General features: G+C 41.1%; 6 protein-coding genes and 1 pseudogene across 15 annotated transcripts; 4 read left to right on the forward strand and 3 right to left on the reverse strand.

The window, feature by feature from the left end:
• Nucleotides 1–14,264: 14,264 nt before the first annotated feature.
• LOC308609416 (trophinin-like) lies at nt 14,265–61,980 on the forward strand (the record flags this gene model as incomplete). Its single annotated transcript, XM_081223091.1, is given in 15 exon segments — nt 14,265–14,284; nt 14,527–14,575; nt 14,864–15,534; nt 54,319–54,826; nt 54,830–54,832; nt 55,481–55,585; nt 55,701–55,764; nt 56,024–56,103; nt 56,539–56,630; nt 57,326–57,402; nt 58,155–58,197; nt 58,619–58,675; nt 59,224–59,338; nt 60,131–61,349; nt 61,352–61,980. Coding segments are annotated over 15 exon segments (3,732 nt in total).
• On the reverse strand, nt 24,754–48,848 carry LOC308608360 (6-phosphofructo-2-kinase/fructose-2,6-bisphosphatase 1-like). Its single transcript, XM_081221339.1, has 12 exons — nt 48,675–48,848; nt 47,771–47,837; nt 46,354–46,428; nt 45,855–45,911; nt 43,821–43,942; nt 40,707–40,914; nt 37,810–37,956; nt 34,219–34,323; nt 29,502–29,631; nt 26,785–26,847; nt 25,659–25,723; nt 24,754–25,307 (listed from the first exon to the last, which is right to left on the reverse strand). The coding sequence occupies exons 1-12, from the start codon at nt 48,695–48,697 to the stop codon at nt 25,248–25,250; spliced, it is 1,122 nt and encodes a 373-aa protein (XP_081077465.1). The 5' UTR covers nt 48,698–48,848; the 3' UTR covers nt 24,754–25,247.
• Nucleotides 61,981–63,570: 1,590 nt separating the features above from the next.
• Nucleotides 63,571–138,804, reverse strand: PFKFB1 (6-phosphofructo-2-kinase/fructose-2,6-biphosphatase 1). Of its 4 annotated transcripts, none has more exons than XM_081221338.1 (14): nt 138,611–138,804; nt 91,459–91,584; nt 87,496–87,604; nt 86,592–86,658; nt 85,169–85,243; nt 84,670–84,726; nt 82,636–82,757; nt 79,522–79,729; nt 76,625–76,771; nt 73,028–73,132; nt 68,319–68,448; nt 65,602–65,664; nt 64,476–64,540; nt 63,571–64,124 (listed from the first exon to the last, which is right to left on the reverse strand). In XM_081221338.1, the coding sequence occupies exons 2-14, from the start codon at nt 91,550–91,552 to the stop codon at nt 64,065–64,067; spliced, it is 1,302 nt and encodes a 433-aa protein (XP_081077464.1). In that variant the 5' UTR covers nt 91,553–91,584; nt 138,611–138,804; the 3' UTR covers nt 63,571–64,064. The 4 variants fall into 4 exon arrangements, with proteins under 4 accessions (XP_081077464.1, XP_081077463.1, XP_081077462.1 ...); XM_081221337.1 differs by lacking the exon at nt 138,611–138,804 and adding an exon at nt 135,919–136,006; XM_081221336.1 differs by lacking the exon at nt 138,611–138,804 and adding an exon at nt 131,484–131,949.
• Nucleotides 138,805–138,986: 182 nt separating this feature from the next.
• APEX2 (apurinic/apyrimidinic endodeoxyribonuclease 2) lies at nt 138,987–146,650 on the forward strand. 2 transcript variants are annotated; one of them, XM_081221333.1, is made up of 6 exons: nt 138,987–139,267; nt 140,263–140,346; nt 140,979–141,159; nt 141,707–141,853; nt 142,603–142,672; nt 145,239–146,648. In XM_081221333.1, exons 1-6 carry the CDS (start codon nt 139,111–139,113, stop codon nt 146,145–146,147), a joined length of 1,548 nt encoding a protein of 515 aa, XP_081077459.1. In that variant the 5' UTR covers nt 138,987–139,110; the 3' UTR covers nt 146,148–146,648. The 2 variants fall into 2 exon arrangements, with proteins under 2 accessions (XP_081077459.1, XP_081077460.1); XM_081221334.1 differs by lacking the exons at nt 140,263–140,346; nt 140,979–141,159 and having other exon boundaries at nt 139,179–139,267; nt 145,239–146,650.
• Nucleotides 146,651–147,499: 849 nt separating this feature from the next.
• ALAS2 (5'-aminolevulinate synthase 2) lies at nt 147,500–171,036 on the reverse strand. Of its 2 annotated transcripts, none has more exons than XM_081221868.1 (11): nt 170,892–171,036; nt 165,771–165,966; nt 164,996–165,124; nt 164,040–164,150; nt 161,424–161,646; nt 160,684–160,868; nt 157,671–157,850; nt 154,820–154,984; nt 153,977–154,245; nt 151,662–151,824; nt 147,500–147,785 (listed from the first exon to the last, which is right to left on the reverse strand). In XM_081221868.1, the coding sequence occupies exons 2-11, from the start codon at nt 165,934–165,936 to the stop codon at nt 147,622–147,624; spliced, it is 1,755 nt and encodes a 584-aa protein (XP_081077994.1). In that variant the 5' UTR covers nt 165,937–165,966; nt 170,892–171,036; the 3' UTR covers nt 147,500–147,621. The 2 variants fall into 2 exon arrangements, with proteins under 2 accessions (XP_081077994.1, XP_081077995.1); XM_081221869.1 differs by having other exon boundaries at nt 165,002–165,124; nt 170,892–171,034.
• A 22,896-nt stretch (nt 171,037–193,932) lies between these two features.
• LOC308609417 (putative G-protein coupled receptor 160) lies at nt 193,933–199,881 on the forward strand (annotated as a pseudogene). Its single transcript has 2 exons — nt 193,933–193,988; nt 199,042–199,881. The product of its transcript is annotated as a putative G-protein coupled receptor 160 (transcript).
• A 12,809-nt stretch (nt 199,882–212,690) lies between these two features.
• VCF2 (VCP nuclear cofactor family member 2) lies at nt 212,691–223,392 on the forward strand. Of its 4 annotated transcripts, none has more exons than XM_081221799.1 (4): nt 212,691–212,938; nt 214,651–214,750; nt 219,799–219,876; nt 221,753–223,392. In XM_081221799.1, the coding sequence occupies exons 1-4, from the start codon at nt 212,853–212,855 to the stop codon at nt 221,987–221,989; spliced, it is 501 nt and encodes a 166-aa protein (XP_081077925.1). In that variant the 5' UTR covers nt 212,691–212,852; the 3' UTR covers nt 221,990–223,392. The 4 variants fall into 4 exon arrangements, with proteins under 4 accessions (XP_081077925.1, XP_081077926.1, XP_081077927.1 ...); XM_081221800.1 differs by having other exon boundaries at nt 219,799–219,858; XM_081221801.1 differs by having other exon boundaries at nt 219,799–219,849.
• Nucleotides 223,393–288,358: the final 64,966 nt, after the last annotated feature.

The raw sequence follows: 288,358 nt of genomic DNA on the forward strand, positions 1-288,358 counted from the left end.
CATTTCTAATTGTATTGATTTGAGTCTTCTCCATTTTTTTTCTTGATGAGTCTGGCTAAAGGTTTTTCAATTTTGTTTATCTTCTCAAAGAATCAGCTTTTAGTGTTATTGATCTTAGCTATTGTTTTCTTCATTTCTATTTCATTTATTTCTGCTCTTATCTCTATGATTTCTTTCCTTCTATTAACTTGGTGTTTTGTTTGTTCTTCTTTCTCTAGCTGCTTTAGGTGTACATTTAGGTTGTTTCTTTGAGATTTTTCTTGTTTCTTGTGGTGGGATTCTATTACTATAAACTTCCCTGTTAGAACTCCATTTGCTGCATCCCATAAGTGTTGGGTCATCATTTTTTCTTTTTCATAGTTTCTAGGTATTTTTTCCATTTCCTCTTTTATTTCTTCAGTGATCTCTTGGTTAGTTAGTAGCTTACTGTTTAGCCTCCATGTGATTATATTTTTTTTACAGTTTGTTTTCCTGTAATTGACTTCTAATATCATAACAATGTGTTTGGAAAAGATGTTTGATATGGTTTTAATTTTCTTAAACTTACCAAGGCTTTATTTTTGACCCAATATATGATGTATCTTTGAGAATATTCCATGAGCACTTGAGAAGAACGTGTATTCTGTTGCTTTGAGGTGGAATGTTCCATAAATATATCAATTAAGTTTATTTGGTTTAATATGTTATTTAAAGCTTTTGCTTCCTTATTTATTTTCTGTCTGGATTATCTATCCATTGGTCTATGTGGGGTGTTAAAAATCGCCCACTATTATTTTGTACTGTTGATTTCCCCTTTTATGGCTGTTAGCATTTACTTTATGTATTGAGGTACTCCTATGTTGGGTTCATCGATATTTTCAACTGTTGTATCTTCTTCTCTCATTGATCCCTTTGTCGTTATGTAGTGTCCTTCTTTCTCTCTTGTAATAGTCTTTATTTTAAACTCTATCTTGTCTGATATATGTATTGCTACTCCAGATTTCTTTTGATTTCCATTAGCACGGAATATCTTTTTCTATTCCCTCACTTTCAGTCTGTACTGGTACTTAAGTCAGAAGTGGGTTTCTAGTAGATAGCATATATATGGGTCTTGCTTTTGTAACCATTCAGCTAGTCTGTGTCTTTTGGTTGGACCATTTAATCCAAATACATTTAAGGTACTTACTGATATGTATGTTCCTATTACCATTTTCTTAATTGTATTGGGTTTGTTATTGTAGGTCTTTTCCTTCTTTCGTGTTTCCTGCCTAGAGTAGTTCCTTTAGCATTGGTTCTAAAGCTGGTTTGGTGGTGCTGAACTCTCTCAGCTTTTGCTTGTCTGTAAAGGTTTTAATTTCTCCATCAAATCTGAATGAGATCCTTGCTGGGTAGAGTAATCTTGGTTGCAGGTTTTTCTCCTTCTTCATTTTTAATATGTCCTGCCACTCCCTTCTGGCTTGTAGAGTTTCTGCTGAGAGATCAGCTGTTAACCTGATGGGGATTCCCTTGTGTATTATTTGTTGTTTTTCCCTTGCTTCTTTTAATATGTTTTCTTTGTGTTTAATTTTTGAGAGTTTGATTAATATGTGTCTTGGTGTATTTCTCCTTGGATTCATTCTGTATGGGACTCTCTGTGCCTCCTGTACTTGATTAAATATTTCCTTTCCCATATTAGGGAAGTTTTCAACTATAATCTCTTCAAATATTTTCTCCTTCCCTTTCTTTTTCTCTTCTTCTTCTGGAACCCCTATAATTCGAAAGTTGGTGTGTTTAATGTTGTCCCAGAGGTCTCTGAGACTGTCCTCAGTTCTTTTCATTCTTTTTCTTTATTGGGCTCTGTGGTAGTTATTTCCACTATTTTCTTTTTATTTTAATAAAAAATATATTATTAAAAGCCTTAGTAGGGCTTCCCTGGTGGCGCAGTGGTTAAGAGTCCGCCTGCCGATGCAGGGGACACGGGTTCGTGCCCCGATCCCGGAAGATCCCACATGCCGCGGAGCGGCTGGGCCCGCGAGCCATGGCCGCGGAGCCTGTGTGTCCGGAGCCTGTGCTCCGCAACGGGAGAGGCCACAGCAGTGAGAGGCCCGCGTACAGCAAAAAAAAAAAAAAAAAAAAAAAAAAAAAAAAAAAAAGCCTTGGTAAATATAAGAATATTTGAAAATGGTAACACGTACCTTTTCCGACCACAACATTATGAGACTAGATATCAATTACAGGAAAAGATCTGTAAAAAATATAAACACATGGAGGCTAAACAATACACTACTTAATAACGAAGTGATCACTGAAGAAATCAAAGAGGAAATTAAAAAATACCTAGACACAAATGACAATGGAGACACGATGAACCAAAAACTATGGGATGCAGCAAAAGCAGTTCTAAGGGGGAAGTTTATAGCAATACAATCCCACCTTAAGAAACAGGAAATACCTCGAGTAAACAACCTGACCCTAAAGCAATTAGAGAAAGAAGAACAAAAAAACCCAAAGTTAGCAGAAGGAAAGAAATCATAAAGATCAGATCAGAAATAAATGAAAAAGAAATGAAGGAAACGATAACAAAGATCAATAAAACTAAAAGCTGGTTCTTTGAGAAGATAAACAAAATTGATAAACCATTAGCCAGACTCATCAAGAAAAACAGGGAGAAGACTCAAATCAATAGAATTAGAAATGAAAAAGGAGAAGTAACAACTGACACTGCAGAAATACAAAAGATCATGAGAGATTACTACAAGCAACTCTATGCCAATAAAATGGACAACCTGGAAGAAATGGACAAATTCTTAGAAATGCACAACCTGCCAAGACTGACTCAGGAAGAAATAGAAAATATGAATAGACCAATCACAAGCACTGAAATTGAAACTGTGATTAAAAATCTTCCAACAAACAAAAGCCCAGGACCAGATGGCTTCACAGGCGAATTCTATCAAACATTTAGCGAAGAGTTAACACCCATCCTTCTCAAACTCTTCCAAACAATTTCAGAGGAAGGAACACTCCCAAACTCATTCTACGAGGCAACCATCACCTTGATACCAAAACCAGGCAAGGATGTCACAAAGAAAGAAAACTACAGGCCAATATCACTGATGAACATAGATGCAAAAATCCCCAGCAAAATACTAGTAAACAGAATCCAACAGCACATTAAAAGGATCATACACCATGATCAAGTGAGGTTTATTCCAGGAATGCAAGGATTCTTCAGTATACGCAAATCAATCAACGTGATACACCATATTAACAAATTGAAGGAGAAAAACCATATGATCATCTCAAGAGATGCAGAGAAAGCTTTCGACAAAATTCAACACCCATTTATGATAAAAACCCTGCAGAAAGTAGGCATAGAGGGAACTTTCCTCAACATAATAAAGGCCATATATGACAAACCCACAGCCAACATCGTCCTCACTGGTGAAAAGCTAAAACCATTTCCACTAAGATTAGGAACAAGACAAGGCTGCCCAATCTCACCACTCTTATTCAACTTAGTTTTGGAAGTTTTAGCCACAGTGATCAGAGAAGAAAAGGAAATAAAAGGAATCCAAACTGGAAAAGAAGAAGTAAAGCTGTCACTGTTTGCAGATGACATGATACTATTCATAGAGAATCCTAAAGATGCTACCAGAAAACTACTAGAGCTAATCAATGAATTTGGTAAAGTAGCAGGATACAAAATTAATGCACAGAAATCTCTGGCATTCCTGTACACTAATGATGAAAAATCTGAAAATGAAATCAAGAAAACACTCCCATTTACCATTGCAACAAAAAGAATAAAATATCTAGGAATAAACCTACCTAAGGAGACAAAAGACCAGTATGCAGAAAATTATAAGACACTGATGAAAGAAATTAAAGATGATACAAATAGATGGAGAGATATACCATGCTCCTGGATTGGAAGAATCAATATTGTGAAAATGACTCTACTACCCAAAGCAGTCTACACATTCAATGCAATCCCTATCAAATTACCACTGGCATTTTTCACCAAACTAGGACAAAAAATTTCAAAATTTGTTTGGAAAAACAAAAGACCCCGAATAGCCAAAGCAATCTTGAGAATGAAAAACGGAGCTGGAGGAATCAGGCTCCCTGACTTCAGACTATACTACAAAGCTACAGTAATCACGACAGTGTGGTACTGGCACAAAGACAGAAAGATAGATCAACGGAACAGGATAGAAAGCCAAGAGATGATAAACCCACGCACATATGGTCAACTTATCTTTGATAAAGGAGGCAGGAATGTACAGTGGAGAAAGGACAGCCTCTTCAATAAGTGGTGCTGGGAAAACTGGACAGGGACATGTAAAAGTATGAGATTAGATCATTCCCTAACACCATACACAAAAATAAGCTCAAAATGGATTAAAGACCTAAATATAAGGCCAGAAACTATCAAACTCTTAGAGGAAAACATAGGCAGAACACTCTATGACATAAATCGCAGCAAGATTCTTTTGGACCCACCTCCTAGAGAAATGGAAATAAAAACAAAGATAAACAAATGGGACCTAATGAAACTTCAAAGCTTTTGCACAGCAAAGGAAACCATAAACAAGACCAAAAGACAACCCTCAGAATGGGAGAAAATATTTGCAAATGAAGCAACTGACAAAGGATTAATCTCCAAAATTTATAAACAGCTCATGCAGCTCAATAGCAAAAACAACAAACAATCCAATCCAAAAATGGGCAGAAGACTTAAATAGGCATTTCTCCAAAGAAGATATACAGACTGCCAACAAACACATGAAAGAATGCTCAACATCATTAATCATTAGAGAAATGCAAATCAAAACTACAATGAGATATCATCTCACACCAGTCAGAATGGCCATCATCAAGAAATCTAGAAACAATAAATGCTGGAGAGGGTGTGGAGAAAAGGGAACACTCTTGCACTGCTGGTGGGAATGTGAATTGGTACAGCCACTATGGAGAACAGTATGGAGGTTCCTTAAAAAACTACAAATAGAACTACCATATGACCCAGCAATCCCACTACTGGGCATATACCCTTAGAAAACCATAATTCCAAAAGAGACATGTACCAAAATGTTCATTGCAGCTCTATTCACAATAGCCAGGACATGGAAACAACCTAAGTGTCCATCATCGGATGAATGGATAAAGAAGATGTGGCACATATATACAATGGAATATTACTCAGCCATAAAAAGAAACGAAACTGAGCTATTTGTAATGAGGTGGATAGACCTAGAGTCTGTCATACAGAGTGAAGTAAGTCAGAAAGAGAAAGACAAATACCGTATGCTAACACATATATATGGAATTTAAAAAAAAATGTCATGAAGAACCTAGGGGTAAAACGGGAATAAAGACACAGACCTACTTGAGAATGGACTTGAGGATATGGGGAGTGGGAAGGGTAAGCTGTGATAAAGTGAAAGAGAGGCATGGACATATATACATTACCAAATGTAAGGTAGATAGATAGTGGGAAGCAGCCGCATAGCACAGGGAGATCAGCTCGGTGCTTTGTGACCGCCTGGAGGGGTGGGATGGGGAGGGTGGGAGGGAGGGAGATGCATGAGGGAAGGGATGTGGGAACAGATGTATATGTATGACTGATTCACTTTGTTATAAAGCAGAAACTAATAAATAAATTAATTAATTAATTAATTTAAAAAAACAAACACAAAACAGTTATGATAATGGTAATAGGAACATACCAATTGATACTTACCTTAAATGTACTGGATTAAATGCTCCAACCAGAAGACATAGACTGGTTGAATGGAAACCATAAAAAAAAAAAGACTTGTATATATGCTCTGTACAAGAGACCTACTTCAGACCTATGGACACATACACAGTGAAAGTGAGGGGATGGAAAAAGATATTGCATACCAATGGAAATCAAAAGAAAGCTGGAGTAGCAATACTCATATCAGATAAAATAGACTTTAACATAAACAATGTAACAAGAGGCAAGGAAGGACACTACATAATGATCAAGGGATCAATCCAAGAAGATATAACAATTGTAAATATTTATACACCCAATATAGGAGCACCTCAATACATAAGGCAAATGCTAACATCCATTAAAGGGAAAATTGACAGTAACGCAGTAATAGTGGGGGATTTTAACACTCCACTTACAACAATGGATAGATCATATAGACAGAAAATTAATAAGGAAACACAATCCTTAAATGACACATTAGTCCAGATAGACAATTCATATTTATAGGACACTCCATCCGAAAGCAGCAGAATACACTTTCTTCTCAAGTGCACACAGAATATTCTCTAGAATAGATCACATCTTGGGTCACAAATCAAGCCTCAGTAAATTTTAAAAAATTGAAATTGTATCAAGCATCTTTTCTGACCACAATGTTATGAGATTACAAATCAATTACATGCAAAAAAAACCTACAAAAACACAAACACATGGAGGCTAAACAATATGCTACTAAATAACCAAGAGATCACTGAAGAAATGAAGGAGTAAGTCTAAAAATACCTAGAAACAAATGCCAATCAAAACGTGAAGATCCAAAACCTATGGGATTAAGCAAAAGCAGTTCTAAGAGAGGAGTTTACAGCAATACAATCCTACCTCAAGAAACAAGAAAAGTCTCAGATAAACAGATTAAACTTACACCTAAAGCAACTAGAGAAAGGAGAAAAAACAAAACCCAAAGTTAGCAGAAAGCAAGAAATCATAAAGATCAGAGTAGAAATAAATGAAACAGAAAGGAAGAAACAATAACAAAGACTAATAAAACTAAAAGCTGGTTCTTTGAGAAGATAAACAAAATTCATAAACCTTTAGCCAGATTCATCAAGAAAAGAGGGAGAGGACTCAAATCAATAAAATTAGAAATGAAAAAGAAGAAGTTACAACTGACACCACAGAAATACAGAGGATCATAAGAAAGTACTACAAGCAACTATATGCACCAAAATGGAAAACCTGGAAGAAATGGACAAATTCTTAGAAAGGTACAACCTTCCAAGACTGAATCAGGAAGAAATAGAAAATATGAACAGCCCAATCACAAGTAATGAAATTGAAACTGTGATTAAAAATATTCCAACAAACAAAAGTCCAGGGCCAGATGGCTTCACAGTTGAAGTCTATCAGACATTTAGAGAAGAGTTAACACCTATTCTTCTGAAACTCTTCCCAAAAAATTGCAGTGGAATGAACACTCCCAAGCTCATTCTACAAGGCCACCATCACCCAGATACCAAAACCAGACAAAGATACAACACACACAAAAATTACAGACCAATATCACTGATGAACATAGATGTAAAAATCCTCAACAAAATACAAGCAGTGTGAATCCAACAATACTTTAAAAGGATCAGACTACTTGATCAAGTGGGATTTATCCCAGGATGCAAGGATTTTTCAATATCCACAAATCAATCTGTGTGATGCACCACATCAACAAATTGAATAAAAACCATATGATCATCTCAATAGATACAGAAAATACTTTTGACAAAATTCACCACCATTTATGATCAAAACTCTCCAGAAAGTGGACATAGAGGGAACAATCCTCACCAAAATAAAGGCAATATGTGACAAACCTACAAGTAACATCACACTCAAGGTTGAAAAGCTGAAAGCACTCCCTCTAAGATCAGGAACAAGACAAAGATGCCCACTCTCACCACTTTTATTCAACATAGTTTTGGAAGTCCTAGCCATGACAATCAGAGAAGAAAAAGAAGTAAGAGGAATCCAAATAGGAAAAGAAGAAATTAAACTGTCACTGTTTGCAGATGACATGATGCTACACCGAAAATCCTAAAGACCTTACCAGAAAACTACGAGAGCTCATCGATGAATTCAGTAAATTTGCAGGTTACAAAATTAATATACAGAAACCTTTGCATTTCTATAGACTAACAACAAAAGATCAGAAAGAGAAATTAAAGAAACAATCACATTTACCATTGCAACAAAAACAATAAAATACCTAGGAATAAACTTAACTAAGGAGACAAAAGACCTGTACTCCTAAAACTATAAGATGTTCATGAAAGAAATCAAACATGACACAAACAGATGGAAAGATATACCTTGCCCTTAGATTGGAAGAATCAATATTGTGAAAATGACTCTACTACACAAGGCAATCTACAGATTCAATGCAATCGCTAGCAAATTACCAATGGCATCTTGCACAGAATTAGAACAAAAGAATCTTAAAATTTGTATGGAGACACAAAAGACCCCGAATAGCCAAAGCAATCTTGACAAAGAAAAACGGAGCTGGAGGAATCAGGCTCCCTGACTTCAGACATTACTACAGAGCTACAGTCATCAAAACAGTATGGGACTGGCACAAAATCATAAATATAGATAAATGGAACAGGATAGAAAGCCCAGAAATAAACCCATGCAGGTACAGTCAATTAATCTATGACAAAGGAGGCAAGACTGTACGATGGAGAAAAGGAAATCTCTTCAGTAAATGGTGCTGGGAAAACTGGACAGCTACATGTAAAAAAATGAAATTAGAACATTCTTTAACACCATACAGAAAAATAAACTCAAAATGGATGAAATATATAAATGTAGGATGGGATACTATAAAACTCTTGGAGGAAAACATAAGCAGAACACACTTTCACATAAATTGCAGCAAGACCTTTTTTTCATCCACCTCCTAGATTAAAAACAAAAATAAACAAGTGGGACCTAATTAAACTTGAAAGCTTCTGCACAGCAAAGGATACCATAAACAAGACAAGAAAACAAACCTCATAATGGGAGGAAATATTTGCAAATGGAGCAACTGACAAAGGATTAATCTACAAAGTATACAAACAGCTCATGGAGCTCAATATCAAAAATCAAACAACCCAATCAAAAAAATGGGCAGAAGACCTAAATAGACATTTCTCCAAAGAGGACATGCGGATGGGAAACAAACATATGAAAAGATGCTCAGCATCAGTAATTATTAGAGAAATGCAAATCAAAACTACAATGGAGTATCACCTCAAACCGGTCAGAATGACCATCATCAAAAATTCTACAAACAATAAGTGCTGGAGAGGTTGTGGAGAAAAGGGAACCCTCTTGCACTGTTGGTGGTAATAGATTTGGATGGACATTCCTTGAAAAACTAAAAATAGAGTTACGTATGATCCAGCAATACCACTCCTGTGCATATATTTGGGGAAACCTCAAATTCAAAAAGATACATGCAGCCCAATGTTCACAGCAGCACTATTTACAGTAGCGAGGGTATGGAATCAACCTAAATGTCCATCAACAGAGAAATGGGTAAAGAAGATGTGGTATATATATATATATATATATATATATATATATATATATATATATATATGATGGAATATTACTCAGCCATAAAAAGGAACGAAATTGGGTTATTTGTAGAGATGTGCATGGAAATAGAGACTGTCATACAGAGTGGGGTAAGTCAGAAAGAGAAAAACAAATATTGTATACTAATGCATATATGTGGAATCTAGAAAAATGGTACAGATGATCTTGTTTGTAAAGCAGATATAGAGACACAGGCGTAGAGAACAAACATATGGATGCCAAGGGGAACGGGGGGTGGGATGAATTGGGAGATTGGGACTGACATATATACACTTTTGATACTACGTATAAAATAGATAACTAATGAGAACCTACTGTATAGTGCAGAGAACTCTACTTGATGCTCAGGGGTGACCTAAATGGGAAGGAAATCCAAAAAAGAGGGGATATATGTATATGTATAGCTTATTCACTTCACTATATAGTAGAAACTAACACAACAGTGTAAAGAAAGTATACTCCAATAAATTTTTTTTAAAAGAAGAGGTAATGGGGCTTCCCTAGTGGCCCAGTGGTTGAGAGTCCACCTGCCAATGCAGGGAACATGGGTTCGTGCCCGGGTCAGGGAAGATCCCACATGCCACAGAATGGCTAGGCCCATGAGCCATGGCTGCTGAGCCTGTGTGTCCGGAGCCTGTGCTCCGCAATGGGAGAGGACACAAGAGTGAGAGGCTCACGTACCGCAAAATAGGATGAATGGATAAAGAAGATGTGGCACATATATACAATGGAATATTACTCAGCCATAAAAAGAAACGAAATTGAGCTGTTTGTAGTGAGGTGGATGGACCTAGAGTCTGTCATTCTGTGAAGTAAGTCAGAAAGTGAAAGACAAATACCGTATGCTAACACATATATATGGAATCTAAGAAAAAAATGTCATGAAGAACCTAGGGGTAAGAGAGGAATAAAGACACAGACCTACTAGAGAATGGACTTGAGGATATGGGGAGGGGGAAGCATAAGCGGTGACAAAGCTAGAGAGTGGCATGGACATATATACACTACCAAACGTAAAATAGATAGCTAGTGGGAAGCAGCTGCATAGCACCGGGAGATCAGTTCGGTGCTTTGTGACCACCTAGGGGGGTGGGATATGGAGGGTGGGAGGGAGGGAGACGCAAAAGGGAAGAGGTATGGGAACATATGTATATGTATAACTGATTCGCTTTGTTATAAAGCAGAAACTAACACACCATTGTAAAGCAATTATTCTCCAACAAAGATGTAAAAAAAAAAAAAGAAGAAGAGGTAATGTAATATTTCATTCAGATGTCTATTCTGTGAATCAGGACATGAGTTCTGGGGTGTCAGAGATGAACTAGATCTGCATGATGGGGCCCCAAGGAGCTCACAATCTAGTATGTAGGAAAGAGAGTAAACAGTAAACCAGCAAACAGAGAGCTCTCACCCAGTCTGTTAAGTGCTCTGACAGAGCCATGCAAAAGAGCAATGAGGAAAGAAAGACTAACTAAGCTTGGGGTGATCTCAGATGGTTTCTTGGATAAAGCAGCATTTGTACCAGTCTTTATAGGAAGGCAGGACTTTTACTGGCAGACATGGAGTGCGGGAGAGGGGAACAAAGACATTCCAGGTAGAGGAAGAGTTTGAGCAAAGGTATAGCATTGGCAGGAGGCAGAACATGAGTCATCCACTGTGACTGAGGCCTGTGAGGCTGTCAGGGGCTGACTGTGAAGGGCCTTGAATGACAGGCTAAGAAACTTAGATTTAAACCTGCAGGCCAAGGGAACCCTTGGTGGCTATAAATATGGTCAGCTTTGCCTTTGAAACATGACTCTGAGGGCCTCTGTGCAAGTGGAGCAGGTGGGAAGCAGGTGCATTAGAGCAGAGACCCATCTGCCACCGTCCCATGTGCCCCTATGCTCAGCAGAGGCTCCTCAGAGCCTGCAGTCCTACAGGAACTCCTCCTTCTTCCCTTCTCTTCTGCCAATGTTCTACTCCTCCCACGGGACACACCCAGCTCAAATACACCCTATCTGGAAGCTTTCACTGCCTTCCAGTAGGTGATTTCCTCTGTGAGGCCCCTCAGTACCCTGCTCTGGGATTCTTCAGTGATATGTTGTATTCTTACGCATCTCAGCCAGATGGAGAAATCTTCAAGGACAGGTTGTGAATCTCATCCAGTTTTGCATCTCCAGTGCATAGTATGGGTTTTGGCACATGGAAAACCACTGGGCAACTCTTCACCAGTGAATTAGAGAAAGAGAAAGTACATGAAGAGAAAGAAGAAATGGGAGAAGGGGAGGAGAATACTTGCAGAGAGGGAGGGAAGGGGGCAGAGAGATAGGGTGTTGGTATGGTCAAGGGAAATAAGAGGAAGAGCGTGGAGGAGAGCACAGGGCCAATGTGGGTTCTTTCTTCTTCCCATCAGTAGCACCAAGTATCAGACCTGCCACAGTGAGTGTCAGGCTTTGGAATCAACCAGAGGTGGGTTCATATTCTGGTTCCATTACTTAGTGACCATGTGCCTTTAGACAAGACACATCACCTCTTGGGCATTAATTTCATCAACTGTGGAATGGTGATAATACTAGTTCTTCCTCCATGGGTGTTTTTAGAACTTAAGAATAGAGTCTGTCATACAGAGTGAAGTAAGTCAGAAAGAGAAAAACGAATACCATATGCTAACACATATATATGGAATCTAAAAAACAAACGAAAAAATGTTCTGAAGAACCTAGGGGCAGGACAGGAATAAAGAGGCAGACGTAGAGAATGGACTTGAGGACACGAGGAGGGGGAAGTGTAAGCTGGGATGGAGTGAGAGAGTGGCATGGACATATGTACACTACCAAATATAAAATAGATAGCTAGAGGGAAGCAGCCGCATAGCACAGGGAGATCAGCTCTGTGCTTTGTGACCACCTAGAGGGGTGGGATAGGGAGGGTGGGAAGGAGACGCAAGAGGGAGGGGATATGGGGATGTATGTATACGTATAGCTGATTCACTTTGTTATACAGCAGAAACTAACACAACATTGTAAAGCAATTATACTCCAATAAACTAAAAAAAAATAGGTGTGAGTTCTTTGAGGGCAGGGATCCAACATCCAACAAGGACCTTGGCACAACTGTGTGCTCAACAAATAATTACTGACTGAGTGAGCAAGTGAATGCCCAAGAAGAAGTGTTTTCTACACTGGGGAGCAGTGCTCCATTCCACGAGAGAGAGGCGAAGCACTTGTGTCCCAGTGTACCAGTAAAGGAGGAACACAGTCCCAGTAAAAATTTTCAGCTAAGTTGATATACGTTAAAAGCATCAATAGTCATTGGGGGATAAATAAAACTTTTGGTAGACTTTCTTACATTTACTGATTTTATTCTGAATTACATATGATGTAGGGGGCACCCTAACTTTTAGTGTTTAGAGACTCTAAATGTCTTAATTTGGTCCTACTTAAGCAATAGAAATTAATATGATCTAGTCCCCTACCCCAGAGCAGCTCCTGGGGAGAGAGATCCAGACACACAACACATTACAACAGCACACTATGTGACTAAGGTTGGCATAGAGGGGTCTGTAGGAAGCATTGGTTTGGGAGCCCAGAGAAACACAGTCCTCCTAGGGGGAACAGATGAATCAAATAGGAATGAGGATACAGGGTGGGGGATAGAGAAATCAAAAGGTGAATAGAAAATAACGATTGTTGAATAAAAGGTAGTAAGCAGACAATAGTTCACATTGGGGAGAAAGGAAAGCTGGAAGTAGGGAGTGAGGGGGGAGGCTGACAGGCAGGGAAGGCGACCCTGTGGAGGCGGAAAGAGGCAGGATCACTTCCGGCTGGGGAGGGGGAGAAGATAGGCTCAGACCTAAGAAGAGGCTTGGAGAGAGCAGACGCCTTCTGGACAGGAGAGGTGAGCTAAAGTGCCCTGCTTTACTGAAGACCTTGTGGGGGCCTCCAGGCTAGGGTTTGACGTGCTTGACTCCACACACCCCTAAGGTTTGAAGGAAACCTGCTAGAGGTTCAGGAGCTAACCGCATAAAAGTGGTCGGGTTTAGAGGTGTCTGGACTCGGTTTGCAAGGGAGAAAGGAGGGGGGCAGAATCCCCTTTGGGCAACGGAAAGAGAGATCTGGACTCAGTTCGGGCTGCAGGAAGGAGGGATGCAGACCCGTTTGGGACTGCAGAAAAGAGAGATGGAGAAATAGTTCAGGCCATAGAAAGAATGGAACACGATCCAATTAGGCAGGGAGATAGGCAATGGGAGGCTTCGTTTAAACTGGAGAGAGGCCGCAGGACCTGGTTTGGGCCACAGAAAGTAGAGATTGGGAGCTAGAAAAAGTAAGGGGCAGACTCCTTATTATATATCTGAAATGACCTGGCTCAGAGGGGAGAAAAGAGGGGCTAGGACCTGGTTGATACCGGTTTGAAAAGAAAGGGACAGAACCTGGTAGCATTTGGGAAGGATTACACAAAAGCCTAATACCATAGGATTTGTGGGTGGGGTAACCATGTTGCAGTAAGGGCAGGATGGTCACTTTCAGACGTGGACGTAGGGGTGCGGTGTTGCGGAAGGGGCTGTGCAGGCACTTACTGCAGAGCGGAGGGAGGGGGCATATAGAGAAGAGAAGGTGCGGAGTACAGCAGAGCGGAGGGAGGGGGCGTTTGGGGACGGGGCAGTGCGCTGCGTGGCTGTACTGCAGAGGAGAGGTGTATGGTGTTGGGGAAGGGGCGGAACAAAGAGGTGCTGCAGAGCGGAGGGAGAGGGACCGGTGTTGGGGGAAGGGTTGGAATGAGACGAGATGCAGTTAGAAAGAGTGGGTCAGGAGTGGCGTCAAGATGTTCTGCTGCTCTGAGGGCAGAGGGCTTATGTGGGATTGAGGTGGTCAGGCTGTCCAGTCCACCAAAGCACTTGCGCGCTGAGCGCCTGCGGTTGCCCTCACGCCTCTGTTTGATATGCATGCGCACTACCGAATTGCGGTAAGGGTGTTTGTAGGGTAAAGGGGCAGGATCGAGAGCTGACTTGCAGTTTCTTGGAGGCAAAAGGAGCTAGGATTTGGAAGCCAGATGGTCTGGGTTTCTAGGTATGAGAACCCAGTAGTTGAAGGGTTTGGGGCCCAAGGTTTGATCAGAACCCCCTCCTTCAGGATTGGCAGGAGACCTGATAAATGTCCACCTCCCTCTTATTCTTTCCTGACTCAGGCCCTTTCTTGGCCTTCCAGAAAAATGGATAGGAGTAATGACTCCGATTATAAGATGCCCCCGCTCCAGGTGAGGCCCCTCTGCATTCTTGGCAGGCCATCTGCCCTATTCTGAGTTCATTTAAGGCTGTTGAGCCCCTACCACTCTGTAGTTGCATAATTTCCTGCCTAACCTGTTTCAGTCCTCCCCTGCATGGTGGAGGAGGAGGTGAAGAAAACCTGCCTATTTCTTGCTCCCTTCCTCTTCCTTCACCCTCCCGTTCAATCAGTCACCATTCAGAGGAGAGGGAGGTTTTGTAGAAAGGGTGGGTTGTAGGGAGGCCAGGTGGCTCAGCACGTCATAATCTTAAGTGTGTAGGGCCCTCTACCTCCCCCTGGGAGCCTGGGGCTTCACTTCCCTCCAGATGTACAGGCTGAGACAACAGAAGATAGTGTCTTGCTGATGCATACCCTCTTATCATCAACCAAAGACCCCCTGGCTATGGACCCACCAGTTGCCAACCAGCCTAAGAAAAGCAAGACCAAGAAGGCCCCTATTAAGGCTATCACTAAGACAGTACGCGCTGCCCCTCCAGTTCCACCTGCCGATGTGATTACCACCAACAAGCCTAAAATAACTTTTCCGGCTTTAAACCTGCCAATCATCCCCCAGATCAACCAGGCTTCAGCTACCACTGAGGTAGCCAATACTCAGGCTTCTTCATTCACCGCTCAGCCTAAGAAAGCCAACAAGACAAAGAGAGTTACTGCTAAGGCAGCCCGAGGCTCCCAATTTCCAACTGGCAGTGAGAGTGTTACTACACAGATCAAGTTACCCTTGCAGGCCCTAAATGTGCCAGTCATCCCACAGACTATCCAGGCTCCAATTGCCACTGAGTCAGCCAATTATCAAGCCTTGTTAGCCTCCATCAAGCCTAAGAAAGCTCTCAAGGCTAAGAAGGCTAACAATAAGGCCATAGCTAATGCCACTGAGATCTCACTGGCTCCATCCACCAGCTACACAGCTACCACCCAAGGCCAAATTACCTCCATCCGAACTAAGAAAGCCTCCAAAGCCAAGAAAGCAACTGTAAAGGGCACAAATACTGACACTGAACTCCTAGAGGCCCCAGATGCCACTGAGACAGCTACCAGGCAGATTGAGGCCTCAGCAGCAGCTATCTGGCCCAAAAAATCCAAGGTCAAGAAGGCTTCCTATAAGGGCCCAAATTCTCCCTGTGAGATCTCTGAGGCCCCACCTGCCAGTCAAATGGTCACAAAACAAGCCCTAGCAGCCACCCTCTGGGTCAAGAGAGTGTACAGGGCTCGGAAGGTTGACACTAAAGCCCAGACAAGTGAAAACCAGACTCAAATTGACAAAGGGGCCCAGGTCAAGATGGCTACCCCTCAGATCAACATAAGTGCCCTTGAGACTCAGGTTGTTGCTGCTGTCCAGGCCCTGGCAGATGACTACCTGGCTCAGTTGAGTCTGGAGCCCACAACCAGGACCCGGGGCAAGAGGAACTGAAAGGTGAGATCTCTGACATCACCATCCTTAACTCTGTACTTCTTTTCCATTCCTATCCACCTGGTTTGTTCACTTGTTCTTTTAAGTTTACTGAGCCAGTCCCTGCATTCACATAGGCTGTGAGAGATGCTGAGAGGAATGTGATATAGTTCCTGCTGCTTGGCAGTTCAAAGATTGGTGGGGAAATAAGACATCCATACACTTAGCTACAAACTGGATATAATTCAACTTGTATTTATCAATACATAGTAGTTAGCATGCACCAGGCTTTGTGTTGGGTATAGTCACACAGGTTATGCTTTTATGTTTTAAAGTAACTCTTACCAGCTAGGTCCCAGTGTTACAGATAAGAAAACCAAGTCCCAGAGAGGTGAAGTGACTTGTTGAAGGGGTACAGCTAGTAGAGCCAGTGGTGGCCAAAAGAAGAGGAAGAACCAGACCCTGCCCTTGGGTTGCTCCTGTCTTGGCAGGGAAATGAAACACCTGCCCGGAAGACAATGAAAGACAAATCTAGAACTCAGTGTGGATAATGTTAAGGTCAGGACCCCTACAGGGAGGGTTTAGGGGACTTTCAGGAACAGGCAGGGTGAGGAGACAGAGCCATCTCTTTCACCTGGTTATTTTGGACCTTCCTTCTTTCTGATGATGCAGTCCAAGCATCTGAACGGGGATGAGAGAGGTGGTGGTAGTTATAGGTGGATTCCATGGGGCCAGAGGCCTCCGCTATCCCAAGATGTGGCCACCTTGCAAGAAAGGGTAAGAATCCAATGCTGCCCAGTCTCTTCTCTTCTTCACCTGCCCTCTTCTCTGTCATTCTTCCAAGTTTTATGAAAACATACTGAGATCTTCCCATATATTCCTCTTCTCCCAGGCAAATAAGTTGGTGAAATACCTGTTGGTTAAGGACCAGACAAAGATCCCCATCAAGTGCTCAGGTAGAGTCATACCAACCCTCCTCCCTGAGCTCTCCTTTCTACTCCTCTCTCCTCCCTGCCCTGGGGGTAGCCATTTAGTTTTATGGCCTCTTCATTCTCTCATCTATCCTCCCCTGCCCTTTTCACACTCTGTCATGGCTGGCATCTCCCATTAACACAGTTCAGGACTCAGACTACACTAACCCCATAGGGCTAACAAAAGGGCTGCAGCTCTGTGGCTCCTTCTCAGCAAGCTGCTCCCACCTCTCCCTTCCTGCAGTCATGCTGAAGGATGTCATCCAAGAATATGATGAATATTTCCCAGAGATCATTGAACGAGCAAGCTATGCTCTGGAGAAGGTGAAAGGACATCCTCTGTGGGATGGGCACAATGGGGAAGTCTTGAATGGAACAAAGATGTACACGTCCCTTTGGGGGGACCACAGAGACTCCCTAATCCAGCCCCATCACTGTGTAAATGAGCAGACGATGGCCTACGGAGGGACGTAGACTAGCCTCAGGTCACACAGCAAGTACAGCTAGGACCCAAGCCACCCAGCTTAGTCCTGGCTTCTGTCTACTGCTGGACATGTCCTGTAGTGTATTTCAGATGCTCACCTCTCCCTTCCATCCTCCATTCTCTGTCTCCCTAGAGTCCCATTAAGCATAAAGACTATTTTGATAACAATAGTACATTTGTTACCTGTTTGCTGTGTTAGTTAAGTGCTTTACATGCATTATTTCACTGCCTAGGCTGAATTTTGCGACCTCACAGGCTATTCTTTTATTTGGCAGATGTTTCGAGTCAATATGAAGGAAATTGATAAAGAAATTAGCTTGTATATTCTCATCAGCATTCAGGAATCCTCTGCAGGCATCCTGGGAACGTAAGCTGGGAAAGGGCTGGGATGGGAGGGAGGCTTCTGCTTTTGTCCATGGTACTACTCCATCCCTGTCCTCTCCCCACATCCCCTAGGAAGTCAAGAAAGACAGAGCCTAAAAACCCCTTTTCCATATCCCACACGTAGTTGGAGCCCTACACATAGTAGTGGTGCCTGATTATGATTGATTGACTGGACGGTGTAGAAGCCTGGGGCAGGTCATTCCTACTGTCAAGTTTTCTGTATCTACTGAAGCTTCTCTGTTGTTTCTTGTCTCTTCCTATTGATCTTGGTAGAGTGGTTCTCAAGGAAGGGCTTCCTGGTATGGGTGAATCAATGAGGGTTGAAGGGCAGGAACATCAGTGGGGCCATGCCTAGAATTCTTTTGGAGCTGAGGGGTCTGGAAGAGAAAGAAGGGACTCATATTGGCTGGGTGTCCGGGTTGTAGTGGGCTGACAAATACAAGTACAATTCTATCCTCTCAGCAACCTGGGGAGAGGAGAATGTGATTTTCCCATTTTATAAATAGGAGAGTCTAAGTGCCTTGCCCAGGGTCACATAGAGCTTGAAGCATAGACTGGGCAGAATTCTCTCATATCTGAAGAATCTGGGAGAAGCTAACCTAGTAAGCTGGCTGGTGTGTATTTTTCTGCAGATGGCTGCTGGATGTAAACCTTCTCTCTGTCCTGTTATTCCCCTAGGACCAAGGACACACCCAAACTAGGTCTTATGGTGATTCTGAGTGTCATTTTTATGAATGGCAACAAGGCCAATGAGGGTGAGTGGCTGGGCTGGCAGCTGAATGGAGGTCATGGTCGGAATTCCACATGTTCATTTTCTTTTTTTTTTATTTTACTTGTATTATAAATATTATTTATTTTCTTAGCCCCTTTGTGATGGGAGAACAATATGGGATAAGAATTTAATAAAATGTGTTCTCTTTGTTTCTCGATTGGCTTTGAGAACAATGCAGTATATATATAAAACATGATCAACCTGTTATATACTTTTATTAGTTTCTGCTTTATAACAAAGTGAATCAGTCATACATATACATCTGTTCCCACATCCCTTCCCTCATGCATCTCCCTCCCTCGCACCCTCCCCATCCCACCCCTCCAGGCGGTCACAAAGCACCGAGCTGATCTCCCTGTGCTCTGCGGCTGCTTCCCACTATCTATTTACCTTACGTTTGGTAGTGTATATATGTCCATGCCTCTCTTTCGCTTTGTCACAGCTTACCCTTCCCCCTCCCCATATCCTCAAGTCCATTCTCAAGTAGGTCTGTGTCTTTATTCCCGTTTTACCCCTAGGTTCTTCATGACATTTTTTTAAAATTCCATATATATGTGTTAGCATACGGTATTTGTCTTTCTCTTTCTGACTTACTTCACTCTGTATGACAGACTCTAGGTCTATCCACCTCATTACAAATAGCTCAGTTTCGTTTCTTTTTATGGCTGAGTAATATTCCATTGTATATACACATGTTCATTTTCTATCCCTGTTTCCTTTTGCCTCCCCTTGCAGCTGTCATCTGGGAGGTGCTGCGCAAGTTGGGGCTGCACCCTGGGTATGATTGGGCTCTGTCAGCACTTGCTGTCCATGTTGTCCTTTGGCAAGAGAGGATGGTCCCAGGATTGCATCAGCCTGGTGGTCTGGTGGAGTGGGCGGGGTTGCTGGACTGAGTAGAGGGTCCAGGGCTCTGACCTGGATGGATGGGGAAATGGTCCTGAACTCTCTGCTTCCCCTTTCTCCTATGTCATTTTTCTGTTCTAAGCTGATATATAAGATAGACCTTCAGGGCATTCTGATAAAGAACCATCTGGCCTTAACTGCCTGCTTCTAGTGACCATGTGTTCATTACTTTCCTGAGTTCATTGAGATGGTCTTATGTACTAGAGAGGTCTCTTCCATGTTGGGAAATGCCTCTGCTCCCATGTGGGAAGTTCTGATCTTGGTTCATGGGTTATTTTTCCCATTGTTAAGGTAAGCCACTCGCTCTTTGGGGAAGTGAGGAAGCTCATCACAGACGAGTTTGTGAAGCAGAAGTAAGTGGTGCTTTGGGGCTTTGTCAGGCCATGAAGTGTTCTGAGTGTGCTGGTCTGGTCCAGAAAGTGCTTGATTGCCCTTTTCTTACACTACCTTTAGAGGTATGGGTATCCTATTCCCTAGGACTAAGTCCATGGTGGACCATACCAGGGCTGGGCCAGACCAAACACAAGGCCCTTGCTATGGGGTGTGCTCAGACCAGAATGCCCAAAGAATGGCTCCTCTGTTTACAACACACCCGATAGAAACTTAGGTTTACTCCTCACAGGTGGCAGGATACTTTGGCCTCCCTGTGACACCATGCCCTATACATGCATCCCCTGCAACACCAAGTGACTACTTTGCACAGGGCCAATGGGAAATGGCTCTGTATTGGAGGTCAAGACCATGAACTGTGTTTTGGAGTGAGTCTAGGGAAGGAGGGCCTTGGAAATCCTTCTCCAGGAGCTGAGTTTAGTTTGTCTTTGAAGGAGGTTGCCACCTGGTCCCAAGTGGCTAGACAACAGGTTTGCTTGGTTAGAAGCAAGTTTCATTTCCTTTCTTCAAGGTACCTGGAATACAAGAGGGTCCCCAACAGCAGACCACCTGAATATGAGTTCTTCTGGGGCTTGTGCTCCTGCCATGAGACTAGCAAGATGAAAGTTCTCAAGTTTGCATGCAAGGCAATAGGAGAGCTGCCCTGACTTGGCATGTTAAGGGTACAGAACGTCCCTGGCTGGGGTAGGCAGTGTACAGGGATGGGCAGGTATAGGGCAGTCTGAAGTTCATATGTAAGCATATGGAACTTCATTTATGTCCCAGAATGCTGCTTGACGTAAAGTTTACAATGTTTCATTCATTGTTCATACTTCGTATTAGTCTCCTCAACTGCCATAACAAAATACTATAGACTGGGTGGCTTAAACAACAGAAATTTATTTTATCATAGTCCTGAAGGCTGGAAGTCCTAGATCAAGGTCCAGCAGGGTTAGTTTCTAGTGAAGCCTCTCCTCCTGGCTTGCAGATGAATACCTTCTTGCTGTGTTCATGGTGGAGAGAGAGTCTCTTCTTATAAGGACACTAATCCTATTGGATCAAGGACCCACCATTATGACCTCATTAAACTTTACTTCCATAAAGGCCTACCTCCAAATATAGTCACATTCGAGGTTGATACTTCAAAATATAAATTTTGGGGGGACACAAACATTCAATCCACAACATACTCTCTTATCGTTTCCCATATTACAGATGAAGACACTTAGGCTCAGTGAGATTAAGTAGCTTGTCCAAGGTCACACAGCACCTAAGTTATCGAACTGAAATTGGATCTCAGGACTGACCCATGATAGAGTCCCAACAACTAAGACTTTTTTTTTTAATGCTACTATTAGTTTTATACAAAGCCCATGGTAGGTATTTAATACATAATTACAAACGTATTTTTCTTATAATGATTGGAATTCTCATTTCAGGTGCAGAAGAAAGACCCCAAGGACTGGGCCGTGCAGTACCGGGAGGCAGTGGAGATGGAAGTCCAATCTGCAGCTGTGGCTGTAGCTGAGGCTGAGGCCAGGGCTGAGGCAAGAGCCCAAATGGGTATTGGAGAGGAAGCTGTGGCTGGGCCCTGGAATTGGGATGACATGGATATTGACTGCCTAACAAGGGAAGAGTTAGGCGATGATGCTCAGGCCTGGGGCAGATTTTCACTTGAAATTGAGGCCAGAGCCCAAGAAAATGCAAATGCCAGCACCAACATTGACTTCAGCAGAGGAGCTAGCACCAGGGCTAGCTATAGCGATGGTGCTAGTATTAGCTTCAGTGGTGTACCCAACCCCAATAATGTCTTTGGTGGCAGAGCTGGCATTAGCTTTGGTGGCACATGCAGCACCAGTGCCAGCTTCAGCAGCGTAGCCAGCATTTGCTTTGGTGGCACACCCAGCACTTGCTCCACTTTCAGTGGTGGAGTCAGCATTAGCTTTGGTGGTGCAGCCAGCACCAGCTCTAGTTTCAGCAGTGAAACCAGCATTAGCTTTGGTGGCACACCTTGCACCAGTACCAACTTCAGTGGTGGGGTCAGCTCTAGTTTCAGTGGCCCACTCAACACCAGTACAAGTTTCAGTGGTGGAGCCAGCTCTGGCTTTGGAGGCATACTCAGTACCCCTGCTGGCTTCAGTGATGCACTCAGTATGAGCACCAGCTTTGGCAGTACACTTGGCACCAGTGCAGTCTTTAGTGGTGTGCTTAGCACCAGCACTGGCTTTGGTGGCACACTCAGCACTAGTGTCTACTTCGGTGGCTCTCCCAGTTCCAGTGCCAGATTTGGTGGCACACTCAGTACCAGTATCTGCTTTGGTAGCTTTCCTAGCACCAGCTCTGGTTTTGATGGTGTACTCAGTACCAGTGTCTCCTTTGGTAGCTCTTTCAGCAATAGCACTGACTTTGGTGGTACACTAAGCACCAGCTTCTGCTTTGGTGATTCTCCCAGCACTAGTGCCAGCTTTGGTGGTACACTCAGCACCAGTCTTGGCTTAGGTGGTGCACTCAACACCAGTGCTGGTTTTAGCAGTGCTGTCAGCATTAGCACTGGCTTCAGCGGTGCACCCAGCACCAACTCTGGCTTTGGCAGTGTGTTCAGCACCAGTACTGACTTCAGTGGGGCACCTAACACCACTACTGACTTTGGCAGTGCTCCAGCACCAGCATTGGCTTTGGTGGAGCCCCCAGCACCAGCTTCTGCTTTGGCAGTGTGTCTAACACCAACCTATGCTTTGGTGGCCCTCCTAGTACAAGCACCTGTTTTAGTGGTCCTATCAGTGCCAGTTTTGGTGATGGACTCAGCACCAGTGCTGGTTTCAGCTTTTGTGATGGGTTAAGCACCAGCACTGGATTTGATGGTGGACTGAACACCAACTCTGGCGTTGGTAGTGGACTGATCTCCAGTGATATCTTTGGTGGTGGGCTGGGCAGCAATGCTGGTTTGGGCAGCACACTTGGCACCAGTGCTGACTTTAGTAGTGGCCTCAGCATCAGTGACGGCATTGGCGGTGGGCCTAATACCAGCTTCGATGGAAGACTGAGCACCATCATTGGCTTTGGCAGTTGTTCCAACACCAGCACTGGCTTTACTGGTGAACCCCACACCAGCACCGGCTTTATTGGTGGACCCACTTCTACTGTTGGCTTTGGCAGTGGATTGAGCACCGATGCTGACTTCAACGGTGGACCAAGCAGCAGTGCTGGCTATGGCAGTGGACCGAGCAATGCTGTTGGCTTTGGTGGTGGAGCCACCAGCCTTGGTGCCTGTAGCTTCTCCTATGGCTAGTGAGGTTTCAGGTAATTACAACATTTTCATATCCAAGGCCGATGGGGATGGGTATAAGAGCTGGGAGGTGTTATAAGAAACCCCAAGGTGGGAGGGCAGGATGGGGAGATGAGCACAATGAAGGAAGTATGAGAAAATAGTATATTTGGTGCTAAAATGTGTTTCTGTTTGGTGTTTTGTTTTCAGATTTATTTCGCATGTTTACAGATACCGCTAATGAATTGCAGCAGTCCTTCCCATGGAGCCAAGGTACATCCTTGGAATCTTTGTCCACACAGCAATCTAAGCAGATATTACCAATCAGCTGAGGGTGACACACTATGAAAAAATCTGTTTGCCAATCCTGCTTTGTTGTTTGCTTTCTGTGTCTTGTCATATTTGATATGAGTTACATTAAATTTGAAAAATGAATTGCAGTTTGTTCTGTCTTTTAATGTGCCTAAGTTGTTGTGAGTGACATTTTGGGTTCATAGAAGAGCTAGAAATCAGCATAGCTCTTTGGGGAAGGTGGGCTCCAGCTTTAGGCTAAAAGGCAAGTATGACTTCAGTGGGGTAGAGATGTGGGGAAAGCATAGCAGGCAAGGGGATAATACCTTAAGTCAGGATGTAAAAGGGGAAAGCCTGGAACAGAAGGCAAAGGGAGACAGTTCTGGAGAGTAAGTATAGATTCATTTTGAGATATTTGTGTAAGAATGGGAGGGATATAGAGGGACGTAACTAAAGGTGGACATGGGAACAAGGGAGGATTTTCTTGGGATAGGAGAGAGACCTGAGCATGTTGCATAGACTGTGGGGGCAAAAGCCAATAGAGAAGGGCAGGATATAGATATGGAATAGTCAGGAACTGACTGAGTCAACCCATCCTTGGGGAGGTGGGATGGATAGAATACCAGAGAATAGAGGGTGACCCTGACTTTGAACAGGATTTAAGGGTGGCTCTAGAAGGAGATAAATGTAGATTTGCTTCAAGCAGTGATCCCAATAAAAAAGGCGATGTGGATTATACTAGGTTTGGGTCTTGCTGGTGGTTGTGATGGAAGGACAAACAAAGGCAGGGGGTGTATGAGTCTGTCTCTTCGCAACTGGGTTGCTGCTATCTGCCCACAGTAGCTGCATGGAGATTGGCTGAAGAGATAGAATGTAGGATCCAAGCTGGCCAGGTATGGAAGAACAGTGAAGAGGAAGAGGACTGGTGGATTGGGAGATAATGGAGGAATCAAAGGACTATACTCTTGATGCAGTACAAGAACAAATATTGTTCATTCAAGAAATACTACATACATGCCTGCTGTGTGGGAGGCATGCTTCTAGGGATCCTGTGGATGACACAGAGAGTTTTAAGGACTGGGGGGCCAGTGGTCAGATAGTGGGATGCTTGTATTTAAGAAGTCAGACTGGAGAGAAATCTAGATGATGCCAACCAAGGAGTGAGTGGCTGAAGGGAAGATGCTCACTGAAGTTGAGGGGGCAGGGCACTAGGAGACCAGGGTATTGTTGGAATCATTTATATGGACAGTGAAATCACTCAGGATGGCAACAAGAGTTGGAGAAGGAAGGAAAACTGTGGTCTGAGTGCAGATTCTTCTTTGAATGTAGGGATGAAGGTGTCATGTTCCCAGCCATGTTGCCCACGAAGTAACAAGGCCATAAGCACTCACATGGACCTATCTCCACCCTCAAATTTGGAGGCATTACTCCAAAGCCCTTCTTTCCAGGAAGTTCTCACCCAGTCCATACACCGATAGCACCAGAGCCATTTCATAGGGTCAGGATCTTAAGAGGATCTTGTGGGAAAAGCCGCACAATGACCTCCTTTCCCCTTTTGTAGGCAGAAAGAGAAGTCTTTATTGATCAGGGAATAGGAATTAAGAAGGAAAAAGTTTCATCCTGACCTAGACAGCTCCTTGGTTGTAGCTAGAAATCAAGACCTGTTTTGGAGCTGAGGAGAGTTTCTTCACTGGAAGCAGGTCTCTTTCAGTGAGGCCAACTCCAGAGTGTTCTCAGTGTAAGAGAAGAGCAACAATAGCAGCTCCTAAATGTGAAAGACAGCGAGGACAGAGGCAGTTTTATGTCTTACAAAGGGCTCAGTAGTGGGCAGGGACGGTGTCCAGGGCTTCCTCAGGTTCCCGGCTGACGTCCACATTCTGAGAGGAGAGAACCCAGTATTAGCAGGAAGCAGCCAGCAGTGTGGAGCCCCCGCCCCTCCCTGCCTCTTGTCCTCATTGCCAGGCTCCCCTCTTTCAGCCAAGCCTGGATCCTGACCCTCTTCTCAGGCAAGCCTGGGCGAACCTCAGCCAGAGGCCTTTTAGGCAGGGTTGCTCTAGCTGTGGGTGTCTATGGTGCCTCGAGTCTGGGCTGCGGTTCCTGCATTTCTGGGTGCTGGTTATTCTACATGTTGGTGGAAACACCCAAGCTCTGTGGGACTGGGGCTGCCTTTCTGCAGGGGAGGGTGCTTTCACCACGTGCCAACTTAGGCCACAGTGTCCCTCACCTACCTCAGGCTTCTCCCGATGTGTGTTTACAGCCTCCACATTCAGGTAGATGGACTCCACTTTGCAGCCTCAGAAAAGAGCAACCCATTCATCCATAAGCCACCCAGGTAAGCACAGGTCTTCCCTGAGGTGTCATTCCCTCCTCCACCCATCACCACCCACACCCCCAGCTCCACGCTGTGTGCAGATTGTGACTGCCCTTTAGGGAGAGGAATTTAGACCACTTGTGTGATGTCAGGGGAAGACACTAGGCCTAAGAGACAGGAACGGGGCATCCCCCCAGCTCTGCCCCTAATAGTCTCAGACTTCTCTGAGCCTCCCTTGCCCAGTTGTCAATGGGAATGAGAGATGACAAGAGATGATTTTTGCACCCCTCCCCAGCTCTTGTCTGTGAGACAGAAACCTAATAATAACAATGGAGATCTGTGGATCCTCCCAGCTGTGTTAGGTGCTAAAGTGGTGGAAGAGCCCTGGGTCCTCTGCCTTGGGGTGACCAGTCCCAGGTAAAGTTTATTTCCAGAGCTATACGGTTATGGCAACATCAGAGGTATGGAAGGTCACAAGGGAGTTCTAGGAAGCTTGAAGAAAGAGGAGGGTGGTATCATTGGGGCCTGGAGTGGGCAGAGGAGGCCCAATGCCTATGGAAGCCCCCTTAGCTCCATCCCTGTGGATTGAACACTAATCCAGGCTTCAGTACACCATCTGCCCTGTTCATACCCCAGAACAGATTTGAGTCTGTCTCTTCTCTGCTCATGAACATTCCAGAGCTGACTAATGCCCCCAAAGAGAGTCTCAACTGCCCGGGCTGGTCTTTGAACCCTTTCTTCAAATCTGGCCCCAACATACACTTATTCATCTGGACCCTTTTGGGGACCCTCTCTTCTACAGCTTTGTGCTGTATGATTGGTGCTCTGGTAGAGACAGAGAAAGCTGGGGCCAGGTCCCAGATTTAGAGGCCACCTCAGTCCTTCCTCATTCTCATCTTGCTACCACCAGTTCTGCCTCTACCAAGACATCCAACTATGCACGCAGGAAATCTCTCTCAGGACTCTGCTGGGAAAATGCTAGGTACTGCAGGCATGCTCATGGTGTCTATGTGCTTTTCCCCAGATGAAGGTAGGGGACTCACCATAAGCCACAGGTGTAAGCTTGAGCACTGTGTGCAGAGGGCACCTGAGATAAGGCAGCTCATCTAGAAAGGAGGAGAAAGCAGCCCTCAGAGATAGGGTGCTGGGGCAGGCACCACCTCCCCGGGCCTCCAGGCTTGCAGCACTCTCCCCTTCCACCCCCTTCCCCATGGTTGTCTTCACCTGGGCCCTGCTCCCCCACACACTTCAGAGACAGTGCTGAGAGCAGGGTGGGGAGGGAGGAAGAGAGCAGAGAGGCGGCCTCAGGAGCAGGGAGGAAGGAGGGCCCTGGGGATCGCGGACAGACCCTGAGTCCCCCAGATGCTGAGGATGGTCACCTCGGAGGTGGCCGACCTCCTCACCCACAGGGCAAACATGAGACCAAGGCAGGCCTCCCTCCCAGCCGCAACCTCAGCCCTTCCATGGGCTCCCCCACCACAAAGGCCCACAACAGGTCTCAGCAAGTGTTTTCTGAGGCCCTACTATGCGCCAGGGCCTTGGCTGAGGTGTACATGCACCTTGGCAGCTCCCGCAGCATTCTCCCCAGCCCAGGCCTGTGCCCTCTGACTCCTGGGACACTTGTTGATGGACAAGCATTCACCAATTCACTTGTTTCCAGTTACTGAGGATTATGTATAAAGTTGTTCTGAATATTCACATGCAATTACTCATATGGCCTTGATGACATTCACCAGACAGCCCTGATAGGAGGTGATGATCAGGCCCATTCCATGGATGAGGACACTGAGGCTCTGAGAGGGAAGACACTTGCCCTATGTCCCACAGCCAGGAAGTGGCGGTGCTGGGACTCGAGCCCAGGACGCTTTGAGGCCAAATGTGTGCTCTGCCCACTGCAGTCTGCTGCCACTGCCTTCGAGGGACTCACAGTGTTGTGGGGTGACACCCCCACCTCACTCTTCTCTGCAGACACCCAACCTCCTGACCACCCAGGCCACTTATACAGCTCCCCATCTCCCTTCATTGAGCCAGAACCCCACCCCTCATGGCCTCCCTGTCCCTGAGGTTCACCCTAGGATTTTAAGGCCCGCCACTGCCCACTCAGCCTCCTGAAACATAAGATTTGGCAATTCCCTGGGCAACCAGTCTGCTCCTCCTCCTTGCCTTTGTCACCATCATCTTCAGGTGCTGGGCCCAGTGCTTTTGGTGCACTATCTCAAACCATCCTCACTGATACTCTGCGCGAGTTACTGTTCCTCACTTCACACATGACAAAATAGATTCAGAGAAGGGAAGCGACTTGCCTGAGGTCTCTGACCCAGCTCTGCCACTGCCTGGACAAGTGACCTCAGCCCTGTCTTTTCTCTTTCTGGTCCCCAAAGTTCCTATCTCTCATAGCACAGGATTGGACCCAGCTCTGAGGTCTTATGGGTCTGAGTTCTCAGTCACACCATCTCTCTGGGTCTCAGTTTCCTCACCTGAGTGATAGGGGCAAGAGCATGTGCCCAGTCCTGCCTGGCCCAGCTCTTAGGACAGCTGTGAGAAGCTGGCATGGCCTGTGCATGAAAGTGGGTAGTAAGTGGGTAAAGCAGTGTGCAAACAGGAGATGCATGCACCTCATGCACCTCACATGTGTCTGAAGTGAGGTGTCTCTGGAATGCACCTGAGATTGGTACCTCTCCCTGCCTCACTGAGCCCTGTGATCTTGGGCAATTCCTTCATCCCTCAGAGCTTCTATTTCCTCTTCTGCACAGTTGGGGTTACAAGGCAGGCCTCACAGTCTCAAAAATAGTACTGAGCAGTAGAGATGTGGACAGTATCAGAAATCTAGCAGCACCACCCCAAACCCTGTCATCTTTTTTCCATTGAAGAGATTGAGGACCAAGCAGAGGAAATTACTTGTCCAATGTCAAGTTTTCAAGTCTCAAGGGTTCCAATTCTAGATGACTCCATATTACAAGTGCCCTTTGTTTGGAAGCCAGCGTCATAGAAAAGATCCAAGTCTGCAGGATATTGTACACTTCAAATATGACTTTGTATTGTCCTCACACTCTCTCCCTCCAGTATCCTGGAGATGTCAATGCTTCAGCATCCATGTCAGAAATGGACTTTCCCACCTGAATGTGACACAACAGTCCCTTGCCAGGCCAGCTGCCTCAGTTTGCATTTCAGTATTTGTAGTCAGTGTAGATACTCTGTAAATTAAAATGTCTAGATGTTTTTTTATAAAAAGAAATAATCATTTAAAAATTTTAAATGAAAACATCAATATCTTGGGAAAATCATCTCTATAGCAAAGACAGAAACCTATAATCAAAATCAAGAGGTCACAAGAGGTCCCATTCCACCTGAGAACAGCATGCCTGAGACAAATACTGGCTCAGCTTTTTCAGGCTGAGGCAGACTGTTAAGGTTGGCTTTGAAAATGTTATCTCAGAATAACACTGATATTAATAATAGCAGCTAACACTTATATGGCCCATACTTTGTGTCATGAACTGTTCTAAGCTCTTTATGTTAAATATGTTCATTTATTTAAACTTCATCATTATTCTCCCCATTTTACAGATAAGGAAACTGAGAACAGAGAGGTTAAAGTAATTTGCCAAAAGTATTATGTGACAGAGCAAGAACTTGAACATATGCACCCTCGTTCTAGATCCTGTGCTCTTAACTATTAAGATATAAACCACTAATTTCTGGTGTCAGGGTCTCAGCTCACATGCAGCTCCCATGCCAGGATCAGAGAGAACAGTGGTACCTGAGCTCTTGTCCAGGAAGTAGGCCAGGAGGCACCGCATGACAGCCTGGTGGCAGATCACCAATACATTTTCCTGCCGTTCTAGCTCCATTATAACTGGCTCCAGACGCTGGACCAGATCCTCATAGGACTGAAAGGGAGAGAAACACTTGGGTAAGAAGAGAAGATGAGGCACATTTGCCCAGAGGAGAAGAGCTCTACACTAGGAATCAGGAAAACTTGGCTGTGGTGCCAGTTCAGTTGTTGGTCCAGCAGTATGACCTCAGGCAACTCACTTTCTTCTTAGGGCCTTAGTTTCTCATCTATTAAATGGGGCAACCAATATAGTGGAGTAAATAACAATAATAAAATTTCCACTAAAATTCCCTAGAAAATCTGGATAAAATAAATGTCCGCACTGCTGATCTTTGAAGAAAATGAAGGAAACATTATGAATATATGGTTCCAAAATGAAGAAAAGCTGGAAAAAAGAGTGATAAATTGATATAGAAGCCACAACTCCCATGAGGGCATTTGCCAATCACAGTATCCAAGAGCCTTGAGCTTTTTTTTTTTTTTTTTTTTTTTTTTTTTTGCTGTACGCGGGCCTCTCACTGCTGTGGCCTCTCCCGTTGCGGAGCACAGGCTCCGGACACACAGGCTCCACGGCCATGGCTCGCGGGCCCAGCCGCTGCGCGGCATGTGGGATCTTCCGGGATAGGGGCACGAACCCGTGTCCCCTGCATCGGCAGGCGGACTCTCAACCACTGCGCCACCAGGGAAGCCCAAGCCTTGAGCTTTTAAAACCTTATAGAAACACGAGACAAGGCCTTAGCTGTGTACGAGGTGGAGATTTGGGACTGAGACTCACAAAAATCTGAGACCTTCAAAGGACTACATCCTCAGCAAAACTATAAACTAAAAAATATATCCACAGGCAAAGGGAACCAGTAAGAAAATATATCTGTCTCTGCCTGAATCTTGGTGGAAAAAAATTGGAAAAGCCTCCTGTAAGAATGTATAACCACAAGCCTATCCTCAGGTGGATTTGTGGTTCAGAATTATACTACCTATGTGTTTTAGAAAATGCTAAGCTGAGAATTTAATAAAAAGTGATTTTAAGTTGTTAGCTCCCAAGAGTGTCTGGAAGAAGCAAATGGAAATTCTCTCTGGATTCTCTCAACTCAGACTGCATGGGATTCCCACAGAAAAATTTTCATCAAACTGAAGCTCACATAACATGCAAGGAAAATAAGCTATCATGAGTAAAAATAAGCAGAAACAACAAGAACCCTAACAACTTAAGATAAAGGATCCACAATATAAAGTGAATATGCTTGAGATTTTGAAAGAAATAAAAGATTGAATCAAAAATGTAAGGAAGAAATAAGATGCTATTGAATATATGATCTAGATTTGAAAAAGAACTAAGTAGAATTTCTATAAATGAAAGATATAGTCATTAAAATGGAAAACTCAATGGATAGAGTAAACAGCAGATTAGATACAAATCAAGAAATACTGTTCTGGAATATAGAGCTGAAGAAATTACTCAGAATGTAGCAAAGAGATTGAAAATAAGAAGTTAGGAGACATAAAGGATAGAGACAGGACTAACACACATCTAATTGCATTTCAAGGAGATAATAGAGAAAATATGAGGGAGGAATAGTTAAAGATATAATGTCTGGGAATTTTCTAGAATCGATGAAGAATCCTAGTCCTCAGATTCAGGAAGTCCAATTAACCCCAAGCAAGATAAATGAAAAGAAATTAATATGTAGACATATCAGAGTGGAACTTAAAAGCAATAGAGACTCAAGGACCCTAAAAGCAGTCAGAGAGAAAAGAAATGACAATTAGACTTGCAGGAGACTTCTTAACCATGTTAGAAGCCAGAAGACAGTGAGGATAATATCTCCAAAGTGCTGAGAGAAAACTGTCATCCTAGAGTTTTATACCTTACTAAAATACCATCTAGTATTAAGGACCACCCCCCACCAAAGACATTTTTAGACAAAAAGAAAGGTGAGTCTACTACCAACAGATCCTCCTAAAGAAACTTCTAAAGGAAGATAGACATTGAACTCAGAAGGAAAACTTGAGCTGTAAGGAGAAAGAATGATCAACGGAATTGGTAAATATGTGGTTAAATCTAAATAAAGACTGACTGTATACAATATTATTTTTTAGCGAATAAGAATTTTATTTTAATTGGATAAGTGATTTTACCCCTTTTCAACTATATAAAATCCATCTAGGAGAACAGTATGGAGGTTCCTTAAAAACTAAAAATAGAACTATCATATGATCTAGCAATCCCACTCGTAGGCATATATCCAGAGAAAACCATAATTCAAAAAGATATATGCACCTAATGTTCACTGTAGCACGATTTATAATAGCCAAGACATGGAAGCAAGGTAAATGTCCATCAACAGATGAATGGATAAAGAAGATGTGGTACATATATATATATATATATATATATATATATATGAATGATGAACTATTACTCAGCCATACAAAAGAATGAAATAATGTCATTTGCAGCAACATGGATGCTTCACTTCACTTATCATATTAAGTGAAGTAGTTAGAGAAAGACAAATATCATATGATATCATACATATGTGGAATCTTATTTTTTAAAAAAATGATACAAATTAACTTATTTACAAAACAGAAACAGACTTATAGATATCAAAAAACAAACTTATGGTTACCAAAGGGGAAAACTGAGGGGGGGGGGGATAAATCAAGAGCTTGGGATTAACAGACACACACTACTATATATAAGATAGATAACCAACAAGGGCCAACTGTATAGCACAGGGAACTCTACTGAATATTATGTGATAACCTTTATGAGAAAAGAATCTGAAAAAGAATGAATATATGTATATATATAACTGAATCACTTTGCTGTACACCTGAAAGTAACACAGCATTGTAAATCAAATATAATCCAATAAAATTTTCAAAAAAGAAAAAATCCATCTATGTGGGTACAAAGTTTATTAATTGTTTGGAAGTAGCTCTATTTTGTCTAGCATTTATAATAATTCTACTCTGGTAATATTGATTTAACTTAAAAAATATAATATGTTGGTATTATAGGAAAAAATAGTGATATATTCTGATAGATTGTTGTAAATTGAAGTGCTTCAGTAAGCATTAATTCAATCAACATCTACTTAGTAAGTTGTGCTTACAATAATAAATTTATTAATAACAATAATAAGTCATTTGAGGGATAAGACACAAGTTTGAAGTAAAATACAAAACAACAATTAACATGTAAGTTAAGAGAGGGAGTGACCAGAGTTGTAACCTTTTTATATTGTTTTAGGGGGTGGGTGGAGACATTGATTTTTAGATTTTGTCAATCACACATATTAAAATGTTAAGAGTAACTCTAAAAGAATGGAAAGAGATTGTATAAGTCAAATATAGATGTAAAAACTCTATCAATTCTAAAGAAGGGAGGAAAAGAGAAAAGATAAACTAAGCCTAGAGAACTCAAAATAAGATAATAGAAAGAAATGCAAATAAATCAGTAATTACAATAAAAGTAAGTGTACCAAATTTACCATTCAAAAGACATACATTTTCAGTTTTTATTAAAACCAATAAATGTCAACTATATGCTGTCTATAAGAAACAAAACAAAAATACACAGAGAAGTTGAAAGTAAATGACTAAAGATGAACTAGGCAAATACTGACCAGAAGAAATCTTATATAGCTATATTAATATCATATAAAATACACTTTTAGGCAGAAAGCATTATTAGGGGGAAAGAGGCTTGCTCACTATGTAATAATAAAATATACAATTCACTAAGGAGCTATAATTGCTTTATTTTTTATTATTATTATTTTTTTATTAGTTTCTGCTTTATAACAAAGTGAATCAGTCATACATATACATCTGTTCCCACATCCCTTCCCTCATGCATCTCCCTCCCTCCCACCCTCCCCATCCCACCCCTCCAGGCGGTCTATAATTGCTTTAAATTTGTATGCCTCTAACAACATAGCCTCAACATATATAAAGTCGGACTGACTTCATAATGTCATTTTTGAGGATGAAAATACAAATGTGAAAGCGCTTTGTAACACAGGATATCTATTGTTTCTTCTTCTCTGATATCTTGCTTTCTGATAATTGTTCCCTGGAATCTGTATCAGAAATGGAGTATGACTAATAAATATTCTAACATGTGGAACTGGCTAAATGGAGACTGGGTTGAAAACAACGAGGATTTACCTCACATGGGAATAGGGAACTGATAGTCTGGTTCATGTGGTGGCAAAGAAGTTGGATAAACCATTAGCCATTGTCCCTTGGGACTCCAACCCACAGTCCAGAGAGGCTGGAGCTTTAGGCAACTTGGCAATAAGATGTCAGGAAATTAGAGTATATTGAACTATTTCAAATACCTTTAGTGTAAGGGTATCAAAGACAAAGTCTAGGACAAAGTGAGCCCTCCTGAAAGAAGACAGGAAAATAATCAGGCAAATGTGTAGCTTTTAAAAAAAGAGGAATCAGTTGTCTATAGCTAAGAATGAGACAGCCAAGGGCCAGATAATCATGTGCCTTGTGGGATGGAAGATGCTGCAAAATTTGCTTTACCCTGTTTTTAAAGCTGTCTAGGAAAATATGGAATCCTGGTAGTTGGAATAGAGATACTGGGGAGGAGTTCTAAGAGTCTGGCCACCCCTCCAAACCTTACCTCTCCCTTGGGATAGCGGTAGCGATATTTATCTTGGTCTCGTAGTGCAAATTCTTCAGGGTAGTGTTCTTGAATTTCTTCGTAGGTCATCTCCTCACAGACACCCTGAGAAAAATTATTTGGGGACAAAAGTATTCACAAGTTGGAATCCCCACAGCCTCTACCATAGTTCTGAAGCCAATGATTGTGGAACGTTAGCACACAAGCACCTGGGTTTCTGTGAACACAGCTCTAGGTCTGCGTCTGTTGTCTGAATGTATGTGTGTATGTATGCACAAGGTGTATAGCTGTGTGGATGTGAGAATGAGTGCATGTGTATAGGTGTGTTCAGGCTGAGTGTATGGTGGGTATCTGGTGTTTCTCTATGGTTGTCCCAATAGGTTTATAGGTGTGCATTGTATATATGAGTGTGTATTTTTATAAATTTGTGGGGATTTGTGACTGTGTTTATCTGTGTGTGTGCATCATGCTTATGGTGTGTATTTGTGGTATGTTTAAGGTCCTATGCTGTTGGTTGTGTATTTGTCTCAGCAGATGTATAGTGTATTGGTGTGAGTGTGTGTGTATGCAGACTGTCTGATCATCTAAGAATGTGCCTGCATGGGTGTCTCTGTGGTCTGTCCCTCCATGTGGGTCTCAGTGTGTCTGTGGTATGTGTATCTGTGAGTGTGTATGTCCCTGATTATATGTGTCAGTATCTGTGTACCTATGTCTGAGGTCTGCGTTAATCTGTGGTAATATGATTGAGGTTATGTGTCTGTACTGTTTATATGTCCCCGGTATGCCTCTATGTGTCTATGTGATGTAGATATATGCAAAGACTGCATGTGTGTCTATGGTGAGTGTGATATGTATCTCTAGGTGTGTCTGTCTGTAAGTATGTATGTGTGTGCATGAATGGTGCAAATATGATTGGTAGATGCATCTAAGAGGGAACTTGTGTTTGACTATTGGGTCCATGTGTCTGTGAAGTGCATGTCTGTGAGTGTAAACATACCTATGGTGGATGTCTGTGACTGTGTAGGCAGGCGCATGTGTGTACGCACATCCACAGCAGTGTTTTCTTGTGTTATAGCATTTCCCATCCCTCCTGCCCACACCTCTGCTCCAGGACCTCTGGCAGATAAAGAAACAGGTATCCACAGACTTCTCAGAAGGCAAGAATTAGTAAATTCCTAACAGTTTCAGAGTGGTCCTTGGGGAGATACAATCTCCACACCCAAAGAAGGAATCAAGGGCTCAGATAATGAGTTCCCACTGAGAAATCCACAGAAGTGAGGTGGCTGCTGGTAGAGGTGGGAAGTGATGTTGGGTTTATAAGATTTCCTTCTGGTTGTGTAGATTCCAAGTAGACCTGCCTGTAGGGGAGCAATGTGCTCTGGTTTTTGTCTTTTGAGCTGTCAACCAAGCTTCCCTTAGGGTTTAGGTTCAACCCTGCCCCAGCCTACAAGAAGACAGGCAGTGGCAAACCTGCAACTGACACTGTCCATAGGAGAAAGTGCACCCTGTATATACACAAGGTCTTTCCAAATTGTCTTTGACTTTCTATTCTGAGGCATGCTGGGAGCCTGTTGCCTGTGGAAGTGGCTACTGACTTTACTGACAAGGAAAATTGCTTAACTTCTCTGAATTTTATTTTCCTCATCTGCAAAATAAGGATAATTATAACTACCTCATAACAGTAGTTTGAATATTAGAGATAATATATGTAAAAGAGACTAGTACAGAATGTACAAGGCACATTTTAAAAACTCAATCAATGGAATATATTATTATATTAATTAATATTATTTAGATTATATAGTAATTTAAATAGATTAATTTAATCTAATGTTATTAGATTAATATATCTAATTATTAATATATCACTGAATGGAAAAGAAACCAGAAAATTAGACATCATTCTAAATTCTTCCTTCTTCCTTACCCATCCCCTCATAGCTAATTCCTGAGATTCTTCCTCTTAAATTTCTCTCAGATCTATTCCTTTTTCTTCCCTTTCCATCTGCACTGCTATGACCTTAGTAGCTCTACAAACACACACACACACACACACACACACACACAATTCCCTCTTTGCTTATTCTGCTTTCTCTGCATGACATACTATTCCTGATCCTCTCTCTCTGGCTCACTGTTACTCACCCCTTAGGCTTTAGCTAGGTATCACTTCCTCTAGGCAGATCATGGCTGGGCCAGATGCCTTGCCCCAACATCTGTGTGCCCACATTCTAACCCATCAGAGCCTGTATCACACACATTATTTTGCATTCCTCTGTCTACCCTGGTTTATTTCTGAAAACCCACTGAAGACAGGAACAAATCTCTGTCTCCAGCAGTACTCCAGAGCCTGAAATGGAGTAGGTATCCAATAAATGTTTACACCACATGTGGGCCAGAAACAAACAATAACTGAACAATTATGATGAACTGTTGCTTGCATGTATTTTATAACAAATATATGTGATATGTATAACAATTCTGTATATCCCCTTTCTAAATATGTGTGTCTCTGTACATCTACAGTTAAGCATATATGTATTATGTATACACAAACATACTTCTCTGTATTTATCTAGCAGGCAATCAGGTTAACCTACCTACATACAAGTTATCTACATCTGTGGTGAAGCTTTTACTTTAGTGTCTAACCTGTTGTCAGTGTACCTATGGTGCAGGTGAGACAATGGAGAGGAAACACCTTCTCAAAAAGCTCATGGAAAAACCTGACTCTAAAGAGAGACTGCCATGTCATGAGGGTCAGATGAAATATTTACCAAAATTTTCTTCTTCATTTCATCTCCAATATACATATGGGCCATCACACCCTCACCTCTTGCCTAGACTCATGCAGCCATCTCCATACTGGTATGCATTCTCATTCTGGCCTTCTGCTCACCTAGTCTCCACACATGACCAGAATGGTCTATTTTTAAGGAAATGTGAATCACATTCAGGCTACTCCTCCTTGACTTAGACCACATCAATGGCTTCCCATTTTTAGGGCAGCATCCAAATCCCTCAACATGGACTATAAAGCCCTATAAGCTGTCTTCCTTTCCAACCTCATCTCCCTTCTCTCCAGACCTCACACTCACTGTCCCAGACTCTCTGCTATTTTTCCTCAGTTACCTAAACATGCCATGCTCTCTTCTCACCTCTGGGCTTTCACATGAACTGTTCCCTATTTCTCGAATTAAAATTATCCCCTCACCCCAGTCCATTTTGCCTGCTTCTTGTCTCATCTCCAGCTTCCTCTAGGAAGCTTTCCTTCTAAATCTTCCACCACTGTCTTGTCAAGAGTACCTTCACCTTCTGAGACTCTATAGTCCCTTGCACTTCCCCTCTCACAAACTTTTGTCACATGCAATGCAATGTCTTATTCACGGTCTGCCTTTGGGCTCCATGAGAATAAATACCTTGTCTGTTCTGGCCTTCACTGGATCCCCAAGACACAGACAGTGTTTAGCGCAAGAAATGTTTGTTGAATTAATTAGGTTCCCCATATGAGCCAGAGTAGAGGCAATCCAGGGGATAAGCCTAGAGTCAAGCCTCACCATCCACCGGGAAATCCATCCCCCTCCATCTCACCGCATCAATCTCATTCAGGGCCTTCCACTGCTCATAGGGAACACCCAGGGCTTCAGCTGTCTGGATAGTCCTCTTCATGTGGCTGGTCCACACCTTCAGGGAGCTGAGGCCCTGGGACTGAATGAAGTTGGCCAGGGCATAGGCATACTGGGGAGTAGGGGAGCAAAGGAGGAGAGCAGGGGAGAGAGAGAGATGAAAGAAGACAGGGTGACCATGAGAAGAATTTCAGATCTGCCACAAATAATGGAGTGACGATGAACAAGCAAAAGTAGAGTTTAAATATTCCCAATTTATAAAAAGTCATACTCTTGCCCATGTGACTAAGGACCAAGGGAATAGAGAAGAATATGTGTATTTATGTCTGTATATGTGCATATGTGTGTGTGTGCGTTCACTGATGTTTGCTCACAGAACCTCCTACTTGATTGTTCATTCATTCAAACAGCCCACCTCTAACATTTGGGGAGCCTGGGCCAAAAGTACAAATGGAAGCACTCCACTCATAGTCTACTTGCCTCCTTTTCCCATTTCTGCTCCATCCTGCACCCCTAGGTGCCTTGAGTACACGTTTATGGATAATCCAGTCACAGGAACAAGTTCTGTCCACACCATATTTCCACCAATCTCCATGACACACAAACAGTAACCCCTTTGCCACCCCTTTGCCTAGGGGTGAACACTTCTGTGACGTGGCCTTTTCTCAGGTGAACAGACTCTGGGATATGCCCATGTAGGTAATGGAAGCAGACTCTGGGCAGGAAATTCTAGTGTCCTGGGTACTCTGAGTGTGGTCTGGAAGTGTATGGGGGTGGGATGTGGGTACCTTTCTCTTTGACGCTGTGAATTCTCATTGTTTGAGCAGGGGACCTGGTACCCAGGTTCTAAGGGCATTCAAACATTTACTGAGTGTGTGTGGCCATGTGCTGGGTACTGGGGTGCCCTGTTATTAAGACATGGCCAGTCCAGTGAGGGAAACAGTGACAGCACCAAAAGGAACCACTTAGGTTTGTGGGAGCCCAGATGAGCAAGTGGTTCACTTTTCTTCTGCATATAGGCGTGTTATTCATCACAGATGGTGTGTGAGGAACATCTGCGCAAATGTACAGTTACAGGCACACATTTTTATGTACAAATATAGGCATTGTGTACACGCATTCTAATTATGGATTATGAGTCAGCAGTCAGTGTGCTCTGGTGGAAGGAGTCCTGACTGGGAGACAGGCGATGGGGGTTATGCCCGTGTGGCCTCGGACGTGTCCCTGGCCATCTCTGGCCTCATATCTCCTGCCTATAAAATGCAAACAGCATTAGCTCACTCAGCCTGGTCTCTGTGAGTGTCACATTGGATAGTGGACAGGGAGCACCCAGAGCATTCCCTGGCACATAGTAAGTGATAGCTACTGTGATTGGTGGTGGGTGACAGTTGATGGGAAGCTGCTTTGTAAACAATGCATGGTGCACTGTGCCCTTTACCATGAAGGTTGGGGCCAAGCATGTGCATGTACATGCGCACACTTTTGTTCAAGGAGGCATGTTGGGTGGAGATGGCCACGTGTCCAAACTGGATGCTAAATTGTGCAGGCAAAGCCACGGACAGCCCTAACCAAGAGACCCCTGGCTGTAGGTGGTGCCTCGGGCTAAGGTGGCTCCTCCAGTGGTCTCTGACTCTGCGAGAGAGGCGAGAGTCAGAGGTCACAGTCTACCTCGAGGGGAGGCTACCAGTCTGAAAGTAAGAGAAAATGATCCAGGAGGACCAGGCCTTCCGGTGCGATGCCTTGCCTGTGACACTGCCAGCTCTGCAGTGGGGGAGGCTGAGGAGCAAGCATGAAGGCCTGGTTTTTAGTCCTGGCTCTGTCCTTTACTGGCTGTGTGACCAAGGGCCACTCTCTGTTCCTGTGTGGGCCTCAGCCTCCTCATCCATAAATCAGTGACGGTAATGGCCACTGCACAGAGCTGTTGTGAAGATTAAATGAGGCCACACATGTGGAAGCAGATGGTGCAGTGAATGTGCAGAGGTGTCCAATAAAAGAGGACACTCCCTCCCTCCTGCACCTCATTTCTCACTTTTTCCACCCCAAACCATCCTCCCAGCAAGAACAATAACTGTGTTAACAAGCCCAGGAACAGGGCCAAACATAGGAAAATGTGTCTCTATAATTGGCCAACACCCATAATGTGCAGCTCACTATTCTCAGCTACAAAGAGACTCCCACCGTGAGGGTCAGAGATGGGCCAGAAGTGGGGGGGATGGAGCCCAGGTGACCTGCCTAGGAGGGCAGGAAAGGACAAGGGAGGGCTTCCTGGACCAGCTCATGGAGCAGGAGATGGGTCCTGGAAGGGGTGGAGGAGGGAGGGCAGAAAAGAAGTGGTAACTGGTGGGGGACAAGTGCTGACCCTGTGATGACCTGTAGTGGGGGTTTGGGGGAGTAGCATCAGCCCTGAGTAATGGAGGAGAAGACGGATTCAAAGGTGGGACACTTTAAGGCAGGTATCTGTGCAAATGACGGTCACCAGCTGACAGAGGGGACAGAGGAGGACAGCCTCGGTGGGGAAACTGCACAAGCAAAAGCACAGAGTTGTGAGAAAGATGAGGGGACCAGTCAGGCAGGAGAGAGGGTGCTTATTGTAATGGGGCTGGAGGAGCAGCCAGATCTAGGAAGGGCTGGAGCACCAGGACCAAGCCATCGGACTTGCAGATGCTGTTGGCACTTGGGAGCCATTCAATGGGTCAAAACTGAGTGGCTGATGGGGTGGAAGAGCAAGAGTGACCAGAACCTGCTTTTATCCTGCCACTGAGTCCCCCCATCCTCAGGACCCAGGCAGCAGCCACCCCACCAACCCGCAGCCCACCTGGACCAGCTCAGCCAACACCTCTGAGTGCATGGGGCCATCCCTACCTGCTTGCCCCCAGCTGAGAGGCCAGAGTCACCTCCGATGCGGCCTCTGAGGTTGAGTTCACTCTCACCGTGCCGGCATAGGTAGATGGAGCGGGGTGTGACGTGGATGTTCATGAGATAGTAGACTGTGCGGCTCTGGATATGGTCCTGCACTCGGTTCACCATGTAGCGTGTGCCCACGTCGAAGATCTTGATGTAGGACAGGTGGCTGGGCCAACCCAAGCAGGAGCAAGGGCAGCTCAGGGGCTGATGGTGGAGAGGCTGATCCCAAGAGAAAGCCCCAACCACACACCCTGCCTTCAAGCCTCCTCTATAACCCAGCTCTCACCTACCTTTCCTCTACTTTGCCCTGTTCTGGGTGCCTGTTCTAGAGACTTGGTTCCTGGCCACTCTGAGGAGCTCACTGCCTGCTACCATCTCCTTTTCTCTCCTTTCCTCAATCTCAGTTTGAGCCAGACTGTCTTTTTACTTTCACTCCTCACACTTCAGGCATCTAGGGTTCTCTCTTTTGTGGTTCACACTGCTGACATACTCAGAGAGAAACAGTAATCCTCTGTGTCCCTGACTGTCTCCAACATCTCACAGGCCACTTGCATTTGCTGACCATTTTGTGTGTGTGTATGCATCTGGCAGGGGTGGGGGCTTCAAAGTGCATAAGTCCTCATAACCATCCTAGGAAGCAGAGATTATTATCTCTGATAAGTGAGGAAACTGAAACACAGAGAGAGGAATTGATTTGCCTAATGTCAAACTCTCCAACCATCTCATCTATGACTCTCAGAACCTAAGTAGAAAATATCTGATGTAGCCTTGTTGCCTTGTTCCTGGTACTAGGTCCTGAGTGGCTCTAGGAGAACTTCCAAATTCCGTAGCTTAGTCTGACATTCTAGGTGCATTCATACACTGGTCCTGCTTTGCCTCACCTCAGTGTTCCATGTCCATGCTCATAACTTCTCTGTTTCATTCTAGCCTTAATGCTTTTGCTGAAATATTCTCTGTACTCCTCTACTTTTATTCAGATTTAACTAGGCCATTGCAAGGTACTGTTCTCTTTCCTTGCAAATATGTTAATTGCCTGATTTCCAAAGCTGAGCTCCTATGCATCCATCCTTAAAGAACCAGTACATTCACTCTCTTTAGAAAGTTTTCTTTGAGCCCAGGATCATGTGAAGTCATTTAAAGGTACTTCATATCAAAAGTATTATAGTAGCTAATGCTTACCCCCATCATGTGTAATTTAAAATAAAAATTATAAGCTATATTATAACATGAAAAAGTTCTACTGAGTTCTGGTTATATTTTTTTCTGTTTTGACTACCTTGATGCTGTTTTTGAAATACAATCTATTAAAAGTTTTCAAGATTTTATTTTCTTATTTTTGGTGGACTCTACCTTGCTGGTGCCCTAAACGCATGTCTAGTCCACCTACTGGGTAAACATGTTCTTCCAGAACTTTTCCTCCAAGTTGGACTGGGTCCCCTCTTCTGTGTTCCCCCACCACACTTGCTTTACCATCCCCACAATTCTGGTCAACTGCATACTCATTGTCTTCCTCAACCAAGTGGGCATTCTATCAGAACAGAGATAGATAGCCCTTCCCTCTTTGGGTTCCTAGAGTACAGCTTAGGGGTAGGCCTTGATGCATGGATTGTAAATGACTGTTGATGGAAAAACGATTAGATAAAGCCAACTTTCAGAATCAGTTGCCTTCAGACCCAAACTGATTCATCAAACACCAAGTACCTGCAGCAGTCTAGGCCAAAGGCTAGGGGCTTTCTCAATGCTGTTCTTTCATTTTAGCTCCCCTCCTTCAAACTTCTTCCACCATATGCTACTACCCATACAGTGCCTTTGTGGAAATTTGAAAAAGTTTCCCCTACTCCAGTACACGTCTTGGTGAGAAAAGCAAGTGCACCTGTGACCTGGCACAGTGAACAATATTCACAATTGTACACAAGGTCCTGCCCCTTGTCCTGAGTGTCTAAGCCTCATGTGACACTTTTTATGATATAGGGATGTGGGAGGAGGATAACTATGATGGAAGTTTGAAGACAAGAATTTGAGTATATATTCTTCTACTCACTCATTGTGTGGCCTCAGGTAAGCCCTTGCCCTGCCCTGGGTCTGTTTCCCCATCTAAGAAGTGAGGCAGTAACAATGCTCACCCCTGGGGACTTTGGTTGGACAAAGTTGGAAGGATGCTCTTTAAACTTCTTTGGGTGGTGATGACTGTTAGAAGCTTCCTTATACTTCTTACTTGGGGCCCAAAGGGTCTGAGTGACCAGAGTATCTTCTCATCACAATCAATTTTGAAAGAAAGTGAGGTTCTGGGTATACCCTACATCTAAAACTCACATTTTCCCTGTACTGCCAGCTAACACCTCTCCAATCTTTAGTTGGTATTGTGAATGAAAGTTTCATATTTTTAATGTATCTTCCCATATGTCAAAGCACTATGGAAGCTACCGGAGGATAGAACCTACCTCTCTTGCCCTTATTTACAGCCCCGATGTACACCATAGCCCAAAGAATCCAAATACTTATTGATTGAAGGTACATGCGTGTTGTGAAAACAGACATGATTAAGAGACAGAATATGTGGTTAGAATCCTAGCTCTACCTCCTGACTTGTGGTGGAAGCTTGAGCAAGTGGTTTCAGCTCTCTAAGATGCAATCTCCTCTTCTTGAAAATTTATGATCATAAGACCTATTTCAGCCTCCTTAACAGGGATGCCGAGGGGATTCAATGAAACAAAAATGGTGAACATGTTTGGAAGCTGAAATATCATCCATGTGTGAAGAATACTTTTGAAAACATAATAGCAACAACCACAGGAGAGAGACATATTTCCCCCCTGAGATCAGGGTCCTAATATGTCCATATTGTTCAGGAAAACACTACTTCAAGCCCCTTATGAATACCTTACACATCAAGGAATCACCACCTCATGGATAATTAGAGCTGGGAGGGCCCTTGAAGACAAATCAAGTACAGTTTCCTGATGTTACAAATAAAGTTGAGGCCCAGAGAAGGAAGGCATTCCTCCAGGTCCTACAGGACATCAAAACTGGGCTAAGGATCCTGACCTTTACTTTGGGGTTCTGGGTTCTTACCTGTCTAGTTCATCATCCAAGGGTTGGTAGTTGACCTCATAGCACTCGATTCTCTTTAGAAAGTCTTCCAGAACCTTTTCACGGTCACAGTCTTTGTAATCAGGGCTGCCAAGTTTCACTTGCTGGACAAAGGGAGAAAGATGGAAGAACCATGGGAGACAGAGACTCTGACAGTGCCCTTGAGAAGAGCCCTTAGAGATTACTGAGTACAACATTCCTCATCATAAAGATGAGGAAGTTGAGACTTGGAGAAAGGGTCTTGCCCAAGTTTAAAAATATCAGTCAGTTGAAGAGAATCTGAACTGTGTTAACTCCTCATTCCTTATCCCTGTGTGCTCAAACAAGGTCTGTTACATTATATTCAGTTCACACACTGTTTAAGAGAAACATTTATAAGTGGCCTGGAAATTGTGGTGTGAGAAATGGTTGAAGAAAAGGAACAGGAGATCTTGGCCAGGGGTCATAATGGCTTACATGTATTGAGTGTTTACTGGGATAACATGGCATATATTGGCTTTAGATTTCTGAGGGGCTGGCAACTCCTAATCCCTTAATATATCTACCTTCTCCACCCACATTCCCCATCTCATTGAATGTCACTATCATCTACTCAAGTCACCTGAGCATAAAATGAATCTGGGAGTCATCCTAGATGTGTCTCTTTCTATCATCCCCCACCTTTTAGAAGGTACCAAATCTTCCCCACTGTATCTTCTAAATATCTCTCCAGCTGGCCTCCATTCTCTCTTTCCTGGATGCTCACTCTAGCTTTGTGACTGGTTACACTGTCTATAGTCTAGTTACTTTCCCATACTAGCAGCCAGAAGGATATCTCTAACATGCACATCTGAATATGGAATTCCTCTGCTTGAAACCCTTCACCATTTCCTCACATCTTTTAGGGCAAAGTATGAAATATTTTAGCAGGTGACTCATGGCGTGTTATGACTGGGCCCCAGATGATTTCTTCATCCTCCTCTCCCATTGCTCCTCTAGACCTCCACATACTTTGCTTTAGACAACCTAAGCTATTCCTAGTTCTCCATAGATGCCATACTTAGTATGTGCTATCCCCCTATTTTCCATTCTTTACTTGCCAAATTCCTATGCATTCTTCAAGATGAAGGTCAGCTATTACCTTCATTGAGAAGCCTTCCCATGCAAGGTTAGGTCCTCAACACTGTGCTGCCACAGCCTCATTTGTTTCTTCATCTCACCACTGATCTCACAGAATTATGTCTATAAAATTGTCCGTCTCCCTCACTAGACTGTGAGCTCAAGGGCCAGGCTCTCCCCTATGTATTTCTGTCTCTAGTACCCAGAAAGGTTCAGCCCAGGTGTATGTATTCAATTTGTGTTTAATCAACAAATGGATAGATAGGTGGATGGATGAAAAGGAAAGAGAGGACTTGGACATATTCTATGCCTCAAGAGGCAAAATTAGGACCACTGAGTGGAAATTACAGGGAGGTGGATTCAGATTGATTGGACTGCACTTAATGAAGGCAATGAGCTTCCACACTGGAGGTACAAAGAGAAAATCTACACAAACAATTAGCTAAGATTTAAAGTTTCTGATGAAGTGTTGAAGGAGGTGAGCTTTAAGGTCTCCTCTGTCCCCAAGATACAGTAATTTAATGAAATAGGGAACAATAAATTGTAGTGAGTGATCTAAATCTAGACCACATGCCTAGAAACTGTAGAAAAGAGCAGTGATAGCGCTGATATGAATTGTGGGGCAGAAAAAAAGAGCTTTCAAGGCAGACATCCAGGCTTGAGGTCCAGTCTCAGTTCTACCTCTTCCTGGCTGTATGAACCCTTGACAACTTACTTCTCTTGGAACCTTAGTTTCCTCTCCACTACTTAAAGGAATTTCACAGAATCATTGTATGCCAGGATGGTCAGGGAATACTTCCTATAGGAAGTGGGAGGAGAAGCTCAGGGAAGATACCTCCTTTAACTGCACAGAGGTATTTCTAGGTATGATCTAAGTCTGAGACAAAATAAGAAGAAAAGGTGACTGGTGCTCCTTACCCTGATGTTTTCTGCAATGACGTCAGGGTCATTACAAATGGACTCGATGAAAAAGACCTATAAAAGAAACAGAAGAAAGATTTCCAGCAAGGAATTATGTTTGGTAGGAGTCAAACATAGCTTGACCCCTTCTCAATGGCTCTGAGTCATCTTTAGAGGTATCTCTGACAACATAATTTCATACAGTGGTGCTTTCAGGATTCTGAGTTTTATGAGGCAGATTGGCCCTGAATTGTAGTAGTTCTCTCTCCTCCTTCCTCATACCCACCCCCACAGTGTCAGCTTGTCAGCAATTATCTTCCATTGCCGAATGTGGCACCTATTCTTTCCTGTTCTGTTCTGTTCTGCTGTTTCTAACTGTGACCTGAAAAGCCCTACAACTAAATTAAAATTCTGACCCTATGGTAGCTGATTTGGCAACTCTGCCTCCCCTGGGTTGCCTTTCTTTGGTGTTTGTTAAATGAGTAGGCTCTAGATAAGAGTTGGAGAGTTACTCTACCTTGTAACCATGTTCTTTAGCAAACTGCAGAATCAGTGACCGTCGTTCTCTGGTAGTGTTGGTGGCATCAAAAACCTAGAGGCACACGATGAGATTGGTTTGCTCTGAATCTGGCTCTGATAGAATGCCTACTCTTTGACAATCCCTGTGCTAAGTGGAGGGCTTCCAGAAGGGGATAAAACTTGAACAGGGTTTTGAAGGATTTGGAAATGGCTTATATCAATTTCTCAAGCACTCTTTGAGCCCTCACTGCCTGCCCAGAAATGTAGCAGACTCTGTAGACATAATAAAGCAAGAGGAAAATGGTGGGGTTTTATTAGGGTTATTTTACAGGTAAAGTAGCTGAGGCTTAGAGGAAGGGTTTGCCTTAACCAACGTCACAGAGAGACAAACTGTCACAAACTCTGACAAAGCAGAGTTGGAACTGATTCTCTCAACTCCTAGGTGAAGCTTCTTCCTTCCCTATCACTTTGGAGCTCTTTGAAGCCCTTTTAGAATTTGCAAATCCCAAAGTTCTATGAGATTAAATTGATTAAATGTTTAGCTAAATCTCTAGAACTTAAAAATGTTTGTATTGCAGTCAAATTCTAGTGTAGCCCTGCTGAATTCTTGGGGATGGAGTGGTAGTGTATACTGGTTAAGAAGGTAGATTCTGGGGACTTCCCTGGTGGTCCAGTGGTAAAGAATCAGCCTTCCAATACAGGGGATGCAGATTCGATCCCTGGTCAAGGAACTAAGATCCCACATGCTGCGGGGAAACTAAGCCCATGTGTAACAACTACTGAGCTCACGTGCCTCAACTAGAGATACTGCATGCCACAAACTACAGAGCCCACACTCTCTGGAATCCGTGTGCCACAACTACAGAGCCCATGCACCCTGGAGCCTGTGCGCCACAACTAGAGAAGAGAAAACCCACATGCCACAATGAGAGAGAAGCCTGTGCACCACAGTGAATAGCCCATGCACCACAATGAAAGATCCTGCGTGGTGCAACAAAAGATCCTGCATGCCTCAATGAAGATCCCATGTGCCGCAACTAAGACCTGACACAGCCAGTATATATATAGATAGATATAGATATAGATATAGATATAGATATAGATAGATAGATAGATAGATAGATTTTTTTTTAAAGAAAGAAAAAAGGAGTGTAGATTCTGGAGCTATACAACCTGTATTCCAGTTCTGGCCTGCCACCTTGGTAAAATATTTAATTATTTAATCTCTCTGCATGACATTCTTCTGGGTTATAAAATGGAGTATAATAACAATACCTATCTCATGGGGGGGCATGGAAATTAAATAAATATGTGCAAAGTGCTTAGAATAATGTTTAGAACATAGTAACTGCTCAATATATATTAGCTCTTCTCCAGCCCAGCAGAAACCTAAGAAAAAATGCAAGTTTCTTTACCGCAACATGACCTTCCCCACAGCTGAGATAGTTATGGACATCTTTCAGGGCTGCTAGGGCACATTGCCTGAAAAAGATAAAGAAAGAAACAGAAACAACCATTATACCCAAAATGGGCTCCTCTCTATTTTTCTGCATTATATTTTGCACTATCTCTCAGATGTCCTACATTAAATTATTCATCTGTTGAATATCTACAAAGGGTCTCCTATATTCTAGGTACAAGCACAGAGAGATCACACCGTTGAAAATGGCTCTGTGTAGACATCTTAGGTGCAGGTATAAAGTAACATACCCAGGAAAAGTTGACTAATGACAGAGCCATAATATTAAGGGCTCCAAACCTTAAACTAATAGCGCTCAAGCTGAATTGGTTCTTGAACCCAAGAAGAGCCTGAATATATGGTCTGTGAAGGAGAAGGCATTCCTGGCATATGTAACAGGGCAAGCACAGGTAGTAATGTGGAAATGTATTTATGCTTTTGACAAAAATCTATTTAGTGATTACTCTTTACTGAGTTCTATTAAGAGGATATGGATCAATAAATGAGACCCAGGCTCTGTTCTGGAAGTGCTCAGAGTCTTGTAGAGGAGAGACAACTTGAGGTTGAATGGATGAGACTGGAGTGGGCCAAGCTACTGAGACTTTTATTTTAAATTCTAGGCTAAGTTTCCACTCTCTCTTGTCAGAAGTAGGAAACTGTTAAAAGTTCTTAAGCAGGGGATGGATATGACCAGAAATAAGCTTCAGTTAAGATATTAGAAGGGCTGTCCTAACCACCCTTTGAGACTCTAGGTGGACTCTTTGCTAACCCAAGTTGCTCTGCCTTACTCCACCATCATTTGAACAAAGGCCTCCCTCAGCCAGGGGGCAGCACAGGTCTTTAAAATATTAGGTACTCACTTCCTGATAAGTAGGGCCTCCATGTTGTCTGGGAGAAAGAATTCGTAGTTCTTGTAGCTCACTGCCTCTCGTCGATACTGGCCTAAATTAAACACTGAAAGCAGGAGCCCTGGTGAAGAGGTTGGGAAGATCCCAGTGGCAAAATAATGTCCTTTCTGGGAGGTAGCTCAGAGGTAAAAGAAGGTATAGTTGGTAGCTATATAATATGTTTACAAAGCTTCAAATTATGGCTACCAGCTCATTTACTCCTTACAACAACCCTGAAAAGTAGGAATCATCATTCCCATTTATAAATGAGGAAATCAAGGGAGTAACTCTCATAGTTAATAAGTGGAGAGCTGGGATTCAAACCAAGGACTGTTTGGTTCCAAAGCTGGTGATCTTTCCACTATTCCATTTTATCATAAACTCCAAAGATTTTAATGCCCATAGTATTACTATATATTATTACTGTGCTCTGTACATTACTGCACTGGAAAGATAAAGAAATTGGGACCCAGGGAGTAAAATCAGTCATCAGGGGTCAAACATTGAGTCAGCTTGGGACATAACTAGACTGGGCTTCCTGAAACCTAGTCCAAAGTTATTACATTTTCTGTATCAAGACAGAGAGTCTAGATTTATTGCCTTCTTTAGGCCACACTTTCTCGTTTGTAATGGTGAAAAATCAGAGAGGAGGGAAGGGAAGGGGGAAAGAGGGGACAATAGGCAAAGAGGTAATGTAATATTTTCTTCATTTATCCAATAAAGAGTTTCTCATGCCTACTTTCTGAATCAGGACATGAGTCCTGGGGTGTCAGAGATGAACTAGATCTGCATGATGGGGCCCCAAGGAGCTCACAATCTAGTATGTAGGAAAGAGAGTAAACAGTAAACCAGCAAACAGAGAGCTCTCACCCAGTCTGTTAAGTGCTCTGACAGAGCCATGCAAAAGAGCAATGAGGAAAGAAAGACTAACTAAGCTTGGGGTGATCTCAGATGGTTTCTTGGATAAAGCAGCATTTGTACCAGTCTTTATAGGAAGGCAGGACTTTTACTGGCAGACATGGAGTGCGGGAGAGGGGAACAAAGACATTCCAGGTAGAGGAAGAGTTTGAGCAAAGGTATAGCATTGGCAGGAGGCAGAACATGAGTCATCCACTGTGACTGAGGCCTGTGAGGCTGTCAGGGGCTGACTGTGAAGGGCCTTGAATGACAGGCTAAGAAACTTAGATTTAAACCTGCAGGCCAAGGGAACCCTTGGTGGCTATAAATATGGTCAGCTTTGCCTTTGAAACATGACTCTGAGGGCCTCTGTGCAAGTGGAGCAGGTGGGAAGCAGGTGCATTAGAGCAGAGACCCATCTGCCACCGTCCCATGTGCCCCTATGCTCAGCAGAGGCTCCTCAGAGCCTGCAGTCCTACAGGAACTCCTCCTTCTTCCCTTCTCTTCTGCCAATGTTCTACTCCTCCCACGGGACACACCCAGCTCAAATACACCCTATCTGGAAGCTTTCACTGCCTTCCAGTAGGTGATTTCCTCTGTGAGGCCCCTCAGTACCCTGCTCTGGGATTCTTCAGTGATATGTTGTATTCTTACGCATCTCAGCCAGATGGAGAAATCTTCAAGGACAGGTTGTGAATCTCATCCAGTTTTGCATCTCCAGTGCATAGTATGGGTTTTGGCACATGGAAAACCACTGGGCAACTCTTCACCAGTGAATTAGAGAAAGAGAAAGTACATGAAGAGAAAGAAGAAATGGGAGAAGGGGAGGAGAATACTTGCAGAGAGGGAGGGAAGGGGGCAGAGAGATAGGGTGTTGGTATGGTCAAGGGAAATAAGAGGAAGAGCGTGGAGGAGAGCACAGGGCCAATGTGGGTTCTTTCTTCTTCCCATCAGTAGCACCAAGTATCAGACCTGCCACAGTGAGTGTCAGGCTTTGGAATCAACCAGAGGTGGGTTCATATTCTGGTTCCATTACTTAGTGACCATGTGCCTTTAGACAAGACACATCACCTCTTGGGCATTAATTTCATCAACTGTGGAATGGTGATAATACTAGTTCTTCCTCCATGGGTGTTTTTAGAACTTAAGAATAGAGTCTGTCATACAGAGTGAAGTAAGTCAGAAAGAGAAAAACGAATACCATATGCTAACACATATATATGGAATCTAAAAAACAAACGAAAAAATGTTCTGAAGAACCTAGGGGCAGGACAGGAATAAAGAGGCAGACGTAGAGAATGGACTTGAGGACACGAGGAGGGGGAAGTGTAAGCTGGGATGGAGTGAGAGAGTGGCATGGACATATGTACACTACCAAATATAAAATAGATAGCTAGAGGGAAGCAGCCGCATAGCACAGGGAGATCAGCTCTGTGCTTTGTGACCACCTAGAGGGGTGGGATAGGGAGGGTGGGAAGGAGACACAAGAGGGAGGGGATATGGGGATGTATGTATACGTATAGCTGATTCACTTTGTTATACAGCAGAAACTAACACAACATTGTAAAGCAATTATACTCCAATAAACTAAAAAAAAATAGGTGTGAGTTCTTTGAGGGCAGGGATCCAACATCCAACAAGGACCTTGGCACAACTGTGTGCTCAACAAATAATTACTGACTGAGTGAGCAAGTGAATGCCCAAGAAGAAGTGTTTTCTACACTGGGGAGCAGTGCTCCATTCCACGAGAGAGAGGCGAAGCACTTGTGTCCCAGTGTACCAGTAAAGGAGGAACACAGTCCCAGTAAAAATTTTCAGCTAAGTTGATATACGTTAAAAGCATCAATAGTCATTGGGGGATAAATAAAACTTTTGGTAGACTTTCTTACATTTACTGATTTTATTCTGAATTACATATGATGTAGGGGGCACCCTAACTTTTAGTGTTTAGAGACTCTAAATGTCTTAATTTGGTCCTACTTAAGCAATAGAAATTAATATGATCTAGTCCCCTACCCCAGAGCAGCTCCTGGGGAGAGAGATCCAGACACACAACACATTACAACAGCACACTATGTGACTAAGGTTGGCATAGAGGGGTCTGTAGGAAGCATTGGTTTGGGAGCCCAGAGAAACACAGTCCTCCTAGGGGGAACAGATGAATCAAATAGGAATGAGGATACAGGGTGGGGGATAGAGAAATCAAAAGGTGAATAGAAAATAACGATTGTTGAATAAAAGGTAGTAAGCAGACAATAGTTCACATTGGGGAGAAAGGAAAGCTGGAAGTAGGGAGTGAGGGGGGAGGCTGACAGGCAGGGAAGGCGACCCTGTGGAGGCGGAAAGAGGCAGGATCACTTCCGGCTGGGGAGGGGGAGAAGATAGGCTCAGACCTAAGAAGAGGCTTGGAGAGAGCAGACGCCTTCTGGACAGGAGAGGTGAGCTAAAGTGCCCTGCTTTACTGAAGACCTTGTGGGGGCCTCCAGGCTAGGGTTTGACGTGCTTGACTCCACACACCCCTAAGGTTTGAAGGAAACCTGCTAGAGGTTCAGGAGCTAACCGCATAAAAGTGGTCGGGTTTAGAGGTGTCTGGACTCGGTTTGCAAGGGAGAAAGGAGGGGGGCAGAATCCCCTTTGGGCAACGGAAAGAGAGATCTGGACTCAGTTCGGGCTGCAGGAAGGAGGGATGCAGACCCGTTTGGGACTGCAGAAAAGAGAGATGGAGAAATAGTTCAGGCCATAGAAAGAATGGAACACGATCCAATTAGGCAGGGAGATAGGCAATGGGAGGCTTCGTTTAAACTGGAGAGAGGCCGCAGGACCTGGTTTGGGCCACAGAAAGTAGAGATTGGGAGCTAGAAAAAGTAAGGGGCAGACTCCTTATTATATATCTGAAATGACCTGGCTCAGAGGGGAGAAAAGAGGGGCTAGGACCTGGTTGATACCGGTTTGAAAAGAAAGGGACAGAACCTGGTAGCATTTGGGAAGGATTACACAAAAGCCTAATACCATAGGATTTGTGGGTGGGGTAACCATGTTGCAGTAAGGGCAGGATGGTCACTTTCAGACGTGGACGTAGGGGTGCGGTGTTGCGGAAGGGGCTGTGCAGGCACTTACTGCAGAGCGGAGGGAGGGGGCATATAGAGAAGAGAAGGTGCGGAGTACAGCAGAGCGGAGGGAGGGGGCGTTTGGGGACGGGGCAGTGCGCTGCGTGGCTGTACTGCAGAGGAGAGGTGTATGGTGTTGGGGAAGGGGCGGAACAAAGAGGTGCTGCAGAGCGGAGGGAGAGGGACCGGTGTTGGGGGAAGGGTTGGAATGAGACGAGATGCAGTTAGAAAGAGTGGGTCAGGAGTGGCGTCAAGATGTTCTGCTGCTCTGAGGGCAGAGGGCTTATGTGGGATTGAGGTGGTCAGGCTGTCCAGTCCACCAAAGCACTTGCGCGCTGAGCGCCTGCGGTTGCCCTCACGCCTCTGTTTGATATGCATGCGCACTACCGAATTGCGGTAAGGGTGTTTGTAGGGTAAAGGGGCAGGATCGAGAGCTGACTTGCAGTTTCTTGGAGGCAAAAGGAGCTAGGATTTGGAAGCCAGATGGTCTGGGTTTCTAGGTATGAGAACCCAGTAGTTGAAGGGTTTGGGGCCCAAGGTTTGATCAGAACCCCCTCCTTCAGGATTGGCAGGAGACCTGATAAATGTCCACCTCCCTCTTATTCTTTCCTGACTCAGGCCCTTTCTTGGCCTTCCAGAAAAATGGATAGGAGTAATGACTCCGATTATAAGATGCCCCCGCTCCAGGTGAGGCCCCTCTGCATTCTTGGCAGGCCATCTGCCCTATTCTGAGTTCATTTAAGGCTGTTGAGCCCCTACCACTCTGTAGTTGCATAATTTCCTGCCTAACCTGTTTCAGTCCTCCCCTGCATGGTGGAGGAGGAGGTGAAGAAAACCTGCCTATTTCTTGCTCCCTTCCTCTTCCTTCACCCTCCCGTTCAATCAGTCACCATTCAGAGGAGAGGGAGGTTTTGTAGAAAGGGTGGGTTGTAGGGAGGCCAGGTGGCTCAGCACGTCATAATCTTAAGTGTGTAGGGCCCTCTACCTCCCCCTGGGAGCCTGGGGCTTCACTTCCCTCCAGATGTACAGGCTGAGACAACAGAAGATAGTGTCTTGCTGATGCATACCCTCTTATCATCAACCAAAGACCCCCTGGCTATGGACCCACCAGTTGCCAACCAGCCTAAGAAAAGCAAGACCAAGAAGGCCCCTATTAAGGCTATCACTAAGACAGTACGCGCTGCCCCTCCAGTTCCACCTGCCGATGTGATTACCACCAACAAGCCTAAAATAACTTTTCCGGCTTTAAACCTGCCAATCATCCCCCAGATCAACCAGGCTTCAGCTACCACTGAGGTAGCCAATACTCAGGCTTCTTCATTCACCGCTCAGCCTAAGAAAGCCAACAAGACAAAGAGAGTTACTGCTAAGGCAGCCCGAGGCTCCCAATTTCCAACTGGCAGTGAGAGTGTTACTACACAGATCAAGTTACCCTTGCAGGCCCTAAATGTGCCAGTCATCCCACAGACTATCCAGGCTCCAATTGCCACTGAGTCAGCCAATTATCAAGCCTTGTTAGCCTCCATCAAGCCTAAGAAAGCTCTCAAGGCTAAGAAGGCTAACAATAAGGCCATAGCTAATGCCACTGAGATCTCACTGGCTCCATCCACCAGCTACACAGCTACCACCCAAGGCCAAATTACCTCCATCCGAACTAAGAAAGCCTCCAAAGCCAAGAAAGCAACTGTAAAGGGCACAAATACTGACACTGAACTCCTAGAGGCCCCAGATGCCACTGAGACAGCTACCAGGCAGATTGAGGCCTCAGCAGCAGCTATCTGGCCCAAAAAATCCAAGGTCAAGAAGGCTTCCTATAAGGGCCCAAATTCTCCCTGTGAGATCTCTGAGGCCCCACCTGCCAGTCAAATGGTCACAAAACAAGCCCTAGCAGCCACCCTCTGGGTCAAGAGAGTGTACAGGGCTCGGAAGGTTGACACTAAAGCCCAGACAAGTGAAAACCAGACTCAAATTGACAAAGGGGCCCAGGTCAAGATGGCTACCCCTCAGATCAACATAAGTGCCCTTGAGACTCAGGTTGTTGCTGCTGTCCAGGCCCTGGCAGATGACTACCTGGCTCAGTTGAGTCTGGAGCCCACAACCAGGACCCGGGGCAAGAGGAACTGAAAGGTGAGATCTCTGACATCACCATCCTTAACTCTGTACTTCTTTTCCATTCCTATCCACCTGGTTTGTTCACTTGTTCTTTTAAGTTTACTGAGCCAGTCCCTGCATTCACATAGGCTGTGAGAGATGCTGAGAGGAATGTGATATAGTTCCTGCTGCTTGGCAGTTCAAAGATTGGTGGGGAAATAAGACATCCATACACTTAGCTACAAACTGGATATAATTCAACTTGTATTTATCAATACATAGTAGTTAGCATGCACCAGGCTTTGTGTTGGGTATAGTCACACAGGTTATGCTTTTATGTTTTAAAGTAACTCTTACCAGCTAGGTCCCAGTGTTACAGATAAGAAAACCAAGTCCCAGAGAGGTGAAGTGACTTGTTGAAGGGGTACAGCTAGTAGAGCCAGTGGTGGCCAAAAGAAGAGGAAGAACCAGACCCTGCCCTTGGGTTGCTCCTGTCTTGGCAGGGAAATGAAACACCTGCCCGGAAGACAATGAAAGACAAATCTAGAACTCAGTGTGGATAATGTTAAGGTCAGGACCCCTACAGGGAGGGTTTAGGGGACTTTCAGGAACAGGCAGGGTGAGGAGACAGAGCCATCTCTTTCACCTGGTTATTTTGGACCTTCCTTCTTTCTGATGATGCAGTCCAAGCATCTGAACGGGGATGAGAGAGGTGGTGGTAGTTATAGGTGGATTCCATGGGGCCAGAGGCCTCCGCTATCCCAAGATGTGGCCACCTTGCAAGAAAGGGTAAGAATCCAATGCTGCCCAGTCTCTTCTCTTCTTCACCTGCCCTCTTCTCTGTCATTCTTCCAAGTTTTATGAAAACATACTGAGATCTTCCCATATATTCCTCTTCTCCCAGGCAAATAAGTTGGTGAAATACCTGTTGGTTAAGGACCAGACAAAGATCCCCATCAAGTGCTCAGGTAGAGTCATACCAACCCTCCTCCCTGAGCTCTCCTTTCTACTCCTCTCTCCTCCCTGCCCTGGGGGTAGCCATTTAGTTTTATGGCCTCTTCATTCTCTCATCTATCCTCCCCTGCCCTTTTCACACTCTGTCATGGCTGGCATCTCCCATTAACACAGTTCAGGACTCAGACTACACTAACCCCATAGGGCTAACAAAAGGGCTGCAGCTCTGTGGCTCCTTCTCAGCAAGCTGCTCCCACCTCTCCCTTCCTGCAGTCATGCTGAAGGATGTCATCCAAGAATATGATGAATATTTCCCAGAGATCATTGAACGAGCAAGCTATGCTCTGGAGAAGGTGAAAGGACATCCTCTGTGGGATGGGCACAATGGGGAAGTCTTGAATGGAACAAAGATGTACACGTCCCTTTGGGGGGACCACAGAGACTCCCTAATCCAGCCCCATCACTGTGTAAATGAGCAGACAATGGCCTACGGAGGGACGTAGACTAGCCTCAGGTCACACAGCAAGTACAGCTAGGACCCAAGCCACCCAGCTTAGTCCTGGCTTCTGTCTACTGCTGGACATGTCCTGTAGTGTATTTCAGATGCTCACCTCTCCCTTCCATCCTCCATTCTCTGTCTCCCTAGAGTCCCATTAAGCATAAAGACTATTTTGATAACAATAGTACATTTGTTACCTGTTTGCTGTGTTAGTTAAGTGCTTTACATGCATTATTTCACTGCCTAGGCTGAATTTTGTGACCTCACAGGCTATTCTTTTATTTGGCAGATGTTTCGAGTCAATATGAAGGAAATTGATAAAGAAATTAGCTTGTATATTCTCATCAGCATTCAGGAATCCTCTGCAGGCATCCTGGGAACGTAAGCTGGGAAAGGGCTGGGATGGGAGGGAGGCTTCTGCTTTTGTCCATGGTACTACTCCATCCCTGTCCTCTCCCCACATCCCCTAGGAAGTCAAGAAAGACAGAGCCTAAAAACCCCTTTTCCATATCCCACACGTAGTTGGAGCCCTACACATAGTAGTGGTGCCTGATTATGATTGATTGACTGGACGGTGTAGAAGCCTGGGGCAGGTCATTCCTACTGTCAAGTTTTCTGTATCTACTGAAGCTTCTCTGTTGTTTCTTGTCTCTTCCTATTGATCTTGGTAGAGTGGTTCTCAAGGAAGGGCTTCCTGGTATGGGTGAATCAATGAGGGTTGAAGGGCAGGAACATCAGTGGGGCCATGCCTAGAATTCTTTTGGAGCTGAGGGGTCTGGAAGAGAAAGAAGGGACTCATATTGGCTGGGTGTCCGGGTTGTAGTGGGCTGACAAATACAAGTACAATTCTATCCTCTCAGCAACCTGGGGAGAGGAGAATGTGATTTTCCCATTTTATAAATAGGAGAGTCTAAGTGCCTTGCCCAGGGTCACATAGAGCTTGAAGCATAGACTGGGCAGAATTCTCTCATATCTGAAGAATCTGGGAGAAGCTAACCTAGTAAGCTGGCTGGTGTGTATTTTTCTGCAGATGGCTGCTGGATGTAAACCTTCTCTCTGTCCTGTTATTCCCCTAGGACCAAGGACACACCCAAACTAGGTCTTATGGTGATTCTGAGTGTCATTTTTATGAATGGCAACAAGGCCAATGAGGGTGAGTGGCTGGGCTGGCAGCTGAATGGAGGTCATGGTCGGAATTCCACATGTTCATTTTCTTTTTTTTTTATTTTACTTGTATTATAAATATTATTTATTTTCTTAGCCCCTTTGTGATGGGAGAACAATATGGGATAAGAATTTAATAAAATGTGTTCTCTTTGTTTCTCGATTGGCTTTGAGAACAATGCAGTATATATATAAAACATGATCAACCTGTTATATACTTTTATTAGTTTCTGCTTTATAACAAAGTGAATCAGTCATACATATACATCTGTTCCCACATCCCTTCCCTCATGCATCTCCCTCCCTCGCACCCTCCCCATCCCACCCCTCCAGGCGGTCACAAAGCACCGAGCTGATCTCCCTGTGCTCTGCGGCTGCTTCCCACTATCTATTTACCTTACGTTTGGTAGTGTATATATGTCCATGCCTCTCTTTCGCTTTGTCACAGCTTACCCTTCCCCCTCCCCATATCCTCAAGTCCATTCTCAAGTAGGTCTGTGTCTTTATTCCCGTTTTACCCCTAGGTTCTTCATGACATTTTTTTAAAATTCCATATATATGTGTTAGCATACGGTATTTGTCTTTCTCTTTCTGACTTACTTCACTCTGTATGACAGACTCTAGGTCTATCCACCTCATTACAAATAGCTCAGTTTCGTTTCTTTTTATGGCTGAGTAATATTCCATTGTATATACACATGTTCATTTTCTATCCCTGTTTCCTTTTGCCTCCCCTTGCAGCTGTCATCTGGGAGGTGCTGCGCAAGTTGGGGCTGCACCCTGGGTATGATTGGGCTCTGTCAGCACTTGCTGTCCATGTTGTCCTTTGGCAAGAGAGGATGGTCCCAGGATTGCATCAGCCTGGTGGTCTGGTGGAGTGGGCGGGGTTGCTGGACTGAGTAGAGGGTCCAGGGCTCTGACCTGGATGGATGGGGAAATGGTCCTGAACTCTCTGCTTCCCCTTTCTCCTATGTCATTTTTCTGTTCTAAGCTGATATATAAGATAGACCTTCAGGGCATTCTGATAAAGAACCATCTGGCCTTAACTGCCTGCTTCTAGTGACCATGTGTTCATTACTTTCCTGAGTTCATTGAGATGGTCTTATGTACTAGAGAGGTCTCTTCCATGTTGGGAAATGCCTCTGCTCCCATGTGGGAAGTTCTGATCTTGGTTCATGGGTTATTTTTCCCATTGTTAAGGTAAGCCACTCGCTCTTTGGGGAAGTGAGGAAGCTCATCACAGACGAGTTTGTGAAGCAGAAGTAAGTGGTGCTTTGGGGCTTTGTCAGGCCATGAAGTGTTCTGAGTGTGCTGGTCTGGTCCAGAAAGTGCTTGATTGCCCTTTTCTTACACTACCTTTAGAGGTATGGGTATCCTATTCCCTAGGACTAAGTCCATGGTGGACCATACCAGGGCTGGGCCAGACCAAACACAAGGCCCTTGCTATGGGGTGTGCTCAGACCAGAATGCCCAAAGAATGGCTCCTCTGTTTACAACACACCCGATAGAAACTTAGGTTTACTCCTCACAGGTGGCAGGATACTTTGGCCTCCCTGTGACACCATGCCCTATACATGCATCCCCTGCAACACCAAGTGACTACTTTGCACAGGGCCAATGGGAAATGGCTCTGTATTGGAGGTCAAGACCATGAACTGTGTTTTGGAGTGAGTCTAGGGAAGGAGGGCCTTGGAAATCCTTCTCCAGGAGCTGAGTTTAGTTTGTCTTTGAAGGAGGTTGCCACCTGGTCCCAAGTGGCTAGACAACAGGTTTGCTTGGTTAGAAGCAAGTTTCATTTCCTTTCTTCAAGGTACCTGGAATACAAGAGGGTCCCCAACAGCAGACCACCTGAATATGAGTTCTTCTGGGGCTTGTGCTCCTGCCATGAGACTAGCAAGATGAAAGTTCTCAAGTTTGCATGCAAGGCAATAGGAGAGCTGCCCTGACTTGGCATGTTAAGGGTACAGAACGTCCCTGGCTGGGGTAGGCAGTGTACAGGGATGGGCAGGTATAGGGCAGTCTGAAGTTCATATGTAAGCATATGGAACTTCATTTATGTCCCAGAATGCTGCTTGACGTAAAGTTTACAATGTTTCATTCATTGTTCATACTTCGTATTAGTCTCCTCAACTGCCATAACAAAATACTATAGACTGGGTGGCTTAAACAACAGAAATTTATTTTATCATAGTCCTGAAGGCTGGAAGTCCTAGATCAAGGTCCAGCAGGGTTAGTTTCTAGTGAAGCCTCTCCTCCTGGCTTGCAGATGAATACCTTCTTGCTGTGTTCATGGTGGAGAGAGAGTCTCTTCTTATAAGGACACTAATCCTATTGGATCAAGGACCCACCATTATGACCTCATTAAACTTTACTTCCATAAAGGCCTACCTCCAAATATAGTCACATTCGAGGTTGATACTTCAAAATATAAATTTTGGGGGGACACAAACATTCAATCCACAACATACTCTCTTATCGTTTCCCATATTACAGATGAAGACACTTAGGCTCAGTGAGATTAAGTAGCTTGTCCAAGGTCACACAGCACCTAAGTTATCGAACTGAAATTGGATCTCAGGACTGACCCATGATAGAGTCCCAACAACTAAGACTTTTTTTTTTAATGCTACTATTAGTTTTATACAAAGCCCATGGTAGGTATTTAATACATAATTACAAACGTATTTTTCTTATAATGATTGGAATTCTCATTTCAGGTGCAGAAGAAAGACCCCAAGGACTGGGCCGTGCAGTACCGGGAGGCAGTGGAGATGGAAGTCCAATCTGCAGCTGTGGCTGTAGCTGAGGCTGAGGCCAGGGCTGAGGCAAGAGCCCAAATGGGTATTGGAGAGGAAGCTGTGGCTGGGCCCTGGAATTGGGATGACATGGATATTGACTGCCTAACAAGGGAAGAGTTAGGCGATGATGCTCAGGCCTGGGGCAGATTTTCACTTGAAATTGAGGCCAGAGCCCAAGAAAATGCAAATGCCAGCACCAACATTGACTTCAGCAGAGGAGCTAGCACCAGGGCTAGCTATAGCGATGGTGCTAGTATTAGCTTCAGTGGTGTACCCAACCCCAATAATGTCTTTGGTGGCAGAGCTGGCATTAGCTTTGGTGGCACATGCAGCACCAGTGCCAGCTTCAGCAGCGTAGCCAGCATTTGCTTTGGTGGCACACCCAGCACTTGCTCCACTTTCAGTGGTGGAGTCAGCATTAGCTTTGGTGGTGCAGCCAGCACCAGCTCTAGTTTCAGCAGTGAAACCAGCATTAGCTTTGGTGGCACACCTTGCACCAGTACCAACTTCAGTGGTGGGGTCAGCTCTAGTTTCAGTGGCCCACTCAACACCAGTACAAGTTTCAGTGGTGGAGCCAGCTCTGGCTTTGGAGGCATACTCAGTACCCCTGCTGGCTTCAGTGATGCACTCAGTATGAGCACCAGCTTTGGCAGTACACTTGGCACCAGTGCAGTCTTTAGTGGTGTGCTTAGCACCAGCACTGGCTTTGGTGGCACACTCAGCACTAGTGTCTACTTCGGTGGCTCTCCCAGTTCCAGTGCCAGATTTGGTGGCACACTCAGTACCAGTATCTGCTTTGGTAGCTTTCCTAGCACCAGCTCTGGTTTTGATGGTGTACTCAGTACCAGTGTCTCCTTTGGTAGCTCTTTCAGCAATAGCACTGACTTTGGTGGTACACTAAGCACCAGCTTCTGCTTTGGTGATTCTCCCAGCACTAGTGCCAGCTTTGGTGGTACACTCAGCACCAGTCTTGGCTTAGGTGGTGCACTCAACACCAGTGCTGGTTTTAGCAGTGCTGTCAGCATTAGCACTGGCTTCAGCGGTGCACCCAGCACCAACTCTGGCTTTGGCAGTGTGTTCAGCACCAGTACTGACTTCAGTGGGGCACCTAACACCACTACTGACTTTGGCAGTGCTCCAGCACCAGCATTGGCTTTGGTGGAGCCCCCAGCACCAGCTTCTGCTTTGGCAGTGTGTCTAACACCAACCTATGCTTTGGTGGCCCTCCTAGTACAAGCACCTGTTTTAGTGGTCCTATCAGTGCCAGTTTTGGTGATGGACTCAGCACCAGTGCTGGTTTCAGCTTTTGTGATGGGTTAAGCACCAGCACTGGATTTGATGGTGGACTGAACACCAACTCTGGCGTTGGTAGTGGACTGATCTCCAGTGATATCTTTGGTGGTGGGCTGGGCAGCAATGCTGGTTTGGGCAGCACACTTGGCACCAGTGCTGACTTTAGTAGTGGCCTCAGCATCAGTGACGGCATTGGCGGTGGGCCTAATACCAGCTTCGATGGAAGACTGAGCACCATCATTGGCTTTGGCAGTTGTTCCAACACCAGCACTGGCTTTACTGGTGAACCCCACACCAGCACCGGCTTTATTGGTGGACCCACTTCTACTGTTGGCTTTGGCAGTGGATTGAGCACCGATGCTGACTTCAACGGTGGACCAAGCAGCAGTGCTGGCTATGGCGGTGGACCGAGCAATGCTGTTGGCTTTGGTGGTGGAGCCACCAGCCTTGGTGCCTGTAGCTTCTCCTATGGCTAGTGAGGTTTCAGGTAATTACAACATTTTCATATCCAAGGCCGATGGGGATGGGTATAAGAGCTGGGAGGTGTTATAAGAAACCCCAAGGTGGGAGGGCAGGATGGGGAGATGAGCACAATGAAGGAAGTATGAGAAAATAGTATATTTGGTGCTAAAATGTGTTTCTGTTTGGTGTTTTGTTTTCAGATTTATTTCGCATGTTTACAGATACCGCTAATGAATTGCAGCAGTCCTTCCCATGGAGCCAAGGTACATCCTTGGAATCTTTGTCCACACAGCAATCTAAGCAGATATTACCAATCAGCTGAGGGTGACACACTATGAAAAAATCTGTTTGCCAATCCTGCTTTGTTGTTTGCTTTCTGTGTCTTGTCATATTTGATATGAGTTACATTAAATTTGAAAAATGAATTGCAGTTTGTTCTGTCTTTTAATGTGCCTAAGTTGTTGTGAGTGACATTTTGGGTTCATAGAAGAGCTAGAAATCAGCATAGCTCTTTGGGGAAGGTGGGCTCCAGCTTTAGGCTAAAAGGCAAGTATGACTTCAGTGGGGTAGAGATGTGGGGAAAGCATAGCAGGCAAGGGGATAATACCTTAAGTCAGAATGTAAAAGGGGAAAGCCTGGAACAGAAGGCAAAGGGAGACAGTTCTGGAGAGTAAGTATAGATTCATTTTGAGATATTTGTGTAAGAATGGGAGGGATATAGAGGGACGTAACTAAAGGTGGACATGGGAACAAGGGAGGATTTTCTTGGGATAGGAGAGAGACCTGAGCATGTTGCATAGACTGTGGGGGCAAAAGCCAATAGAGAAGGGCAGGATATAGATATGGAATAGTCAGGAACTGACTGAGTCAACCCATCCTTGGGGAGGTGGGATGGATAGAATACCAGAGAATAGAGGGTGACCCTGACTTTGAACAGGATTTAAGGGTGGCTCTAGAAGGAGATAAATGTAGATTTGCTTCAAGCAGTGATCCCAATAAAAAAGGCGATGTGGATTATACTAGGTTTGGGTCTTGCTGGTGGTTGTGATGGAAGGACAAACAAAGGCAGGGGGTGTATGAGTCTGTCTCTTCGCAACTGGGTTGCTGCTATCTGCCCACAGTAGCTGCATGGAGATTGGCTGAAGAGATAGAATGTAGGATCCAAGCTGGCCAGGTATGGAAGAACAGTGAAGAGGAAGAGGACTGGTGGATTGGGAGATAATGGAGGAATCAAAGGACTATACTCTTGATGCAGTACAAGAACAAATATTGTTCATTCAAGAAATACTACATACATGCCTGCTGTGTGGGAGGCATGCTTCTAGGGATCCTGTGGATGACACAGAGAGTTTTAAGGACTGGGGGGCCAGTGGTCAGATAGTGGGATGCTTGTATTTAAGAAGTCAGACTGGAGAGAAATCTAGATGATGCCAACCAAGGAGTGAGTGGCTGAAGGGAAGATGCTCACTGAAGTTGAGGGGGCAGGGCACTAGGAGACCAGGGTATTGTTGGAATCATTTATATGGACAGTGAAATCACTCAGGATGGCAACAAGAGTTGGAGAAGGAAGGAAAACTGTGGTCTGAGTGCAGATTCTTCTTTGAATGTAGGGATGAAGGTGTCATGTTCCCAGCCATGTTGCCCACGAAGTAACAAGGCCATAAGCACTCACATGGACCTATCTCCACCCTCAAATTTGGAGGCATTACTCCAAAGCCCTTCTTTCCAGGAAGTTCTCACCCAGTCCATACACCGATAGCACCAGAGCCATTTCATAGGGTCAGGATCTTAAGAGGATCTTGTGGGAAAAGCCGCACAATGACCTCCTTTCCCCTTTTGTAGGCAGAAAGAGAAGTCTTTATTGATCAGGGAATAGGAATTAAGAAGGAAAAAGTTTCATCCTGACCTAGACAGCTCCTTGGTTGTAGCTAGAAATCAAGACCTGTTTTGGAGCTGAGGAGAGTTTCTTCACTGGAAGCAGGTCTCTTTCAGTGAGGCCAACTCCAGAGTGTTCTCAGTGTAAGAGAAGAGCAACAATAGCAGCTCCTAAATGTGAAAGACAGCGAGGACAGAGGCAGTTTTATGTCTTACAAAGGGCTCAGTAGTGGGCAGGGACGGTGTCCAGGGCTTCCTCAGGTTCCCGGCTGACGTCCACATTCTGAGAGGAGAGAACCCAGTATTAGCAGGAAGCAGCCAGCAGTGTGGAGCCCCCGCCCCTCCCTGCCTCTTGTCCTCATTGCCAGGCTCCCCTCTTTCAGCCAAGCCTGGATCCTGACCCTCTTCTCAGGCAAGCCTGGGCGAACCTCAGCCAGAGGCCTTTTAGGCAGGGTTGCTCTAGCTGTGGGTGTCTATGGTGCCTCGAGTCTGGGCTGCGGTTCCTGCATTTCTGGGTGCTGGTTATTCTACATGTTGGTGGAAACACCCAAGCTCTGTGGGACTGGGGCTGCCTTTCTGCAGGGGAGGGTGCTTTCACCACGTGCCAACTTAGGCCACAGTGTCCCTCACCTACCTCAGGCTTCTCCCGATGTGTGTTTACAGCCTCCACATTCAGGTAGATGGACTCCACTTTGCAGCCTCAGAAAAGAGCAACCCATTCATCCATAAGCCACCCAGGTAAGCACAGGTCTTCCCTGAGGTGTCATTCCCTCCTCCACCCATCACCACCCACACCCCCAGCTCCACGCTGTGTGCAGATTGTGACTGCCCTTTAGGGAGAGGAATTTAGACCACTTGTGTGATGTCAGGGGAAGACACTAGGCCTAAGAGACAGGAACGGGGCATCCCCCCAGCTCTGCCCCTAATAGTCTCAGACTTCTCTGAGCCTCCCTTGCCCAGTTGTCAATGGGAATGAGAGATGACAAGAGATGATTTTTGCACCCCTCCCCAGCTCTTGTCTGTGAGACAGAAACCTAATAATAACAATGGAGATCTGTGGATCCTCCCAGCTGTGTTAGGTGCTAAAGTGGTGGAAGAGCCCTGGGTCCTCTGCCTTGGGGTGACCAGTCCCAGGTAAAGTTTATTTCCAGAGCTATACGGTTATGGCAACATCAGAGGTATGGAAGGTCACAAGGGAGTTCTAGGAAGCTTGAAGAAAGAGGAGGGTGGTATCATTGGGGCCTGGAGTGGGCAGAGGAGGCCCAATGCCTATGGAAGCCCCCTTAGCTCCATCCCTGTGGATTGAACACTAATCCAGGCTTCAGTACACCATCTGCCCTGTTCATACCCCAGAACAGATTTGAGTCTGTCTCTTCTCTGCTCATGAACATTCCAGAGCTGACTAATGCCCCCAAAGAGAGTCTCAACTGCCCGGGCTGGTCTTTGAACCCTTTCTTCAAATCTGGCCCCAACATACACTTATTCATCTGGACCCTTTTGGGGACCCTCTCTTCTACAGCTTTGTGCTGTATGATTGGTGCTCTGGTAGAGACAGAGAAAGCTGGGGCCAGGTCCCAGATTTAGAGGCCACCTCAGTCCTTCCTCATTCTCATCTTGCTACCACCAGTTCTGCCTCTACCAAGACATCCAACTATGCACGCAGGAAATCTCTCTCAGGACTCTGCTGGGAAAATGCTAGGTACTGCAGGCATGCTCATGGTGTCTATGTGCTTTTCCCCAGATGAAGGTAGGGGACTCACCATAAGCCACAGGTGTAAGCTTGAGCACTGTGTGCAGAGGGCACCTGAGATAAGGCAGCTCATCTAGAAAGGAGGAGAGAGCAGCCCTCAGAGATAGGGTGCTGGGGCAGGCACCACCTCCCCGGGCCTCCAGGCTTGCAGCACTCTCCCCTTCCACCCCCTTCCCCATGGTTGTCTTCACCTGGGCCCTGCTCCCCCACACACTTCAGAGACAGTGCTGAGAGCAGGGTGGGGAGGGAGGAAGAGAGCAGAGAGGCGGCCTCAGGAGCAGGGAGGAAGGAGGGCCCTGGGGATCGCGGACAGACCCTGAGTCCCCCAGATGCTGAGGATGGTCACCTCGGAGGTGGCCGACCTCCTCACCCACAGGGCAAACATGAGACCAAGGCAGGCCTCCCTCCCAGCCGCAACCTCAGCCCTTCCATGGGCTCCCCCACCACAAAGGCCCACAACAGGTCTCAGCAAGTGTTTTCTGAGGCCCTACTATGCGCCAGGGCCTTGGCTGAGGTGTACATGCACCTTGGCAGCTCCCGCAGCATTCTCCCCAGCCCAGGCCTGTGCCCTCTGACTCCTGGGACACTTGTTGATGGACAAGCATTCACCAATTCACTTGTTTCCAGTTACTGAGGATTATGTATAAAGTTGTTCTGAATATTCACATGCAATTACTCATATGGCCTTGATGACATTCACCAGACAGCCCTGATAGGAGGTGATGATCAGGCCCATTCCATGGATGAGGACACTGAGGCTCTGAGAGGGAAGACACTTGCCCTATGTCCCACAGCCAGGAAGTGGCGGTGCTGGGACTCGAGCCCAGGACGCTTTGAGGCCAAATGTGTGCTCTGCCCACTGCAGTCTGCTGCCACTGCCTTCGAGGGACTCACAGTGTTGTGGGGTGACACCCCCACCTCACTCTTCTCTGCAGACACCCAACCTCCTGACCACCCAGGCCACTTATACAGCTCCCCATCTCCCTTCATTGAGCCAGAACCCCACCCCTCATGGCCTCCCTGTCCCTGAGGTTCACCCTAGGATTTTAAGGCCCGCCACTGCCCACTCAGCCTCCTGAAACATAAGATTTGGCAATTCCCTGGGCAACCAGTCTGCTCTTCCTCCTTGCCTTTGTCACCATCATCTTCAGGTGCTGGGCCCAGTGCTTTTGGTGCACTATCTCAAACCATCCTCACTGATACTCTGCGCGAGTTACTGTTCCTCACTTCACACATGACAAAATAGATTCAGAGAAGGGAAGCGACTTGCCTGAGGTCTCTGACCCAGCTCTGCCACTGCCTGGACAAGTGACCTCAGCCCTGTCTTTTCTCTTTCTGGTCCCCAAAGTTCCTATCTCTCATAGCACAGGATTGGACCCAGCTCTGAGGTCTTATGGGTCTGAGTTCTCAGTCACACCATCTCTCTGGGTCTCAGTTTCCTCACCTGAGTGATAGGGGCAAGAGCATGTGCCCAGTCCTGCCTGGCCCAGCTCTTAGGACAGCTGTGAGAAGCTGGCATGGCCTGTGCATGAAAGTGGGTAGTAAGTGGGTAAAGCAGTGTGCAAACAGGAGATGCATGCACCTCATGCACCTCACATGTGTCTGAAGTGAGGTGTCTCTGGAATGCACCTGAGATTGGTACCTCTCCCTGCCTCACTGAGCCCTGTGATCTTGGGCAATTCCTTCATCCCTCAGAGCTTCTATTTCCTCTTCTGCACAGTTGGGGTTACAAGGCAGGCCTCACAGTCTCAAAAATAGTACTGAGCAGTAGAGATGTGGACAGTATCAGAAATCTAGCAGCACCACCCCAAACCCTGTCATCTTTTTTCCATTGAAGAGATTGAGGACCAAGCAGAGGAAATTACTTGTCCAATGTCAAGTTTTCAAGTCTCAAGGGTTCCAATTCTAGATGACTCCATATTACAAGTGCCCTTTGTTTGGAAGCCAGCGTCATAGAAAAGATCCAAGTCTGCAGGATATTGTACACTTCAAATATGACTTTGTATTGTCCTCACACTCTCTCCCTCCAGTATCCTGGAGATGTCAATGCTTCAGCATCCATGTCAGAAATGGACTTTCCCACCTGAATGTGACACAACAGTCCCTTGCCAGGCCAGCTGCCTCAGTTTGCATTTCAGTATTTGTAGTCAGTGTAGATACTCTGTAAATTAAAATGTCTAGATGTTTTTTTATAAAAAGAAATAATCATTTAAAAATTTTAAATGAAAACATCAATATCTTGGGAAAATCATCTCTATAGCAAAGACAGAAACCTATAATCAAAATCAAGAGGTCACAAGAGGTCCCATTCCACCTGAGAACAGCATGCCTGAGACAAATACTGGCTCAGCTTTTTCAGGCTGAGGCAGACTGTTAAGGTTGGCTTTGAAAATGTTATCTCAGAATAACACTGATATTAATAATAGCAGCTAACACTTATATGGCCCATACTTTGTGTCATGAGCTGTTCTAAGCTCTTTATGTTAAATATGTTCATTTATTTAAACTTCATCATTATTCTCCCCATTTTACAGATAAGGAAACTGAGAACAGAGAGGTTAAAGTAATTTGCCAAAAGTATTATGTGACAGAGCAAGAACTTGAACATATGCACCCTCGTTCTAGATCCTGTGCTCTTAACTATTAAGATATAAACCACTAATTTCTGGTGTCAGGGTCTCAGCTCACATGCAGCTCCCATGCCAGGATCAGAGAGAACAGTGGTACCTGAGCTCTTGTCCAGGAAGTAGGCCAGGAGGCACCGCATGACAGCCTGGTGGCAGATCACCAATACATTTTCCTGCCGTTCTAGCTCCATTATAACTGGCTCCAGACGCTGGACCAGATCCTCATAGGACTGAAAGGGAGAGAAACACTTGGGTAAGAAGAGAAGATGAGGCACATTTGCCCAGAGGAGAAGAGCTCTACACTAGGAATCAGGAAAACTTGGCTGTGGTGCCAGTTCAGTTGTTGGTCCAGCAGTATGACCTCAGGCAACTCACTTTCTTCTTAGGGCCTTAGTTTCTCATCTATTAAATGGGGCAACCAATATAGTGGAGTAAATAACAATAATAAAATTTCCACTAAAATTCCCTAGAAAATCTGGATAAAATAAATGTCCGCACTGCTGATCTTTGAAGAAAATGAAGGAAACATTATGAATATATGGTTCCAAAATGAAGAAAAGCTGGAAAAAAGAGTGATAAATTGATATAGAAGCCACAACTCCCATGAGGGCATTTGCCAATCACAGTATCCAAGAGCCTTGAGCTTTTTTTTTTTTTTTTTTTTTTTTTTTTTGCTGTACGCGGGCCTCTCACTGCTGTGGCCTCTCCCGTTGCGGAGCACAGGCTCCGGACACACAGGCTCCACGGCCATGGCTCGCGGGCCCAGCCGCTGCGCGGCATGTGGGATCTTCCGGGATAGGGGCACGAACCCGTGTCCCCTGCATCGGCAGGCGGACTCTCAACCACTGCGCCACCAGGGAAGCCCAAGCCTTGAGCTTTTAAAACCTTATAGAAACACGAGACAAGGCCTTAGCTGTGTACGAGGTGGAGATTTGGGACTGAGACTCACAAAAATCTGAGACCTTCAAAGGACTACATCCTCAGCAAAACTATAAACTAAAAAATATATCCACAGGCAAAGGGAACCAGTAAGAAAATATATCTGTCTCTGCCTGAATCTTGGTGGAAAAAAATTGGAAAAGCCTCCTGTAAGAATGTATAACCACAAGCCTATCCTCAGGTGGATTTGTGGTTCAGAATTATACTACCTATGTGTTTTAGAAAATGCTAAGCTGAGAATTTAATAAAAAGTGATTTTAAGTTGTTAGCTCCCAAGAGTGTCTGGAAGAAGCAAATGGAAATTCTCTCTGGATTCTCTCAACTCAGACTGCATGGGATTCCCACAGAAAAATTTTCATCAAACTGAAGCTCACATAACATGCAAGGAAAATAAGCTATCATGAGTAAAAATAAGCAGAAACAACAAGAACCCTAACAACTTAAGATAAAGGATCCACAATATAAAGTGAATATGCTTGAGATTTTGAAAGAAATAAAAGATTGAATCAAAAATGTAAGGAAGAAATAAGATGCTATTGAATATATGATCTAGATTTGAAAAAGAACTAAGTAGAATTTCTATAAATGAAAGATATAGTCATTAAAATGGAAAACTCAATGGATAGAGTAAACAGCAGATTAGATACAAATCAAGAAATACTGTTCTGGAATATAGAGCTGAAGAAATTACTCAGAATGTAGCAAAGAGATTGAAAATAAGAAGTTAGGAGACATAAAGGATAGAGACAGGACTAACACACATCTAATTGCATTTCAAGGAGATAATAGAGAAAATATGAGGGAGGAATAGTTAAAGATATAATGTCTGGGAATTTTCTAGAATCGATGAAGAATCCTAGTCCTCAGATTCAGGAAGTCCAATTAACCCCAAGCAAGATAAATGAAAAGAAATTAATATGTAGACATATCAGAGTGGAACTTAAAAGCAATAGAGACTCAAGGACCCTAAAAGCAGTCAGAGAGAAAAGAAATGACAATTAGACTTGCAGGAGACTTCTTAACCATGTTAGAAGCCAGAAGACAGTGAGGATAATATCTCCAAAGTGCTGAGAGAAAACTGTCATCCTAGAGTTTTATACCTTACTAAAATACCATCTAGTATTAAGGACCACCCCCCACCAAAGACATTTTTAGACAAAAAGAAAGGTGAGTCTACTACCAACAGATCCTCCTAAAGAAACTTCTAAAGGAAGATAGACATTGAACTCAGAAGGAAAACTTGAGCTGTAAGGAGAAAGAATGATCAACGGAATTGGTAAATATGTGGTTAAATCTAAATAAAGACTGACTGTATACAATATTATTTTTTAGCGAATAAGAATTTTATTTTAATTGGATAAGTGATTTTACCCCTTTTCAACTATATAAAATCCATCTAGGAGAACAGTATGGAGGTTCCTTAAAAACTAAAAATAGAACTATCATATGATCTAGCAATCCCACTCGTAGGCATATATCCAGAGAAAACCATAATTCAAAAAGATATATGCACCTAATGTTCACTGTAGCACGATTTATAATAGCCAAGACATGGAAGCAAGGTAAATGTCCATCAACAGATGAATGGATAAAGAAGATGTGGTACATATATATATATATATATATATATATGAATGATGAACTATTACTCAGCCATACAAAAGAATGAAATAATGTCATTTGCAGCAACATGGATGCTTCACTTCACTTATCATATTAAGTGAAGTAGTTAGAGAAAGACAAATATCATATGATATCATACATATGTGGAATCTTATTTTTTAAAAAAATGATACAAATTAACTTATTTACAAAACAGAAACAGACTTATAGATATCAAAAAACAAACTTATGGTTACCAAAGGGGAAAACTGAGGGGGGGGGGATAAATCAAGAGCTTGGGATTAACAGACACACACTACTATATATAAGATAGATAACCAACAAGGGCCAACTGTATAGCACAGGGAACTCTACTGAATATTATGTGATAACCTTTATGAGAAAAGAATCTGAAAAAGAATGAATATATGTATATATATAACTGAATCACTTTGCTGTACACCTGAAAGTAACACAGCATTGTAAATCAAATATAATCCAATAAAATTTTCAAAAAAGAAAAAATCCATCTATGTGGGTACAAAGTTTATTAATTGTTTGGAAGTAGCTCTATTTTGTCTAGCATTTATAATAATTCTACTCTGGTAATATTGATTTAACTTAAAAAATATAATATGTTGGTATTATAGGAAAAAATAGTGATATATTCTGATAGATTGTTGTAAATTGAAGTGCTTCAGTAAGCATTAATTCAATCAACATCTACTTAGTAAGTTGTGCTTACAATAATAAATTTATTAATAACAATAATAAGTCATTTGAGGGATAAGACACAAGTTTGAAGTAAAATACAAAACAACAATTAACATGTAAGTTAAGAGAGGGAGTGACCAGAGTTGTAACATTTTTATATTGTTTTAGGGGGTGGGTGGAGACATTGATTTTTAGATTTTGTCAATCACACATATTAAAATGTTAAGAGTAACTCTAAAAGAATGGAAAGAGATTGTATAAGTCAAATATAGATGTAAAAACTCTATCAATTCTAAAGAAGGGAGGAAAAGAGAAAAGATAAACTAAGCCTAGAGAACTCAAAATAAGATAATAGAAAGAAATGCAAATAAATCAGTAATTACAATAAAAGTAAGTGTACCAAATTTACCATTCAAAAGACATACATTTTCAGTTTTTATTAAAACCAATAAATGTCAACTATATGCTGTCTATAAGAAACAAAACAAAAATACACAGAGAAGTTGAAAGTAAATGACTAAAGATGAACTAGGCAAATACTGACCAGAAGAAATCTTATATAGCTATATTAATATCATATAAAATACACTTTTAGGCAGAAAGCATTATTAGGGGGAAAGAGGCTTGCTCACTATGTAATAATAAAATATACAATTCACTAAGGAGCTATAATTGCTTTATTTTTTATTATTATTATTTTTTTATTAGTTTCTGCTTTATAACAAAGTGAATCAGTCATACATATACATCTGTTCCCACATCCCTTCCCTCATGCATCTCCCTCCCTCCCACCCTCCCCATCCCACCCCTCCAGGCGGTCTATAATTGCTTTAAATTTGTATGCCTCTAACAACATAGCCTCAACATATATAAAGTCGGACTGACTTCATAATGTCATTTTTGAGGATGAAAATACAAATGTGAAAGCGCTTTGTAACACAGGATATCTATTGTTTCTTCTTCTCTGATATCTTGCTTTCTGATAATTGTTCCCTGGAATCTGTATCAGAAATGGAGTATGACTAATAAATATTCTAACATGTGGAACTGGCTAAATGGAGACTGGGTTGAAAACAACGAGGATTTACCTCACATGGGAATAGGGAACTGATAGTCTGGTTCATGTGGTGGCAAAGAAGTTGGATAAACCATTAGCCATTGTCCCTTGGGACTCCAACCCACAGTCCAGAGAGGCTGGAGCTTTAGGCAACTTGGCAATAAGATGTCAGGAAATTAGAGTATATTGAACTATTTCAAATACCTTTAGTGTAAGGGTATCAAAGACAAAGTCTAGGACAAAGTGAGCCCTCCTGAAAGAAGACAGGAAAATAATCAGGCAAATGTGTAGCTTTTAAAAAAAGAGGAATCAGTTGTCTATAGCTAAGAATGAGACAGCCAAGGGCCAGATAATCATGTGCCTTGTGGGATGGAAGATGCTGCAAAATTTGCTTTACCCTGTTTTTAAAGCTGTCTAGGAAAATATGGAATCCTGGTAGTTGGAATAGAGATACTGGGGAGGAGTTCTAAGAGTCTGGCCACCCCTCCAAACCTTACCTCTCCCTTGGGATAGCGGTAGCGATATTTATCTTGGTCTCGTAGTGCAAATTCTTCAGGGTAGTGTTCTTGAATTTCTTCGTAGGTCATCTCCTCACAGACACCCTGAGAAAAATTATTTGGGGACAAAAGTATTCACAAGTTGGAATCCCCACAGCCTCTACCATAGTTCTGAAGCCAATGATTGTGGAACGTTAGCACACAAGCACCTGGGTTTCTGTGAACACAGCTCTAGGTCTGCGTCTGTTGTCTGAATGTATGTGTGTATGTATGCACAAGGTGTATAGCTGTGTGGATGTGAGAATGAGTGCATGTGTATAGGTGTGTTCAGGCTGAGTGTATGGTGGGTATCTGGTGTTTCTCTATGGTTGTCCCAATAGGTTTATAGGTGTGCATTGTATATATGAGTGTGTATTTTTATAAATTTGTGGGGATTTGTGACTGTGTTTATCTGTGTGTGTGCATCATGCTTATGGTGTGTATTTGTGGTATGTTTAAGGTCCTATGCTGTTGGTTGTGTATTTGTCTCAGCAGATGTATAGTGTATTGGTGTGAGTGTGTGTGTATGCAGACTGTCTGATCATCTAAGAATGTGCCTGCATGGGTGTCTCTGTGGTCTGTCCCTCCATGTGGGTCTCAGTGTGTCTGTGGTATGTGTATCTGTGAGTGTGTATGTCCCTGATTATATGTGTCAGTATCTGTGTACCTATGTCTGAGGTCTGCGTTAATCTGTGGTAATATGATTGAGGTTATGTGTCTGTACTGTTTATATGTCCCCGGTATGCCTCTATGTGTCTATGTGATGTAGATATATGCAAAGACTGCATGTGTGTCTATGGTGAGTGTGATATGTATCTCTAGGTGTGTCTGTCTGTAAGTATGTATGTGTGTGCATGAATGGTGCAAATATGATTGGTAGATGCATCTAAGAGGGAACTTGTGTTTGACTATTGGGTCCATGTGTCTGTGAAGTGCATGTCTGTGAGTGTAAACATACCTATGGTGGATGTCTGTGACTGTGTAGGCAGGCGCATGTGTGTACGCACATCCACAGCAGTGTTTTCTTGTGTTATAGCATTTCCCATCCCTCCTGCCCACACCTCTGCTCCAGGACCTCTGGCAGATAAAGAAACAGGTATCCACAGACTTCTCAGAAGGCAAGAATTAGTAAATTCCTAACAGTTTCAGAGTGGTCCTTGGGGAGATACAATCTCCACACCCAAAGAAGGAATCAAGGGCTCAGATAATGAGTTCCCACTGAGAAATCCACAGAAGTGAGGTGGCTGCTGGTAGAGGTGGGAAGTGATGTTGGGTTTATAAGATTTCCTTCTGGTTGTGTAGATTCCAAGTAGACCTGCCTGTAGGGGAGCAATGTGCTCTGGTTTTTGTCTTTTGAGCTGTCAACCAAGCTTCCCTTAGGGTTTAGGTTCAACCCTGCCCCAGCCTACAAGAAGACAGGCAGTGGCAAACCTGCAACTGACACTGTCCATAGGAGAAAGTGCACCCTGTATATACACAAGGTCTTTCCAAATTGTCTTTGACTTTCTATTCTGAGGCATGCTGGGAGCCTGTTGCCTGTGGAAGTGGCTACTGACTTTACTGACAAGGAAAATTGCTTAACTTCTCTGAATTTTATTTTCCTCATCTGCAAAATAAGGATAATTATAACTACCTCATAACAGTAGTTTGAATATTAGAGATAATATATGTAAAAGAGACTAGTACAGAATGTACAAGGCACATTTTAAAAACTCAATCAATGGAATATATTATTATATTAATTAATATTATTTAGATTATATAGTAATTTAAATAGATTAATTTAATCTAATGTTATTAGATTAATATATCTAATTATTAATATATCACTGAATGGAAAAGAAACCAGAAAATTAGACATCATTCTAAATTCTTCCTTCTTCCTTACCCATCCCCTCATAGCTAATTCCTGAGATTCTTCCTCTTAAATTTCTCTCAGATCTATTCCTTTTTCTTCCCTTTCCATCTGCACTGCTATGACCTTAGTAGCTCTACAAACACACACACACACACACACACACACACACACACACAATTCCCTCTTTGCTTATTCTGCTTTCTCTGCATGACATACTATTCCTGATCCTCTCTCTCTGGCTCACTGTTACTCACCCCTTAGGCTTTAGCTAGGTATCACTTCCTCTAGGCAGATCATGGCTGGGCCAGATGCCTTGCCCCAACATCTGTGTGCCCACATTCTAACCCATCAGAGCCTGTATCACACACATTATTTTGCATTCCTCTGTCTACCCTGGTTTATTTCTGAAAACCCACTGAAGACAGGAACAAATCTCTGTCTCCAGCAGTACTCCAGAGCCTGAAATGGAGTAGGTATCCAATAAATGTTTACACCACATGTGGGCCAGAAACAAACAATAACTGAACAATTATGATGAACTGTTGCTTGCATGTATTTTATAACAAATATATGTGATATGTATAACAATTCTGTATATCCCCTTTCTAAATATGTGTGTCTCTGTACATCTACAGTTAAGCATATATGTATTATGTATACACAAACATACTTCTCTGTATTTATCTAGCAGGCAATCAGGTTAACCTACCTACATACAAGTTATCTACATCTGTGGTGAAGCTTTTACTTTAGTGTCTAACCTGTTGTCAGTGTACCTATGGTGCAGGTGAGACAATGGAGAGGAAACACCTTCTCAAAAAGCTCATGGAAAAACCTGACTCTAAAGAGAGACTGCCATGTCATGAGGGTCAGATGAAATATTTACCAAAATTTTCTTCTTCATTTCATCTCCAATATACATATGGGCCATCACACCCTCACCTCTTGCCTAGACTCATGCAGCCATCTCCATACTGGTATGCATTCTCATTCTGGCCTTCTGCTCACCTAGTCTCCACACATGACCAGAATGGTCTATTTTTAAGGAAATGTGAATCACATTCAGGCTACTCCTCCTTGACTTAGACCACATCAATGGCTTCCCATTTTTAGGGCAGCATCCAAATCCCTCAACATGGACTATAAAGCCCTATAAGCTGTCTTCCTTTCCAACCTCATCTCCCTTCTCTCCAGACCTCACACTCACTGTCCCAGACTCTCTGCTATTTTTCCTCAGTTACCTAAACATGCCATGCTCTCTTCTCACCTCTGGGCTTTCACATGAACTGTTCCCTATTTCTCGAATTAAAATTATCCCCTCACCCCAGTCCATTTTGCCTGCTTCTTGTCTCATCTCCAGCTTCCTCTAGGAAGCTTTCCTTCTAAATCTTCCACCACTGTCTTGTCAAGAGTACCTTCACCTTCTGAGACTCTATAGTCCCTTGCACTTCCCCTCTCACAAACTTTTGTCACATGCAATGCAATGTCTTATTCACGGTCTGCCTTTGGGCTCCATGAGAATAAATACCTTGTCTGTTCTGGCCTTCACTGGATCCCCAAGACACAGACAGTGTTTAGCGCAAGAAATGTTTGTTGAATTAATTAGGTTCCCCATATGAGCCAGAGTAGAGGCAATCCAGGGGATAAGCCTAGAGTCAAGCCTCACCATCCACCGGGAAATCCATCCCCCTCCATCTCACCGCATCAATCTCATTCAGGGCCTTCCACTGCTCATAGGGAACACCCAGGGCTTCAGCTGTCTGGATAGTCCTCTTCATGTGGCTGGTCCACACCTTCAGGGAGCTGAGGCCCTGGGACTGAATGAAGTTGGCCAGGGCATAGGCATACTGGGGAGTAGGGGAGCAAAGGAGGAGAGCAGGGGAGAGAGAGAGATGAAAGAAGACAGGGTGACCATGAGAAGAATTTCAGATCTGCCACAAATAATGGAGTGACGATGAACAAGCAAAAGTAGAGTTTAAATATTCCCAATTTATAAAAAGTCATACTCTTGCCCATGTGACTAAGGACCAAGGGAATAGAGAAGAATATGTGTATTTATGTCTGTATATGTGCATATGTGTGTGTGTGCGTTCACTGATGTTTGCTCACAGAACCTCCTACTTGATTGTTCATTCATTCAAACAGCCCACCTCTAACATTTGGGGAGCCTGGGCCAAAAGTACAAATGGAAGCACTCCACTCATAGTCTACTTGCCTCCTTTTCCCATTTCTGCTCCATCCTGCACCCCTAGGTGCCTTGAGTACACGTTTATGGATAATCCAGTCACAGGAACAAGTTCTGTCCACACCATATTTCCACCAATCTCCATGACACACAAACAGTAACCCCTTTGCCACCCCTTTGCCTAGGGGTGAACACTTCTGTGACGTGGCCTTTTCTCAGGTGAACAGACTCTGGGATATGCCCATGTAGGTAATGGAAGCAGACTCTGGGCAGGAAATTCTAGTGTCCTGGGTACTCTGAGTGTGGTCTGGAAGTGTATGGGGGTGGGATGTGGGTACCTTTCTCTTTGACGCTGTGAATTCTCATTGTTTGAGCAGGGGACCTGGTACCCAGGTTCTAAGGGCATTCAAACATTTACTGAGTGTGTGTGGCCATGTGCTGGGTACTGGGGTGCCCTGTTATTAAGACATGGCCAGTCCAGTGAGGGAAACAGTGACAGCACCAAAAGGAACCACTTAGGTTTGTGGGAGCCCAGATGAGCAAGTGGTTCACTTTTCTTCTGCATATAGGCGTGTTATTCATCACAGATGGTGTGTGAGGAACATCTGCGCAAATGTACAGTTACAGGCACACATTTTTATGTACAAATATAGGCATTGTGTACACGCATTCTAATTATGGATTATGAGTCAGCAGTCAGTGTGCTCTGGTGGAAGGAGTCCTGACTGGGAGACAGGCGATGGGGGTTATGCCCGTGTGGCCTCGGACGTGTCCCTGGCCATCTCTGGCCTCATATCTCCTGCCTATAAAATGCAAACAGCATTAGCTCACTCAGCCTGGTCTCTGTGAGTGTCACATTGGATAGTGGACAGGGAGCACCCAGAGCATTCCCTGGCACATAGTAAGTGATAGCTACTGTGATTGGTGGTGGGTGACAGTTGATGGGAAGCTGCTTTGTAAACAATGCATGGTGCACTGTGCCCTTTACCATGAAGGTTGGGGCCAAGCATGTGCATGTACATGTGCACACTTTTGTTCAAGGAGGCATGTTGGGTGGAGATGGCCACGTGTCCAAACTGGATGCTAAATTGTGCAGGCAAAGCCACGGACAGCCCTAACCAAGAGACCCCTGGCTGTAGGTGGTGCCTCGGGCTAAGGTGGCTCCTCCAGTGGTCTCTGACTCTGCGAGAGAGGCGAGAGTCAGAGGTCACAGTCTACCTCGAGGGGAGGCTACCAGTCTGAAAGTAAGAGAAAATGATCCAGGAGGACCAGGCCTTCCGGTGCGATGCCTTGCCTGTGACACTGCCAGCTCTGCAGTGGGGGAGGCTGAGGAGCAAGCATGAAGGCCTGGTTTTTAGTCCTGGCTCTGTCCTTTACTGGCTGTGTGACCAAGGGCCACTCTCTGTTCCTGTGTGGGCCTCAGCCTCCTCATCCATAAATCAGTGACGGTAATGGCCACTGCACAGAGCTGTTGTGAAGATTAAATGAGGCCACACATGTGGAAGCAGATGGTGCAGTGAATGTGCAGAGGTGTCCAATAAAAGAGGACACTCCCTCCCTCCTGCACCTCATTTCTCACTTTTTCCACCCCAAACCATCCTCCCAGCAAGAACAATAACTGTGTTAACAAGCCCAGGAACAGGGCCAAACATAGGAAAATGTGTCTCTATAATTGGCCAACACCCATAATGTGCAGCTCACTATTCTCAGCTACAAAGAGACTCCCACCGTGAGGGTCAGAGATGGGCCAGAAGTGGGGGGGATGGAGCCCAGGTGACCTGCCTAGGAGGGCAGGAAAGGACAAGGGAGGGCTTCCTGGACCAGCTCATGGAGCAGGAGATGGGTCCTGGAAGGGGTGGAGGAGGGAGGGCAGAAAAGAAGTGGTAACTGGTGGGGGACAAGTGCTGACCCTGTGATGACCTGTAGTGGGGGTTTGGGGGAGTAGCATCAGCCCTGAGTAATGGAGGAGAAGACGGATTCAAAGGTGGGACACTTTAAGGCAGGTATCTGTGCAAATGACGGTCACCAGCTGACAGAGGGGACAGAGGAGGACAGCCTCGGTGGGGAAACTGCACAAGCAAAAGCACAGAGTTGTGAGAAAGATGAGGGGACCAGTCAGGCAGGAGAGAGGGTGCTTATTGTAATGGGGCTGGAGGAGCAGCCAGATCTAGGAAGGGCTGGAGCACCAGGACCAAGCCATCGGACTTGCAGATGCTGTTGGCACTTGGGAGCCATTCAATGGGTCAAAACTGAGTGGCTGATGGGGTGGAAGAGCAAGAGTGACCAGAACCTGCTTTTATCCTGCCACTGAGTCCCCCCATCCTCAGGACCCAGGCAGCAGCCACCCCACCAACCCGCAGCCCACCTGGACCAGCTCAGCCAACACCTCTGAGTGCATGGGGCCATCCCTACCTGCTTGCCCCCAGCTGAGAGGCCAGAGTCACCTCCGATGCGGCCTCTGAGGTTGAGTTCACTCTCACCGTGCCGGCATAGGTAGATGGAGCGGGGTGTGACGTGGATGTTCATGAGATAGTAGACTGTGCGGCTCTGGATATGGTCCTGCACTCGGTTCACCATGTAGCGTGTGCCCACGTCGAAGATCTTGATGTAGGACAGGTGGCTGGGCCAACCCAAGCAGGAGCAAGGGCAGCTCAGGGGCTGATGGTGGAGAGGCTGATCCCAAGAGAAAGCCCCAACCACACACCCTGCCTTCAAGCCTCCTCTATAACCCAGCTCTCACCTACCTTTCCTCTACTTTGCCCTGTTCTGGGTGCCTGTTCTAGAGACTTGGTTCCTGGCCACTCTGAGGAGCTCACTGCCTGCTACCATCTCCTTTTCTCTCCTTTCCTCAATCTCAGTTTGAGCCAGACTGTCTTTTTACTTTCACTCCTCACACTTCAGGCATCTAGGGTTCTCTCTTTTGTGGTTCACACTGCTGACATACTCAGAGAGAAACAGTAATCCTCTGTGTCCCTGACTGTCTCCAACATCTCACAGGCCACTTGCATTTGCTGACCATTTTGTGTGTGTGTATGCATCTGGCAGGGGTGGGGGCTTCAAAGTGCATAAGTCCTCATAACCATCCTAGGAAGCAGAGATTATTATCTCTGATAAGTGAGGAAACTGAAACACAGAGAGAGGAATTGATTTGCCTAATGTCAAACTCTCCAACCATCTCATCTATGACTCTCAGAACCTAAGTAGAAAATATCTGATGTAGCCTTGTTGCCTTGTTCCTGGTACTAGGTCCTGAGTGGCTCTAGGAGAACTTCCAAATTCCGTAGCTTAGTCTGACATTCTAGGTGCATTCATACACTGGTCCTGCTTTGCCTCACCTCAGTGTTCCATGTCCATGCTCATAACTTCTCTGTTTCATTCTAGCCTTAATGCTTTTGCTGAAATATTCTCTGTACTCCTCTACTTTTATTCAGATTTAACTAGGCCATTGCAAGGTACTGTTCTCTTTCCTTGCAAATATGTTAATTGCCTGATTTCCAAAGCTGAGCTCCTATGCATCCATCCTTAAAGAACCAGTACATTCACTCTCTTTAGAAAGTTTTCTTTGAGCCCAGGATCATGTGAAGTCATTTAAAGGTACTTCATATCAAAAGTATTATAGTAGCTAATGCTTACCCCCATCATGTGTAATTTAAAATAAAAATTATAAGCTATATTATAACATGAAAAAGTTCTACTGAGTTCTGGTTATATTTTTTTCTGTTTTGACTACCTTGATGCTGTTTTTGAAATACAATCTATTAAAAGTTTTCAAGATTTTATTTTCTTATTTTTGGTGGACTCTACCTTGCTGGTGCCCTAAACGCATGTCTAGTCCACCTACTGGGTAAACATGTTCTTCCAGAACTTTTCCTCCAAGTTGGACTGGGTCCCCTCTTCTGTGTTCCCCCACCACACTTGCTTTACCATCCCCACAATTCTGGTCAACTGCATACTCATTGTCTTCCTCAACCAAGTGGGCATTCTATCAGAACAGAGATAGATAGCCCTTCCCTCTTTGGGTTCCTAGAGTACAGCTTAGGGGTAGGCCTTGATGCATGGATTGTAAATGACTGTTGATGGAAAAACGATTAGATAAAGCCAACTTTCAGAATCAGTTGCCTTCAGACCCAAACTGATTCATCAAACACCAAGTACCTGCAGCAGTCTAGGCCAAAGGCTAGGGGCTTTCTCAATGCTGTTCTTTCATTTTAGCTCCCCTCCTTCAAACTTCTTCCACCATATGCTACTACCCATACAGTGCCTTTGTGGAAATTTGAAAAAGTTTCCCCTACTCCAGTACACGTCTTGGTGAGAAAAGCAAGTGCACCTGTGACCTGGCACAGTGAACAATATTCACAATTGTACACAAGGTCCTGCCCCTTGTCCTGAGTGTCTAAGCCTCATGTGACACTTTTTATGATATAGGGATGTGGGAGGAGGATAACTATGATGGAAGTTTGAAGACAAGAATTTGAGTATATATTCTTCTACTCACTCATTGTGTGGCCTCAGGTAAGCCCTTGCCCTGCCCTGGGTCTGTTTCCCCATCTAAGAAGTGAGGCAGTAACAATGCTCACCCCTGGGGACTTTGGTTGGACAAAGTTGGAAGGATGCTCTTTAAACTTCTTTGGGTGGTGATGACTGTTAGAAGCTTCCTTATACTTCTTACTTGGGGCCCAAAGGGTCTGAGTGACCAGAGTATCTTCTCATCACAATCAATTTTGAAAGAAAGTGAGGTTCTGGGTATACCCTACATCTAAAACTCACATTTTCCCTGTACTGCCAGCTAACACCTCTCCAATCTTTAGTTGGTATTGTGAATGAAAGTTTCATATTTTTAATGTATCTTCCCATATGTCAAAGCACTATGGAAGCTACCGGAGGATAGAACCTACCTCTCTTGCCCTTATTTACAGCCCCGATGTACACCATAGCCCAAAGAATCCAAATACTTATTGATTGAAGGTACATGCGTGTTGTGAAAACAGACATGATTAAGAGACAGAATATGTGGTTAGAATCCTAGCTCTACCTCCTGACTTGTGGTGGAAGCTTGAGCAAGTGGTTTCAGCTCTCTAAGATGCAATCTCCTCTTCTTGAAAATTTATGATCATAAGACCTATTTCAGCCTCCTTAACAGGGATGCCGAGGGGATTCAATGAAACAAAAATGGTGAACATGTTTGGAAGCTGAAATATCATCCATGTGTGAAGAATACTTTTGAAAACATAATAGCAACAACCACAGGAGAGAGACATATTTCCCCCCTGAGATCAGGGTCCTAATATGTCCATATTGTTCAGGAAAACACTACTTCAAGCCCCTTATGAATACCTTACACATCAAGGAATCACCACCTCATGGATAATTAGAGCTGGGAGGGCCCTTGAAGACAAATCAAGTACAGTTTCCTGATGTTACAAATAAAGTTGAGGCCCAGAGAAGGAAGGCATTCCTCCAGGTCCTACAGGACATCAAAACTGGGCTAAGGATCCTGACCTTTACTTTGGGGTTCTGGGTTCTTACCTGTCTAGTTCATCATCCAAGGGTTGGTAGTTGACCTCATAGCACTCGATTCTCTTTAGAAAGTCTTCCAGAACCTTTTCACGGTCACAGTCTTTGTAATCAGGGCTGCCAAGTTTCACTTGCTGGACAAAGGGAGAAAGATGGAAGAACCATGGGAGACAGAGACTCTGACAGTGCCCTTGAGAAGAGCCCTTAGAGATTACTGAGTACAACATTCCTCATCATAAAGATGAGGAAGTTGAGACTTGGAGAAAGGGTCTTGCCCAAGTTTAAAAATATCAGTCAGTTGAAGAGAATCTGAACTGTGTTAACTCCTCATTCCTTATCCCTGTGTGCTCAAACAAGGTCTGTTACATTATATTCAGTTCACACACTGTTTAAGAGAAACATTTATAAGTGGCCTGGAAATTGTGGTGTGAGAAATGGTTGAAGAAAAGGAACAGGAGATCTTGGCCAGGGGTCATAATGGCTTACATGTATTGAGTGTTTACTGGGATAACATGGCATATATTGGCTTTAGATTTCTGAGGGGCTGGCAACTCCTAATCCCTTAATATATCTACCTTCTCCACCCACATTCCCCATCTCATTGAATGTCACTATCATCTACTCAAGTCACCTGAGCATAAAATGAATCTGGGAGTCATCCTAGATGTGTCTCTTTCTATCATCCCCCACCTTTTAGAAGGTACCAAATCTTCCCCACTGTATCTTCTAAATATCTCTCCAGCTGGCCTCCATTCTCTCTTTCCTGGATGCTCACTCTAGCTTTGTGACTGGTTACACTGTCTATAGTCTAGTTACTTTCCCATACTAGCAGCCAGAAGGATATCTCTAACATGCACATCTGAATATGGAATTCCTCTGCTTGAAACCCTTCACCATTTCCTCACATCTTTTAGGGCAAAGTATGAAATATTTTAGCAGGTGACTCATGGCGTGTTATGACTGGGCCCCAAATGATTTCTTCATCCTCCTCTCCCATTGCTCCTCTAGACCTCCACATACTTTGCTTTAGACAACCTAAGCTATTCCTAGTTCTCCATAGATGCCATACTTAGTATGTGCTATCCCCCTATTTTCCATTCTTTACTTGCCAAATTCCTATGCATTCTTCAAGATGAAGGTCAGCTATTACCTTCATTGAGAAGCCTTCCCATGCAAGGTTAGGTCCTCAACACTGTGCTGCCACAGCCTCATTTGTTTCTTCATCTCACCACTGATCTCACAGAATTATGTCTATAAAATTGTCCGTCTCCCTCACTAGACTGTGAGCTCAAGGGCCAGGCTCTCCCCTATGTATTTCTGTCTCTAGTACCCAGAAAGGTTCAGCCCAGGTGTATGTATTCAATTTGTGTTTAATCAACAAATGGATAGATAGGTGGATGGATGAAAAGGAAAGAGAGGACTTGGACATATTCTATGCCTCAAGAGGCAAAATTAGGACCACTGAGTGGAAATTACAGGGAGGTGGATTCAGATTGATTGGACTGCACTTAATGAAGGCAATGAGCTTCCACACTGGAGGTACAAAGAGAAAATCTACACAAACAATTAGCTAAGATTTAAAGTTTCTGATGAAGTGTTGAAGGAGGTGAGCTTTAAGGTCTCCTCTGTCCCCAAGATACAGTAATTTAATGAAATAGGGAACAATAAATTGTAGTGAGTGATCTAAATCTAGACCACATGCCTAGAAACTGTAGAAAAGAGCAGTGATAGCGCTGATATGAATTGTGGGGCAGAAAAAAAGAGCTTTCAAGGCAGACATCCAGGCTTGAGGTCCAGTCTCAGTTCTACCTCTTCCTGGCTGTATGAACCCTTGACAACTTACTTCTCTTGGAACCTTAGTTTCCTCTCCACTACTTAAAGGAATTTCACAGAATCATTGTATGCCAGGATGGTCAGGGAATACTTCCTATAGGAAGTGGGAGGAGAAGCTCAGGGAAGATACCTCCTTTAACTGCACAGAGGTATTTCTAGGTATGATCTAAGTCTGAGACAAAATAAGAAGAAAAGGTGACTGGTGCTCCTTACCCTGATGTTTTCTGCAATGACGTCAGGGTCATTACAAATGGACTCGATGAAAAAGACCTATAAAAGAAACAGAAGAAAGATTTCCAGCAAGGAATTATGTTTGGTAGGAGTCAAACATAGCTTGACCCCTTCTCAATGGCTCTGAGTCATCTTTAGAGGTATCTCTGACAACATAATTTCATACAGTGGTGCTTTCAGGATTCTGAGTTTTATGAGGCAGATTGGCCCTGAATTGTAGTAGTTCTCTCTCCTCCTTCCTCATACCCACCCCCACAGTGTCAGCTTGTCAGCAATTATCTTCCATTGCCGAATGTGGCACCTATTCTTTCCTGTTCTGTTCTGTTCTGCTGTTTCTAACTGTGACCTGAAAAGCCCTACAACTAAATTAAAATTCTGACCCTATGGTAGCTGATTTGGCAACTCTGCCTCCCCTGGGTTGCCTTTCTTTGGTGTTTGTTAAATGAGTAGGCTCTAGATAAGAGTTGGAGAGTTACTCTACCTTGTAACCATGTTCTTTAGCAAACTGCAGAATCAGTGACCGTCGTTCTCTGGTAGTGTTGGTGGCATCAAAAACCTAGAGGCACACGATGAGATTGGTTTGCTCTGAATCTGGCTCTGATAGAATGCCTACTCTTTGACAATCCCTGTGCTAAGTGGAGGGCTTCCAGAAGGGGATAAAACTTGAACAGGGTTTTGAAGGATTTGGAAATGGCTTATATCAATTTCTCAAGCACTCTTTGAGCCCTCACTGCCTGCCCAGAAATGTAGCAGACTCTGTAGACATAATAAAGCAAGAGGAAAATGGTGGGGTTTTATTAGGGTTATTTTACAGGTAAAGTAGCTGAGGCTTAGAGGAAGGGTTTGCCTTAACCAACGTCACAGAGAGACAAACTGTCACAAACTCTGACAAAGCAGAGTTGGAACTGATTCTCTCAACTCCTAGGTGAAGCTTCTTCCTTCCCTATCACTTTGGAGCTCTTTGAAGCCCTTTTAGAATTTGCAAATCCCAAAGTTCTATGAGATTAAATTGATTAAATGTTTAGCTAAATCTCTAGAACTTAAAAATGTTTGTATTGCAGTCAAATTCTAGTGTAGCCCTGCTGAATTCTTGGGGATGGAGTGGTAGTGTATACTGGTTAAGAAGGTAGATTCTGGGGACTTCCCTGGTGGTCCAGTGGTAAAGAATCAGCCTTCCAATACAGGGGATGCAGATTCGATCCCTGGTCAAGGAACTAAGATCCCACATGCTGCGGGGAAACTAAGCCCATGTGTAACAACTACTGAGCTCACGTGCCTCAACTAGAGATACTGCATGCCACAAACTACAGAGCCCACACTCTCTGGAATCCGTGTGCCACAACTACAGAGCCCATGCACCCTGGAGCCTGTGCGCCACAACTAGAGAAGAGAAAACCCACATGCCACAATGAGAGAGAAGCCTGTGCACCACAGTGAATAGCCCATGCACCACAATGAAAGATCCTGCGTGGTGCAACAAAAGATCCTGCATGCCTCAATGAAGATCCCATGTGCCGCAACTAAGACCTGACACAGCCAGTATATATATAGATAGATATAGATATAGATATAGATATAGATATAGATATAGATAGATAGATAGATAGATAGATTTTTTTTTAAAGAAAGAAAAAAGGAGTGTAGATTCTGGAGCTATACAACCTGTATTCCAGTTCTGGCCTGCCACCTTGGTAAAATATTTAATTATTTAATCTCTCTGCATGACATTCTTCTGGGTTATAAAATGGAGTATAATAACAATACCTATCTCATGGGGGGGCATGGAAATTAAATAAATATGTGCAAAGTGCTTAGAATAATGTTTAGAACATAGTAACTGCTCAATATATATTAGCTCTTCTCCAGCCCAGCAGAAACCTAAGAAAAAATGCAAGTTTCTTTACCGCAACATGACCTTCCCCACAGCTGAGATAGTTATGGACATCTTTCAGGGCTGCTAGGGCACATTGCCTGAAAAAGATAAAGAAAGAAACAGAAACAACCATTATACCCAAAATGGGCTCCTCTCTATTTTTCTGCATTATATTTTGCACTATCTCTCAGATGTCCTACATTAAATTATTCATCTGTTGAATATCTACAAAGGGTCTCCTATATTCTAGGTACAAGCACAGAGAGATCACACCGTTGAAAATGGCTCTGTGTAGACATCTTAGGTGCAGGTATAAAGTAACATACCCAGGAAAAGTTGACTAATGACAGAGCCATAATATTAAGGGCTCCAAACCTTAAACTAATAGCGCTCAAGCTGAATTGGTTCTTGAACCCAAGAAGAGCCTGAATATATGGTCTGTGAAGGAGAAGGCATTCCTGGCATATGTAACAGGGCAAGCACAGGTAGTAATGTGGAAATGTATTTATGCTTTTGACAAAAATCTATTTAGTGATTACTCTTTACTGAGTTCTATTAAGAGGATATGGATCAATAAATGAGACCCAGGCTCTGTTCTGGAAGTGCTCAGAGTCTTGTAGAGGAGAGACAACTTGAGGTTGAATGGATGAGACTGGAGTGGGCCAAGCTACTGAGACTTTTATTTTAAATTCTAGGCTAAGTTTCCACTCTCTCTTGTCAGAAGTAGGAAACTGTTAAAAGTTCTTAAGCAGGGGATGGATATGACCAGAAATAAGCTTCAGTTAAGATATTAGAAGGGCTGTCCTAACCACCCTTTGAGACTCTAGGTGGACTCTTTGCTAACCCAAGTTGCTCTGCCTTACTCCACCATCATTTGAACAAAGGCCTCCCTCAGCCAGGGGGCAGCACAGGTCTTTAAAATATTAGGTACTCACTTCCTGATAAGTAGGGCCTCCATGTTGTCTGGGAGAAAGAATTCGTAGTTCTTGTAGCTCACTGCCTCTCGTCGATACTGGCCTAAATTAAACACTGAAAGCAGGAGCCCTGGTGAAGAGGTTGGGAAGATCCCAGTGGCAAAATAATGTCCTTTCTGGGAGGTAGCTCAGAGGTAAAAGAAGGTATAGTTGGTAGCTATATAATATGTTTACAAAGCTTCAAATTATGGCTACCAGCTCATTTACTCCTTACAACAACCCTGAAAAGTAGGAATCATCATTCCCATTTATAAATGAGGAAATCAAGGGAGTAACTCTCATAGTTAATAAGTGGAGAGCTGGGATTCAAACCAAGGACTGTTTGGTTCCAAAGCTGGTGATCTTTCCACTATTCCATTTTATCATAAACTCCAAAGATTTTAATGCCCATAGTATTACTATATATTATTACTGTGCTCTGTACATTACTGCACTGGAAAGATAAAGAAATTGGGACCCAGGGAGTAAAATCAGTCATCAGGGGTCAAACATTGAGTCAGCTTGGGACATAACTAGACTGGGCTTCCTGAAACCTAGTCCAAAGTTATTACATTTTCTGTATCAAGACAGAGAGTCTAGATTTATTGCCTTCTTTAGGCCACACTTTCTCGTTTGTAATGGTGAAAAATCAGAGAGGAGGGAAGGGAAGGGGGAAAGAGGGGACAATAGGCAAAGAGGTAATGTAATATTTTCTTCATTTATCCAATAAAGAGTTTCTCATGCCTACTTTCTGAATCAGGACATGAGTCCTGGGGTGTCAGAGATGAACTAGATCTGCATGATGGGGCCCCAAGGAGCTCACAATCTAGTATGTAGGAAAGAGAGTAAACAGTAAACCAGCAAACAGAGAGCTCTCACCCAGTCTGTTAAGTGCTCTGACAGAGCCATGCAAAAGAGCAATGAGGAAAGAAAGACTAACTAAGCTTGGGGTGATCTCAGATGGTTTCTTGGATAAAGCAGCATTTGTACCAGTCTTTATAGGAAGGCAGGACTTTTATTGGCAGGCATAGGGTGTGGGAGAGGGGAACAAAGACATTCCAGGTAGAGGAAGAGTTTGAGCAAAGGTATAGCATTGGCAGGAGGCAGAACATGAGTCATCCACTGTGACTGAGGCTTGTGAGGCTGTCAGGGGCTGACTGTGAAGGGCCTTGAATGATAGGCTAAGAAGCTTGGATTTAAACCTGCAGGCCAAGGGAACCCTTGGTGGCTATAGATATGGTCAGCTTTGCCTTTGAAACATGACTCTGAGGGCCTCTGTGCAAGTGGAGCAGGTGGGAAGCAGGTGCATTAGAGCAGAGACCCATCTGCCACTGTCCCATGTGCCCCTATGCTCAGCAGAGGCTCCTCAGAGCCTGCAGTCCTACAGGAACTCCTCCTTCTTCCCTTCTCTTCTGCCAATGTTCTACTCCTCCCACGGGACACACCCAGCTCAAATACACCCTATCTGGAAGCTTTCACTGCCTTCCAGTAGGTGATTTCCTCTGTGAGGCCCCTCAGTACCCTGCTCTGGGATTCTTCAGTAACATGTTGTATTCTTATGCATCCCAGCCAGATGGAGAAATCTTCAAGGACAGGTTGTGAATCTCATCCAGTTTTGCATCTCCAGTGCATAGTATGGGTTTTGGCACGTGGAAAACCACTGGGCAACTCTTCACCAGTGAATTAGAGAAAGAGAAAGTACATGAAGAGAAAGAAGAAATGGGAGAAGGGGAGGAGAATACTTGCAGAGAGGGAGGGAAGGGGGCAGAGAGATAGGGTGTTGGTATGGTCAAGGGAAATAAGAGGAAGAGCGTGGAGGAGAGCACAGGGCCAATGTGGGTTCTTTCTTCTTCCCATCAGTAGCACCAAGTATCAGACCTGCCACAGTGAGTGTCAGGCTTTGGAATCAACCAGAGGTGGGTTCATATTCTGGTTCCATTACTTAGTGACCATGTGCCTTTAGACAAGACACATCACCTCTTGGGCATTAATTTCATCAACTGTGGAATGGTGATAATGCTAGTTCTTCCTCCATGGGTGTTTTAGAACTTAAGAATAGAGTCTGTCATACAGAGTGAAGTAAGTCAGAAAGAGAAAAACAAATATCGTTTGCAAACACATATATATGGAATCTAAAAAACAAAGAAAAAAGGTTCTGAAGAACCTAGGGGCAGGACAGGAATAAAGAGGCAGACGTAGAGAATGGACTTGAGGACACGGGAAGGGGTAAGGGTAAGCTGGGATGAAGTGAGAGAGTGGCATGGACATATATACACTACCAAATATACAATAGATAGCTAGTGGGAAGCAGCTGAATAGCAAGATCAGCTCGGTGGTTTGTAACCACCTAGAGGGGTGGGATAGGGAGGATGGGAAGGAGACGCAAGAGGGAGGGGATATGGGGATATATGTATACGTATAGCTGATTCACTTTGTTATACAGCAGAAACTAACACAACATTGTAAAGCAATTATACTCCAATAAACTTAAAAAAAATAGATGTGAGTTCTTTGAGGGCAGGGATCCAACATCCAACAAGGGCCTTGGCACAACTGTGTGCTCAACAAATAATTACTGACTGAGTGAGCAAGTGAATGCCCAAGAAGAAGTGTTTTCCACACTGGGGAGCAGTGCTCCATTCCACAAGAGGGAGAGGCGAAGCACTTGTGTCCCAGTGTACCAGTAAAGGAGGAACACAGTCCCAGTAAAAATTTTTAGCTAAGTTGATATACGTCAAAAGCATCAATAGTCATTGGGGGATAAATAAAAATTTTTGGTAGACTTTCTTACATTTACTGATTTTATTCTGAATTACATATGATGTAGGGGGCACCCTAACTTTTAGCGTTTAGAGACTCTAAATGTCTTAATTTGGTCCTACTTAAGGAATAGAAATTAATATGATCTAGTCCCCTATCCCAGAGCAGCTCCTGGGGCGAGAGACCCAGACACACAACACACTACAACAACACACTATGTGACTAAGGTTGGCATAGAGGGGTCTGTAGGAAGCATTGGTTTGGGAGCCCAGAGAAACACAGTCTTCCTAGGGGGAATGGAGGAATCAAATAGGAATGGGGATACAGGGTGGGGGATAGAGAAATCAAATGGAGCATAGAAAAGAATGATTTTTGAATAAGAGGTAGTAAGCAGAAAAGAGTTCATATTGGGGAGAAAGGAAAGCTGGAAGTAGGGAGTGAGGGAGGAGGCTGACAGGCAGGGAAGGCGACCCCTGTGGAGGCGGAAAGAGGGAGGATCACTTCCGGCTGGGGAGGGGGAACAGACAGGCTCAGACCTAAGGAGTTGCTTGGAGAGAGCAGATGCCTTCTGGACAGGAGAGGTGAGCTAAAGTTCCCTGCTTTACTGAAGACCTTGTGGGGGACTCCAGGCTGGGGCTTTGAAGTGCTTGACTCCTCACACCCCTAAAATTTAAAGAAAACCTTAAGGTTGTGAAGAAATGGTAATGCTAATAAGAATCGTATTTTTGGTGTAGAAGTAATAATAAAGGTGATAAAAGTAGTATGTTACTCATAGCGTTTTTTTTGAGGTCTTACAAAAATAGAGGTCCTTGAAAACAGATATTTAACCTTTCTAATATTCTTATGCTTAGCACCTATCACGGGATTGGGCACAGAATATGTACTTAAGAAACTGTAAAAATTTATGAGGTTAGTGGTGGTGGTGGTGGTGGTGGTGGTGGTGGTATAGTAGTAGTAGTAGTTGTAGTAGTAGTAGTAGTAGTAGTAGTAGTAGTAGTAGTTGTTGTTGTTGCTGTTGTAGTAGAGCAGCAGCAGCAGCAGTAATAGTATTAGTCCTAATACTGGTAATAATAGTTTGAGACATTCCTTTACTCGTGGTTTTGCCCTTGTGAGGTCAGCTACCTTACTGTATTTTCCATCATTGGCCTATAGAGGGCTGTAGAACAAAGGGTTTCAGGGACATACCTTTAGTTGGTGTTCCTATCCAGTTGAGATATCGTGTGAGCTTCGTGGAGATGTAGGTCTTTCCTCGAGCTGGTAAACCCACCATTATCACCATCGTGGGGGAATTTGTAAACTGGGGTATGGATGCTGGAAGACAAACAGAGCCTCAAATCTTATCCCCAGGTTCACATGATATTCTGGTATCAACTCAGAGATGTAGAATTGGAATGAGCATCTCGCCCACCATTATAACAAGGAAAACAGAAACTGGAAAATTGCAAATTGTCCTCTCTTGAATTCATGAGGAATCTGAGATTGCAGTGCAAAAAGCTAACCCATAATCTGTAGACACAGGCATCTACAGGGAGCAACAGGGCCCAGGTACTTGCTTATCTTTTGCAGATACTACTGAATAATATGTAAAGTCATAAGAAGATAACAGCTAAAATTTGTTAATGAATTGCTAAAAGTTGGTTGTGTGTTAGTGTGAGAATGTGAAACCCCTGGGGGCTGCAGACATAGGTGGTTTTGAATCCTCTTGCAGACTTTCCCCCTAGGAACTCCACCAGGTGCTGGCAGGGAAGAATGAGAAGAATCCGGAGAAAGATATCCTGTAGTTCTGGTTTGGGGAGGGAAACAGAACAGCATTCATTGCTGAAATTGTGCCCAAAGCATTCTGTCTTTATACACTGCTGAACAAAGGCCTTAACCTTCACAGGGAACAGCAATAAAACTGTAGTCTGAGCGCACTGGTGGAAATTCACTGCAGCTAGCCGAGAGGAATATGCAACACCACTAAAACTCTGCCCAGACCAATCTACTCTATCTCCCCTAAGGAAAACAAGCCTTGCTCTGCAGAAGGATGGCAATAGGAATTGAGGGCACAGGTGGAACTCACCACAGGTGAAGGAGAAAATTTGAAAAACTGCTCTAACCCAGGAGGGATAGGAATATGTGCTAGGCTCACAGTTATATTTAGAGGAGGGGCAGGAACATTTGGGAAAGTCACACCTCTATGACTCAAGATAAGCCTGCCTAAGACTGAGACTTAATCAAAATAACATAGTATGTCCCTAGTCCCCTATTCTCCACTACAGGCCTAAAATAAATCAAGTAAAATAATAGCAGACTTTATTTTTAAAGAATGCAAGAAGTAAGTTGCCTCCAGAGAGCAGCACAAAGGGAAGAATCAAGGAAAGAAAAAAACATAGTCTGAAGAGACAAAAAAATCATCAGGACAAGACTCAGTTATGACACATGTTGGAATTTCCGACAGGCAATTTAAAATAGCTGTGATTAATATGTTAAATACTTTTCTATATTGGAAAAGTTAGACAACATGCAAGATCAGATAAGATAGCAGCAAGGGATAAAATTTATAAGAAAGAATCATATGTAAATATAAGAGAAAAAACACATTAACAGTTCTGAAGAATGCCTTCAGTGTGCTTATTAGTGAACTAGACACAGCTGAGGAATAAGTGAAATTGAAGCTAGAACAATAGAAATTACACAAACTGAAATGCAGAGAAAAAATAAAGGGTAAAAAAATAAAACAGAACAAAATATCCAAGAGCTTTGGGACACTATCAAGTTAGAATACTAGAAGGAGAGGAGAGAGAGAATGGAGAAAAAATATTTGAAGAAATAATTGCTGAAAATTTTCAAAATTAGCAATTGATATAAACCTCAGATCCAAATATCTTAGAGAACACAAAGCAGGGAAAACAAAATTTTTAAAAGAGCCACACTACACCCAGACATATCAAATTCAAACTGCAGAAAATCAGGCAAAATAAAATATTGAAGGCAGTCAGGGGAAAAGGGTAGAGGGAACACCTTACTTACAGAGGAACAAGAAGAATTACACGAGACTTTGTATCAGAGTCACATAAGCCAAAAATAGTGGAATGAAACCTTTAAAATACTGAAAGTAAAAACCCTGTCAATCCAATTCTAAATTCAGCAAAAATGTCCTTCAAAAATAAAGGCAAAATAGAGACTTTTCTTCAAACAAAAACGAAAAATTCATCACCAGCAGATGTGTCTTATAAGAAATATTAAAGGACATTATTTAGGCAGAAGGGATATGATATAGGTCAGAAACTGGATCTACATAATTAAAGTAAGAGCATTGGAAAAGGAATACGTGAAGGCAAAATATATCTTTTTATTTTCATTCTTAATTGTTCTAAAAAATAACTGACTAATGTGGAGAAAAGGGAACCCTCATGCACTGTTGGTGGGATTGTAAACTGGTTCAGCCACTATGGAAACAGTGAGGGTTTCCTCAAAAACTTAAAACTACAACTATCATATGATCCAGCAATTCCACTTTTTGGTATTTATCTGAAGAAAACAAAAAAACACGAATAACAAAAGATATATGTACCCCCCTGTTCATTGCAGCATTTTTTTACAATAGCCAAGATATGGAAGTAATCTAAGTGTCCATCAATAGACGAATGGATAAAGAAGATCTGTCATATATATATATATATATATATATATATATATATATATATATATATATATAATTTATATTATATGTATACACACACAGTGGAATATTATTCAGCCATAAAAAATGAAATCTTGACCTTTGCGACCACATGGATGGATCTACAAGGTATTATGTGAAGTGAAATAAGTCAGACAGAGAAAGACAAATACCATATGATCTCACTTATATGCAAAATCCAAAAAATAAAAAAAACAAACAAAACAAAATGAAAACAGACCCATAGATGCAGAGAACAAATGGATGGTTGTCAGAGGGGAGGTGGGGGTGAATAGGTAAAGAGGATTGAGAGGTACAAACCTCCAGTTATAAAATAAATAAGCCACAGGGATGTAATATGCAGCATAAGGAATATGGTCGATAATATTGTAATAATAATAACTTTGTATGGGGACAGATGGTTACTAGACTTATCGTGGTGATCATTTCATAATATATGCAAATGTTAAGTCATTATGTAGTAAACCTGAAGCATAATATTGTATGTCAACTATATTTCCAATTAAAACAAACCAACTGTTTAAAGCAATAATAGTAACAATGTATTGGGTGTTTATAGCAAATGTAAAAATGAAATGATTACAATAGTGACACAAGGGAAGGGAGTAAGATTGGGAATATTCTATTGTAAGGCACTTGGACCACATGCAAAACAATATAGTGTTATTTGAAGATAAACCCAATTATTTTAAACTGTACATTGTAAACCCTAGGGAACCACTAATTTTTTTAAAAAGATATATAAATGATAAGTAAATAGAGGAGATAAAATGGGATCATAAAAATACTCAAATAAAATAAGAAAAGTCGAAAGAGAGAGAGAGAATAAAGAACAAATGCAATGAATAGAAAAACAGCAAGATGGTAGATTTTAATCCAACTGTACTAATAATCACTTTGAATGTGAATTTTCTAAACACACCAGTTAAAAGACAGAGATTGTCAGAGTGGACAAAAAAGCAAGAATCAACTAGAAGCCATCTACAAAACACATGCAGCTGGGTCCAGTTCTGGGACCTTCTTTTAAATCTCACTAACTAACTTGAATAAAAAACCTTGATAGAATTCATGGACACCTATTTGAAAACTGAAAAGTAAATATAGGCAGATGGATTGGGAAAAAATCAGAGTTTGAAATACCACCTAAACGGTTATGAGTTCAACATTATTTTTTTCCCTCCAGCATCCTAAGCCTGAATTGGACATGATATGAAACCCAGAGGTGAGCACTGTTTAACAGTCAGAGTGCAATACAGGAGAAGCCTTGATGTTATGGCCTAAGGAGTGGAAAAGAGAACTCCTAAATGTGAGAATGTGAGAATGTGAGAAATTCCTCAGGTTTTTATTTACTCTACTTCTGTTTTGGTCCCACAGTGGGAGTAGTGACAACAAATGTAGTTCAGAAGCAAGAGTGGTCCATAAAGGGAACTTCCAGTAATCAAAAATCTCAGGGATAAAGTCCTTTCTCTAGGTGGAGCCATGGCATCAAGGAGACAAAACTAAACTTCATACTAATTTTTCCTCTCTCTCCTGCAACTTGTTTCTGGAAGTGATACTACCAAGAAAGTGGGTGGTTTCTGAACAAAGGACAGAAAATGTGAGCCTAGACAAATGGAAAGTACTGAAAAACTATGGGAGAGGGAACAGTTTAGAAAAGAAATTGCAGAAAGTGGTTTTGAACAGCTGGGCTCATGTTTGATCTGTGAGTACTTTGATGTGACCCTAATTAGCCTACCAAAGATTTGGAAAGTGAATCATCCCAAGTCCCACACTGACCATTAGGTGGTGCACACACCGTACTGGTCTAAATAGTACTATGAAAGTTTCAAAAACTTAATTGATGTTGGAACCCCAATACACAGAAGGGTAAAGCAAAAATATCAACCTCCATAGGATAAAAACAATACTCTTGGTCTTAAATTATATTTACAATGTCCACAATACAAACTAAAATCAATCAAGATACAAATAACTATGAAATCTCAACTCACATGAAAAAAGACCATCAACAGACATGAATGATCAGATAACACAGACGATGGAATTGTCTAAAAGTATCTGTTATAAAAATTTTTGAATGAGAGACAAGATCAAGATGTCAGGGCAGTAGAATATGAATCTCACCTCCTCCCACAAATACATCAAAAATACACCTTCATGTGGAATGATTCTCACAGAATATCTACTGAATGCTGGCAGACTCAGACCTCAGACTCCAGAAAGGGCAAGAAAATCTCCACGTAACAGGGTAAGACAAAAGAAAAAAGAAAAAAAAGAAAGAGGGCAAGAAATTGGGGCAGGACCTGCACACCTGGGAGGGAGCTGTGAAAGAGGAAAAGGTCCCACACCCTGAGAAGTCCCCTCACCGGCAGGGAGATCAGCCAGGACAGAGGGAGAGCTTCAGAGCCTTGGAGGAGAGTGCAGCAGCTAGTTTGCAGCAGACAGAACAGAGAGAAACCTGCACAGACGGTATCGGAGCTACCTTGTCACATTATCCTGGGGTGCAGAGACAACAGAGGGAACACTACCCAGTGGGAACACAAAGAGGTATGAGCCAGGCAGAATTGGATGGTTCAACTGCAGGGATTCATTGACCTGCATTCACTAGTGCCTTCAACTACTCTCTAGGATATTTTCCATGATACCTTTCCTTTTCATGAAATGGGCCAGAAAATGTATGCTGTGGAGAACCAAAAGAAGTGGTGAAGAGCAAGGGGTGTCACTGAACCTGGTAATGAGAACTCAGTGAACTGCTGGTCTGTTCCTGTCCCTCCAGAAAGCTGTACCTTAGAATGGTGTGAAACCACCTGTTCATACTTCAGGGTTCTTCCATAAAAGAAGATTGGTTATGGGGGTTGGAGACAAGATGGTGGAGTAGAAGAACTTGAGCTCACCACCTCTCATAGAAACACCAAAATCACAACTAACTGCTGAACAACCATTAACAAAAATGATAGGAATCTACCAAAAAAGATATTCTACATACAAAGACAAAGAAGAAGCCACAAAAAGATGGTAGGAGAAGCACATTCGCAATGCAGTCAAATCCCATACCCACCAGATGGGTGACCCACAAATTGGAAAATAATTGTATTGCAGTTTCTCCCACAGGAGTGAGAGTTCTGAGCCCTGCATCAAGCTTACAAGTCTGGGGGTCTGGCATTGGGAGGAGGAGCCCCCAGAGCATTTGGCTGTGAAGGCCAGTGGGGTTTGATCACAAGAACTCCACAGGACTGGTGGAAACAGAAACTATACTCTTAGAGGGTGCACACAAGTTCTCATGTGTCCCAGAACCCCGGGAAAAGCAGTGACTTCAGAGGGGAGCCTGGTTCAGATGTACATTCTCGTCGTTGAAGGTCTCCTGGGGAGTCAGGGAGTGGCTGAGGCTCACTGTGGGAACAAGGACAGTGGAGAGAGAGACTCTGGGGAGTATTCATTGGCATGAGCTCTCCTAGAGCTGCCATTTTCGCAGAAAGACCTGGCTCTACCCAACATCCTATAGGCTACAGAGCTGGGAGGCCTCAGGCCAAACAACCAACAGGGCAGTAATACAGCTCCACCCATCAGCAGACAGGCTGCCTAAAGTCTTCCTGAGCCCACAGCCACCTCTAAATACACCACTTGCCACAGCCTTGCCCACCTGAGGGACAAGATCCAGCCCCAACCAACAGTGGTCAGGCACTAGTCCCTCCCACCAGGAAGCCTGCACAAGCCTCTAGACAAGCCTCACCCAGCAGGAGGCAGACACCAGAAGCAAAAGAAATGACAATCCTGCAGCTCACAGAACAGAGACCACAAACACAGAAAGTTAGACAAAATGAGACAGCAGAGGAATATGTTCCTGATGAAAGAACAAGATAAAACCCCAGAAGAACAACTAAGTGAAGCGGAGATAGGCAAAATACCCAAACAAGAATTCAGAGTAATAATAGTAAAGATAATGCAAGATGTTGGGAAAAGAATGGAGGCACAGACTGAGAAGTTGAAGAAATGTTTAACAGAGAGCTAGAAGATATAAAGAACAAACTGAGTTGAACAATACAATAACTGAAATAAAAAATACACTAGAAGGAATCAATAGCAGAATAAATGAGGCAGAAGAACAGATAAGTGAGCTGGAATACAGAATGGTGGAAATCATTGCTGTGGAACAGAATAAAGAAAAAAGCATGAAAAGAAATGAGGACAGTCACAGAAACCTCTGGGATAACATTAAATGCACAACATTCACATTATAAGAGTCCCAGAAGGAGAAGAGAGAGAGAAAGGACCTGGGAAAATATTGGAAGAGATAGTAGCTGAAAACTTCCTTAACACGGGAAAGGAAACAGTCACCCAAGTCCAGGAAGCACAGAGTCCCATACAGGATAAACCCAAGGAAGAACATACCGAGACACATATTAATCAAACTGACAAAAATTAAAGACAATGAGAAAATATTAAAAGCAACAAATAATATGCAAGGAAATCTCCACAAACTTATCAGCTGATTTTTCAGCAGAAATCATGCAGGCTAGAAAAGAGTGGCAGGATATATTTAAAGTGACAAAAGGGGAAAACCTACAACCAAGTATATTCTACCCAGCAATGCTCTCATTCAGATTCATCAGAGAAATCAAAAGTGTAAAGCAAAAGCTAAGAGAATTCAACACCACCAAACCAGCTTTAACACAAATGCTAAATGAACTTCTCTAGGTGGAAAAGAAAAGGCTACAGCTAGAAACAAGAAAATTACAAATGGAAAAGCTCAACAGTAAAGACAAACATACAGTAAAGGTAGGAAATCATCTGCATACAAATGATATCAAAACCAGAAATCGTGAGGAGAGTATAAATGTAGGATATTGGAAATGCATTTGAAATTAAGAGACCAGCAACTTAAAACTATCTTGTATATAGTATATAGAGAGACTGCTATATCAAAATCTCATGATAACCACAAAACAAAAGCCTACAATAGATACATACACAAAAAAGAAAAAAGAATACAAACACAACACTAAAGATAATTATCAAACCAGAAGAGAAGGGAACAAAAGATGAAGGGAAGAAAAACACTAAAAAAACAAATCCAAAACAATTAACAAAACAGCAATAAGAATGTACATATTGATAATTACCTTGAATTTAAACAGATTAAATGCTCCAATCAAAAGACATAGACTGGCTGAATTGATACCAAAAAAACAGACCCCTATATATGCTGTCTACAAGAGACCCACTTCAGATCTGGGGACATACACAGACTGAAAGTGAGGGGACGGAAAAAGTTATTCCATGCATATGGAAAAAAAAGAAAGCTGGAGTAGCAATACTCATACCAGACAAAATAGACTTTAAAATAAAGACTGTTACAAGAGACAAAGAAGAACACTACATAATGATCAAGGGATCAATCCAAGAAGACGACATAACAATTGTAAATATATATGCACCCAAAATAGGAGTACCTCAATTTATAAAGCAAATACTAATAGCCATAAAAGGAGAAATTGAAAGTAACACAGTAATAGTGGGGGAATTTAACACCCCACTTTCATCAATGGACAGATCATCCAGACAGAAAATCAATAAGGAAACAGAGGTCTTAAATGACACATTAGACCAGATGGGCTTAATTGATATTTATAGAGCATTCCATCCACAAGCAGCAGAATACACATTCTTTTCAAGTGCACATGGGACATTCTCCAGGACTGATCACATGCTGGGCCACAAAGCAAACCTTGGTAAATTTAAGAAAATTGAAATCATATCAAGCAACTTTTCCGACACAACTCTGTGAGATTAGAAATTAACTATGATTTTTTTTAAAAAGCTGTAAAACAAACAAACACATGGAGGTTAAACAATATGTTACTAAACAACCGATGGATCACTGAAGAAATTGAAGAGGGAATCAATAAATACCTAAAGACAAATCAAGAAGATCCAAAACCTATGGGACACAGCAAAAGCAGTTCTAAGAGGGAATTTTATGGCAATACAGTCTTCCCTCAGGAAGCATGAAAAATCTCAAATAAACAATGTAATCTTATACTTAAAGCAACTAGATAAAGAAGAACAAACAAAATCCATAGTCAGTAGGAGGAAAGAAATCATAAAGATCAGAGCAGAAATAAATGACATAGGGATAAAAAACAATAGAAAAGATCAATGAAACTAAAAGCTGCTTCTTTGAAAAGATAAACACAAGGATAAACATTTAGCCAGAGTCAAGAAAAACAGGGAGAGGGCTCAAATCAATAAAATTAGAAATGAAAAAGGAGAAGGTACAACTGACACCACAGAAATAAAAAGGATCATAAGAGACTACTACTAGCAACTATATGCCAGTAAAATGGACAACCTGGAAGAAATGGACAAATTCTTAGAAAGGTACAATCTCCCAAGACTGAACCAGGAAGAAATAGAAAATATGAAAAGAGCAATCACAAGTAATGAAATTGAAACTGTGATTTAAAAACTCCCAACAAACAAAAGCCCAGGACCAGATGGCCTCACAGGCGAATTCTATCAAACATTTAGAGAAGAATTAATGCCTATCCTTCTGAAACTATTCCAAAAAATTGCAGAAGAAAGAACACTCCCAAGCTCATTCTATGAAGCCACCATCACTCTGATAATAAAACCAGACAAAAATACCACAGGAAAGAAAATTACAGGCCAATGTCACTGATGAACACTGACACAAAAATTCTCAACAAAATACTAGCAAACCAAATCCAACAACACATTAAAAGGATCATACACCATGATCAAGTGAGATTTATCCAAGGGATGTAAGGATTTTTCAATATCTGCAACTCAATCAGTGTGATACATGACATCAGCAAATTGAAGAATAAAAACCATATGATCACCTCAATAGATGCAAAAAAAGCTTTTGACAAAATTCAACAACAATTTATGATAAAAATTCTCCAGAAATTGGGCACAGAGGGAACCTATCTCAACATAATAAAGGCCATATATGACAAACATCATATTCAACAGTGAAAAGCTGAAAGCATTTCCTTTAAGATCAGGAACAAGACAAGGATGTCCACTCTCACCACTTTTATTCAACATAATTTTGGAAGTCCTAGCCATGGCTATCAGAGAAGAAAAAGAAATAAAATGAATCCAAATTGGACAAGAAGTAAAACTGTCACTGTTTGCAGACATAATACTATACACAGAAAATCCTAAAGATGCTACCTGAAAACTACTAGAGCTCATTGATGAATTCATTAAAGTTGCAGGATATGAAATAAATATACAAAAATCTGTTGCATTTCTGTACACTAACAGCAAAAGATCAGAAAGAGAAATTGAGGAAAGAATCCCATTTACAATTGCATCAAAAATAATAAAATACATAGGAATAAACCTACCTAAAGAGGCAAAATACCTGTACTCTGAAAATATGGAGAGTAAAAGGAATTAGATTGACTAAAATAATTGCAAGATAAGAACAATTTTGGAGGAAACTTCCTACTTGATATTAAGATTTATTATAAAGGTATAGTGTAGTATGGGAAAAGGATAGACATAAAGATCAAAAGAATTAAATAGAGAAACCAGAAATAGATCCATTCAAATACAGTTAAGTTTTTTTGTCATGCAGAAGCTTTTTAGTTTGATGTAGTTCCACTTGCCTATTTTTGCTTTTGTTGATAGTGCTTTTTGTGTCATATCCAAGAAATCACTGCCTAGATTAATGTCATGAAGCTTTCTCCTTAAGTTTTCTTCTAAGAGTTGTACAGTTTCAGGTCTTATATTTAAATATTTAACAAATTTTGACTTGATTTTTGTGTATGTTGTAAGATAAGGGTCCAATTTCATTCTTTTCCATGTGGATATCCAGTTTCCCCACTACAATTTGTTTAAGAGACTATCCTTGAAATCAGGATCATCAAGAAATTATCTGCACTCCCATGTTCATTGAAGCATTATTCACAATAGCCAAGATATAGAAATAACCTAAATATCCATCAACTGATGAATGCATTAAGAAAATATGGTATATACATATAATTGAATATTATTCATCCTTAAAAAATTAGGAAATCCTGTCATATGTGACAACATGGATGAACCTGGAGTACGTTATGTTAAGTGAAATAAGCCAGTTCCAGAAGTTCAAATACTGCATGATTACACTTATATGAGATATCTAAAATAGTCAAACTCAAAAGCAGAGGGTAGAATAGTTGTTGCCAGGAAATGAGGAGTTGCTATTCAATGGGTATAAAGTTTGGGTCATACAAGGTGAATAGTTCTAGAGATCTACTGTAATTGTGCCTATAATTAATAATACTTTATTATGCACTTAAAACATTGTTAAGAGGGTAGATCTCATGTTGTGTTCCTGCCACAATATAAAAAAGCAACTACCAATTGTCTAATTTGTGTGTAATATCAAAGAAAAATACAATTATCTAAAACTAAAGGCTATTAGCATATTGCTGTTTTCCCAAGCTACTGTATAGGAGGACAAATTTTCTTCATATATTTCAACCAAAATAACACATTGCAACAGATTGAATGCAGAAGGTATGAAAATACATCTATCTTCTATTAAGCCAGACATAAAAGAGATTTGCAAATTCATAAAACAATTTTTCTTTACCTTCTTTGAGGGGGAATAAAGTTATTTTTATGAAAAATGTGCTATTTATGTTATCATGTAGTAGGTTTATTATTTTCATGTTTAAGTGGGTTAATAAATATATATTATAAAGAAAAAAGAGTATACCATGAAATCATTAATTTAAAAAAAGCAAGAGTAGCTGTTACTATCCAGTTAATTAGACTTCAGTGCACAGAAAATTACTACATACAAAAAAGAATTATATAATGATAAAAGATCAATCCCTTAGGAATATATAATAATCCAAAGTGTACGCATACCAGACAACAGAGCCTCAAAATAAATGAAGCAAAAACTAAAAGGAGAAATAAGACAAATGCACAAGTATATCTCTGAGGACTCCAACATACACTCTCAGGAATTAATAGAATCATTAGACAGAAAATCAGCAATAATATAGAAGAATTAAACAGCACAATAAATCAGCAGTATCTAATTGACATATATAAAGCACTACACCCAGAAACAACAGAATAAATATTTTTTTCTAGTGCCCATGGTACATTTCCATGTCTTGGGCCATTAAACAATACTCAGTAAATCAAAAGTGATTGACATTAAGCATAGTGTATTCTCTGATCCTAATTGAATCAAAGTAAAAATCAACAGGAGAAGGAAGACAGCAAAGTCTCTAAACACTTGGAAATTAAAGAACATACTTCTAAATAATCCATGACTGTAAAAAGAAGTCTCAAAAGAAATTTTGAAAATACACATAGCACTGATATAAAGTTAAAGAACAACTTCTCAAAATATGAGGGGTGCAGCTAAAGCAGTACTGATAGGGGCATTTATAGCACCAAAATGCTTACATTGGAAAAAGGAAAAGTCTCAAATCAGTAATCTAAGTTACCACTTTAAAAATCTAGAAAAATAAGAGCAAAATAAACAAAAGCAAGCAGAAGGAAAAAAATATTAGATAAGAACAGAAATCAATGAAAACAGAAAAACTATAGAGAAAATGAATACAATAAAAAGTTGATTCCTAAAAAAGATCAATGAAATGGATTAACCTTTAGCAAGACTGACAAATATAAAAAGAGAGAAGACACAAATGGCCATTATCAGAAATAAAATAGGTTATATCACTACATATCCTGCAGTCATTTAAAAGCTAATAAGGGAATACTACAAACAATTTTACTCTTATAAATTTGACTACTTAGAATATATAGACCAATTCCTTGAAAACCACAACCTGCCACAACTCAACCAAGATGAAATAGGCAATCTGAATAGTCCTGTAATGATTAAAGTAATTGAATTAAATATTAAATCTCCAGAAATAGAAATCTCTATGCTCAGATATATTCATGTGAGAAATCTACCACACATTTAAAGAAGAATTAACAGAAATTTTACACAATAACTTCAAGAAAACAAAAAGAGAAGGGAGGATTCCCAGCTAATTTTATGAGGCCAGAATTACCTTGATACCAAAACAAGATGAATAGAGTACCCAAAAAACCCCTATAGGTCAATATCTCTCATGAACTTAAATATAAAAATCATCAAGAAAATGTTGGCAAATAGAATCCAACATTGCATAAAAATAATTATATGCAATAACTGAGTGGGATTCAGTCCAAGTACGCAAGGCTAGATGAACATTCAAAAAAATCAATTAATGTAACCCACAATATTGATAAACTAAAGAAGAAAAATATGACAATTCATGTAGAAAAAACACTTCATATATTAAACACTAATTAGTGATAAAAATTATTGGCAAGCTATGAATAGAAATGAATTACTTAAACTTGATAAGGAATCTTTACAACAAAAACCTATTGTCATTATTACCCTTAAAAGTGAAAGACTTGGATTTCCCAGGTGGCATAGTGGTTAAGAATCCACCTGCCAATGCAAGGGACATGGGTTCGATCCCTGGTCTGGGAAGATCCCACATGCCACGGAGCAACTAAGCCCGTGTGTCACAACTACTGAGCCTGCGCTCTACAGCCCACAAGCCACAACTACTGAGCCCTCGTGCCACAACTACTGAAGCCCGTGTGCAGAGCCTGTGCTCCACAAGAAGAGAAGTCACTGAAATGAGAAGCTTGTGAACCACAACGAAGAGTATACCCTGCCCTGCAACTAGAGAAAGCCTGCATGCAACAATGAAGACACAATGCAGCCAAAAATAAATAAAATAAAATAAATAAATTTTTAAAAAGTAAAAGACAGTACTTGCCCCCTAAGATCAGAACCAATGTAAAGATGTTCACTCTCTCTACTCTTTTGACATAGTACTGGAAGTTCTAACCTCTGCAATAAGGCAGTAAAAGGAAATAAAAAGCATACGGTTTAGAAAAGAATAAATAAAATATTTCCTATTTGTAGATGTCATGATTATCTATATAGAAATTCCCTAAAAGTATAAAAATTCTTAGAACTAACAAGTGAGTTCGGCAAGGATGAAGGAACAAGATCAACACAAAAAAATCAATTGTGAGACTTTTATTTCCATCATTAGGAGCTCTGCGAACCCACTCCCCAGTGAAAAAAGTAAAACTGGCAAATATTATTTTAAAAAATAACCTTTTAAAGTCTCTGAAAATTATCCTAATGGGATACAGCACATGAAACATTTATTCAAAAAAATCAACCAAAATTCAGTAAGAACAGTGAGAATCTGTGGCATTTTTGCCATGATCCTCACTTCTGCCCCCCAAGTTTAGTTTAATGGAACCTCCACTCCAGGTGTGTGTGTGTAGCCAAAAAGATGGGGCTCCCTTCCCCCAAAGAGAGTTCACCCAATCAAATGATATGGTACCTCAGTGGGAGGGGCAGACAGTCAGCACCTCACATCCCTTCCAGCTCCAAGCTGCAGTAGCAAATGTAGCTCAGAGGTTGGAGATGCCCTTCCCTCATCCAGTCCCTACCCATAGGATGTACGTTATACCCCAGGTGCAGTAGGCTGAGAATACTGGGTTCCTGATCACCCTCACTCCAACTTGCTCAGAGGCCAGAAGTACTACACCAGGATAGGCAAACAGAGAAGACCAGAGGACACTTCCCCACCCAGAACCCACAGCAGCAGATCAGAAGGTTTGCCCATGGAGAGAAGCAATCCATAAGACAAGAGCCTAAGGGTGCTCTTGAAAACAATAGGTCCACTTAATTAAGAGCAACAAGCTAAACCATAGACCAGCTAGTTCACCAGAGAGAACCAGAGAAAGAGCCAATTAAGAAGAGCCCTCCTGGGGGCTTCCCTGGTGGCGCAGTGGTTGAGAGTCTGCCTGCTAATGCAGGGGACACGGGTTCGAGCCCTGGTCCAGGAAGATCCCACATGCCACGGAGCAACTAAGCCCGTGCACCACAACTGCTGAGCCTGCGCTCTAGAGCCCGCGAGCCACAACTACTGAGCCCGCGTGCCACAACTTCTGAAGCCCACGCACCTAGAGCCCGTGCTCCGCAACAAGAGAAGCCACCATAGTGAGAAGCCTGCACAACACAACGAACAGTAGCCCCTGCTTGCCGCAACTAGAGAAAGCCCACACACAGCAAGTAAGAGCCAACAATGAAGACCCAATGCAGCCAAAACTAAATAAATCAATCAATAAATTAAAAAAAAAAGAAGAGCCCTCCTCAGGTCAGAGCTAACCTCAAAGACTACTTTTGCCAGAGTTTAATTAGATAACACTGCTGAGCAATGTATGCCTTGGGGCAATATAAAAAATAATAGCAATCAGCTAATAATTAGTGGATCCCAGAGTGTAATACCAGATGAGATTGACAGCTTAGTAGAGTAATCAGGGAAAGAGATAGTCAAAGTGAGCCCAAAGTCTATGCCCTCCAAGAAGTAACACCAAAGGCTTCACACAACAGAGAAATAGAATTCACTAAAATAGCCTAACCAAGTCACAGAGCAAAGAGTTATATTAGAGTAAGGAAATGACATAAGAAGTTAATTCAAACCCATAGAAAAAATGAACAGAATCAGACAGTAAATATAAAAAAAAACTTTATAAGTATATATGTGCTCTCCTTAATTTTCTCAGCTTCCTTAAAACATAAAATTATATAAAATAACAATTATAACAATGTATTGTTGGGGGGTTTTAGCATGTAAAGATATGATATGTATGAAATAATAGCACAAAAAAAGAAAATGGAATAGAGATACATAGTGGTAACATTTCTATATCTTATTGGAATTAAGTTAGTAAAAATCTAAAGTAGATTCTAATAGTTAAGATGTATATGGAAAGTCCTAAAGCAACCACTAAGGAAATATCTCAAAAATATACAGTGAACAAATTATTAAAGGAATTAAATATTAAACTAGATAACATTAACTTAATGCAAAAGAAAGGAGGAATAGAAGGAAAAAGACATAATCTATATAGAAAATTTAAAAGTAGCACATTTAAATCCAACTACATCAATAATAACATTAAATGTTAATGGATCAAGCAATCCAATCAAAAGGTGGAAAATGTCTAACTGGATTAAAAACAAGATCCAACTATATGATACCTACAGAAAATACATTTTAGACTCAAAGACACAGATAGATGAAAAGTAAAAGAATGTAAAAAATATATCATGCAAAGACCAACCAGAAGAAAGTTGGAGTGGCTATACTAAGATCAGATGAAAGAGATGATAAAAAACATTGCTAGAGGGGCTTCCCTGGTGGCGCAGTGGTTGAGAGTCCGCCCGCCAATGCAGGGGACACGGGTTCGTGCCCCAGTCTGGGAAGATCCCACATGCCGCGGAGTGGCTGGGCCTGTGTGCCATGGCCGCTGAGCCTGCGTATCCGGAGCCTGTGCTCCACAACGGGAGAGGCCACAACAGTGAGAGGCCCACGTACCGCAAAAAAAACAAAAAAAAAAGTAAAAAAAAAAACATTGCTAGAGATATGTAAGGACATTATATAATGACAAAAGGGTCAATCCATAAGGAATATACTATAATTATATCTAAGAAGAGGGCCCCACAACACATGGAGCAAAAACTGACAGAATTGAAGCAAGCAATAGACAATTTGATAACAATATTTGGAGACATTAATATGGAACTTTCAATAATGAATAGGACAACTACACAGAAGATAAACAGAGAAACAGAAGACTTGAACAACACTGTACACAAACCAGTCCTAAGAGACATCTATAAAACACTCCACCTCTAAACAAGAGTATACATTCTTCCCAAGTGCGCATCAAACATTATCTAGGATACATCATAGTCGAAGTCATAAAATAAGCTATGGTAAACTTAAAAGTATTGAAATAATATAAAGTTTGTTCTCCAGTCATAATGGAGTGAAATTAGAAATTAACATCAGAGAGAACTTTGGGAAATTCACAAGTATGTGAACCATAAGGAGAGATATTATAATTTCATACAGAATAGAAAAGTATTAAAGAAAATCAACAAACCCCAAACTGGTTCTTTGAAAAGATTAAAAAACTCAACAAACTTTTAGCTAGATTGACCAAGAAAAATAGAGAGAGAGAAAACTCAAAGGAATAAATTCAGGAATGGGGAGGAGCTGCAAGATGGCGGAAGAGTAAGACGCGGAGATCACCTTCCTCCCCACAAATACATCAGAAATACATCTACACGTGGAACAACTCCTACAGAACACCTACTGAACACTGGCAGGAGACCTCAGACCTCCCAAAAGGCAAGAAACTCCCCACGTACCTGAGTAGGGCAAAAGAAAAAAGAAAAAACAGAGACAAAACAATAGGGACGGGACCTGCACCAGTAGGAGGGAGCTGTGAAGGAGGAAAGGTTTCCACACACTAGGAAGCCACTTCACGGGTGGAGACTGCGGGTGGTAGAGGGGGGGAGCTTCAGAGCCACAGAAGAGAGCACAGCAACAGGTGTGCAGAGGGCAAAGCGGAGAGATTCCTGCACAGAGGACTGGTGCCGAACAGCACTCACCAGCCTGAGAGGCTTGTCTGCTCACCCGCCGGGATGGGTGGGGGCTGGGAGCTGAGGCTCCGGCTTCGGTCAGACCCCAGGGAGAGGACTGGGGTTGGCTGCATGTACATAGCCTGAAGGGGGCTAGTGTGCCACGGCTAGCCAGAAGGGAGTCCGGGAAAAGGTCTGGAACTGCCAAAGAGACAAAAGACTTTTTCTTGCCTCTTTGTTTCCTGGTGCGTGAGGACAGGGGATTAAGAGCACCGCATAAAGGAGCTCCAGAGAGGGGCGTGAGCCACAGCTATCAGTGCGGACCCCAGAGACACGCATGAGATGCTAAGACTGCTGCTGCAGCCACCAAGAAGCCTGTGTGCAAGCACAGGTCACTATCCACACCTCCCCTCCCGGGAGCCTGTGCAGCCCGTCACTGCCAGGGTCCCATGATCCAGGAATAACTTTCCTGGGAGAACACACAATGTGCCTCAGGCTGATGCAATGTCACGCCAGCCTCTGCCACTGCAGGCTCACCCTGCACTCCATACCCCTCCAGCCCCCAGGCCTGAGTGAGCCAGAGCCCCCTAATCACCTGCTCCTTTAACCGCGTCCTGTCTGAGCGGAAGAACAGATGCCCTCAGGTGACCTACACCCAGAGGCAGGGCCAAATACAGAGCTGAATCCCAGGAGCTGTGCAAACAAATAAGACAAAGAGAAATCTCTCCCAGCAGACTCAGGAAAAGCGGATTAAATCTCCAAAGTCAACTTGATGTACCCTGCATTTGTGGAATACCTGAATAGACAACAAATCATCCCAAATTCAGTAGGTGGACTTTGGGAGCAACGAGATATATATATATATGTGTGTGTGTGTATATATATGTATATATATACATATATATATAGTTTTTTCCCCTTTTTCTGTTTTTGTGAGTGTGTATGTGTATACTTCTGTGTGTGATTTTGTCTGTATAGCTTTGCTTGACCATTTGTCCTAGGGTTCTGTCTGTCCGTTTTTTTATTGTTTGTTTTTGGGGGTTTTTTATCTCATTTTTTTTAGTATAGTTTTTAGCACTTGTTATCATTTGTGGATTTGTTTTTTGGTTTGTTTGTTCTCTTCTTTCTTTTTTTTAATTCTTAAAAAAATTTTAATAATTATTTTTTGTTTTTTATTTTATCTTATTTTACTTATTTTATCTTTTTCTTTCTTTCTTCCTTTTTCTCACCCTTTTATTCTGAGCCATGTGGATGAAAAGCTCTTGGTGCTCCAGCCAGGGGTCAGGGCTGTGCGTCTCAGGGGGAAAAGCCAAGTTCAGGACATTGGTCCAACAGAGACCTCCCAGCTCCATGTAATATCAAATGGAGAAAATCTCCCAGAGATCTCCATCTCGACGCCAAGACCCAGCTCCACTCAACAACCAGCAAGCTTCAGTGCTGGACACCCTATGCCAAAAAACTAGCAAGACAGGAACACAACCACACCCATTAGCCAAGAGGCTGTCTGAAATCATAATAAGATCACAGACATCCCAAATCACACCACCAGACGTGGACCTGCCCAGCAGAAAGACAAGATCCAGCCTCATCCACCAGAAGAGAGGCACTAGTCCCCTCCACCAGGAAGCCTACACAACCCACTGAACCAAACTTAGCCACTGGGGGCACACACCAAAAACAACGGGAACTACAAACCTGCAGCATGTGAAAAGGAGACCCCAAACACAGTAAGTTAAGCAAAATGAGAAGACAAAGAAACACACAGCAGATGAAGGACCAACGTAAACACCCACCATACCTAAAAAATGAAGAGGAAATAGGCAGTCTACCTGAAAAAGAATTCAGAAGAATCATAGTAAAGATGGCCCAAAATTTGGAAATAGAATAGAGAAAATACAAGAAACGTTTAACAAGGACCAAGAAGAACTAAAGAGCAAACAAACAATGATGAACAACACAATAAATGAAATTTAACATTCTCTAGAAGGGATCAATAGCAGAATAACTGAGGCAGAAGAACGGATAAGTGAGGTGGAAGATAAAATAGTGGAAATAACTACTGCAGAGCAGAATAAAGAAAAAATAATGAAAAGAATTGACGACAGTCTCAGAGACTTCTGGGACAATATTAAATGCACCAACATGCGAATTATAGGGGTCCCAGAAGAAGAAGTGAAAAAGAAAGGGACTGAGAAAATATTTGAAGAGATTACAGTTGAAAATTTCCCTAATATGGGAAAGGAAATAGTTAATCAAGTCAAGGAAGCACAGAGAGTCCCATACAGGATAAATCCGAGGAGAAACATGTCAAGACACATATTAATCAAACTATCAAAAATTAAACACAAAGAAATCAAATTAAAAGCAGCAAGGGAAAAACAACAAATAACATGCAAGGGAATCCCCATAAGGTTAACAGCTGATCTTTCAGCAGAAACTCTGCAAGCCAGAAGGGAATGGAAGGACATATTTAAAGTAATGAAAGGGAAAAACCTACAATCAAGATTACTCTATCTAGCAAGGATCTCATTCAGATTCGACAGAGAAATTAAAACACTTACAGACAAGCAAAAGCTAAGAGAATTCAACACCACCAAAACAGCTTTACAAGAAATGCTAAAGGAACTTCTATATGCCGGAAGCACAAGAGAAGGAAAAGACCTACAATAACAAAACCAAAACAATTAAGAAAATGGTAATAGGAACATACATATTGATAATTACCTTAAATGTAAATGGATTAAGTGCTCCAATCAAAAGACATACACTGGCTAAATGGATACAAAAACAAGACATGTACATATGCTGTCTACAAGAGATCCACTTCAGACCTAGGGACACATACAGCCTGAAAGTGAGGTGATGGAAAAAGATATTCCATGTAAATGGAAATCAAAAGAAAGCTGGAGTAGCAATTCTCATATCAGACAAAATAGACTTTAAAACAAAGACTATTACAAGAGACAAAGGACACTACATAATGATCAAGGGATCAATCTAAGAAGAACATATAAAAAATTTAAATATTTATGCACCCAAAATAAGAGCACCTCAATACATAAGGCAAATACTAACAGCCATAAAATGGGAAATTGACAGTAACATAATCATAGTAGGGGAATTTAACAACCCACTTTCACCAATGGACAGATCAACCAAAGTGAAAATAAATAAGGAAACACAAGCTTTAAATGATACATTAAACAAGATGGACTTAAATGATATTGATAGGACATTCCATCCAAAAACAACAGAATACACTTTCTTCTCAAGTGCTCATGGAACATTCTCCAGGATAGATCATATCTTTGGTCACAAATCAAGCCTTGATAAATTTAAGAGAATTGAAAGTATCTTTTCTGAGTACACTGCTATGAGACTAGTTATCAATTACAGGAAAAAATCTGTAAAAAATACAAACACATGGAGGCTAAACAATACACGGCTTAATAACCAAGTGATCACTGAAGAAATCAAAGAGGAAATCAAAAAATACCTTGAAAAAATGACAATGAAAACACGACAACCCAAAAACTATGGGATCCAGCAAAAGCAGTTCTAAGAAGGAATTTTATGGCAATACAATCCTACCTTAAGAAACAAGAAACATCTCAAATAAACAACCTAACTTTACACTTAAAGCAATTAGAGAAAGAAGAACAAAAAGACCCCAAAGGTAGCAGAAGGAAAGAAATCATAAAGATGTGATCAGAAATAAAGGAAAAAGAAATGAAGGAAATGATAACAAAGATCACTAAACTAAAAGCTTGTTCTTTAAGAAGATAAACAAAGTTGATAAACCATTAGCTAGACACAACAAGAAGAAAAGGGAGGAGCCTCAAATCAATAGAATAACAAATGAAAAAGGAGAAGTAACACCTGACACTGCAGAAATACAAAGGATCATGAGAGATTACTACAAGCAACTCTATGCTGATAAAATGGACAACCTGGAAGAAATGGACAAATTCTTAGAAATGCACAACCTTCTGAGACTGAACCAGGAAGAAGTAGAAAATATGAACAGACCAAACAGCACTGAAATTGAAACTGTGATTAAAAATCTTCCAACAAACAAAAGCCCAGGACCAGATGGCTTCACAGTCGAATTCTATCAAACGTTTAGAGAAGAGCCAACACCTATCCTTCTCAAACTCTTCTAAAGTATAGCAGAGGGAGGAACACTCCCAAACTGATTCTACAACGCCACCATCACCCTGACACCAAAACCAGACAAAGATCACACAAACAATAAAACTACAGACCAACATCACTGATGAAAATAGATGCAAAAATCCTCAATGAAATACTATCAAATGGAATCCAACAGCATATTAAAAGGATCATACACCACGATCAAGTGGGGTTTATCCCAGGAATGTAAGGATTCTTCAATATACGCAAATCAATCAACGTGATACACCATATTAACAAACTGAAGAATTAAAACCAAATGATCATCTCAATAGATGCAGAGAAAGCTTTCAACAAAATTCAACACCCATTTATGATAAAAAAAAAAAACCCTCCGGAGAGTAGGCATAGAGGGAACTTACCTCAACATAATAAAGGCCATATATGACAAACCCACAGCCAACATCGTCCTCAATGGTGAAAAACAGAAACAATTTCCACTAAGATCAGGAACAAAACAATGTTTCCCACTCTCACCATTATTATTCAACATAGTTTTGGGAGTTTTAGCCACAGCAATCAGAGAAGAAAAAGAAATAAAAGGAATCCAAATGGGAAAAGAAGAAGTAAAGCTGTCACTGTTTGCAGATGACATGACAATATACATAGAGAATCCTAAAGATGCTACCAGAAAACTACTAGAGCTAATCAATGAATTTCATAAAGTACCAGGATACAAAATTAATTCACAGAAATCTCTTGCATTCCTATACACTAATGATGAAAAATCTGAATGTGAAATTAAGAAAAAACTCCCATTTACCATTGCAACAAAAAGAATAACATATCTAGGAATAAAACCTACCTAAGGACAACAAAGACCTGTATGCAGAAAACTATAAGACTCTGATGAAAGAAATTAAAGATGATACATAGATGGTGAGATATACCATGTTCTTTGATTGGAAGAATCAACATTGTGAAAATGACTATACTACCCAAAGCAATCTACAGGTTCAATGCAATCCCTATCAAATTACCACTGGCATTTTTTACAGAACTAGAACAAAAAATTTCACAATTTGTATGGAAACAGAAAAGACCCCGAATAGCCAAACAATCTTCAGAAAGAAAAACGGAGCTGGAGGATACAGGCTCCTGGACTTCAGACTATACTAGTAAGCTACAGTAATCAAGAGAGTATGGTACTGGCACAAAAACAGAAATATTGATCAATGGAACAATTTAGAAAGCCCAGAAGTAAAACCACACACATATGGTCACCTTATCTTTGATAAAGGGGGCAAAAATATACAGTGGAGAAAAGACAGCCTCTTCAGTATGTGGTGCTGGGAAAACTGGACAGCTACATAAAAAAGAATGAAATTAGAACACTCCCTAACACTATACACAAAATAAACTCAAAATGGATTAAAGACCTAAATGTAAGGCCAGACCCTCTCAAACTCTAGAGGAAAACATAGGCAGAACTCTCTATGACATAAATCACAGCAAGATACTTTTTGACCCACCTCCTAGAGAAATGGAATTAAAAACAAAAAAATAAATGGGACCAAATGAAACTTCAAATCTTTTGCACAGCATAGGAAACCATAAACAAGACGAATAGAAAACCCTCAGAATGGGAGAAAATATTTGCAAATGAAGCAACTGACAAAGGATTAATTTCCAAAATTTACAAGCAGCTCATGCAGCTCAATATCAAAAAAACAAACAACCCAATCCAAAAATGGGCAGAAGACCTAAATAGATATTTCTCCAAAGGAGATATACAGATTGCCAACAAACACATGAAAGAATGCTCAACATCATTAATCATTAGAGAAATGCAAATCAAAACTACAATGAGATATCATCTCACACCGGTCAGAATGGCCATCATCAAAAAATCTACAAATAATAAATGCTGGAAAGGTTGTGGAGAAAAGGGAACCCTCATACACTGTTGCTGGGAATGTAAATTGATACAGCCACTGTGGAGAACAGTATGGAGGTTCCTTAAAAAACTAAAAATAGAACTACCATACAAACCAGCAATCTCACTACTACGCATATACCCTGAAAAAAACGTAATTCAAAAAGTGTCATGTACCACAATGTTCACTGAAGCTCTATTTACAATAGCCAGCATATGGAAGCAACCCGAGTGTCCATCAACAGATGAATGGATAAAGAAGATGTGGCACATATATACAATGGAATATTACTCAGCCATAGAAAGGAACGAAATTGAGTTATTTGTATTGAGGTTGATGGACCTAGAGTCTGTCATACAGAGTGAAGTAAGTCAGAAAGAGAAAAACAAATACTGTATGCTAACACATATAAATGGAATCTAAAAAAAAATGGTCATGAAGAACCTAGGGGCAAGACGGGAATAAAGATGCAGACCTACTAGAAAATGGACTTGAAGACATGGGGAGGGGGAAGGGTAAGTTGGGACAAAGTGAGAGAGTGGTAGCATATATATGGACATATACACATTTCCAAATGTAAATAGATAGCTGGTGGGAAGCAGTCGCATAGTCACGGGGATCAGCTCGGTGTTTTGTGACTAGCTGAAAGGTGGGATAGGGACGGTGGGAGGGCAGGAGACACAAGAGGGAAAAGATAGAGGGATATATGTATAGCTTATTCACTTATTTGTAAAGCAGAAACTAACACACCATTGTAAAGCAATTATACTCCAATAAAAACGTTAAAATAAATAAATAAATAAATTCAGGAATGAAAGAGGGGTATTACTACTGACTTTATGGAAATAAAAATAATTATAATGGAGTGCTATGAGCAACTGTATGCCAACACAATACATGACTTAGACGAAATGGACAAATTATTAAAGCAATACAAACTCCCAATACTGACTCAAGAAGACATCTAGTTGATCTACAGCAAGTAAAGATATTGAATAAGTAACCAAAATAACTTGTCACAAGGAAAAGTCCAGGATTTGATGGTTTTACTGGAGAATTCTACCAAACATTTAAAGAATTAACACCCATTCTTCAAAAGCTGTTTCATAAAATAGGAGGGAATATTTCCTAACTCATTCCTTGAGTATTTCTGTGATACCAAAGGCAAACAAAGATATCAGAGAGTAATAAAATTATAGCCCAATATTTTATGAATATAGATGCAAAAATCTTCAGCAAGATATTTGCAAATTGAATCCAGAAAAATATAAAAGATTATACACTGTCACCAAGTTAGGTTTATTATAGGAATGCAGTGTTAATTAGACCTCTGAAAATCAAGTAGTGTAATACACCACATCACTAGAATAAAGGACCAAAACCACATGATCATCTCAGTGCACATAGAAAAGGCAATTGAAAAATTAAACACCCTTCATAATAAAACCACACAACAAACTAAGAATACAAGAGAATTTCCTCAGTCAGATAAAGGACATCTATGAAAAACTCATGGCTAATACTGCACTTAATGGTGAAAGATTGTATGTTAATCCACTAAAATCAGAAGCAAGAGAAGGATGTCTATTACCACTTCATCTTTTCAACATTGTACTAGAGGTTGTAGTGAGGGTAATTAGGCAAGAAAAAGAAAAAAAGCCCTCCAGATTGCGGAGGGAGACACAAGAGGGAGGAGATATGAGGATATATGTATATGTAAAGATGTTAAATAAATAAATAAATAAATAAAATTTTAAAAAAAGAAAAGAAATAAAACTATCTTTATTTGCAGATGACATGATCTTACATGTAGAAAATTCCAAGAAATCCATTAAAAATCTATTAGTACTAATAAATGAGTTCAGTGATGTTGCAGGATACATGATCAATATATAAAAAATTATATTTCCATAAAGAAGCAAGAACAAGCAAAATGAAATTAATAAAAACAATTCAATTTACAATAGTGTCAAAAATACTTAGGAATACTTAAAAGAAATGCAAAACTTATACTCTGAAAACTTACACTGTTGAAATTAAAGAGGACCTAAATAAATGGAACAACAACCCATGTTCAGGGACCTAAGACTTAATAATGTTAAAGTGTCAGTATTCTCTAATTGGTCTACAGATTCAACACAGCCCTATCAAAATCTCAGCTGACTTCTTTGCAGAAATTGACAAGTTGATCTAAAGTTCATAAGGAAATTCAAGGGACCTAGAAGAACCAAAATCATCCTGAAAAAGAAGAACAAAGTTGGAGGACTCACACTTCCAATTTCAAAACTTAATTTAAAAAACTACAGTAATAAAGACAGTGTTGTACTGGCATAAGGATATATATATATAAAAACCATTGAAACAGGTCTGAAAACTCAGACATAAACTCTCTAATTTATGGTCAACTGATTTTCATCAAGGCTGCCCAAACAAGTCAGTGGTAGAAAGAAGTCTTTTCAACAAATGGTGCTGGAACAACTGAACATCCACATGCAGAGAATGCAGTTGGACTCCTACCTCACATCATATGCAAAAATTGACCCAAAATGAGTCAAAGACCTAAATGTAAGAGCTAAAACTATAAAAGTCTTAGAAGAAGAAAACCTAGGCATAAATTTTTGTGACCTCGGATTAGACAATGGCTTCAGGTACATGACACCTAACACAAACAACAAAAGAAAAAATAAGTAAATTGGACTTCATTAAAATTAAGAACTTTTGTGCTTCAAAAAGTGAAAAGATAGCTCACAGAATGGGAATAAATGTTTGCAAACCATATATTTGACAAGAGTCTAGTTCCCAGAATATAAAAAGGAAAAATCAACCCAAATAAAAAGACAAATAATCCAGTTTAAAAACGAGCAAAGAATCTGAATAGACTTTTCTCCAAAGAAGATATACAAATGGCCAATAAGTACATAAAAAGATGCTCAACATCATTAGGCATGAATAAAATGCAAATGGGACTCACAGTGATATATCATTTCATACACACTTAGGATGGCTATAATTTAAAAAATGTCAGTGAGGATATAGAGAAATTAGAATGCTCATATGTTGCTTTTGGGAATGTAAAATGTGAAGCCACTTTGAAAACCAGTATAGCAGTTCCTCAAAACATTATAGATAGAATTACCAGAGGACTCAGCATTTCCACTCCTAGGTATATATTCAAGAGAAATGAAAACATATGTGCACACAAAAACTTGTGCAAGAATGTTCATGACAGCATTACTCATAATAGCCAAAAGCAGAAACAACCCAAATTTCCATCAATTCATGAATGGGTAAACAAAATGTGGTGTATCTATATAATGGAATATTATTCAGCTATAAAAAGGAATGAAGTACCTACACATGCTACAACATAGGTTAACTTTGAAAATGTTATGCCCAATGGAAGAAGCTATATACAAAATGCCACATATTGTATGATTCCATTAATGTGAAATGTCCAGAATAGGCAAAACTATGGAAACAATAAGTAGATTTTAGTGGTTGCCAGTGGCTGAGGGGAGAGGGGAATCTGGAACGACACTAAAGGGTATGGGGTTTCTTTGGGGGGTGTTGAAATGTTTTGGAATTAGTAATGATGGTATACAACCATGCAAATATACTAAAAGCCACTAAGTTGTACACTTTAAAATGGTGAGTTTTATGGTAGGTGAATTATATCTCTATCAAAAACATTTTTCTTATACCAGTCAGAATGGCCATCATTAAAAAATCTACACATAATAAATGCTGGAGAGGATGTGGAGAAAAAGGAAACTTCCTATAATGTTGGTAGGAATGTAAATTGGTGCAACTACTGTGGAGAACAGTATGGAGGTTTTTACAAAGTTAAAAATAGAGCTACCATATGATCCTGTAATCCCACTCTTGGGCATATATCCAGATAAAAATCTAATTTGAAAATATACATGCATTCCAATCTTCATAGCAACACTATTTACAATAGCTAAGACATGGAAGCAGCCTAAATGTCCATCAGCAGATGGATGAATAAAGAAGATGTGGGGAGAGACTTCCGGGGAAGATGGAGGAACAGTAAGACACGGAGATCACCTTCCTCCCCACGGATACACCAGAAATACAGCTACACGTGGAACAACTCTTACAGAACACCTACTGAACGCTGGCAGAAGACCCCACACCTCCCAAAAGGCAAGAAACTCCCCACATACCTGGGTAGGGCAAAGCGGAGAGATTCCCGCACAGAGGATCGTTGCCGAGCGGCACTCACCAGCCCAAAAGGCTTGTCTGCTCGCCTGCCGGGGCGGGCGGCGCTGGAAGCTGAGGCTCGGGCTTCGGTCAGAGTGCAGGGAGAGGACTGGGGCTGGCGGCGAGAACTCAGCCTGAAGGGGGCTAATGTGCCACAGCTAGCCGGGAGGGAGTCCGGGAAAACTCTGGAGCTGCCGAAGAGGCAAGAGACTTTTTCTTCCCTCTTGGTTTCCTGGTGCGCGAGGAGAGGGGATTAAGAGGGCTGCTTAAAGGAGCCCCACAGACGGGCGCGAGTCGCGGCTGAAAGCGCGGAGCCCAGAGACGGGCGTGGGACGCTGGGGCTGCTGCTGCTGCCGCCGCCAAGAAGCCAGTGTGCGAGCGCAGGTCACTGTCCACACCGCCCTTCCGGGAGCCTGTGCAGCCCGCCACTGCCGGGGTCCCGGGATCCAGGGCAGCTTCCCTGGGAGAACGCACGGCGCGCCTCGGGCTCCTGCAACGTCACGCCGGCCTCTGCCGCTGCAGGCTCGCCCCGCACTCTGTGCCCCTCCCTCCCGCCTGGCCTGAGTGAGCCAGAGTCCCCGAAGAGGCTGCTCCTTTAACCCTGTCCTGTCTGAGCGAAGAACAGACGCCCTCCGGCGACCTACACGCAGAGGCGGGGCCAAATCCAAAGCTGAGACCCAGGAGCTGTGAGAACAAAGAAGAGAAAGGGAAACCTCTCCCAGCAGCCTCAGAAGCAGCGGATTAAAGCTCCACAATCAACTTGATGTACCCTGCATCTGTGGAATACATGAATAGACAACAAATCATCCCAAATTGAGGAGCCAGGAGTCAGTGCTGTGCCTCTGAGGTGGGAGAGCCAAATTCAGGACACTGATCCACAAGAGACCTCCCAGCTCCACATAATATCAAATGGCGAAAATCTTCCAGAGATCTCCATCTCAACACCAGCACCCAGCTTCACTCAACGACCAGCAAGCTACAGTGCTGGACACCCTATGCCAAACAACTAGCAAGACAGGAACACAACGCCACCCATTAGCAGAGAGGCTGCCTAAAATCATAAAAAGTCCGCAGACACCCCAAAACACACCACCAGACGTGGACCTGCCCACCAGAAAGACAAGATCCAGCCTCATCCACCAGAACACAGGAACTACTCCCCTCCACCAGGAAGCCTACACAACCCACTAAACCAACCTTAGCCACTGGGGACAGACACCAAAAACAATGGGAACTACGAACCTGCAGCCTACATAAAGGAGACCCCAAACACAGTAACGTAAGCAAAATGAGAAGACAGAAAAACACACAGCAGGAGAAGGAGCAAGATAAAAACCCACCAGACCTAACAAATGAAGAGGTAATAGGCAGTCTACCTGAAAAAGAATTCAGAATAATGATAGTAAAGATGATCCAAGATTCTATTTCCAAGATCCAAAATCTTGGAAATACAATAGACAAAATGCAAGAAACAGTTAACAAGGACCTAGAAGAACTAAAGATGAATCAAGCATCGATTAAAAACACAATAAATGAAATAAAAAATACTCTAGATGGGATCAATAGCAGAATAACTGAGGCAGAAGAACGGATAAGTGAGGTGGAAGATAAAATAGTGGAAATAACTGCTGCAGAGCAAAATAAAGAAAAAAGAATGAAAAGAACAGAGGACAGTCTCAGAGACCTCTGGGACAACATTAAACGCACCAACATTTGAATTAAGGGGTTCCAGAAGAGGAAGAGAAAAAGAAAGGGACTGAGAAAATATTTGAAGAGATTATAGTTGGAAACTTCCCTAATATGGAAAAGGAAATAGTTAATCAAGTGCAGGAGGCACAGAGAGTACCATACAGAATAAATCCAAGGAGAAATACACCAAGACACATATTAATCAAACTGTCAAAAATTAAATACAAAGAACATATTAAAAGCAGCAAGGCAAAAACAACAAATAACACACAAGGGAATCCCCATCAGGATAACAGCTGATCTCTCAGCAGAAACTCTACAAGCCAGAAGGGAGTGACAGGACATAATAAAAGTGATGAAGGAGAGAAACCTGCAACCAAGATTACTCTACCCAGCAAGGATCTCATTCAGATTTGATGGAGAAATTAAAACGTTTACAGACAAGCAAAAGCTGAGAGAGTTCAGCACCACCAAACCAGCTTTACAACAAATGCTAAAGGAACTTCTCTAGGCAAGAAACACAACAGAAGGAAAAGACCTACAATAACGAACCCAAAACAATTAAGAAAATGGGAATAGGAACATACATATTGATAATTACCTTAAATGTAAATGGACTAAATGCTCCCACCAAAAGACACAGATTGGCTGAATGGATACAAAAACAGGACCCATATATATGCTGTCTACAAGAGACCCACTTCAGACCTAGAGACACATACAGACTGAAAGTAAGGGTAGGGAAAAAGATATTCCATGCAAATGGAAACCAAAAGAAAGCAGGAGTAGCAATTCTCATATCAGACAAAATAGACTTTAAAATAAAGACTACTAGAAGAGACAAAGAAGGACACTACATAATGATAAAGGGATCGATCCAACAAGAAGATATAACAATTGTAAATATTTATGCAGCCAACATAGGAGCACCTCAATACATAAGGCAAATACTAACAGCCATAAAAGGAGAAATCGGGCTTCCCTGGTGGCGCAAGTGGTTGAGAGTCCGCCTGCCGATGCAGGGGACACGGGTTCGTGCCCCTATCCTGGAAGATCCCACATGCCGTGGAGTGGCTGGGCCCGCGAGCCATGGCCGCGGAGCCTGTGTGTCCGGAGCCTGTGCTCCGCAACGGGAGAGGCCACAGCAGTGAGAGGCCCGCGTACAGCAAAAAAAAAAAAAAAAAAAAAAGGAGAAATCGACAGTAACACAATCATAGTAGGGGACTTTAACACCCCACATTCACCAATGGACAGATCATCCAAAATGAAAATAAATAAGGAAACACAAGCTTTAAATGATACATTAAACAAGATGGACTTAATTGATATTTATAGGACATTCCATCAAAAACAACAGAATACACATTTTTCTCAAGTGCTCATGGAACATTCTCCAGGATAGATCATATCTTGGGTCACAAATCAAGCCTTGGTAAATTTAAGAACATTGAAATTGTATCAAGTATCTTTTCTGACCACAATGCTATGAGACTAGATATCAATTACAGGAAAAGATCTGTAAAAAATACAAACACATGGAGGCTAAACAATACACTACTTAATAACGAAGTGATCACTGAAGAAATCAAAGAGGAAATGAAAAAATACCTAGAAACAAATGACAACGGAGACACGATGACCCAAAACCTATGGGATGCAGCAATAGCAGTTCTAAGAGGGAAGTTTATAGCAATACAATCCCACCTTAAGAAACAGGAAACATCTCGAATAAACAACCTAACCTTGCACCTAAAGCAATTAGAGAAAGAAGAACCAAAACACCCCAAAGTTAGCAGAAGGAAAGAAATCATAAAAATCAGATCAGAAATAAATGAAAAAGAAATGAAGGAAACGATAGCAAAGACCAATAAAACTAAAAGCTGGTTCTGTGAGAAGATAAACAAAATTGATAAACCATTAGCTAGACTCATCAAGAAAAAAAGGGAGAAGACTCAAACCAATAGAATTAGAAATGAAAAAGGAGAAGTAACAACTGACACTGCAGAAATACAAAAGATCATGAGAGATTACAACAAGCAACTCTATGCCAATAAAATGGACAACCTGGAAGAAATGGACAAATTCTTAGAAATGCACAACCTGCCAAGACTGAATCAGGAAGAAATAGAAAATATGAACAGACCAATCACAAGCACTGAAATTGAAGCTGTGATAAAAAATCTTCCAACAAACAAAATCCCAGGACCAGATGGCTTCACAGGCGAATTGTATCAAGCATTTAGAGAAGAGCTAACACCTATCCTTCTCAAACTCTTCCAAAATATAGCAGAGGGAGGAACACTCCCAAACTCATTCTACGAGGCCACCATCACCTTGATACCAAAAAAGGACAAGGATGTCACAAAGAAAGAAAACTACAGGCCAATATCACTGATGAACATAGATGCAAAAATTCTCAACAAAATACTAACAAACAGAATCCAACAGCACATTAAAAGGATCATACACCATGATCAAGTGGGGTTTATTCCAGGAATGCAAGGATTCTTCAATATACGCAAATCAATCAGCGTGATACACCATATTAACAAGTTGAAGGAGAAAAACCATATGATCATCTCAATAGATGCAGAGAAAGCTTTTGACAATATTCAACGCCCATTTATGATAAAAACCCTGCAGAAAGTAGGCATAGAGGGAACTTTCCTCAACATAATAAAGGCCATATATGACAAACCCACAGCCAGCATCGTCCTCAATGGTGAAAAACTGAAACCATTTCCACTAAGATCAGGAACAAGACATGGTTGCCCACTCTCACCACTCTTCTTCAACATAGTTTTGGTAGTTTTAGCCACAGCAATCAGAGAAGAAAAGGAAATAAAATGAATCCAAATTGGAAAAGAAGAAGTAAAGCTGTCACTGTTTCCAGATGACATGATACTATACATAGAGAATCCTAAAGATGGTACCAGAAAACTACTAGAGCTAATCAATGAATTTGGTAAAGTTGCAGGATACAAAATTAATGCACAGAAATCTCTGGCATTCCTATATACTAATGATGAAAACTCTGAAAGTGAAATCAAGGAAACACTCCCATTTACCATTGCAACAAAAAGAATAAAATATCTAGGAATAAACCTACCTAAGGAGACAAAAGACCTGTATGCAGAAAATTATAAGACACTGATGAAAGAAATTAAAGATGATACAAATAGATGGAGAGATGTACCATGTTCTTGGATTGGAAGAATCAACATTGTGAAAATGACTCTACTACCCAAAGCAATCTACAGATTCAATGCAATCCCTATCAAACTACCACTGGCATTTTTCACAGAACTAGAACAAAAAATTTCACAATTTGTATGGAAACACAAAAGACCCCGAATAGCCAAAGCAATCTTGAGAACGAAAAATGGAGCTGGAGGAATCAGGCTCCCTGACTTCAGACTATACTACAAAGCTACAGTAATCAAGACAGTATGGTACTGGCACAAAAACAGAAAGATAGATCAATGGAAAAGGATAGAAAGCCCAGAGATAAACCCACGCACATATGGTCACCTTATCTTTGATAAAGGATGCAGGAATGTACAGTGGAGAAAGGACAGTCTCTTCAATAAGTGGTGCTGGGAAAACTGGATAGGGACATGTAAAAGTATGAGATTAGATCACTCCCTAACACCATACACAAAAATAAGCTCAAAATGGATTAAAGACCTAAATGTAAGGCCAGACACTATCAAACTCTTAGAGGAAAACATAGGCAGAACACTCTATGACATAAATCACAGCAAGACCCTTTTTGACCCACCTCCTAGAGAAATGGAAATAAAGACAAAAATAAACACATGGGACCTAATGAAACTTCAAAGCTTTTGCACAGCAAAGGAAACCATAAACAAGACCAAAAGACAACCCTCAGAATGGGAGAAAATAATTGCAAATGAAGCAACTGACAAAGGATTAGTCTCCAAAATTTATAAGCAGCTCAATAACAAAAAAACAAACAACCCAATCCAAAAATGGGCAGAATACCTAAATAGACATTCCACCACAGAAGATATACAGACTGCCAACAAACACATGAATGGATGCTCAACATCTTTACTCATTAGAGAAATGCAAATCAAAACTACAATGAGATATCCTCTCACACCAGTCAGAATGGCCATCATCAAAAAATCTAGAAACAATAAATGCTGGAGAGGGTGTGGAGAAAAGGGAACACTCTTGCACTGCTGGTGGGAATGTGAATTGGTACAGCCACTATGGAGAACGGTATGGAGGTTACTTAAAAAACTACAAATAGAACTACCATATGACCCAGCAATCCCACTACTGGGCATATACCCTGAGAAAACCATAATTCAAAAAGAGACATGTACCAAAATGTTCATAGCAGCCCTATTTACAATAGCCCGGAGATGGAAACAACCTAAGTGTCCATCATCGGATGAATGGGTAAAGAAATGTGGAACATATGTACAATGGAATATTACTCAGCCATAAAAAGAAACGAAACTGAGCTATTTGTAGTGAGGTGGATAGACTTAGAGTCTGTCATACAGAGTGAAGTAAGTCAGAAAGAGAAAGACAAATACTGTATGCTGACACATATATATGGAATTTAAGAAAAAAAAATGTCATGAAGAACATAGGGGTAAGACAGGACTAAAGACACAGACCTACTAGAGAATGGACTTGAGGATATGGGGGGGGAAGGGTAAGCTGTGACAAAGCGAAAGAGCGGCATGGACATATATACACTACCAAACGTAAGGTAGATAGCTAGTGGGAAGCAGCCGCATAGCACAGGGAGATCAGCTCGGTGCTTTGTGACCGCCTGGAGGGGTGGGTTAGGGAGGGTGGGAGGGAGACGCAAAAGGGAGGGGATATGGTAACATATGTATATGTATAACTGATTAAATTTCTTATAAAGCAGAAAAAAATAAAAAATTAAAATTAAAAAAAAAGAAGATGTGGTACATATATACAATCGAATATTACTCTGCCATAAAAAAGAATGAAACAATGCCATTTGCAGCAACATGGATAAACTTAGAGATTATACTGTTAAGTGAAGTATGTCAGACAGAGAAAGACAAATATCATATGAGATCACTTATAAGTGGAATCTAAAAATGATACAAATGAACTTATTTACAAAACAGAAATAGACTCACAAACATAGAAAACAAACATGGTTACCAAAGGGGATAACAGGGGTGAGGGTGAGAGATAAATTAGGAGTTTGGGATTAACATATACAAGCGTATATAAAATAGATAAACATCAAGGGCCTACTGTATAGCACAGGGAACTATATTCAATATCTTGTAATAACCTATAATGGAAAAGAATCTGAAAAAGAATACATATATACATATGCTGAATCACTTTGCTGTACAGTTGAAACTAAAACTAACAACATTGTAAATTAACTTACTGCAATAAAAATGGTTAAAAACATTTTTAAAAAGTGTAAGAAAGATATACCAGGCAAATATAAAGCTAAATAAAGCAAATATATATACATATATATTAATATCAGGGAAAAAAATTGTAGGACAAAATGCCAATGATACTAGATTACCAGAAATAATTTCCTTACACATTGATAAATATTCAATATACCAGAAATATACAGCAATTCTAAATTTGGAACTATTTACAAAGCTTCAAAATTGACATAGTTACAAGGCGACATTAACAAATTTTCCATATCAACAAGCAGACAACATCCTGGAAGAATATAGAGCATTTGAGCCAGATTAACAAACATGACTTAATTGAAGTATATAGTACTCTGAACCCAGTTGTAAAATGTGCATTTTTTCAAGTTCTCATGGAATTTTTACCAAAAGTTATCACACGTTGGTCCATAAAGCAAATCTCAATAGATTTCAAACAATTGAAATCATACAAAGTTTGTTCTCTAAGGAGAATGGAATTAAACTGGAAATGGCAAGGGCACTGATCTGTCAAAACAGAAGCTGGCCCAAGGGCTTGGCACCAATTGGTAGAGGCCTCCTTCTGTGTCAGGCATTAACCCTTTAGTTGCTAGATGATAATCTGTAGGTTTTAGCAGTCCTGGGAAAGGGACTGAGGTGGCCAGAGCAACTGGGTAAGTGATGGATAAACTAAGAAAGCCTGGAGCAGTGCCTATTTACCAAATGGTCTGGAAATATTTTAAAAATTCATATGTCCATACAATTGTGCATCTTTGGAATATCAGCCCTGTTTATTAGGCCAATTATACAATCAGATGCTTATATTCAAAAGGAAGAAAGTCTGAACATTAATAAGCTGTGCATCCAACTCCAGAAATTAAAAAAAGAACAACAGAATAAATCCAAGTAAAGTGAAAAGAAAAGAATAATGATAAGGAAAATAGCTAAATAAAAAACAAAGGACATCACAGAAAGAATCAGAAAGCCAAAAGTTGACTATTTTAAAAAACTTATAAAAGTGACAAACTTTTGGCAAGATTGATCAAGAGGAAGAAAGAGAAGGTACAAACAAACAAGGATAAGAGGATATAAATGCAACAGGGATTTTTAAAAAGATGGAGATAAGAAGTTTATGCAAATAAATTTGAAAAATGACATGAAATAGAAAAATTCCTAGAAAACCATAATTTAACAACACTGACAAGAAGAAACAGCAAACTGGAATGATTCTATAGCTATTTAAAAGGCTGTATCCATTAAAATTTTTCTTACAAGAAGACACCAAGCTCGGATGTTTTTACCTGGAAGTTGTGCTAAATATTTAAAGAACGAATAGTTCCTTGGGCAAACTCTGTGAGAAAATAGAATGAAAGGAAATAGTTCCCACTTCATTTTATGACACAAAAGTCAAACAGGGACCTGGAACTATGAGAATGGAAAATGTACAGGTCACTCTCATTCATAAACAAAATTCCAAATTCCTGAACAAAATATTAATGAACTAAATCCAGCAGTTTTTATTTATCTTAGGATTGCAAGATAAGTTCCAAACAAGAAAAATCTCTAATGTAATTCACATTAATAGATTAAAATAGAAAATCAACCTGTCATCTCAGTGGATACAGAAAGCATGTTTATAAAATTCAACATCTACTCATCTTTAAAAAATCCTGATAAGTAGGATTATATCAAATTAAAAACTTCTGTATAGCAGAGGAAACAACAAAATGAAAGCCAACCTGTGGAATGGTAGAAAATGTTTGCAAACCTTATATCTGATAAAGAGTTAATATCCAAAATATATAGGGAACTACTACAACCCAACAGCCAAAAACCAAATACCTACTTTAAAAATGGGCAAGAGCCTGAATAGATATTTCTATAAGGAAGACATACAGATGGACAACAGGTATATGAAAAGATGCTCAACATCATCAATTATCAAGGAAATGCAAATCAAAACCACAGTGAGATATCATCTTACACTAGTTAGGATGGCTATCTTAAAAAAATTAAATACAACTGTTGACAAGGATGTGGAAATAAAGGGAAACCTCATACATTGTTGGTAGGAATATTAATCGGTGTTGCTATGGAAAGCAGTATGGTGAATCCTCCAAATGTTAAAAAGAGAACTACTATGTGATCCAGCAATCTCCTTTCTGGGTATATATCCAAAGAAATTGAAATCAGGATCTCAAAGAGATACCTACACTCTCATATTCACCGCAGCATTATTCACAATGGTCAAGATATGGAAGTAACCTAAGTGCCCACTGGTGAATGAATGGATAAAGAAAATGTACATATACATGCATATATGTAATGGAATATTATTCAAACTTTAAAAAGAAAGAAATCCTGCCATTTGCAACACCATGGATGAAACTGGAGAATATTATACTAAGTGATATAAACCAAGAACAGAATGACAAATACTGCTTGATACCACATATGTGAAGGATCTAAAAATGTCAAACTCATAAAAGCAAAAAATAGAATGGTGGTTGCTAAGGGCTGGGATGGGGCAGGGGAAATGAGAAGGTATTAGTCAAATGGTACAAAGTTTTGGTTATGCAAGAAAAATTCATCTTAGAAATCTACTGTACAGCATACTGCCTATAGTTAATAATATTGTACACATTAAAAATTGCTAAGAAGGTAAATCTTCTGTTAAATAATTATTATTGGATAATAATAATAGTAAATAAAGTAGATAGGAGTAAAAAAATCCTATTGGCAAACTAAGAACAAACTGGAACTTTCTTAACCTGTTAATGGTATCTACAAAAAAAAATTATAGCAAACTTACTCAATGGTGAAACTTTAAAAGCATTACCTTTAAAATTAGGTTCAACATAAACATGCACAATACTAACATTTCTATTCGACGTTGGTGTGCATGTATTGAAGGTAGGAGGTCCTAGCAGTGCAGTAATATAAGAAAAGAGATTTAAAAAAATAAGGATTGGAAGGGAAAAAAGAAAACTGTCATTTACATATAAATTATCAAAATTAATAAGAAAGTTTATCAGGTTTGCTAGTTGCAAATACAATATACAAAAAACCCCACAATTATATTTGTACTCATTAGCAATAAATTGGTATAAAATGTAATTTTCTAAAAAGGTATACAATAGCAACAAAATAAGCAAATAAAGTCTTATAATGATGTATAAGCCCTTTTAACTTATAAAACTTCACTCAAATAACATCAAAAAAGTCTAAATAGAGAGGCACACCATGTTTACAGAAGACTCGATATCACAAAATGTTAATTATCCTTAAATTGATATACAGATTGACTGTAATTCCAATCAAAATCCCAAAAGTTGTGTGTGTGTGTGTGTGTGTGTGTGTGTGTATGGGGACAAAAATCCTCATTGCATAATTGTTTATAACCCAAAACGAAACTACCTAAAGGTACATCAATAGTAAGATGGATAAGTAAATCATGGGATATTCACAAAATGTAATATTACACAGCAAGGAGAATAAACAAACTACAACTGCATGCAAAAATATTATACATGGCACAAAAAAACATAACACTGAATGCGAAAAACCAAGTCACAGATGAATATACACAGCTGTTCAAGCACTTTACACACGTTAATGCATTTAATTCTCAAAACAGTCATTAAGTGATTGTGTGCCTCCCCTCCCCCACTGCCCACTGTGGGGGTGGGCAGGTCTTCGAGAGAGGATGCTCCAAGCAGGAATTAATTCAGATCTTTCTGGGGTAAATAGCCTGGCCTCCTCAGCAACGGAGGTGAGGCAGACATTGCCCAGGGCACTATCTAAGTTTATTATATCTGCGGTCTGACATAATTCAGTCAATCACTAATGAGTTACTGTCTTGTATACATAGAGCCCCATGCTTGGCTATGGTGAGTGGTAGGGTGGACGTAGCACAGAGCGACCATTTACTGAGAATTTGCTATGTGCCAGGCTTCAGGCTTGATGCTGGGGATATGATGGGCAAAAAGACCACACACCCACCTTCTTGTTTAAATAATAATAATAATAATAATAATATTTATTGAGTATTTACTATGCACTGGACATTCTTCTAAGCATTTTATATGCTTTAGCTCTCTAATCTTCACAACACTATTACTAACTTCTTTTGACAGATGAGGAAATGGAAGGAGAGGTAAGTTAAGAGAATTGTCCAAGGTCACAGAGGCAGGAGGTGGCAGAGCTGGGACTCAAAGCTAGGCAGTCTGAACCACTGAATCACCTCAACAACATGGGAAAGTAGGTATTAATTCTGTCTTACAGCTGAGGAAAGACGGGCTCAGAAATAAAGTGAGCACATATTTATTTTGCACCCTCTATATGACAAACACTATAATAGGTGATTTATATCTATTATTTATCCAACCTGAAAGTCAGAGTTCCCAGGAATATAAGGGTCCTAACAATGGAGGACCCAGGTATGCAGAGAGTGGCTTGCCTGCTTGCCAGCTAAACCCAACAGCCCCTTAGAAAGAGTAAAGAGTGGCTTGGTGAGTGAGGGTGGGGTGTAATTCTCAGTCTCATCCAGGCTCCTAGATCACCAGATGAGAGATTGAAACTGCTGGTGGAGAGGAGGAGGAAGAACAGGAGGTTGGTTTTTACCCCTCTCCCTCTATCCACACCCTCCATTCTACATAGTATATTTGACATCCTACATCTTCCTGGATCCTCCCCTCACTAGCCCTGAGCCTGGACCTCCTCTAGCATTAGCATAGTGGAAGCTTGGTCAGCTGGTCCTTGAGATGTCTGGGTCCCACACTCCACAGCTGTCTTATCTCTGCACACCTTATGGCTCCTCAGGCCAAAATTCTTGGGCTGGCAGCACCTTGATCCGCAACTGTACTCTGTTATCTATGGGAAATGGTATATTCTACTTAAAAAATATATTTTACAGGTTTTGTTTGCTTCCCCTTTGAACCTGCTCTTTCTTCAATTTTCAAAGTGAACATTACACCAGCAGGCTTTCCCTGAATGTCTTCTCCCTCAACTCCCCAGAGCAGCAAAAGTGTCCATATATGCCAAGAAGGCAATTCAGGAGACAGGACACCCAGCCTTTCCCAACCCAGTCAGAGGCTTATTAGAAGAGGCCTGAGAAAGGGGAGGAGCAAAACCGACCAATGATACGGTACTGTTGTGTACCCTGCACCTGTCCTCTGAGAAACAATGCCAGGAACCATCACCTTATTTCACCCAAGCACTATCAGACAGTACTAATTTCCAGCCACTTCACTGATGTCACCAAAATAAAACATTTAGGCTAACACTGAACTAGAAACATCAAATTTCAAACAAGAAGTATTCCAGACAAGCTCTGGGTAAGAAAGAAAAAATTCCTAGTCAAAAATCCCTCTGATTAAGATGGTTTTTATATAATCCTCATTCTTTCTCTGTCTTCATCTCTCTCTTTCTGTCTGTCTTTCTCTACCTTTTTGACATTAACCTCTTGTTATCTATCCTACAGCTATTTCATCCAGCTGCTCATCTATTCCAACTTTCAGGTTGGGGTGGGGGGTGGTTGGGGGGCATGTCCTTTGCTCTTCTACATCCACTCTACCACCACCACCTTGAAGCCCACGGAAGCAAACCCCACTTACAGCCCCTCCTGCGTTGCGGCCTGCTGTTGCCACCGTTGTGTGGAATCCAGATCTTCTGCAATCTAGTTTGGGTGAGTTCTCCCATCTCTCGAGACATCTTAGGCGTCGCAGCTAATGACACCACTGTCCTCAAGGTACCGGGCCTCACTTTGTCTTATTAGCTGTCTCTTCTGTTGCTGTGGTCACAGCAGGTGGTAGACAGAGTTGGGACAGGGAGGTGCTGGGGTTCTGAGCCCTCTAGCAGCCTGTCTCCAGCCCCTCTCCTGTCTCCTAGTCATTGCCTGCCTTGTCTGCCTCTGCTCCTGTATGTACCAGTGGGGGCTTGGGTGCAGAGGAGAGGTTAGACAGAGGTCAGCAGAGGCCTCTGAACTCCAAGGGCTGTGTACATAGGAGATAAGTTGGAGCCCAACAAGGAAGGCAGCCAGCAAGACAGCCCATGTCTGGCCAGTCACTTCCCTCCAATGAAGACAGGACTAGTAGAGTATGCAAATAAAAGGCCGAAGATCATGTGCTTATATCCTGTGTGGGGTGGGGAGGCAAAGGTGATGCAGGCAGATCTCAGCAGCTTTCATAACTTCAAAATAAAAAACAGGCCCAAGTAGAATGTCAAGTTCCAACCCAGAAACAGATATCTACATCAGAAATGCAAGATTCCCAAGTACAAACGCACAAACATAAAGTCCCTACTGAAAAGCACAATGTTTTGAGCTAGCAATCTTAGGTCTGAACTGGAAGTGGAAGGTTTACTGCCTCTATGCCCTCCCCCACAAATGGCATTGCAACCCTTGTCTTCCCTGAATTCTGCTACCTTTCCTACCGAAGGGCCTCTCTCTCCTAAAATGTGCTGCCCAGGACACTCTTGGAGAGATGGGCACTATCTGATCATCTTTATGCTCTCTCCAGCCAAAGTTAAATAAATCAGAGTAAATCGGACACATTGGGAAGAGAAGTGAATGCAGCCATTGCTAGGGGGAGAGATGAGAAGAACTGTTCACATGACTGCCAACTGCCATCAGGTCCCTTAGGGAGAAAGGCATTGTGATCTGACCCAGAACCAGACTAAAGTTCTTCATGCCAAGTCATGGGGATGGAGGCTTAAGGGGGAGGCTGCAGCAGGCAGAGTGTGGTGAGTTGGGAGCAATGGCCTCAAAGTAGGACAAGTCCATAGGCCAGAGCCATCCTACCCAGATGTCTCTGCTTTACCCTCCCCCATCCCCCGGTTGTTTTGAAGCTTTTATGTGTAGTACTCATCTAACAGCATAGCTTACCTGGAAGATGTCCAAGTGTGCTCTTACTTCATTGTTTTGCAACCTTCCCACCCCTTGATGAACCTCCAGTGATTGGCTACAAGGAAGCTCAATTTCTTCCACTGAGCTGGGCAACACTGGGGCAATCTCATGGGGATAGCAATCTCCAATCCCTGACCTCCAATGCTCTCAGCTCCACTTTGCCTTTTAAGAAGTTCCCTAAAATACATTCTCAGGATCCTAGTCTACATAAGGGTTAGATTCCCTCCAGTTGTTGTGTATAAATCATACCAAACTTTCAATACATTTCAAAGCCTGCCCTTCTAAATGAATCTACTGAGGCAGTGGATCACAGTGGTTAAAAGCAATGGGCTCTGGAGTCGCATTACTGGAGTGGAATCCCACCTTTGCCCCTTGCTATGACACCCTGGGTAGAAGACTTAATTTTTCAGTGCTGTGGTGTTTTCATCTCATAAGAGTACCTACTCCCTTAGGGTTGTTGAAGAGTCAATGTGTCAACACATATAAAGTAACCTGGAAAATGTTCATTATATACTACCTAACACTCTGATTCCCTTTGTGAAGTAAAAGATCAGTTACCTCTTTGGCTAATATGCAACTTCTGGTGTAATGCTGAGCATTTAGGAAACGCTCAGTAAAGGAAACTTACAAAATTATGACAAAGGGTTAACATTTATAATAAATAAAGAGCTCATGCCAATCAGTTAGAAAGATGAATTCACTTTTACTTTTTTGGTTTTGTGATACAGAAGTCCCCTAGAAATCATTGCATCCAACCCTCTCAGGTAAGAAGATGGAGGCCTAGAGAGGGAAGTATTTTCCTAAGATCTTATAGTAAATTAAGTCACCAAGTCAGAAATAGAACACTGGGGATCCGATTTCTCCAGTCCAGGATTTTTCTTTGGTTAACTGATCAATCAAGCTTGATTTAAGAATGTGGTCTTCTAGATTAGCTCAGAACATTTAGAGTCTTAGAACTAGAGTTTGGAAGAGATGCGACTCTCTTAATCCTAATAAGTCTCCTAACTGGTATCACTCTGCTAAGGCTAATAATCTGAATTATGTATGTTTTGTATGTATGAACATGTATGTTTTCCATGGCCCACAAAGAAACATATTCCTCATCATAGTTGCTCCTTCCAAACATTCTCACTAACCTCACAGGGAAACTGAAGTCTAGGGAGGGAAAGTGGCTTGTCCGAGGTAATCAATCCAGTCACGTGAACCCCTCTTCTATGTTTACAATTTTGTCCTCATGACCCTGCCAAGAGGCAGAAAGATAAATTTAGCAGCAGGAAATCTGAGATAGGAGCTTAAAGGGCTTTTGACAAGGTCTGAAAGGGTAAACTTGGGGTCCAGGCTTGAAAACCCAACTTAAAACTACCTGGAACTATGTGTGTGTGTGTGTGTGTGCGCGCGCACGTGTGCGTGTGTGTGTGTTTTAACCACTGTTATCAATTCTGATCCCCAGAAGTAAGAAAACTAAACAAGCTTTATGGGAAGTCCTCAGCCCTGGCTCTTCTCAATCAAACCTGTCTCTCCAGTCATGTCTCTCTTTAGAGCCCTGTGGTTAAATTGTGCCAGCTGGCTCACTAGGCCCCCAAACTTACTGTGTACTTTTTTGCCTCTGGACCTTTGCTCAGCCTGGAATGCCTTCTCTTCCCTTCCATTCTCAGTGAAATCTGACTCACTCTTCAAGGCCAGGCTCAATGCTCACCTCCTCTGAGAAGCCTTGGCTTTGGTTCCCACATTGCCTATATGCTTCTGTTTATCTGAGCAAGTATCCACCTTTTACCGGTCTACTTTCCTACTAGACTGTGAGCTCCTTAAGGATGGGGACTGGATCTCAGTTATCTGTGATCTGTTTCCAGGTGTCCAGCTCAGGCCCTGGCACAGAGGAGACTTGCTCAATCTACATCTCTCTGCCCTAGATGAGATGAACATGTGTACAAATACTCCCCATTCAACACGGTAAATTTTATAAAAGAGAGCTATCCAGGGAACTGGGTGGGGGAACTAACTTGGTCTGAAGGTAGAAGGTGGTAGTAGGATCTAGAAAGTTTCTCAACCCTGAACGGGGCAGAACAGAAAGAACAAAAGAATGAAGTCCCCCCACCAAAGGAAAAAGTTCCAATTAACTGGTTATAGAAAAAATTGTTCACTCAGTATCAGAGACTCACTCAAGACCAAGAGCTGAGTCACAAATTCTAATTTGGGGTTAACTCTATGGAGGAAAAGCATAAAGTGTGACTACCTGTGGCCCACAGATCCTGACCATCCTCCCAAAGTATGGAGTGTATGGGAGAATCTCATTAAAAGCAGTATCAAGACAGTACTGATGGGTATCAAAATCACAAATTGGTAATTCTTGGAGTGTGTGGGTGTGAATGCATTTGTGTTAGGGTGAGGAGGGGAGATTGCATGCTTACAGGTCAGGTGCCTATATGTGAATATCAGGCCTTCTGTGGCAGCAGCCTAGGATCCACTTCCTTCTTGGCCACTGCCCTGGCCCACCATCCCCCCACTACTTTCAGCCCCATGCCTGGGGCCCAAGGTTTGCTCTATCCTAGTCCTAGGAGTAGCCCTCCACAGACCATAGTCACTCAGGGAGAAAAGCAGCTGGAGGGTTATGGGTGGTATTGCCTGTGGAGGCTACAGAGAAAGTAGGATCACTAAGACAGAGCACGGAAGTCCTGAAATATTTCAGAAGAGCTTTAGTTCCTGTCATCCCACTCCTCTTCACCTTGTGACAGTCCTCTGAGGGAAATAGGAGGGACTTCAATTTCCATTTTGGTGAGGAGGCTATTGAAGCCCAGAGAAGCTAAAAGGCTTGTTTAAAGTGCCACAGCAAACCAGCCCTACTTTATACACCAATTGGGAGGTAAGAGATACAATCTCTATCATCCAGTTCATTCAAAACTGGACTAGAGCATGTTAGAGAGACTTCTAAAGTGCTAGGGAACTGCCCTTTGGGCCAGAGTTCCACAAAGACAGGTCAGAATGGATGATAGATAATGAGATATAGAAATCATGTTATCCCCAACTTCCCACACACTTTAGTGAACAGTTTGAGTGACCACCTATTCCAAGAAAACTTTCCAGAGAGCCTAAAGAATGGATTTGGGTTTGTGTTAACTCCTATCTATTTTTCCTTCTGTTTCACCTACCTGTTCTCCTAGAGGTTTTTTCTTCCATCGCTAGTTATCCAACACACGACACACGGCTCTCTTGCATTTAGACCCCCAAAGCAGGTCCAGAGAGTGGCATCAAGCAGGGAGCCTGGAGGCACTCGTTGGTTCCCTGGGAAGGCTGGGGAAGTACCCTTGGTAAGAGGGGGTGTGTGCCCGCTGTTGAAATATCAGCTGCCAAAGAAGTTCCTGAGTCACCCAGAGCCTTTTCTCTTCAGGCCAACCATGTGTTCGCCTTGCCCCAAAGGTCAGAACTAATATTAACAAGCTACTGCAGAATGGGGAAATGAAAACCAACAATGTAAACAGGCAAGATCTGGATTTCCTTGGGGCTGGTTCAGATTGGTCTTCAGTGTAAATCAGCACGATCCCCTACTGGAAAGTGATTTGGCAACATGAAGCAAGAGCAATAAAAATGTTCATTTCCTTTGTCCTAATTATTCCACTCTTGGGACTTAATCCTAAGCCAATAACCACCAAAACATGGAAAAGCTTAAAGCACCAACATCTTAATTTTAATTGCAGGGCTATTTTCTGATGGCAACAACTGGAATGTAACCTTTAAGTCCTCCAGGAGGAAAAGCAGCTCTTTGGGTCTTTTTTGCAGACACTGAGAATGATGGTTTTAAGGCTAGGGAATTCTGGGGGGAAAGTAATTATGCCACAATTCTGGGTGAGGAACCTAAGGATGCGAAGTTATGCTTTTCCCTGGACATTGGGCATGTCTATTATTTCTATGTTACCAAAAACAAGTCACTAACCTGTTGATGCTCTTGCTATTGCCCTTTATTTGTTCATTCATTCAACAAATATTTATTAACTCCTAATATGTGTTGTGCGCTATATTAGGGGATGGGGCTAACAAGATGAATCAGATATGGTCATTGCTCTCAAGCTGTTGGCAGTCTAGTGACAGAAATAGAAATCAGTGGTAGCTGTGCATTGTAAGTGCTGTGACGGAATGGACCATAGGGTGGTGTGGGGGCCCAGAGGAAAATATCTAACTGGGGAGGTTAGAAAAAACTTACTCAGGAAAGTATTCCTTGAGCTGATTAAGACAGAGGTTGAATCCTGGCTCTACTGCTTCTGTGATACTGGGGTGAATTCACTGAACCTCTCTTAGCCTCAATGCCCCTTAGAGTGTTGCCCTGATAATGAAATGAGATAATGCATATGGAAGAGCCATGGGTTATATTGGAAGACAGTGCTGCTCTGGAACTTGGGTAGCCCACTTAAACTCTCTTGGCCTTGATTTTAATCATCTGAGAAATGGAGCAAAGAGAAAGTACCTGTCAGGCCACATCCTAAGGGATGCTATAAGGCCCAAGACAAATAATGACTACAGGGTGGGCTTGATACAGCTTCCCCATCTCCCTCCCCCAGCCCAATAAAGCCAGAGGCCCTCTTCTAAATCTTACTCCATTAGAGTGCTTCTTTTTTCCCCTCATTTTCCCCGTGGTTTATTGAAAAGGTTCAATACTCACTATTTTGCAGCCTGCCACCCCCCAATATGTTTTGGGACCTTTCCATATGACTACACATAGAACATTTCATTATTCCCCCCCTTTTAAAAAATACTTTATATTGGAGTATAGTTGATCTATAATGTTGTTAGTTTCAGGTATACAGCAAAATCATCATATACTGTTTATTCTTTTTCAGATTCTTTTCCCATACAGGTTATTACAGAGTATTGAGTAGAGTTCCTGTGCTGTATAGTAGGTCCTTGTTGTTTCTCTATTTTATATATTGTAGTGTGTATATGCATTAAAAAATTGAGGTAAATTTGAACATAAAATTAACAATTTTAAAGTGTATGATTAAGTGGTATTTAGTACATTTTGCAAAGATTTCATTTATATGAAATATCAAAAATAGGTAAACCCACAGGAACAGAAAGCAAATTGATGCCATAAAGGTGCTGGTGGTGGAGGGCATAGGTACTAACTGCTTAATGCGTAATGGGTATGTATTTCCCTTTGGGGTGATGTTTTGGAACTAGGTAGAGGTGATGGTTCCTCATTCCTTTTATTATTATTTTTTAAATCATGGTAAAATATACATAACATAAACATTTACCATTTTAAACATTTTTAATTAAGATTCTTTTGGCACAAAGGCATATAGATCAATGGAACAGAATAGAAAGCCTGGATATAAACCCACACACCTACTTTCAATTAATCTTGGACAAAGGAGGCAAGAACATACAACGGAGAAAAGACAGTCTCTACAGCAAGTGGTGCTGGGAAAGCTGGACAGCCTTATGTAAATCAATGAAGTTAGAAGACTCACACCGTACATGAAAATAAATTCAAAATGGTTTAAAGACTTAAATATAAGACGCGACACCATAAAAAAAAATTCTTAGAAAAAGAACATAGGCAAAACATTCTCAGACATAACTCCTGGTAATATCGTCTTAGATCAGTCTCCCAAGGCAAAAACAATAAAGCAAATAAACAAATGGGACCTAATCAAACTTAAAAGCTTTTGCACAACAAAGGAAACCATAAACAAAGCGAAAAGACGACCTAAGGACTGGGAGAAAGTATTTGCAAACGATGACCGACGACCAGCAAGATCTTAATTTCCAAAATGGAGTGCGTTTCTTATTGCTCCCTCCTCCGGCCGCAAAGTTCCCTTCGCGCATTCCCCCGCCCACATTTACCAGCGGGGTTACGCCAGCCACGCCGGAGTCGCTGGGTGCCGCAGCCCTCTTCGTACTCAGGGGTGCAGTCTGAACACTGGAGGCGGGGCTTCGGTCGCTGCGCGGTTCCGCCACTTAAAAAGTGATAAAAGCTCGTTTGTAAGTAATCGAAAGCACCAAGGGGACTTTTCAGCAGAGTAGAAATGCAGTCAGACTCAGGCACGTAAGCCAGTGTGGGGTGGTAGGGGAAGGAGCCCAACCACTGGCCTTCCTCTCACTATTCACTATTCATTGCCCCTAGGCTACCACACCGCCCCCGTCAGCTTCCGCTTCTCCAGCCAATGAAAACTGAAGGGCTTGAATCCCCGCCCCATGTGTGTCCGACCCTTTTGCGGCACGCACAAGAACGCCTGCGGAAATGCGCGCGCGGAAGGCCAGGCCTGGCGGCCATAGGAGTTTTCGGTTTTTTGCTCGCGCCTACGTGGGGCGTGGGCTTAAAGGCATTGCAGTTAGCTGTCAGCATGTTGCGCGTGGTGAGCTGGAACATCAATGGGATTCGCAGCCCCGTGCAAGGGGTGGGATACGAGGAGCCCAGCAATTGTACCGCCATGGCCATGGGGCGCATTTTGGACAAGCTGGATGCTGACATCGTCTGTCTTCAGGAGACCAAAGTAACCAGTGAGTGCTCAAGAATTCAGGACCCCTACCACACTTTCCCTTTTCCGCTAACTTTTTCTCTGTGCTCCATATCATTTCACTTTCCCATTTCTCTATCCTTAGAGTCCTCCCCTTAGAGCCTGTCTGGAATCCCGATCCCTCCCTCTATATTTCGCATTCCAGCTAGATCTCCTAATTCCGACATCATCTCCTGGCCTCAGCAGAACCATAATTCCCTCCTCCTTGCAATCTCCATCTTCTTTCAGATCCTCTAATTCCTACTCATTCTCCGGACACAGCTCAGTCTCCCAAATTTCCTCCCGCCACACACTTTCCATCTCCCACTCCCAAGTCAGACACCCCCAATTCCCCTTTTCTGTCCCCAGTTCATATCCTTTAATTCTCACACCATCTTTGCCCCCAGTTTAGACTCCCTAATTTCCTCCTTTTTAAACTTCTATCTCAGATCCCCAGTTCCCTTTATCTCTACCGCCATCTCTCCTCCCCAGCTGAGAGCTTCTCATCATTTCTACCTCATGTCCCATCCCAAACTTAGACCCTATAATTCCCTCTCCCCCACAGCTCAATGCCCTGATTACTTCCCTCTCCCACCCACCTCCCTCTAAGACCCATTACCTACTTTCCCTCCATCCTCAGTTCAAATCCTTGAATTCCCTCTCCTACCTCCTACTCCCAGCTCAGATTCCCAGTTCTCTCTCCCATATGTCCATTTCCCACCCCCAACTTCCTCCAGTCACCTAGTCACCTAGCCTCCTCCCACCTAATTCTCCACCTCCCATTCAGTAGTCTTCCCTTTTCTCGTAATTCTGATAACAATTCCCTCTCTAGTCCCCACCTTTTTAGCTTCTCTTCTTATCATAGGTACTTGACATTCCCTTCTACCCTGGCTCTGATGTGTGCAAGAAATTAGCCTACAGCTGTAATTCCAAGCCTTTCTGTGTCCTGGGTCCTAGTTTTATCTCTGATGTAATCTTACATCTTTTTTTTTTCCCCAGGGGATGTGCTGACAGAGCCCCTGGCTATCATTGAGGGCTATAACTCCTATTTCAGCTTCAGCCGCAACCGTAGTGGCTATTCTGGTAAATGGGGCTTTCTGGGGACTTTAAAGTGATGGAGACAGGTGGGAAAGCGTTTTCAATATTTAATGAGAAGGTAACAAGAAATGTAGGCTTTTCATCCACAGAGCTAAAGCCATATCAGGTTATATGAAGGATAATTTTTATGTATAATATTGGATCTCAGAAACACAGTAGTGTGATGGTTAGTTGTATGAGCTCTCGAGCCAGACTGCCTGAATTTGGATCCTAGCTCACTTCCTAGCTGCGTACCCTCTGGCAAGCTACTTAACCTCTTTATGCCTCAAGTTCCTCAGCTGGAAAATGGGGATAATGTGTACTTCTTAGGGCTATTACAAGGACTAGACTAATTAACCCATGTGATAATAATAATAGCTAACATTTTCTGAGCACCTACCATGTAAAGCACTTATACTATTAGCTGTTATTAATCTGCAGCTTTTCTAGATGAAGGAACTGAAACTCCAGGGTTTGAGTAGAGGAGTTGCCTCAGGCATCCATGGCCCTTGAGTTGGGGGAGTCATCAAGAGAGCCACACTTGATGAAGATGAGTCGGGTGACCTGTGCAGGGGCAATAGGCTGTGCAACAGGCTGTTGGCTGCCAGGCCTGCTCAGAGTACCCTCTCTGTCTCCAGGTGTAGCCACCTTCTGTAAGGACAGTGCTACCCCAGTGGCTGCTGAAGAAGGCCTGAGTGGCCTACTTGCCACTCAGAATGGGGACGTGGGTTGCTATGGAAACATGGATGACTTCACTCAAGAGGAGCTTCGAGCTCTGGATAGTGAGGGCCGGGCCCTCCTCACACAACACAAGATCTGGTAATAGCCCACATCCGCCTGTCACCGAGCATTGCTGGTTCAACTCTGTGAATGTGGTGATTCTAAGGCTTGCCTTATAAACATGCATTCACCATGGAAAACTTCCCAAGCTTGCCTTTCCTGGACTTCAGTCCTGGCAAGGCAACCTGCTGTGTGACCCTGAACAAATCATATTCTCTCCTGAGTCTTGAGTTCTCTATTTCTATGGGAGGGGCGGGGGAAGAGGGATCCTGGCCGGGAGGACTAGCTCTCTTTTTTACCACAGGTGCCTCAGAAGCAAGTTAGCCAACTTTACTGCCCCAGGTTGCTCTCTTTCTGTGTCCTGTCTTTGTGAATGGCAGGACCATCACCTGGTTTACCACCAGAGTGTCATCCTAGATGTAGTCAGTCCTCAAACCCTGTGTATGCCAGCTTGTTCATGTCTCTCTATCCCTTTCCTTCACTTCCATCCCACAGACAATCATTAAGTGGAAGCCACATGGTGTGGGGAGGGGAAGGGTGGCTTGAAAGTGACCCCTTTTTGGGGGGCCGGTTCTATTCTCCCCAGCACATTGGAAGGGAAGGAGAAGACCTTGACCCTAATCAACGTGTACTGCCCCCATGCGGACCCTGGGAAGCCTGAGCGGCTCGCCTTTAAGATGCGCTTCTATCGCTTGCTGCAGATCCGAGCAGAAGCCCTCCTGGCAGCTGGCAGGTACTGCAAACCTGGGCAGCAAGGCTTCCTTGAGCTTGTCCTGGGTGCCCAGCCCCGTGTTGAGGTCCATTGAGAGGGATATGGGATCTTTGTCTTTTGAGTTCATTGACAGCCTAGTTGTAGACACCAGCAGGCCCACCAGGATAGGCCCTGCTGTCTAAGAGCTGTGGGGAGCAGGTAAAGTGACACAAATATGGGTTTTGTACTCAGATACCTCTGAGCACCTATCCCAGCTCCTCCTTTTACTCACTGTGAGGCCGAAGGCTAGTGTTGCCTCTGTTTTCTCTATTGTAAAATAAGTGTATGAATCCCTACCTCAGAGTACAGTTTCAAGGATGAAATGAGATGAGATGAGGAAGGTAACGTACTTGGGAACAAATGAAAAGTCTTATCCCAGGGAGGGACAGGAAAGTGAGGGTAGGTTGGCGTAATCGAGGGATGCTTCCTAGAGGGGGTCGTACCTGATCTCATCTTTGAAGGACCAGAAAGATGCCATTAGGTAGAGATAAGTGAGACAATCATGTCAAACAGGGAACAGGTTTACCTTTGGAGATCAGAATTGGGTTGGTCAGTTGTAAAAGGCATCAAGGTTATACTGAAATTGGAGAGGCAGGCTATTATGACTTGCCGTTGGATCCCACCTTGACCTCTGTGTGGCAGGTGGCCTATCTGAGATCTTGGGCCCAGGAGAAAGTAGATGGGCCAGGACTACTGCTTCCCTTTCTGGACATTCATTTTATGTTTTTCAGCCATGTTATCATTCTGGGGGACCTGAATACAGCTCACCGCCGCATTGACCACTGGGATGCAGTCAACCTGGTAAGGCTGCCTCTAGGCCTTTGACCTCACTCCTGACTATGGTTCTGTTTAGCCAGCCAATCAGTGCTGTTTTTTTGGCCCAGGGGCAAGCTTCCTTCATGGAAAAGCAGAGCTTAGTTTGAAATTCTATTCTCAAAGCACTGAGGATTGTGCTGTGGACTCAGTTAGTAGTCAGTTCTGGCTCGGCCCCTCAGAGCTCTCAGCATGGTGGTGGGGTATGGACACATGGCCAGGCAATTATAGAATGGTGTCTTCAGGGCTGAGGCAGAGACAGCAGCCCAGGAGGTTAGGAGAGCCCGGAAATAGGATTCAGGCCAGCCAGGATGTCGGGGGAGATATCGTAAAATGGCTGAATCTTAAAAGATGAGTAGAACAGAGCTTTGGGGTGGGAAGCAAAGAATTCTAGCATGATGAGCAAAGGCTGCAAGGTGAGAATTTGGCTGGTGTGCATTGGGAATTACAAGTCCCATTCCTGTTAGGGGGTGACAGAGAAGGAAGGTGAGTAGCAGGAGATGGGGCTGGAGAGTTTCAGTCAGATTTCAAGGGCCTGGAACTCCACATTGCCTTGATCATTTCCCTAATAGACTATGTTTCCTGCTCATGAACTTTCAACACCTCCCTTTTACCTTTGTGCTGCAGAGAAAACACACAGGCCTGGCATTCAAAACTCTTTCTTGTCTGCGCCCAGTCTCCGTTTCCATCCTCCGCACCACTACACACTCCATCCACTCCAGCCAGGTCGTCTCCTCTCTGCCCATTGCAAAAGTTATTCTCATTTTGGCTTTTCTCACTGTCCTCTGAATTGGTAGGCATCCCCTCCCTCTGTCTTATTCTCTTGTGTGAACCTCTCATCTCTGAGTCCCTCTACGCCAATGGTTCTCAACCCCTGAAAGTACATTAGTACAAGGAGCTTTTACAAAAATGTCAATACATTGGTGCAACCCTAGACCAATTAAATCAGAATCTATTGGGTGTGGAGTCAGGGTAGCAGTATGTTTTGAAAGCTCCCAGGCTGATCTTTTTGTATATTCAGGCTTGAGGACCACTGCCCTAGAATCTCCAAGTCAGTTCTCATCATAGGTTGCCTCATAAGGGGAGGGATAAGTAACTTATGCTGGCACAGTCCAACTCAGCAGTAGGCTTGGCTCAAAGAAGAGGCTGTAGGAAGATTCCTTGATTAGTTTGCAGAAGAGCCACAGGAACATAAATGTGTCTCCCAGCTGGGAAAATGAGCAGAAATGAGATAATGAGAGACTGGTGGTGGTGTTGGTGGTGGTGGTGGTGGGGGGGAAGGGAGTGTACACTACAAACTGCAAGCCTTCAATCCTCCCTACCTTATTCCTTATCGGTGTTCACTTAGTCTGTTTTTGCTGCTTCCTGTGATAGTGTTATATACTTTTATGCCTTCTCTTCTTAGTTTAGAAATATCTTAGATATCTCGAGTGCACTTCCTACATTCTTTTTTTCCCAAGGAAAGAGAACTAATAGTACCAGATCACATGAGAAACACAATCTTTCCAAAATAACAGAATATGTCTACTTCCCACAAGACTGGCTCTTCTAGTCTCATCTCCCTAAATAGTACCATCGTCCTCTTGGTTGCTCCAAGCAGAAGCCAGGGAATTGTGTTAGTGTTATTCTTCTTTACCCACCTTTCCCATTCAATTGGTCAGTGAGTACTGTTGATTCTAGCTCCAAATCATCTCTTAATTTCATTTTGTCCCCTCGGGCACCACCCTAGTCTAAGTGACCATCATCTCTTGATAGTCAGTCTGGTTGCCCCTCAAGTCTTTGGGGTATACTGTCCCCTCCCTCCACAGGCCCATCACAGAAGTTGTTCTCTGAATTTGTAACACCCTCTGCCTGGGTTACTCTTGCTCAGCCTTCACTTCTCAGCTCCAGATCACTTCCTGAAAGGAAGCCTTGTTGGTCCCCAAGACAAGATCATGGTCCCACTTTGTCTCTGGTATCATGCCCGGCACATAATCAGTGTTCTTTGAACATTTGTTGCACTGGATGAGTGGGTGAGTGGATTGGATGGATGATGAATTAGGGATCAGAGCCAAAGGAAGTATTCAGACCTGAAACCCTGGAGCCCCTCAGCTCAGGAAGGGGGGGGTGGTCAGTGAAGGCTTTGACACACACAACAAGATAAGCCAAATAGTACCAGAGGGTTTACATGAAAAGGCAACAGGCTTCTTAACTCCTAACCTCAGCCCTACTTCCTGGAGGTAACCACTCTTAACTTGCTGTTTTCCATTCTCTTGGTGAGCAGTTCTGAGAATTGCTTTGATTAACTAACAGCAAGCTTTCAGATCTGGGATTTATGGCCCAGTGCAAGGTAGAGGTAGCCTGATGCAGAGGGGAAAAAGAAGCGTGGCCTTTTAAATCAGTAAGGGTGGAAAGTGAATACCAGCTCTGCCAGTTCTGGACTGTATGACCTTGAGCATTCTTCTTTGAAACAACCACATTTTCTTGTCTGTAAAATGAAGCAGTTAATCTAAGTTCCTTCCAGTTCTAGGCATCTAGTTCTGCCTCTTTCTTTGTCCCCCTCCCCTTTCCCCAGGAATGCTTTGAAGAGGACCCAGGTCGCAAGTGGATGGACCACTTGCTCAGTAACCTGGGGTGCCAGGCTGGTTCCTATACGGGACCCTTCATTGATAGCTACCGATGCTTCCATCCAAAGCAGAAGGGGGCCTTCACCTGCTGGTCCACAGTCAGTGGCGCCCGCCCTCTGAACTATGGCTCTCGGCTTGACTATGTGCTGGGGGACAGGACCCTGGTCATGGACACCTTTCAGGCCTCCTTCTTGCTGCCTGAGGTGATGGGCTCTGACCACTGCCCCGTGGGTGCAGTCTTAAGCGTGTCTTCTGTGCCGGCAAAACAGTGCCCACCTCTGTGCACCCGCTTCCTCCCTGAGTTTGCAGGCACCCAGCTCAAGATCCTTAGATTCCTAGTTCGTCTCGAACAAGATCCTGTGTTCAGGCAGTCAGCGCTGCAGCTCAGCAATCAAACACCGGTACAGATGCGCCAAAACAAAGCCCGTGTGCGCTCGACCAGGTCTCGGCCAAGTCAAGCTGGTTCCAGTAGAGGCCAAAAAAACCTGATGAGCTACTTCCAGCCATCCTCCAGTCGTCCCCAAGCTTCTCCTAACTTGGAGCTTCCTAGCCTGGGCACCCTCGTGACCCCAAAGACCTCAGAAGAGGACGTGATGGCCAATGTGGTGGAGGGGCGGGCCAAGGCTTCAGAGGCCAAGGATGAAAAGGAGGTACGGACCTCATTCTGGAAGTCTCTGCTGGGGGGGCCCTTGCCCATGCCCCTGTGTGGGGGCCATAGGGAGCCGTGTGTAATGCGAACTGTGAAGAAGCCAGGACCCAACCTGGGCCGCCACTTCTACATGTGTGCCAGGCCCCAGGGTCCTCCCACTGACCCCTCCTCCCGCTGCAGCTTCTTCCTCTGGAGCAGACCCAGCTGAACCAACCCAGGCCTAGGGATGTCTGGCATGGTTAACCTTGTACATGGTCTGAGGCCAGCTTCCTCCTAAGCTACTTCCTCCTTCCTCAAGACCTCCTTCCCACCTCCTCTTCCTCCTCCACCTTCCTCAGGGACCCTTCCCTTTCCTCTTTCTTCTTCCTCCAAGGCCTCCCTTCCTCTCTCTTCTTCCTACCTAGCTCCTCCTCACTGGTGAGCTTCTTTTGCCTTAATGCTGTGACCCAATCCCCCATCCCACTTCCCACCTTCCTCTCAGAATTACAGAGGAACCAGTTGCCCCAGGAAGTTGTGATTTTAAACCCCTTCCTTCCTTGCTGGGAAATGTATCTGTGCCTAAATAAAGTCCGTGTCTTTGTTATAGTGCACCATGCCATGTGGACATTTTGGATGTGCTCCATAAAGCTGAGTCGTTATCTCAGTCCCGGGTTTGCCAACTGCCTGTAACCTGATGATATAACTTCCAGGGAGAGGGGAGGAAGGAGGAGTGGTGCTTACCACTAAGGTGCTCTGTTGAGTTGTTGGGGTTCCCTGCACTGCTGAGGTTGGATCAGTAAGGGAGGTGGGTGTGGTGGGGCAGAAAGCTCAGGTGGGCTATGTAGCTTTAAACCAATGTTTCTCAACTGATGTGTCTCACAGCTGCCACAAATGGGTTACAGGGTGGAAAGAAATGGGTCCCTCAACCCTAGAGTTGCCAGGCACGACCAGGAATTGCAAAAGTGTCAGGAAAGATTGCCTCCTAGACAAGTAATACCATTAATTCACCCAAGCGTGCCATGCAAATGTTTTCAGTGTGTTATGGCCTAGAAAATTTAGGAGCATTGCCTTGAACAAGTTGCTTGCTATAGCCAAGCCTTTTTCTCACCTTGGGAAACAGAACTGATAAGTCTTGTACTATAAGGTGCTGTGAGAAGCAAAGAGGATAATGGTTTGAGGAGGACATCCATTCTCTCTGTTGGAAAATACCTCCAAAGTTTTGGGGAACCAGTCTTTTCCTCCAGGCAGATTGGTTTGGGCTGATTCCACCTCCTAGCTTCAGAGGCTACCTGGGGCCCGAGTTTCTGGGCCTACGCATGAAGAGTCAATCCCTGGATTTTTGTTGAAACCATGGGGAAAGAGCCATTTGATAGAAACCTGCCAAATGTCCTGGCTCTTTGTTTAACTCACTGTGTAGTTTTTGGCCTCTTCCTCTTTCTGGATCTCAGTTTCCCTATCAATAAAATGGGACGGTCAGACCAACAGGTGATCAGTTTTTTTCCTCATGGCTCTGCCACTTGTCTGAGGGGGTCAGGTATAATGTAGTTGTCTGTTCTCTGTCAAACAAAGGGCTACAAATGCTACACTTTGCTCTTTATTTTCAGGCTCAAGTCAGCTAGAGGCACACAACAAAGCAGAGGACAGGAGGTGGCCCAGCCCCAAGAGAGGTGCAGGTGCAGTGGGGATCCAAGGCAGCTTGTTTCTCAGGCATAGGTGGTGACATACTGGGGCCCCATGTTCCCAAAGTAGGAACGTTCCCACTCACTCATGAGCTCGAAGTGCACAGGACGGCGACAGAAGTTGCAGGCAGCTATAGATACATCCTGCAGGGGCAGCCCCACCTCAGTCCAGGCTGCCAGCAGCTTCTCTGAAGGTAGTGAGGGGAGGGGAGGGAAATAATTGGTTAGAGTAGGTATTACAGATGTGCCAAGATATTGATCCCCTCAACCCTTTGAGATGTCTCGGAACCAGAAGTATCCTCCTCAGTTTGCTCCACTGTGTGCTATGAATGTTAGCATTTGTGTATGGGTGCTGTGATGTATAAAAGTTTGAGAAGCGCTCATGTGACATAATTTGAAGCTCTACTGGCCTGGCCTGAACCAAGCCCTAAGTACAGGACATGCTGTGGCTCAAGAAGTGAATCCATCTAGTTGGAAGCTCCTAGCCTGGTGAGGAAGATGACACTGACACTACCCACACAGTGTCGTCAGTATTGTGACCTGGGAGCCTGGGGCGGGGGTTTTTCCTAGAGGGAGTGGGAGCCCAGAGGACAGAACCTGACCTTGCTGTCAGAAGTACCTCAGTTGTGTCTTTGTCCCTGACTTTTTTTCATGCCTACTCCCTGTGTGATCTCATCTAGTTTTATGGCTTTAAATACCATCTGTATGCTGATGATTCTGAAATTTTCATCTCTAGCCCAAAGCTCTATCCTGAATTCTAGACTTGTATATCCAATTGCCTTTCTATATCTCCACCTGGATATCTAGTAGACATCTGTAACTTAACATGAGCACAACTGAGCTACTGATCTCCCTACTCTCCACCAAGTCGACCCTACTTTCAGCCTTACCCATCTCAGTTGATGGCAATTCCAGTTGCTCAGTGCAAAAGTGTTTGAGCCATCCTTTATTTTTCTCTTTCTCTCCTACCATACATCCAGTCTATCAGCAAATACCATTGGCTCTACCTTCAAAATCTGACCACTTCTCATCACCTACAGTGCTATTTTCAGGTCTGAGCCACCATCATGTCTTAACCCAGAATATTACAGTAGCCCCCTAATGGATCTCCCTGCTCCCAGTCTTTCTTTCAGTCTATTCTCAACATAGAAGTCAGAGAAATTCTTTTAAAACCTGAATCAGATATGTTACTCCTCTGCTTAAATCCTTCAGAAGGCTCTCCATTTCAGAGTTAAAGCCATAACCCTTCCAGTGGCCTATAATACCCTACACAGTCTAGCCCACATTGCCCCTCCTCAGTTTTCTGTCTCTTTCCCTCTTGCTCACACCACTCCATCCACACTCATCTACTTATTGTTCTTCAAATACAGAAGGAATACTGCTGTGTTAGGGTCTTCCTTGTCTTAGGCTATTCTCTCTGCCTGGGATGCCCTTCTCTTAGATTTCTGCCCAGCTAACCCCTTCACCTCCTTCATATCTTGGCTCAAGTATCACTTTGGTGGTCTCTACCCATAACACTCCATTTAATGCTACAACCCTCCTCCAAGCTAGCCCATGTATCCCCTCAACCAGCACGTTTTTTCTGCTCTATTTTTTTCCATAGTGCTTAGAACTACCATGCTATTTAATTTGCACTTACTTTTTAAAGTGTTTTTTGACTATCTCCTTCCACTAGAATGTAAGTTCCAGAAGGATAGGGAATTTGTGTCTGTTTTGTTTACTACTGGATCCCCAGCACCTAGAACAGTGTCTAGCACACAGTAGGTATCCAATAAATATGTGTCGAAAGAATGAAAGGATGCCTGATTAAGTCTAGAAGATGAAAAGAAGTGAGCCAGAGTAAGGGGTGAGGGAGGGCATTCCAATCAGAAGGGAGCATCATTAGCAAAACCCCAGAGGTAAGAGGCTAGAGCAAAATGAGGGAACTATAAATCATTCAGTGTAGCTGGAGAAATAAAATAAATGTGGGCAAGAAGTGAGGGCATAGGGATCACCATGTTGAAGGCACTGAATGCCATGCCAAGGAGCTTTGACTGTTCTCCAGGCCAGTTGTCTCCAAGTTGGGGGCTTATACATCCTATTAGTACAAAAGTTGTAGTATGTACCTCCAATGTATGTATTTTTTATATACTATATACATATATCATTGTCACTCTATATATTAGAGATCAATATCAGTCATGCTTAATTTCCTATTTTTTAATATAAAAAGTAAACATAAAATTCTAATAAATCCCCTTACCCTATGGATCATCTTGCATACCTCACCTTGGAGACCACTGCTCTAGTCTAGACAATAGGGAAAAGTGAAGAGGTTTAGGCAAGAGAGCTATATGGTCAGATTTTTAGAAAAATCCCTCTAGTGGTCAGTATGGATAAGGGATTAGAAGGAATCAAGAGAGAAGCAGGAAAATCAGTTAGGAAGAAATCACATTGACATGGCTTAAAGAAGTGGCAGTGGAGAAAAGACAGCGATTGTAGAGAACATTTGCAAGATTTCATGATGGGTTGGCTATGACATTGAAGGACTGACTGGCGGAGTCATGGTGGAAGCCTCATATTTCTTTCCTGCAAAAGCCCAGCATAAATGGACACTCAGAGAACTGAGAGTACTGAGAGGTCTATAATTGAAGCCTGGAGCAAGTGAGAGGACTGAGCAAAATGTCCAGAAGTCTAGATCATTAGTTCACAGAGGTAGTATACAGATCTAGTGGTATGAGCATGGATGTAGAAACAGACTCTCCAGTTCAAATCTAATAGCTGTGTGACTTTGTACCAGTTATTATATATTTCTATGCCTCAATTTCTACATGTATAAAATGGAAATACTAATAATACTATCTGTACCCCATGAGGATTAGATGAGTTAATACATGTAAAGTGTTTAGAATGGTTCTTAGCACATGGTAAGTACTTAATAAATGTTGGCTAGCATTATTTGATGTTTTTAAATGAATGAATGGTGCCTACCTGTCTTTTCTTCCCGGGACTCTAATTCTGCCTATGCTCCAGACAAACAGAATGACTGTTGCCCATGCCTTCCCTCTGTTTTCCTATCTCTAGGTCCGTGCTCATGGAATTCCCTTATTCTGGAATGTCCTTACGCCATACCACATGTACTTCAAGGTACAGCAGGACTTCCTTACCAATAAAGCCTCTTTAATTTCACCCTTCCTATACCCTCTCTAGCCATAAATGAGCACTCTCATTCCAGTTCCCAGAGTACTGGAACTCATCACACTGGACCAGTACGATCCATGTTTATGTCTGTCTCCTTTGCTATACCATCAACTGCCTATGTGTCTTTCACCCAACAGACCTAGAATGAGAACCTGCTCTGTGCCGGGCCCTGCACCCAACAGGAATCCAGTAAACTTTAGGTAAATTGACTAAACTGGCATCTTTCAGAGAGTGCGGAATCCTAACCACTAGACCACCAGGGAGCATCTAAACTGGCATCTTTCAGGATAAAACCCAAGCTACTCAGCTCTACAAGCCTCTAAACCTTGTGTTGTCTTTGTAGGTTCATAGATAAACACTGCCCTCCACCACTCCATTCTTACTACCCTACATTCCAGTAACACCTGCTTATTGTTCTTGATAAGTCCCAGGCTACTTCTCACCCTCCTCCTTGCCTTTCTTCATGCTCTTCCTTCTGCTAGGAACACCCCTTCTACACCCTCTTTCTTCTCTTGGTCCAGTACCACACAGCTTTGTAAGACTCAGCTCAGGTGTCACCTCCACTAGGAAGCCTGTCTTGAATCCCACAGGTTGGGTCAGACCCCTCCTCTCTGCTCCCACAACTCCCCCATACATTGTCTTTGTTGAACTTTGATCCGCCCTTGAAGTCATTGTTTGGGTCTGCTATGATCTCCTCAACCAAACTGAAGCCCTATGAGTATAAGAACTGTTTCTCATTAATTTATGACCCTAGTATAGGGTCTGGCACATAATAGATGTTCCAGGAATATATTTTAAAACTTAATGGCATCCATTCTCAACTTCTTCACATACTGGGGCTGAAGGGAAGGAGAGTACTGTAGGCACCCATGTTGAGGACTTACCCACAAAGTCTTCCATCATCTGAGGGCTGTGGTGGGGGGAGGGTGCCAAGCGCAGCAGCTCTTCACCCCGGGGGACAGTTGGGTAGTTGATGGCTTGCACATAGATGCCATGCTTGGAAAGCAGGAGATCACAGATCCTGCTGTTCAGCGCTGCATCACCCACCTGGGCTCAGGAGAAAAGGCTGTCAGTATCTGCTACCCTGGCACTGCTATCACTAGCTCCATTAAGTAGGTGGAGGGAACCAGATCAAGGAACACCACTGAATTTTGGGACATATTTTTTCATAAGAGGCCTAGTCAGTGGCAGGTCTAGAATTTCTATCAAGGAGTTGCTCAGAGGCAGCAATCAAATTTGAGATACATGTACCTCAATGTTCATAGCAGCACATACACACACACACAGTGGAATATTACTCAGCCATAAAAAGAGTGAAATATTGCCATTTGTAGCAACATGTATGGACCTGGAGAATATTATACTAAATGAAGTAAGACAGACAAAGACAAATATTATATGATATCACTTATATGTGGAGTCTAAAAGATAATACAAATGAATCTATAAAGAAAACACTCACAGAAAACAAACTTATGGATGCCTAAGGGGAAAGGGAGGAGGGGAGGGATAAATTAGATACAAACTACTATACATAAAATACATACGCAACAAGGATTCATTACATAACAGGGAACTATTGTCACAGGGAACTATTAAATATATAACACAGGGAACTATTACTATCTTGTAATAGCCTATAATGGAAAATAATCTGAAAAATATATATATATAACTGAATCACTTTGCTGTACACCTGAAACTAACACAGTATTGTAAGTCAACTATACTGCAATTAAAAAAAAAAGAAAGGAGGTGGAGGTGGCTCTAGGGACCTTGTCTTGAAGCTGTTGGCAGAGCAAGCATACTTAGCTAGTATGTTAATTTGGGGTGCTTCTGGGTAAGAAGATAGCCCCCCCAAGCCACCTCTGGGGTGCTGTCACTGGGTTAATTAAACATATTTACAAAATCTTTCAAGGGAACATTGGGTTAGCCCAAGAACAGTGACCATTCTCATCAATAAAGGTCACAAAAAATTGTCCTTACCATACCCCAGCTTACCGACACACACAAATCAATGTCATTTAAGAAAGAATTAGTGGTTCATTTTTTTAACATCTTTATTAGAGTATAATTGCTTTACACTGGTGTGTTAGTTTCTGCCATATAACAAAGTGAACCTGCTATACATATACATACATCTCCATATCTCCTCCCTCTTGCTTCTCCCTCCCACTCTCCCTATCCCACCCCTCTAGGTGAACACAAAGCACTGAGCTGATCTCCCTGTGCTATGCGGCTGCTTCCCACTAGCTATCTATTTTACATTTGGTAGTGTATATATGTCTATGCTACTCTTTCACTTCATCCCAGCTTACCCTCCCCTCTCCCTATGTCCTCAAGTGCATTCTCAAGGTCTGCGTCTTTATTCCTGTCCTGCCCCTAGGTTCTTCAGAACCTTTTTTTTTTTTTTTTAGATTCGTATGTATGTGTTAGCATACGGTATTTGTTTTTCTCTTTCTGACTTACTTCACTCTGTATGACAGTCTCTAGGTCCATCAAAAGAGTCATGTACCACAATGTTCATTGCAGCTGTATTTACAATAGCCAGGACATGGAAGCAACCTAAGTGTCCATCGACAGATGAATGGATAAAGAAGGTGTGGCACATACATACAATAGCGGTTCATTTTAAAAGACAATAAACACAAACATAGTTGGGAATCCAAAGTAGCAACTAGCCCCATGGCTTTTGATTTTCTATTTTCTGACTTCAGTTCTCCGTTAAGAAATACATTTCACACCATGACCATACTGTACACACATACACATAAACGTGCATATACGCAACTGAAACAAATTTCTCATAAAACGATACCCTTACTATGTGTGATGTGCTCCAACATTTCCGATTCTATTTCTTCTATTTTTTTAATGCTAATCATAACCTACTAAACTGACTTTGCGACCCATTAATGGTCTTGATCCACAGTTTGAAAAAACTGAGGGTCAGGACAGTCTAATAAGCATGAGATAATAGCTAATGCAAAATAAGCATGAGAGAATGCAAACAAACAAAAAAAAAGACTGGCTAATCCAGAATGACTGATAATTTTTCAAAAAGGGCAACAAAACTGGCAATAAGGAGGATGGTTAACAAGAAAGCAGAGTTGACAGGAACAGGTGTCAGTTTGCTGGGTGTGGGAAGGCTCCCAGAAGAGATAGGTGGAGAAGGCAATGGGCAGTGTGGGGCTCTCACCCGAATGGGGATGATGTGGCTGGGGCATGGGATGACAGGAAGGCCTCTGTCCATTAGTAGCTGACGCATGTGCTTGACATTGCGCTGGTGGGCCCGCCTCAGGGCTTGGCCCTCCTCTCCCTTGAGCAGCCGCACGGATTCCAGAGCCCCAGAGAGCACCATGGGAGGCAGTGAAGTGGTGAAGATGAAGCCAGCAGCATAGGAGCGCACCATGTCCACCAAGTCACGGGTGCTGGCAATATAGCCACCCACACAGCCAAAGGCCTTGCCTGGAGACAAGGAGGAGAATGAGGAGGATATGCACAGACCCCATTATCAGTCCCCCAAGGAACAGGGTCATGCACCAGGTAACACAAGGAGGTATACCAAAAGCTGGAGCTCCAGACTCCCTTCACAGGCCTCTGTTCATCTCCCCTGTCCACGACAAGGCAGACAGAGCTGATAATTCTGCTGCTTTGAGATAGGACTTTCAAGGCCTGCCATATGCAATGACTAGATATGCAGGAGCTGGGTGGGACCATCAACTGGTTAGGCCCAAAAGTGGAGCTAAAATGAAGTTTGGGGCTGGGGTGGGGGAGGAGTTTAGAACCACAACTCTCCACTCACTGAGTTGAACTTGGCTATTTGGCCTGGCTCAGGGGTCTTCTCAGAAAACCCTCCCAGACTTTCTCAGCAACTCTGCAGTGGGGTGGGAGTGGGAGGAGAGAATCCCGGAATTCCATAGCCTGGTGCTGTAAATTCTACCCGAATAGCTCGTGCAGTTGTAGGGAGGAGGAAGAAAAGGGTCTTCTAGGGGCTTCCTTTCTGGATTGTATATAAGGGCAACCCAAGGGACTCACTCACCAAGAGTTCCAGAGATGATGTCAATCTTGTGCATAATTCCATCACGCTCCCCAATCCCAGCACCCCGGGACCCATACAGTCCTACAGCATGAACCTCATCCACGAAGGTCAGAGCCCCATACTGGTGGGCCACATCACACAACTCCTCAAGGGGACAGATGGCACCTGAGCAAAAGCCAACAGAGGTAGATCATAACCCTTCCCCAGCTCCATCTCCAGCATGGAATTTGTGACCCATAACTACTTTAGTTTGGGAAAGGAGGTGGGTGTGCACTGTCAGTTGGGGCTATGCCAAACCTTTCTATATGTGTTGACTAATTTCACCCCACACCCACCCAAGCTGTGTGTGTGTGTGTTTTCCCCAACCTGTGATTAAGGCTTACCTCTCTTTCTACTTTTACTTCATTCTGATAATATCTGTCATCTTGTTTATGCTATTTGCCAGCCTCTCTCTGCTTCTTTTTTTTTTTTTTCCGTACAAGTCTGTGTATTTCCATCTAGGATTGGCACTAGCCTATATGATGCCTTTGTTTAAATAAATTGAAAAAAAAAAGTAGGGCTTCCCTGGTGATGCAGTGGTTGAGAGTCCGCCTGCCGATGCAGGGGACGCGGGTTCGTTCCTCAGTCCAGGAAGATCCCACGTGCCGCGGAGCGGCTTGGCCCGTGAGCCATGGCCGCTGGGCCTGCGCGTCCGGAGCCTGTGCTCCACAGCGGGAGAGGCCACAACAGTGAGAGGCCCACGTACCGCAAAAAATAAATAAATAAATAAAATAACCTTTTGCTCCAGGTTAATGTAGTCCTGATTTTAGATTCTGCTCACCCCCTCAGCCAAGTACTGTTGGCAGCCCTGTCAATGTTGTTATTCTTCACTGGTCCTCCCTATTTCTGTCTTTCTGGCTTTTTGTCACTCTCTCTCTTTTTGTGGCGATTTCCATCTTTGTTTCTCTGTTTTTCTATCTCTGCCTTTGTTTTTCTCTCTCCTCTCCCCTTCCTTCCTCTCTTTGTCAGTGTCTCTCTCACTCCCTCCCTCACCTTCATCTCTCACTTCTCTCTTTCTTACTGTTTGTGTCCCTTTTTTATCTACCTTTCTGACTTCAGACTTTTTTTCTCTATAGCTTTGGCTCTTTCTGAGTTTCTTTGTGCCTCTGTTTCTGTCTTTTCTGTGTCTCTGTGGGGATATATTTCTGTCTCATCTCTGTCAGTGTTGTTACCTGAGGGCCCCCACCCACAGACTCAGTCTCAATATACTGAATGAAAGTGAATTAGAAGTAATCCGTGTGTTCCTGTACATTTTCCATGCAGATTTACCATTTTTCCCTGTTATTCTAGACATCTTCTATGCTGATAGTCATTTATAAGGTCTTCAGATGGCTGTGACTCTCATGTATAGACTCTGTGGCCACTCTACATATACAAGAACCCAAACTTCTGCCATTCCCCATCACTGGAAACTAATGGTACAGGGAGTTGGAATACAGAAGAAACTTCTTCTGGTGGGAACAGGGACTCCAGGCCTGGATAAAAGTATATGAGCTGGGACAACAGGAGGGGAGAAAACCACAGGAGTTGGAGCCCAAGACAAAGAGGACAGTGTGATGGCTCAAGCATCATTTCAGTGGGAGGAATTCAGCCCTATGGTTGACGATTTAGGCAGGGTTTCCACCAAAAGAATAAGGAACCATTCATTTGCAAATGTAAGGAAGTAGAATGGTTCCAACATGGCTTTCACTACAGAAATAATGATTTAGAGGGAATTCCCTAGTGGTCCAGTGGTTAGGACTCTGTGCTCTCACTGCTGAGGGCCCAGGTTTGATTCCTGGTTGGGGAGCTAAGATCCCACAAGACATGCAGTGTGGCCAAAAAAAAAAAAATGAATGAATTAGAGTAGTCTCAGTGTTAGAAATACAATCATTGTTAGTTGTAGAACTGTGAAAGAGGGCATGACAATAAATTCATTATATAAATGAACTTACTTAAATTCTCGCAGCTACTCTATTATTATCATCTCCATTTTTAAAAGTAAGGCAACTGAGACACAGAGCAATTAAGAAACTTGCCCAAGCTAGTAAGTTGTCATGCTGGGACTTGAACATGGATAGTTTGGTTCAACAGCCTGTGCATCACCATTGCTTGATGTGATGGCACTTACATTGGCTAAATCAGAGAATACAGTGGACTCTCCTTTGTTTCACTTGGAAAAGTGACAAGTTGAAATGAAGTGAGGACTTCTTCCTTTTAATAAATCCAGAAAGTTATGCCTAAAACACACTATTTCTGCTTAAAAGGGACAACAATAGAATGATTCGAGCATTGTTTCATTTGGGGAAAGAAAAGAGGTAGGATGATATTGGACCCTGAAAAATCTCCCAGGCAATTGTTTGTGAAATTTTCTGTTGCAGAAACCGGACACTGGGATGATTGATTTGCACTTCTAATGGAGGGAGTGTCATGTGAAGGAATTGGAATCGTACATCCTAGGGTGCAAGTCCTCACGTTGGCACCAATTTACTGAGCCAACCAAGACAAATTTCAGACTGTCTCTGCACTTTAGTTTCTTAACCTTTGAGATCAGTGTAATAGCTGCCTCCATCCTTTGGCATTTACTGGCTGTGTGACCTAGGGCAAGTCACTTCACTTGTTTATGTCTCAATTTCCTCATATAAATAAACAGAAATAATGATAGCACCTACCTCATAGAATCGTTGTGAAGATTAAGTGAATTAATACATGTAAAATACTAATAGTTTTGCTTGGCACATAATAAGCACTCTATAAATGTTAGCTGTTATCATTATCATCATAGTTTTTGTGAGACCAATTTTAGTAAACATACACTCACACATATGCTTACCATCCATGGAGTGAACAGTCTCAAAGGCCACAATTTTGGGTGTCTCAGGGTTAGACTTCTTTAGAAGTTTCTTCAGGTGGTCAGGGTCATTGTGCCTGAAGACAAACTTCACTGCTCCACTATTGCGGATACCTTGGATCATTGAAGCATGGTTGCCTGCATCTGAGTAAATCTCGCACCCTGAAGAACCAGATGCATGACGCTTAAGCTTCTGTCCCAGTATTCACACTTCAACCTCAGGATTGACCTGGCAGGGACAGAGAGCCAACCCTTTCCTCCCTTTAAAGACTCTGCTCTGCTTCTCCATCCTCTGGAAGCCTTTGTAACACCTCTTCCTCTCTTGGAAGAACTCCTCTGCCCTGAAATTCTGACCCCTACACTCTTCCCTCCAGGCATTTCTAACTCTGGTCTGGCCTTTGACTATCTTGGGGTGGAGGAAATTTGAATTTCCCAAGAAGTTCCAGAGTTTCCTGAGGACAGGGCCTAGGTTCCTTCTCCTAGACACCAAGATTAAGCCTTAGAAAGGAGTTTATCCCAGGGAATGTTTGATGATTTGGACTGATGCTAGATTCTTCCTGATCTAGATGAAATCCCACCTCTTCCAGGTAGCATCCCTCTGCTTATAGTTACAGGGTAGTCACTCATCAGACTTTCACAATTTGAATCATAAGCTCATGAGAAGTCAGAGCTGGAAGGGCCATTGGTGACCATGGAATCTAATCCCTTTACTGTACAAGTGAGGAAGCTAAGGTCCAGAGAGGGGAAGACCTTTCTCTAGGACCTGAGGAATGCAGGGCTTTTTACTGGACAATGCTGGGAGAACAGGTAGAGATGGGAAATTGGTGGATGGAGTTGATTCCTGGGCCCCCAAAACTGTACTGACGTCAAGGAACTGTGGCCTTTCATTAGAGTAAGGAATCACTTCTACCTGTGGAAATCAGGCATGACTTCCTGGAGGACCTGCTGTGAAAGATAAGTAGACTGGGAGTTTCTAGGGAGCAGGAGCCACATCTTTTTATCTTTCTGTCTCTGGTACCCAGATTGAGTCTAAGTGTACTTTAGATGTTAAGCAAACCTTTCCTGAATGAATGGATAAAAAACCAAATTACTGATTTTCAAGTGAGTGAGTGAATATATAAATTAATATATTACTGAATGAAAGAGTGAGAGGAGGGGTGTCAAAAGATGATCCTGAAGAGATAGGTAAAGGCCAGATTATTGAGGGCTTTAGAAGGCATTATAAAGAGTTTGGATTTGGTTCTAAGGGCAGTGGGGATCTATTAAAGGGTTTGGGGCAGGGGAGTAACAAAGATAGGTTTGCATTTTAAAAATATGATCTGATTGTTGTGAAGAATATATTGTAGGAGGGCAAAGGTGAAATCAAGAAAATGATGTTGGTCTAGGTGAGGATGGTGGCAGAGGAAATGGAGAGAAGTTGAATTCCAAAGGCTGAAGAGGGGGTTCACTGAAAACATTCCCAAAGATGTTGGCTTTAGCTGGGGCTATGTGTGATCTCGGAAAAAGTTTCTGAGAAGCAGTGGAGGTGTTTACAGTGTGCTGAAAAATCGACAGGAAGTGAGGAATTGGATAACAAGTGTGGAGACTTCTCTCAAGCAGTTTGGCTGTTATAGGGAGGAGAGAGAAGGGCAGTAGCTAGAGAGTGATGAGGGAAAGTGGTGGGGGTTTTTTGAGATGCAAAAGACTTCAACATTTTTAAAGAGAGGGAGAGGCTAAAGATACAGGAGGGAGAGAGAGAACTCATAGATCAAGGTTCCTGAAGAGGTAGAGGACACAGAGCACCAATGTAAGAATTAGTCAACAAGAAAAAGGGCACCTCTTCTACTGTGACAGGAGAGAAGGAGAGAGGAGAGGACCTGGGGGAATGCTCATGAGTTTATAAGTAGTTTGAGGCAAGAAGCTGAGGACATTACTGCGTGGGGTCTTCTATTTTTCGTGTGGTAGGAGGTGAAGTCATTTGCTGTGGTTGAAGGTGAGGTGGAGGTGTAAGAAGGCTGAGGAGAACGGGGTTTGGCAAAGTTACCTTGGAGACTTGGAGAGCTGACTATGAAAACAGGATTGCCAGGCAGCATAGAGGACCTGGTAGACGTTGGGGATAATGAATTTTTAGTGGCTCCCATCTGAGCAAGTATATAAGACCAGGATTGACATAAAGAAGGTGGAGAGGGCTTCCCTGGTGGCGCAGTGGTTGAGAGTCCGCCTGCCGATGCAGGGGACATGGGTTCGTGCCCCGGTCCGGGAGGATCCCACATGCCGCGGAGCGGCTGGGCCCGTGAGCCATGGCCACTGAGCTTTTGCGTCCGGAGCCTGTGCTCCGCAACAGGAGAGGCCACAGCAGTGAGAGGCCCGCGTACCGAAAAAACAAACAAACAAACAAACAAAAAACGGTGGAGAGTTACATTCATCGAGGGTTGGGCTATGATGGAAGGATGACAGGCATATGAGTTGAAGACATTATTGGCTAGAGAATGGGGGAGTAGGAAGATGGGATTCAGATGGGATCTAGTGTATAAATGAAGGGATTGGCTTTAGGCAGAAGGAGAGATGCGCTTTCAATTTGTAAAAGAAAAAATTAAAGAAGGGTACATGAACAGTCAGATGAATTTGTGGATTTGGTGGCTGTAAGTTAAAGGAGCTCCTGTCTGGTGGCTTCTGTTTTCTTTGTGTTGTAAGATGTGAGGTTATTTGCTAAGACTGAAGGAGGAGGTAGCTACAGGTTTTAGAAGGGGGAAGAAAGTTTGAAAAAGTTGATGTAGGGACATAAAAGGACTGTTTATAAGTGTTAAGAGTAAAGTCGAGTTGGGAAATGATAAATTTATAATGTTACCTTTCTGTGAGGTTGGGATATAGTCATCCAGTGTTGAGGAGATGCAAGGTAGGTAAGAAGGAAGTGTCCTTCTTACCCAGAAGACAGCGAAGGAGTGATGGAGGCAGTAAACCTGGATGCTGTAGTGCAGGATACCACCCCTGAACAAAGCTCAGGCACCAGGCTTACCCGGCAAGATCTTGGCCAAGGTGAAGAGAGTAGAGTCATTGGCCACAAAGCAGGAAGAGAAGAGCAGGGCTGAGTCCTTCTGGTGCAGCTCAGCCAGCTCTTGTTCCAGCTCAACGTGAAACCTGCTGGTACCCGAGATGTTGCGGGTGCCACCAGCTCCAGCTCCGTGACGCTGCAGGGTCTCTCTGGCAAGGAGAAAACAGAGGGGGAACAAGGAGAAGAAGCTCTTGTCAGATTCTGAGGAACTGGGTAGGTTTCTCTTCCTTGAAGGGGATCAGTATTGACTTAGTGATTCTCTATGAGCTGTGTCCTATATGACCAAGTAGAGGGCAGGCTGGGGACAATGGGGATAAATGGACCTTCCTTCTCAGGCTGAAAGCACTCAGGGATGAAGGGAGAAGCCAGGTTGAGCTTGATTAGCTTGGAAGACCTTCTAGAGGAGTTTGCACATCATCTCTGGCAATACTCATTCTGCAGCCAGAGTAAGAACTCATAGAGAGTGGGCCTTGCTCGACTTCTCATCCTTTCCTTTGTAGCACTGGACACCAAAGAGTTTGGAAAACATGGCTTGTTGACTTAGTTCATGTCTGAGGATTAGATTTGCTGGAGGACCTTGGACAAAAGGGGTGTTGGGTGGAAACAAGGTTTCCACTGTCAGCTCTGCCTTTTCCTTCCATGCGTGGCTCTGGCTCTTCTCTGGAAGTCTCCCCACAGCTCATGGCTCAGACCCTACTACTCACTGTGTGGCTTGCAAGACCCGAGGGTGCCGGCTCATGCCCAGGTAGTCATTACTACACCAGACAGACACATCCTTTGAAGCCACAGATGCCTCAAAGAAGTGTTCAGCAAAGGGGTATGCATCAGCCCAGCGGTTCACAGTCTTGAAAACACGGTAGGTGTGGTCCTGTTTCTTCTCCATGATCTTGTTCCTAAAAAACTGGTCATAACCAAAGACATGGTTTCCTGCAGGAGTAGAAATGGGGATGAGAAGAATTCATTTTAAATTACTTCCTGGCTAGTCCATATTTTATTCATGCTGTTGATTTGGTGTTCTCCAATTCTCTTTCAATTTATTCATTTATTTGATCAGTCATTAACTTACTGGGTCACATTAACTCTCTACTATTTCATTCAACCATCCCTTTGCTTACTCACTGGCTCATTCACTTAGTAGTTTATTTATACATTCACTCAGGCTTCCTACCCTTGGCATGGCCTCATCTCTTTTCCCAAGGTTAGTATGGCACCCTCCTTACTAGAATCACTACTTCTAGTTTCAGTGGAAGAATCTTGATGGGTCTAGTTTCTAGTCATAGCTCTGCCACTTCCTAGTTGTGTGATCTTGAGCAAGTCGTGAATCCTCTTAGTTTTAATTTCCTCATCTGTAGAATGGGATTAATAATATCTTCCTTGCAGAATTGTGACAATCTGATGACAAACAGAATGTAATACACCCAAACTAGTGTCTGGCACATAGTAGTAGTATTGTGATTATTGTAATATAGTAGTAGTAGTAATAATAATAATAATAATTTTAAATAATATTATTATAGCCAACATTTAATAAGTGCCTATTACATGTAATACCCTCTCTTAGGAACTTATAGATATTATTTCATTTATTCCTCATAACAACCCTATGTGGAAAGTTCTATTAGTATCTCCATTTTACAAGTGTGGAAACAGAGGCTTATGGAGGTTAGGTAACTTGACCAAGGTCATACAGCACATAAGTGGCCTACAAATAAGTGACCTAGAGTCTACTTCTTTAACCATTACCACTACAAAATGGAGCAACACTACTTTTAGGATAAATTGAAATTATGTATGCCAGTGGGCTTGTTGAACTCCAGAACTCTATCCATGAGACAGAAATCATGATTGTTGCAGATGGCAACTTATATGGTAGGGGTGTAAATTGGAAACATCTTTGCTGCGGGGATGTTTGGAAATATGTACCAAGAGTTTTTAAAATGCAAATGCTGACACACCTAGGGGAATATTTGCAGCATGTTTAACAGAAAAATTGATATCCAGAATTTATTTTTTAGAAACTCTGAACAATTACTATGGAAAATTTTAACCCAATAGAAAAGAGGGCAAAGAATATAAACAGACAATTCAATAAATGTAGAGAAAGATGCTTAATTGGGGGAAATCAAACGGCAAAAACAAATTTTCACTCATCAAATTGATAAAGATTTTAAATGTGATAATACTAAGTGCTGGAGAGCGTGTGAGAATATGGATTCTCTTTGATAACTGGTACACCACTTTGGAGGACTAATTGGCAATATTTATTAATATTGAAAATGTACACACCCTTACGTTCTGAGAATTGTCGCCTCTTAGTGTCTATTCTAGAGGAACACTTACCTATATACATGAGGTACATTCAAGGATGTTTGTTGCACCTCTGTTTGTAATAGGAAAAATTGGAAGCAACCCAATAGAGGAATAGCTAAATACTCTCTAGTACAGCCACACTAAGTCTAAGATAATACTATATATTATCTTTGGATACATTTATATGTATGTAAGACCAACATACAATGTAGAGTGGAAGAATACACACAAAAAATTGGAAACAATTACCTGAAATATAGATGCTTGGTTAACTAAATGATGTTGCATTCATGCTACAGAACACATTTCAACCATTAATAATTATTATGCAGCTCTATGTTTAGGGACATGGAATAATGCCCATGACATATTGTTAAGTGAACAAAACATAATAACAAACTCCAGGTGGAAGAAGATCATATTTCTAATAAAAACATGTGTGTGGAGGGAAGTGTAGTTTTGTGTGTGTGTGTGTGTGTGCATGTGTGTGTGTGTGTGTGTGTGTGTTTAGTCACAGGAAAATATCTGGAAAAAGTATGACAAAAAGCTAATGGTGGATGATGGAACTCTGAGTGCTTTAAATTTCCCTCTTTATATTATTTTTATATTGGGAAAATAAAACATTCTATTATAAAAAATGAATATAAACACATATAAGAGAGGGGGAAAAGGCTCTCTGTGAAGGATGAGAGTTTTTGAGGGAAACATGGAGAAGAAATAATAGGAATACACCTAATATTTAATGAAGCTTCATAACAAGTTAGAAGCACTTCCATAAGTGTAATTTTATTTCCTTCTCATAATAACTTGTTGAGTTATTAAAATCTCACTGGAGGGAAGTGACTTACTTTCTAAAGCATGCAGATACAGCAAGTGCCAGCATTAAAATTTAAACTCAGATTCCCTTTGGCTCTAAAGTGCTTCCTTGACATTGCCTCTACTGTGTCAGAAGCCCTTTCAGCATTCCTTCCATATTCCTACCCCTTTTACTTCCTCCTCAGCAAACTCACCAGCCATGTTGTTCTGAATCAGGTGTGTGACCTTCTCTGAATTTTTCTCTGACTCCTGGGGACTGAAGAATGGCTTCCTCAGGCTGGTTGAGGCCAGGGAGATGGGCAGGTCTGAGAAGGAGTATGGGATTCATTGGCCATGAAAAAAAGGGGGGGAAAAGAAAGCATGTGCTATCTTCTTTAAACGCAATACAACATAAAAATATTCAAGCTTAGGAAGGAGGAAAGCCTTGTACAGAGAGAAGAAATATTCTGCAAACTGAGCCCTTTCTCATCTCCCCAAGTGGAGACTTATATGTCAGGAAACCATCCATAGGCTGAATTACACTTCTCTTCACTAGGACTTTCCCTTGGGTGAGATAACTGGAGCAGCAATGCTGAGTCTTGCACTTGGAAGGTAGATGCAGGGCAGTGTACCTTACTCTTCTTTTCTGAAAGTCATTAAAATTCAATTTTGAAATTTTTACTCTTAATTATATCCCAAAAGGGTCTATGAAAGATGTTGACTGTATGGCCAACTCTCAAGTGTGGCCAACTCTCAAGTATGGCCTTCAGTGGTCTGCACCAATTGAGTTCACCTGGGCTCCATACCCTTCTAAAGTATGTACCTGCTTCCAAAACTCACTCTTTTATGCAAATCCAGATTGTCATAGAGTGGTATTGCTTAAATGTGGGAGCCCAGGCTGTTGGAATCCATTTAGCCACTTGGGAGAGAGGCAGCAGAACTCTAGAGGGTTCATTTTAGACTAATAGCTAAAAGTTACAGAAGCATGTATGTGTGTTGGGGAGGGTGCATTTCAGTGCACAGTCTGTGCTATTGAGTATCATGGTTCCCCTGGAAAAGACTGGACTTCCATCATGAAATGTATACTAGCTGCCCTGAGCTGCCGAGATCAAGACTGTAATAAAGTGAAATCAAGCATTAGGTGTAGAGGTTACATGAGGTGGAACTTAACTCCAACCTGTCTTGAAAGTCTTCACATCCTCCTGGACTTCTGGGGCTGCCTTCTGCACAATTTTACTCTTCCCATCCTGGAGTTCCAACAGCATGAAAGGACAGTGGCTCTTGGCCCAAGATGGAGAGTCTATGCAAAGTTAAGAGAATAAGTGGCAGTGAACTTCTAGCTGTAAGTTTAACAGTGGCCACTGAGAAGTACTATATCTCAAAGCTCTATCTCAGGCTATGGTAGAGACACAGAGATGGATGTATCTGGTCCCTAGGGGAGTTCCTGAGTTGTTGGGAATGGCACATACTGAAGACACATTATGAACAGTGCTGGGATGGGAGGGAGGACATGGGCTAGAAGAGGAAAGGGACGTGACCCAGAATTGGATTTGGACAGGCTGGAAGTCTAGGTAGGCTTCATAGAGGAGATGATGCCCAAGTTAAATGTTGCATGAGAAGTATGAGATACTCTAGTAAAGATAATGGGAGAGAGTCATTTGACAGGTGCAAAGACACAGAAACTTAAGAAAACAAAGTTAATCCAGACAACTTTAAGTAGTTTCAGCATGACTGGAGTATATAGAATATGAGGGGCATAAGAGTGAAACTCCTTTTAGAGATACTGCCAGAAGTCAGAGGCCAGTGTATTTTTAGGCAAGCTCATTCTTCCTTGATACTTTTCACATGAACCCTTCCAATTATTAGGTAATGATGACCAGTATGACTTGGAACCTTATCTCTAGGACCCAGACATTCTTCCCCATTTGCCAGCGGTGACTTCTTACCCCCTCCAGCCTTGGTTGCCTTAAGGTGGATTTGAGAACAGGTTGTTCCTTGGGTGGCCAGGATGGGACAGCGTCCAATACCAAACAGGAACTGGTGAGTCTTAATCATCTTGCCCAGGAGGGCTGTGGGGCTCCGGATAAGCACTGGGCAACGCTGTAGCAACATGGCTGCTGCCACCCTCTTGAGCCCGAAGTTCTGCATAAGATGTGGAAGAGATGAGATTCCACCATGAAGACCTGGCTGAAAGCCAAGGGTCATTCTTGTGTTTGATCCTTTGCCTTTAGCTTCTCACCCAATGCTTGCCTCCCTCCCCAGAAATGCCTTTATTGTCATTTCAGGGTAAGAACTTTCCAAATATTAAAATGTATGAATAGGGCATCAGAGAGGAAGAAACAGGAAACTGATCATTAAAAAGAGGTGAAGAAAAGAGTTCCCACTGGAGGTCAGAAAGCCTGAATTCTGATTCAGACTCTGCCACTGACCCCCTCTGTGATGGTAAGGATCATTGAAGTGTGATTGTGTGTGGCAAGATGAGAGTTGACAACCCACCAACCCTTTGATCAACACTTAAGGCTAAGACTCTTTCTAAGAATATTGGCCTCAGCCAAATGAAGATTCAACCTGCTAATGCAGACAGATGTCCTTGACCAAGGCTCATGAGGCTTCACTCAGAGTGTTTCCTGAGCAGACCCAGTCAGAGAGACAAGGAGCTTGAGGCCATAGGTACCAGCTTAAGTAGATTCAGGGAATAGAACAAAAGGGTACCATGTGTCACCAGACAGATATTTTACTGTCTTTGGAGTTTCTCCTGGATTTTGGAAAATCAGATAGAGATGTAGGTGAAAGCAAGACCCAAGGGATCTGGGAAACAAATCTATGGGTGAATGAAAGATGCAGAGACTAAGACAGAGGAGAGAATCGGGGTGGGGAGAATATAAGAAAAAAAATACACATAGTAGGCATTCAATAAATATTTGTTGAATTTGGGAGTAAATTAATGAATGAGCAGGGACTCAAATAGAGGAAAGAGAATAGAGAAGAAATCATAAAGAAAGAAAAATTAGGAAAGATAAAAGGAGGAAAGTAATAGAGAACAAAGGTGCAATGGTAGTAGTGGAGTTACAACAGAAATTGTGGGAGAGAGATCAAAGCCAGAGGAAAGGGGACCGGTAGAGATAAGAACAGGGAGAAGAGGACTGATCCAGAAAAGCAGAGGACAAGAGGATTATGGGAAATACAGAAGGTAGGGAAAGAGACTGAGATGAGAGAGAGAATGAAAGAGAAAAGATGAGAGAAGAGAGAGAGAGAGAAACAGAGCAGACAGAGTTAGAGACAGACAGAGGGACAAAAAAGGGATATGAGGCAAAATCAAGGAGCATGGAGGAATATACAAAGACTCAGAAAACTGAGAGCAGGAGAGGAGAGAATCCAGCAGAGGCAGAGAGTCAGTCAGGCACAATGGTAAAGGAGAAATTCTGTCAGAGATTGTGTGGGTGGGGGAGAACAACAAAGAGTTAGGGGAAGAGGGTCTTGGCCCTCCCTACTGAGGGAGATGAGAGTGAGACTGAGTTAGAGCTAAGATCAAAGGATAGGGACAGAGAGATGGCTAAGGTGGGTTGGGGGTTGGGATGAGGGAAGGCTGAGACATATAAAGACAAAGAGAACTAGAGATAGCATGAGGGAGAAATAGATTAAAAGAAAAAGGACAAACTAGAGATCCAGCGTCAGAGGGTGAGACAAGATATGGGACAGGATAATGGGAGAGAGATGGAGGAATGTGGCAAGACTAAGGCCCTCCTACCACCAGGAGAGCTACTTAGTAGGACCTAACAGCACCTCTAGTATTTAAGGCTTTATGTTGTGAGGGAAAAGTGAACAGGAGGAACTCGTGGCCATGTTATCATATGACAACCTCCTTCACCTCTTACAGAGCAATACCCCTCCCTTTTAGATCTCATAGAGCAAACACCCTCTTCCTAACTCACAAAGCAGCCTCTTCCCCTTGTTCCATCCCAGAGCATCCTCCCTCCAACTCTCACAGGCTGTCATAAGAGCATAGGTTGGTATGTGCGGTAGGGTGTGTGGGTCCTGAAATTGGGAAAGGCCAAGGGGTGTTGAAAGGACTAATGAAACTCATGTTAAGACTTTAGGAAAGTGCCTAAAAGAAAATCTTAGCTTTTCTTATTTCATTTCCAGCTCCCCAACTCCTTCTTGGACGTTCTTAGAAAGTCACTTCCCCTCTTTGGGTCTCAACTTTCATCAGCTGTCAAATGTTTATGTCTACCTCATATGGTAGGTAATGAATTGGATTTGATGCCTACCTTATAACTGGAGATATGAGTTTCCCTTCTCCTGCCTTCCTGCGAAGGCTAAAGTGCTTGGGACTGAGCCTGCAGACCACAGATAAGGCTCCCAGTGTTTATCACATTTAGGGTCTGACCACTCCCCAAGCTGAGACCAGGGTGTGGAAGAGAAGAGGAGTTCCTTTCTAGAATCATGTCTATGCATCTGGCTGGGGCTGACCCTAGCTATTGGTGGTGAGGGGGGCGGATGGCCCAGGGAGAGGAGGCAAAGCAGATGGCCAGGTTCCAGGCTCCTGCAAACTCCTTTCCCCAACGTTAACAACAATAATGACAACATTGGGGTATGTAATGTGAAGAAAAACCCCCAAGATTGGAAGCAAAGTCCAGTCCTGCCTGGGGATGATGGTGAATCCCACCCCCAGGTATAAAAACAGAAGTTCAGTACACACATCATCTCTAAGGGGCTTTTAGCCATGATATTCTCAGGGACCTGGGAAAATATAGGCTACTTCTTGGAATTTGTTGAATTATCAAGTTCTTTCAAGCTTCAGTTCCAGTTTCTCTGTTCTGACACTGCTTTCCTGGAATTTGCCTGCCTCACTCTGCCTGCCCATCTTGGGCTCTGTTTCCATTCTATCTTACTACCTATCATGAGACTGGAGTGAGTAAAATCGAATCAAAGGAGTATTTTAGGCAATTTAGGGTATTAAGAGCACAGCCTCTGGAGCCAGACTACTTGCATTTGAATACTGTTTCTACCACTCACTAGCTCTGGGACATTAGAAAAGTCATGTCTCTGCTCTATGTCTTATATCTTTAAAATGTAGATAATAACAAGGACAATCTACTTCACAGAGATGTTGTGAAGATTCAGTAAGATAATCTATATAAAGTATATAGAAGAGTGCCTATCCTAGAGTAAATGCTGAAAAAGTGTTATCTGTTATTTTTTATATTCTACATTTTCTATGTAGGGAAAGTGAAGGTATAGCCAAGGGAAGTAACATCATGAATACACCAGACCAGGTCTGGAACACTGATTCTTGTCTCAATCCTGATTCTTGTCCTGATTCTGTTACAACTTACTATATGAACTTGGGCTCTGTATTTTCCCTCTCTGGGCCTCAGTTTCTCCTAAAACATTGGACTAGATAGCTCCATAGATTCCATCTGGTTCTAACAGTCAAACACTCACAGAGTTTTCACTGTGCCGTACCTTTTTGTAAATGCTTCACATACATTGACTTATTTAATCTTCATGACAACCCTGTGAGTTATATACTAATATCAACTTTATTTCAAAGATGAGGAAACTGAGGGCCCAAAAGATTAAGTAACCTGTTCAGGTCACAGAGCTACTAAGTAGGAGAACCAGGATTTGAACCTAGTCAATCTGGTTCCAGAGCCTACTAACTTAACCACTATGGATCTATGATTCTAATATTACTACACATTATCCTGATTGAGAGCCTGACTCCAGGCATAAATCCACTCTCCTACACTAACAGGTCCCTTTCTGAGACACTTGATTTTGAGTTGTAACCAATGCCTTTACCACAGGAACAGATTTCTAACTGAAGCGGAATTTCAGGCACTGGTGAACATTCATTCATTCCATTATTTAACAACTTATGCACCAATCTTTGCCAGGGTCTTCTTAAAACAATGCTTTTACCCAAGGAGATAACTGTGAAATTTTGGGCCAAGTGATAGAGCATTACTAGAAGATTTTCCCTACACCTTAAAATCCTCTCTCGTGTCAGCAGCCAATCTGCAGTCCCAGAGATCAGAGGGGCCAACCACAACTCTACCCCAGGAGAGAGCCAGAAACCACTCATTGCAGCATTCCTTGATCCCTCTCTCCCCTTTGTGGCCTTCTTTGAAAGAATCAGTTAAGTCTGGAGGGGATGTGGTCACTTCTCTTCAGGAGTTGGAAGCATCAGGATTTACTTCCCTTCCTAGCACCCTCTCCTCATCATGGAAGAATCATAAAGAATTTTAGATTCCTGGAATCAGAATCAGAAACTCTTAGAAACAAAAATTTAGAAGATCACGAAATCAAACTTAGAAGAGGCTGTGGAAATCATAGGCCAAGCCCTTTTTTTCAAAGGGTGAATGATTTGCCTCACAGTGAATTAGGGTGAGAAAACAAATCAATTGACTTTCAGCATAAGGCCCCATTCTTCTCCCACCGTCTCCCCTTATTTCTGCTAATTATTCATCTCTCAATTCCCTCAGATCTCCCCCTTCCCAATTCATCATTCCCACCACCCCACATTCACTTTGTTTTCTCTCCCTACCTCTGGCCCTCTGGGGTCTGACCCATTGAGCTCTGCTGTCAGCCAAGGAGAGAGAAGGAGTCAAAGTGAGGGAGGAATGGAGAATTGCCAAAAAAAATACCAAGACCTCTTCCTGGGAGACAGAGAAGGAATGGAAGAGATAGAAAAACAGCAAGACTGGGAGATACAGAGTAGAAGAAAGAGAAAGGGAAAGAGAGATTTAGAGGGAAAGATACATATAGACCTCAGATGAAAGAAAAATAAGAGAAAGCTAGAGTGTCAGAGAATGATGAAGTAAAGTGAGTGATCTTGAAAACTAACAGAGGAGAGGAAACAAGGAGGAAAAAAGACAAAGGAAAGCTGAAAACTGGGAAAGACAGGAAGAGACATGGGGGGTGGGGGGGAAGAAAATGACAGAGTGACAGACTCTAAGGAACAGACAAAGTCAGATCTAGTCAAGCCAGAGAGTCAGCATATACAGCCTTGAGGTGGGCAGGCAGACCAAGAAAGAGGGCACCAGGCTGAAAGCAACACTTACCTGTTGCCCTGCACTGAGGACGAACGAACGACGGGTTGGGTGTTGTGGGTCAGGACCTGGTTTTTATCCCTTCTCCCTTGGCTCAGCTCCACCCACTCCGCCTTCTGCTGGCCTGGCCCTGCATTGGCCCCAAAGGTATCTCAGGCCCTTGCTAGAGATAAAACCCAATGTAGTCCCCTCTTGTCTCCCCCCGTCACCCAGCACCGGCTCTCCCCTCTCTATTTTCTTTCCCTTCTCCCTCTGGAGTAGTAAAATTAGTTTGCTGGGCTTTGGAATTAGACCATCTCTATATGGCTAGGGCACCTTGAGCAAAACCATCTCTCTCTCTGACTCTCATTTTCCTCAACTGTAAAAGGAGGTCAGTAAAAGTCAGAAGCAACTGTAGCACAAGAGGGAAGGGCTCTGTAACAGTTAGCTTCCATAGATGACATCCAGGTCATTGTAACAATTCAATAACATCATGTACAGAAAACACAACACAGTGCCTGGTCCAAAGAAATAACAGCTAATGTTGATTGAGTGCTTACTATGCACCTTTGTTAAGTGCTTTACATGGATAAATTTAGCCCATCCTCATAAGGACCTTATGAGAAAGGTATTATTATTCCCATGTTACAGATGAAGAAACTAGGGCTCAGAGAAGTGAGACAACTTACTGATGATTACCCAGATAGTAAGTTCAGAGTCCAACTATGAACTCAGGCAGTCTGGTTCCAGAACCTATACTCTTTAAGCACTATTCTCCCTTTCAGGATATACAGTTAAAAATTTGAAGTTCTCTATTTCCTCTTTTTATTACCAACTCCTTATCCCTTTGTAATTTTCTTCTCCTCACTCTCTTCTTCTCTTTTCCTTCTCAATCCTAGGGCAGCAGGACTATGTCATAACCAGGCAATTTCATCTGTGGAGCAGATTATCATCATTAATAGTATATTAATATAAATGAGGCTTCCCTGGTGGCGCAGTGGTTGAGAGTCCGCCTGCCGATGCAGGGGACACGGGTTCGTGCCCTGGTCTGGGAAGATCCCACATGCCGTGGAGCGGCTGGGCCCGTGAGCCATGGCCGCTGAGCCTGTGTGTCCAGAGCCTGTGCTCTGCAGCAGGAGAGGCCACAACAGTGAGAGGCCCGTGTACAGCAAAAAAAAAAAAAAATAGTATATTAACATAAATGGAATCATATTCTATAATGATCTGCAATTTCCTTTTTTTCCATTTGACCACATGGCAATATGCCATGTAGTTCTTTCCATATAAATTCTTTTTCGTGGAGTCATACTATTCAAGAATCTGAATGTTAACATAATTTATTTAAACACTCACTTATTAATGGAAATTTAAGTTACTTCCAGGGATTTCCCCCCTCCATTATGAATAATGTTGCAATAAATATCTTTGGGCTTATGTGAGGATATTTTTTATATGGTAGCATCCTAAAAAAATTCCTGGGTCAAAGGATATATAGACATTAAAATTTTTGATACTGCTAATTTGCCCTATACATTTGCTATACATCCCCAATAATGGTGCATAAGAGTGTGTGTGTGTCTGTTCTCTCATAAACTTGCCAACACCATTTAAAAATTTAAGTAATTACTTAACTGAAATATACTTTATTTACAATATTTGTAAATATTTACAATATTATAACTAATTTTTATTATTTCCTTCCTTCTGCTAATTTTGGATTTAGTTTGCTATTTTAATTTCCTATTTCCTTAAGGTGTAGAGTTAGGTTATTGGTTTGATATATTGTTTCTTTTTAAAAATATGTTTTTATAGCTATAAATCTCTGTTTGAGCACTGCCTTGCTGCATCCCATATGTTTTGTTTAGGTTGTATTTTCATTTTAATCCATTTCTAAGTATTTTCTAATTTTCCTTGTGATGTATTCTTTGACCTGCTGATTGTTTAATAGTGTGTTTTTCCATTTCCACATATTTGTGAATTTTCCAGTTTCACTTGTTATTGATTTTCAGTTTCATTCCTTTGTCACCACAAAAGATATTTCGTATGATTTTATTCTTTTTAAATTAACTGAGACTTGGGGCTCAATTTATGGTGTATCCTAGAGAATGCTCCATGTGCACTTGAGAAAAGTATGTATTCTGCTATTGCCAGCAGAGCATTGTGTATATGTTATTTGTTCTAGTTGGTTTATAGTGTTTTGCAAGTTCTTTATTATTGATCTTCTGTTTATGGGTTGTTGTTCTACCCATTACTGACAGTGGAGTATTGAAGTATAGAACTATTATTGCAGAACTATTTCTCCCTTCTGTTTTGCCTGTTTTTGCTTCATATATTTTGTGATGGTCTTGTTAATTGTGTGTATGTTTATAATTATAGCTCATTGGTGAATTGACCTTTTAATCAATATGTAATGTCCTTTTTTGTACCTTGAAACACATTTTGAATTAAAGTCTGTTTAGTATGATATTTGTATAACTACCCCAGTTCTCTTTTAGTTACTATTTGTGTGGAGTATTCTTTCCATAATTTCACTTTCAACCTACCAGTTTCTTTTGATTAAATTGAGTCTCTTGTAGACAGCATATAGTTTGGTCATAATATTTTCATCCATTCTGCCAATCTATGCCTTTTGATTACAGAGTTTACTCTATTTACATTTAAACTTATTACTGATAAGGAAGAATTTGCTTCAACCATTTTGCTATTTTTTTCTATATGTCTTATAGCTTTTCCTTCCTCATTACCACCATTACTGCCTTCATTTGTGTTTAATTGATTTTTTGTTGTCGTGTTCCATTTTGGATCCCTTCTCATTTTCCTTTTTGTATATTTTTGAGTTATTTTCTTCGTGGTTATCCTGGGGATTATAAGTAACATATTGAATTCATAACATTTTAATTTGAATTAATACTAACAACTTCAGTAGCATGCAAAACTCTGCTCTTATACTCCTAGACACCTCTGTCCTTTCCTCTTTATGATGTTATTGTCATAACTTACATCTTTATACAATGTCTATCCACTAGCATTGACTTATAATTATTGTTTTATGAATTTGTCTTTCAAATCATGTAGTAAAAATAAAAGTTATAAACCAATAATAAAATAATACTGAATTTTATATTTACCTATTTAATTACCTTTACCGGTGTTCTTTATTTCTGCCTATGGCTATCTAGCATCCTTCTCTTTCAGCCTGAAGGACTCCCTTTTGCATTTCTTGTAGGGCAAGTCTACTGGTGACAAATTCTTCTGATTTTGTTTGTTTGGAACTGTCTTGATTTCTCCTTCAGTTCTGATGAATAGTTTTGGCAGATATAGAATTCTTAATTGACTATTTTTTTTCTTTTCACACTTTAAGTATGCCTTCTGGCCTCCATGGTTTTTGATGAAAAATCAGCCATTAGTTTCTGGGGAAAACTGAAATGCAGGAGAACCCTGCTTCCCCAACATACCCCCCCAAAAGTTCAATGATTGAACAGCTATCCATAAATAAAAACAGCTCTGGAAAACCTCCAGAGTCCACCTAGGAATTTTAGCAACACAGTGGAACAAAAAACTGAGGATTTTTGAGAACCACACAAGCAGAGAAAGAAGACAACTTCATTCCATCTGCAACATCCCATCTCCCAAAGCAACTTGTTCAGCACCAAGAAAGCACTTCCACCAAGAAAGAATTCCTCTCTCTAGGAAAGGAAGAGTAGGGGTGAGCAAACAGCTTATGCAACCTCTTGAGGCATTGCAGAAAGTTCCCACTTTGGTTTCACCCCACCTAGACCAGCAAAGCTGAAATGTATAGAGCCAGCTAGGAACAAGGAAGAAAAGCAGAGGCTATTATTAACAGACATACAGCAGGAGCAATCATAGTTCACAAAGACCTGCTCTGCAGACGAATTCAGCAAATTTCACCACTGAGGAAACCAACAGCCAGTACAGTTGCTGTGGATTGCCTGCATATTTCACCAGCTTTCACTCCACAGGTATTTGCATTTGCTGATGCCAGCCATCTGAGTTCCTTCCAACTCCTTCCCTCCTCCCACCCCTGCCAGAGCCCAGGAACCATACCAACAGCCATCCAGGATCCTGAAGCTATGCAAGTATAAGTTGCTAGCTGCCTGAGTCCCTCCCTGCTACTGCCAGAGCCCAGGAGCCACACACATAGCCATGTTGAGCCTCTGCATCTGCATGAGTGAAAAATGCCAGCCTAAGCACCCTGGGTGACTTTCATCACTGTGTTTCTGCTTGGGGCCTCCAGCTGTGCATCTACATGGAACTAGCCTGATGCCTCCACTGTAGCTTTCATACCCTAAGGAAGAGCGTGCAGCCACAGTGGGCACACCAAAAGCCAGGGCTCGTGGAGCAGCTTCTGATCCCAGATCAGGCGCCGTCTTCTGTCACTGTCCAGCACTACCACACCCACCCATAGCTAACCTCTTCAGCTGTGTGCCTGCATGCTTCCAGCCTGGATCCTATCATCAGCCACCAGCTTCCACTGCAGTACACATGCCCGGGGTGAGATGGGCAGGGAGAGTTGGAGCCACAGGTGATCACATGGAACGCCACAGCCCCTGCAGCTGTTTGTGGGCCTGGATTAATCACTGGCTGGCAACATCACATCTACCCATAACTAGCCCTTCTAGCTGTGTACCTGCATGTCCCTAGCCCAACTCCCACCATCAGCCTCCACTGAAGCACACATGCTTAAGGAAAAAGTGTGCAGGCACAGGTGTCTGCAGCTAGCCTCTGCAGCTGAGTGTGTGCACACCACTGACTCTGACCAGCACCACTGACTGCCCTGGTCCCTAGCTGCTAGATCTAGAGGTGCCACTAAGGAATCCAACAGTCTTTGCATCCACTGCGTACCTCCCCCACACACTGTGTTGTGCTCACCAAGGACCACATAGTTGTCAGTGCTGTGGACCAAATTGGCCTAAACTGAAGAGACATCATGCTTCCCAGACACAGTGCCACCACAAGCCCCCATACTTGGCGCCCTGGACCACTACACACAGGTCACAGCATGGTACAATGTGCCTCTATTCATAGGTGAAATGCTTCTGTTACTGAAGTCAGTCCATAAAGTCTAGAAGAGTTGACTACTCCTTCAAATGTTCAGATACATGTTCAAGGCTACAGGAATCATGAAAAAATCAGGAAAATACATCTCTACCAAAGGAATACAAAAAACCGCCAGCAACTGTCCCCAGAGAAATAGAGCTCAAGGAACTGTTCAACAAAGAATTCAAAATAATTATTCTACAGATGCTCAGAAAGCTACAAGAGAACACAGATAAACAATTTAATGATGTCAGGGAAACAGTGCAAGAACAAAAGAAGTTCAATAAAGAGATAGAAAGCATAAAAAAAATAACCAAACAGAAATTTTGGAGCTAAATACAATCACTGAATGGAAGAATCCAATAGGGAACTCCAACAGCACACTTTAACAAACAAAAGAGAGAATCAGTGAGCAAGAAGGCAGATCAATTGAAATTATCCAATCAGAGAAACAAACAAACAAAAATGAATGAAAAGGAATGAAGAAAGCCTATGGAAATTATGAAATACCATCAAAAGAAATGTTATACTTAACTGGAGTCCCAGAAGAAGAGATGGAGAAATGGCTGAAAGCTTATTTGAAAAAATAATGGCTGACAAACTTCTATAAAGATACACCACAAGTACAGATACACATGGAACAACTCTTACAGAACACCTACTGAATGCTGGCAGAAGACCTCAGACCTCCCAAAAGGCAAGAAACTCCCCACGTACCTGGGTAGGGCAAAGCGGAGAGATTCCCGCACAGAGAATCGGTGCCAACCGGCACTCACCAGCCCAAGAGGCTTGTCTGCTCGCCCGCCGGGGCAGGCAGCACTGGAAGCTGAGGCTCGGGCTTCGGTCAGAGCGCAGGGAGAGGACTGGGGCTGGCAGCGAGAACTCAGCCTGAAGGGGGCTAATGTGCCACAGGTAGCCGGGAGGGAGTCCGGGAAAACTCTTGAGCTGCCGAAGAGGCAAGAGACTTTTTCTTCCCTCTTGGTTTCCTGGTGCGCGAGGAGAGGGGATTAAGAACGCTGCTTGAAGGAGCTCCACAGACGGGCGCGAGCTGCGGCTGAAAGCACGAAGCACAGAGACGGGCGTGGGATGCTGGGGCTGCTGCTGCCACCGCCAAGAAGCCTGTGTGTGAGCGCAGGTCACTGTCCATGCCACCCTTCCGGGAGCCTGTGCATCCCGTGACTGCCGGGGTCCCGGGATCCAGGGACGACTTCCCTGGGAGAACGCACGGTGCGCCTCGGGCTGGCGCAACGTCACGCCAACCTCTGCCGCTGCAGGCTCGCCCTGCACTCCATGCCGCTCCCTCCCGCCGGGCCTGAGTGAGCCAGAGTCCCCGAAGCGGCTCCTTTAACCCTGTCCTGTCTGACCACAGAACAGACGCCCTCTGATGACCTACATGCAGAGGTGGGGCCAAATCCAAAGCTGAGACCCGGGAGCTGTGAGAACAAAGAAGAGAAAGAGAAATCTCTTCCAGCAGCCTGAGAAGCAGAGGATTAAAGCTCCACAATCAACTTGATGTACCCTGCGTCTATGGAATACATGAATAGACAACAAATCATCCCAAATTGAGGAGCCAGGAGTCAGTGCTGTGCCTCTGAGGTGGGAGAGCCAACTTCAGGACACTGGTCCACAAGAGACCTCCCAGCTCCACATAATATCAAACGGCAAACATCTTCCAGAGATCTCCATCTCAACACCAGCACCCAGCTTCACTCAACGACCAGCAGGCTATAGTGCTGGACGCCCTATGACAAACAACTAGCAAGACAGGAGCACAACCCCAACCATTAGCAGAGAGGCTGCCTAAAATCATAAAAAGTCCGCAGACACCCCAAAACACACCACGAGACGTGAACCTGCTCATCAGAAAGACAAGATCCAGCCTCATCAACCAGAACACAGGCACTAGTCCCCTCCACCAGAAAGCCTACACAACTCACTAAACCAACCTTAGCCACTGGGGACAGACACCAAAAACAACGGGAACTAGGAACCTGCAGCCTACATAAAGGAGACCCCAAACACAGTAACGTAAGCGAAATGAGAAGACAGAAAAACACACAGCAGGAGAAGGAGCAAGATAAAAACCCACCAGACCTAACAAATGAAGAGGAAATAGGCAGTCTACCTGAAAAAGAATTCAGAATAATGATTGTAAAGATGATCCAAGATTCTATTTCCAAGATCCGAAATCTTAAAAATAGAATAGACAAAATGCAAGAAACAGTTAACAAGGACCTAGAAGAACTAAAGATGAATCAAGCATCGATTAAAAACACAACAAATGAAATGAAAAATACTCTAGATGGGATCAATAGCAGAATAACTGAGGCAGAAGAACGGATAAGTGAGGTGGAAGATAAAATAGTGGAAATAACTGCTGCAGAGCAAAATAAAGAAAAAAGAATGAAAAGAACAGAGGACAGTCTCAGAGACCTCTGGGACAACATTAAACGCACCAACCTTCGAATTATAGGGGTTCCAGAAGAAGAAGAGAAAAAGAAAGGGACTGAGAAAATATTTGAAGAGATTATAGTTGGAAACTTCCCTAATATGGAAAAGGAAATAGTTAATCAAGTCCAGGAGGCACAGAGAGTCCCGTACAGAATAAATCCAAGGAGAAATACGCCAAGACACATATTAATCAAACTGTCAAAAATTAAACACAAAGAAATCATATTAAAAGCAGCAAGGCAAAAACAACAAATAACACACAAGGGAATCCCCATCAGGATAACAGCTGATCTCTCAGCAGAAACTCTACAAGCCAGAAGGGAGCGGCAGGACATATTAAAAGTGAAGAAGGAGAAAAACCTGCAACCAAGATTACTCTACCCAGCAAGGATCTCATTCAGATTTGATGAAGAAATTAAAACGTTTACAGACAAGCAAAAGCTGAGAGAGTTCAGCACCACCAAACCAGCTTTACAACAAATGCTAAAGGAACTTCTCTAGGCAAGAAACACAACAGAAGGAAAAGACCTACAAAAACAAAAACAAAATAATTAAGAAAATGGGAATAGGAACATACATATTGATAATTACCTTAAATGTAAATGAACTAAATGCTCCCACCAAAAGACACAGATTGGCTGAATGGATACAAAAGCAAGACCCATATGTATGCTGTCTACAAGAGACCCACTTCAGACCTAGAGACACATACAGATTGAAAGTAAGGGGATGGAAAAAGATATTCCATGCAAATGGAAACCAAAAGAAAGCTGGAGTAGCAATTCTCATATCAGACAAAATAGACTTTAAAATAAAGACTACTAGAAGAGACAAAGAAGGACACTACATAATGATCAAGGGATCGATCCAAGAAGAAGATATAACAATTGTAAATATTTATGCACCCAACATAGGAGCACCTCAATACATAAGGCAAATACTAACAGCCATAAAAGGAGAAATCGACAGTAACACAATCATAGTAAGGGACTTTAACACCCCACTTTCACCAATGGACAGATCATCCAAAATGAAAATCAATAAGGAAACACAAGCTTTAAATGATACATTAAACAAGATGGACTTAATTGATATTTATAGGACATTCCATCAAAAACAACAGAATACACATTTTTCTCAAGTGCTCATGGAACATTCTCCAGGATAGATCATATCTTGGGTCACAAATCAAGCCTTGGTAAATTTAAGAAAATTGAAATTGTATCAAGTATCTTTTCTGACCACAATGCTATGAGACTAGATATCAATTACAGGAAAAGAGCTGTAAAAAATACAAACTCATGGAGGCTAAACAATACACTACTTAATAATGAAGTGATCACTGAAGAAATCAAAAAGGAAATTAAAAAATACCTAGAAACAAATGACAATGGAGACACGATGACCCAAAACCTATGGGATGCAGCAAAAGCAGTTCTAAGAGGGAACTTTATAGCAATACAATCCTACCTTAAGAAACAGGAAACATCTCGAATAAACAACCTAACCTTGCACCTAAAGCAATTAGAGAAAGAAGAACAAAAACATCCGAAAGTTAGCAGAAGGAAAGAAATCATAAAAATCAGATTGGAAATAAATGAAAAAGAAATGAAGGAAATGATAGCAAAGATCAATAAAACTAAAAGCTGGTTCTTTGAGAAAATAAACAAAATTGATAAACCATTAGCCAGACTCATCAATAAAAAAAGGGAGAAGACTCAAATCAATAAAATTAGAAATGAAAAAGGAGAAGTAACAACTGACATTGCAGAAATACAAAAGATCATGAGAGATTACTACAAGCAACTCTATGCCAATAAAATGCACAACCTGCCAACACTGAATCAGGAAGAAATAGAAAATATGAACAGACCAATCACAGGCACTGAAATTGAAACTGTGATTAAAAATCTTCCAACACACAAAATCCCAGGACCAGATGGCTTCACAGGCGAATTGTATCAAGCATTTAGAGAAGAGCTAACACCTATCCTTCTCAAACTCTTCCAAAATATAGCAGAGGGAGGAACACGCCCAAACTCATTCTACGAGGCCACCATCACCTTGATACCAAAAAAGGACAAGGATGTCACAAAGAAAGAAAACTACAGGCCAATATCACTGATGAACATAGATGCAAAAATCCTCAACAAAATACTAGCAAACAGAATCCAACAGCACATTAAAAGGATCATACACCCTGATCAAGTGGGGTTTATTCCAGGAATGCAAGGATTCTTCAATATACGCAAATCAATCAACGTGATACACCATATTAACAAATTGAAGGATAAAAACCATATGATAATCTCAATAGATGCAGAGAAAGCTTTCAACACAATTCAACACCCATTTATGATAAAAACCCTGCAGAATATAAGCATAGAGGGAACTTTCCTCAACATAATAAAGGCCATATATGACAAACCCACAGCCAGCATCGTCCTCAATGGTGAAAAACTGAAACCGTTTCCACTAAGATCAGGAACAAGACAAGATTGCCCACTCTCACCACTCTTATTCAACATAGTTTTGGAAGTTTTAGCCACAGCAGTCAGAGAAGAAAAGGAAATAAAAGGAATCCAAATCAGAAAAGAAGAAGTAAATCTGTCACTGTTTGCAGATGATATGATACTATACATAGAGAATCCTAAAGATGCTACCAGAAAACTACTAGAGCTAATCAATGAATTTGGTAAAGTAGCAGGATACAAAATTAATGCACAGATATCTCTGGCATTCCTATATACTAATGATGAAAAATCTGAAAGTGAAATCAAGGAAACACTCCCATTTACCATTGCAACAAAAAGAATAAAATATCTGGGAATAAACCTACCTAACGAGGCAAAAGACCTGTATTCAGAAAATTATAAGACACTGATGAAAGAAATTAAAGATGATACAAATAGATGGAGAGATGTACCATGTTCTTGGATTGGAAGAATCAACATTCTGAAAATGACTCTACTACCCAAAGCAATCTACAGATTCAATGCAATCCCTATCAAACTACCACTGGCATTTTTCACAGAACTAGAACCAAAAATTTCACAATTTGTATGGAAACACAAAAGACCCCGAATAGCCAAAGTAATCTTGAGAACGAAACATGGAGCTGGAGGAATCAGGCTCCCTGACTTCAGACTATACTACAAAGCTACAGTAATCAAGACAGTATGGTACTGGCACAAAAACAGAAAGATAGATCAATGGAACAGGATAGAAAGCCCAGAGATAAACCCACGCATATATGGTCACCTTATCTTTGATAAAGGAGTCAGGAATATACAGTGGAGAAAGGACAGTCTCTTCAATAAGTGGTGCTGGGAAAACTGGACAGGGACATGTAAATGTATGAGATTAGATCATTCCCTAACACCATACACAAAAATAAGCTCAAAATGGATTAAAGACCTAAATGTAAGGCCAGACACTATCAAACTCTTAGAGGAAAACATAGGCAGAACACTCTATGACATAAATCACAGCAAGATCCTTTTTGACCTACCTCCTAGAGAAATGGAAATAAAGACAAAAATAAACACATGGGACCTAATGAAACTTCAAAGCTTTTGCACAGCAAAGGAAACCATAAACAAGACCAAAAGACAACCCTGAGAATGGGAGAAAATAATTGCAAATGAAACAACTGACAAAGGATTAATCTCCAAAATTTATAAGCAGCTCATGCAGCTCAATAACAAAAAAACAAACAACCCAATCCAAAAATGGGCAGAAGACCTAAATAGACATTTCTCCACAGAAGATATACAGACTGCCAACAAACACATGAATGGATGCTCAACATCTTTACTCATTAGAGAAATGCAAATCAAAACTACAATGAGATATCATCTCACACCAGTCAGAATGGCCATCATCAAAAAACCTAGAAACAATAAATGCTGGAGAGGGTGTGGAGAAAAGGGAACACTCTTGCACTGCTGGTGGGAATGTGAATTGGTACAGCCACTATGGAGAATGGTATGGGGGTTCCTTAAAAATCTACAAATAGAACTACCATATGACCCAGCAATCCCACTACTGGGCATATACCCTGAGAAAACCATAATTCAAAAAGAGTCATGTACCAAAATGTTCATAGCAGCCCTGTTTTTTTTAACATATATGTGAACTTTATTTCAAGGATAACAACTTGTTATATTACAAGTATGCAATAAAGCCTTAGGACTTAGGTGACAGGGGAGAGGATTACAAAGTCATGTGAATATGATTCCTGCAAAGATTTGTTCAATATATATTGTCTTATTTTTATATATTAATGGTAATACCAATGTACACATAGATTGTTTTTTATTTTTTGCTTTATAACAAATTTAATCAGTTATACATATACATTTGTTCCCATATCCCCTCCCTTTTGCGTCTCCCTCCCACCCTCCCTATCCCACCCCTCCAGGCGGTCACAAATAGCAGCCCTGTTTACAATAGGCCATAGATGGAAACAACCTAAGTGTCCATCATCGGATGAATGGATAAAGAAGATGTGGCACATATATACAATGGAATATTACTCAGCCATAAAAGGAAACGAAATTGAGCTATTTGTAATGAGGTGGATGGACCTAGAGTCTGTCATACAGAGTGAAGTAAGTCAGAAAGAGAAAGACAAATACTGTATGCTGACACATATATATGGAATTTAAGGGAAAAAATGTCATGAAGAACATAGGGGTAAGACAGGAATAAAGACACAGACCTACTAGAGAATGGACTTGAGGATATGGGGAGGAGGAAGGGTAAGCTGTGACAAAGCGAAAGAGCGGCATGGACATATATACACTACCAAACATAGGATAGATAGCTAGTAGGAAGCAGCCGTAAAGCACAGGGAGATCAGCTAGGTGCTTTGTGACCACCTAGAGGGGTGGGATAGGGAGTGTTGGAGGGAGATGCGAGAGGGAGGGGATATGGGGATATATGTATACGTATAGCTGATTCACTTTGTTATACAACAGAAACACAATATTGTAAAGCAATTATACTCCAATAAAGATGTTAAAAACAACAACATGCTCAGCAGCAATTGATGGGTCAAAGAAGAAATTAAAAGCGAGATCAAGAAATATCTTGAAACTAAAATTGAAACACATCAAAACCCATGTGTTTCTACAAAAGCTGTTATAAGAAGGAAATTTATACTGATAAATGCCTATATCAAGAATCAAGAGAGGGGAGGAATCAAGATGGTTGAATAGGAGAATTCATTGCTCCTCACAAGTATATCAGGAATACAGCTACAGACGTAACAGTTCTCATAGAGCACCTTCTGAACATTAGCGGAAGACTTTGGACACCTAAGAGGACAAGAAACATCCCCTCACAACTTGCTAGGATTGTAGAAAGAAGAAAAAAATAAAAGAGGAATCAAAAAAGGGACTAGCAACCCTGGTGGGAAGCAGAAGGTGAGGGGAGGTCCTCTAACTCAGAAAACCTCTCTCATGCTGGGGAAATCAGCTGGGACAGAAAAGGACCTTCAGGGGATCAAAGGAGAATGCAGTGGACAGTCTTTGGAAGGCAGTAAAAAGTAAGAATTGCATGGCCTACACTGCAGCTCTGCACATTCCAGCCTGAGTCATGAGTCACCTGTTGCGAAGGGAGGCTGGGTGCTGGAAATTGGGGTTTGGAGCACGGACCCAGGGAGGGGACAGCTGTTGGGTGTGAAAAGGTAGCCTGAAAGGACAAGAGCAAGGAGCTGCACAACCGGGAAAGTCTGCAGAAAAAACTTGGGACACCATAAAAGCAAGGCGTCATTTTTGAGTGGCGTACAAGGGACAGAACTGCCATTATAACCCCTTTCCCCACCTGCCGGCTTCTTCAGCCTCCATGGGCATTGGGAAGGGTTCCCATCTGAGCGGGCACACTCATCCCTTGGTCCAGGGTTTCCTCTGCCCATGTGGGCTCCAGGGGCCTGAGTGGTGCCCATCCCAAAGCCTCCTTGGGAATCAGCCCTGGGTTCCCCTGCCTGGAATGAGAGTCTGCCAATGCTGGCTGGGCTGAGTGCTAAAGCGTGGGGTTGAGAGAACAGATCTGGGCAGAGGAGTGCTGTAAGCTGTGCGGATATAGCAGTGGGGACAGGAGTGAGGGGATGCACAGCTGGGAATGCACCTAAAGGAAGCATGCACTGCCTGGAAAGTGGGGCACCATTGTTGAGAGGTGTGAGGGGGGCGGGGCCACCACTGCCCCCACATGCCAGCCCCTGCCACTGCAGGCACTGCCAGGCACTCCCACCAGAGTGAGCATGCCCCAGTCTGTTGCAACTGCCTGCTGGTCCCCGCTGCTGCAGGCAACTCATGAACACCCCAATTGTGGCTGCCATACCCCTCCCTGGTCTGAGTAAGTGTGCCCCAAGCAGCTGCTGCTTTCACTCACTCACACCTGGGCAAGGAACAGATGCCTGAGGGTGGCACACATGCAGAGGTGGGGTCAAAATGAGAACTGAACCCCAGGGACCATGTGACTAAGGAAGAGGAATGGAAGTCTTTCCATGCAGCTGCACAAGCCATGGATTAAATCCTCAAGATTGGCTTGGTAAATCCAGCCTCTGTGGAATACCTGAATAGACAATGAGTGTTCCCACAATTGAGACCGATCTAGCCTTCACAGCACTGGAGTTTGAGGGAACATACATGTGGGAGTTAAGCCAGGTCAGAGTCTGAGCTGGCCCCACAGTGCCCACAGCAGGTCCAGAGACCTACCTAGAGTTATTGGAGGTCCTCCTGGGAAGGTGGGGATTGGCTGTGGCTCACTGAGAGAGCAAGGACACTGACAGAGGAGGGCCCAGGAAAATATTCTTAATTTATTATTCTTTTTGTTTGTTTCATTTTGTTCAGTTGTTGGTGTTGTTCCTTTTATTATTTTTTATCATTTATTTTTGTTTTTAAAATACATATATGTATTATATTTTTACTTTACTTGTTTCTTTTCTAGTTTTGTTCTTTGTTTTTTCTTTTTATTTTTTCTTTAGTTTTTTGATTGTTTATATTTTATGTTTTCTTCACTTTTCTTGTTTGTTTGCTGTTTTTGTTTTATTTTTCATTTTTAATTTTTGTTCGTTAAGGCCTTATTGACTGTTCTCATGTTTGAATTCTTTTGTTTGTTTGTTCTCTTGGTTTTTAAAATTATTTTATTTTATTTTATTCTGTGTGTGTGTGTTGTGTTGTTGTTGCTGCTGTTTGTTTGTTGTTGTTTTTGCTCTTTGCCTTGGGTTTCTTTTCTGTTCTTTCTTTTATCTCTGGCTACATTGGGTGGCTTGTGGGCACTTGGTTCCCCATCCAGGGGTCAGGCCTGGGCCTCTGGGGTGGTAGTGACAAGTCCAGGACACTGGGCCCAGGGAATATTAATCGGTGTGCATACTTCCAGAGGTATCCATATCAACACCAAGATGCAGCCCCATACAACAGCCTGCAGGCTCCAGTGCTGGACACCTCACACCAAGCAACCAGCAAGAGAGGAACACAGCCTCACCCATCATTGGATAGGCTGCCTAAAGTCATACTAAGATCACAGACACCCCAAAACACACCACTTGATGTGGCCCTGCCTTTCAGAGGGAAAAGACTCAGCTCCACACCCCCAAGCACAGGCACCAGTCCCTCCCACTGGGAAGCCTACACAAGCCCCTGGACCAACCTCACTGACTGGGAGCAGACAACAAAAGCAAGAGGAACTACACACACTGAAGCCTAAGGAAAGGAGACCATAACAGTAGGTTAGACAAAATGAGATGACAGAGAAATATATTACAGAAGAAGGAGCAAGGTAAAACCCCACAAGACCAAATAAATGAAGAGGAAATAGGCAATCTACCTGAAAAAGAATTCAGAGTAATCATAGTAAAGATGAACCAAGACATCGAAAATAGAATGGAGGCACAGATTGAGAAGATACAAGAAATATTTAACAAAGACCTAGAAGAACTAAAGAACAAACAATAAGTGATGGAGAACACAAAACTGAAATGGAAAATACACTAGAAGGAATCAATAGGAGAATAACTGAGGCAGAAGAACGAATAAGTGACATGGAAGATAGAATGGTGGAAATAACTACTGCAGAGCAGAATAAAGAAATAAGAATGAAAAGAATTGAGGACAGTCTCAGAGACCTCTGGGACAACATTAAACACACCAACATTCGAACTACAGGGGTCCCAGAAGAAGAAGAGAAAAGGAAAGGTACTGAAAACTATTTGAAGAGATTATAGTTGAAAACTTCCTTAATATGGGAAAGGAAACAGTCAACCAAGTCCAGGAAGCACAGACAGTCCCATTCCTACAGGAAAAATTCAGGGAGAAACACACTAAGACACATATTAATCAAACTATCAAAAATTAAATACAAAGAAAAATCCAAGATTTTGGATCATTTTTACTATCATTACTCTGAATTCTTTTTCAAGTAGACTGCCTATTTCCTCTTCATTTGTTTGGTCTGGTGGGTTTTTACGTTGCTCCTTCATCTGCTGTGTGTTTGTCTGTCTTCTCATTTTGCTTAACTTACCGTGTTTGGGGTCTACTTTTCACAGGCTGCAGGTTGGTAGTTCCCGTTGTTTTTGGTGTCTGCCCCCAGTGGCTAAGTTTGGTTCAGTGGGTTGTGTAGGCTTTCTGATAGAGGGGACTAGTGCCTATGTTCTGGTGGATGAGGCTGGATCTTGTCTTTCTAGTGGGTGGGGTTGTGTTCCTGTCTTGCTAGTTGTTTGGCATAGGGTGTCCAGCACTGTAGTTTGCTGGTCGTTGAGTGGAGATGGGTCTTAGCATTGAGATGGAGATCTCTGGGAGATTTTCACTGTTTAATATTACATGGAGCCGGGAGATATCTGGTGGACCAATGTCCTGAACTCAGCTCTCCCACCTATGAGGCTCAGGCCTGATACCCAGATGGAGCACCAAGACCCTGTCAGCCACATGACTCAGAAGAAAAGGGAGAAATAAAAGAAAGAAAAAGAATTACATTATTAAAACTAAAAAAGTATTATTAAAAAAATTTTTAAGTAAAAAAAAATGAGAGCAACCAAACCAATAAACAAATCCACCAATGATAAGAAGTGCTAAATCTATGCTAAGATAAACATAAAAATCAGAAACTACTGTTTGCATACAGCAAACCCCAAGTCTACAGTTGCTCCCCAAGTCCACCACCTCAATTTTGGCATGATTTGTTGTCTATTCAGTTATTCCACAGATGCAGGGTACATCAAGTTGCTTGTGGGGATATAATCCGCTGCTCCTGAGGCTGCATGGAGAAATTTCCCTTTCTCTTCTTTGTTTGCACAGCTCCTAGGGTTCAGCATTGGATTTGGCCCTGCTTCTGCATGTAGGTCACCTGACGGCATCTGTTTTTCGCCCAGAATGGAGGGGGTTAAAGAAGCGGCTGATTAGTGGGCTCTGGCTCACTCAGGCTGGGGGGAGGGAGGGGTACGGAATGTGGAGTGAGCCTGTGAGGGCAGAGGCCGGTGTGCCGTTGCAACAGCCGTTGCAACATGCTGTGTGTTCTCCTGGAGAAATTGTCCCTGGATCACAGGACCCTGGCAGTGGTGGGTTGCACAGGCTCCAGGGGGGAGGTGTGGATAGTGACCTATGATTGCACACAGGATTCTTGGTGGCTGTAGCAGCAGCCTTAGCATTTCATGTCTCACTCTCTCCTGAACTGCAAGGTTTCTACTGAGAAATCTAGAATCTTATAGAGTTTCTCTTGTATGGAATGAATCACTTTTCTCTTGGTGAATTCAAAATTCTCTTTGTCTTTGATTATTTACAGTTTGATTGTAATGTGTCTTGGTGAAATTCAGTTTGAGTTGAACCTCTTTGGGCACCTTTGACCTTCATGTTCCTGGATATCCATAAATAGCTCTTTCAAGATTTGGAATGTTTTCAGCCATTATTTCTTTAAGTAAGCTTTACATCTCTTTCTTGCTCTCTTCTTCTTCTGAGCTTCTCATAATCTGTATATTAGTTCCCTCATGGTGTCTGATGAATCCTGTAGGCTATCTTTGATCCTTTCTCTCTTTGTTGTCCTCTGACACGATAATTTCAAATGACCTGTCTTTGAGTTCACAGATTTTTCTTCTGCATGATGAAGTCTATTTTTGGTGTTCTCTGTGGAATTTTTCTTTATTCGATGTTTTCTTCAGCTCTAGAATTTCTCTTTGTTTCTTTTTCATTATTTCTATTTCTTTATTGAAATTCTAATTTTGTTCATATATGGTTTTCCTGATTTTGCTGAGTTATCTGTGTTCTCTTGTAGCTCACCAGCTTCCTTAAAACAACTGTTTTGAATTTTTGTCAGACAATTCATAGTTCTTCATTTCTTTGGGGTCAGTTATTGGAATATTATTATGTTCCTTTAGTAGTATCATGTTTTCTTGATTTTCCATTAACCTTGAAGTCCTGTGTTGCTGTTTTCACATTTGAAGCTGTAGTCACCTCCCACAGTTCTTACTGACTGGCTATAGGAGAGAAACACCTTCACCAGTCAGCCCAGCTATGGATTTTGAGGCACTTTCAGACCATTTCTATGGATGCACCAATTCTGTACTTCTTGTTCCCTCTTAGGAGGAGGGAATTCCTAAGATTTTATGTCTCTCTTGATCCCACAATACCAGGCAAGGTGCTGAGAGCCTCCTGTTTGTTTACCATAGTGCAGTTCCCTGAAATGCTCAAGGTTGTGTGCCTTCTCCCAATTTTGCAGAGTTGAGATGGCCATTGGCATGTTTTCTCAAGCCGTCTGCAGAGGATCATACTTGCCATCTGTGGGATCAAGCAATGGGAGCCGGCCACAGGGGAGGCTGAATAGAGCTGTGTTTGGGGAATTCCTGTGGGCCACTTGGGGGAGGGAGTGTTCTGAAGGTGAGACACACCAAGTGACTCATGGGTGTGCCTCCTGTTGCAGTCTGTGAAGCTGACAATAGGATCTATGGCCCATTATTGCATTCTGAGCCCTGGTTGTTGTGAGTCCCCACTTCTTCTCCCTGCACCCAAACTCTTCCACCTACCTCAGTATTCTGGGTGGGGCAAGAAAGAAGTGGACTTCTTGCTGAGGAAGCCATGAGTTCACTCACTATGTTTTCACTCTCCCTTGTGGGAGAAATTGTGTTGAGGGGATCTCTCTTGGCACTGAGCTGTGCTGCCTTGGGGGAAGGGTGATGTGGGTCAGGTGAAACTGTGCTTCTTACCCTCTTCAGTGTGTCTATTCTTGGATTTTTTTTGCTCCATTGGTGTGCTGGAACTTCTCTGGATTCCAGGACTTCCACAAAGGTACTCTTATGCTGGGGTGATTATGAAAATCTATACCTCTGTGGGAAGAGGATGGTAGAAAGGATGGTATTCCACCATCTTGCTGAATGTGATATCAATGGTAGGTTTTTGTAGATGAACTTGTCAAATTGAGGAAGTTCCCATGTTCCTACTTTGCTGAATGGGCATTGGATTTTGTTCAATCCAACTTCTGCATATATACATATATATATATATATATATATATTCATTCATATATATTCATATATATTCATTCAATTATCTTCTTCAGACTGTTGACAGGATAGATTACATCAATTGATTTTCAAATTCTGAACCACTTTTGCATACTTGAATAAATTCAAGACCAGCATGTAGGTCTGGCCCAGGCTCCTACAAAGTCACTGCTTTTGCCCTGGGTCCCGGTGCAAATGAGACCGTGTGTTCATCCTCCAATATTGGAGTCTCTGTTTCCCCCACTCTTCTGGAGCTCCTGCAAACAGGACCTGGTGGCCTTCAAAGCCAAATGCTCTTAGGGCTCCTCATCCTGTAGCCAGACACCCAGCCTGGGGAGCATGACATGGGGTTCAAAACTCACACTCCCATGGGAGAATTTCTGTGACATAATTATTCTCCAGTTTCTGGGTCACCCACCAGGGGGTATGAGATTTGATTATATTGTGAGTGCACCCCTCCTACCATCTCATTGTGATTTATTCTTTGTCTTCGGTAGGTTCCAGTCTTCTTTATTGTTGATTGTTCAGTTTGTTGTGATTTTGATGTTCTCGTGGGAGGAGGTGAACTCAAAATCTTCTACTCCACCATCTTGTCTTCTGAAACAGAGTCATGCCAGACACCCCTGCCAGCATGGCACTGTGAGCTGTGTGGTAATAAAAATTTTATTTTGATTGCATACAAAAACTCTATACTTTTACTTTACCATCACATGTTTTTGATGTCACGATTTATATTGTTTTACTTAGTGTACCCATTATCAAATTATTTAGCTAAAGTTATTTTAAATTTATTTTTGTGTGTGTGTCTTTTAACCTTTACACTCGAGTTAAATGTGATTTACACACTGCCATTAAAGTTTTGGAGTATTTTCAGTTTGACTATATGCTTACATTTACCAGTGAGTTTTATACTTTTACAGGTTTACATGTTACTAATTAGCATCATTTTGGTTCAGCTTGAAGACTCCCTTTAGGATTTCTTGTAAAGGCAGGTTTAGTGGTGATTAATTACCTCATTTTTTGTTTGGCTGGCAAAGTTTTATCTCTCCTTTATATGCAAAGGACAGCTTTGCTGAGTAAAGTATTCTTGGAAGGCTTTTTTTTTTCTTTCAGCATTTTGAATACATCATTCTCTCTCCTGACCTGCAAGGTTTCTACTGAGAAACCCAGTCTTATGGAGTTTCTTTTGTAGGGAATGAGTCACTTTTCTCTTGGTAAATTCAAAATCTCACATGTTCATGATATATGCACTGTTCTTATAAATTATAGTATTTGATTTACTACTATTTTATTGAGGATTTTGCCTTTGTGTTAATGAAAGATATTGATGTGTATTTTTCTTATAATGCTTTTGCCTGGTCTTGGTATTAGGACAAGGCTGGCCTCATAAAATGAGTTAGGAAGTATTCTGCCTTGTTCTATCTCCTGGAGTAGCTTTTACAGAACTGGTATAATTCCTTCTTCAAATATTTGTTAGAATTCAATGGCCAACCCATCTTGGCCTGTGGTTTTCTGCTTTGGAAGGTATTAATCATTAATTCAACTCCTTTAATAAATAGAAGCCTATTCAGATTGTCTATTTCTTCTTGTGGGAGTATTGGATAATTGCGTCTTTTTAGGAATTGGTCAGGGTTATCAAGTTTGTGGGCATAGAGTTGTTCATTATATACTGTTACCCTTTCAGTGCCTATGGGATGTGTAGTGATCTCTTCTCTTTCATTTCTTATATTAACAACTTATATCTTCTTTTTTTCTTAGCTATCCTGGATAGAATCTTGTCAATTATATTGGTCTTTTCAAAGTATTTGCTTTTGGTTTTCAGATTTTCTCCAACGATTTCTTATGATGCCTTTTTACAGTAAATTTTAAACTGAGAATCAGAAAGGTTAGATTTTTCACCAAATTAAGAAACAATATTGCAACTCTTCAGGCCTTGTGTTACATCTCAATGCCTGAATATTAATTTCCAAACATAAATTTCCTTTGAGGCTAGGTCCATATTGCAATATTCTGATGAATAACAACATGAAATGACTTGTTATTTCTCCTGTACAGTCAGGGCAATTTGGCAGTTTATTTAATGAAATTAGCTATTTAGTGCTGGGCTTTCATAGTGGAGGCTGAGAACATAGCAGTCCTAATCCTCATTATCATTGTTAGTTTAAATATTAGTCTAAATATTGGTTGAGCACATGTCTGTTAGCAATTGAACACATTTTATACCACTATACCTTCAGAACTTTCCTAGAATGTAGATATTCTTGTTCCCATTTTACAATGAAGAAACGGAAGGGTCAAGAAGTTGACTTGTCCCAAATTGAGTGACAAACCTAACTTTGCTAGATTTTCTCCTTTTGATATTGTGTCAGTGACTAATCCTCAGTTTCTTATTCAATAAAATGGGAACGTTCCTATATGATCTGCCTCTTCTGTTCTTAGGTTAAATAGAACATACTGCTTCACTGTCTGTGTGGATCAAAGGAGATCACACATGTAAGGCAATTTGGGCATCAGTTGAACAGAGTAAAATGCTCAACAAATCATATTAATTCTAGTCAGTACTATGGTTATGAGTAGGTCCACTACTGTAAAAATTTCCAGACTGTGGTCGACTGATGGTGAAAAATACACTGCATTTCTATGGAGGATAAGCTTTCTTTTAAAAACGTTCTTTTTTTTTTTTAAATGTTCTTTAAAATGCATCTTGATAGTAGTGACATCAACAAAAATGTCAGAGTAGGGAATTCCAAAGGACCATCCCTCTACAAAAACACTGGTAAAATCAATGTCAAAATCAACTGTTCAGATGTCTGGAAAACAGTCAAAGGTTTATAGCAACAAATCAAATGCTTAAACAAGAAAAAAGTGACTAAAACCTGGTAGGAGTGCATTGTGACATTTTAACTTACTTTCGTCCCACCCCACCTCCCGGGTTTGATGTCAACCCATGTTCCCAGTGTGGTTTCCTGGTGCTGGTGAAAGCAGCAGATCCTTGTTCTCAAAGAATTGTGATTGTCCATTTGGAAATGTCTGGTGGATCCCTGAAGGTCTAATGCAATGGACTTACCTTTTTTTCACCTAATTCAGATCTCTCTCATGTCAGAGAAGTGACCTCAGGGAGAGTGTTCCTCAAAAACCTTTACATGCAAATTGTGATAGTTAATATTTTTTGTCAACATGCCTGGCTATGGTGCCCAGTTGTTTGGCCAAACACCAGTCTGGATGTTGCTGTGAAGATATTTTTAGATGTGATTAATATTTACAGTTAGTAGACTTGGAGTAAAGCAGATTACTCCTCATTATTTGGGTGGGTATCAGCCAAGGTGAAGCTCTAAGGACAAAGTCTAAGGTTTCCTGAACAAGCTTTTTTTCTTCCTCAAGTCTGCTGCATAGAAATCCTGCCTGAGTTTCCTACCTGATGGCCTTTCCTGCAGATTTCAGACTCAAGACTGTAAAATCATCTTTCACCTGAATTTTCAGCCTGCTGTTCTGTCTTACAAGTTATATGCTTCAATTCCTTATACTAAATTCTTCTCTCTCTCTCTTCTCTCTTCCCTTATGTATGTGCAGTGTGTGTGTGTGTGTGTGTGTGTATAAACAAGAAATGAAGGTGAACACATAGTTGTAATCTGCCTAGGTAAGTGTTGAAGTTGTGCCCAAATGCACACACATAGCCTACCTGAAAAGACTGAGTTGTTTTTTTTTTTAATCCAGACATTTAAAGGGTTCTCTGTGAAAACACTGGCTAATGAAATAAAAGCTAATGAACAAATAAATGAACTAATAAAAGCTAATGAACAAAGGTAATGAGATAGAGTCATCAATGACCACATATGGCAAAGGATAGAGTCTCTCAAAAATAATTTTTAAAAGTCCATAAAAATACAAACAACAATAAACTCAAGAAAGGGAGGAGAATCTCATTTCCAGAGTTGCCTCTTTATAACATTCCAAATGTAGTTTTCAACAAAAATTTCAAAGCATGAGAAGAGATAAGAACCTATGTACTGTCAACTGAAAAACAATTGCACAAGCTAACAGTTGAGAAATATGTTTTATTCAGTAGACATAATGAGGACTTCAGCCTGGGAGACAGCCTCTCAGCAATCAGGGACAACTCCAGCAAGGTAAGGAAGGAGCCGGGATATATAGGAGTTTCTGCCAAAAATCACTAGGTAGTTGGAAGGAAAAACCAGACATCTCAAGTTAATGAATTAGGCACTTTTCTATGTATGGGAAGATGCAAGAGTTGGGGCTCATTGAAGTCATTCCTTTGATGTGCACCTTAACTGTCTAGGGGCAGTATCTTGTTTTCTCCATCCTGAATCCCCTCAGGGTACACCTTCAGGGTGGGGGGCATCTGCAGTGGCTGATGGCTTGATGGCTGCAACACCCTTTGTTTACTGATATGGCAGGTGACATTCTTTGTCCACAGTACAATTTACAAAATAAATAATTAGTGGAAACGGTCCCTGAGGAAGAACAGGTATTGGAACTACTAGAAAAGGCATTTAAATACCTGCTTTAAATATGCTCAAAAAGATAAAGGGAACTATAAATAAAGAATTAAAGGAAATCAGGAGAACAATGTCTCACAAAATAGAAAATTGTAATAAATAGATTGAAACTGTGAAAAGTCATCAATAAAATTCTGGAGCTGGAATGTCAGATAACAAATGAAAAATTCACTACATCACAGAAATTAACTAAAATAGATTGTAGGCCTAAATGTAAAACTGTAAAACTCATAGAAGATAACGTAAGAAAAAAAGTCTAGAAGACTTTGGATACAGCAGTGACTTTTTAGATACAACAGCAAAGGCACAATCCATTAAAAACAATTGATAAGTTGGACCTAATTAAAATTTAAAACATCTTATCTGCAATAGACACTATCAGGAGAATGATAACACAAACCATGGACTGAGAGAATATATTTACAAAAGCATATCCGATAAAGGACTGTTATACAAAATATACAAACACTTAAAACCCAACAATAAAAACCCAAAAAACTCAATCAAAAAAATTGGCCAAAGACCTTCACAAACATCTCACCTCAGAAGATATGCAGATGGAAAATAAAGGTAAGAAGAGATGCTCCACATCATATGTTATCAGGAAAATTCCAATTAAAACAATGAAATACCACTACACACCTATTAGAATGGACAAAATCTGGAATACTGACAAGAACAAATGCTGGTGAGAATGTACAGCAACGGGACTTCTCATTCATTGCTGGTGGAAATACAAATGGTATAGCCAACTTTTGAAGACAGTTTGGCAATCTCTTATGAAACTAAACACACTCTAACATATTATCCAGGAATCACACCCCTTGGTATTTACCCAAAAAATTTTAAAACTTATGTCCACAAAAAATCATGCACATGTATGTTCATAGCAGCTTTATTCATGTTTGCCAAAATTTGAAGGCAACCTCCAAGTTCAACCTTCAGTAGGTATAATGAAAACATAAACTGTGGTACATCCAGACAATGGAATATTATTCAGTGCTTAAAAGAAATGAAGTGTCAAGCCATGAGAAGACAATGAGGAACCTTAAATGCATATTACTAAGTGAAAGAAACCAATCTAAAAAAGCTACACACCTGTAAGATTTCAGCTTCACAATATTTTGGAAAAGGCAAAACTATGGAGACAATAAGAAGATCAGTGGTTTCTAGGGTTTCAGGTGGGGAGGCATGAATAGGTGGAACACAGAGGAATTTTAGGGCAGTGAAAACTCTCTATATTGTTCTATAATGATGGATACATGTCATTTATACATTTTTCCAAACCTATAGAATGCACAGTACCGAGTGAACCTTCATATAAACTATGGACTTTGGGTGCTTATGATGGATGTGACAATGTGAGTTCACCAACCGTAACAGATGTGTCACTCTGGTGAGGCATGTTGATAATGCGGGAAGCTATGCATATGTAGAGGCAGGGAGTAATTGGGAAATTTTTATACTTTTCTCTTAATTTTGCTGTGAAACCAAAATTGCTCCTAAAAATAAATAAACATGCACACCACACACACACACACAGGAACACATAACAGGAGCCACACAGGTAATTTTAAACGTTCTTGTGGCCACATTAAGAAAAGTAAAAAGAGGTGAAATAATTATTTTTTAAAATTCAGTAGAGGTTTTCAACAGCAGATTTAAAATCACAGAAGAATCAGTAAATTTGAAGGCCAGGCACTTGAGATCATCCATTCTGACTCTCAGAAGGAGAAAATAATGAAGCAAAATGAAAAGAGACCAAGAGAACTATGGTGTGCCATCTTTAGAGCCAATGCATGCATCACAGAAATCCCAGAAGGAGGAGAGAGAGAAAGTGGCAGAAAGAATATTTGAAGAAATAATGGAAAGAGCTGTATTTTGTACACTATTGAAGCTAAGTAGGCATTAAATAATTTGTCCTAGCAAATTGACCCTCAGCCCTGGTACCATCCAGACCTGCTGTCTACGTGAACAGCTTCCCCAAGAGCAGAAAAGAGAGAAGAGTCATCAAGGGAAAATTAGACAAATCAAAGTCCTCTGAGCAACTGATAAAACAACTGTTGATAAATAGAATATCAAAAGTAATATTGTAGATCTGAAAATACAGTCAACTAAAACACAATCTAATTGACATATATAGAACACTCCAGTCAATAACAGGCAGAATACATTTTTTTCAAGTACCTACAGAACATTCACCAACATAGACCTTTATCCTGGGCCATGAAACAAACCTTAACAAGTTGAAAAAAAATGATATCATTCCTACAGAGCGGGTCCTCTGACCATAATGGAACAACATGGGAAATCAATAATGGAAAGACAACAGGAAAAATCTCTGAACACATTGAAATGAAACAACATATTTATAAATAGTCCATGAGTCAAGAAGGAGATCATAAAGGAAATAAAATATACATGGAACAGAATAAAAATGAAGTCGCTGGAACAGTGATGACAGGGAAATTTATAGCACTAAATGCTTATATTAGAAAAGAGAAAAGGTCTCAAGTAAACGTTTCTATCCCAAGAAACTAGGAAAAAAGAGAAAAATAAACCAAAAGAAATCGCAAGAAAGGAAATAATCAACACCAGAATGGAAATCAAATTGAAAATAGGAAAACAACAGAGACTATCAAAGAAATTATTCATTTTTCAAAACTGTCACTGAAATTGACAACCCTCTAGCAAGACTGACAAAAATACCAGAGAGATGACACAAATCACCAGTGCCAGGAGTTAAACAGAGGATATGGTTCCAGAGTCTGCAGCTATTACAAAGTATAATATGGGAATACTATGAATATGCTCATAAACTCAACAATTTAGAAGGAAAGGACCAATTCCTCGAAAACCAAAAAGTATCAAAACTCAAAGAAGAGTAAATAAATAATCTGAATAGCACTAAACCTATTCAAGAAAAAAAAAACTTGAATTTTTAATTTAAAAAAAATTCCAAAAAAATTTTCCATGCCCAGATGATTTAAATAGAAAATTATATGAATCAGTTAAAGAAGTCACACCTCTGTCAAAAATTAAAAGGAGGAAAATCTTCCCAACTCATTTGATGAGGCCAATATTAACCAGACACGAAAACTAGACAAAGACAATACCAAAAAAGCCATTATGTATCAAACCCCTCATGAATATAAGCACAAAAATTGTTAACAAAATATTAGCAAGACAAATCTAACACTGTATAAAAAAATTATACATCATGACCAAGTGAGAGTTTTTCCAGGTTTGCAGTGTTGTTTCAACATTCAAAAAATCAATTAATGTAGTCCACAAGGGCTAAACAAGAAAAATAATGATTACATCCAGGAACAGAGAAGATTATTGACAAAATCCAACACCAATTCATGATAACAAATTTTCAGAACATTAGGGATAGTGATGAATTACCTAAGCTTGGTAAAGAACATCGACAAAAACCCTACAGCTAACTTCATACTTAATAGTGAGAGACTGAATGGTTACCACTAAGATTGGGAACAAGGAAAGGATGACCAACCTCTCCACTCTTATTCAAAAAAAGGAAGTTCTAGCCCTTAAAATAAGTAAGATAAGAAAAAGAAATGAAAAACATATAGACGGGAAATGAAGAAATAAAACTGTCCATATCTGCACATGACACTGCCTACATAGAATATAGCAAGAAAACTACAAAAAAGAACCTAAACAAAAAACAAAAAAAACAAAACAAAACAAAACAAAAAACACACTCCCAAGCACCCACAAAACCCCAAAGCAAAAAACAAAAATTGAGTTAAATCATGTCTGTGGATACAAAATCAGCACTCAAAAGTCAATTGTGGCTTGGAGCCTAGGCTAGCACTTCCTGGTCAAGAGCCCTCAGAACCCTCAGAACTTAGATAGGATTGTAACTGGTCCCAGTGGCCCTGCTCCCTGCCCCACACCTTTGCCTCTGTTCCAGGGCACTGCACAGGGTGGGCGGGACAGAGCCAAGAGGGTGTGAGGGGTTCCTGCCTCTCCCTGGGGCAGTCACCTGGGGTCCAGGGCTGCTGGTCCTGTGGCGGTGACCTCATGGCACATCTGGTCGGGCCCCCAGCGCCTGGGAAGCCCAGCACCAGCCAGAGCAGCTATGTCTGGGGTGGTGTCCAGAAGTGGCTGCAGGGTCATTCCTCCGCATTCAGGGGGATGCAACCAGGTGGAGATGACCTGCTGGGAAAAGTATAGCTAAGAGGAAATGCACTGCCTTCCTCCACATTTGTGCCAGTGACTCGGAACTTATGCTCCGGGCATTGTGGTGTAGCAAAATGAAATGCAAGGAATCAAAAGTAAGGTAATTGAAGGCAGTGAAGTTGAAATAAAACATAAACATCATCAGAAAGACCCACTGGAGAAAGCAAAGGATGGAAAATAAAATAAAGCAGTGTTTTATCATATGTATTTCAGCAGGCCTTTTGAAATTTAGAAAACATGACTAGTTTTTCTTTAGAGGACTGCTCTTTTTACTGCCACTTCAATCAAACCAACCAGCCCCTAGATGTCAGCTGTTTGCTATTCTTGATTTTACTTGGGAACATATTGTTAAATATCTTCCAACTAGGAATGAGAAGAAAAAAAACACATAACAGAATTTTACAGGTTCTTTTTGTTTGTTTGTTTTCTTTTCTTTTTTCTTGCATCTCACTAGCATTCATCTTTTATTTTTGGTAAACATTTCCATGCTATCCTACTTCCTGGAGTCTTGTACTTTTTGGCATTAGGTTTACTAAATACCACATCTGCCGATTTAGTCAAATTATTTCCTTTACTTATGGCTTTTTCTATTATAGAGTTTTCCTGAGTTTGTACAAATTATTACCTGAATCTCTCCAAAACTGCCAAGCTTCCATTTAATCGTCAAAAATGATTTTATTTCTTCACAGTCATTTGAATTTATATTTCAGTCCTTGCTTATCTTTTGGGAGATGCAGCTATCTACCAAAGCCTGAAGGCACAGAATGTTTATTCTTTTCAATGTCCTTTCTACTTCAATGTTCAGTTACTGTCTGTCATTTTTCATGATGATGATTTTATCTGTGGCTTTTATAACCTCTTGGTCAGAAGTCATTACCTTGGTACAGGCTATTAGGATAACTTCCTATATGAATGAGACTATCCTATATTTTCCCTTTCATTCTGCTAGTTACACTGTGAGCTCTAAACAAGTATTCCTGACCAAGCTAGTATCTGTTTTCTTGGTACCCGGTTGCCATTTGCACTACTTCAAGTAACCATCCTTTTACTTAAAGTACACATTCCAGCCTACACTGAGATGAACATTCCCTGGTTGTATTTTCTCAATAGTTTTCTCATTGCTGCAGTTTATTGGTTTGATTGCCACAAGCTTAATTTGGGAGATACCGCATTACCTGTAGATCCACTTATCAACTGGAAATGCTTCATCATTCCACTTACAATTCATAATCTTGAGCAAACTGAAAAGCCTACACCCAAAATAATTTATTATATGCCGTTCATATTTCAATAAAGCTGGGAAAAATTAATTTGTTAATATGTTGTCATGTTAAAACTAATCAAAATTTACAACTACAATAAGAATCATACTTTTACAAACAGGAAAGAATGACAACTGAGACGTGAAAAAATGGAACTGAAGCTTCCTCTCCCCTAATTTTCATAACTTTTCAGAATTTACCTTTTGGGGCTATGATATTATTTGTTAAATAGTGATTTTAAAAGCAAAACAAAATACTTCCAGTGTTTATACCTGCTCAGTAACACTTTATATTACAAATATTAGTTTGTTATTAACACTAAAGTGAAAAGAATTAACCTTTTGGCCATGTTGATGTTTCTGTTACCCAAAACACTGCTAGTTGCAAACTGTTCTGTAAATCTGAGATTCACTGCCATCTTTAAAATATGACCTTAAATAAACATTTTTATCAAGGTTAAAAAATAATTGCATTTCTATACGCTAAAAATGATTGGAGAAAACCAAAATTAAACCCACATTACCTTTTAAAATCACTCCAAAAAAATGAAACACTTACCTATACACTTGATAAAACATATGCAGGATCCACATGATGACAATCATAACATATTGACAAATGACACTAAAGAAGACCTAAACAGAGAGACCTACCGTGTTCATGGATTGGAAGGTTCTACTAGAAAAGAGGTCAAGGCTCTCCAAACAGACTTATAGGTTTAATGTGATTCCTATCGAAATCTCAGGAAGGATGTTTTGTAGATATAGATGAATCTATTCTAAAATCTATATGGAAATTCAGAGGCCCAAGGACAGCTAAAATAATCTTGATTAAGAGTAAAGTAGGTGTTATATTAAGACTTACTATTTAACAACAGTAATCCAGACAGTGTGATACTTGCTGAGGGATAGATACACATGTGAGTGGAATAGATAGAGAGTCCAGAAATAGAACCACACAAATACACTGAATTGAGAAGAGTACAAAAGGAATCCAATGGAAGAAGGATAGCCTTTTCAATAAATGATTCTAGAGCAATCAGACATCCATAGGCTCAAGAAATGAATCTGGACCTAAACTTCACACATTATATAAAAGTTAATTCAAAATAGAATATGGATATAAAAGTAAAACATAAAACAATAAAAATATTTCAAATACATAGAAAAATCTTTGAGGTCTAGGGCTAGGAAAAGAGTTCTTAGGCTTGACACCAAAAGCATGATACATAAAAGGAAAAATGATAAATTGAACCTCATCAAAATGAAAAACTTTTGCTCTGAGAAAACTCATGTGAATATGATGAAAAGACAAGCTACAGACTGGGAGAAAATATTTGCAAGCCACATATTTGAAGAAGGATTAGTATTTAGAGTACATAAAGAATTCTTTAAAAAACAAAGTTAAAAAATAAACCCAATAGAAAATAGACAAAAGATATGAATGGCTATTTCATTGTAGAAGATATAAAATGGCAAACACACACACACACACACACGAAAATATATTACGCACCGTTAGCAATGAGAAAAGCAAATGAAAATGACAAGGAGATAGCCCTACACACTTATCGGACTGGCCAAAATAAAAACTAGTGACAATCCAAACACTGGTAAAGATGAGGATAATCTGGATTGCTTGTTCTCGTACATTTTCCATAGGAGTGTAAAATGATACCGCCACTCTGCAATACAGGTTGGCTGTTTCTTCAAAACTAATTATGCAATTTCCAGGGGTCCTAGCAATTTTATTCTCGGGCATTTACCCCAGAAAAATAAAGGTTTATGGTTACACAAAAATCTGTTATACAAATGTTCATAGCAGTGTTATTTGTAATAGCCCCAAACTAGAAACAACCCAGATGTCCTTCAACAGGTGAATGGTTAAACAAACTGTGATACATCTATTTCACAGTGTACTACTCAGAAATAAAAAAGAACAAACTCCTGATACACTCAACAACTTGGATTAATCTTCAGGGAATTATGCTGAAGGAAAAGAAGAAAAAGACAACTCCAAAGATTACATTCTGTATGATTTCATTATTGTATCATTTTTGAAATGAGGACATTTTAGAAACGTAGAACATATTTGTAGCTGCCAGGTTAAGGGGTTTAAGGTTGGTAGGGTGGGGAAATGTGTGTCATTATCGAAGAATCATAGGTGGAATCCTTGTGATGAAGGAACACTTCAGTATGTTAATTGTGGTGTTGGATACAAAAACCTACACATGTGATAAGATTGTATAGCACAAAGTACACACACACACATGCACAAACGAGTACAACTGGGAAATTTGAATAAGATCAGTGGACTGCACCCATATCAATTGGTGACGTTGTACTGTAGTTTTACAAAATCTTCTCGGTATTACTTCTTCCAACTGCATGTGAATTTACAACTGTTGCAATAAAATCTCAAAATAAAAAATAGAAAGGCAAGAATCAAAGTAAAAGCAGGACCAAGTTGAAGTAGAGGTGGTGAATGTGGATTGAAAAACAGGATAATAATAAAAGGGAAGGGGACTTCCCTGGTGGTGCAGTGGTTAAGAATCCACCTAACACACCATTGTGAAGCAATTATACTCCAATAAATTTGTAAAATAATAATAATAATAATAAAATAAAATAAATTTTAAAAAGAAGAATCCGCCTGCCAATGCAGGGGACACGGGTTTGAACCCTGGTCTGGGAATATCCCACATGCTGCAGAGCAACTAAGTCCATGTGCCACAACTGGCCACATCTACTGAGCCTGCATTCTAGAGCCCACGAGACACAACTACTGAGCCCGTGTGCCACGACTACTGAAGCCTTGCTCCTAGAGACCATGCTCAGCAACAGGAGAAGCCCGCGCACCGCAATGAAGAGTGGCCCCACTCGCTGCAACTAGAGAGGGCCCGCACGCAACAACAAAGACCCAATTGAGCCAAAAATAAATAAATACATAAATTTTTTTTAAAAAAGAGGGAAGGATTCTTGTAATGCATGGTGCATTTTCATAGTACTTCGCATTTAAACAGGCTTAGGTGGATAACTGTCTCTATCACTGTCTGGGTATATAATGCTGAGTGAATGAATTAACCTCTCTGATCCTCAGTTATCTCATCTGTAAATGTGAGTAGTAATATTATATTACTCCCTCTGTGAAGCTGTTCCTGACCACCCGGATTACATGGTTCTTCTCTGTGTTCTGAGAGTCCCTAGCTCACTCCTGCCACGGCTCTCATCACATTTATTTTTCAAATATTTAATTTGTGGCTGTCTGATTACTAGACTATGAGCTATTCAAACACTGTTTCCCTGCAAGAATCATCCCTGTGTCTCCAGATCCTGCCTGACCCAGTGCCTGGAGCCTGGTACCCAGCAGATGAGTGATGGTGAAACATGCTACTCACCCAAAACACTATAGCTATTATTATAGGTTCAATTTGTTCATAAGAAATAATATATTGAAAATGAGTGAACATAGAAAGTCTCTGCTTAAATTTATGTTCATGAGAATGGGGTTGGGGGTGGTAGTGGTTGGTGATGGCTTATATCCCCATATTTTGTCCAGAATACTCTGATACCATTGTATTCTCCACATTTTCCCCTTCATAAACCTAAATACAAAATGACTGATGAACAGAGTTGGGCTTCAATAAATACTTGTTTGGGGCTTCCCTGGTGGCGCAGTGGTTGAGAGTCCACCTGCCGATGCAGGGGAAATGGGTTTGTGCCCCAGTCTGGGAAGATCCCACATGCCGTGGAGCGGCTGGGCCCGTGAGCCATGGCCGCTGGGCCTGTGCGTCCAGAGCCTGTGCTCCGCAACGGGAGAGGCCACAACAGTGAGAGGCCCACATACTGCAAAAAATAAATAAATAAATAAATAAATAAATAAATAAATAAATAAATAAATAAATACTTGTTTGATGAATATAACACTGCCATCAGGTTACTTTAGTTCTTCAGTGAGTGGTTGTAGATGTCACTCGGCTTACAGCAGCATAATCAAGGACATGACCTCAGTGGTCAGTGACCTTGGATGAGTGCAGGTGAGCTCTTTCACACTCAAAACGAAACTTTGCTCTTTGTCTTGCTCCTGCTTCTTTGGCCACAACTTCTGTGTGTGTTTTCTTACAGGGTCCCCTTCCCCTGTGTCCTTTCTTTGCACTTCCACTGCTTTTCTTTTTATATGTTTGTCTGCCCCAAGTGATTGTGAGATCCCAGATGCCAAGGACTAGGATCTATTCTTCTTTCATTTCCCACTTCTAGAATATCCCTGGAACATGGTGGGCATAACTATTTGCTTACATTACAAAGAGAAATTTATCTTTGTGATGGCTCTGATAGAAGGAATACCTCATTTTTTCTGTAAATTCTAATGTAGATATTATCTGTGTAGGTCCTAGGTGCTAGAGAGACTCCTGTATTGAGTTGTGAATATGTTGCATGGCTACAACTTTGACCTTTTTTGGCCATCTCACACAGAGAGAATCACAGTTTTCAGTACCCAGAATAGCTTAGGGCCGCATATACCAGGCTTTGGTAATTTAAAATCCACTTTCACTCATAAGTAACTGCAAAACCTTTCTGCTCAGAAAAACTGTGCTTTGTTTTAGCAATGTACAATGTCATTACAGATGACTTCCCAGGTCAACCGTAGGCTTATTGAAGACAGTGACCACAATGCATTACTCTTATGTACCTCAGACATCCAGTTAAGTGGATGTAGGCACATTGTAGGTACTCAAGCAGCACCGATTGACTCACTTATCTGGGCTTTCTGTTTGTCTTTAAAAATTGACCCTTTGGAGATTCTCCTTCCAGGAATGGTGGTGTGAGGAGTTTGCACAATTCATGCTCACAGAACACAAGTAAAAGCCTGGGCAAAATTATTGAAAACAACCATTTCATGGCACTGACAGACAATAACCTGAGAAGTGTTTCTTTATGAAATACTGCTACTGTGTTGGGTAAGAAGGTGACTTTGTGGCCTTTTTCCTGGGGGTGGTCTCATCCTTACACTCCAGCTCAGAAGGTAAAAATCCACACCTTTACTGTATAGAGGTGGTGTACTCAATCTGGGGATGTTGGCAGGCCAGATAGAAATTTTACAGGGAGAGTTTGGAAGTGAAGAGTCATGAAAGGGCCAAGAAGTTAAATTCTCCACCCCTCTGACTGCTAAAATATGCATGCATGTGGGAAACCACAGGGAGCCAGGCAAAAACTGAAAGTCTGGGACAGCTTGTGAGAGGTGGATGTTGCTGTGCATTTGGATGTATTCCTCAACCCTCACGCCATTTGTGAGGCAGAAAGAGATGATCTTATGGCTTGAGTAGGGTTGCAAGATTTAGCAAATAAAAATAGAGAATGCCCAGTTAAATTTGAATTTTAAAGATATTAAAATATTATTCACTGCTTATCTGAAATCCAAATTTAATGGGTCATCTGGTATATTAATCTGGCAACCTAGGATTGAGCTGTATGAACATAAACCCTATCCAGATGATTGGCTGAATACAAAACTACACAGGTGAAGGGGAGACTGTCAAGTAGAAATATCACTGCCCACACAGGATGTGGGAGACAGTTTTAGCAGTATGAGCCCAGGTGAGGTCACGATAATTATCCATTACTACAAAACAAAAAAAGCCAACAACGTTCAGAAAAACAAAACAAAGTCACTAGAACATATTATCTAGAACGTTCATCTTTCAAAAAATTAACTAGAATAGTGAAAAAAACTGGAAGGTATAATCCATTGTCAAGAAAATAAATGAGTCAATAGAATCTGACTGTGTGAGACTAGATTTTGAATTTAGCAGATAGCATCTTCAATGCAGTTATTACAAATATGTCAAACCAATTTAAGAAATAAATGTTTAAAAAATCAAGGAAAACAATTGTGGATGTGGGTCAAAAATCGGGAATATCAACAAAGAAATAAAAACCTATGAGAGAAAAACAATTGAAATTCTAGAGGTGCACGGTGTAATAACTGAAATGAAAAAAAAAACACTAGATTTGCTCAGGAGCATAACTGCGATGGCAAAAGAAACAATCACAATCACTTTGCTGTACACCTGAAACTGACACAACATTGTAAATCCACTATACTTCAATAAAACAAACAGACAAACAAAAGAAACAATCACAAAACTTGAAGATAGATCAACAGAAACTATTCAATCTGAAGAACAGAGATTAAAGAGTGAACAAGGCCTCAGAGATCTGTTGGAAAATATCAGACATCCCAACATATGTGCAATTGTAATACAGGAAGGACAGGAGGAACAGAAGGGGCAGAAGAGGTTTTTTGAAAAAAAATGGCCAAAAAATTCCCAAATTTGGTAAAAGGATTAAATTACTGATCAAGGAAACTAAATAACTCTAAACAGGAGAAACAAAGAAAAGCACAAGCTGAAAGCCAAAGCATGAGAGGAAAATTTGAAAGCATCAATAGAAAGATAACACATCAGAGAAACAGAAAATTGAAAAGCCTTGTGAAGGAAACAAGTTTGGAATGATGAAGGAACCAAGTCTGGAATGATGAAGGAACAGTTAAATATCAGTGTGGCTAGATTGTACTGAATGAGGGGAGAGGTTGAAGAGGTAGGCAGAAGCCAGAAAGTGTAGGGTTTGGCAGGCCGCACTAAGGAGAATGGATCTCATTCAAAGGAAAATGGGAATTCCTTGTAGAATGGTGGTAGTAATAGCTGCCCTCAGGATATATTTTGAATATAGAATCAAGAGGACTTGTTGATGGATATTAGTAAAAAACAAACAATATACAACAAACCCAAGAGATCTGTTTCAGACATGTTGAGTCAACCAAACAGGGAAGTCGGGTAGGTTAGACAAGTCTGGGCCTCAAGATATACATTTGGATGGATTCCATGTTTTGATTCTTTACCACAGTTCATCTATTTTGCCTACTTTTCTGATTCCTAAGGTACATACATGCTTCGTGTATTTGTCTAGAGTCTTTAGTTGTAATCAGCAGGAGAGATAGGCAGTACTGGGCTTACTCCATGGTAGCCAGAAGCAGAATCTCCTCATGGGAGTTTATGGAGGATAAAGCTCAATTGTAAGTTGTGTCAAGCTGGTGGTCTGAATACAGTTTTGGATTCTAGATTCTATCTGAAGTTATAAAATACTAAGATGGTGAGTGGATTATTTTAAATTAGTGTGCCCTAAAACTCACTAAATCCTTCCTGGATTCCACTGAAGGTCAGAACCTAGGAGCAGTGACTCAAACATGGGAAAAAAAGATATAATCTGAGTGAATGACTAAACCAAACCCAAAACCAGGCATTGGACAGAAGTGCCTTCAGAGGCAGGCAGGTGGTACACTCTCCCCGCAGTGGGAATCAGAGATTCCTCCCCACAATGGTGAACAATGGCATGTTGTGGCTCCTGCTCCTGTTAGCTGAGAAACTTCAGACACAAGTCCTCATGCCTGGGTGTTCCCCTGTGGAATGAAATGAATAGAATTGTCACACTGGCTTCATAGATACTAGAGCATGTGCATATACATTAGCTTATAGATGTGTATCTCTACTTCTCATGATGCATAATGGATTATATTGATTAACTGGTTTTCTGTAGCGTCCTCTGATAGGCACTCAGCCCAGATCACAATATTCTTCTGATGGGCAACTAGACTGGCACAGAGAACTTCTTCCTGGTGAACACCAATGATTATTACTTTAAGCCTAAAAGCAAATATAAAACATATAAATTAACAGGGACTGGAAAGCACCCTTGTGACCTCATCAGAGAAACTAGGAATTTAAGTGTCCAGCGATCCACCCATGCCTGCATGATATTATGACTCCATCTATCTATTATCCATCCAAAAACTATGCTTTGAGATCCTCTATAGGCCATGAACTGAACTACAGTCCACATGGCACTAAAAAGCTTCAGCATCATCCTATGAGGGACCCTTTGAAAGGACTTTTTCCCTAATTTTGAAATTCTGATCCTCTGTGGTCTCTTCTGGGCCCATTGCCTCCTTTGAGTTTTCTGTGACATATTTGTCTCCAGCTCATAAACAAAAGATTTCAGATGCAAACAGGCTTTTTACACATCTTTCCAGGTGGTAAATCACTGGGCTTCCTCCTACTGACCAAGAGCAAATAACTAGAAAGTCCCTAGTACCACATGACCTAAGAGCCACATATCCACGTGAATGTTGCTTTTCAACTCATATGCATCCTGGAGCAGGAAGTGCAACATCTAAAGCCGTGTTCAAAAAGGTACAATTTGGGGTTCCGTTTTTTTTTTTTTTTTTTTTTGAAGCATAGGTTAAGTCTGCTGCTGTATTGAACAACCGTCTCACCATCAATTTGCTCATTCGGTTTATCACTAGGTAAATTCCAGCCTGATTTATCTGAAGAGAGGATATGTTTGCTTTTTCTGTTCCTAAGCTGTTTGGAAGAGGGCTGCACTTTCTTTTAGATGAAGTTTGTTTAGTGTAGAGTTTTCTCTAAATAAATAGTTGTAAATAATTGTAGATAAGACTCTGAACCTAATGCAACGTCAGAGTAAGCCTTGGTGGACATCCACATGCCAAAAAAAAAAATCTAGACACAGACTTTACAACTTTCACAAGAATTAACTTTAAATGGATCACAGACCTAAATGTAAAATGCAAATCTATAAAACTCCTAGAAGACAACGTAGGAGAAAATCTAGGTGACTTTGGGTTGGCAATGAATGATTTTTAAAAAACAACACCAAAAGCACAACCCACAAAAGAAAAAATTGATAAATTGGACTTTGTTAAAATTAAATATTTCTGTTCTGTGAAGGACACTGTTCAGAGAATGAAGTGACAAGCCACAGACTGGGAGAAAATATTTGTAAAAAATATGTGATAAAGGACTGGTATTCCAAAATATACAAAGAACTCTTAAAACTCAAAAATGAAGAAACAACACGATTTTAAAATGGGCAAAAGATCTGAATACACACCTCACCAAATAAGATGTACAGATGGCAAATAAGCCTACGAAATGACATTCAGTATCATGTATCATTAGGGAACTACAAATTAAGACGACAGTGAGATACCACTACACACCTATTTGAATGGCTAAATCCAACACACTGAATATATCAAATGGTGGTTGAAGATGTGGGTTAACAGGAACTCTCATTCATTGCTGGTGGCAATGCAAAATGGTACAGACACTTTGGAAGACAGTTTGGCAGTTTCTTACAACATTAAACATCCACTTACCATATGATCCAAAAGTTGTGCTCCTCGATATTTACTCAAATGAGTTTAAAATTTTGTCCACACAAGAACCCGCACATGAATGTTTATCTAGCTTTAGTCATAATTGCCAAAGCTTGGAAGTAACCAAGATGTCCTTCAGTTAGTGAATGGATAGACACTGTGGTACAGACATACAATAATATAGTATTCAGTGATAAACAGAAATGAGCCATCATGACACAGAAACACATGGATGACCCATAAGTGCATATTACTATGTAAAAAACACTAATCTGAAAAGGTTTTACAACATATCAATGCAACTCTGACTTTCAGGAAAAGGCAAAATTACAGCAAAACGATCAGTGGTTGTCAGAGGTTTTTAGCAAGAAAGAGGCAGGGATGAATAGGAGTAGCCCAGTGGATTTTTAGGTCAGTAAAATTATACTGTATGATGCTATGATGGTGGATACATGTCATTATACATTATACATTTGTCAAAACCCAGAGAGTGCAAGTCAAAGAGTGAAACCAAATATAAAATATACACTTTAGCTAGTAATAAGGTATCAACATTGGTTCATCCCTTGTAACAGATGTACCACACTAATGCAAGATGTTCCTAATAGAGGAAACTGGTTATGGAGGTGAGGGTGGGAGGATTTGGGAATCATCTGTACTTCTTGCTCATTTTTCTGTAACTCTAAAAGAAATAAAGAAATAAAGTCTATTATTTTTTTAAACATTGAGATAAATGGTAGGCAATAATTTCAAAGGATAGGTAGTGCCTCCTCCTCCTCTCTCAAGATTTGGCTTTTGCCTCCATTCCTGCCCCGTTGCCTCCCCCTTGCGAACCTTATGCCACAGTCACTGTGCTGCTCTGGGCTGGAGGGAGTGCTCGTGAGTACACATGTTTGTGCACGCACAGGACACTGGGGAGAAGCACATCTATTGAGAATCACAATTCCATGTCTGTGCGTGGCCTCCCCCAACACATCCTGTGCCTTAGTTTCCGCTCTTTTGTTGGTTTCTTTTTCTCTTGAGTCAGATGGATTAAGCTTCAGTTTCCCTGGTAACCAACACCGGTGTTTTATCTCAGCCTCTGGTCACAGAAAGAGAGAAAGATGGAGAGAAGAATTTCCCGTTGGTCCTGGCCCTTCCAGCAGAGCTGTTGCCTGAGATGAGTGATCCAGTGAGGATGAGCAGAAGAATGTTGCCAAGACAACAGAATCCCACACTCCTGTCCAGCACTGAGGCACTTCTCCCTCCCCCTCCCTGCATGCTTGGATCTCACCTGAGAATGGGAAATGTGCTTTGGCTAAGAGTGAAGAGATAGATGCATGGTAGAGAATTTAGGGTGAGAGGTGAAATCTTGGGAGCCTTCAGAAGGGACTGGGGGAGGTGTGGGAGTCACAAAGAAAGCATTCTGTACAGCACTGCGATCTTGGGAGACAATGAAGACTATGAAAGCACAGTGGCTCTAACGTGTGGTTCTGTGATTTTCTCCAGCAGTACACAGTGCTACAACCATTTTCTGAAGCCAAGCTCCATGCCTCAGGCCTTGGAAAATGGTGCCTGTGTTGTTTGTTAAAGGAGAATGGAGCCTGACATCACTTATGGAGGGCAAGGATGGCCTTGAGGAGGCGCTGCTCACATCAGTGACAACTCTCATCTGTTACTCCACTCTGTGTGTCTGTCTGGTCTGTTCTTCCTTCTGTGCTCCCTTTTTTTTGGGGGGGGGGTCTCTTTATGGGATGTGAAACATTGTCCTCAGTTAAAGGGGAATATGAGGCAAGGGTGCCCCAATCTTCTCAAACATGGACCGATGAGATGCTGGGCAGAGGAGGAGTTGGTGGGGATGGTGTGCTGAAATCAGACTCATTCGCACTCCTCAGATGGCATGGGGACTTTGGTTAAGTTATTCTCTCTGGCCGATCTGATCTGATCTTTATCATGAGTGCCCACTCTCTGGAGTGGATAGTAAGTGGCAAAAAAAAAAAACCACTGAATTTATATCTAATCTGGTAAGTGCAATCTGATGCTATCATGTGAATGGTTCGTTTAAAATAATGCTGTCCGTTTTGGTGAAATGCTCAGTCTCTCAGATTTCCACCCCACTTCCCTGCTCCTTTCCAAGGTGGGGAAGGCGTATGTATGGTTCACAAATCTCCTGGGTGATGTGGGAAGGGGTGGGGGTCTATGAAATTCTTACGCTGCTCACAGTATCCTTGGTGGTTTCTGAGGGAAGGATGACTCTCCTTTCCCGGGTCCAGCTGGTGATGCTGACCTGCACCGCCCATGGGTGGGACTGATGAAACTTGCATTTTTGTCTCTCTCCTCTTGGTCGGGTCCTGGTGCTCCCTGGCCAACTCAGCCTCAGCTCACTCTGCTGGCATCTGCAGACCCCTCTGAATCTGGGTCGCATCCTCCATCCCACCCCTGCGCAGGGTGTCAACTCCACAGCTTCAGCTGCAGGGTCATCTAAGCCCCTTAGACAGGTTAGGTTTCCTTCATGGTAGAACCCTTGGCTCTGGATTCAACCAATTTCCACATTCCCACTATAGGGAATGAAGGCCCTAGGGGTCTCACCACCACAGCAGGAACCAGGATCAGTTCCAGAAGGCTAAATTCCTAAACTCCAGCCATCCTTTTGCCCACTTTGTAGATGATGGAATGATCCAGAAGAAATGGGGAACGTGACGAATCAGGAAAAAGGGGTGATCTTTGCAAAGACCCACTCCTCGAGAAGGAGGAAGGATATGGGATCCAGGTGAGCGGCTTGGCCTCAAATGGGATCTGGCCACTTCCTCCAGAGGGACAGCAGAGTGACAGGGCAGAAACAGGCAGTTTGGAAAGTTTGAGAAACCCCACGGGATTGCTTCAGTCTTCTCCACGAATTATTGGGGGTGGGGTCGGGGGGGAGACTGGTGGTCATTAGCACGGAAGAGGGTTGCCAGTGTGTAATGTAGTATTGCAGGTGAGAGTGAAAGTGAAAAGCAATTCTCCCCTGGTCATGGATTTAAGATAAAACAATTCCGTAAAGTTTCAGAGTTTCATCCTCAGTGCTGAGGTGCTCAGATACAGGCAGGGGGTGAGTAGGGAGGAGGGTGCAAGGAGCACAGGAGGTGTGTTTGAGGGGGACAGTTTCCAGACCTGGGTCCGCGGAGAAAGGAGGGGCCTGGCGGATGGTGTGGAAGGATGTGTGGTCGGTGAGCTGGCGGTTTCCAGGAGGTTGGGGCTATCAATGCAGGGGCACTAGAGCGAGGGAGCAGGAGGACAGGACGTCGTGTTGGGGGCGATGAGAGGGAGGAATGCTATACACCATGTGGGCCGCGGTCTTCCCGATACCCAGGGCGTGACCGTGGGCAGGGGGATGCTCGGGTGAGGAGGAGAAGAACATCACTGAGGTCGGAGAGGCTCCGGGGTGACCGGCTGAGCCTCGCGGGCACTGAGGTCGCCGGGGTGGATCAGAAGAGTGAGGGCTGACAGGCGCACGGTGAATGTCCCACGGGACGAGCGCGTTTACAGGCCGGGGGTGGGCGGGAGGAGAATGACCAGGGGATTGGTACCAGAACCCGCCCACCAGCGCACAGCCCCGCCCCCTGGGCTCGCGACTTTCCGGGACTTCCTGCCCCTGTTGCTATGGTTCCGGGGGCGGGACTAAGGAAGGCTGCCGTGCCGGGAAGATTTGTCTGGGCAAAGGTGGAGTGTACCGGTCCATCTCTGGTCCTCACCATCATACCGCTCTGCTTCTTCGGCCAATATCGCCAGGGCCGCTTCGGCTGGTACTAGTATGTTCTCTGATCCTAAATATGAATGTAGGGGCCCAATTACGGACATGCTTTTGGAATTAGGAACGCAGTCACTGGACAATAAGCGGTATGTACGAACGAAGTCTGAACTGATTGCAATGGTCTTTCTCTTACCAAGTCCAGCTAACATTTCTGAAGGTTCCTTGGCATGCTCATACATCTGAAAAAATAGCACATATTTTCTACCAAAAAAAAAGTTTTCTTAACAGAACTGCACACAACTTATCTGAATTAATTTATCCTGACAATTTCGTTATCATAAGGACATCGTTTGACTGGACGTGCAGTTCTTTACTAAAGTTTTCCTCCTGTAGGGCTTTGTGGAGGGCCTTGGGCCAGGGCTCAAGAGAATTTCCCTTGCAGTTCCAGCTCTACCAGCCTTTTATTTTACTCTGATTCACTTTGCTTCTTTGGGCCTGCTGTTTCCTCAGTTTTAAGAAGAGTCAGGCTAAGCTAATGGGTAGCACAGGGAGGGGGATCCAGGGGAGGGTGTGGTTAAAGAGCCTGAGTTCTCAGTGCAGTGATTCCTCTTTTTTCTCTTATTTTTTGCTGTTTTTTTTGTTTGTTTGCATGTTTGTTTTTTTAAGAAAGGAGTTTCTTTTACTTTAACAAAGAGTTTGAAATCATTGGTTTATGGGATCAGTACTCAGTCTCCCAGAGATGGGAGAAAGATTGAAGAGAAATGAAATTATAAAAATGGGTAGACTCAGCCATCCTTAGGGGTACCATAAACTTAAAAGTACTCTCTAAGTAGATGGCTTGGAAGAATGTCTGTTCAATTATAGGGTGTCTGCAAGAACTGTATTGTCAAATGCTGCAAGCTGATTACTTACTGAGAGGGGAATTGGGGCTGAAGATGTAATCTTACCAACCGTGAGGATATGGGGAGGGGGAAGGGAAAGCTGTGACAAAGTGAGAGAGTGGCATGGACATATATACACTACCAAACGTAAAATAGATAGCTAGTGGGAAGCAGCCGCATAGCACAGAGAGATCAGCTCAGTGCTTTGTGACCACCTAGAGGGGTGGGATAGGGAGGGTGGGAGGGAGGGAGATGCAAGAGGGAAGAGATATGGGAAAATATGTATATGTATAACTGAGTCACTTTGTTATAAAGCAGAAACTAACACACCATTGTAAAGCAATTATACTCCAATAAAGATGTTAAAAGAAAAACATTTTTGAGAGGCCGTATTTCAAGTTAGTAATCAGTCACAATCTCATGATGACAATCTAGTGAAGTAACCATTACATCATAATAGTAGTTGCTATAGCAACAATAACTGGCTAACAGCACACTTGGAGAGTCTCTCCATTTTCTGTCCCTATACCACTTTCACAGGAGCATTAACAGTAAATAGACACAGGCAGCCACACCTGTCTTAAGTGTTATGTAGGAGGGGTTAAAAATCACTTAACCTGGAATTGTAACTTCAGGAAATTAAGACAATGGACCTACTGAGGTAGATGTTGAAAATGTAGCTATTAAATTCTTCCTGTTCTTACTTTATTCCCAAGAGTCATTTAAAATTATGAAGCTAATGTTTAGAAATGAAATTTACAGCTTGACTTTTCAACTTAGAGTTCCTGTTTCATATTTTCCTTCTTCGTGCCGGGTGATGTGTTCTTCCGACTTTATATTATTGGAGTAGCAGATGATGACTTGTATTTTCTCTGACAAGATTTCACATATATGTATGCCACTGGCTCGCAAATTAAGTGTCCAAAAGATCAATTGTTGGGTGATATTTTCTCCACTCTCTTGTGTTTTATTTTCAGGAAAAGAAGAATGAATCATAATAAAGAGGACAATCACCATTCTCCCCAGTCCAAAAGGAGTAAGAGACACCCTGTCTTTCAGGAGTCTCAGGATGCAGAGGTAGGAATATAGTCAGATAGCCTCTCTCTAGTTCATCCACTGCCTAAGTTACATTATCCAGTTGGTGCCCTGCAATTAAAAAAAATGTATCATTCCAAGAAACCTTCAAAAATGTATTCTTACTTGACTGCAGTGGCTTTTGAGCTGGAGCCCTTAGCCATGGTATGCAGTATCTCACAGAAGGTGGTAAGGAAGCACAGAAAAAGACTTAGTGAAAATGTAATCAGGAAAAGCTAGGTCCTAGACTTTTCTCCAGTCATAGGAGCAGGGAATAATCATCTTACGCCCCTCCCTTATTTTTAGATGGATAATAAATTTTCAGGAGTATAATGATGTGTTATTGGCTAGAAGGAGATTCTTGATTTCTGGCTAGGAAAAGTGAAAATGAAATTGAGGATGGGGGGAGTCTGGTGATTTTGCAAAGCTTTAATGGTGCTTGAATGGAAGAGCTTGAATTTTAATGACTTGTGGCATTAGCATAGTATTGTTTTAATTGAGGTATAGTTTACTAGGAGAGGATTAAAGGAACCTTGTTAAGTCTTTATGTATGAATCCTATTAGTTAATGACTAAGTAGTGCTCACTTGTCCCTTTTGTGAGCAAAAAGTGAAATGATTATCGATCCCTGTCCTCCTCCTGGAACCTGTATGCAGGTGGTGATAGTCCCGGATCCTGGGCAGCTACTTGGATGGGTAAATTGTAGCTGGTATAACTCATGTAACTTGCTCTCTTAGATGCTGGCCTTTTTCGTTGAATATCTTTGCATGTTCAGGAGTACTGCTCTTTTCTGTTCAACCTTACATCTTTACAAATTACATCACCCCTTTTCCTGTAAATCTGTGCCCTCGTACATAAGTATAAGCCTTCTAGAAAGTGCAAACACAAAGATACTAATGTTTTTTGTATTAGTCTCTCTTACTTGCCAAGACCATTCATTTCATATTTCAGATTGCCAAGTAGTAGCAAGAAATTGAGAGTGAAAAATGTGCAGATATGAACAGAATTGGCTTATCAGGAACATATCTCTGCCTTTTTCTCTTCTGTACCTGAATTGGAAAAGATTTGATATCTCAATGCTAGAATTCCAAGGGAGCATCAGAAGCGAGACGAATGAGAGAGAAACAGAACCAGGAGCCCCACCTATGTTTAAAAATTAGAATTCTATAAAATTTACTCCACCCCCTTTTTTAAGCTGGTAGGAGCTGTCTCTTTGTCAGGTCATTGTTTAAAGTAGTGTCAATTCATAAGACAACTAGACATTTGGCATAATTTTTGAAAAATGTTTTCTCTTAAGTTGACTGTAGATTTGGGTATTCACATCACCTTTAATTATACACATTCTAAGACACAGAACTGCTTTGGGAGACCTTATTTCGGATGAAACTGTCATTGAACAAAATAATGGTGGTTAGTCCTGTTTTTATAACCCATGGCAAAATGTTAACTTATGAAATTATCCTCCATTTAAAAGATACATTCAAAAATGCAGGGACAGGGCTTCCCGGGTGGTGCAGTGGTTGAGAGTCCGCCTGCCGATGCAGGGAACACGGGTTCGTGCCCCGGTCCGGGAGGATCCCACATGCCGCGGAGCGGCTGGGCCCGTGGGCCGTGGCCGCTGGGCCTGCGCGTCTGGAGCCTGTGCTCCGCAATGGGAGAGGCCACAGCAGTGAGAGGCCCGCGTGCCGAAAAAAAAGAAAGAAAAAAAAAATGCAGGGACAACCCTTTCCAAAAATGGCCTAATCTGTTGCATGCATTTTACGAAACTTTGCTCATGTTGTATACCAAGCAATCCTGAGCAGTTTTATATTCCAACTGGATGTTAAAATCTAAGTTGTTTTAAAGAATTGAAGATACGCACTCATGTTTTTCTACAGATGATGGTTACCTATCAATCTTTTGTTTGTTCAAATGCCATTAACTGAGTTGAACACAAAGTGAAGTTGTTTAAATTGTTTTATACTAATATAGATTCTATTATAAATATAATTTTTGACCTGGAAAACAACTTAGAACTCAATGTCTAGTTCAACTTCATTTTATGAGAGAAACTGAGCTACAGAAAAGTGTAGATTATTTATCCCATTGACACAGAGACGTAAAGACATGAGTACATTTGCCTTGCTACTTTGGAAAGTAATTGTAATTCAGCAGCCAAATTGATTTGGTATCCTATGGCTCATAAGATTCTACAGTGTTTCATTGGTTTTAGAGAACATGAACGAGCCTTTCATTTCAAATGTGTTGGAACTTTGGGAGCACATACTTTAAGTGCTTGGATGGACTTGCTTAATTTAGTTTCTGCAGCTGCCTTAGAATAAACATCATATTACGATTCTAGGTATGGGATATGTACTAGGGGTGAAAATTTTATTTGTTGTTGAGGTTCACATAAATGAAAAGCTCTAAGGCATGGAGGGATGGAGTTGAGAGGGAAGCTAGGGCTTAAGAGAAAATAAAATACCAGCTTAATCTGCTTTTACAATTAAGGAGAATTACATAATTCTCTGTTGTAAATATACACATGCATTCCCATTCTGTTTTGTTGAAGATGCTCTGTAATTAATATTCCTCCTTGTCTCTTCAGATTCTGTTTATTCGCTGGTTCTTTCATTAGCCTGATAAGGTGCTCTTTCTCTCTCCTAATTAATTTTCTGTCTACCTTATTCTTCTCTCAAGTTAGTGGATCGTTTCTCCCCCTTTACTTCCCAGCTGTAATCTGCTTTCACTGCCCGTTATTTCTCATCCCCTTCATGCAACTATTCACTAAAACTTGGCTCCTCAGACCCCACGTGTCCTGGGTGCTTGGGGTAAACTTAAATGTCTCTGTCATTTCCTCCATAACTCCTCCTATCCTACTTCTCATGTGTATCGCATATATGCCTTCCTTTACATTTCCACCATCCTAATTCAGGCCTGCATTGCCGCTTGCTAAATGTACTGCAGAAATTTCCTCCGTGGTCTCTGTGCTCATTCTCCTCCTACTCCGTTCATCCATTAGAATTCTCTTCCTAAATGTAGATCCGAGCATGTCTCTTAGGCTCAAGTACCTATTCCGACAGACTTCTCAGCATGACATTCAAGGCCCTTGATAACCTAGCTCTACCTTCTCATGCATATTTTGTCTCCCACAAGCTCCTCTCCGGGAGGCCCCAGCCACATTGTATTACTAGCTTTGTCTCCTCGAAGACTCCTCTTCACCCTGCTTGTGCTCTTGTTGTTCTCTCCCTTTGTCACACCCATCCTATTAATAGTCTCCCCATCCTCCAAGGCCCAGTTCAGATGCCATTCATTTTAAGGAGCCTCTTCTATTTCCCTGGTCCGCATTCATTGCTACATTCCTGTCACTGCAATAGCTTAACGCTGTCATCCTCAAAGAGGATGGGTTCTTGATTGGGCTTAGGAATTAGCTGTTGGTTGAGTCCCTAAGTATCCCTGGCAAAATACCTGCTTGTACATAGTAGGCACACAGGTAATTGTTTGGATAGTGGCTGGGTATCAGAACAACCTGTGCCTACCTGAGATAACCTCTCAGGATGGGGACCTGGTATGTGCATGTGAATCAAACTAACAAAAACCCCACAGGTGGTCCTGATGCCTATCTCCAAATAGAATGTGCTATGGAAAATCTCTGTTGGACTCAACTGAAACTTCTTTGGTTACAGTGTAAGCAGTCAGATTTCATTATGGCCCAAACTAATCTAAAATCCTGCCTTTTCACACAGACCTAGACCCTAGGACTTCTGTGTGGTACTTTTATAAATGTCATTTAGTGAGAGACCCTTGGTCAGAGTCTTTTATAAATGTAATTTTATTTTGCCATGTACTTGAAATTACAAGGGTTTTTGGTTTTGCAGAGCATGGGCCTGTCCTCATTTGTCTTCCACAGGTATCAGCACTAAGCTTATATCGAATGGTTAGAGGAAAAAGAATGAGCTTTGTAACTGGTAAATAGGATAAGTATTCTGATGAGAAGTTTCTTTGAGGTATCAGGAGGATGGTGAAAAGCATTTATATTTTATGGGTCTTTCTCAATCCTGAAGCGTTTAAAATCTCATTTCTCTTCTGATGAAAGAATTTGCTCTCTTTCTAAAATCAAGTGCAGTAAGGAAAAAGCTTCTGTAGTAAGATAGCAGTTTCAAGTGTCAAAACCATACAGTATCAAGGAGAAACCTTTTCATCCCAAGCACTCTGACAATAATAGAACTCATTAAGTGGGATATCTCGCATGAAGTACGTTCAAAAGGGTGAGATGAGACAAGGCCCAGGGTTGTAAAACGTAGGCTATGTTTACTAGCTAATCAGCACTACTGGCCTAGAAAATGCTAGTGGATATGACGTTTTAGATGTTCTTTAGTAGTTTAAAGGCAATCTCATTTACAGCATCACAGTCCATTTTAAGTCTTTGTTTTGAAGTTAGAAGTAACTGAATGCAAAAGCAGGAGATGTGCCTTGGTCTTGTAGTAGTGTTCTCTAGGTTACTAACTTGCAAATAAAATAGTTGTTTTCCAGAAAATAAATAAATTTCTTGTGAATGCTTTAGAAAGTGAAAATATTAAAAAAAATAAAAAAGGATCCAAAGTCTCAAATTTTAAATAAATAAATAAACAAACAAACATGATGTCAGGGACATCCTTCTATATCAGTATAAATACAACTATATCATCATTGTTAATGGCTGACAAAATCGCATTGTATGAATGGATGCACTATAACTTAACCACTTTCCTGCATTTGGACATTTAATTGTTTCTGATTTTCAGCTATTAACAACAATGCTGATATTAGAAGCAGTGTCACAATGAACATTTGTACTTATGTCTCTACATGACTGGGTTTGATAACACTTTAAATGAACTAGAAATTGGAGGCAGATCTATTTTTTCTTAACAATTATTCTACAAAAATCTCTTCTAGCTTGTTAACTTTAATGTACCATTTCATAGTCTAGCATCACCTAGTGTTACACTATAGTATAAAATGGATATGTTTTCATTTGAGATGAAATTTGATTCACCAGAAACTAATTATAGTTCTTACCTTGTTTTTCAGACAGTACCTGTAACGAAAAACGATCAGGAAAGCCAACTAAGAGAAACCAAAGTGTGTGCTGTGGGTTTCTTATCCAACGTAATGCCTACTTATTTTTAAATATTCATAACTTCACTATTTTATGTCACTGGAGGTTTCAGATTTTTACCCTTGAGCTAGGAAAATCATCTTTTTGGATATTTTTTAAATTGGCCTTGACATTAAGTCCTGAAGTCAGTTTGATTGCTGTTGGTGACAACTTTCATTTCCATTGGGTCATCCTAATTCTTTCCTGGACAGTTTTTTAATGTATGTCTCTAGTTGCATAAAGATGGACATAAGCTGTCTATGAGGACCTGTGGGCAGTTTGGTGTGTGGTCTATGTCGAGAAGCTCCAAATGACCAATGAGCCGTGACCATCCTTGGTTTAGGTCTTATTAATGTTAACTTTGGTAAAGATTGCATTATAAGAAATGCAATACCCGCTGTTTGAGGAAAGCATCCTAGGAACTTGTTTAGAAAACTGGGAATTTATGAAGAAAACAGTAACCATTCTGTCTCTAGACTGCTGTTCTAATCTACAGATCCTGGACTTGAGTTGCCACATTTCCTGCCTCCAGCCAGCCCTACTCGCTTCAGACTGGCCCCCACAATCTTAATTAACAAGAGCCAATTCCTCAGTACCTATCCTGTTGCTCCTGTTTGTCCTGAATTCAGTGGTTTTTGTGTACTGACAGACTCTTTGGTTTGTCTCGAGGCTGAAGTCAAGGGGAGATTCTCTCAGCAACCAAGGATCTCTCTGTTCAGTCCTGAACGGGTTTTTCCTCCAGTTGCAGGGCTTGTCCCTCTACTTTTGCTACTAAATGTATAAAGATATATAGTTATACCACCCCCTAGATTCTCTAATTGTTGAATATATTGTGCAGTGTTAAATACATTGCACCCGTAAAGCTGTCTGTCCATTTAAAAACTCTGAACAAAGGGCCAGCATATACTTGAGCTCAGTGTTTGGTGAAGTTTAAATGTAAATGAAATAAAAATAATAGTGTATCCCCCCAAAATGCAATATCAAAATTGTTAAATATTGTAGTTCAGATATGGATCCTTGTCATTACTTTCTCCCTTGAGAATCCTAACACTGTAAGGGAGGAAATTCTTGACAATGACTGTTTTCAGGAATCCTTAGTAGTTTCTCCATTATGACAATGAGCCTGAGTCATGTTAGAGTTCGATTAAAAACAGAATATTAGGTGCAAACACCCACACATACACCCCATATCACATCCATATTTGTTGAACAGCAATAAATACTAGTCTTAAAAATGCCAATAATTAACATATAACTTTCATTAAAAGTATATCAAGTGCCTTTCAGGATCTGAGTGTAGCCTTGCATTGATATAGGAGGATCACGTATGCCCACTATCAGGGGATAGGTACGAAATCATCACTGGTTTGTATATACGGGTGCATGTATGTATGTATGCATAAATGTATGTATGTAACAATTTATTTGTTTTATTTTAGTGCGCTCCCAAAATCCATCTTATTCTTTATGAGTGTACTTTTACTACATTCTGTAGCATTGATTGATGCTTTCTCTTGGAGGGTGAGAACTTACTTTTCTGATGCACATTATTAGGATAAGCTCCTGCTGCAAGCAGGAACAACGGATTTGTGAAGGGATTTGAAATTAGAAGGCCTGTGTTTGAATCCTCACTCTGCCACTTCCCAGCTACGTGACATTGCGCAAGTCAATGGATCTCAGTTTCCTCATCCATAAAATTGTGGATGTTAATCCCAATTTAATTTACGGGTTGCTGTGTTGTGAGCATAGATTGAAATATTTTAAGTGGCTCTAGTTTCTAAACCATTAAGGCTTAGTGTAGTGGTTGATGCTGCTATTCTCCAAGATGAATAAGAAAAATAGTGTAATAGCATAATACTAATCCTGTTTCTGTTTTTTATCCTCCAGTCTTCAAGCAGTGATAAAGACAGGAGCAGCAGCAGTGTTTATACCTCAGAGAGAGTAATCGGACCAGAAAGCAGCTTAAACCAGATCGTTGCTGAACCCAACATGAGTACACTTCAATCCTCATATGAGGAATATGCACTATGCCAAGGTTCTTACTCCCACATCAACCAGATCTTAAGGGAGGCACACTTCAACAGCCTACAGCGTAAAAGGACAATCTCCAGCATGATGATCTAGGAGCTCCTTCTTCCAGCCTAAAATTTGTTTATAAAAGCAATTGCACACACACAAATGGTCTGTTGGCTTTCCAGTCTATATTTTAAACAACAGGCTGATGGACAATTGTTTGACTTGGGGTTTTGCTGCACATTTGCTATTTCAAAGAGGGCTTTGAAGCAATTTTTATAGAATTTTTTTCAGGGTGGATGTCAAATCTATGAGGCAAACTCACCTTCAGGCTGAATCCATAGAATGTCCAATTCAGATTGGTTTCCAAATCTGTCGGTTAGAAACTCTAGTCAAACATCCTTTGAAAATGAAAGATCTTCAGTTTAAAAAATTAATAGGCTGGTAAAGAACATGCTGTTTTCATGAAAAAAGGTGTTACTTTATTCCAAAGTATAGATAGCTTGATTCAGTCTTGCACTGAATTGGACTGCCATACTGCCTCTCAGAAGGCAGATGTCTTATTGAAATTACTCTCAACTTGTAAGGGGCCCAATTAGTCCCAATTTAGACTATATAAGTGAAATCTCTCTAGTCACTGTCTCCACTCTTTGTATTTCTAGAAAGAATGTTTCTAAGACTTGTATACTCAGATAACTTCTGTACCATTAATCCTCCGGAGTGTGCATTTCAGACTTAGTATTAAACATTGCACAGTTCTGTCAGTCAATAAGTACATAACAACCTTCTGTCTTGCACATAAACCTGTTTAATTATTAGTAGTTTATGTGCTCTCATTTACAATTCTACCTATTATGTCTAGAGTTAATGCTGAGAAAGGATAAGCTACCTGGCCCATTGTCTAAAGTAACAAGAGTTGTTAAACTGGTTTGGACAACCCTCCACTTTATGTTTCAGGGACCCCTTCACAGAGACTAGGGGACCAGTTTCTGTCATTGAAACTGCAAAGGTTGGTATGGCTTACAAACAATGGCTGAGGCACAATTAGAAGAAATAGGGAGTAGTTTTTTCTATTTAGAGAGAGATGGATATGCTCCCATGTTCTTCAGTTATACTAAAGGGCTAATCAGATTTGAAGAGTGATTTCATAGACATGCCTGCTTCTTCAGTGATGAGCTGTGTTAACAAGGAGCCAGAATGTATCCAGTTATCTGTCTGCCCTGCCAAGTGCCAGAGGTACAACCTGCCACTAGACTTAAAGGAAAGGGCCCTGGTGTCTAATAAGAATCTCTTGCATGTTCACATCATTCCCTACTCACTATATTTGACAGTCCACACAGCAGAAACAAGTAGGTATGAGAATTAAAGGTAGCTCTAGGTCTTTTCTATTTGTCAAGATTTGGAAAAGACAAAATAACAGATTGACTAAAAGAAGAATAAGATCTTTATGAAGTCACAGAACTAATATTTGAAAAGGAAAACTGTCCTAGGAAGAGGAGAAAAATCTCTCTCTCTCTCTCTCTCTCTCTCTCTCTCTCTCTCACACACACACACACACACACACACACACACACACACAAGTACGCATGCATGCTCCTCATTTACATGGTTGTTTCCTTTAGTATGGATTGGATTTTAAGGTCAGATACTGGGAGTGGAATTTTAGTATTAAGGGGGAAATGTTACAGCGCTGTTGGCCTCAAACTTATGGAGTAGGCATGGGTCAATTTGGGTCAATTTTTTTTCTCAATTGCACAGTTTGTGTAAGAATGTTTTTTTCTATGACTACTGTCTCCAATGTTGGAAAACCAGGTGTCTGGCAAGAAGAATTTTGACTTTTTGGCTATCATTTTCTCTGTAACAAAAAGCAAACAACCAAATATTAAAGAAGACAACCTGTTTGAACTCCCAAACCACAGGTGCACACATGATTCAGAATTACCCAGGAGAATTCTGCAGACATCAGTACGTGGCACTGAATGGAAACAAAGCATATATTAAAAACGCAGTGCCATTGAAAAACCTGAGAAAGCAAATTTCCTTTCTTTCCCCACCCATTTAATGATATGAGAGATGAACCTCTCACCGTGACAAAACATTATTTTTTTTTCAATGTAAGTAAAATCCTAGTCCAAGGCTGCCAGTGTAAATCTCTTATCCCAGTAAATGCCATATGTAATCTCTACCCTGTCTTCTGCAGATTGTCTAAACCTTGGCAACCTACAATATATTTCTGTTATGAGGCTACTTGACAGTGTCAGAGAATGAGCACCTTTTAAAACACTGGTTAGCTCAGGCTAGTAAGATCTTGTATTTATATATTTCTCTGCCTTTAAAACCAATATCAATACATTTTGTCATTCAGTACCCAATCAACTATTTAAAAGGGGAGCCAACCGAGTCGTTTGGTGAAAGATGGGGAAGACGAACAGGGATGAACCTCTTGCTGTTTGCATGGACTTGGGCTTTGGGGGGGCACTTCTGTTTGACCCAGCCTTTGCAGTGCTTGTCATGCTCAGTAGAAGAAATGAAAACTCCATGATAGAGTGAAGGAATATCAATAACATGGACAGGAAATTTCAGGGCCCAGCCAATGCATCCTTTAATTCATTTACATGAACTGAATTCACGTCAATGGTAGTATGTTATGCAGCTTTGGGGAGTAAATACACCACTCCAGGAGGTGAACTGGTTTGTGAGCCAGTCACCAATCCAAAGAGAACACGAGAGAGAAGAAACAGAGCAAACTAAAATGCTCATCATGTTATTGTCCAATTAACAGGGCTCACTGTTTCAAGGTTCACTGGACCAGAGGACTCCTTGCATTAGGAGAACAGTGTAGAACATGAGGCTATGACAGCTGGAGTCCTGTTTGCTTCACTGACTTTCTTTGCCCTAGATTGTCAGAGCAACGTTGAGGTAGTGCAGATTATTAAGTAGTTGCAGTGACTTATTCTGCATAATTGGAAATGCACCTTCTTTCTGAACTTAATTCTCTGTCCCCACTAATTATGAGGGGTGTCTTGTTATAATGGGTATAATAAACATCTTCCTGCTCTGGACAACTTAGAGGTTAATGATTCAGAAGCAATGGCTTTGTAGAATCATATGGCTAGTTTAACTACTTAACAAAAGGTCAGTTTTTTTGTCCCTTGGTCTTAGAATAAAACTCAATACTTAATAACAGGGACAGAACCCAGCCCTTCAAAACTAGGTATCTCTGCTCTGCAGGAGAAGAATTTTCAAAGAATAGCAGAACAAAGAAGAAGAGACTTCTCTGGATTTTATCCAAAATTAGTAGATTGAAGAAGGGGAGCCAGGTTAACTCAAGAGGTGAGATTGGACCTTGTCTTAGAAATGTCACTACAGAAATGGGAATAGAAAGTGAGAATAGACTGCTTCATAGACGGTGAGGTGGGAATGGAGGTTGGGGAGAGAGGAACTGCCCTTAAATGAGAACCCATTATGTGCCACACACTATGTGGTTTCCTCACAATAACCCTTGAGGCAGGCATAGTGTGGGTTCTCCATTTCACAGGCAGAGAGAGGGAGGCTGGCAGTAAGTTATCCTTATGACCACTTCTGATCCTGAAGAAATTGAGAGGGGCTAATGATTTGCTGAAAGGCACATAGTGGGCAAAAAACTGTGCCACGGTTGAGAACCAAAACTTTCCCATTTTCACACAGGCCACCTTTCTTCTATTATTGAGCTGCTTTTGTAGTGAAGACCAGGTTGACCATTAGAGCAGGAGCCAGAGATGACTACTAATTGGGTATTTTTACAGGACCTGACTTCTGACATATGGGCTAAGTTGTCTCAAACACTTTGAACTCTTGAAGTGGACCACTGAAACCCAGAAAAAAGTCAGTTGTGTTGTTGTGTGGTATGTGATGTGTGGTGGCAGTGTGTGTGTGCATGTGTGTTGATGGAAAAAGTTCCAACACCAACCTTCGTCTGTTTTTCTTCCGAAAGTTTTTCATAGGCAGCTAATATATGGAACGTGTAGCCTTTCAGCACCTCCTGCAATCTCACCTTTGTCAATTCATGGCCTTGAACCTGATTGATTTCCTGGCATAGGCCAAACAGGAAGGAATGTATGCATCAGGATAGCTAAAAAAACAAAAAACTATTGAGTTGGCAACTTGTCCCTATAAGTGACATTTGGTAAATCCAGATGAGTTTAAGTTCACAAGGCTTATATGCCTGGGTATTGACCTATCAACTCAGTCTCCCTTGGATGATAATAAAGTGCGAACCTCTTCCATTAACAGAAGCCAAGCCCTTGGATAAGTGAAGCTTCTCCTTAATCTCTCCTTGGTCCCCAGCAGGTGGAATTGGGTTTTACCTTGTGGTTTTCACTTTAGACAAGTGACAATTAACTGTGTTATTCCATAATTAACACAGAACCCTTGTTCATCCTAAACAGCACATGGTTATTGCTATGGAATAAAATAATCATTAAGTAATTTCCTACCGGGAACAGTTTGCTATTTACTTATCCACACATTAGACAGGAGCAAAGATTACTATAAGCTATTCATCCGAGACTACATGTTGAATAATTTGATTTCCTAAACTCTTACTCCTTTCTATCTGGCATCATTTTTCTCCACTTTCTTCTTTTTTTTTAACATCTTTTTTGGAGTATAATTGCTTCACAATGTTGTGTTAGTTTCTCCAGTATAAAAAAGTGAATCAGCTATATGTATACATATATCCCCATATCCCCTCCCTCTTGAGGCTCCCTCCCAAACTCCCTATCCCACCCCCTCTAGGTGGTAACAAAGCACCGAGCTGATCTCCCTGTGCTATGCAGCGGCTTCCCACTAGCTATCTCTTTTACATTTGGTAGGGTATGTATGCACATGCCACTCTCTCACTTCCTCATAGCTTACGCTTCCCCCTACATGTGTCCTCAAATCCATTCTCTACCTCTGCATCTTTATTCCTGTCCTGCCCCTAGGTTCATCAGAACCATGTTTTTTTTTTTAGATTCCACACATATGCGTTAACATACGATATTTGTTTGTCTCTTTCTGACTTACTTCACTCAGTATGACAGACTCTAGGTCCATCCACCTCACTACAAATAACTCAATTTCGTTTCTTTTTATGGCTGAGAAATATTCCATTATATATATGTGGCACATCTTCTTTATCCATTCATCTGTCAATGGACACTTAGGTAGCTTCCATGTCCTGGATACTGTAAATACAGCTGCAATGAACATTGTGGTACATGACTCTTTTTGAATTATGGTTTCTCAGGGTATATGACAAGTAGTGGGATTCCTGGGTTGTATCAGGGTTCTATCTTTAGTTTTTCAAGGAACCTCCATACTGTACTCCATAGTGGCTGTATCAATTTATGTTCGGACCAACAGTGCAAGAGTGTTCCCTTTTCTCCATACCTTCTCCAGCATTTATTGTTTGTAGACTTTTTGATGATGGCCATTATGACTGCTGTGAGGTGATACCTCACTCTAGTTTTGATTTGCATTTATCTAATGATTAGTGATGTTGACCATTCTTTCATGTGTTTGTTGGCAATCTGTATATCTTCTTTAGAAAAATGTCTGCATAGGTCTTCTTCCCATTTTTGGATTGGGTAGTTTGTTTTTTTGATACTGAGCTGCATGAGTTGCATGTAAATTTTGGAGATGGATCCTTTGTCAGTTGCTTCATTTGCAAATACATTCTCCCATTCTGAGGGTTGTCTTTTGTCTTATTTATGGCTTCCATTGCTCTTCAAAAGCTTTTAAGTTTCATTAGGTCCCATTTGTTTATTTTTGGTTTTATTTTCATTTTCCTAGGGGGTGGGTCGAAAAGGATCTTGCTGTGATTTATGTCTTAGAGTGTTTTGCCTATGTTTTCCTCAAAGAGTTTTATAGTGTCTGGCCTTACATTTAAGCCTTTAATCCATTTTGAGTTTATTTTTGTGTATGGTGTTAGGGAGTGTTCTAATTTCATTCTTTTACATGTAGCTGTCCAGTTTCCCCAGCACCACTTATTGAAGAGGCTGTCTTTTCTCCATTGTATATTCTTGCCTCCTTTATCAAAAATAAGATGACCATATGTGTGTGGGTTTATCTCTGAGCTTTCTATCCTATTCCATTGATCTATATTTCTGGTTTTGTGCCAGTACCATACTGTCTTGATTACTGTAGCTTTGTAGTATAGTCTGAAGTCCAGGAGCCTGATTCCTCCAGCTCTGTTTTTCTTTCTCAAGACTGCTTTGGCTATTCAGGGTCTTTAAGGTTTCCATACAAATTGTGAAATTTTTGTTCCAGCTCTGTGAAAAATGCCATTGGTAGTTTGACAGGCATTGCATGGAACCTCTAGATTTCTTTAGGTAGTATAGTCATTTTCACATTGTTGATTTTTCCAATCCAAGAATATGGTATAGCTCTCCAACTTTAATTGGAGATGTTTGTACCTTCTTTAATTCCTTTCATCAGTGTCTTACAGTTTTCTGCATGCAGGTCTTTTTCTTAGTTAAGTAGGTTTATTCCTAAGTATTTTATTCTTTTTGTTGCCGTGGTAAATGGGAGTGTTTCCTTAATTTCTCTTTCATATTTCTCGTCATTAGTGTATAGGAATGCAAGAGATTTCTGTGCATTAATTTTGTATCCTGGTACTTTACGAAATTCATTGATTAGCTCTAGTAGTTTTCTGGTAGCATCTTTAGGATTCTATATGTATATTATCATGTCATCTGCAAACGGTGACAGCTTTACTTCTTTTCCCATTTGGATTCCTTTTATTTCTTTTTCTTCTCTGATTGCTGGGGCTAAAACTTCCAAAACTGTGTTGAATAATAGTGGTGAGAGTGGACACCCTTACCTTGTTCCTGATCTTAGAGGAAATGGTTTTAATTTTTCACCATTGAGAATGATGTTGGCTGTGGGTTTATCATATATGGCCTTTATTATGTTGAGATAGGTTCCCTCTATGCCTACTCTCTGGAGGATTTTTATCATAAATGGGTGTTGAATTTTTGTTGAAATTTTTCTGAATCTATTGAGATGATCACATGTTTTTTTTTTCCTTCAATTTGTTAATATGGTGTATAACATTGATTGATTTGCATATATTGGACAATCCTTGCATTCCTGGGATAAACCCCATTTGATCATGGTGTATGATCCTTTTAATGTGCTGTTGGATTCTGTTTGCTAGTATTTTTTTTGAGAATTTTTGCATCTATGTTCATCAGTGATACTGGCCTGTAGTTTTCTTTTGTGGTGACATCTTTGTCTGCTTTTGGTATCAGGGTGATGGTGGCCTCGTCGAATTAGATCGGGAGTGTTCCTCCCTCTGCTATATTATGGAAGAGTTTGAGAAGGATACATGTTAGCTCTTCTCTAAATGTTTGATAGAATTCACCTGTGAAGCCATCTGGTCCTGTGCTTTTGTTTGTTGGAAGATTTTTAATCACAGTTTCCATTTCAGTGCTTGTGATTGGTCTGTTCATATTTTCTATTTCTTCCTGATTCAGTCTCGGAGTGTTGTGCATTTCTAAGAATTTGTCCATTTCTTCTAGGTTGTCCATTTTATTGGCATATATTTGCTTGTAGTAATCTCTTATGATCCTTTGTATTTCTGCAGTGTCAGTTGTTACTTCTCCTTTTTCATTTCTAATTCTGCTGATTTCAGTCTTCTCCCTTTTTTACTTCATGAGTCTGGCTAATGGTTTATCAATTTTGTTTATCTTCTCAAAGAACCAGCTTTTAGTTTTATAGATCTTTGCTACTATATCCTTCATTTTTTCCCTTTATTTCTGATCTGATCTTTATGTGTTTTTTCCTCCTGTTAACTTTAGGGTTTCTTTGTCCTTCTTTCTCTAATGCTTTAGGTGTATGATTAGGTTGTTTATTTGAGATGTTTCTTGTTTCTTGAGGTAGAATTTTATTGCTATAAACTTCCCTCTTAGAACTGATTTTGCTGCATCCCATAGGTTTTGGGTCATCACGTTTTCTTTGTCATTTGTTTCTCGGTAATTGTTGATTTCCACTTTGATTTCTTCAATGATCCCTTGGTTATTTAGTAGTGTATTGTTTAGCCTCCATGTGTTTGTATTTTTTACAGATTTTTTTCCTGTAACTGATATCTATTCTCATAGCGTTGTGGTCGGAAAAGATGCTTGATATGATTTCAATATTCTTAAATTTACCAAGGCTTGCTTTGTGACCCAAGATATGATGTATCCTCGAAAATATTCCATGAGCACTTGACAACAAAGTTTATTCTGTTGTTTTTGGATGGAATGTCCTATAAATATCAGTTAAGTCCATCTTGTTTAATATATCATTTAAAGCTTGTGTTTCCTTATTTATTTTCATTTTGGATGATCTGTCCTTTGGTGAAAGTGGGGTGTTAAAGGCCCCTAATATTATTGTTTTACTGTCAAATTCCCCACTTATGACTGTTACTATTTGCCTTATGTATTGAGGTGCTCCTATGTTGGGTGCATAAATATTTACAATTGTTATATCTTCTTCTTGGACTGATCCCTTGATCATTATGTAGTGTCCTTTTTGTCTCTTGTAATAGTCTTTATTTTAAAGTCTCTTTTTTTCTGTTATGAGAATTGATAATCCACACTAATTTTTATTTCCATTTGCATGGAATATCTTTTTCCATCCTCTCACTTTCAGTCTTTTTGTGTCCCTAGGTCTGAAGTGGGTCTCTTGTTGACAGCATATATACAGGTCTGGTTTTTTATTCATTCAGCCAGTCTGTGTCTTTTGGTTGGAGCATTTAACCCACTTACATTTAAGGAAGTGATCAGTTTGTATGTTCTTATTACCATTTTCTTAATTGCTTTGGGTTTGTTGTTGTAGCTCTTTTCCTTCTCTTTTGTTACCTGAATAGAGAAGTTCCTTTAGAATTTGTTGTAAAGCTGGTTTGGTGGTGCTGATTTCTCTTAGCTTTTGCTTGTCTCTATTCTAATTTGTCCATCTAATATGAATGAGATCCTTTCTGGGTAGAGCAAACATTTTTTTTTCATTTTTTAAATTTATTTTATTGAAGTATAGTTGATTTACAATGTTGTGTTAATTTCTACTGTACAGCACAGTGATTCACTTATACATACATATATTCTTTTTCATATTCTTTTCCATTATGTTTATCACAGGATACTGAATATAGTTCCCTGTGCTGTACAGTAGGACCTTGTTATTTGTTTTTTTGTTTGTTTGTTTTTTGGGGGGTTTTTTTACATCTTTATTGGAGTATAATTGCTTTACCATTTTGTCTTAATTTCTGCTTTATAACAAAGTGAATCAGTTCTACATATACATATGTTCCCATATCTCTTCCCTCTTGCATCTCCCTCCCTCCCACCCTCCCTATCCCACCCCACTAGGTGGTCACAAAGCACCGAGTTGATCTCCCTGTGCTATATGGCTGCTTCCCTCTAGATATCTATTTCACGTTTGGTAGTGTATATATGTCCATGCCACTCTCTCACTTTGTCACAGCTTACCCTTCTCCCTCCCCATATCCTCAAGTCCACTCTCTAGTAGGTCTGTGTCTTTATTCCTGTCTTACCCCTAGGTTCTTCATGACATTTTTTTCTTAGATTCCATATATATGTGTTAGCATATGGTATTTGTCTTTCTCTTTCTGACTTACTTCACTCTGTATGATAGACTCTAGGTCCATCCAGCTCATTACAAATAGCTCAGTTTCGTTTCTTTTTATGGCTGAGTAATATTCCATTGTATATATGTGTCACATCTTCTTTATCCATTCATCCAATGATGAATACTTAAGTTGTTTCCATCTCCTGGCTATTGTAAATAGAGCTGCAATGAACATTTTGGTACATGACTCTTTGAATTATGGTTTTCTCAGGGTATATGCCCAGTAGTGGGATTGCTGGGTCATATGGTAGTTCTATTTGTAGTTTTTTAAGGAACCTCCATACTTTCTCTATAGTGGCTGTACCAATTCACATTCCCACCAGCAGTGCAAGAGTGTTCCCTTTTCTCCACACCCTCTCCAGCATTTATGTTTCTAGATTTTTTGATGATGACCATTCTGACCAGTGTTAGGTGATATCTCATTGTAGTTTTGATTTGCATTTCTCTAATGATTAATGATGTTGAGCATTCTTTCATGTGTTTGTTGGCAGTCTGTATATCTTCTTTGGAGAAATGTCTGTTTAGGTCTTCTGCCCATTTTTGGATTGGGTTGTTTGTTTTTTTGTTACTGAGCTGCATGAGCTGCTTGGTTGCAGGTTTTTCCTTTTCAACACTTTAAATATGTCCTGCCAGTCCCTTCTGGATTGCAGAGTTTCTGCTGAAAGGTCAGCTGTTAACCTTATGGGGATTCCCATGTATGTGGTTTACTGTTTTTCCCATGCTGCTTTTATTATTTTTTCTTTGTATTTAATTTTTGATAGCTTGATTAATATGTGTCTTTGCATGTTTCCCCTTGGATTTATTCTATATGGGACTCTCTGCACTTCCTGTACTTGATTGACCATTTCCTTGCCCATATTAGGGAAGTTTTCAACTATAATCTCTTCAAATATTTTCTCAATCCCTTTCTTTTTCTCTTCTTCTTCTGGGACCCCTATAATTTGAATGTTGGTGCATTTAATGTTGTCCCAGAGGTCTCAGAGACTCTCCTCAATTATTTTCATTCTTTTTTCTGTATTCTACTTTGTGGTAGTTATTTCCACTCTTTTATCTTCCAGGTAACTTATACGTTCTTCTGACTCAGTTATTCTGCTATGGATTCCTTCTATAGAATTTTTAATTTCATTTATTGTGTTGTTCATCATTGTTTGTTTACTCTTTATTTCTTCTAGTTCCTTGTTAAATGTTTCTTGTGTTTTCTTCCTTCTATTTTCAATATTTTGTGTCATCTTTACTATCTTTACGCTGAATTCTTTTTCAGGTAGACTGCCTATTTCCTCTACATTTGTTTGGCCTTGTGGGTTTTTACCTTGGTCCTTCATCTGCTGTGTGTTTCTCTGTCTTCTCATTTTGCTTGACTTACTGTGTTTAGGGTTTCCTTTTCGCATGCTGCAGGTTCGTAGTTCCCATTGTTTCTGGTGTCTGTCCCCAGTGACTAAGGTTGGTTCAGTCAGTTGTGTAGGCTTCCTTGTGGAGGGGACTAGTGTCTGTGTTCTGGTGGATGAGGCTGGATCTTGTCTTTCTGGTAGGCAGGACCATGTGCTGTGACGTGTTTTGGGGTGTCTCTGACGTTATTATGATTTTAAGCAGCCTCTCCACTAATGGGTGGGGTTTTGTTCTTGTCTTGGTCGTTGTTTGGCCTAGGGTGTCTAGCACTGTAGCTTGCTGGTCGTTGAGTGAAGCTGGGTCTTAGCTTTGAGAAGGAGATGTCTGGGAGAGCTTTTGCAGTTTGATAGTACATGGAGCCAGGAAGTCTCTGGTGGACCAATGTCCTGAACTTGGCACTCCCACCTCAGAGTCTCAGGCCTGACACGCAGCCAGAGTACCAAGACTCTGTTAGCCACACGGTCAGGTACATGGAGAGTTTCTTGCCCTTTGTGAAGTCTGAGGTCTTCTGTCAGTGTTTAGTAGGTGTTCTGTAGGAGTTGTTCCACATGTACATGTATTTTTGATGTATTTTGGGGGAGGAAGGTGATCTCCACATCTTAGTCCTCTGCCATCTGAAGGGTCCCCCATCTTTGATTTCTTTCATCAGTATCTTATACTTTTCTGAGTACAGGTCTTTTCCTACTTAGGTAGGTTTGTTCCTAGGTCTTTTGTTCTTTTTGATGCAATGGTAAATGTGCTTGTTTCCTTGATTTCTCTTTCTGGTATTTCATTGTTAGTGTATAGGAATGCAAGAGATTTCTGTGCATTAATTTTGTATCCTGCAATTTTACCAAATTCATTTGTGATCTCCAATAATTCTCTGGTAGCATATTTAGGATATTCTATGTATACTATCATATCATGTAAAAACAGTGACAGTTTTACTTCTTTTGCAATCTGGATTCTTTTGTTTCTTTTTCTTCTCTGAGTGCCATGGCTCAGACTTACAAATCTATGTTGAGTAAAAGTGGAGAGGGAGTGGACATCCTTGTCTTCTTTCTGATCTTAGAGGAAATACTCTCAGTTTTTCACTTTTGAGATTGACATTTTCTGTGGGTTTGTCATATATGACCTTTATTATGTTGAGGTATGTTCCTTCTATGCCCACTTTCTGGAGAATTTTTATCTTAAATGGGGTTTAATTTTGTCAAAAGATATTTCTGCATATACTGAGATGATTGTATTGTTTTTATTCTTCAGTTTGTTAATGTAGTGTACCACATTGATTGATTTGCATATATTGAGGAATCCTTTCATCCCTGGGATAGATCCCACTTGTTCAGGGTTTATGATCTTCTAATGTGTTGTTGGGCTTGGTTTGCTAATATTTTGTTGAGGATTATTTCATCTATGTTCATCAGTGATATTGGCCTGTAATTTTCTTTTTTTGTAATATCTTTGTCTCATTTTGGTATCATGGCAATGGTGGCCTTGTAGAATGAGCTTCGGAGTATTCCTCCCTCTGCAAATTTTTGCAAGACTTTCAGAAGTATGGGTGTTAAATCCTCTCTAAATATTTTGTAGAATTCACCTGTGAAGCTATCTGGTGCTGGACTTTTGTTTCTTAGATATTTTTTTATCAGAGTTTCAGTTTCATATTTTTGAATAGTCTGCTCATATTTTCTATTTCTTCCTGGTTCAGTCTTGGAAAGTTGTACTTTTCTAAGAATTTGCTCATTTCTTCTAGGTTGGCCATTTTATTTTCATACAGTTGATTGTAGTAGTCTCTTATGATCCTTTTGTTTTTCTGTGGTTTCAGTAACAATTCCATCTTTAAGACATTTCTCTCTTCTCACATTTTATTATAGCCAGAAGGAGCCAAGACACTCTTTCAACACTTTGCTTTGAAATTGCCTCCGGTAAATATCCAATTTTATTTCCTATGAGTTGTATCTTCCAAAAAACACTAGAACACAAACCCAATTTAGCCAAGTGTTTTGCCACTTTATAACAATGATTACCTTTCCTTCATTGTCCAGTAACATGTTCCTCATTTACAGCTGAGACCTCATCAGAATGGTCTTTACCATCCATGTTTCTACCAGCATTCTGTTTAGGACTACTTAGGTATTCTCTAAGAAGACTGAGGCTTTTTCTACAGTTCTCCTAATTTTTCCTGAGCCCTCACCAGAATTGCCTTGAAAGTTCATTTCACAAATATGTAGGCTTTTCCTAGCATGCACCTCAAAACTCTTTCATCCTCTACCCAGTACACAGCTACAAAGAAGTTTCTACATTTGTAAGTATATGTTACAATAGCACCCCACTTCTCAGTATTAATTTCTGTCTTAGTCTATTCTGGCTGCTATTAAAAAAATAAAAACACCATACACTATGTGGCTTAAAAGACAAGCAATTATTTCTCACAGTTATGGAAGCTGAAATGTCCAGATCAAGGTACTGGCAGATTTGCTGTGTTGTGAGGGTCTGCTTCCTGGTTTATAGATAGCCACCTTCTGTCTGTGTCCTTTCATGGTAGAAGGGATGAAGGATCTCTCTGGGTCCCTTTTATAAGGGCACTAATTCCATTCATGTGGTCTCTGTCTTCATGATTTAATCACTTCCTAAAGGCCCCCACCTCCAAATGCTATCACACTGGGATTAGATTTCAACATACGAATTTGGCAGGGCACGAGGGAGACACAAACGTTCAGTCTGTATCAGCATCAACTCTAGAAATATTCCCAGAGATGAAGAGACATTGTATAATGATGAAGAGACCAATTCTCCAAGAATACCTAACAATACGAAATGTATATGCCCTTAACAAAAAACCTTCCAAATACATGAAACAAATAGAACTATAAGAAGTAGACAAATGCACAATTATAGCTGGAGACCTCAACACTCCTCTCTCAATTTATACAACAAGTAAAGAGAAAATCAGTAAGAATAGAGAAATACTGAACAACACTATCAACTAACTAGATCTAATTGAGATTTTTAGAACATGCTAACCTGCAACAGCAGAATATATGCTTTTCTTCAAGTGCACAGGGGATGTGCACCAAGATAAACCATATTCTGAGCCATAAAATAAACTTAACAAATCTAAACCAGTTGACAGTATGTAATGTGTGCCCTATAGTATAACGGAATTGAGCTGGAAAACAATGACTGAAAAGTGTCTGAAAAAACAGCCAAATATTTGATAATTAAACAACACCCATATTTGAAAGAGGAAATCACAAAGAAATATGAATACATTTTGAATTGAATTTTAAAAACATATATATCAAAAGTTATGGAATTCAGCTAAACCAGTGCATCAGGGAAATTTGTATCATAAATGCTTTTATATAGGAAGATTAAAAAGATCTCAAATTAATTATCTTTGATTTAATCTTATGAAGGAAGAATAAAAGAACAAACTAAATGAGAAGAAAACCAAAAATTGGAAGAGACCTTCAAGACAGCAGAGGAGTAAGATGTGGAGATTACCTTCATCCCCATAAATACATCAAAAATACATCTACATGTGGAACAACTCCTACAGAACACCTACTGGACCCTGGCAGAAGTCCTCAGACTTCCCAAAAGGCAAGAAAATCCCCACGTACCTGGGTAGAGCAAAATAAAAAACAGAGACAAAAGAATAGGGAATGGAGCTGTAAAGGAGGAAAAGTTTCCACACACTAGGGAGCCCCTTCACTGGCAGGGACGAGGGGTGTTTTGGGGGGAAGCTTCAGAGCCACAAAGGAGAGTGCAGCAACAGGGGTGCAAAGAGCAAAGTGGAGAGATGCCTGCACAAAAGATTGTTGCTGACCAGCACTCACCAGCCTGAGAGGCTTGCCTGCTCACCTGCTGGGGTGGGTGGGGGCTGGGAGCTGAGGCTCAGGCTTCGGACGTCAGACTCCAGGGAGGAGACTGGGGTTGGCTGTGTAAAGACAGCCTGAAGTGGGCTAGTGCACCACAGCCGGCTGGGACAGAGTCTAGGAAAAAGTCTGGACCTGCCGGAGAGGCAAGAGACCTTGTTCTGGCATTCCCAAGGAGACAGGATTCCTTCCCAGGGTGCCCACAGAAGGCACAGTACCACCTAAGTGAGCTCCAGGGATGGGCGTGAGCCATGGCTATCAGCTTGGACCCCAGAGAACAATGCTGCTGCCACTGCCACTAAGAAGCCTGTGTGCAAGTACAGGTCACTATCCAAACCCCGCCAGGAGCCTGTGCTGCATGCCACTGCCAAGGTCCCATGATCCAGGGACAAGTTCCCTGGGAGAACACATGGCACACCTCAGTCTGTTGCAATGTCATGGCGGCCTCTGCTGCCTCAGGCTCACCCCACATTCCAATTATGACTACCTTACCCCTTCCTACTCCCAGCCTGACTGAGCAAGAGAGCCTTAATCAGCCTCTGCTTTAACCCCCTCCTGTCTGGGTGGGAAACAGACTCCTGAGGGCAGCCTATAGGCAGAGGCAGAGACAAAACCAAAACCGAACCCCAGGAGCTATGCGAAATAAGAAGAGAAAGGGAAATTTCTCCATGCAGCCTCAGGAGTAGCAGATTAAGTCTCCACATTCAACTTGATAAACCCTGCATCTGAAGAATACCTGAATAGAAAATGAATGTTCCCAAAATGGAGGAGGTGGACTTCGGGAGCAACTGTAGACTTTGGGATTGCTTTCGGCATCTAGTTTGTTTCTGGTTTTATGTTTATTTTAGTTTAGTATTTAGTGCTTATTATCACTGGTGGATTTGTTTATTGGTCGGGTTGCTCATGTCCTTTTTTATATATACACTTTTTTTCCCTTTTTCTCTTTTTGTGACTGTGTATGTGTATGCTTCTTGGTGAGATTTTGTCTGCATAGGTTTGCTTTTACCATTTGTCCTAGGGTTCTGTCTGTTCGTTTTTCTGTTTTTGTTTTCTTTCTTTTCTTTTCTTTCTCTTCTTTTTCTTCTAAGTGGTGTGCCTGGCAGCCTCTTGGTGCTCTGGCTTGCTGTCAGGCCAGAGCCTCTGAGGTGTGAGGGATGAGTCCAGGACATTGGACTATCAGAAAACTCCTGACCCCACATAACATCACTTGGTGAGAATTCTCCCAGAGATCTTCGTCTCAACACTAAGACCCAGCTCAACCCAACAGCAAGCAAGCTCCAATGCTGGACTCCCAATGGCAAACAAGTAGCAAGACAGGCACACATACCCACCCATTAGCAGGGAAGCTGCCTAAAGTCATACTAAGTTCACAGACCAACCAAAACACACGAATGGACGCAAACCTGCCCACCAGAAAGACAAGACCCAGCCCCACCTACCAGAACAAAGCACCAGACCCCTCTACCAGGAAGCCTACACAACCCACTGAACCAACCTTAGCCACTGGGGGCCGACACCAGAAACAATGGGAACTACGAAACTGCAGGCTGCGAAAAGGAGACACCAAACAGAGTAAGTTAAACGAAATGAGAAGACAGAGAAATATGCAGCAGATGAAGGAGCAAGGTAAACACCCACCAGACCAAAAAATGAAGAGGAAATAAGCAGTCTACCTGAAAAGGAATTCAGAGTAATGATAGTTAAGATGAACCAAAATATTGGAAATAGAATAGAGAAATGTTTAACAAGGACAAACAGTGATAAACAACACAATAAATGAAATTAAAAATACTCTAGAATGAATAAATAGTAGAATAACTGAGGCAAAAGAATGGATAGGTGAGCTGGAAGATAGAATGGTCAAGATAACTGATGTGGAGCAGAATAAAGAAAAAAGAATAAAAAGAATTGAGGACAGTCTCAGAGACCTCTGAAACAACATTAAACACACCAACATTCGAATTATACAAATCCCAGAAGGAGAAGAGGAAAAGAAAGGGTCTGGCAAAATACTTGAAGAGATTATAGATGAAAACTTCCCTAACATAGGAAACAGTCTGTCAAGTCCAGGAAGCACAGAGAGTCCCACACAGGATAAACCCAAGGAGAAACACACCAAGACACATAGTAATCAACTTGTCAAAAATTAAAGACAAAGAAAAATATTAAAAGCAACAAGGGAAAAGCAATAAATAACATTCAAGGGAAACCCCATAAAGTTAACAGGTGATCATTCAGCAGAAACTCTGCAAGCCAGAAGGGAGTGGCAGGACATATTTAAAGTGATGAAAGGGAAAATCCTATAACCAAGATTATCCTACCCAGCAGAGATCTCATTCAGATTCGATGGAGAAATTAAAACCTTTACAGACAGCAAAAGTTAAGAGAATTCAGCACCACCAAACCAACTTGACAACAAATGCTAAAGGAACTGCTCTGTGAGGGAAACACATGAGTAAGAAAAGACCTGCGATAACAAACACAAAACAATTAAGAAAATGGTAATAGTAACATACATATCGATAATCACCTTAAATGTAAAAGTATTAGATGCTCCAACCAAAAGACACAGACCGGCTTAATGGATACAAAAACAAGACCCATATATATGCTGTCTGAAAGAGACCCACTTCAGACCTAGGGACACATAGAGACTGAAAGTGAGAGGATGGGAAAAGTTATTCCATGCAAATGGAAATCAAAAAAAAAGGGTGGAGTAGCAATGCTTATATCAGACAAAATAGACTTAAAATAAAGAATATTACAAGAGAGAAAGAAGGGCATTACATAATGATCAAGGGATCAATCCAAGAAAAAGAGATAATTGTGAATATGTATGCACCCAACATAAGAGCACCTCAATACCTAAGGCAAATTTTAACAGCCATAAAAGGGGAAATCAACAGTAACAAAATAATAGTAGAGGACTTTAGCACACCACTTTCAACAATGGACAGATTAACCACAATGAAAATCAATAAGGAAACACAAGCCTTAAATGACACATTAGACCAGATAGGCTTAATTGATATTATAGGACACTCCATCCAAAAAAAAACAGAATACACTTTCTTTTCATGTGTTCATGGAACATTCTCCATGATACATCATAACTTGGGTCACAAATCAAGCCTCGGTAAATGTAAGAAAATTGAAATTGTATCAAGTATCTTTGCCGACCACAACGCTATGAGACTAGATATCAATTACAGGAAAAAACTGTAAAAAAATACAAACACATGGAGGCTAAACAATATGCTACCAAATAACCAAGAGATCACTGAAGAAATCAAAGAGGAAATAAAAAAATACCTAGGAACAAATGACAATGAATACACGATGACCCAAAACCTATGGGATGCAGCTAAAGCTTTTCTAAGTAGGAAATTTATAGCAATACCAGAAAAAGAAACAAGAAAAATCACGAATAAACAACCTAACCTTAAACCTAAAGCAGTTAGAGAAAGGACAAAAAAAAAAGAAACAAAAACAAAGTTAGCAGAAGGAAAGAAATCATAAAGATCAGATCAGAAAAAAATGAAAAAGAAATGAAGTAAACAATAGCAAAGATCAATAAAACTAAAAGTTGGTTCTTTGAGAAGGTAAACAAAATTGATAATCCATTTGCCAGGCACATCAAGAAAAAAAAGGGAAATTACTCAAATCAACAGAATTAGAAATGAAAAAGGAGAAGTAACAGCTAATAGTGCAGAAATACATAGGATCATAAGAGACTGCTACAAGCAACTATATGCCATGAAAATGAACAATCTGGAAGAAATGGACAAATTCTTAGAAAAGTACAAACTTCCAAGACTGAAACAGGAAGAAATAGAAGATAAAAACAGACCAATCACAAGCATAGAAATTGAAACTGTGATAAAAAAACTTCCAACAAACAACAGCCCATGACCAGATGGCTTCACAGGTGAATTCCATCAAATATTTACAGAAGAGCTAACACCTATCCTTCTCAAACTCTTCTGAAATATAGCAGAGGAAGGAACACTCCCAAACTCATTCTATGAGGCCACCATCACCTTGATACCAAAACCAGACAAGGATGTCACAAAGAAAGAAAACTACAGGCCAATGTCACTGATGAACATAGATGAAAAAATCCCTCAGCAAAATACTAGCAAAGAGAATCCAACAAAACATTTAAAGGATCATACACCATGATAACGTGGGATTTATCCCAGGGAGGCAAGGATTCTTCAGTACATGCAAATCAATCAACGTGATACACCATATTAACAAATTGAAGAAGAAAAACCATATGATCATCTCAATAGATGCAGAAAAAGCTTTCCACAAAATTCAACATCCATTTATAATAAACACTCTCCAGAAAGTGGGCATAGATGGAACCTACCTCAACATAATAAAGGCCATATATGAGAAACCCACAGCAAACATTAGCAATGTTGAAAAACTGAAAGCATTTCCTCTAAGATCAGCAACAAGACAAGGATGTCCATTCTCACCACTATTATTCAACATAGTTTTGGAAGTCCAAACATGGCAATCAGAGAAGAAAAAGAGATAAAAGAACACAAATTGGACAAGAAGTAAAACAATCACTGTTCGCAGATGACATGATACTATACATAGAGAATCCTAAGGATGCCAACAGAAAACTACTAGAGCTAATCAATGAATTTGGTAAAATAGCAGGATACAAACTTAATGCACACAAATCTCTTACATTCCTATACACTAATGATGAACAATCTGAAAGAGAAATTAAGGAAATGCTCCCATTTACCATTGTAACAAAAAGAATAAAATACCTAGGAATAAACCTACCTAGGGAGACAAAAGATCTGTATGCAGAAAACTATAAGACACTGATGAAAGAAGTTAAAGATGGTACCAACAGATGGAGAGATATACCATGTTCTTGGATTGGAAGAATCAACATTGTGAAATTGACTACACTCCCCAACGCAATCTAAGATTCAATGCAATTCCAATCAAATTACCAATGGCATTTTTTACAGAACTAGAGCAAAAAATCTTAAAGTTTGTATGGAGACACAAAAGACCCCGAATAGCCAAAGCAGTCTTGATAAAGAAAAACGGAGTTGGAGGAATCAGACTCCCTGAATTCAGAGTATACTACAAAGCTACAGTAATCAAGACAGTATGGTACAGGCACAAAAACAGAAAGATAGATCAATGGGACAGGATAGAAAGCCCAGAGACAAACCCACGCACACATGGTCACCTTATTTTTGATAAAGGAAGCCAGAATATACACTGGAGAAAAGGCAGCCTCTTCAATAAGTGGTGCTGGGAAATCTGGACAGCTACATGTAAAAGGATAAAATTAGAACACTCCCTAACACCATACACAAAAATAAACTCAAAATGGATTAAAGACCTAAATGTAAGGTCAGACACTATAAAACTCTTTGAGGAAAATAGAGGCAAAACACTCTATGACATAAATCACAGCAAGATCATTTTTGACCCACCTCCTAGATAAATGGAATTAAAAACAAATAAATGAATGGGACCAAATGAAACTTAAAAGCTTTTGCACAGCAAGGGAAAACATAAACAAGACGAAAAGACAAACCTCAGAATGGGAGAAAATATTTCCAAATGAAGCAACTGACAAAGGAATAATCTCCAAAATTTACAAGCAGCTCATGCAGCTCAATATCAAAAAAACAAACCACAGAATCTAAAAATGGGAAGAAGATATGAATAGACATTTCTCTAAAGAAGATATACAGATTGCCAACAAACACATGAAAGGATGCTGAACATCACTAATCATTAGAGAAATGCAAATCAAAACTACAATGAGGTATCACCTCACACCAGTCAGAATGACCATCATCAAAAATCTACAAACAATAAATGCTGGAGAGGGTGTGGAGAAAAGGGAACCCTCTTGCACCGTTGGTGGGAATGTAAATTGATACAGCCACTATCAAGAAGAGTATAGAGGTTCCTCAAAAATCTAAAAATAGAACTACCATATGCCCCAGAATTTCCACTACTGGGTATATACCCTGAGAAAACCATAATTCAAAAAGAGACATGTACTGAAATGTTAATTGCAGCTCTATTTACAATATCCAGGACATAGAAGCAACCTAAGTGTCCATCGACAGATGAATGGATAAAGAAGATTTGGCTCATATATACAATGGAATATTACTCATCTATAAAAAGAAATGAAATTGAGTTGCTTGTAGTGAGGAGGATCACCTAGAGACTGTCATACAGTATGAAGTAAGTCAGAAAGAGAAAAACAAATACCATATTCTAACACATATATATGAAATCTAAAAAAAAAAAAAGAAAAGCATGGTTCTGATGAACCTAGGGGCAGGACAGGAATAAAGTCGCAGAGGTAGAGAATGGACTTGAGGACACAGGGAGGGGGAAGGGTAAGCTGGGACGAAGTGAGAGAATGTCATGGACATATATACACTACCAAACGTAAAACAGATAGCTAGTGGGAAGCAGCCGCATAGCACAGGGAGATCAGCTAGGTGCTTTGTGACCACCTAGAGGGGTGGGAAAGGGAGGATGGGAGGGAGATGCAAGAGGGAGGAAATATGGGGATATATGTATATGTGTAGATACTTCACTTTGTTATAAAGCAGAAAGTAACACACCATTGTAAAGCAATTATACTCAAAGATGTTTCAAAAAAATCCTTAAAAAGGCACGGATCTTCCCCAATACAGTTTACATGAATATTATAGGAAAGTCACTCCAGTGAAGTCAGAGGGTGAGAACATTAAGACTACAATAAAAGTGGGAGACTGTGAAAAAAAAAAAAAGAAGAAGCATGTACACAATATTCATTGCAGCACTATTTACAATAGCCAGGCCATGGAAGCAACCTAAGGGTCCGTCAACAGATGAATGGATAAAGAAAATGTGGTACATATATACAATAGAATATTACTCAGCCATAAAAAGGAAAGGAATTGAGTTATTTGTAGTGAGGTGGGTGGACCTAGAGTCTGTCATACAGTGTGAAGTAAGTCAGAAAGTGCAAGACAAATACTGTATGCTAACACATATATATGGAATCTAAAAAAAAAAACAAACCATGGCTCTGATGAACCTAGGGGCAGGACAGGAATAATGACACAGAAGTAGAGAATGGACCTGAGGTCACAGGGAGGGGGAAGGGTAAGCTGGGACGAAGTGAGAGAGTGGCATGGACATATACACACTACCAAATGTAAAATAGATAGCTAGTGGCAAGCAGCCACATAGCACAAGGAGATCAGCTCGGTGCTTTGTGACCACCCAGAGGAGTGGGATAGGGAGAGTGGGAGGGAGACGCAAGAGGGAGGAGATTTGGTGATATATGTATATGTATAGCTGATTCACTTTGTTATAAAGCAGAATCTAACACACCATTGTAAAGCAATTATACTCCAATAAAGATGTTAAAAGAAACAAAAAGATTGGAAATAATAAAAACAAAATCAGAAAATAATTAAGCAAGTATAATAAACAATAAAATTTCAATAAAACAAAAAATTGATTTATTAGAAATTAATAAAGTTATAAATTACTATACCAATTGACCTCAAAAAAAGTGAACACCCAAATTGCCAATATGAAAAATTGAAAAAGAGAAATTGACTCAGCTACTCTAAACATTAAAAGGTAAAGAATAAATGTCATGATAACTTTATCCTAAAAGTCAATTACTTTGATAAAATGCACAAAGCCTTTAAAAGGTACAAGTTACCAAACCTCACTCTTAAAAATATATAACCTGCATGGTACTATATCTATTAAAGAATTTGAATTTTAGTTTCTTTTAACAAAACAAAAACCTCTGAACAGAGAAAACCCCATGCTCAGATGGCTTCACTGATTAATTCTACCAAATATTTAAGGAAGAAATGACACCAACTCCATTGAAATTCTTCCAGAATATAGAAAGAAAGGGAACCTTCCAGGGTTATCTTCTGAGGCCAGAACTACCCTGATACTAAAGCTAGACATTAAGTTTACAAAACATAATAATATAGACTTATGATCCTCATAAACAGAGACTCAAAAATTCTGAACAAAATATGAGCAAATCAAAGTCAACAATGCAAAAAAGGGTAATACATCATGGCTAATTGAGGTTTATCCTGACAATGCAAGAATCAATCATCATTTGAAAATCACTCTATATAATTCACCACATCAACAGACTAAAAGTGAAAAATATTTATTTTCATATCTGTAGTGTAGTGTAGTATGGTAGGCAGAATTCTAAAATGGTTCCAAGGATTTCTAGTACACCTCCACATGTACAAGCCCTCCATAGTCCATTAAATGGTCAATTTGATGGATTTTACTCCCCTAATTTGGTTATGTTATATGGCACAGTTGATTTGAATAAAAGATTACCCAAGTGGGTTTGACTTAATCACAAGAACCCTTTAAAAATGGAGCATTTTCTCTGGCTGGTCCAAGAAGAGAAAGTCAGATATTCGTAGCATATGAAGGACTTGACACACTGTCACTGGCTTGAACGTAGAGTGGTATATGTGGAAAGGACTTGAGAGTGACCTCTAGGAGCTGAAAGCAATCCCCAGCCTACAGCCAACAAGAAAATAGGAACCTCAGTCCTACAAGCTCAAGGGGCTGAAATCTGTCAATAACAATAAAGAGCTGAGAAGTGACTTTTTCTTCAAATCCTCCAGATGAGAACTGAGTTGACTGACAAACTGATTTCAGGCTTTCAGGATTCTGAGCAGAGAACCTAGCTGCAGTGTGCCAGATTTCTGACCTACAGAACTGTGAACTAATAAATAGGTGTTGTTTTAAGTTGCTAAGTCTGTGGTAATTTGTTATGCAGCAATAGAAAACTAATGCAATGTAGAAAAAGTCTTCATCAAAACTGAACCATTAATGATTTTTTTAAAAAACACCCTCAGCAAGTTAGGAATAGGAGAAAACCACCTCAATCTGATGAAGGTCATCTAAAAAGAAAAAAACTAGAGTTAACATCAAAGTTTATGATGAAAGACTGATACTTTCTCCCATACATCAGGGCAAATCCTCAACCAAACAGTCACTGGACACAAGGTCAATACCAAAAAAAAAACAGTTAAATTTTGACATACTAGCAAGGAACAATTGAAAATGTACTGAAAACATTTGAAATTTATAAAACATTACCACTTATAATTACACCAAAAACATAAATTACTTAGGTATAAATATTTTAAAATATAGGTTCTGTATACTGAACACTACAACTACATAAAAAAATGGAAAGATATATTATGGTCACCAATTGGAATACTCAAAATTTTTAAGATATCAATTCATGCTACCCTGATCTACATATTTAATGTAGTTCCAATAAAAATCCCAGCAAGATTTTCTGTAGAATTGGGCAAGCTTCTCCTAAAATTTATGTAGAAAGACAAAGAAACTAGAGTAGCCAACAGGGTTTTGAAAATATGAGAACCATCACTACCTGATTTCCAGAATTACTATAAAGCTATAGGAATCAAGACATCATGGTGTTAGAGAAAGCACAAACAGAAAGATCAATGAAACAGAATACAGAGTCCAGAAAGAGACCCACACAACTATGGTCAATTAATTTTCAACAAAGTTTCTTGTACAAAATGTAACTCAAAATGGATCATAAATCCAAAAGTAAACACAACATTTCTAGAAGAAAACACAGTAGAAATTCCTTGTGATCTCGGTTGCATAAAGATTGCTTAGATAATGACATCAAAGTGTGAGCCAAGGAATGCAAGGAATATAGCTCTAGAAGCTGGGAAAGGGAAGGAAACAGATTCTCCTCTAGAGCCTCTGAAGGGGCCACAGCCTTGCTCATACCTTGATTTCAGCCCAGTGAAACTTGCAATTTATGACCTCCAGAGCTGTGAAAGAATACATTTCTGTCATTTGAAGGCAACAAATTGTGGTAATTTGTTACAATAGCAGTAGGAAATGGATACATCCACTTTCACTAAACCATTTCTGGTCTATTGTAAAAGCTGTGCTTGGGTACTGACCTCAGAGGGTTAGCAAAGAGGTAAACTACGGGGAAATCCGGAAGTACAACCCTGGGGGTTTGCCCTTTGGAACCACTCCCTCTATTATCGCTATCAAAGCATTATCACTGTCCCCCAAATAAACAATAAACCAGGATGTTACATGCCCTTGGGCTGCAAAGGGCCTGAATATCCCCAGAAATCCAGGGGAAATATACAAAACCACACCCATAATTGCCAGCCTGCCTGAAGTAGCTTCCCATTGCTCCTGAGCTCGGCCATTACAGTCCCATCCCTATGAAACAAGTCAAATGCAGCTAGGAAGAGGATAAGTGAGTTTATGTAATCACGTTTGGGGAGCACCTTTTGATGTAATCACCTTTTGTGACAGAGAAAGAGTAGGAATAGAAAGGGCGGAGCTGAGTTGATCCTCAGCAGCTAAATACCAGTTTAGTTCAGTATGTGGGGAGGGGTTATCATGGCTCACTTCTCCACTCAGCCTATCAGGATCCCTCCAACTGTCTCCTAATGTGTCATGCTTTAACAACTGCTTTCATGGGATTGGGGTCCTGCTTATAGTGAGGCAATGATAGTTATCCTAGGAAAACAACCCTGCATACTCTAGAGTTCACGTTAAACACCCAGCTTTGGGATTTTCCCGGTGATGTTGCTCCTTAAAATTTTAGTCAGTTGCCTGTGAGCTTATTTGAGGGAATTCAGTCCTACCCTTTGAATTGCTCAGTCTATGAAAAGGGACATCCAGAATGAGACCATCCACTTAAAGCTTTTTTTTTTTGTAATATTTCCTTTAGAAGTGGTTCTCCCTTAGCTCTCAATTTAACATTATATGCCTTAGGATATAATGCCTTAGGATATGAATCAAAGCAATTAGCTGGGTGGTACTTTTAAAATTTGAGACCAGATTATATATGCATTGCTATATATTGCTTTTCCTTACAGAACATCACTGAGATTCTGCCAAGCCAACTAATATAGCTTTAACTCATTTTTAATGATGATATAATACCCTATAAGCACAATTTATTCCAATTTTCCTCACTTTTTAATCAAGAATTGGTGTTGACTTTTGTCAAAGACTTTTCAACTTATATAAAGATAAGTATATGATACTTTTATTTTGCTCTTCTAATAAGATAGTTTATATTAATAAATTATCTAATATTGAAACAAACTTGTATTCCTGGAATAAATTCATGGTCACAGTGAGGCTGGATTCTGTTAATACCCTATTTAGTATTTTTGCATCAGTATTCATGAATGATATTAGTTTGCAGTTTTATTTTATTTTTTTGTACTACTTTTATCAGGTTTAGGTACAAATGTTGTTCTTGCTTTGTTAAAAGGATGAAGATTCCTTCCTTTTTTATACCTTCTATTTCTCTGTTAAGTTTTTCTAGCCTTCCATTTATCTCAAGATTTTTCACACTTCCTACCTAGAGTGTGGTTATAATAGCTGCTTTAAAGTCTCTGATAATTTCAATATTCTGTGCCACCCCAGAGATGATAACTCTTCTTTTCCCTTGTGAGATGTTGAGATTATCCTTCAAGTAATTTTGGATTGAATCCTGGACATTTTTAATAGTATGTTATAAGATTCTAGGTCTTGTTTAAATCTTATGAAGAATGTTGATTTTTGTTTATGTTTTAACACAAGATTGACCCAATTAGTTTCAGGTGGCAAGTTTCTACTTGCATTCTGTGATGCTATGGACTGCAGTTTTGTGTCCTCCCAAATTTTATCTGTTGAAATCTTAATCACCAATGTGATGGTATCTGAAGGTGGGGCCTTTAGGAGGTGACTAGGCCACAAAAGTGGAGTCCTCATGAATAGAATTAATACCCTTATTAAAGACACCCCAGAGAGCTCTCTCACCCCCTTCTACCACATGAGGATACAAAGCGAGAGAGAAGATGGCCACCTATGAACAAGGAAACAGGCCCTCACCACACACCAAGTCTTCCAGCACCTTGATCTTGGACTTTTCCAGCTTCCAGAACTGGGAGAAATAAACGTTTGTCATTTAAGCCACCCAGTCTATGCTATTTTTGTTATATCAGCCCATGAATGGACTATGATATGTGAGCTGTGCTTCCAATATAAATTTAACTTTCAAAGCCTTTGTAGTGCTATTCCAACCTGTCATGCATGTGTGCCATCCAACAGCTTTTCTAGGCTGTGGGTAGTGGTCTACCCCATAGTTTGGTGCTCAAAGCCTTTGGTAAGTTGCTTAAGGTCAGAAGCTCATACACAAATTTATGAGATGGTTTTATTGAGCTCTCTCATCTCCATTATCTCTGTGACTCTTTATGGTTATCAGGAGAACACTCCCCCCAACAATGGCCCTCTGACTAGAAAGCTAGGGCTTTAATTTCTCCCACTCTGCTATGAACTTCCCATCTACTACATCTGCCTCTGAGATCAAGCATCAAGAGAAAAGAGAAAAATTAAAAGCAACAGGGATTACCCCCATGTTGTTATTCTGGTCAAAGAGAAGGGTTTACCTCCCTTGGAGTTTTGTTGCCTGGCTAGACATTGCTACTATTGCTGCTACTGATGCCACAAAACTCCCTAGGAAATGGAGTGGGAGTTTATGGAAAAATAAACAGAGAATATCACCTACTGTTTCCGACCCATAGGGGTTCCCTTTCCTGCCCTTCAGACCAGAAACAGTAACCTTTCCTTCAGCCCTTTATTTCCACACCAGTGCACAATTTTAGGCTGTGTTTGAGTCCAGACTGGGAGATACTGAAGGAAAAAAATTGGAAACCCACCACCAGTCCAGTTATACTTTGAGTTCTGGTTTTCTTCCCCAATTGTAAGTGGCAGGCTTACTATTTATTTAAAGAGTCCTTAGATAACTGCTAGTTGCATTCAGTGGGAAAGAAAGGGTGAAGTGTGCTTACTCTTCCTTAGTTGGAATAAAAACCCTTTTCCTTCCTTTTCAACCTTCTGGGACAATTTATAGAGAATTTGACCTGACTGGTCTTTGAAATTTTCATCGAATTCCCTTGTGAAACCATGTGACCTGGTGCTTTTTGCTTTGATATCTTTTTCTATTTCCTGTATGAAAATTCAATGCTTAAGAATTATATCCCTAATGAAGTCAATTTTAATAATCCATATTTCCTTAGGAAATTATACATTTCATCTCAGTTTTCTAACTTATTTGCATAAATATATGTAGTCTTCTATAGTTTTTGAGGTAAAATTCACATAATATAAATTAATCATTTTAAAGTATATGATACAATAGCATATAGTATATTCACATTGTGCAACCATCACCTCTATCTAGTTCCACATATTCATTACCTCAAAAGAGACACCTTGAATTCATTTAGCAGTCACACTCCATTCCTTCTCCCACAGTTTCTGGTAACCACTAAACTGCTTTCTATATCTAAGGCTTTATCTTTTCTGGATGTCATATAAAAGGAATGATACAACATGTGACATTTTGTGTCTGTCATCTTTTACGTAGCAAAATGATTACAAGGTTCATACACCTTACGTCATATATCAGTACATCATTCATATTTATGACTGAATAATATTCCATTGAATGAATATAGCACATTTTGATGAACACTTGTGTTGTTTCCACCTTTTGGCTATTATAAATAGTGCTGTTATGAACCTACATGTACACGTTTCTGTTTGAACACCTGTTTTCAATTGTTTTGGGTATATACCTAGGTGTGGATTTGCTGGGTCATGTGATAATTCTACACTTAATTTTTTTAGGTCAACCATACTGTTTCCCACATCAGCTGTACCATTCTACATTTGCACTAGCTATGTATGAAACTTCCAATTTCTTACCATCCTTGCCAACAATTGTTATTTCTCATCATAGCAATCCTAGTAGATATGAGGTGATATCATTGAAGTTTTGATTTGCATTTCCCTGATATGAGTGATGTTAAGCATCTTTTCATATGCTTGTTGGACATTTGTATATCTTCTTCAGAGAAATTTATATTGAAGTCATTTGCTCATTATTTATTTGTTTTTGTTGTTGAGTTGTTCTCATAATCCTTTTTATCTCTGTAAGGTTGGTAGTAATGTTCTAATTTTCATTTTACATTTTACTTTTTTGTCTTCTTTTTCCCTAAAGGTTTATCAATTTTGTTCACCTTTTCAAAAAACAAACTTCCAGTTTCATCAATTTTCTCTATTGTTTTTCTGTTCTCTATTTTGTTTATCTTTGGTGTTATGTTTAGTATTTCCTTCCTTTTGTTAACTCTGGATTATTTTTCTCTTCTATTCCTAGTTCCTTAAGGTATAAAGTAAGGTTATTGGTTTGACATCCTTTTTTAATGTAGACATTTGTCACTATAAAATTTCCTCTTATGATTGCTTTTGCTACATTGCATAAATTTTGGTATATTGTGTTTTTGTTTTTACTTCTATCTAAGTATTTTCTAATTTCTCTTATAATTTCCTAATGGTTAATTAAGACTGCGTTCTTTAATTTCCACATATTTGAAGATGGCAGAGTAGGAAGACCCGGAGCTCACCTCCTCCCATAGGCACACCAAAATTACTATTTTCAGAGAAAGTATTGATGAGAACGACCTGAAGATTAGCAGAAAAATCTTCTACAACTAAAGATATAAAGAAGGAATCACAAGGAAAAGGGTAGGAGGGACAGAGACACAATATACTCAAGACCTCAAGACCATACCACTGGGTAGGTGATCCACAGATGGGAGGATAATTACAATTGAAGAGGTTCTCCCAAAAGAGCAAGGGGTCTGACCTCCACATTGTACTCCTGAGCCCAGAGGTCCTGCACTGGGAAAATGAACCCGCAGAACTTTTGACTTTGAAGGTCAGTGGGGCTTAGTTTTGGGAGGACCAGAGGGCTGAAGAAAATAGAGATTCTGTACTTAAAGGGTATACACAAAATCTCACATGCTCTGAAACACAGTGCAAAAGCAGTAATTTGGAGGGAGCTTGGGTCAGACAAACTTCAGATCTTAGAGAGCCTTATGTAGAGGCAGGAGGCCACTAGGACTATTTCTGGAGACATAGACACTGGCAGTAGCCATTTTGAGGGACTCATTCTACCAGGAGGGAACAGCTGCTGGGAAAACCCCTTTTGGAATCCCTTCTCTAGCATATTAGGGCCAAGACCCAGCCATGGCAACCAGCCAATCAGCACCAGTTCTGGGATGCCCCAGGCCAAACAGCTAGCCAGGTGGGGAAACAGCTCCAACCACCAGCAGACTGGCTGTTGTAGGAACCTCTGAGGTCCCAGCTGCCTCAGGACATGGCCCTATCCACTAGAGGACTCAGGACCTGGCCCCTCCCACCAGTGACCTGACACTAGCCCCAGGATCCTGGGGCCCCACAGCCAGCCATTGGGACACAGCCCTGACCACCAGCAGGCTGACACCAGCTCTGGGACCTAGCCTCACACACCAGTGGGTGGGCATCTGCCATGGGATGCCATGGGCCATAGTCCCTTTCATCATCAAGCCTATTTCAGCTCCAGGACACCAGGGCCCCACAGCCACAGACTCCAGGATGTGTTCTACCTATCAGCAGGTGAGCATTAGCCCTTGGACTGGCTTCACACACTAGAGGGCAGGCAGCAGCCCCTAGACTCCCTGGGCCCTGGCCTTGCCAACCCGTGGGCTGACACCAGGTCTGGAACCCCCTGTAGTAAGATCCTTAAGACTTATCTCCACCCACTAGTGGGCCAACACTAGTGCCAGAACATGGCCTCACCCACTGGTGGGTTGCTATCAGCCAAAGGACCCCCTGAGCTACGGCACCACACATCAGCAGGCAGACAACAGCCCCAGGAGCACCAAGTTCCCACAGGGAGCAGTGTCAGGACCAGGCACACCGACCAGTGGGCTAGCACTATCCCTAAGACCACCAGGGTTTCACAGCCAGCAGCCTTATGACCCAGGCCTGCCAACCAGTTGGCTGACCCCAGAACAAGAACTCTCTAGGATGTGCAACCAGCTGTGCCAGGACACATCCCTGCCCAGCAGCAGCCAGCAGCCTCCGCACTAGGCAGAGCCTGGCAACCAACCAAACCATAGGTCAATAATGCCTACCAGTGCACCCACAGTAGTCAACTCACCACAACAGAGGAGATAACACAGCTCAGCTAGAGGGCACCCCAAGAGCATATAGCTCTGGTAACCATAGGGGAGTGTGATGCTGGACCCCATAGGACATCTCCTACGTAAGGCCACTTCTCTAAGATTGGGGAATGGAACCAACTTATCAAATACATAGAAATAAAAACAGAAAATTAGACAAAATGAGGTGACAAAATATGTTGCAAAAGAAAGAACAGGATAAAACCTCAGAAGAAAAACTATGTGAAGTGAAGATAAGCAATCTACCTGATAAACATTTCAAGGTAATGATCATAAAGATTCTCAGACAACTCAGGAGAAGAATGGACGAACACAGTGAGAAGTTAGGAAAGAGAAAATATAAAGAAAAACCAAACAGAGCTGAAGAATACAATAACTGAAATAAAACATACACTAGAAGGAGTCAACAGTGGGTTAGATGATACAGAGGCATGGATTAGTGAACTGGAAGACAGAGTAGGGGAAAGCACTCATGCTGAACAGAAAAAAAAATTTAATAAGGACAGTTTAAGAGAACTCTGGGAAAATTTCAAGTGTACTACAATTCGCATTATAGGGGTTTCTGAAGGAAAAGACAGAAAGGAGCAGAAAATATATTTGAAGACATAATAGCTGAAAACATCTCTAATCTGAGAAAGGAAACAGACATCCAGGTTCAAGAAGCACAGAGTGTCCCAAATAAGATCAATCAAAAGAGGACCACACCAAGATACATTGTAATTTAAATGGCAAAAGTTAAAGAGAAAAAGAGAATATTAAAAGCAGCAAGGGAAAAGCAACTAGTTAGGTACAAGGGAACTCCCATAAGACTATGAGCTGACTTTTCAGCAGAAGCTCTGCAGGCCAGAAGAGTGGCATGATATATTCACTGTTGAAAGGATTTTGAAGGAGAGGTAAAGAGTTTCACAGAAAATCAAAAGCTAAACAAGTTAGGCAACACGAAACCAAATTTACAAGAAATGTTAAAGGGACTTCTCTAAGCAAAAAAAAAAAAAAAGGAAAGGCCACAACTAGAAATATAAAAATTATGAAAGGAAAAATCTCACTAGTAAAGACAAACACACAGTAAAAGTAGTAGATCAACCACTTATAAAGCTAGCAGGAAGGTTAAAACACAAGAGTAGTAAAATTAACTATATCCACAATAAGTATATAAGAGATACACAAAACAAAAATATATAAAATACAACATAAAAAACATTAAAAGTAAGAGATAGGATGGTTAGAATGCATTTGAACTTAAAAGACCATCAATATAAAATTATTATTATTATTATATTTCTATTTATTAAATATACAATAATTCTATATATGAAAGGAACCAAAAAGAACTACAATAAAAAACAGAAAACAATTAACAGTATTATAGCATGTTTTACATTGAAAAAAGAGGCCCATTCTAAGCTGTCTTTAAAAGTTTTGCAACATTATATAATTAAAAAATAAAATATTATTAACATCAATAAACTTTTTTCTTATAAAAAACAATTAACAAAATGGCAATAAGTATATAACTGTCAATAGTTACTTTAAATGTAAATGGAATAAAATGTTCCAATCAAAACATATACAATGGATATAGAGGACCTACAAGATGGCGGAGGAGTAAGACATGGAGATCACCTTCCTCCCCACAAATACATCAAAAATATATCTACATGTTGAACAATTCCTACAGAACACCTACTGAATGCTGGCGGAAGACCTCAGACTTCCCAAAAGGCAAGAAACTCCCCACATAACTGGTGAGGGCAAAAAAAAAAAAAACAGAAAGAAAAGAATAGGGATGGACCCTGCACCTCTGGGAGGGAGCTGTGAAGGAGGAAAAGTGTCCATACACTAGGAAGCCCCTTCACTGGAAGAGACAGGGTGTGAGCGGGGGCGGGGGAAGCTTCGGAGCCACAGAGGAGAGCGCAGCAACTGAGGTGCAGAGGGCAAAGTGGAGAGATTCCCACACAGGGGATCAGTGCCGACCAGCACTCAGCAGCCTGAGAGACTTGTCAGCTCACCTGCCAGGGTGGGTGGGGGCTGGGACCTGAGGGTCGGGCTTTGGAGGTCAGATCCCAGGGAAAGGACTAGGGTTGGCTGCGTGAACACAGTCTGAAGGGGACTAGTGCACCACACCCAACTGGGAGGGAGTATGGGGAAAAGTCTGGAACTGCCTAAGAGTCAAGAGACCATTGTCTTGAAGTGCGCAAGTAGAGGAGATTCAGAACACCACCTAAAGAAGCATCAGAGATGGATGTGAGCTGCGGCTATCAGCACGGACACAAGAAACGGGCATGAAATGCTAATGCTGCTACTGCAGCCGCCAAGAATCCTGTGTGCAAGCACAGATCACTATCCACAGATCCCTTTCCGGGAGCCTGTGCAGCCCGCCACTGCCAGGGTCCCATAATCCAGGGACAACTTACTGGGAGAACACAGGGCACACCTCAGGCTGTTGCAAAATCACACCAGCCTCTGCCACCGCAGGCTCACCCCACATTCCGTACTCCTCCCTCCCCCCAGCCTGAGTGAGTCAGAGCCCCCTAATCAGCCGCTCCTTTAACCCCCTCGCTTCAGGGTGAAGAACAGACGCCAGAGGGCGACCTACAGGCAGAGATGGGGCCAAATCCAAAGGTGACCGCCAGGAGCTGTGCGAACAAAGAAGAGAAAAGGAAATTTCTCCCAGCAGCCTCAGGAGCAGCAGATTAAATCTCCACAATCAACTTGATGTACACCGCATCAGCGGAATACCTGAATAGACAACAAATCATCCCAAAATTGAGGTGGTGGACATTGGGAGCAACAGTAGGCTTGGGGTTTGCTGTATGTGACTGACTAGTTTCTGATTTTTAAGTTTATCTTAGTATAGTTTATAGAACATATTATCATTGGTGGATTTCTTTATTGCTTTGGTTGCTCTTTTCTCTTTTTTACCTATTTTTTAATTTTAATAATATTTTTTAATTTTTTATTTTAATAACTTTATTTTTTTTCTATTTTTTTCTCCCTTTTCTTCTGAGCTGTGTGGCTGACAGGGTCTTGGTGCTCCAGCTGGGTGTCAAGCCTGAGCCTCTGAGGGGGGAGAGCCAAGTTCAGGACATTGGTCCACCAGTGACCTCCCAGCCCCATGTAATATCAATCACAGAGAGCTCTCCCAGAGATCACTGTCTCAACACTAAGGCCCACTTCAACTCAACAACCAGCAAGCTCCAGTGCTGGACACCCCACGACAAACAACTAGCAAAACAGGAACACAACCCCACCCATTAGCAGAGAGACTGCCTAAAATCATAATAAGTTCACAGACACCACAAAACACACCACCAGACGTGGTCCTTAACACCAGAAAGACAAGATCCAGCTTCATCCACCAGAATACAGGCATGAGTCCCCTCCACCAGGAAGCCTACACAACCCACTGAACTAAACTTACCCACTGGGGGCAGACACCAAAGACAACCAGGACTTTGAACCTGAAGCCAGAAAAATAGGAGACCCCAAACACAGTAACTTAAGAAAAATGAAAAGACTGAGAATTAAACAGCAGATGAAAGACCAAAGTAAAAACCCACCAGACCAAACAAATGAGTAGGAAACAAGGGGTCTACCGGAAAAAGAATTCAGAGTAATGATAGTAAAGATGATCCAAAATCTTGGAAATAGAATGGAGAAAATACAAGAAACGTTTAACAAGGACCCAGAAGAACTAAAGAGCAAACAAACAATGATGAACAACACAATAAATGAAATTTAAAATTCTCTAGAAGGAATCAATAGAAGAATAACTAAGACATAAGAACGGAAAAGAGACGTGGAAGATAAAATAAATGGAAATGTGGATTAAATGTCTCTGTGGAAATGACTACCACAGAGAAGAATAAAGAAAAAAGAATGAAAAGAATTGAGGATAGTCTCAGAGACTTCTGGGACAACATTAAACTCACAAATAATAGAATTACAGGGATCCCAGAAGAAGAAGAGAAAACGAAAGGGACTGAGAAAATATTTGAAGAGTTTATAGATGAAAACTGCCCTGATATGGGAAAGGAAATAGTCAGTCAAGTCTAGGAAGTACAGAAAGTCCCATACAGGCTAAACCAAAGGAGGAACATGCCAAGACACATATTAATCAAACTATCAAAAATAAAATACACAGAACAAATATTAAAAGCATCAAGGGAAAAGCAACAAAAAACATACAGGGGAATTCCCATAAGGTTAACAGCTGATCTTTCAGCAAAAACGCTGGAAGCCAGAAGGGAGGGGCAGGACATATTTAAAGTGAAAAAGGGAGAAACATACAACCAAGATTGTACTAACCGGCAAGGATCTCATTCAGATTGGACAGAGGAATGAAAAACTTTACAGACAAGCAAAAGCTAAGAGAATTCAGCACCACCAAACCAGCTTTACAACAAATGCTAAAGGAACTTCTCTAGGCAGGAAACACAAGAGAAGGAAAAGACCTGCAATAACAAAGCCAAAACAATTAGGAACATGGTAATAGGAACATACATATCAAAAATTACCTTATCACAATTTGTATGGAAACACAAAAGACCCCGAATAGCCAAAGCAATCTTGAGAACAAAATATGGAGCTGGAGAAATCAGGCTCCCTGAGTTCAGACTATACTACAAAGCTACAGTAATCAAGACAGAATGGTACTGGCACAAAAACAGAAATATAGATCAATGGAACAGGATAGAAAGCCCAGAGATAAACCCACACATATATGGTCACCTTATCTTTGCTAAAGGAGGCAAGAATATACAGTGGAGAAAAGACAGCCTCTTCAATAAGTGGTGCTGGGAAAACTGGACAGGTACATGTAAAAGTATGAAATTTGAACAGTCCCTAACACCATAAACAAAAATAAACTCAAAATGGATTAAAGACCTAAATGTAAGGCCAGACACTAGAAAACACTTGAGGAAAACATAGGCAGAACACTCTATGACATAAATCACAGCAAGACCCTTTTTGACCCACCTCCTAGAGAAATGGAAATAAAAACAGAAGTAAACAAATGGGACCTAATGAAACTTAAAAGCTTTTGCACAGCAAAGGAAACTATAAACAAGATGAAAAGACAACCCTCAGAATGGGAGAAAATATTTGGAAATGAAGCAACTGACAAAGGATTAATTTCCAAAAATTTACAAGCATCTCATGCAGCTCAGTAACAAAAAGCAAACAACCCAATCCAAAAACGGGCAGAAGACTTAAATAGATATTTCTCTAAAGAAGATACACAGATTGCAAACAAACACATAAAAGAATGCTCAACATCATTAATCATTAGAGAAATGCAAATCAAAACTACAATGAGATATCATCTCACACTGGTCAGAATGGCCATCATCAAAAAATCTAGAAACAATAAATGCTGGACAGGCTGTGGAGAAAAGGGAACCCTCATACACTGTTGGTGGGAATGTAAATTGATACAGCCACTATGGAGAACAGTATGGAGGTTCCTTAAAAAACTACAAATAGAACTACCATACAACCCAGCAATCCCACCACTGGGCATATACCCTGAGAAAACCATAATTCAAAAAGAATCATGTACCAAAATGTTCATTGCAGCTCTATTTACAATAGCCAGGACATGGAAGCAACCTAAGTGTCCATCAACAGATGAATGGATAAAGAAAATGTGGCATATATACACAATGGAATATTACTCAGCCATCAAAAGAAAGGAATTTGAGTTATTTGTAGTGAGGTGGATGGACCTAGAGTCTGTCATACAGAGTGAAGTAAGTCAGAAAGAGAAAAACAAATACAGTATGCTAATACATATATATGGAATGTAAGAGAAAAAAAAGGTCATGAAGTAAATAGGGGTAAGACAGGAATAAAGACACAGACCTACTAGAGCATGCAATTGGGGATATGGGGAAGGGTAAGGGTAAGCTGTGACAAAGTGAGAGAGTGGCATGGACATATATACACTACCAAACGTAAAATAGATAGCTAGTGGGAAGCAGCCGCAAAGCACAGGGAGATCAGCTAGGTGGTTTGTGACCACCTAGAGGGGTGGGATAGGGAGGGTGGGAGGTAGGGAGATGCAAGAGGGAAGAGATATGGGAACATATGTATATGTATAACTGATTCACTTCGTTATAAAGCAGAACTAACACACCATTGTAAAGAAATTATACTCCAATAAAGATTTTTTTAAAAAATCATGTGACGTGATGGAGGTGTTAGCTAATACTATGATGGTAATTATTTTGCAATATAAGTATAGCAAATCAAAACACTGTAAACCTTAAACTTAAACAATATTATATGTCACTTTTATCTAATACAGCTAGGGAAAAACAAAAAAAATTACCTTAAATGTAAATGGACTAAATGCTCCAATCAAAAGACATACACTCACTGAATGGATACAAAAACAAGACCCATATATATGCTGTCTACAAGAGACCCACTCCTGACCTAGGGACACATACAGACTGAAAGTGAGGGGATGGAAAAGATATTCCATTCAAATGAAAATCAAAAGAAAGCTGGGGTAGCAATTCTCATATTGGACAAAATAGACTTTAAAATATAGACTATTACAAGAGAAAAAGAATGACACTATATAATGATCAAGGGATCAATACAAGAAGAAGATATAACAATTGTAAATATTTATACACACTACATAGGAGCACCTCAATACATGAGGCAAATGCTACCAGCCATAAAAGGACAACTCGACAGTAACACAACTTCAAAACCCCACTTTCACCAATGGACAAATTATCCAAACTGAAAATAAACAAGGAAACACAAGCTTTAAATGATATATTAAACAAGACTGACTTATTTGATATTTATAGGACATTCCATCCAAAAACAACAAAACACACTTTCTTCTCAAGTGTTCATGGAACATTCTCTAGGATAGATCATATCTTGGGTCACAAATCAAGCCCTGGTAAATTTAACAAAACTGAAATTATACTAAGTATCTTTTCCAACCATAACGCTATGAGAATAGATATCAATGACAGGAAAAAAAACCTAAAAAATACAAACACATGAAGGCTAAACAATACACTACTAAATAACCAAGAGATCATTGAAGAAATCAAAGATGAAGTCAAAAATTACCTAGAGACAAATGACAATGAAAACACGATGACCCAAAACTTATGGGACGCTGCAAAAGCAGTTCTGAAAGGGAAGTTTATAGCAATAAATCCTACCTCAAAAAAAAAGAAATATCTCAAATAAACAACATAACCTTACACCTAAAGCAATTAAAGAATAACAAAATAAACCCAAAATTAGCAGAAGGAAAGATCATAAAAATCAGATCAGAAATAAATGAAAAATAAATGAAGGAAGCAATAGCAAAGAGCAATAAAACTAAAAGCTAGTTCTTTGAGAAGATAAGCAAAATCGATAAACCGTTAGCCAGACTCATCAAGAAAAAGAGGGAGAAGACTGAAATCAACAGAATTAGAAATGAAAAGGGAGAAGTAACAACTGACACTGCAGAAATACAAAGGATCATGAGAGATTACTAAAGGCAAGTATACATCAATAAAATGGACAACCTGGAGGAAATGGACAAATGCTTAGAAAAGCACAACCTTCTGAAACTGAACCAGGAAGATATAGAAAATATAAATAGACCAATCACAAGCACTGAAATTGAGACTGTGATTAAAAATCTTCCAACAAAGAAAAGCCCAGGACCAGATGGCTTCACAGGCAAATTCTATCAAACATTTAGAGAAGAGCTAACACCTATCCTTCTCAAACTCTTCCACAATATAGCAGAAGGAGGAGCACTCCCAAGCTCCTTCTACTAAGCCAACATCACCTTGATACCAAAACCAGACAAAGTCGTCACAAAAACAGAAAACTACAGTCCAGTATCACTGATGAACATAGATGCAAAAATCCTCAACAAAACACTAGCAACAGAATCCAACAGCCCATTAAAATGATCTTACTCCATGATCAAGTGGGGTTTATCCCAGGAATGCAAGGATTATTCAATATACACAAGTCAATCCATGTGATAATAACAAATTGAATGATAAAAACTATATGATACTCTCAAAAGATGCAGAAATAGCTTTTGACAAAATTCAACACCCATTTATGATAAAAGCTCTCGAGGAAGAAGGAACAGAGGAAACTCACCTCAAGATGATAAAGGCCATATATGACAAACCCAGAGCCCACATCGTTCTCAGTGTTGAAAAACTGAAACCTTTTCCTCTAAGATCAGGAAAATCCAAGGTTGCCCAGTCTCATCATCACTATTATTCAACATAATTTTGGAAGTTTTAGCTACAGTAATCAGAGAAGAAAAAGAAATAAATGGCATCCAAATCGGAAAAGAAGAAGTAAAATTGTCACTGTTTGCAGGTGACATGTTACTATACATAGAGAATCCTAAAGGGCCTACCAGAAAACTACTAGAGCTAATCAATGAATTTGGTAAAGTAGCAGGATACAAAATTAATGTGCAGAAATACTTTCCATTCCTAAACACTAATGATGAAGAATCTGAAAGAGAAATTGAGGAAACACTCCCATTTACCACTGCAACAAAAAGAATAAAATACCTAGGAATAAAACCTACCTCAGGGCTTCCCTGGTGGCGCAGTGGTTGAGAGTCCGCCTGCCGATGCAGGGGACACGGGTTCGTGCCCCGGTCTGGGAAGATCCCACATGCCGCAGAGCGGCTGGGCCCGTGAGCCATGGCTGCTGAGCCTGCGCGTCCGGAGCCTATGCTCTGCAAGGGGAGAGGCCACAACAGTGAGAGGCCCGCCTACCGCAAAAAAAAAAAAAAAAAAAAAAAAAACCTACCTCAGGAGACAAAACACCTGTATGCAGAGAGACCCATACAGAAAAAATCCAAGGACAAATACGCCAACACATATTAATCAAACTGTCAAAAATTAAACACAAAGAAATCATATTAAAATCAGCAAGGGAAAAACAACAAATAACACACAAGGGAATCCCCATCAGGTTAACAGCTGATCTCTCAGCAGAAACTCTACAAGCCAGAAGGGAGTGGCAGGACATAATTAAAGTGATGAAGGAGAAAAACCTGCAACCAAGACTACTCTACCCAGCAAGGATCTCATTCAGATTTGATGGAGAAATTAAAACCTTTACAGACAAGCAAAAGCTGAGACAGTTCAGCACCACCAAACCAGCTTTACAACAAATGCTAAAGGAACTTCTCTAGGCAAGAAACACAGCAGAAGGAATATACCTACAATAACGAACCCAAAGCAATTAAGGAAATGGGACTAGGCACATACATATAAATAATTACCTTAAATGTAAATGGACTAAATGCTCCCACCAAAAGACACAGAGTGGCTGAATGGATACAAAAACAAGACCCATATATATGCTGTCTACAAGACACCCACTTCAGACCTAGAGACACATACAGATTGAAAGTAAGGGGATGGAAAAAGATATTCCATGCAAATGGAAATCAAAAGAAAGCTGGAGTAGCAATTCTTATATCAGACAAAATAGCCTTTAAAATAAAGACTATTAGAAGAGACAAAGAAGGACACTACATAATGATAAAGGGATCGATCCAAGAACAAGATATAACAATTGTAAATATTTATGCACCCAACATAGGAGCACCTCAATACATAAGGCAAATACTAACAGCCATAAAAGGGGAAATCGACAGTAACACACTCATAGTAGGGGACTTTAACACCCCACTTTCACCAATGGACAGATCATCCAAAATGGAAATAAATAAGGAAACACAAGCTTTAAATGATACATTAAACAAGATGGACTTAGTTGATATTTATAGGACATTCCATCCAAAAACAACAGAATACACATTTTTCTCAAGTGCTCATGGAACATTCTCCAGGAGAGATCATATCTTGGGTCACAAATCAAGCCATGGTAAATATAAGAAAATTGAAATTGTATCAAGTATCTTTTCTGACCACTATGCTATGAGACTAGACATCAATTACAGGAAAAGATCTGTAAAAAATACAAACACATGGAGGCTAAACAATACACTACTCAATAACGAAGTGATCACTGAAGAAATCAAAGAGGAAATTAAAAAATACCTAGAAACAAATGACAATGGAGACACGACGACCCAAAACCTATGGGACGCAGCAAAAGCAGTTCTAAGGGGGAAGTTTATAGCAATACAATCCCACCTTAAGAAACAGGAAACATCTCGAGTAAACAACCTGACCCTGCACCTAAAGCAATTAGAGAAAGAAGAACAAAAAACCCCCAAAGTTAGCAGAAGGAAAGAAATCATAAAGATCAGATCAGAAATAAATGAAAAAGAAATGAAGGAAACGATAGCAAAGATCAACCAAACTAAAAGCTGGTTCTTTGAGAAGATAAACAAAATTGAAAAACCATTAGCCAGACTCATCAAGAAAAGAAGGGAGAAGACTCAAATCAATAGAATTAGAAATGAAAAGGGAGAAGTAACAACTGACACTGCAGAAATACAAAAGACCATGAGAGATTACTACAAGCAAATCTATGCCAATAAAATGGACAACCTGGAAGAAATGGACAAATTCTTAGAAATGCACAACCTGCCAAGGCTGACTCAGGAAGAAATAGAAAATATGAATAGACCAATCACAAGCACTGAAATTGAAACTGTGATTAAAAATCTTCCATCAAACAAAAGCCCAGGACCAGATGGCTTCACAGGCGAATTCTATCAAACATTTAGAGAAGAGCTAACACCCATCCTTCTCAAACTCTTCCAAACAATATCAGAGGAAGGAACACTCCCAAACTCATTCTACAAGGCCACCATCACCTTGATACCAAAACCAGGCAAGGATGTCACAAACAAAGAAAACTACACGCCAATATCACTGATGAACATAGATGCAAAAATCCTCAACAAAATACTAGCAAACAGAATCCAACAGCACATTAAAAGGATCATACACCATGATCAAGTGGGGTTTATTCCAAGAATGCAAGGATTCTTCAATATATGCAAATCAATCAATGTGATACACCATATTAACAAGTTGAAGGAGAAAATCCATATGATCATCTCAATAGATGCAGAGAAAGCTTTCGACAAAATTCAACACCCATTTATGATAAAAACCCTGCAGAAAGTAGGCATAGAGGGAACTTTCCTCAACATAATAAAGGCCATATATGACAAACCCACAGCCAACATTGTCCTCAATGGTGAAAAACTGAAACCATTTCCACTAAGATCAGGAACAAGACAAGGTTGCCCACTCTCACCACTCTTATTCAACATAGTTTTGGAAGATTTAGCCACAGCAATCAGAGAAGAAAAGGAAATAAAAGGAATCCAAATTGGAAAAGAAGAAGTAAAGCTGTCACTGTTTGCAGATGACATGATACTATTCATAGAGAATCCTAAAGATGCTACCAGAAAACTACTAGAGCTAATCAATGAATTTGGTAAAGTAGCAGGATACAAAATTAATGCACAGAAATCTCTGGCATTCCTGTACACTAATGATGAAAAATCTGAAAATGAAATCAAGAAAACACTCCCATTTACCATTGCAACAAAAAGAATAAAATATCTAGGAATAAACCTACCTAAGGAGACAAAAGACCTGTATGCAGAAAATTATAAGACACTGATGAAAGAAATTAAAGATGATACAAATAAATGGAGAGATATACTATGCTCCTGGATTGGAAGAATCAATATTGTGAAAATGACTCTACTACCCAAAGCAATCTACAGATTCAATGCAATCCCTATCAAACAACCACTGGCATTTTTCACAGAACTAGAACAAAAAATTTCAAAATTTGTTTGGAAAAACAAAAGACCCCGAATAGCCAAAGCAATCTTGAGAACGAAAAACGGAGCTGGAGGAATCAGGCTCCCTGACTTCAGACTATACTACAAAGCTACAGTAATCAAGGCAGTATGGTACTGGCAAAGAAACAGAAAGATAGATCAATGGAACAGGATAGAAAGCCCAGAGATAAACCCACGCACATATGGTCAACTTATCTTTGATAAAGGAGGCAGGAATGTACAGTGGAGAAAGGACAGCCTCTTCAATAAGTGGTGCTGGGAAAACTGGACAGGGACATGTAAAAGTATGAGATTAGATCATTCCCTAACACCATACACAAAAATAAGCTCAAAATGGATTAAAGACTTAAATGTAAGGCCAGAAACTATCAAACTCTTAGAGGAAAACATAGGCAGAACACTCTATGACATAAATCACAGCAAGATCCTTTTGGACCCACCTCCTAGAGAAATGGAAATAAAAACAAAGATAAACAAATGGGACCTAATGAAACTTCAAAGCTTTTGCACAGCAAAGGAAACCACAAACAAGACCAAAAGAGAACCCTCAGAATGGGAGAAAATATTTGCAAATCAAGCAACTGACAAAGGATTCATCTCCAAAATTTATAAGCAGATCATGCAGCTCAATAGCAAAAAGACAAACAACCCAATCCAAAAATGGGCAGAAGACTTAAATAGGCATTTCTCCAAAGAAGATATACAGACTGCCAACAAACACATGAAAGAATGCTCAACATCATTAATCATTAGAGAAATGCAAATCAAAACTACAATGAGATATCATCTCACACCAGTCAGAATGGCCATCATCAAGAAATCTAGAAACAATAAATGCTGGAGAGGGTGTGGAGAAAAGGGAACACTCTTGCCCTGCTGGTGGGAATGTGAATTGGTACAGCCACTATGGAGAACAGTTTGGAGGTTCCTTAAAAAACTAAAAATAGAACTACCATATGACCCAGCAATCCCACTACTAGGCATATACCCTGAGAAAACCATAATTCAAAAAGAGACATGTACCAAAATGTTCATTGCAGCTCTATTCGCAATAGCCCGGAGCTGGAAACAACCTAAGTGTCCATCATTGGATGAATGGATAAAGAAGATGTGGCACATATATAGAATGGAATATTACTCAGCCATAAAAAGAAACGAAACTGAGCTATTTGTAATGAGGTGGATAGACCTAGAGTCTGTCATACAGAGTGAAGTAAGTCAGAAAGAGAAAGACAAATACTGTATGCTAACACATATATATGGAATTTTAAAAAAATGTCATGAAAAACCTAGGGGTCAAATGGGAATAAAGACACAGACCTACTTGAGAATGGACTTTAGGATATGGGGAGGGGGGAGGGTAAGCTGTGACAAAGCGAAAGAGAGGCATGGACATATATACACTACCAAACGTAAGGTAGATAGATAGTGGGAAGCAGCCGCAGAGCACAGGGAGATCAGCTCGGTGCTTTGTGACCACCTGGAGGGGTGGGATGGGGAGGGTGGGCGGGAGGGAGATGCATGAGGGAACGGATGTGGGAACAGATGTATATGTATGACTGATTCACTTTGTTATAAAGCAGAAACTAATAATAATAATAAAAAAGACCTGTATGCAGAAAATTATAAGACACTGATGAAAGAAATTAAAGATGATACCAACAGATGGAGAGATATACCATGTTCTTGGATTGGAAGAATCAGCATTGTGAAAATGACTATAATACCCAAAGCAATCTACAGCTTCAGTGCAACCCCTGTCAAACTACCAATGGCATTGTCCACAGAACTAGAACAAAAAAATTTCACAATTTATATGGAAATACAAAAGATGCGGAATACCTAAAGCAATCTGGAGAAAGAAAAATGGAGCTGGGGGGGATCAGACTCCCTGACTTCAAACTATACCACAAAGCTATAGTAATCAAGGCAGTATGGTACTGTCACAAAAACCGAAATATAGACCAATGGAACAAGATAGAAAGCCCAGAGATAAACCCACACACATATGGTCACCTTATCTTTGATAAAGAAGACAAAAATATACAATGGAGAAAGACAGCCTCTTCAGTATGTGGTGCTGGGAAAACTGGACAGCTACATGTAAAAGAATGAAATTAAAACACTCCCTAATGCTATACACAAAAGTAAACTCAAAATGGATTAAAGACCTAAATGTAAGGCCAGACACTAGAAAACTCTTGAGGAAAACATAGGCAGAACACTCTATGACATAAATCACAGCAAGATCCTTTTTGACCCACCTCCTAGAGAAATGGAAATAAAAACAAAAAATAAACAAATGGGACCTAATGAAACTTAAAAGCTTTTGCACAGCAAAGGAAACCATAAACAAGGTGAAAAGACAACCCTCAGAATGGGGAAAATATTTGCAAATGAAGTAACTGACAAAGGGCTAATATGCAAAATATATAAGCAACTCATGCAGCTCAATATCAAAAAAACCCAAACAACCCAATCCAAAAATGGGCAGAAGAACTAAATAGACATTTCTCCAAAGAGGATATACTGATTGGCAACAAACACATGAAAGAATGCTCAACATCCCTAATCATTACAGAAATGCAAATCAAGACTAAAATGAGGTATCACCTCACACTGGTCAGAATGGCTGTCATCAAAAAATCTACAAACAATAAATGCTGGAGAGAGTGTGCAGAAAACGGAACCCTCTTGCACTGTTGGTAGGAATGTGAATTGGTACAGTCACTATGGAGAACGGTATGGAGTTTCCTTAAAAAACTAAAAATAGAACTACCATATGACCCAGCAATCCCACTCCTGGGCATATACCCTGAGAAAACCATAATTCAAAAAGAGACATGTACCACAATGTTTATTTCAGTACTACTTACAATATCCAGGACATGGAAACAATTTAAGTGTCCATCGACAGATGAATGGATGAAGAAGATGTGGCACATATATACAATCGAATATTAGCCATAGAAAGAAATGAAATTAAGTTATGTGTAATGAGGTGGGTGGTCCTAGAGTCTGTCTTACAAAGTGAAATAAGTCAGAAAGAGAAAAAAAATACCATATGCTAACACATGTATATGGAATGTAAAAAAAAGGTTCTTGTGAACCTAGGGGCAGGACAGGATTAAAGTTGCAGGCATAGAGAATGGACTTGAAGACACGGGGAGGGGGAAGTGTAAGCTGGGACAAAGTGAGAGAGTAGCATTGACATATATACCACATATTCTTAAGCCAATCATCTGTGGATGGACACTGGGTTGCTTCCAGGTCTTGACTATTGTAAGTAGTGCTCATATGAACATTGGGATGCATGTATCTTTTCAAATTAGAGTTTTTGTTATTTCTGGTTATATACACAGGAGTAGAAATGCTGGATCATATGGTAGCTCTATTTTCAGTTGTTTTTTTTTGTTTTTGTTTTTGTTTTTTGCGGTACGCGGGCCTCTCACTGTTGTGGCCTCTCCCATTGCGGAGCACAGGCTCCGGACGCACAGGCTCAGCGGCCATGGCTCACGGGCCCAGCCGCTCCGCGGCACGCGGGGTCCTCCTGGACCGGGGCATGAACCCGCGTCCCCTGCATCGGCAGGTGGACTCTCAACCACTGCGCCACCAGGGAAGCCCTATTTTCAGTTTTTTTAAGGAACCTCCATACAATTTTCCAAAGTAGCTGCACCAATGTACATTACCACCAAGAGTTTAGAGGGGTTTCCTTTTCTCCATATGCTCTCCAGCATTTACTATTTGTAGATGTTTTAATGATGGCCATTCTGCCTGTTGTGAGGTGATACCTCATTGTGGTTTCGATTTGCAGTTCTCTAATAATTAGCGATGTTGAGCATCTTTTCAGTTGCCTGTTAGCCATCTGTATGTCTCCTTTGGAAAACTGTCTATGTAGGTCTTCTGCTCATTTTTTATTGTTCTGTTTGTGGGGTTTTTTTGGTATTGAATTGTATGAGCAGTTTTTATATTTTGGATATTAACCCAATATCAGTGATATTTCCAAATATTTTCTCCCATTCCATGCATTGTCTTTTCATTTTGTTGATGGTTTCCTTTGTTGTGCAAAAGCTTTTAAGTTTAATTAGGTCCCATTTGATTACTTTTGTTTTTATTTCTTTGCCTTGGGAGACAGATCTAAGAAAATGTTGTTACAATTTCTGTTAGAGAAGGATTTATCTATGTTCCCTTCCAAGAGTTTTATGGTGTCATGACTTACATTTAGGTCTTTACACCATTTTGAATTTATTTTTGTATGATGTGAGGGAGTGTTCTAATTTCATTAATTTACATGACTTACATGTCTACCTTTCCCAACACCACTTGTTGAAGAGACGGTCTTCTCTACATTGTGTATTCTTGCCTACTTTGTTGTAGATTAATTGACCATAGTTACGTGGGGTTATTTCTGAGCTCTCTATTCTGTTGCATTGATCTATATTTCTGCTTTTGTGCCTATACCATGCTGCTTTGATTATGGTTCCTTTGTAGTATCGTCTGAAGCCTGGAAGACTTATGACTCCAGCTTTGTTTGTTTCTTGTTGTAATTGTTTTGGTAATTCTAGTTCATTTGTGGTTCTATATAAATTTTAGGATGATTTCCTCTAGGTATGTGAAAAATGTCATGGGTATTTTGATTAAGATTACATTAGATTTGTAGATTGCTTTGGGTAGTATGACCATTTTAACATTATTAATTCTTCCAATCCAAGAGCATGGGATATCATTCCATTTCTTTGGGTTATATTCAGTTTCATTTATCAATGTTTTATAGTTTTCAGAGTATAGTTCTTTCACTTCATGCTTAAGTTTATTCCCAGATATTTTATTTTTTGACATGATTTTAAACAAGATTTTCTAAACTTTCTCTGTCTTATATTTCATTGTTAGTATAAAGAAATCCAACAGATCTCTGTATATTAATCTTGTATCCTCCTACCTTGCTTAATTCATTTGTTAGTTCTAATAGTTTTTGTGTGGAGACATTAGGGTTCTCTATATAGAGTATCATGTGATCTGCAGACAGTGACAGTTATACATCTTCCCTTCCAATTTGGATATTTTTATTTCTTTTTCTGGTCTGACAGCTGGGGCTAGAACTTAAATACTATGTTGAATAGAAGTTGTGAGAGTGGACATCCTTGACTTGTTCCTGAATTTAGTGGGAACGCTTTCAGCTTTTCACCATTGAGGATTATGTTGACTGTGGGTTTGTCATAAATGGCTTTTATTATGTTGAGATATGTTCCCTCTATACCCACTTTGGTGAGAGTTTTTTATCATGAATGGATATTGAATTCTGTCAAATGCTTTTTTGCATTTATTGAGATGATCATGTGGTTTTTGTCTTTCCTTCTGTTAATATTGTGTATCACATTAATTGGTTTGCATATGTTGAACCATCTTTGTGACCCTGGAATAAACCCAACTTGATCATGATGTATGGTCCTTTTTATGTATTGTTAGATTCATTTTCCTAATATTTTGTTGAGGATTTTTGTTTTGTTTTGTTTTTGTTTTTGTGATACGCAGGCCTCCTACTGCTGTGGCCTCTCCCATTGCGGAGCATAGGCTCCAGACGTGCAGACTCAGTGGCCACGGCTCACGGGCCCAGCTGCTCCACAGCATGTGGGATCTTCCCGGACCAGGGCACGAACCCACGTCCCCTGTATCAGTAGGCGGACTCTCAACCACTGTGCCACCAGGGAAGCCCTGTTGAGGATTTTTGCATATATATTCATCAAAGATATTGGCCTGTAATTTTTAATTTAATTTTTATCAGAGTATAATTGATTTACTATGTTGTGTTGGTTTCAGGTGTACAGCACAGTGAATCAGTTATACATATACTTATATCCACTCTTTTTTTTTAGATTATTTTCCTATATAGGCCATTACAGAGTATTAAGTAGAGTTCCCTGTGCTATACACCAGGTTTTTATTAGTTATCTATTTTATATATAGTAGTGTGTATATGTCAATCCCAATCTCCGAATTTATCCCTCCCCCTCCCCATCCCCTGGTAACCATAAGTTTGTTTTCTACATCCGTGACTCTACTTATGTTTTGTACATAAGTTCATTTGTACCCATTGTTTTAGATTCCACATGTAAGCGATATCATTTGATATTTTTCTTTCTCTGTCTGACCTACTTCACGTAGTATGACAATCTCTAGGTCCATCTATATTGCTGCAAATGGCATTATTTTGTTCTTTTTTATGGCTGAGTAATATTCCACTGTATATGTAATTTTTTTTGTAGTTTCTTTGTCTGGCTTTGGTATAAGGGTGATGGTGGTTTCATAGAATTTGGGAGTGTTTTCTCCCTTTCAATGTGTTGGAATATTTTGAGAAGGATAGATATAAGTTCTTCCTTGTATGTTTGGTAGAATTCCCCAGTGAAGCCATCCAGTCCTGAATTTTTGTTTGCAACGAGTTATTTTAATAGAGATTTTATTTTGCTTTGAGTGATCAGTCTGTTCCAATTATCTGTTTCTTCTTGAATCAGTTTTGGGAGCCTGCCTGTTTCTAGAAACTTGTCCATTTCTTCTAGGTTGTGCAGTTTGTTGGCATATAACTGTTCATAGTATTGTTTCTTTTTCTTTTTCTTTTTTTGTATTTCTGTGGTATCAGATGTTATTTCTCCTTTTTCATTTCTTATTTTGTTTATTTGGATCCTCTTTTCTTCTTGGTGATCCTAGATAGAGGTTTGTCAATTTTGTTTATCCTTTAAAAAAAGAACAGCTCTTGGTTTTATTGATCTTTTCTATTGTTTTTATCTCTATTTTATTTATTTCCTCTCTGATCTTTATTGTTTCCTTCCTCCTGCTGACTTTGGATTTTGTGTGTTGTTTTTTCTAAGTCTTTTAGGTGGTAGGTTAGGTTGTTTATTTGAAATTTTTCTTTATTCTTGAGGAAGGCCTGTATCACTATGAACTTTCCCCTTAGAACTGCTTTTACCCCATAAATTTTATAAGGTTGTGCTTTCATTTTGTCTCAAGGTATTTTCTGATTTCTTCTTTGATTTTATAATTGACCAATTTTTAGTGGCATGTTGCTTAGTCTCCCTGCACTAGTTCTTTTTCCTGTTTTTCTTTCTGGTGTTGATTTCTAGTTTCATACTGTTGTGGTCAGAAAAGATGCTTGAAATAATGACAATCCTCTTAAATTTAAAATTGCTATTCTGTGATCGAGTATGTGGTCTACCTTAGAGAATGTTCTATCAGCACTTGAAAAGACTGTGTTTTCTGTTTTGTTTTGTTTTGTTGATGTAGTGTCCTGTGGATATCAGTTAAGTCCAACTGGTCTATTGTGTTATTTAGGACTTCTGTTGCCCTATTAATTTTTCTGTCTGAATGGCCTGCCTATTGATGTCAGTGGGGTGCAAGGTCTCCTACAATTATTGAATTCCTGTCAATTTCTCCCTTTATGTCTGTTAGCATTTGTTTTATATATTTATGTGCTCCTGTATTGGGTGCGTGTGTGTGTGTGTGTGTGTGTGTGTGTGTGTGTGTGTGTATATATGCTTCTATCTCCTGTTCTGCTTAATTTCCATTATTCTATCTTCCAGACCACTTAATAGTTCTTCTGTATTAGTTAGTTTTTCATTTGTTGCCTTTTGCTTGGTTTTCACCTTGGCAATAGAGTTGTATAATTTTGATTGGCTCCTCTTTATAATTTCTAGTTCCTTGTCACAGTGATCTGCATTTCTATCAGTAGTCTTTCTTAATTCCTTCAGCATTTTTATTACAGCCTTTTTGAACTTGGGTCTGGTAGACTGGAGAGGTCTGTTTCATTGTTCTTTCAGGGGATTTCTCTTGTTCTTTTAATTGGGAGTGGTTCCTCTGCCTTTTCACTTTACTTATATTCCTCTGACTCTATGAATTTAGGAGACACATTTACCTACTGTGGTCTTGAAGGGCTGTTTTTATGTAGGAACATCCTTGTGTAGGCTGTGAGTTCAATATTTTGGTGCAAGGGCTGTATTTGGTACGGATGCCTGCCATGTCCTTTCTCAGAATGTGTTGCTCATTACTCCCTTGCTAGTGGTGTGATTTGCGTTGTGGTGACCAAAGCCTGCAGTGGATGTTGGGTGGGACCTCCTCTTTGCTCTGTCAGGAACACAGTTTGCTCCCCAGTTGTTGGAGTAGAGGTCCCCAGATCCAGTTCTACACTATGGTGTGAGATAAGTGGGACTGGAGCACTCCCACTGGAAAAGGAGCTGCTGTGTTTTCCTCCCCAGGAGCTGCCCCTCAGGACATAAAATTCTATGACATCAACTGTCACCCAGTGTGTTTGCTCACAAAGTACACTGTTGTTGGCACTGTCCTTGGCCCCTCCTCCACTGTGGGGATGCTGGTAAGCAGCTCAGATTTCAGCCTTGCTTCTGCCTGTGTGCCTGCAAAGCCTGCTGCTGCTAGCACCCAACACAACTCAGCCATGAGAGCACAGTAATCAGCTCAGATTTTCCCAGGTGCTGCGCTCACAAAGCCACCAGCATGAATCTGCTGAACTCGCACACCCACCAGGAATCCGCTTAGATTTCAGCCCTGCTTCCACGTGTGGGCAACCCTCTGGTGCTTGTACAATCTCAGAGCTCTGCTGTATCCCCTGTGAACACGCTAAGAATGAGGTTGCTATGGCAGGGCCACACCCCACACTTCACAGGCGCATTAACAGTGGGGCTCCTACAGTGGACCTAGGCTCCATAAAGTGAAACTCATAGAAACAGAGGGTAAAATGGTGATTAATGGGGGCTGGGAGGCTAGTAAAATGGGGATATGCTGGTCAATGGATACAAGTTTTCAGGTATAAGATTAATAAACTTTGGGTGTCTAATGTACAGTATGATGAATATAGTTAATAACATTTAATGTATACTTGAAATTTGCTAAGAAAGTAGATCTTTTTTCTTTTTTACATCTTTATTGGAGTATGAATGCTTTACAATGGTGTGTTAGTTTCTGCTTTATAACAAAGTGAATCAGTTATACATATACATATTTTCCCATATCTCTTCCCTCTTGCATCTCCCTCCCTCCCACCCTCCCTTTGCCACCCCTCCAGGTGGTCATAAAGCACCGAGCTAATCTCCCTGTGCTATGTGGCTGATTCCCACTAGCTATCTATTTTACATTTAAACATTCTCACCACACACACAGAAAAATATGTGAAGTGATGGATGTGTTAATTAATGATTGTGTTAATCATTTCACAATGTTTATGTTTATCAACTCATCAAGTTCTGCACTTTACATATATATGATTTTCTTTATCAATTATACCTCAATAAAGTGGTGGTGGGGGGAATAAAGTCCATTTAAACAGGAAAAAGAAAGGATTCTCAGTTGACAGTTCTTTAAGCATCTTAAATAGGTTATTCCACTGTCTTCTGGTCTCTGAGGTTTCTGCTGATAAATTGGCTGATGATCTTATTGAGGACTCATAAGTTACGTGTTGCTTCTCACTTGCTACATTCAAAATTCTCTCTGTCTTTAGCTTTCAACAATTGAATTATATTTCTTGGTATGTATTTTTTTGTGTTTATCTTGCTTGACATTTGTTGAGTTCTTAGACTTGTAGAGTCATATCTTTCCTTTCATTTGGCAGATTTCTAGCCATTATTTCTTCAAAAAATCTCTTTGTCACTTTCTCATGTTGCTTTCTGGGACTCTCATAATTCATGTATTGGCCTGCTTTATTGTGTCCCATAAGTCCCTTAGGCTCTCTTCATTGTTTTCATTCTTTTTTAATTTAATTAATTAATTTATTTATTTTTAGGCTTTTCCAATAAATATTTTTTACATTATTATTGGACTATAATTTCTTAAAAATAGTGTGTTAGTTTCTGCTTTATAACAAAATGAATCAGTTATATATATACATATGTTCCCGTATCCCCTCCCTCTTTCATCTCCCTCCCACCCTCCCTATCCCACCCCACTAGGTGGTCACAAAGCGCGGAGCTAATCTCCCTGTGCTATGCGGCTACTTCCCACTAGCTATCTACCTTACCTTTGGTAGTGTATATATGTCCATGCCTCTCTTTCGCTTTGTCACAGCCTCCCATTCCCCCTCCTCATATCCTCAAGTCCATTCTCTAGTAGGTCTGTGTCTTTATTCCTGTCTTACTCCTATGTACTTCATGACATTTTTTTCTTCTTAAATTCCATATATATGTGTTAACATATGGTATTTGTCTTTCCCTTTCTGACTTACTTCACTCTGGATGACACACTTTAGACCTATCCACCTCATTACAAATAGTTCAATTTGGTTTCTTTTTATGGCTCAGTAATATTCCATTGTATATATATGCCACACCTTCTTTATCCATTCATCCAATGATGGACACTTAGATTGTTTCCATCTCTGGGTTATTGTAAATAGGGCTGCTATGAACATTTTGGTACATGACTATTTCGGAATTATGCTTTTTTCAGGATATATGCCCAGTAGTGGGATTGCTGGGTCATATGGTAGTCTGTTTGTAGTTTTTTAAGGAATCTCCATACTGTTCTCCATAGTGGCTGTACCAATTCACATTCCCACCAGCAGTGCAAGAGTGTTCCCTTTTTTCCACACCCTCTCCAGCATTTATTGTTTCTAGATTTTTTAATGATGGCCATTCTGACTGGTGTGAGAAGATATCTCATTGTAGTTTTGATTTGCATTTCTCTAATGATTAATGATGTTGAGCATTCTTTCATGTGTTTGTTGGCAGTCTGTATACCTTCTGTGAAGAAATGTCTATTTAGGTCTTCTGCCCATTTTTGGATTGGGTTGTTTGTTTTTTTGTTATTGAGCTGCATGAGCTGCTTATAAATTTTGGAGATTAATCCTTTGTCAGTTGCTTCATTTGCAATTATTTTCTCCCATTCTCAGGGTTGTCTTTCGGTCTTGTTTTTGGTTTCCTTTGCTGTGCAAAAGCTTTTAAGTTTCATTAGGTCCCATGTGCTTATTTTTGTCTTTATTTCCATTTCTCTAGGAGGTAGGTCAAAAAGCATCTTGCTGTGATTTATGTCATAGAGTGTTCTGTCTATGTTTTCCTCTAGGAGTTTGACAGTGTCTGGCCTTACATTTAGGTCTTTAATCCATTTTGAGCTTCTTTTTGTGTATGGTGTTAGGGAGTGATCTAATCTCATACTTTTACATGTCCCTGTACAGTTTTCCCAGTACCACTTATTGAAGAGGCTATCCTTTCTCCACTGTACATTCCTGCCTCTTTTATCAAAGATAAGATAACCATATGTGCGAGGGTTTATCTCTGGGCATTCTATCCTGTTCCATTATCTATGTTCCTCTTTTCGTGCCATTACCATACTGTCTTGATTACTGTAGCTATGTAGTATAGTCTGAAGCCACAGAACGTGATTCCTCCAGCTCCATTTTTCTTTCTCAAGATTGCTTTGGCTATTCGTGGTCTTTTGCATTTCCATACAAATTGTAAAATTATTTGTTCAACTTCTGTGAAAAATACCACTGGTAGTTTGATAGGGATTTCATTGAATCTGTAGATTGCTTTGGGAAGTAGAGTCATTTTCAGAATGTTGATTCTTCCAATACAAGAACATGGTATAACTCTCCATCTGTTTGTATCATCATTAATTTCTTTCATCAGTGTCTTATAATTTTCTGCATACAGGTCTTTTGTCTCCTTACGTAGGTTTATTCCTAGATATTTTATTCTTTATGTTGCAATGGTAAATGGGAGTGTTTCCTTGATTTCACTTTCAGATTTTTCATCATTAGTATATAGGAATGCCAGAGATATCTGTGCATTAATTTTGTATCCTGCTACTTTACCAAATTCATTGATTAGCTCTAGTAGTTTTCTGGTAGCATCTTTAGGATTCTCTATATATAGTATCATGTCATCTGCAAACAGTGACAGCTTTACTCCTTCTTTTCTGATTTGGACTCCTTTTATTTCCTTTTCTTCTCTGATTGCTGTGGCTAAAACTTCCAAAACTAGGTTGAATAAGAGTGGTGAGAGTGGGCAGCCTTGTCTCGTTCCTGATCTTAGTGGAATCGCTTTCAGTTTTTCACCACTGAGGACGATGTTAGCTGTGGGTTTGTCATATATTGCCTTTATTATGTTGAGGAAAGTTCCCTCTATGCCTACTTTCTGCAGGGTTTTTATCATAAATGGGTATTGAATTTTGTTGAAAGCTTTTTCTGCATCTATTGAGATGATCATGTGGTTTTTCTCCTTCAATTTGTTAATATGGTGTATCACATTGATTGATTTGTGTATATTGAAGAATCCTTGCATTCCTGGAATAAACCCCACTTGATCATGGTGTATGATCCTTTAAATGTGCTGTTGGATTCTGTTTGCTAGTATTTTGTTGAGGATTTTTGCATCTATGTTCATCAGTGATATTGGCCTGTAGTATTCTTTCTTTGTGACATCCTTGTCTGGTTTTGGTATCAAGGTGATGGTGGCCTCATAGAAGGAGTTTGGGAGTGTTCCTCCCTCTGCTATATTTTGGAAGAGTTTGAGAAGGATAAGTGTTAGCTCTTCTCTAAATGTTTGATCGAATTCCCCTGTGAAGCCATCTGGTCCTGGGTTTTTTTTGTTGGAAGATTTTTTAATCACAGTTTCAATTTCAGTGCTTGTGATTGGTCTATTCATATTTTCTGTTTCTTCCTGATTCAGTCTTGGAAGGTTGTGCATTTCTAAGAATGTGTCCACTTCTTCCAGGTTGCCCATTTTATTGGCATAGATTTGCTTGTAGTAATCTCTCATGATCTTTTGTATTTCTGCAGTGTCAGTTGTTACTTCTCCTTTTTCATTTCTAATTCTATTGATTTGAGTTTTCTCCCTTTTTTCTTGATGAGTCTGGCTAATGGTTTATCAATTTTGTTTATCTTCTCAAAGAACTAGCTTTTAGTTTTATTGATCTTTGTTATCATTTCCTTCATTTCTTTTTCATTTATTGCTGATCTGATGTTTATGATTTCTTTCCTTCTGCTAACTTTGGGGTGTTTTTGTTCTTCTTTCTCTAATTGCTTTAGGTGCAAGGGTTGGTTGTTTATTTGAGATGTTTCCTGTTTCTTAAGGTGGGATTGTATTGCTATAAACTTCCCTCTTAGAACTGCTTTTGCTGCATCCCATAGGTTTTGGGTTGTCGTGTCTCCATTGTCATTTGTTTCTAGGTATTTTTTATTTCCTTTTTAATTTCTTCAGTGATCACTTCATTATTAAGTAGTGTATTGTTTATCCTCCATGTGTTTGTATTTTTTACAGATTTTTTTCCTGTAATTGATGTCTAGTCTCATAGTGTTGTGGTCAGAAAAGATACTTGATACAGTTTCAATTTTCTTAAATTTACCAAGGCTTGATTTGTGACCCAAGATATGATCTATCCTGGAGAATGTTCCATGAGCACTTGAGAAAAATGTGTATTCTGTTGTTTTTGGAAGGAATGTCCTATAAATATCAATTAAGTCCATCTTGTTTAATGTATCATTTAAAGCTTGTGTTTCCTTATTTATTTTCATTTTGGATGATCTGTCCATTGGTGAAAGTGGGGTGTTAAAGTCCCTTACTATGAATGTGTTACTGTCAATTTCCCCTTTTATGGCTGTTAGTATTTGCCTTATGTATTGAGGTGCTCCTATATTGGGTGCATAAATATTTACAATTGTTATATCTTCTTCTTGGATCGATCTCTTGATCATTTTGTAGTGTCCTTCTTTGTCTCTTCTTGTAGTATTTATTTTAAAGTCTATTTTGTCTGATATGAGAATTGCTACTCCAGCTTTCTTTCGGTTTCCATTTGCATGGAATATCTTTTCCATCCCGTTACTTTCAGTCTGTATGTGTCTCTAGGTCTGAAGTGGGTCTCTTGTAGATAGCATATATATAGGTCTTGTTTTTGTATCCATTCAGCCAACCTGTGTCTTTTGGTGGGAGCATTTAGTCCATTTACATTTAAGGTAATTGTCGATATGTATGTTCCTATTCCCATTTTCTTACTTGTTTTGGGTTCGTTATTGTAGGTCTTTTCCTTCTGTTGTGTTTCCTGCCTAGAGAAGTTCCTTTAGCATTTGTTGTAAAGCTGGTTTGGTGGTGCTGAACTGTCTCAGCTTTTGCTTGTCTGTAAACGTTTTAATTTCTCCATCAAATCTGAATGAGATCCTTGCTGGGTAGAGTAATCTTGTTTGCAGGTTTTTCTCCTTCATCACTTTAAATATGTCCTGCCAGTCTCTTCTGGCTTGCAGAGTTTCTGCTGAAAAATCAGCTTTTAACCTTATGGGAATTCCCTCGTGTGTTATTTGTTGTTTTTTCCATGGTGCTTTTAATATGATTTCTTTGTATTTAATTTTTGACAGTTTGATTAATATGTGTCTTGGTGTATTTCTCCTTGGATTTATCCTGTATGGGACTCTCTGTGCTTCCTCGACTGGACTATTTCCTTTCCCATATTAGGGAAGTTTTCAACCATAATCTCTTCAAATATTTTCTCAGTCCCTTTCTTTTTCTCTTCTTCTTCTGGAACCCCTATAATTCGAATGTTGTTGTGTTTAATGTCATCCCAGAGGTCTCTGAGACTGTCCTTAATTATTTTCATTCTTTTTTCTTTCTTCTGCTCTGCAGTAGTTATTTCCACTGTTTTATCTTCCACATCACTTATCCGTTCTTCTGCCTCAGTTATTCTGCTATTGATCCCATGTAGAGTATTTTTCATTTCATTTATTGTGTTTCTCCTCGTTGCTTGATTTATGTTTAGCTTTTCTTCGTCCATGTTAACTGTTTCTTGCATTTTGTCTCTTCTATTTCCAAGATTTTGGATCATCTTTACTATCATTTTTCTGAATTCTTTTTCAGGTAGACTGCCTATTTCCTCTTCATTTCTTAGGTCTGGTGGGTTTTTATCTTGCTTCTTCACCTGCTGTGTGTTTTTCTGTCTTCTCATTTTGCTTATCTTACTGTGTTTGGGGTCTCCTTTTTGCAGGCTTCAGGTTCATAGTTCCTGTTTTTTTTGGTGTCTACCCCAGTGGCTAAGGTTGGTTCAGTGGGTTGTGTAGTCTTCCTGGTGGAGGGGACTAGTGCCTGTGTTCTGGTGGATGAGGCTGGATCTTGTCTTTCTGGTGGGCAGGTCCACGTCTGGTGGTGTGTTTTGGGGTTTCTTGGACTTTTTATGATTTTAGGCAGCCTCTCTGCTAATGGTTGGGGTTGTGTTCCTGTCTTGCTAGTGGTTTGGCATAGGGTGTCCAGCACTGTAGCTTGCTTTTCATTGAGTGAAGCTGGGTGCTGGTGCTGAGATGGAGATCTCTGGAAAATTTTCGCCATTTGATATTATGTGGAGCTGGGACGTCTCTTGTGGACCAGTGTCCTGAAGTTGGCTCTCCCACCTCAGAAGCACAGCACTGACTCCTGGCTGCAGCACCAAGAACCTTTCATCCACACGGCTCCTCAATTTGGGATGATTCATTGTCTATTCATGTATTTCACAGATGCAGGATACATCAAGTTGTTGTGGAGCTTTAATCCGCTGCTTCTGAGGCTGCACAGAGTGATTTCCCTTTCTCTTCTTTGTTCTCACAGCTCACGGGTCTCAGCTTTGGATTTCGCCCCGCCCCTGCATGAAGGTGGCCGGAGGGTGTCTGTTCTTCGCTCAGACAGGACAGGGTTAAAGGAGTAGCCGCTTCGGGGACTCTGGCTCACTCAGGCCGTGATGGAGGAGCGTCATGGAGTGCGGGGCAAGCCTGCGGTGGCAGAGGCCAGCGTGACGTTGCACCAGCCTGAGGCATGCAGTGCGCTCTCCCAGGGAAGCCGGCCCTGGATCCTGGGACCCCGGCAGTGACGGGCTGCACAGTCTTCCCAGAAGGGTGGCGTGGACAGTGACCTGTGCTCACACACAGGCTTCTTGGTGGTGGCAGCAGCCTCAGCGTCCCATGCCCATCTCTGGGGTCCACGCTTTCAGCCGCGGCTCGCGCCTGTCTCTGGAGCTCCTTTAAGCAGCGCTCTTAATCCCCTCTCCTCGCGCACCAGGAAACAAAGAGGGAAGAAAAAGTCTCTTGCCTCTTCGGCAGGTCCAGACTTTTTCCTGGACTCCCTCCCAGCTAGCTGTGGTGCATTAGCCCCTTTAGGCTGTATTCATGCTGCCAGCCCCAGTCCTCTCCCCATGCTCCATCCAAAGCCCGAGCCTCAGCTCCCAGCCCCGCCCACCCAGGCGGTTGAGCAGAAAAGCCTCTCAGGCTGGTGAGTGCCAGTCAGCACCGATCCTCTGTGCAAGAATCTCTCCGATTTGCCCTCTGCACCCCTGTTGCTGTGCTCTCCTCCGTGACTTTGAAGCTTTCCCCCTCTGCCACCTGCAGTCTCCACCCACAAAGGGGCTTCCTAGTGTGTGGAAACCTTTCCTCCTTCACGGCTCCCTCCCACTGGTGCAGGTCCCGTCCCTATCCTTTTGTCTCTGTTTATTCTTTTTTCTTTTGCCTTACCCAGGTACGTGGGGAGTTTCTTGCCTTTTGGGAGGTCTGAGGTCTTCTGCCAGCGTTCAGTAGGTGTTCTGTAGGAGTTGTTCCACGTGTAGCTGTATTTCTGGTGTATCTGTGGGGAGGAAGGTGATCTCCGCGTCTTACTCTTCTGCCATCTTCCCCGGAAGTCTTTCATTCTTTTTTTAATTTCTGCTCCTCAGACTCACTAAATTCAAATGTCCTATCTTCAAGCTCACTGATTTTTCCTTTTGCCTGCTCAAGTCTGTTGAACTTCCCTAGTGAATTCTTCTATTCTCTTGTTATAGTTTTCAACTGCAGAATTTTTGTTTCCTTCTTATAATTTCTCTTTGTTTATATTCTTATTTTGATCATATATCATTGTCCTGATTTCCTTTAGTTCTTCTCTTTGTTGTTGTTGTTGTTTTAGCTTTTTGAGCATATTTAATTCAGTTGTTTTAAAGTCTTTGTCTAATAAGTCTGAAGCCTGCATGTCTTCAAGGATGGTTTCTGGTGCCATCTTTACTTTTCTCCCTTAGAATGAGCCATGTTTTCCTGTTTCTTTGTGTGCCTTGTAATTTTATTGTTGTTGTTGAAAACTGGGTATTTGAAAAAAACCTGCCAACTCTCTCAATCTTTGCAGACTGGCTCTGTGCTGGGGAAGTCTTTCACTAGTCAGCTGGGCCTTAGTTCTGAGGCTTCTGATAAGCGTGAGGAAAAAGCTCAATATCTCCTTGGGCCTTTTCTGAGCATGTGTCTTGACTCAGCTTCTGTGTAGCTTTTTTTTATTTCTCCACATACTTGGTTGCTTTTAAATATTGTAACTTCTGAAAGAGTCTTTTCTTGAAGACTTTGATGGTCTGGTGTATGTTTCACTTGTCAGTGTTCCTGCAGCCTTCCCAAGGTGTCCCTACTGCTTCTCCTGCCTGAGAACAAAGTTGAGCAAAATAGAGAACAGTCCATTAGACAGCCCTCAGACTAGTTAACTTGTGGCAAATAAAGTCTGCTCTGCTCCCTCTAATTTAAACAAGGGTATTGGGAAGTGGGCTGCTGCTTCCTCCAGACCAGGACATGCCATGCCTCGGAGGGTGTGGCATAAAAGCAAACAAATATATCATGGAATTTCCTATCATTTTGAATGTGGCATTTTCTTGATTGGGCAATAACTTGGGTATTGTAGATCTTTTATTGTTTTCCAGAACTCCTATAAAGACAGTTTATGCTGTTATCTAGGTTTTATTTTTAATGTTTCTATGGAGAACCAGGGCCTGGAGTTTCCCAATCCATCATTTTGTTGATGTCACTCAGGCTTATCTATATTAAGGAAATTGGATAAATAACTAATAACCTTCCAAATCAGAAAGCACCAGACCCAGAGGAGTTCACTGGTGTATTCTACCAAACATTTAAGAAGAAAGTATATTAATTCTCTAAAATCTGTTCCAGAAAATAGAAGTATAGGAAATACTTCCTAATTTATTCTATGAAGGCAGCATCACCCTAATACCAAACAAGTCAAAGACATTATAAGAAAGAAAGCTACAGACCAATATATATCATGAACATAGATTCAAAAATCTTCAACAAAATACCAGCAAATAGAACCCAACAATGTATAAAAAGAATTACACACCAAGTGGAATTTATTCTAGGTATGCAAGGCTGCTTCAACTAATGAAATCAATTGATGTGATCCATCATATCAGCTGGCTAAAGAAGAAAAGTCAATCAATAGATGCAAAAAATGCATTTGACAAAACTCAACACCTATTCGTGATAAAAACTCTAAGCAAACTGGGAATAGAGAGAAATTTTCTCAACTCAGTAAAGAACATCTACAAAAACACCTACAGTTAACATCATACTTAATAGCAAGAAACTAGAGATGCTTTCCCACAATTAGGAACAAGGAAAGGATATCCTCACTCTCCACTCCTATTCAACATCATACTGCAAGTCCTAGCTAATACAATAAGACAAGAAAAGTAAATAAAGGCATACATAGTTGGATGGAAGATCTAAAATTGGTTTTGTTTGTTTTTTGTTTTTGTAGATAGCATAATTGTCTGTATAAAAAAATCCAAATAATCAGCAGAAGGTCATCCTGGAAATAATGATTATTGCAAGACTGTAGACAGGGTTAATATACAAAACTCAATTGCTTTCCTATGCACCTGCAATGAACAACTGTAATTTGAAATTAGAGCAGAATGCCATTTACATTAGCACCAAAATAATTAAACACTTAGGTGTAAACCTAACAAAATATGTGCAAGATCTATATGTGGAAAACTAAAATAATCTGATGAAAGAAATAATAGTGAGAAATTAAGATAAAAATGCAAAGTAAGATACAAATTAAGTAAGATGCGAATACCCTTTATCAGATTGAAATCAAGTTTGCCAAGCATTTTAATCCTGAACAGGTATTGACTTTATCAATTCTCTTGGTACATCTACTGAGATGGCCATTTTTTGCTTGATTATGGTAGTACAAAGAATAACAATCATTTTGTTTTTAAGATCAAATTTATTGAGGCATCATTTGTATACAAGATAGTGCAGCCATTTTACATATACAGTTTAATGAGTTTGACAATGTATACACCCATGAAACAGCCTCTGCAATCAAGATATAGAATATTTCCACCACCGAAAAGAAGTTCCCTCATGCTCCAAGGCCTAGGCAACAACTTATCTTCTTTCTGTCAAAAAAAGATTATTTTGTCATATAAATAGAATTTATAAAAGAATTTACAAAAGGAATTTATAAAAGGATATAATATAAATGGAATTTTATACTATATACTCTTTTGAGAGAGGCTTTTTTAACTCATCATAATGTATTTGAGATTTCTCCATGATTTTGCATACATAAGTTTATTCTGTTTATTGCTGAGTAGTTTTACATTATATAAATATACCATTGTGTTTATCCATTTGCCCATCAAAAAGTCTTAGGCTCTTTTCCAGATTGGAGGCTATTATGAATAAAGCTTCTATGAACATTTCTGTGCAAGTCATTTATGGACATAAGTTTATTTCTCTTGAGTGAATACTTAAGAATGAGATTGTTGAGTCATATTGTAAGTGTATATTTAAACTTATGATTTTTTCCAAATTGTTTGCCAATGTAGCCACAACATTTTGCACTCCCACCAGCAGTGCATGAAAGTTTCACTTGTTCTACATCCTAATAAGCACTTGGAATTTTCAATCTTTTAATTTTATTCATCCAGTGGTTGTGTAGTTGTCTGTTAGTGTGGTTTTAATTCTCATTTGCCTGACAGGTGGTGATATTAAACATCTTTCACATGCTTGCTGCACATTTCTACATCTTCTTTTGTGAAGCATTTGTTCAAATATTTAGCCCAATTTTTAATTTGTTTTTAATTTACATGAGGCAAATTTTATATTTTGGTGTATGTTCTATGGATTTTAACAAATGCATAGATGCATATTATTACCCTTATGATAAAAAGAAACAAAATAGTTCCATCACCCCCCAATATTCCACCATATTAAACCTTTGTAGTCAAACCCTCCAAACAACTTTAATTCCTAGCAACCTCTTATCTGTTCTCCATCCTATAGTTTTATTTTCCCAAAATGTAATATTGTATGATTTGGAACCTGGCTTCTTTCACTTAGCATTGTTTATCCTAGTTCTTAATTTGTTTTGTGTGTTCTTATTGTTGAATTTTAAGAGATCCTTTATTTATTCTGGTTTTTTCTTTCTAATATACATTGCAAATATATACTCCCAGTCTGTGGTTTGCCTTTTCATTTTATTGATAGTGTCTTTCAAAGGGCAGAAGTTTGTAATATTGACAAAGTCCATTTCATAAAGTTTACCCTTTATGATTCATGCTTTGTTTTTTTGGGGGGGTTGTTTGTTTGTTTTAGGAAATAAAATGAATATTTTATTATCAATGTAAAGTAGAAAAACTGAATTCCAAATTATATATACTATACACAACTATGTAAACAAATAAGAAATACAGAGGAAAGACCAATAGAAATACATTAAAATATTAATAATAGTTATCCTTGAGTGGTAAGACTTTGTCTTTTTTATTTCTGTGTATTTTTGAAGGTCTTAAAAGTTTTAATAATTATTCATTCCACTAGAAAGAATTTTTACATAAAATAATTAATCCATGCCTTTGTTACCCCCAGGAATGTAGATATATGCCATGTTATCTCTTTAAGTATTTTTTTAAACATCTTTTTTGGAGTATAATTGCTTTACAATGGTGTGTTAGTTTCTGCTTTATAACAAAGTGAATCAGTTATACATATACATATGTTCCCATATCTCTTCCCTCTTGCATCTCCCTCCCTCTCACCCTCCCTTATCCCACCCTCTAGGTGGTCACAAAGCACAGAGCTGATCTCCCTGTGCTATGTGAGCTGATCTCCCTGTGCTATGCGGCTGCTTCCCACTAGCTATCTATTTTACATTTGGTAGTGTATATATGTCCATGCCACTCTCTCACTTTGTCACAGCTTACCCCTCCCCCTCCCCATATTGTCAACTCCATTCTCTAGTAGGTCTGTGTCTTTATTCCTGTCTTACCCCTAGGTTCTTCATGACCTTTTTTTTTTATCTTAGATTCCATATATATGTGTTAGCATACGGTATTTGTTTTCTCTTTCTGACTTACTTCACTCTGTATGACAGACTCTAGGTCCATCCACCTCACTACAAATAACTCAATTTCGTTTCTTTTTATGGCTGAGTAATATTCCATTATATATATGTGCCACATCTTCTTTATCCATTCATCCGATGATGGACACTTAGGTTCATGCTTTGGTTTTTGCATTGATAAACACTTTAGGTTGTTTCCACATCTTGGCTATTGTGAATAGTGTTGCAATGAACTTGGGAGTGAAGTTATCTCTTCAAGATAGTGATATTGGGGCTTCCTTGGTGGCACAGTGGTTGAGAATCTGCCTGCCAATGCAGGGGACATGGCTTCGAGCCCTGGTCTGGGAAGATCCCACATGCCGCGGAGCAACTAGGCCCGTGAGCCACAACTACTGAGCCTGAGCGCCTGGAGCCTGTGCCCCACAACAGTGAAAGGCCCATGCACCGTGATGAAGAGTGGCCCCTGCTTGCCGCAACTAGAGAAAACCCTCACACAGAAACAAAGACCCAACACAGCCATAAATTAATTAATTAATTAATTAATTAAAAAATATTTGGCCAAGTTTGTATTAGGACCAGAGATAAAATGTATAAAATGTTTGACATATGGTAGGCACTCACTAAATAGGAAGTATTAAAAAAAGCATTAAAAAAAGATAGTGATATTGTTTCCTTCGGAGATATACCCTGCAGTGGAAATTCTTAACTTTTGAGGAATCTCCATACTCTTTTCCATAAAGGTTGCACCATTTTGCATTCCCAACAGTGTGCAAGGGTTTCAGTTTCTCCACATCTTCACCAACACTTGCTCTCTCTCTCTCTCTCTCTCTCTCTCTCTCCCTCCCTCCATACACACACACACACACACACACACACACACACACACACACTAGCCATCCTGACATGTGTGAGGTGATATCTCACTGCGGGTTTGACTTACATTTCCCTAACAATTACTGATGTTGAGCATATTTTTTTCATGAATCTGTTGGTCATTTGATGTCTTCTTTGGAAAAATGTCTATTTAAGTCCTTAGCCCACTTTTAAATCAGGTTGTTAGTTTGCTTTTTATTTTGTCTTGTTTTGTTGGCTGTTGAGTTATAGGAGTAGCTTGTATATTTTGGATATTAACCCCCTATTAGATAAGGTTTCTCATTCTGTAGATTGCCTCTTCACTCTGTTGACTGTTTCATTAACTTGCATTCCTGAAATGAATCTCTCTTGGTCATGATGTATTAGCCTTTTCATATGTCATGGGGTTCAATTTACAAATAGTTTGCTTGCAATTTTTACACGTTCATGAAAGTTAATGACATATTTTTCTTATAGCTTCTTTGTCAGGTTTTGGTATCAGGGTAAGTCTGGTCTCATAACACAATTTGCAAACTGTTTCATCTTTATTATATTCTCTGACAGAGTTTATGTAACATTGGTAAATATTTCTTTCTTGAATATTCCAAGAATTTGCCAGTGCATCCACCTACCTCTGAGTTTTCTTGGTAGAAAGGAATTCAATTACAGATTCGATTTAGTTAACATATAGAGAGTTATTCACACTTTTGATTTGATCTTGTGTCTATTTTGGTAAGTTGTAATATTTTTAGGAAATTTTATCTTTTTACTGAAGTTATAAGCTTTACAAGCATAAAGTTTCTCATAATAAGTACTTCTTATTACTTCTGTTATTTGAATTGGGTAAAAGTTACTATTTTGGGTCTGCAATTTTATGATTTTGGTAAATACATATAGTCACATAATCTAAAACAAAAGAAAGATACAGAACAATTCCATCACAGCAAAATAACTCTCTCATATTGTCCCTTTTTAGTCAACTCCTCCACCCCTCCTAGGTCCTAACAACAACAGATCTGCTTTTCAATAACACTGCCTTTTCCAGAAGGTCTTATGTATGGAATTACACAGTATGTAGCCTTCGGAATCTGTAGTTTTTCTTTTTTCTCTTACCACAACACATTGGAGATTCATCCGTGTCATTGCATGTATAAGTAGTTTGTTTATTTTGCTGATGAGTAGTATTCGATTGTATGAATGCATCAAAGCTTTTTTTTTTAATTCACCAATTGAAGGACATTAGAGTTGTATCCAAGTTTCGGCAATCATAAATAAATCTGCTATACTTGTATATGGATTTTCATGTGAACATGAGTTTTCATTTCTCTAAGGTAAATACCTGGTATTCCATTGTATGGGTGTAGCACTGTTTATTTAACCATTCACCAGTTGAAGGACATTTGAGTTGTTTCCTTTTAATTGGTGAGTATGAATAGAGCCACTAAAACATTTCATTACAAAGTTTATGTGAATTTAAGTTTTGTTTTCTATTGGGAAAAATATAGGCTAGGAATAGGATTTCTAGGTTACATGGTAAGTTTTTTTTTTTTCTAAATTTATGTGAAATTCCCAAACCACTCTCCAAACTGTACTATTTTGCATTCCCACCAGGAATATTTGAGAGTTTCTTTTTGCATACTCACCAGCACTTAGTATTATGAGTTTTTGGTTTG

Source organism: Mesoplodon bidens (assembly GCF_964165515.1).
Source record: "Mesoplodon bidens genome assembly, chromosome: X".
Taxonomy (NCBI): Eukaryota; Metazoa; Chordata; class Mammalia; order Artiodactyla; family Ziphiidae; genus Mesoplodon; species Mesoplodon bidens.

Excerpts from the sequence above, each read along its gene's own strand:
- LOC308608360 (XM_081221339.1), bottom strand. The coding sequence starts at position 48,697 with ATGGAGGCCCTACTTATCAGGAA. Across the intron at positions 37,957-40,706 it reads TCTCAGCTGGGGGCAAGCAG|TATGCCTATGCCCTGGCCAA; the intron begins GTAGGGATGGCC and ends CCTACTCCCCAG. Across the intron at positions 25,308-25,658 it reads CACATCGGGAGAAGCCTGAG|AATGTGGACGTCAGCCGGGA; the intron begins GTAGGTGAGGGA and ends CTCTCCTCTCAG.
- PFKFB1 (XM_081221336.1), bottom strand. The coding sequence starts at position 131,580 with ATGTCTCGAGAGATGGGAGAACTCACCCAAACTAGATTGCAGAAGATC. Across the intron at positions 85,244-86,591 it reads GTGGGGAAGGTCATGTTGCG|GTTTTTGATGCCACCAACAC; the intron begins GTAAAGAAACTT and ends GTGTGCCTCTAG. Across the intron at positions 64,541-65,601 it reads GCTTACACCTGTGGCTTATG|GCTGCAAAGTGGAGTCCATC; the intron begins GTGAGTCCCCTA and ends CTCTTTTCTGAG.
- APEX2 (XM_081221333.1), top strand. The coding sequence starts at position 139,111 with ATGTTGCGCGTGGTGAGCTGGAACATCAATGGGATTCGCAGCCCCGTG. Across the intron at positions 139,268-140,262 it reads TCAGGAGACCAAAGTAACCA|GGGATGTGCTGACAGAGCCC; the intron begins GTGAGTGCTCAA and ends TTTTTTCCCCAG. Across the intron at positions 140,347-140,978 it reads CAACCGTAGTGGCTATTCTG|GTGTAGCCACCTTCTGTAAG; the intron begins GTAAATGGGGCT and ends CTCTGTCTCCAG.
- VCF2 (XM_081221799.1), top strand. The coding sequence starts at position 212,853 with ATGTTCTCTGATCCTAAATATGAATGTAGGGGCCCAATTACGGACATG. Across the intron at positions 214,751-219,798 it reads AGGAGTCTCAGGATGCAGAG|ACAGTACCTGTAACGAAAAA; the intron begins GTAGGAATATAG and ends CTTGTTTTTCAG. Across the intron at positions 219,877-221,752 it reads CTGTGGGTTTCTTATCCAAC|TCTTCAAGCAGTGATAAAGA; the intron begins GTAATGCCTACT and ends TTTATCCTCCAG.
- ALAS2 (XM_081221868.1), bottom strand. The coding sequence starts at position 165,936 with ATGTTGCTACAGCGTTGCCCAGTGCTTATCCGGAGCCCCACAGCCCTC. Across the intron at positions 161,647-164,039 it reads GATTCAGAACAACATGGCTG|GAAACCATGTCTTTGGTTAT; the intron begins GTGAGTTTGCTG and ends CTACTCCTGCAG. Across the intron at positions 154,246-154,819 it reads CATCATCTCTGGAACTCTTG|GCAAGGCCTTTGGCTGTGTG; the intron begins GTGAGTGAGTCC and ends CCTTGTCTCCAG.